The sequence below is a fragment of the Aptenodytes patagonicus genome, chromosome 12 (genome assembly GCF_965638725.1).
Source record: "Aptenodytes patagonicus chromosome 12, bAptPat1.pri.cur, whole genome shotgun sequence".
NCBI lineage: Eukaryota > Metazoa > Chordata > Aves > Sphenisciformes > Spheniscidae > Aptenodytes > Aptenodytes patagonicus.
This window is the reverse complement of record NC_134960.1, coordinates 485,124-698,008: the sequence shown is the minus strand read 5'-3', so window position 1 is coordinate 698,008 and position 212,885 is coordinate 485,124. Positions and strand designations below refer to the sequence as shown.

Sequence of the window (212,885 nt, the reverse complement as noted above, 5' to 3'; positions counted from 1 at the left end):
GGAGGAGAGGAAGGGGCTTGCTAGTATGTTTAATAACTGTATTTGTGTCGCCATCTCCCCCACATCCCGTTGCGGTCCTGCAGCGTAAATGTTTTAAAACATGAACTGGCTTTTCTGTTTTGATGAAGAGCCTCTTCGTGATAAACCTGTGGCTTTTGGACACTTTCTCTTTGCCAGTAATTGAACTTTAGAATCTTTCCACAGTCCACTTTCCTGTCAATAACCGCCAAATAATCCTCATTCTGCAAGATGCAATAAAGTCCTTTAAGGAGATGGAGTCTTGACGTTGAGTAGGAAATGTTTGGCATCCAGTTCAAAATACTTGTTTCTTCTTACATGATCAAAATTGATTTTAATGGCAAAAGGGAATAAAAAGAACTTGAAAGGGGGCTAGCATTTTTCTGTGTGTGTGTGGCTTTGGATTTATTCCCCCCCCAGCTGTTTCAAGTATCACCTAAATGTTCCCCTCTTAAAGAAGTACTGTTTCGTGGGGTACGACAGCTCTTCCTGCAGCGATGGATCAGAATCTTGCTGAAAGCCGTTCTGAAGAAAGCAAGATGTGCTAGGTAACTATTTTAACTGAACAAATACGTGAAGGTAAATCGCTGCTATAATTATTAGGCCAAGGATCTCTTTAGTAGCTACAGTCATAGCTGCATGAAATACAACAATAATTGTATACAGAGAGCCTTCCCAAAGGTGGAAATATAATTTTAACTTGTCCCTTGAAACGTGGGACCCAGTTCTGTCTTGTGCAGCCCATGGAGCAGGTTGTGTACCGTTTATCTGGGTCCTTCCTGACGAGATCACTGACACGAGCGTGTGGCTGAAAATGGAAAAGCGAGTTTGTCTGACGTTTCTCTGAAGTTTTTTATGTGTACTTCCACTGCTATTTTCCGTGACGGATCTACAGTTGTGATGATCAAAATGTAAATGGATTCACTAGAGCTCTTTCTCGCTCTTTCTCCCCAGGATCGTTCCACAGACAATTTCCAGTTGCTGCTTGTTAATTTTCGGGCAGGTTGATCTGTGCTAGATCCTGGACGTGTGGAGCCAGATGTGGAGAACCACTGCAAGGCCGGCAGCAAGGTGGGTGGGGTAAGGTCTTGTGTGGGAGAGAACCTGGTGCGTGACGACCACTTCGTTACAGCTACTTCTGAAGAGGTGCTGGGAAGGGGTAAGGGTGGTGCAAGTAACGAGAACAGCGTCCGGTCTGGAAGGACAAAACAAGTCTTTAAAGGGCACTTGAGCTTCCACTGGGAGGGCCTTCTGTTCAGTTTTAGGAGATAAATATAAGAATTGGTGAAAAGCGTAGGTTGGAGAAACTTAGTTTAACATTTTAAGGGCTACCCTGTAGAGGTATGGATGCAGGGGCCCTTCCCGAGTGGGGATCGCTGCACCTCTGCTCCTTGGGGCGTCGGCATTGCGTCAGCATCTCTCAAATTTTCTTGCCATTTGGACGCAGGTTTAATTGACAGGTAAGAGCATCAGAACCTAATGGTTATCTAATTATTTTTTTTTATTTGAAATCTGCATCTTTAGGCATCTGAATACTTTAAGTATCTGACCTGTATTACCTAAGTGAAGATTTTCACATCACTCAGTTCGAAGGCAGAATGCTGGGTGAGGTGACCAGAATATTGCCTTTTATCCCTTAAAACGCTGCCTGAGATTGATTTGCAGGTAGTACGCTGCATGCCACTCAGCTTCTCAACGCCTGCTTTATTTGAAGTGATGATGTTTTTGCTCCATGACAGGATGCAGTCCAGGATTTATTTTTAATAAATCTGTGGGCATCTTGGGTTGACATTGGACGAGTGGAGCTCAGCACTTCACGCTTTTTTCACCCGCAAGCGGAGGGCCAGTACCGTGTCTCCCAGGTAACTGCTCTAGACCGTTTATTTTCAGGAGGGCTCAGAGCAGCAGCAGCCCAGCAGACGAGGCATCCCCACGCTCCCTGGGCTGCTCCCTACCTCTGTCGGTTTCTGCGTGCAGACAAACACCGAGCTGCCTCTGGGGGGAATTGGTTGAAGCTTATTTCATGGGGAGAAGCAGCGGTAATCGGGTAGGTTGTATATACAGACAAAATATTTGCCAAATCAAAGTGTGGATTATTTTCTCTGCAATAATAATTTTTCATCACGAGGGGTCGTAACGGGACGCTTCAGAGATAAGTGTGACATCTCCATGGTCAGCAAGAACTGGGCTCTCTTCAGGTGTGCGGGGTGCAGAAACGTCCTGGTGCGGGTGCCCTCGGCGCTGGGGTCAGTGCAGGCGCGCAGGCAGGTTCGGTAGCATCGCCGACCGCAGGCTGCTTCCTTCCCCTCTCCAGCCCGGCTGTCCCAGCCTCCTCTGTCCCTGTCGGAAGGGTGGACTGCATCTCCAGGGAGGAAAAGACACGCAGAAAAGTTTATTGGAAACCATGTAGAACAGGATTTATGTTAATCTCCAGATAAATATATTTTAAAGCAATATCTTTTGTGACCCTAGCAATGTTCATCCTGGAAATCTAATGCGTTTTACTGTGATTTGTCTGCTTATTTTATTTCCAATTTGATCTTAAATGTGCTTTCACAATGGTAGACTCGGTTATGATGATACAGATTTTTATATACTGCTTCTGTACTTTTTCAATATTTTCTTCTTGCTGTCTTGCTTTTAATCCTAGTATAAATTGAAAGTTTATAAACTTATTCAGCTATGTTCTTGCAGCTTTCGTATGACCTGAAAATTGTATAAATAGAAAAAGCTGATGTTGTGTGTTTTTTAGACTTGTGATTGCATGAATATTGCATGCATGAGGCAGGATCATTTTGGCACTCTACAAGGAATGATCTTTTCCTCCCTGGCCACATCTCTAAAGCGGCGTCCATTTACCATGCTTGGGTCCCTTGCGTGGGGACAGGTAGGTCTGTGTTTACGTCGGTTCAATAATCTTTGCCGTAAGAGATATTGCACGTGGATACATGTGACACGCAGCGAGTTGCATGTTGGTGCTTGGCCTCGGGGGTGACGGTGACGTCTGGCCTCGCCGTGCTGTGTGGGTCAGTGCTAAATGGTTTTAGTGTGTGGTACAGGCAGTGCTGAGGCAGGCTTCTACTGCTATTGCTCCTGCCTTGCATGTGCCACGTGCAGCAAACCGTGGGGTTTCACTATGAAATACGTCGACTGAAGGACAGAAACTGTTACGGTGAACGGCAAAGGTGCAGCGAGAGCAGTCTTCGCTCTGGAAAGGCGGCAGTTGTGCTCTCCTGAGAAAACCTGCCCTGGTTCACCTGCCGCGGCCCCCGAAACTGCCGCTGCTCCCTGGGCGCTTGGCTCTGGTCCGGGCAGGCTGCGGCATGGGATGGGTCCAGTGTCCCATCCGCCCCGTCGGGCCGAGGGGACCTGTCCGTCGTCCCCACAGGCAGAGCAGCGCCTGCCCGTCCCAGAGAACCCGCCTGAGTGACTGCGGTCGGCAGCGCCCGTGCGGGAGCGGGGTGAGAAGGGGGATCCTTTAGGGATGGTGTGTGAGTGCGGGGACGAGCCGGGTGTCCAAACCCCGGGAGCAAAGCGCAACCGGACCTGGGGGACCGAGGGATTTCCTTGGCCTTGTTCTGTTTCACCACAGCAGGGTCAAATGGCAGAATTGCTTACATCCCTAAATTCCCTGCTTCACTCGGGTCTTCCCCCTTCTTCCCACTAAAGAAAAACAAGAGGTTTTTTGCTACTTCTTTATGGTATCTGGCAAATACACTTTCTGTCAGAAACAGCTTTTAGATTTGAACTTCAGAAAACACTTTATCTGGTCAATATACTGCAGCCCAAACGAAGGCTGTAACAGAGTTGGTGTCACCGCTTTCGGTGCGTCCAGCTGTGGTGGAAGCAAGTGACCAAGGCCAGAGGGGAAACCTCCGGCAGAGGCGGCGCTGACCTGACCCCCCCAGCAGAGACAACGGCAGCGACCCCCGTGCCAGCCCCGGGGCGCGCAGCCGCAGGCCGCGGGTGGTCCGGAGACGTGCGCGTCTGCTGAGGTCGCGTTTCCTCCAGGAGAGGTTGATTGAGTCGGGCGCTGTAAGGGCTCTCACCGACTGACAGCACGCAGGCTGCAGCATTGCCGTGACTGCGAGTGCTCGAGAGGGAAAAACGTGTGTCCCAGACCCCAGGGGGAAACCCCTGCCAGCGACGGGGAGGTGGGGGGGGGGGAGCGCCAGAGCCGGGGAGGCAGCAGCCCGGCACCAGCGTCACGCCCCAGCTCAGGGGTTTGACTGCTGTGTTGTTGTTTTTTAGGAGTCGAACCCTGTTTGTACTTTGTCTTGCTGCGCCTTGATCGTGTCGGTGCGGCACCGCTGAGAGCACTGCACTCAGTGACGCTTTTGAGTTAATTATAGCCTAGTCTGCGCATCTTGCACCAATAACCTTAAAGCACTTCTGCTCTGTGATTTATTTAAATGCTAATAAATTATACATTTCTGGCACTTTAGTAATTCATGTGAAAATTATTTGGAGTCAACTCAACATAACGTACCTCTGTGAGCTCTCTGGTGGCTAAAGATATGTCAGACAACAATTTCATCCACTCTTTGCTTTTTAACGTGACTTTGGGTTATCTGTGGGTCAAAGAAGAGTGAGGAGGACTTCTTGAACAAGCACACTTCCAACTGTTGATGTCCCTATTACAAAAGAGGGAGTTAAGTCTAAAACAGGATAAAAGTGTATGCGACTGTAATCATATCTAGGCCTATAAGAAAGTATTTTCAGGCTATATTTGTACACAGTGGAAGTTTTAATGTCAGCATGTGGAGATTGATGTGACAGGGAGAAAAGTAATGAGACTTGTTAATTTAACTACAAAATACATTAATGTCTGAGGTTTGCCTGTGGTGGGAGGAATGGATTCTTACAGATTTACACTGCCCCAAAACTGTCTGATCGTTCATTTGGGGAAAAGCCTAATAAAGGGCTGCAAAACTTGATGCCACGAGCTTTAGGGTGCTGTGCTTCCCTACACCAGGGGAGGAAAGATCTCCAGAACACGACGCATGTGCATTCAAACAGTAAAATCTGCAAAGCTGTGCAGAACTGGATGCAAAGCTTTGCACTGTGTCTGAGCCCGAGCCCACCTGCTGCAGCAAGCAGCCTCGCACCATCGCGGGCAGTTTTGCAGAGCAGAGCAAGGACTCTCCCCTTCCTCTGCCGGGCGATGCTCCTGCTGCAAACCCCTGCAAACGGCCACACCACTTCCCAGCTCCTCTCAAAGCCTGCAGAGCTCTGGGTGCGAGAGAGCCTCCTCTGCTCTGGAGAAAGAGCTGGTGTAATGCACAAGAAGCGTCAGCAACAGAGCATTGCTCTGACCAGTGCAAAACCGTTGTTTAGTGTCCTCCGTAAGTAGAGTTGTAAATCTTTAAACCCCCTTCCTGAGCAAGCCTAATTTCATCACAAATTCCTGTGTAGCTGTTGACGTGGCACCTTTTGGGGCGCTGTTAGGAGCAGGGACCCACAACCCTTCCTAGGCAGTCCCATTGTGAGAGAGGTGCCAGCCGCAGGAGCTGGGGCTGCTGCGGGGGCACCAGACAGGCGATGCTGTTGCTACTGCTGTGATGAACCCGCTTTCAGATGGGGTGCGAGTTCCTGTCCCTGCCTGTAACTTAACACGGCTGCATATTGCCCTAGGCTTGCTCCTCTCGCTGCTGTGGCTCAGGGACTGGCTTTGAATAGTTCCCTCCACTGTCCAAGCTCTCACTGGCTTTGGGAGGAGCCAGCACCTTCCCTGCAACGTCTGCGCTCCCTGGGTCGCGCTTCTCTGGCAAAACCCAAGTATAAGTACCCCCTGGATGTCTCACATTTTTGTGCAGGCAACGTAAACCTTTCCACAACAGGCGGCACGGTGGCACCACCGAGTCGGGAGCCTGTGCCGAGTTACACAAATGCGGGATCGGTGCTGCCTGCGGGTCCAGGACGTGGCTGTGCTGCGCGGCAGCCGAGCGCCGGGTTAGGAGCCGAGCAGGGCGTCCCTTCGGGAATATGCCCCAGGGATTTCTCTAATGCTTTTCACAGATAAACTTTTTGCTACTTTGGAAATATTTCTTGCCTATAGAGCTTCGAACCGGGACGCTTGTGGCTAAACATAAAGCACCTTAGGAACTTGAGATTTTCTTCTCCTGATCACAACAAGGCGTCTTGGTGTGTCTGATAGGTGAAAAGCTGTGCAAGAAGCAGAGAGATGTCACACCGAAGACACGCAGAGCTGCTGAAACACCGTGTAACACGTGCAGCCAGCAAGCGCCTGCTGTGGCAAAGGGCACTCGGAGGTGTGCGGACAGCCCGCGCCGCACGGCCCCACGTCCTCTTCGCTGGGAGCCACGGGAACCTGCGGCCCGTCAGCGCTGGCACCGGTGTGGGCGCGTCGCTGACGGCGTGTCCGCTCTGGCCAGTGACCGTTTGTTTTCCCTGAGCTCGGATGCAGCAGTCGGTGTGACTTCTTCAGTTAAACCCCAAGAAATGTGACCGTGGAAGGGATGAGTTTAATGTCAGGTGACAGGACTTCTCCCCACCCCCCTTTGATTGTTATATTTCAATTTCAAATTCTAATGAAGATTTCAGGGAGCATTAATGTAACAGGGATGTGAAGGCAGCACAAAGCTGAATAATTTTACAGAGCTACAGGGCACAGCAGCACCCAACAGCTCCCCGATGTCCGTGCTCCCTGCAGCGCTCAGCCTGTGGGGCATGGTCAGCTCCAGGGGTGCAGACCCCCACAGACCTCCTCTCCTGGAAACAGCCCCAAACCCTCGATGCGGGGTCCCATGGTGCCTCATCAAATTGGAACAAATTCAAAATGAATCCCAAGGCAGATGCGATGGAAAATTGTTTGTTAGAGCACCTGGAGCGGGAAAATTCTGGGTTCGGTTATTAAACTGATAATCAGCTTGTTTGGGGATCCTAGGAGGGAAGGGCTTTATCTGTTGCAACTACAGCTATAGCTCCAGGATTTAAGCAGCTTGACCTTCTTCTTGGACTAGTTTTAAGATGCAGCAGCTCTAATGGAATTTTGAACCACTTCGGACACGTAGAGGAGAGATTCTGTACTATGGGCAAGTCTTAAAATCCCTTCCATTTGGAAAAATTTTTTTGAATTTTTTTTTTCCACTTTGAAAGTGGAAAAATATATGTATTTGCTCTTACTGGTTTGTAGATGATGACCAAAATGCGGTAAATATGAGACAAACAGCTATGTTGGGAGCAATGTGTGAGGATGCTGAACAGCCTTCTCCGGCACTGTTTGCCTGAGTTTTCTTATTGTTGAATTTTGCCGGGCAGCGTAGGGTCATGACTGCTTCTGCCCCACACTGTGCTCCTCTGGTTGGATGTGGAGGCAAACGCCCCTTGCCGAATTAGGTGGAGGATGTTTGAGAGTCTCTGCTTAAATGCACACTGAACAGTCCTCGCGCTGCTCTTGTTCAAGAAATAAACAAATTCACAGCAACTGAAAAAATAGCTTTGGGCCACTGAATTTTGGCAAAGCAAGAGCATTCTAAGTCCTTTTTTGGCTACATAATCTTTGTCCCTTTGAAGGAAATATATTTTTAATTTTGTTTAACATTTCAAGCTCTTGTCTGAAAGCAACTTGTTCTCTAATTATGCTTTGATTTTTAAAAATATTTTGTTTCTAAACAAAGCCATTAATTTTTAAGCGTGTTCTGTTAGGCAAATGTCTAAACAGCAACTTTTTGTAGGTCCAGTTCATTACATTCACCAAGATAAAGGCCCAGGATGAAAAGTCAGCCCTAAAACCTGTCTGCGGTTTCTATTTCTCCTGCTGTCGGGTGTCCTCGGTGCGGTGCTGTCCCCGGGACCCAGCGGTGAGCCTGCTGACCTCCAACCGGGGCGCAAAGGACCAGAAGTGCCAAATGCAGGTTTTCTTCAAATATTTGGTCTCTGATTCAGGCCTCGGCAGCTGAACCTTGGTTCTTCCTTTTTCCTTTGGTTGAATTTTTGTTTTTCTTGTCTCATTCCCTTAATTTTTCCTACGAAGGGCTGACTCCAAAGGCCTGGAAGCCAGCTGGGGAGCTCCCCGTAGCTCCTTCCCTGCAGTTTTGTCCAGCCTGCAGCTGACGTTGAGCTGGAGAGTCTCTCAGTTCCATCTTACAACAACGGATGGCATTAAAAGGCAGCAGCGATCCTGGATTCCTGACGGAGAAATGTGCAAACTAAGGGCAAGACTTTGGGGGCAGTTGGGTAAAACATATCAATGTTGTTCTTTCTCCATCCTCCCCAAGATTGCCCTGACAAAGATACAGCCGTTTGACTTGTTGATTAGCAAAAACGTTAGCAGCCCTCCTGTTTCAGGACATGAATAATTAATGTTTGTTCCTCATTAATTTCTTGTGGAACAGAGTCCTGTTAGACTACGTTTAGACGTATTTCTAGAATTAGGAGCAAATATAACAAGAAAGAGATGCCTGACAGGTAAGTGCTCTCTTACACACAGACACACACACACACCCCGCCCCGGAAAACATTGTCACGTTGCTCCTATTATCTCCATCAGGAAGAGATCGGGTTTATTTTTAACAAGCGCCGATGTATCCTTTGTTACAATTTTAATTTCAGGGAATGATACAAGAAACAAGTTCTATAATTAATGCACATTACAAACGAGTACAAGGAAGACCTCACAGTTAGCATGAACTGTCTGGCATCTTGCATTCCTGGTACCTCAAATCAAAACCTTGTTTACTGAAAAATTAAAAAATAAGATTGCATCAGCTTTCCAAATGCTACTGCTGGAAGACAGGCTGTTTGTTCTGCCTCCTTTAAACAAATATTTCAATGCTGCAGCATAGCTTTGGCACTTCTAATTTTCTAATACGGCCACAATGCTTTTCTAATAGTAAAGGCTTTTTTAGTTTTGATCTAGGATTAATACTCGCAAACACCCACTCAGCCTTCTGCAGCTGCCTGTGCCCACTGGCTGGGACCAGTAACGTGCCCAAGACTTTGCTCCCCGAGAGCTCCTCTGCGTGCAGCCGGCAAAACTTTGTTTTGTTTTTTAATTACAGAAGATGAGAGCGAGCACTTATAATATAATCTGAAGCAACGCGCAAACCCCAGGTACTTACCCTTTCCTCTCCTTGGAAGGAGGTTCAGCAACCGGCCTGACTGCCCGGTCCTTCGGGAGCACGGTCCGGTGGGCTAGCGTGTGGTAACCCAGGCTGAGCGGACCCGCAGGCATTCCCTGCCCGCTGAGGAAGCCCGTCCTCGCCAAGATGAAGAGCTGCGAGGGATGGAGTCCTGGGAGGGAAACTTCACTGCTACTTCCAGCACCATGAGCAACAGGACTTGCATGTAGTTATTCTGCTTCCCACGACCCTTCCCACACCCACAGGTTTCCCTCCCTGGCCTATTAGACCCCGACTTTCCAGGTCTCGGCCACGCCAGCGGGCACAAGGTAGGAACAGCAAAAGGCAAATCATGGAAGAGAAAGATATGGGACAAAAGCACATGTCGCAAAATCTGCTGGTTGAGTCAGATTAGTTGCATGTGCTGTTGTTAACGGGTCGGCACCAAGATCCACAACCAGCGCGGAAAATGCACAGCCACCACCAGGGAGGGACTCGCGGGGAGGTCTGGTCTGTCCAGGGGACATCGGGCAGAGCCAGGGCATGGAGCCACCCCCGGCCGGCCGGGAAAGCCCGTGCTTGGAGCAGAGTGTACTGATCCACTCGGGTGATGGTGGCGGAGCGGCACGGCCCAGGCACACTTGCTACCAGAGCAGGTCGGTAACACTGATGAGACAAGTGCTTACTGGAAACTTTTGTTGCTCTTGTCTCAATGAAATGCCATGCCGTTATTGTTCTCTCAAATCCCTGTAAGAAGGAGTAATCTGGCAGTCACAGAATGGTTAAGAGATGGTGTCTGCAGCTATGTGACTATGTATATTGCAGTTTTCTGACTTTTAATTTATTGTCATTATTCTCTTCCAGGCTCTGGCAATTTTCGGGGTAAGCAGTCTGTCAGCGAAAGCTGTGTGTCCTGCTGCAGGTTCATATTACTTCACTGAAGGGCCTTTTCCCTGGGTGGATGCCGGGAGTCTGCTGCGGTGAGCTCCAAACCTGCTCTGCCACGTGGCAGACACCTCGGTGCGCCCTGCCCTGCAAGCACCGCGCGCTCCAGCCCCAGGGAGGGCGCAGGCACCGTCCCCCGTCCCTCACCATCCCGGTCCTTATGGCCAGTGCAGCTCCCCAGAGCCACGGCCCCGGGTCTTCATCCGCTCCTCTGAAAGAGGAATGCCGGCGCCAGCAGCAACCTTTATTTCCCTGAGTTGTGCCAGGTTGGTCAGACCGACTCCGGTACACGGGGGCTGTTATGTCGAACGCTCACTGCAGATTTTTGGTTGTGTTTACCGTCAGCGTGCAGCTCAGTGATTGGAGCTGCGGGGCTTTACCAGGTGCTGTGGGATGCGCTGCTGAATGCCAGCCGGCTCTAGTTTTGGTTTCACAGCTCATCTTCGTGACTATCAATCAGAGATGCGCACCTTGGACTCACCCCTGCAGCAGCCAGCGGGAACATCCCTCCTGCGGCTCCATGCTTCTTCCCGTCTCCAAGTTCGTCCCTGCCCGCTGGGCTGTGGTGACCCTCGGCAAGCTGCTGAGCCCCCCCAGCGCCTGGCCCGTTTGCACGGGGAGATGGCTCAGGAGTGGTGGGAAATGTGCTTTTTGTCTTAAACTGCCTGTAAGATCTCTCTGCTGCAGGACCCGGCTGAGGATCTCTGCTGAGTGGTACCTTTGTAGCGATGCCACAAAAGATTGCAGCTTTTCTCTCTGAAATAGTTTCCATCCCACCCCCACCTGTATTAAAAACTTCCCAGAATGACAATGGTCCTTCCCTGGCCCCTCGCTTCAAACCCTTAAAGTTCTTCTTCAAAACACCCTTACAGCACCTTTCATTCTCTCCAGCCTTCTCTTCGGGGCCAGGCCCCAGCTGACCTCTCACTGTACCCGCACCAAGGTGCAGTTATAACTCCGGCGCAGTCCTGCCTCTCTGTTTAACCCCGTTACTTTCAGCCCTGCGGAGGAATGGGCTGCTCTAAAACCCGAGTGCTCCGGGTGACACTCTATAGCCTCGGAGACTTCCTCGCGGTCAGATCCCTCTCCTTTGAAAGCCTGACACGGGGTGGCCTCGCTACTGAGCCGGGCAGCTCCTGTAACTTAGCAACTTTCTTTTTGCTTTGTTAAGTTGGGCTCTTCAATCTCCTTAATGAATAAAAGAATCAAGCCAGGTAATTGATGCTTGGCCGTTTAGCTGATGAATAATTGACTGTCTGGGTAATCCTAGATATTTCCTCGATCAGATTGTGCGGTGGAACAGCCGTATCATACTGGGTGCAGTGTGGCTTGTGCTTTTAGGGTACTAGAAATGTGCCGTGTAAACCCAGGTCCTGCAGGAACCTTCCAAAGTCAGCGCTCGTCACTCTTCCTTCACACGCATCAGGCATTTGCCCGTCACCAAAGGCTGCACCTCAGCAACAGAACTTATTTTATCACGTGAATCTTGGGTCAGGTCTGAAAAACATGACTTCTTTTTCAGATACACAGTGAAGACAAATGCCAGGGCGTGACAAAGAAACCCTCCCAGGACTCGGGGTGGGCAGGGTAGGGGAGCAAAGGCTCAAGGCGGGAGACAGAAAGCGGGTACCCACGGTTGTGTTCCCCCAGCGAGGAAAAGGAAAGTATCTTTGTGTTAGCCACGCATTGCTTTAGCTTCCTCACGGATCTCGAAAGGTAAAGTGTTGCAGCAGTCTACCCCAGAAGAGCCAGATTTGCAGGAAATTATGTGGTTGTTTTAAATAGCAATTGAAGAAAATTTAATGGGGCGAGTTATGTTGGCTTTGTGACTGTAATAGGTAGCGCTGCTTACAGCCCACTGTAGAGAGGATATTAGCATGAATTGTGTGTTAAATAACACGTTTGTATTTCAAACTTCCCATCAGTCCTGTGTAAGCATTTACCATATAATTTTTAAACTAAATTGAATGAATACAATGAAACCAAGAGCCTATTGACAACACTCTGACTGTGATGGGCTTCGAATTAAATTCTGAATAAGAAAATAATATTTTTATATATTAGGAAAACAGATAGCAATCTTTGAATTGTGGCAAAGAATAAAATAGCGCACGCTTTTAATCTTACTTTTACCTTCATATTTTCAATGAGTCACTCGTGATGTTTCATCAGGGTATGGGTTTGGTGGGGTTTTTTTCTTCCAGAAATACTATTAATTATTTACTAGTATGCGAATGATCTCTGAAATCTATTGCAGCGACACCTTTGAGTCTGCAGATAGTTTCTGATGGCAAGCCATCTGGGCTCTTTTAACTTGTTATTGTTTATCCTTTGGACTTCTCTCCTCTGTTTGTAAGGTGTAACGTCAGTAGACAGGGCCAGGAACATCAATATTTTACAGCTTTAATTAAAGGGAGCTCAGCAGCTAGATTACCCAGTCCGGTTTCTTTCAAAGCGACTGCCTTCAGGAGGGGAGGAAAAGACTGCTTGAAACAGGCAGGCAGGAAAGGTGTTCCTGAGGGGGGCTGTGGCAGGGGACAGGTCTGAGCTGTGACACGAGCCCCGAACCGAGCTCTGTGTCCAAATGTGTGATGCTTGGCTGCAGCACACCCCCCAAACAGCGCGTGCAGTTTCACACGGGAGCAGGGGAAGGAGGTGTATGAGGGCCCTGACGGCTCCTCCTTGCTTGAAAGGGAAGGAAGCAACAGCAGAAAGATGGGGGGGGGGGGGAAGTGCCAGCCTAGTGCAAATGCTCTCGGAGCCGGGGACAGAGAGACGTGCTCCGACGAACAGGCACTACCTCGGGCTTTATACCCGGCTTTCTGTTTGCATCCTCTTATTTATTTACGTTAACCAGACGGCACTAAATAAAGGGAGGATTCAAAACAAAACAAAACAAAGGCCTGAAACTTACCCCTCTATTAATTACTTCCAACATAGCAGGACTGCCTATAAATATGGTGCCACTTTAGATAAAACTTTCATGCAGCTATTTAGGCCCACTGAAATATAAATGATTTCCTTTAAATGTTTTATCATAAATCAGGGCATGGAGCTTTGCGACAACGCGCCGGTTCCCCCCGCCCCAGCGGGAGGAAGCCGCTTGGCCAGCTCGCTCCTCCGCGCCTCTCCAGCCCCGGGCGGGCACCTCGGGCGGGCAGCGCCGGTGCGGGGCGGCCGCGGGTGCGGAGCGGACGCGGCCCCGCGCCCCCGCCCTTGCGCGCCCGGCCGGCGGCCGCTGTCCGCGGTGCTGGCGGCTCGGAGCCCCCGGCACCGCCCGCCCGGCCCCGCTCCGGCCCGGCCCCGCTCCGCTCCGCCGCCCCCGGGCCCCCGTCCCGCCCAGCGCCGCCCGGGGACGGGGAGCGCCGCGCCTCAGCCCGGCCGCGCTGCCGGCAGCCGCCCTGCCTTTCGCGCCGGGCCGGGCCGGGGTGCAAGGGGAAGGCTCCCGGCGGGGAGCGCCCGCTCGGCGCTGCGGTGCGGGACCGGCGGGTAAACCCGCCCCTAAACCCCGCTACCTGCTTAGCCGGGCTGGCAGCCGGCCGCCCCCCCTCCGCCGCGCAGGGCCCGGGCGGAGGGACCCCGCTCGCGGCACGAGCTGCGGCTCCCGTAAACACCTACTGCCCTCCGCAGCGTTTCCCAGCGCCTTGTCGCACCCTCTCAACCGACGCTCCTGCATCTTTCGGGGAGAGAACAGCTCTCTAAACATGCGTAGCAGACTGTGAAGCTTTCTTTTTGGAGGGAATTATAAAATAGGTTACTTCTTGTCGTTTGGCCCGCATTTTCACCCGCTTTGAGATACAGAGGCAAGATGCTGCAAGCATCTTTGGTGTGTGCGTGTGTCTTGAATGACAGGCATTTCACCACAGAAGCAGTGCCTCTTCTCTGGCCATCACACCAAAGTCAATACATCTGGCAGGAAACCAAGACAGCAACTCCTCCGGCTCTTGATCTGGTTTTACTAAGGCTCCTAAAACTCTTGGAAACTTTAAATCTAAGAGTAGGTTTTAATTTTGTTTAAGAAATTCAGGTTTCACACTTGCAAAGCACTTACGTCCCTGGACCATCAAAGTCTAGTAGTGTCTGCAGATGCGTGAAGATTTGGAGAACGCAAAAACAAAACGACAGCTCAATAGTAGAATCATGCCAACTTCAGGACCGTCTTTCCCGGGGGAGGGGGGGTCGTTGTTTGTGTTTTCTCACACCGAGCCAAGGATCAGATGTTTCCAGCCCGCAGTACGTATGTGACCGTGGCACAGCTCTGGTTCACCGGCCAGCTTACAGGGCTTAACTCACCCAGCATCTCTCAGTTTACTTTACCCTCCTGTACTTGACAATATATTTTAGAGGATTTATGAAGGGGGTGGTGGGAAGAGAGTGTCTGTGTCTGTGTGTCTGTGTGTGGTTGCAGAGTAATTTCAGCCGCCGAGGGAAGGGCAGCACTGGTATTACCCTGATCCACCTCCGCGCCCGAAGCTGCGGCTCCGGTCAGGGACCTTAGAGCCTCTCTGGAATTGGAAGCTGCTCTGAAGACATTTAAGAAGCCCCATACTCTAGCCAGACAGATAGATTTCTCACAATTTCCTATGAAAACAAACTCCTCGGTGGAAATACTTCCTTGCACCGAGTTTGAACGGCAGTCCTGCCCGCAGTCCCCCAGTAACCCCGCAGCGCTGACGGGCGCTGCCGTCAGTTGAGTTTTCCTCAAGGAGGATCCCCGAGTGACAATTGATGTGGGCATCTGAAGGGACTGGGTGCCAGAGGACGGGTGCTGGACAGTTTAAATCCAAGCTCGTGATCGCTGGGTGCTTGATTCGGCGGCACCCCGGGCGGAGCTGGAGCACTGCCTGCCTCCCCAGCTGGCTGTGGCACCGCGTCGTTACATTAACGCAGCGCTGTAGGGTTTCTATTAGTCATGCAGGAACCACAAAGACGTTTTCCCTTTGATGCGCTGTGCCTTGTTTGGTTTATCCCTCCGGCGTCCGAATGAGCGGCATCAGTCCCCGGGCTTGGGGGCAGAGGAGCCGTTCTGCGGGGGGCTGCGGGGGAGATCTTTGGTGACGGGCAAGCGGCCGGTGCCAGCAGCGGCGGGGCGCAGCCACAGCAGACGCCCCGGCAGCAGGTCCCTGGGCAAGGACGGTCCAAACTTCAGCCCGTGGGCTTTACCCACGGAGAGATGCCCCCCTCCTCCCGTCCCCTCCCATCGGGACCTGCCGCTTTGCGTCCCCCGGAGGCTCCTCGCTGGCCGAGGGAAGGGCAGGATTCGAGCGGGGAGCGCAGCCGGGGCTGCCCGGGGACCCGGCGAGGCGGCGCCCGGCCCGACCCGGCCCGCGGCTGCGAGTCGCCCCCGGCCCCGGCCCCGGCCCCGCGCCGGCAGCGGGCCGGCCCCGACGGCGCGTCCCGCCGCCCCGAGCGGGGTGCCGCAGGGCGGCGCGGGGGCCGGGGAGCCGGGGGGGGGCCGGGGCGTCCTGCTGCCCGTGTGCCGCCCGCGCTGCCCCCGGCTCCCCGCGGCGCAGCACGCGTGCGCGGGCCCGCTCCTGGCAGGCAGCGTGTAAGACGAGTTGGGGGGGGGGGGGAGGGGGGCGAGCGGGGGAAGCTCTGCCATCGAACATCGCTCACTCGGGCAGTGGCGAGCCAGAGAGACAACCCTGAGCCGATGCCAGGGGCTGCCTACCTGCGAGGTGCGCAAAGATGATGGCCATGAACGCCAAGCAGCCGTTCGCCATGCACGCCGCCCTCCAGGAGCCCAAGTTCTCCAGCCTGCACTCCAGCGCGGAGGCAATGCGCAGAGTTTGCCTCCCGGCCCCGCAGGTATGTAGATGAAGCGTAATTACCGCTGTAAGGCACATTTTCTGACAGGCACCGGCTTAATGTTTTTTTCATGTCGCCAGAACAATCGCGTGTCTCGGAACCTCTCTCCCCCCTCTCCCGCTCCCGCTCCCGCCTCTGATCCACACGTCTGCGCGAGCAGGGCTGCTGCCTTCGTATTAATTTTTATGACCTGAGCTCCGAGGAGGAATCGCGGTGCCGGGGCAGGTTTTTTCATCCGGAGATGACAGTATTCCCCACTGACTCCACCATGCGCGTTCTTGCTCGCAGCTGCAGGGCAATATATTCGGGAGCTTCGATGAGAGCCTGCTGGCCCGCGCGGAGGCTCTGGCGGCCGTCGACATCGTCCCCCACGCCAAGGGCCACCACCCCCCCTTCAAGCCGGACGCCACCTACCACGCCATGAGCGGCGTCCCCTGCGCCGCCGCCGCCCTCCCGCACCCCGCCGCGCTCGCCGCCCACCCGCACCCGCTCCCGCACCCGGCGCTGGACGGCGGCGACCTGCTGGAGCACCTCTCGCCCTCGCTGGCCGTCGGCGGGCTGGCCGAGCCCCCCGCCCTGCCCGCGCCGCTGCCGCCGCACCCGCTGGCCGCCGCGGGCCCCCTGGCCGTGGGCGTGGGCCCCCCGGGGGGCCCGGCGCCGCCGCCCGCCGCGCCCGAGGCGGAGTCGGACCCGCGGGAGCTGGAGGCCTTCGCCGAGCGCTTCAAGCAGCGGCGCGTCCGGCTGGGGGTGACCCAGGCCGACGTGGGGGCGGCGCTGGCGGCGCTGAAGCTGCCGGGCGTGGGCTCGCTCAGCCAGAGCACGATCTGCCGCTTCGAGTCGCTGACGCTGTCGCACAACAACATGACGGCGCTGCGGCCGGTGCTGCAGGCCTGGCTGGAGGGCGCCGAGGCCGCGCACCGCGACCGCGCCGCCGGCCCCGAGCTGCTGGCCGGCGCCGAGCGCAAGCGCAAGCGGACCTCGATCGCCGCGCCCGAGAAGCGGTCGCTGGAGGCCTACTTCGCGCTGCAGCCGCGGCCCTCCTCCGAGAAGATCGCCGCCATCGCCGAGAAGCTGGACCTCAAGAAGAACGTGGTGCGCGTCTGGTTCTGCAACCAGCGCCAGAAGCAGAAGCGCATGAAGTACTCGGCGGTGCACTGACGGCGCCCGCCCCCGCCGGACCCACCGCACAGGCCCCGGCCCCGGCCCCGGCCCCGGCCCCGGCCCCGGTCCCGGCCCCGGCCTCGACCGCCCCGGCGACGCGGCCTCGCCGAGCTCCCGGGGCGGCCCTGCCGGACCCCCGGGGCGGGACGGCCCCGAGCCCCGCCGCCCCGCCGAGGCATCCCGGCCCCGCCGCCCGCGGCGCCAGCCCGCCCGCCCCGGGACCGGAGCCGAGCGCGGCGGCAGGCGGCGGGGCCGGGCCGGGGCGCGGGGCCGCGGGGCTTCCGCCGTTTACCGGACTCCGTTCCGCGACGGGAAGAGCCGCTCTGGGAGCGCGCCCCGGGCAGAGCCGCCGGCCGCCCCCGGGCCGGGCCGGGCTCGGTCCCGCTCCGCTCCGTCGGTCCGTCGCCCCCCCCCCCCGCCCCGTCCCGCCGCGCAGAGCCCCGAGCGAGCGCGGCCCCCCCCACCCCCCACCCCCGGAATAAAGCTTTATTTTTCAACCCGAAGGGACGTGTCTTTCCTCGCCGCCCCGCGCCGGCAGCGCCGGCAACGCCGAAGAAAACATTCGCGAGCGCAAAACCAACGAAAAGCTTTCGGCGGGGCGTCCCCCCCGGGAAACGGGACGAGGCTTCGCCCCGCCGGGCCCCCGGGGTGCCATCGGCGCCGCGGCCCCGGCCCCGCTCCGCGCCCGCGGACCGCCGCGGGGGCTGACACCGCCGCCCCCCCCCCCGCGGGCCCCGCTGCGCGCCGGGGCGCGTCCCCCCCGTCGGGTGGAAACGGAACACCCCCCCCCCCCCCAAGAAAACCTATCGCGGGTTCATTTCTAATGCTGTTTAAAAGGGGAAAAGGCTTTTATTTACGATTCCCAGAAGCACCTTAACGATTAAAAATTAATGATCGAAGCGCGAGCCTCCTCTGAATATTTCACTTGAGCATTTCAGTGAGTGACAAACATCAAGCCTTAGAAGCGGGTCTCGCCCTCCTCCCCCATTAGGGAAGGACCTTACAAATTCAGCCGTTTAATTGCAGGTCGCCGGGAAGCCAGAACGCTCCCTTCCTCCGTTTTTCCAATGAGCCCCAATGATTTTTCCCCAATCAAAGGTCCTTTAATAATAAATGCCCTTATGCCATTACATTATATTGCGGGTTCTGAAAATTTAAAATAAGGGCGATGCAATATTAATCGCCTACCGTAGTATAAAAGGGGCAGAAGGCAACGCAGGCGGCATCCTTTCCCCGCTGCCCGCTCGGGCTTCGGCAGATGCTCTCCGCGGCTCGGCTGCCGGTGCCGCCGGGCGCGGGGGCTTTGGGCGGGTGTTTTTACACAAACCAGCCAGGTAAGAGGCGGTTTTTTCTCTTCCCTCCTCCCCGTGCGTGGCTGGGAGCGTCCCCCGCCGCCTCCCCCGGGGGTCGCGGCCGCTCCCGCTCGGCCCGGCCGGGCGCGGCCCCGGGCGGCCGCTCCGCGCTCCTGCGCCCGGCCCCGGCTCGGGCCGGGGACCGGCCCCGGCGGCCGCCGGGCGAGCGGGCGCGTCCGTCCCGGCACGGCAGGGCTGCGGCTGGACGGGGCGGGGGCGGGGGCGGGAGCGGGGCTCGGGTCCGGTGGTGCCCGGCGGAGGGGCCGCGCCCGGCGCGGGGCCGCTCGCTCGGCCGCCCCGGAGCGCCGGGACGCGCCCCCCCCCCCTCGGCTCGCTGGCAGGACCGTCCGAGGGCCCCGTCGCCGGGCGAGAGGCAGCACCCTCGGGTGGGAAGGAGAGATCCAGCCGGACACCCAGGGCAGGGCACCGCGAACTCACGCCGTTTCACAAGCCCTTTGCGTGGAACAGAATAACAGAATTTTCCAGCGTGGAGCAGAAGTAACTTAAGCGTCCTAAAGCTGGCCTCGGACGGGGTCGTTATCCTCCCCGGTTTGCGTTAAACCTAGCTTGAGCCTCACTTAACCTAGCCTGAGCCTCGCTTAGCCCGTGTTTCTGCTCACCAGTGTTTACTAAGAGAGCCTCACCGCTCTGGTGGCCGTAGCTTCTTGCCTGTTCACTTCTGAAAGGGAAATCGGACCATGCTTGTTCTTACGATGGCAGAGGTGTCACTGCAGTTTTACGTGTTGTGGCTGTTCTGGTTTTGCCTAGATCTGCTATGTTTTTGTGACCATTTTGCAGTTGTCCCCTTTGGCTAGGTCCAGAAAATGTCTTAAAGATGTAAAACAACTTTCTCAAACCTCCCACGACGGTCCCAGAAATGAGCTCCTGTGTGCTCCTTCTCTCCCTCAAATACTCTGACCAGTGAGATCTGAATCGCCTGGTCCTTCTTGTTCGTCCTCCTTTATTCCCGGTTCCTCCCTGCATGGAGTTGGCACTGCAGAGGCTCTCTTTGCCCAGATTTCACTCTAGGCAAATTCCGGGTTTCTTTTCACTCTGCATGTGCAGGTTTGTGCCTTGCTCTGCCCAGTTATCATGTACAGGACCCGATCACTTCATTTGGGATTTCACTGTGGACGTCAGGTACGTGCTGTTTTAATCGTTGTTGGTGCCTTAGTCTTCCCCCGGGTTTGGCTCCCAAAGCTCTGCTGCCAGATAAATACACTGTGATACAGGAAAACTCATCTGATCTTCTCGGAGCTGGGGATTAAGTTCTTTCGACTTCAGTAGGAATAGTTCAGAACCGGTATTTATTGCTGAGGAGGCACAAAGAAGCAGCCTACATTTTTCTCCTTGGTCTAACAGGTAGTGCCCTAAAGCCAGAAGGCAACGCCAAGGGGTGGTGGGAGGAAGGCAGAAGGAGTCCGTGCTCAGCGGGTCCCCTGGCTGGCAGCAGTCAGGCCCGGGTGTGCAGCGCTCTTCTCCAGTCTCACCTTCTCTCCGCTGCCACAAGTGTGATCACCTCCAGCTTCTCTGCCCCCCCTCCCCACCTCCCCGCAAAGCCAAAGCACAGGCTGTTTTGGCTGCAATTGGGAACTGCAAAGATAGTTTTGCTGGCTGCTGCTCTTAAACAGTAAGATCTGTATTATGATCTTGGGATTCTGTGCCCTGGGATACAGACAAATGCATTACGTGCACGAGGTGCCGCTCACTTTTTGGTACCCATTGTGCTGTTAAAAGGCTTTATGGGAAACCGCGTGCTGCCGAACAAATCCAGTGAGAAGTGTCACCGGGAGAAGCCCGGCAGGGGAGTGCAGCCCCTCGCCCGCAGCCTGCCTGGCCTCCATCCTGCCTGGCCTCCATCCATCCCCGCACACCTGGGCCAGGGGCCGCCTTTCAGCTCAGCCCGGGGCCTGGCTCCCTGCTGTGCTCAGGACCCTCAACAGAGGCCAGTGCCAGCCCTGGCTCTGCTGGCTGCGGTCAGGCCGGGCAGGGGCTGCTCCAGGGCCACCCTCACCCTCTCAGGGTATGGGTTTTGTGAGGAGCTGCCACCAAAACACAAACCGCCGCTCCCTCGTGCCCTGCTGATCTCTCCAGGTGCGTGAGGATCAGGACTCTCAGTTTTCTTGGAGGGCTGAGGCTCCTCGTCCTGGTCAGCAGGTCTGTGGGACCTACCCTGGGACACTTAATTCCTCACACCCACACACACACGCAAACCCACCTCTCACCGGTAAAATAAAAAATGCAGGCCAAACTTGCTGAGAAACCGAATTCCCTTTTAGTGACAGCCCAGGTAAAGGGAAAAGTGAAACCTGCTGAACTGGGAGATGGGCAGGGAAATGCCGAGTAAAGCCCATGTGTATGAGACAAAGGTTCAGCAGGCAAATCCCTGTCTATGGTTTCTGAACCACTAACAATTGTTTTATTATTTTTTTCCCCATTCCATGCTTGTTCCTTAATATCCTGCTCTCTGTCTCCTGGGAACTGCACACAAGAGATGAAAGCACAGAAAACCAGACAAGCCATTGGCGGTGCTCACTCAATTGATTTTTACACAAAATTTGCCTTCATGCACGAAGGATGGAAAAATGATCCCATTAATAATGAATAACAAAAACAAATGCAGGGAGGAAATCAATAGAAGAACATCTGATATCACGGGAGCTGCGGGGGTGGGGGGAAGCCCCCAGACGTACAAAAGCACGTGTGGGAGGGGAGGGGGAAGAGGCAGGCGAGGGCCTTGGGACAGGGCATGTGGGGACACCCAGCACTGGTGGGTTTGGGGCTGGGGGGGGAGGGTTGGGGCGTGTGGGGGCGAGGCAGCAGCCTGCTGCCGTGGTGCAGATGTGAACGGTTGACGGCCTGGCAGGAGCGTGCGTGCGTGCGTGTGTGTGTGTGTGTGTGTCCGCCCATTGGGGCAGGGTTCGGCCACCTGCGTCCCGTGGGAGCTGCAGGGCCCCGCTGAGGGTCCCGGCTCCCGGCTGCTCCTGCAAACCAGGGCGCAGAGCAGCTCACATGCACTCGGGGTGGCACTAGGGGCTGGTCAAAGGAGGCAGCCGCTGGCGAGCGGAGCACAAGCTGGAGCTGGGGCTGTGTTTATTTCCCAGAGAAAACTGGTGATTTTCAGCTGCAAAAATCCTAACTTCCAGTCTTTTTTTCCTCCACACTTCCCCCACCCCCGCCGCAAGGTTTCACTTCTCCCGAATTTGGAAGGAGGACGTTCTCCCTTCCTGCGAGACATGTCCAGTTTGGGATAAAAAATGTTTCTTAGGAAAGCAGTTTCTGCTGGAGCTGATCTGTGCTGAGAGCCCAGCCTTTGCTCCAGGCCCCCATGGGGCTGTGGTCCACATGGCTGGAGTGAGGATCGCCATCTGCGCTCGAGAGATCTGGGACTTCAGGGTGAGGTACCACCACAGCGCTGGGGCCAGAGGACCAGGAGTCCCAGCATCCCGGGCTGCCCAGCCCAGCCTAGCCAAGCCTGGCTCAGCCCAGCCCAGCCCAGCCAAGCCCAGCTCAGAGAGGGAGGAGCGGTCGGAGCAGCTGCAGGAAAATCACCCACCTTGAAGCAGGGCTTCCAGGGTGAGCAGGGGACCCTGAGAAGGGGGCTCTGGCTGGGCAGCCTGGTGGTCCCCAGCAGCCCGTACCACTGCTGGCCCGTCACCACCCAAACAAGCCCAGCACTCAGCCCAGCACAGAGACAGGACTGTCCGCTCCATCACCCACCGGTTCAACTGGACCAGCCTGGGGATGCTAAGCGCACGTGGCCGTAGGCTTTAGGTGGGCATTCACAGCAGAGACAGGAGCTCTGTGGAGACTCGCTGACTCAAAAGAAAATGCCGCTTTACACCAATACAAAGCAGAAGGAATTCATTCCAGTTGTACAGCTTTGCTAGTTATTTTCAGAACAGAGAGTTTTAAAGCAATTAAGCGAATTTGTCTTTAATGACAGCAGTTGTGCTTTGCAGTTTGCCTGGAAGTGTTAGATACAAATTTATTCCATCATCAACACATGGTTTAGACTTTGTTTCTTTAAGCAAATTTAGAATTCTGTATGGAGATACATGTCACAACATTTTCAATATAATTTTATATGGAGGAATAAAACAATACACAGCAGAAAATGAAACACTTTGACTGCTTTTAAATCCAAAGAGAATTAAAAATGTACAATAACGTTATACAAATCTAGATCAGCTATTGTGAAATAGTACTGACATACGCTAAATGTCGTCAACCTGCCTGGTGAAAATGAAGCTCCTAAATGCAGAGTGTAAAGTAGAGGTGGTGTCAAAACTGCTGAACCCCCGCATCCCCCTCTCAGGCAGTGGAGTTTGTGGGTGGTCAGAGTCGGCTCGGTCCCTGACACTTGTTTTCACTGCGCGTGGATTGGGAAGACCAGTGCCGGGGTCAGAGCAGGGACTCCTGGCCATAGCGTGCTGTCAAAATGGAACAGGCTGCATGGAAGATGACCTTTTGTCTCATCTGCAGATTTGCTGCCTTTTCTGCCAGGGGCTTGCTGAGGATTAGTGAAACGTTTCTGGGACATAAATGTAATATAGTAATACATTCAGGAATAAGTAACAGTTATCTAGTGCCCTGTTGTGTCACACCAAGATGAGCGAGGGTCTCCACAACCCTTATGTGTAGAAGGCCAATACCGAGTCACTGGATGCTGAGGGCTGAAGGGTCTGGACCTGCGCTGGGCAGCGACGGGGCTGCGGCTGGGATGCCTGGGCTCTGATCCCCCCATTGGGGTTACTTCTTTCCTCGGTGCCTTTACTCCATGCCTTTGATGTTTAAAGCATTATGTGTTTTCGTTCTTTCCAGGTGTGCAAGGGGAACCGGGAACCGACTGCCTGCACAAGCTGTGTCACCCAGCCCTTGCTGGCGGCTGCGTGGGGAGCCCACGGGGGCCGAGGGGGAGGCAGCCCTGCCAGTGCCTGGGCAGCATCCAGCGCTGCGTTGCTCCTGGGACCAGACGCCCCTGGCACTGCCTCCCACCCTGCCCGGTTCATAGTGGCAGAGCCTGATCCTAACGTGGGTTATTATTTATAAATGTTTGAAGAGTGCAATATCTCTTCATTTACTCACTGTCATAACAGAAAAGCTGGGAGGGAAACCAAGCCATCATCCACCAAAAGAGCAAAGCATTTGGGTAGTGCAAGGGCACTAAATAATTCAGCGCCTATTTAAAAATGTAGTGTTTTGTAATTTCAGTGGAACCATCTTGGTTTGACTCCCCACATCTTCGCACTTGAAGGAGATGTTCCCGCCAGGCAGGTGAGCTGAGCTTCTCCTTCTAGGAGAGAAAGAAGCAGGGAGCAGGTGGGGAGGTTAATCACACTGTCAGCATTTACTTGCTTTTTAAACTTGCATGAGTTTGGAGATCAAAATGGAGAGGAGATGTAGGGCAGATGGATTTGCAGGGAAACCTTTGATTTTTCTCCTCCTGAGGCTGGTGTGTCTAACACATGCCTTCCGCGAGTTTACCGGGGCCCTTGTTTACACAGGGCAAGCCCTGCCGCTGGATCTCGAAAGCACTGAGGATGTTGCTGGAGGGAGGACCGTGGTAGAGGGGACAAAGCCTCCCCCCCAGGTGTCCCTCTGGCAGGGGCCGAGAGGCAGCGCCCTGGGCTGCCTGGAGGAGAAGCACCCACCAGGGCTGCCGCCGCTTGGCTCAGTTAAGAGCAGCCCTGGCAGCCCCAAAACGGGTGGATGCGACAGCAGTGGCGCGTACGATAGCAGGGGCCACCTTGGAGAGACTCCCGTCACCACCACCCTCAGAGCTGCCTTTGCCTGTGCAGCTGAGAGTTAGCATCCTCCTAACAGACCTCTGCCGAACTGCGTGCACAAAAAATAAGGTGCTTCCCCGAAGGAGAGGGGAGCACAAGCACCACAAACAGAGCTGGTGTCCGGCCCCGCTGCGCTGATCCCTCCTGGACAGCGCGGGAAGCTGTCGCGTGATGCTCTGCACCCGCAGGAGGGCTCGGGGGGAGCTGGGTCTGGTGCCGCTGGAGGTGATGCTCCTTGGTCTCCCGTGGTACAGACCCCTTGGCCTCAGAGCAAGGGGTCCCACCACCTTCGCGTTTGCATCTTGAAGTCGCTTCCGAACAGCAGCTGGAGCCATTCTTCGGGCTGAGGAAAAGCAGGAGAGGGCTGGCACGGGGAGCAGACGGTCAGGATCCGGCCTTCCAGCGAACACCTGCTCCCCAGGACTCCCCTGCAGCACACAGCTAGAGAGGCAGATGGAAACTGCAGAGGCTCTGATGTATTTGGGCTTGCCTGTGTTACCGGTTCTGGGAAGAAGAGACAAGGAAGGATCGTAGCTGATCGTGCTCTTCAGACACGCCACGAGCAGGGCCATGTGCAGGAGCTGCAGTATTTATGGCACGCAGAGAACATCCCTTTCATCTCCCGTGTTTGAAATCCTCCTCCAGAGCTACCTGTGGGACAGTGCTGCACAGAGCGCGCCCAAATACACTGTATAATTCACACAACAAAAAACACATAAAAGGATACTAGGCCTAGAAGACAAACCCACTAGAAAATCAGGAAATTATTTGGGGAGAAGGATTAAATTTTCAAGACCTTTGCAGGATGCATAGCTAAGGAAGCTTCAGCTGAGCACCCCGTTGTCACCCGTCATTTGCCAGAGCCTGAAGTATTTTTGCAAGTCACCTGGCAGGTCTCTCCTCTACGTGCAGTGTTCCTACAGCTCCCGCAAGCCAGCTGCGACCAGACGGGCTCCGCTGGAGCAGCCCGGAGCTTGCACCAACACACCCTGGGGCCGGAGCCCGAGCCCTGCGTCTGTTGTGGTCAGCGCTGGCTCCTCCGAGACACGTCAGCGCCTGCCAGGAGGACCCTGCACGCCGCAGCCCAGGATGAAGGCGGCCAGCTCGTTTCCCACACAAGCCCCGTGCCGGTGGGGTGCCGGCTGTGCTGCCCCAAGCCTGGGGACTGAGCTGGCGGTGCCCCCAGGCCGGCTGTCCCCTGAGCTCACCAGCCCGCTGTGCTGCTCCGACAGAGCCCCGGCGCTTAAGCGTTCCTTCAGCAGCTCTGTGAGCAGGAACGAAACGTGCCAAGGATCTGAGTCAGAGATGGTAGTTAAAGTTTGATATCTCGGCTGTTTCAGAACACGTCTGGTTTTCCCCAAATGCCAAAACAGATTAGTCTACAAACGTTGCCACATTATGGCCTGAGTACAGTTTTCTGCCTATAAAAAAAAAGGCAAAACTCAGGGATCCTCCTTTAAGTAATGTAGTGAGAACATATAAAAGCGTCTGAAAAAACATCTGAACTTCTGTTTATTGCTTGGTTGGTTTTATGCTGTGCAATCCCCCAGCCGGCCGATGGCCGTGGCTTCGGGGACTCGCAAAGGGACCGGCAGCACGCAGGCGCTTTTTTTTGCAGCACGTATCCAGTCTGGTCCAGCCATGGCTGAAACGTGCCTCGCTGCCTGCGGGGAGGATCTCCTTCCATCACCAGCACGGCAACTGCTTCTGGCCTGCTTCCGTCTCTCCACCTTTCATCGTGCCCTGTACTGCCCATTCCTCCTCGGCTGGCCTCTCCCCCCGAAGCATCGTGTTCCCGTGGAGCAGAGGAATGAGTGTGTGGGTGTCCTTGGGGTAGCAACGGGATGGGAGGTTTAGGGACGGTGATTTTGGGTAGGCAACAAGGATGGGCTGGAAGAGGAACCTTAGAGGCAGTTGCAAATGGGATGGAGATGGAGGGGGAGCTGGGGCCCGGCTCTAAGGGGAGCACCAGGGGGATGTTTTTACCAAGTACTGATGCTGCCAATAGGGTTGAAATGCCTCACAACTCACAATAACTCTACTCTAAAGACAGCAGGAAATACTTAGGAAAAATTTTGATATTTCTTTAAATGCTGGACTTTTCAAAGATAGATTTTTGTGCTTTTTTTCAGTAGCTTTTTAAGGGCGGGAGGCAGTGAAGGAACCTGAAATATTTTGGATAGAACAAGTGTTTCCTTGCCAGAGACACTGGGGCAGGAGGAGTCGTTTGCTTCCTCCTTTAATGAGGAAACCTGAAATATTGTAAATTTGGGGCAGTCCAGGCCAAAGCTGTTTGGAGGAGCAGAGTGGCGGCGATGCGCACAGCCCGTCCCCCTGCAAACGGGGCACGTGAGCCAGTCATGTAGTATTAGCGGCTCCACGTTGCAGGCAGGTTGGATGCCACGTGCCGGCACGTTAACATGGAAAACACATTAGCCCCCACCAAGGAAACCTGAGTAAATTGGCCATGAGACTGGGTGTCCTGGGATTTAACATTGATGCCATCCCCCGGGACGCCGCAGCGGGGCTGAGGTGGAGCCCGAGGAGCGGGTTTGCTCTAATTCACCACAGTCCCAGGCAGCCAAATGAACACCGGATTGGGACCACCCCTCTTGAATGGAATGGATCCCGTCACCCTGCTGCAGCCCCCCTGCGTCCCTGCGCTTCAGCCCCTGAGCAGGGGCTGCTGTGGGTGGCTGCGGGTGCCACAGCCCCGGGCCGCTGCGGCTCCCACCCCACTGCCTGCGCCGGCCTCGTCCCCCTGGGAGCAGCCCCACGGACACTGTCCCAGCGGCGCTGTGACCCTCCTGTACCACTGCATGAGCGGGAGAGCACATCTGCCCCGTCCCTCCGCAGACAGCTTCTATCCTAAAACCGCCTCATTAAATATTAACCCCAGAGATGGAGCATTTCTGGTCTCTCAGGGAAAGAGGCACATTTTCAGTGCTCTGTGGAAGATCTCCTTTCCCTGATACCCCATCACGCGTCCCTGCACAAGGCTGGCATGCAGCCACCCCAGCCCGTGTCTCCCACCGGGAAGGGACGCAGAGCCGCCACCGGGCTGTCCCCTTAGCCGACCCTATGGCAATTCCCGACGGCCGCCCCAACCCCGCTCTCCTGGGGCGACGTTGGTGCGGCCCTTCGTGGGGGCACTTCTGAGGTCAGGCAGCCCCTGGCCAGCGCTCTCTGCCAAATCGTGTCTGCAGCATGCGCCCTGCGCCATGGGCCCTGCACCATGCGCCTTGCACCCTGCACCCTGTGCTCTGAGGGAGGGAGCTGAGACAGCCCAGAGGAGAAGCCCCAACAGTGTGGGCTGGAGAAGGGACCCAAGGACGAGCAGAAGTCGTGGTCAGGAGCTGGAGGAGAAGAGCCTCACATGAGTGGAAAAGCACACAGGGCATCTCCGCGTCCGTGTAAAGCCCCCACCCGTGCCAGTCAGGAGCCCGGGTCTGCGCCCCAGCACGGGGACCGAGCTGCTCGGTGGCAGGGGCTGCGCTCGGCTCTGCCGTGGGGACACACTGGAGACTAAGCCCTGCCTGCCGCCTCCCGGGGCATCGCCTGATGGCAGCCTGTCCCGGGGACGGTGTGGGTCCGGCACAGCTGCGGCAGCGGGAGCAGCGGCGAAGGAAACGGGAGAGCAGCAGCACCTAGGCACATCAATAATTCATAAAATGCCAGCAGCAACAAAGGGAGAGAGGGACCAGAAGCAGGAGAACAGAATATCACAGAGCTTTTTAATGGTCTTTTTCTATTAGTGTCAGCTCTGTGGCTAGGTTTCAGGCAGAAGTTTCCCTGGATGCCCCCAGAATTTCGAGACGGGCTGAGCGCTCCCTCCTCGGCCAAGGCTTGCTCCCAGACCCCACGGCGGTGGCTGACGGCGGTCACAGGTCTCTAGCACTTTCAGAAGGACTCGCAGGGTGGGGTGGCACGGCCCCTCCTGGCAAAGGAGCTGGCTGCAAGAGATGGTCATGCTGCCAAGGGCAAGCAGAGAGGCTGGGCTCGGCTTTGCTGGCTATACTCCACCTATAACCTCCAAACGAGCCTGAGTTTGAGTGAAACCCCCTGCTCTGGCTGACTCTGGGCACCTCCACAGACCTCACACCTGTCTCTGCAGCCCTCGCCACGGCTGAGCTCCACAGCCCCCGTCCCCCATGTCGGGGGGGGAATCTACAGACTCCCCATGTACAGAAAAAACAGGATTTTTTCATATAAATACAGGGAAAGCATTAGGCCAGACTGGGGAGCTCTGTGCCCGGGGCCTGCGTGCGCCGTGCCGTGCGGCAGCTGACGTGACGGGTGGGGATGCACCCTGTTAAAGTTTGACAACGCCCAGACCCACCTGCTCCCCCACGACGGCCGGCCAGTGCCTCAGCGTGGCTGTCGGCCCGGGCCAGCTCCGGCCCTGCCGCCAAGCGGAAGCACGAAGCACGGCACACGCACGGCGCTCGTGGCCAACGGAGGGGCGCGACAAGCGCGTGCTGCACATGGGGCAGGGGGCGGCCACCTCCACGATTTCAGCCCCAAAATCCGCCTCTGGAGTCCCATCACAGGGTTACTGAAGAGTTTAAATAACATTATCCCCTTTCAGGGCCGCAGAAACAGAGGGGTGGGTGGCGAGTGGTGCGGTGCGGTGCAGCATGGCGGGTACCACCACTGCAGCGTGCACGCCGAGGGGCTGGACTCCCCATCGCTGGCTCCCCGGGCTTCCTCCAGACCGCTCCTTCCTCTGCGTTTCCAAGGTATAGTTTCCAAACCCAATAATTATTTAAACCTCACAGAAAACCACAACCATAAATTCTTTTTTCTGCCCTTAGTTTAATAGCCTAGCAGTCAGAAAATGAGAGGATTGTTCTACAAATAGGTTCGCTGTGAAATGCAATTAGCCAGAGTGAAGGCAATTACCGTTTTAATCATTGCTATTCTGCGTAAAAAAATACACCAGGAGAAAAAAATGGATATATTACCAAAACAGTGAGGACTGGGTCCCAACCAGAACCACAGTCCAAGACCTTTCTGTTTCTCACCCTCCACAGCAAGTGTCTGCTGCGCCCGTGGCCGAGCCCCCGGGGCAGCCCCCGTTACCCCCCGCAGGGCTGCAGGACGGGCCCCCAGGGGACGGCTCAGACGGAGGTGGTGTGCGGACGGCTGCTCCCTTCTCCCTCCCCCGTGAGCGTGCACACCTCCCAGCCCTGCTAGTCAGCAGATGCTGAACATTTAAAGGGTGTCTTGTTTGCCGAGGGTGCTGGCCAAGGGCTGCACCGCGGCTGCCTCGCCCACGGCTTTGCAAGAGCTGCTCTTTTCAGGGATGAGCATCTTGAAGGGATGCCGAGACCCAGCGCGCGGCGTTCCCCTTTGCTAACTGACGGCTGGCAGTCGGGTCGGGCCGGAGTCAGGCTGATCCCTGGGCCAGGTCCCTGTAGGGATCTTCCCTCCCCGGGGACCTGCCCCGGGCCCCGTGCACCCCTGCAGGCGGTGGTGAAATGCAAGGCCGAGCGGGGAGCTGGGAAAGCGAAGGCTGCCTTCGCCCGCACTGGTGGGAGCCTCCCCAGCTCTGCCGCCCGGTGCCAGCTCGGGGCTGCCGCCCTCCGACACGGGACCTGGGGGTCTCCCCGGCAGATGCTGGCACTGCGGCAGCCGAGAGGCCCTGCAGACAGCCCAGGGCAAAATTTTTAATTCGGCATCACACTTCAACCTGAAATCTGAAAAAAATTTAAGAAGAATGACAAGATGTCAGCGTCTCTGCACAACTGAACAGCTAATCGCAGCCCCACGGACTGGGGGCAGCGCTCGGCGGCAGTGCAGGGCGCCTGCCCTCGCGGGAGCCCACCGCAGCTCGAGGGCTGTGACACTCGCTGCCCGAGGAAACCAAAGGCAAGTGATGAAAATCAGCTCATGTCACATAGCTGCAAAGAGGAAGAAAAAGGCCACTCGCTTTGGACAGAGGGAACTGGGGCAGATTGGAAAGGGAGTATCCAAAACGCGAAAATTCAAGCGTATTTCCTGTACGCCTGGCAGAGGAGTCGGACCACGTAAGAAATAGTCCTTTAAAAATTACAGAGATCTAAACATTTTAAAAGGTTTACAGTTCAAAAATCTCCACGGAGAATGCTCTTTCTCGAGCAGCAGCAGCAGCAGCAGCAGCAGCTCTGCACTGTTACATGGCAGAGTGGAGCCAGCAGCTTCCGAGCCACCCGGGAGCAACGAGCCTGGGGGCGGATCGGCGAGAGGGAGAGGGGAAACCAGGCTGCTGCGGGTGCCCTGGCCGCAGTCTGTTCTGAAAACCTGTCTGGATACCCAGCTGGCCTAAAAGACGTTACATTTGCACTACCGCATCAGCAGGTCCAGGACCACTGCGGTCGGTTTAGGTCTGGGTTTCCCCAGGGAGGGATCTATCCCCAGACTCGGCGCTCGCCGCAGCCCTGTTCCCCCCAAGGAGCGTGGCCAGCGGTGCCTTCCCAGCCCGGAGAGCAGCGCTGAGGCTTTCTGAGGAGATGAATGAGCCAGTACTGGCAAGGTCCCGCTCTGCAGCAGACTTGGTGTCAACCTGAGCGGGTCCAGGGGCTGCGGCTCACCGGTCCCCTCTCATATCTGCACTCCTAGAGCCTACTCTGCTGGTCAATCAGTGAGGGCGTCCCCACAAACTGCGTTATTGGAATTCGGTTTTTGAACAAAATCTAGGGAAAGTACACATTAAGTGCAATAAATTGTACGACTTCCAAAAGCCACATCCTGCTGAACAGGTAGCTGCCATCGAATTCATCAAAATGACTCGCATTTTGCAGCTCACAATTAATGGCTTTTGAAAGAGCCGCAGTCTGAGAACTACTGGCTGAAATGTTTTGAGAAAATAAAGCTGAGCAGTAAGGGGGGGTCGCGGCGCAGCAGCATGGGGCTCTGCATGGAACGGGGCCAGCTCTCCCCGAACATGGGAGAGGGCCTTGCAGATGCTCCTATCGGCCAGCCTCAATAAATTACTGAGACAATCCTGAAACAAGCGGATGAAAAGGGAGATGAAAGATGCTAGCGGAAGACAGGCAGCCCCACTGTTTGGGGAGAATCTAAGCTATCACGTCCAAAAACCGTTTTAATCTCCTGCCGTCAGAAAGCACCGATCACTCACGAGGGGGAACACGGGGTGGGAACTCCCGGCTCCATCTCCTCTCCCCTCGCAGAGCAGAGACAGGCACTTTGCACCTCGCCGTTCGGGCAGAGCCAGCGGCGGTTATCCCCAGCTCCTTCCTGCGGCTCCTTGGAGGGGCCAAGGCAACAGGGGGGACCCCCAGCCCCCCAAGCTGCTGCTACCTGGGTTCGGGGCCAGGACGGGCTGGGGACATACTGGGATGGAGCGGGGCACACGCGCACCCGGGGAGCCCCAGCCACCCGCCGAGCTGTCAAAAACCCTCACAGCAGCAGCGACTTTAAGCAAAACACATGAATAAAGAAACCGAGCAGCAAAATCAAAGTATGCAGGAATCTCTTTAGCACAGCACCATCAAGAGGTCCCTTAGTAATTCCGATTATCTTTATTATTTAAGAAGAGACAGCTCTTTTTTTGACAGAAAGAGAGGAACGGGAAAAGTGGAATCACAAAATCAAAGCAGTTAGAGATGGAAAGACCCGATGGCTCAGCGAGGCTCCCAGCGTCCTCCCCGCAGCGTGAGGCGTGGTGATGTCCCCCAGCACACGAGACGCAGCCTTGCATGGGGGGAAAGATCTGCTTCCCTGTTGTTCTGGGTTCTTCTTCTTTTGAAACACGTAATTCAGCTGCAGGAGGCTTTTCAACAGAGTATTTTGTATCTCATTACGTCTCAAACGTAACATCAGTACCACAGCTGAGCTCATGGTTTCTGCAGTGGGTTATTTCAGGCTTCACCCATAAATTTAGAGTTTTCTCAGTCCTCACCTTACAAGTCAGGGCTAGGAAGTGTTTCACAGGAATAACTGTCCTCCCACGCGTGTTGAGTGTTTCAGTTACACGGGCCGTAAAATAAACAGGACTGGGTGTCTGAACTGCGTTTCCTTCGCTGACTGCACGATTTCTCACCTATGTTACTCGGACGTAACGAGTTCTCAGCTCGTTACCTGCCTGCCGGGCTCCCCGGGCAGTCCTGAGGGCCACATATCAGGGGGACCCACCGACGCTGCCTCCCAGCAAGGGCTGCGGACCTGGCCCCACTGCGGCCGCCTCCCCGGCGGTCCTCTGCCACCGCACTGGGGCTCCCCGTCTCCCCAGGGCAGCGGGAACCCACTCACATCTCCACCAGTCCCGCAGTAAACACTGCGCACACGAACTCTCTCCTTTCCAAGTCCACAGGGCACCACGGGGCGCTCCGCCGCGGCGCAGCGGCGGGGACTAGCCAGCCGTGTGCTTCACGCATCTCCTGCTCCGTCCCAGCCCGGCCACAGGCACAGCAGCCCTTTGCCCTCCCGCGCCACGTTTCCCCCCCCCCATTTGCCCACGGTTCGGTTTGCCACAACCTGCGTCTCGGCCCCCTCGGCCGGCTGCCGGGGGGGTGCAGGAGGGGGCCCAGGCCAGCAGCCCCCACGCAGGGGTCTCGCCGCCCCAGCCCAGCCCCTGCAGCACGCCGCAGAGGCGTGGGTCTCCCGGGAGGCTCTGGGGCCGGGGCATGGCCTGGGCATGGCCTAGCCAGCCTCCTGCAGACCCCGCTGCCCGCCCCGGCCAGGGAGCCCCAGCAGCAGCTCCACGCACGCCGGGCACGCTGGCAGGGTTTTTCTCCTGCAAATGCAGCCACGGGCAGATCCAACGCCAGCGGCAGCAAGCCGCCCCAGTCAAACGGCGGCTTTACTGGTGCAACTGCATCCTCGGGAGCCTCCTGCCCGTGCAGCCATGTCTACGTTAGGGCTTTTGCCAGCAGTTACGTCAGTCAGGGACCCGGGGACTGCGAGGCGGAGCAGGGCGCAGCTGCAGCATCTCGTTGCCAAGCCGGTGCTAACGGGGGCAGAGGGACCCAGCCACGGCCCCTCACCCTCCGCTTCCCACTGCCTCCCCCTGCGCCGGCTGGCGCCAGCCCCGAAGACCCCAGCAGCGGAGCGGAGGCAGCCGCCTCCCGTGACCCTCCGGCCTCTCGCTGCTGTGCCGCCCTGCTGCGGGGGGGGGGGGGGGGGCGGTGCGAGCCGGGCGGAGCCGGGCACCCGCAGGCCCTGACCGCGCCAGGGGCCCGCGAGGAGACAGGCGCTTGGCGGGCGGCCGTTACACCGCCGCCGTCCCGCGCCGCGGCCCGCCGGGAAGGCCGGGCCGGCGCCGCCGCAGGCGCCTCCCCCCGCCCGGGCCCCGCCGGCCCCGGGCCCGGAGGCGGCCCCCGGGCCCCCCCGCCCCGCCCGGCAGAGGGCGCCCCCCGGCGGCCGCGGGGCGCTGGGGCAGGGCCCGCGCAGCTCCCCATTGGCCGGCGACTCCCCCGCCCCCTTGCCCGCTCATTGGCTGCTGCCCGGCAGCTTTGTTTCCCGGGCGATCGTCCCACCCTTGTGCCCCGGCATTGGCTGCTGCTCGAACCCCGCCCCCGGTGACGTGCCGGGGCGGGACGCTTCTGATTTGGCTTTCCCGGTTGGGAGCGCGCGGCCGCCGGCGGGATGTGGTTGGCGCACGGGGCTCCGCCCGCTGATTGGCTGTAGCTCACGTCCCTTTTTTCCCTACGGCACGTTCCGTCCTACGCGAGGTCAGTTCCGGTTCTCTCCCCGGGTCACGCCTCACGTGACTTGCGGCGCGGGACGCCCGCGCGCAGCCAATCCCGGCGCGCCTGGCCTCCCCCGTTCAAAGTCGGCGGGCGCGGCGGCCAATCGCAGGGCGCGCCCGCCCCCGCGTGCGCTGACGGGCGTGGGGGGCGGCCAATGGGGCGCGGCGGGGCCAGGCCCGGGGCGGCAGCGGCAGCGGCCGGGCTCGGCGGCGCTGCGAGGCGGCGATGGCGGAGCGGGGCGGCGGCGGCGGCGGCGCGGGGGCCGGCGGCGGTGAGGGGGAGGCGGCGGCGGAGCGGTACGGCGGCGAGCTCAGGTACCGCGCGGCGGCGGGCGCGGGGGCGGGCTCTCGCGGGGGGCCGCGGCCTGGCCCGGCCCGCCCGCCGCGGCCTTGCCGCAGCGCGGGCCCGGCCCGCGCCCGGCGAGCGGCCGCCCGCGGCGGCGGGGGGAGCGGGCCTGGGCCTGGGCGCGGCCGGCGGGGCGGGGCCGGGGCCGGGGCCGGGGCGGGCGGCCCGGCGGGAGCTACTCTCGCCGCCTCCATTTTCTGTCCCCGCGCGCGGCCGGCGCTGGGACGGGCCCCGCGGGGGCGGCCGAACCCTCGTCGCCGGGCCGGGGCCGCCGGGGCCGCCGCTCCGCGCTCGGGCGTGGAGCTGGGCTGCCGGGGAGCAGCGGGGGCGGTCGGGGCGGCGGTCGGGGTCCCCCTTGCCCGCTCCCGCCGCCAGCGCCGGCTCCTCGCGCCGCCCGCGCCGCTTGCAGCGCGGGTCGGCAGGGGCAGGGGCTGCCGCTGCGGCCCTGGGGGCCGAGCTGCGTGTGCGTTGCCGCTCACCTTCTCATAACCTTTGTTTTCTTCAATTTGGAGTCATCATGCCAACATTGGTATTGCACTGGCACTAAATGGTGGGCAAAATTGTTTTCCTGAGAGCAGCAGAAGAGCGTTTGTTGGTTCCAAAGGTGAACGTTTTTTTCTACATATACATTTACAAAGCTCCCCGTGTAGAGGGTCGGGTGGCGCAGCGGGTTTAGTGCGATGGCCAGAGTTCACATCCTACCGTAGGTCGCAAACGCGAAGGACGTAGGTAGTCCTGGCAGACACTCGTACTACCGAATAATTAAAACCCTTGGCACGATTGACAGCCGTTGCTTGAGTGGTCTCGGATGTACGCGCAGACGGGAGTCAGAGTTGCAGGTCATGTTGAGGGAGCTTTGGCAGGTCTGGATGTGCTTCCTCAATGCCTGCCTACCCTGATCCCAGCTCTAGGTTATTCATTTCCACGAGTAAAAATTAGCAGTTGAGGACTAATGAACTTGAATTGCAAAAGGGACGAAACTATTGAAGTAGTTGCGCACTTAACTTTGTTTATTCAAACTTGGCGTTTTTTGCCACACCGTTTTGGTTTTTATTAGGGTTTTTCCCTGTTTGTTGTAAGAATTGATTTTCCTACAGCTGAGCAGCAAAAGAAGACAAACTTTGTTTCCCTTTGGCCTTATCCACAGAATGGCTCAGCAGCAAGCACTGAGATTTCGTGGCCCAGCTCCCCCACCAAACGCAGTCATGAGAGGCCCACCACCTCTCATGCGACCGCCTCCGCCTTTTGGTATGATGCGAGGTCCTCCTCCACCACCTCGCCCCCCTTTCGGACGTCCTCCGTTTGATCCAAACATGCCTCCGATGCCACCTCCGGGAGGGATTCCTCCACCAATGGGACCTCCACATTTACAGGTAAAGAATGGGAGATTCTCTTGGTTTGTTGAGTTGGGATTTAGGGATTTTTCTTGTTTGTTTTCATGCGTGGAAATGAAGAGAAGAGATGTTAAAATGGATGAAAAAAATAGCAGGGCGTGATGAAAACATACGGCTCGTGCATGGTATTATAAAACTAATGCATACCTGTGGTACGTAAACGCAGCTTCCGTTTGGCTCCTGGAGGCAATTCTAAATTAATCAATTATGCAGTTAGGATATGCTCACCGACAGAGTCTTTACTAAAACCTGACTTCGTGTTGGTGCCCTGTGGCCGTGTAGAACGCAGGATTCGGCTGTGCTTGGATTTCTGAACGCCTCAAAGCAGGCATGTGAAGTACACGCCAGCCTTCTAGGGTTATCTTAGTTCTGCCTGTATTCACTTAGTGAGGTAATGATGGACACACATGAAGACTGACAGAGAAGGTGCAGCTGAATTCCATGTGGGTTCCAGCGTGAGCCACACCTGCCATCGTCGCGGTAGTTTATTATTACTGATCACCAAGGGATTGGTTAGGTGGGCAGGTAGCAATTCTGAGAAGTAGGTGTGTAATCAGTGACCAAGTATGTTTTGCTTCAGCGCTGTGTCCAGGAGGTGCGTTGTTAGTAATGCACCAGAAACTGTCAACACACTGACAAAGGAAAATGTAACATTTGGAAAAAAGCCTGAGAGTAGGCTCAGTGTTGGACTGGAGCAGCTGCAGGTGGTCCTTGTGCTGACATAAGTTTACTCTGGGCAGGGGGAGAATGCTCTTTATCTTACCGTTGTTGTTGGTGTGTTTTGTTTGGTTTTTTTAAAACAAAATGTTCCTAGCACCTGCAGGGATAGTAAGAGCCTGTTGGGCTTGAGTAAGGTAGATTTCTGTCTGTATTTCATGGTGATGTATGTTTAAGTTCTTTTGCCTACTTTTCAGAGACTCGGACAATTTGAAAGGCACAACGTGTTTGTGAATAAGTGTATTGTTCTAACAGCATCGTAGGAGTACAGTGCTATCAGGGCAGTGTAATTACTGTGTGGGACTGCAGGCGGGCCTATAAGGAGGTGAATAGTACTATGTGGTTTATAAATAATGATTTAAATCCACTATTTGTAATAGAATAGTGAAAACTTTTAGTGCTGTGAAATTAATTTTAAAATGTAGGGATGTGGGCAAGATGGGAAGAGAACATGCTGATATGGGTTATTTCATGGTATTTTAGGCCGTGCATGTTTTTTGGCAGCAGGGCTATGGGAGCTTTTTTCCCCATTACTCTTAATGCAGATTGGTTCACTGTATAGCTCTGCAGACAGCTTTGTGTGAAATGGAGGGAGCGGTATGAGAGGAAGCAAAGAAGCAGCGAGGGCAGGAACAACGACTTAAGCTGGACTTCATCTGAAACAAACTAACATCAAGTTGTAGTTTAATTGTGTGCGCTACCATCGTCCCGAGCACAAGATTTCGAGAAGAAACCAGTGCATGTTTTCCATAGCGGTTTTCTCTCCATCTTCTCAAACACAAAGTGTGTTGTTAGGACTTGGAGTGCTCAGGGAGGTGTGAAGTAGCTATTCATTTCATTGAAACATTCGCAACCGAATTGGAATTGCAGACTGAAACGGTACGTTTGAGGGATGTAAACAGCCCCCCTCATCTCGTTGAATGTCATCTTTTCTGTTCCGTTCAGTACTAGGGACCTTGTTCTATGGTATGTTTCCATGCTCAGATTAAGTTTATTTAAGACTGTTTCCACCCACTGCGCCTTTGTCCTGGTGCTTTATGATCCCATTTTCCCTCTTGGTGTTAATATTCATGTGCCCATGCACTACCTTGAAAGCTCTGAAGCAATGAAGAGTGTCGGAGTGTGCAGTGGAACTCGGACTGAGAGGGGAGAACAGGACCTTGCTTCCTTCTTGCAGTTTCAGGAATCAGCCAGAGTTAATTTGAAGCCCCAAGCCTAGCTGCTGATGTCTCCTTGATTTATGTGTTTGATTTATATTCTGAATGTGCTTCAGCTCTCAGGTCTTACATCATAGCTGTTTTATCATGCCATGCGGTAAGTGTGTCTTCTACAGCTCATTACCGTACACAGAATCCATGCACCAAGCATGTCTAAATCTTTCATGCCATGTCAGCACTGTGCTCTGCTTTGCACCGAATGTTTGGTATTTAGCTTCTCCTGCTTCTGGTGCAAGGGGAGACACGATGTTGAAAGGTCCTGTGGTAGAAACAAAGGAGAGGGTGTGCTTAGAGTGGAGCTGAAGGGCGTTCTGGATCCCCTGGCTGTACACCTGGCATCCCCTCCTTGCTCCCAGGACTGCCCTGGAACAGTCTAACACCACCACCACCACCCTTTTTTTTTTTTTCCGGAAAGCAGCAACAGCAGGCAAAAAGTGAGGTCTACTGGATTCTTTTTACAGATTGTAGAGCGGTAAAGAGAAAGATCGTCTTGTGGCCAGATGGAGGAGCTGTGGAGAAGAAGGAAGGAAAGAAAGGCTATAGTTACCTTAATGGCTTTTTTTTTTGTTGTTTCTGTGACGCTGGATTTCCTGCACACATCCTAGCTGCTGCAGAGCCCTCGTCTCGCTGCACGTGTGCATTTCACTCTCGGGCCTGCCAGTTACGAGTGCAGAGCTAGAAGGCTTTTACCAGTGAGCTGTCTTGGTATTGCCTTTGCGAAGAGGAAATCTTTTGCATCACAAGTTCAATTAGAACTGGAGTGATGGAGATAATTAGGTCAGTGTAGATGTATGCAGAATAAGTTAAACAACTTGGTGGATTTTGTCAACTGTCTTTTTTATATGGAACTATTCACTGTACTTGTTATGCACAGGGAATTTCAGAACAGTCCAAATAAACAAGGAGAATAAAAGAGCTTAATGTACCTTGAATTAGAAAGCAGGTGTTCAGGCTTTCAGGTAACAGTGGTGTGCAGGGCAGTTCTGGATTTCTTATGATGATGCAATAATGAAAATGTAATTTGATTTTTTTTTTTTTTTTTAAATTAGCAGTAGTTAGAATTTTAGTTATGGGAAATCGAGAAGTATAATGGATTGTAATGAAATCCGCTGCTCTGCTATGCTAATAAATTGGGTGCTTGCTTGTAATTTTTTTTTTTAATATTTCTTCACTGGGAGGGTCATTGTGTAACTGTTTAGTGGTATATCTGATTCACAGCTGGGGATGTCTGAGTGGCAGTTATTCAGGAACAGTTCTTCCATTCTTTCTCTTTCTTGCATTGGGATATTTTTGCCTTTTCAGGAGAGGAATTTTCTCTCGCCCCACTTCTTTTCATGCCCCTTTTTTCTGATGCTTTGCATTTATGGTAGCATCTCAGAAGTGAAATTCTTACTGCAGCTGTTCTGCCATAGGTGGTGGCTTGTCAGGAAGCGCGTTCTCTGAGCTGGTAGCATTAGGTTGTTAAAGAAGCTCTCAAGACATGTAGAGTTAACCTTACTATAGTTGTACTGTCTGTTGGTGCTCTAATAAAGGAAAACTCTGCTTGAAAATTGTATTATCATCATCATTATTGTTATATGCCTTTAGAGACCACCATTTATGCCTCCTCCCATGGGTAGCATGCCACCGCCTCCTGGTATGATGTTCCCTCCAGGAATGCCGCCTGTCACTGCCCCTGGAACACCAGCAATGCCCCCAGCTGAAGAGATATGGGTAGAAAACAAAACCCCAGATGGCAAGGTAAGATGGTTACCAGAAAGAACAAAGTAATGGGTGTTTACCGCTGTTGTCATACACAGTCTTGCACTGCGGTAAAATCCTACGCTCTTGTCTATCCTCTTACTAATTATTTTTAAAACAGCAGGAACTGGACCATTTATACATGCTCCTCCTCCAGATAAGCAGTTGTTTGATGGTGACATTCTTAAATTGTAGGTCTATTTCTATAATGCACGTACACGTGAGTCAGCGTGGACTAAGCCAGATGGGGTCAAAGTTATTCAGCAGTCGGAGTTGACGCCAATGCTGGCTGCGCAAGCCCAGGCCCAGGCACAAGCCCAGGCACAAGCAGTAGGTGCCTCCACACCGACCACCAGTAGTCCTGCATCTGCAGCGTCTCCATCCACGTCCTCGAGCACTCAGTCCTCCACAACCTCTACCACAACCACAGCCACTTCAGTTTCACAGACGATTTCCAGTGAGTAACTGAGGGTTTCTCAAGCTTTGCGATGGTGGGGAGCAGGTGGTGGGGATGCTGCTTTGGGGAATTACTGCAGCAAAAACTTGGTATCCAGGAGGAAGTTGTTTCAACGTAAAGTGGAGTATGAGTTTAAAGTACAGTATGTAATCCAGAAGAACCTTGCATGCGAACCTGGTTTTTTTCTCCCCCCCCCCCCCCCAGTCTGAGAGAGTTACTTCAGGAGAGTAATGCTAGATCAGTATGCAACCCTTTTTCTTTAGGTCTTTGTATATTTTTTTCTTCTGCTGTTATCACATCATCTCAAAGCTATTGTGCGTCCATTTCCTCGTGACTATAGATGAAGCTAAATTGTTTTTAAAAGTATCTCACAAGAAAAGTTAATCTGAGGTAGGAGTTATAGTTGTAGCAATTGCCTCTTTGTTTCCAAAATGGCATCTGTTGCTTTAAGAGGCTGGATCTTTGAGTGCTGCTCCTGGGCTGCGGAGAATTGGTTGATTGCAGAATAGACCTTCTTCTGGTGTATTACTTTTACTAGCGTTTTTCTTCTGACTAAGCCTCGTAAGTTCCCATTTGCTAGAGTTGCACAAAAGAGGAAAAAGAAAATCCTTAGAGCCATTATTGTTCACTCCAGACTATTATTCAAAGGTCATAAGATTACTGCTGTTTACATGGGCTGAGCCTTTGCTTTTAAGCGTTTGCCAACTGAGGGAACCTCAAGAGGAAAGGAGAGACTCAATTTATGCAGCATGCACGTAATGCATGTTTATACATAGTATCTGCATATAATGTGAATAGTATGATTTGTACTATGCTTTGGCATATATATGCTAACGAAGTGCCTCTCGTGCAGAGCATCTATATAGAGATGTATCTTACATGCTTTTTGCACGTGAGCATGTCACCAGCAAACAATGAGTAAGATCACCCAGCATGAATGAAGCAAGGGACGCTTGTTAAGGAACAGTTTGGTTGGTGTTACTGTCTACATGCAGGGCTACTGAAAGCACAACATTTGTGCTGATCAGGAATCCTATTGTTTGACAGTCTTGATCATTGTAGCTGCGCTGGCAAAAATGTGTGCACTGAGTCAGGCCAAAGAGTATGCAGAAGCTGAGCAATTGGTGAACTGTTCTAACTCCAGCTGTAGTGTATAGTTGCATCCCCTGGGATTATTTCATCTTTTTCCTGTAAGAGGTGAGACAAGTCAAGCTTAGCTCACCATTTAACCCAAACTTCAGAGATCTGTGTATGAAAGGGAGTCAAATTTAGGTAACCCTCAAATTATGCTTTCAGTTAACACTGGAGGGAGGACAGATCATTAGGGTAGCAAATAATTTGTATTGCTCAAAGCATTGTAGGGCTTTTATTTAATTTGAAAGGTAACTTAGTACTGCGTTCAGTTGCTTTGTTGACATACGGTCTACTCTAATCATTTTGGTGAGTAACAAGAATCAGGTAGGAGGTGAATGTTAGCTTCTGGCCTGACGCGAGGCTTTTGAGAACTGATCCTACTTTTGGTGTAGCACTTTATGCACCTTCTCTGAAGCAAAATTTCCTAATATCGAACGCTGAGAGTCTGTTCCACTTCTGCCTGTTCTACCTGCTAAACTTTGTCTTTGCTTTCAAGAACTGTTACTGTTGGTGTCTGTACCTAGGTGATAAAATTTTATCATTTAAAATAATTTTATAACACTCAGACTTGGCCTGTAAAAAAAAAATGGGACTTTTGGCTGAGCTTCATTCTTGTCTGGTACTGATTTGACTTAGGCCTTAAAACAAATCACATACTGACTGTCTGCTCTGTTTCCCTAAATTTTAGGCAGTGCTAAGAACTTTCACCCTTTCTGAAACACTTAACAACAGATCAAAAATCTTTATTTAAATATGTTAATACTGGTATGTTATTGGGAATGCTTCTGGTAGTCATTAAATACTGAAGAAAATGCACAGTATGCCCATATATAATACGGGCATGAGTTGGTGTGTGGTTTTTTGTTGTTTGGTTTTTTTTTTTTTTTAAATTAGCTTGTTTTTACAAGTTTCTCCTCCCCTGCAACAAATCTTACAGTGTAAATTTGCAAGGCTGGTCAATGAGTTTAATCAGTCAGGTCTCTAGTTCCTGTTTGCTAGTGCTTTGATATGCAGCACTATTTATTCTCGGTTAAGTGCTGATTTCAGTCATGCTGCAAGGATTATGGAATTGAATGCTAGTAGTGTATTTTCCCACTGGGAGGCACTGAAGACCAAGAAAGTTCTTGCAGTTTCTGAACAAAAGTACTTTCCTTTTCCTTGCTTATTTACACTTTTTTTAATTGACATTTTTCCATTCTTGGATCACAGCTTAATAAGCATAGTTTTAGACAGACTGTTGTCATGCACATGCTGCTGCCATTATTGTTAAAAAGCAGAACCTGTGTTCATTTAACATAAGAATAATCTTTTTCCATTTGAAACTCTCTGTAACATTCCCTTTCTGGTTTTCTGAACAGGGATACAGAGGCTATATTTGTCCTTTGGTACACCCTTGCTACTGCTATAGAGACTTGTTAGGTGTAAAGAATGGGACAAAGTAAAATTTGAAATTGACTTTCTTTGTGGATATTTAACGTTACAGAGAAGGCAAAGGTTTTTTTGTCCAAGAGTGTCTTCCTGCTGATTATATCTAAGCGTATCTGCTTATATAATGTCTGTTGGGAAACAGAGAGCCAGTATGTTTGCAGCAAATATATTGTAGTGTCTAAGATACAAGGTGTTCTTTGTTTTTTTTTATCAGCACCTACCACACAAGACCAGACCCCGAGTTCGGGTGTTTCAGTTGCCACACCATCAGTCAGTGTTTCAACCTCTGCTCCTTCTGCTACACCTGTGCAGACTGTACCCCAGCCAGTCCCACAGACATTGCCTCCTGCAGTTCCTCATGCAGTACCTCAACCAACTGCAGCAATTCCTGCTTTTCCACCAGTAATGGTACCTCCATTTCGTGTCCCCCTTCCTGGCATGCCTATTCCACTTCCAGGTAAATTGGCGAACTGTAATTGTCTTGTCCGCTACATGTCCATGTTGTCAATTTGTTTGCACTCATGTGTCCACTGTGTACGGAACTTGCCTGAATCCTCTCCACTCAGAGTATTTTTGAAAGAATTCAGGGTTAGCAGACAGACTTTTTAATTAACAAAGAACATGAATTTTTTTTTTACCTGTAGTTCTTTGATACATTTATCAGAAAACAGCTGCATTTAAACATGTAAACCTTTTTCTTTTAGACGATAGGAAAATATAAGAATTGCACTAAACACTTCTTAATCTCATGGCACGTGTCTATCTTGCCATCCTATTTAAAAAAGAAGTGAGCTTCTGGACAGAATCCATATGTGACTCTAAGAATATTGTAGCACTATATTTTACGAATTGCAATATTGCTATAATTTTTTTTACCTGCTGGATTTAGACCTCAAGTCTTGTGCATAAATATTTATTAGGACCTCGATTATATCTGAAAGAAAAGAAAATAATATATTTATGAGCAAGAAAAATTACCGTTCAGATGCATTACCCCGAATGACGTTAGGTGTTTCCAGTTCTCTTGGTTTGCAGCTATCAAGTATGATGCTGAATGCTTATGCAAAATGTTGAGGTTTAAACCGAGGACCCTAATGAAGGCATTCAAGATACTAGGGTATTATTCATAGGCTTTAGATGTAAAAACCATTGAGAAGAAATCTTCTGGCAGCCCACTGGTTCCCAGGTAAATCATATTTTCTTAAGTTTTTATAAAATATTTATAAAATATTTAGATACTTCAGGAACCAATTTTAGGCTGGCAAAATTTTGGACTCGACTGCTGTTTGTAATTGCTGCAGAGGTCCTCCTAAGAGGTTGCTAAAGCCACTCATTGCTTAAATACCGTGTTTCAGTTTGCATGGATACGGTTCAGTTCCTGTTCTAGTGCAAAAGTAATTAATGTTTTTTCAGTGTGCAGTAGCACTAAACATATACCAAGAGCTGATGATTTTCTGTGGCAAAGGAAGGTTTGAGACTGCAGTTGTATTGGATACAAGTTAGCTTCTGATCAGGAATTACGAAGAAGCAGCTGTGAGCAGCATCCTCCTATTTTTGACTCTGTACAAGCTGAGCGAGGTGACTTCTTTCCTGCTGTCCTTTAAACGCATTGATCCAGTACATATGAAGGGAGGCCTTTACCTTCCATCGAATTGGTTGGACGAAAAGTAATCCTTTATAACGCTTCTTTGATAAAGGATATAAGCATCAAAGTAGTTAAAATGGGTATTAGTTCTGCTAACTAGAAGAGAGGGCCAACTTTTAGTTGCCTCTGCTTTTAGGATAGTCTCCTAAAATAACTGGGTGAAGCTACTTTAATCTGTAATTTTCTTGAAAAGGAAATCGCAGTGTAGTACTCATTGCTTTAAGACACGAAAAAAATACTATTCTGAACATGATATTCAAGGCTGAACAAAAAATGGATAAAGGATAAAGGGAGAATTCTGATGTCTGTATATTTATGAGGTCTGGAAGAAAAATAAAAAGGGTTAAGCCTTAAAGGTGGTCAGCTGAATGTCCTTGACTGCAATTTCTGACACTGCCAGCAAGGGATCAGCATAGAGTGAAGGGTCCTTACATACCTTTGAAGGATATAATCACCTACTCAAGTGTGAACTGTCAGGTGAAATGTGGATGGTCAAAGCAGTGGAGAAGAGTGCCAGTGAAAATGGCTACTCCGGGGTGTGTGCTTGGGTTGTTTTTTTTCTTAAGCTCTCAGTCAAAAAGTTTTGCGAGTAGTGCAATACAGAAGGAAAGACAGAGCAAGAACGTCAGTCTTCTCCTTCTTAAACTCGTTTTTGAAAATTATTTTTGCAGAACTTTCCTGGTAGAAGTCTTAGATCTGGCCTCTTCTCCTGTTCTCACGATGAGATGAGCCTTTTGGGTGGAACCCGTAATACATAGGAAGGATACCTAGCAGTAAAGTGCGTGCTTCCACTAATGAGTCTAATTTGTCATTTTGCCTGATTACAGAATAAAATCAGTCTGCTTCTTTAAGCTAATTCTGGCTTGAGTTGGTTGTAATGCTTTATAAACACTGTAAAAGAAAAGGAAACCTTTAAAATATTTTACAGTAACAAGAAACTAGAGAGAAGTCAAAATGACTTCATGGCAGTATAAGATGAAGTCAAAAAGGCTTACGAAGTTCTACTGTATAGATGTTTGGGGCTTTCAGCACTAGATGGAGCATCAGCCAGATTGCTTTCAAGTTACAGAGACAGAGCTGAACAATACCATTGTCAAGTGATTTCAAAGTTAATCTCTGTATTATACTATAGTAAGACGGAACAATGGAGGAGTTGATTAGTGATATCTCGTAATCTCAGATCTTAAAAAGTAAGTCTGCTTTCTCTTAATTCATACAATAAAAGTTAGTTGTATGTTTGAGAATGAAGTTGGCAGAGGAAACAGCTTGGGTATTTGCTAAGTCTTATCTGCGCTGCAGTTCCTCTAATTTCAGTGATCCCGCAGATGGCATTATTTATACTGACCCAGTTTTAAGACATGCTGTAACTTCCTTAACAAAACGAATTTTCAGATTCATTTTCAAGTACATAACATGAACACACACACCCTCCCCTCCTCCCCCCCCCCCCCCCCCCCCGAAATTTAGACAAACACTTCATTCAGTGCTGTTTGAGTCAATGTTTTTGTGTCTCAATTCATACTTTTTTTTATAAAACTAGTTTTGGATTCTTTCATTGGAATTATTATTAAAGAACATTACAATTCTGTCTCCTCAGAAATATTTTTTTAAATAAATTGGCAGTATTTTTGTATGCTTTCCATACTAGATCTCCTAATGAAGAAAAATAGAAATTACATTGGTTACAAACACAGGGGTTTAATTTCACTTTGTGCTGGAGGATTTCCAACCTCAGATGACGGAATTGAAACCATATAAGGGGGAGTTTCTGAAGTATTTCAGTTTCTGAGTGTCCAGACTGGACCAACGTAGAGAGATCTTCTACAGTTTCCTTCCACACCCTAAAATGAAGGTTTTTGGAAATGCGTTCCCCTTACCCCTGTCTAATTTCCTACTGAATTTTGCATCTAATTGAAGATTAGATGCTTCCCTCTTTGTGGCCTTTCTATGTCATTTCTTAATGAGCTGGAGAGCAGAACAGTGCGTGATGCTACCTTTTTGAGGGCTAGTTATGCTGCTTTTAGAGCATTTTTCAGCTCATGACGTTCTTGATAATGAAAAATAAAGAAAATGTTTGCTGCCACTGACCTAGTGCAGCTTTGTGTACCTCTGTTTGCAGCTTTGTTGTTTTTATTTCCTTTTTCCCCCCTTCTTCCACCTCCAGCCCTTCCGTAATGACCCTCATAACCTCAGCTTTCCCTCTGGGTTGAACTTGGTTTTCACCCTGCCACACCTTGCTAGTCTGACTAGTTTAAATCTGTCCTTCTGCTCTTACCACTGCTTTCTAAATGCAGCAGCAGACTGAAAATAGCAAAGACTGCTAGTTTCACTTTGCTGCTCCTCTGATGGCTCTGTCTGAGCAATGGCTGTCGGTGGAAAACAGCACCATTAGGAGAATATCTTCCCATGGTACTGCCCTACAAGGAGAGCTGAGTTCCCCCTTGAATGAACTTAAACCCCTGAGTCTTCATTGAAATACCTTTTTTCTTTTTAATGACATCCCAATAATTTGCTAAACAGCTGGTTTAATGTAGGCAGAAACTCTTGCTGCAGCTTAAAATTAGTTTTCTATTTGATCTGGCATAAGATGTTGGAGCAAAAATGATTCACATTTTCTTGCTGGGAGGCTTTCTCTTTGCCAGCTGAAAATGGCATTCCAAATTGTAGCAGGAAACCTGTAGCATCCAGACTCCCAGTGGTAGCTGACATACAATGGCAGCTTTCCAACATGCTTGCTTATCCATTTTACAGGTGTAGCAATGATGCAAATAGTCAGCTGCCCGTATGTAAAGACAGTCGCTACCACCAAGACCGGTAATTTTCAAAACCATCTTAGTTCGTTTTGTCTGTAAGTTGGCATGGTAGTGAATGTTGTTGTTTATCTTTTATTTATTTATTTGCTTCCCCAACTGAATGAATATATATACTTTATTTTCAAAACCAGTATAAATGCAAATATCATATTTGGCCAGGAAATAACCTTCCCAAATAACTGTTAGTTTTAGCTTATTTTATACAAAAAAATCCAGTACAGTTTTCTGTAATCATTGAGTTCTGTAATAATTGTGAACCTCTTCATGCCCATACTTCTTAGTTATTAGTTTCTTGTGTGTGGATTTTTGTTTTTCCGACTTCCACATGTATAGTGACATGATTGTGCTCGCATGTTGGTGTGCGTGTCTGTGCGTCTTAGTATAAATTTTCATTTTTCAAATTGTGAATTTAAGAAAAGTCACTTACTGAGAATATTTTATGGCAATGTGTAATGTGTGCTTTTCCATTATTTAGAAAGATAGACTTTTTCATATAAATGTTAAAAGCTCAAAATTATGATCTTGCAGTTCTAGTACTATCCAATTTGATTTTCTAGAACTTGTCATTCAAAATATGTTCAGTATATCCATTTTGTTGGGATGAGTAGAGAAGTAATAGGATAGCGTGGCATTCTGGCTTTCTTATCTTTGGATATTTACTTGCCATTTTGCTTTAGGATGTGAATGAAATGTTTTTTCCAATCAGTCTTCAGTACTAAACAAAATGGTCACACAATCTGGAATTATTTCATTCTCATCAGTTTTTATTCAAGGCTCTGAATTAATGTTAACTTTTTTTAAGTCAAGATTTAAGATTTATCAGAGTTCTGCTCATTATTATATGGCTCAAATTCAAGCCACTTGTCTTTTTTTCAAGAGCAATAGGAACATCCCTTAAAATGACAGCATAATTAAACAGTGGTGTAGGGGTTTTTTTCCAATAATTATTTGCTATAGAGATCTAATAAAGACTTTTTTAACAAATAGAGCACTTAATTTTGAAGTATTAAAGCAAATGTCTAAAAACTAACAAGCTTTGTGCTGTGCAGAATTACACATTACTCTAATTAAAAAGCTATCTAGTTTGCCTGGTAATATGGGCATTACCGATTGTAAAACACAGGAAGGAAATTTAGTAACGATGCATTGCTTTCCAATTTAATTTTTAAAACAATCTTTATATTTATTTATATAGGTTGATTATTTGTAAATTAAGTCAGTGAAGTGCTAGGTTTTGGTTCTTTGGTACTCCAGTGTCACTTACTGTTTTCTTTCCTCTTTTCTTTTCTTTTCTTTTTTCTTTTTTTTCTTTACACAGGTGTCTTGCCAGGCATGGCCCCTCCCATTGTACCTATGATCCATCCTCAGGTTGCTATTGCCGCTTCGCCTGCTACGTTGGCTGGAGCAACAGCAGTCTCTGAGTGGACAGAGTACAAAACAGCAGATGGAAAGACTTACTATTATAACAATAGGACTTTGGAGTCAACGTGGGAAAAACCCCAAGAACTGAAAGAAAAAGGTACTTTTTTTTTTCTTAATACAGCTGTGTACTAGGCAAAATTGCTATTAATTGCTGTGTTTGAAAATGTGAACGAGAATACTTCTAATCCCTTATCTCCCTTAAGAATATTTTGAAATCCTGATTATCTACTTGAGTATCTATTTGAGTTGCTCTCGAGTCTGAAAGTTACAGTTTCTTTGTTTCCCACTGTATTGTAAGAGTATTTGGTTCTAGAGTTGCTTCCAAATCCTGTGACACTTGGGTAAATGTGTATTTCTGCTCCAGTAGAAAGTAAGTACTTTATGTACTCATCGTGTTTGAGAAGGTCCTAATTGCAGAAAGATAGAAAGTGAGGGAAAAATTCAGTTATTCTCAAGACTGTAAAGCAGGGAAGAATGAAGATCACTGAAATGCTGAATTTCAGATCTTCAAAAACTAAGTATATAAACAGATTTGGAATATGAGGAAAGAATAAGTTACCTCCCCCTGTCCGCATCCCTAAGTCATATTCTGGTCATATTCTGTGACTTGTGTTTATTTGAATCCACATTATATCCATGGGTGGTGTTATATTGGAGGGAAATTGTTTTTGTATGATAAATAAGGAAGAAGGGGCAAAAATCCTGGGGCTTTTATTCAGTTTATAAAGTCTTTTAGGAAAACAAATCCAGTCGAACCCAAATAGTTCTTCCTTTTATTGTCTGCTGAACTTTACAGTTACAAGAAATCTTTGTTTAGACAAATTCAGAACACTTACACAGTTAGCTAGTTTAATACCCATCTTTCTAATAATTCAGGTTTAAATAATAGCTCTTCTTTTTATTGAGGTGAAAGCATCTAAGACAGCAAATGTCAATTTTGCTGAGTAAAGATTATGCATTTTATAATTTTTTTTTTAAGTGGGTACAGAGCAATCCTCAGATGATTCTCCATGAATTTTCTCTGGGTTTTTTTTTTTTGGTTGGTTGGGGTTTTTTTGCAAACAGCATTTCAAATCTGAAAGTGGTCTTCAGTGTTGCACTGTTGGTTGCAACTGTTGGTTGATATTTTTATTGGTGTTTCAGCTATTTCTGTTGGTACACTGTAGTTAGCTTTTTAATGTAATAGGCTGCCTTACAATATTTCCTTTTCCAGTCCCAAGTTGATCTCGGTGCAGGAGTTAATCACGTCTTTATAAGCAGATGCTGTAAAGCCCAAGAAGGACAGAAAGTGGTGAAAATACATGAAAAATAAGTTTTGCTTTGCTGTTGTGCTTGGAAAATCATACTGATAAAAATAAATCTGTTGAGGTTCTATAATGGTTTCTTAATAGTACTAAGGAAAATTCTATCTTTATTTAGAAAAAATGGAAGAGAAGATTAAAGAGCCAATTAAAGAACCTACGGAGGAGCCTTTACCAATGGAGACAGAAGAAGAAGAGCCAAAAGAAGAACCTATAAAAGAACTTATAAAGGAGGTAAAAGACCTTGCAACCAAATAGTCAGTATCGCCATTTTGAATCCTACATCCTACAGGTGTGGATGCATCTGTAGACCAGGCATATTGACAGGAGACATGGTTAGTAATTTGAGTTCTTAAATTCCTAGGGTGATTTTGAAAGCCTTCCTTTTTGGACTCATAGCTTCCCCCCCCCCCCCTTTTTTTAACATAAGGAAAAAAGGACATTTAAAAGAAAATTACAGCATATGTGAGTTAAGAAATTAGTAAGAACATGGGGAAAAAAGTTAGCTGATTACATAGACGTGATGTTCTCTCGCTGATTTTAAGGTGTTCAGAACAATGAAACTTGTCCTGAATGTGTTAAATCTTTACATTAATAGCTTTTTCTCTATTTCTTTTCTACTTTATTTTGAAACAAAGCTTACACGTTCTCCATGTGCTATAACTGATAAGTCTAGTCTGTTAGGAACACGTCCTAGAAAATGTCTGTAGTGTTTACATTGCAGTAAACAAAATTAACTTTTTTCTTGTAAGGCATTTTGTCATGCTGAGAAAGCATAGTTCTTGAAGATGCTAAGGTGTTTGAATAAAAATTAAAGCTTTCATACTGATTTCTGTGAACTTCAATGTAGCTTAGTAGGCAAAATCACAGAATTCAGTTGCTGTTTTTTATTAACGCTGCCCTGTTTACTTTTGAGATAGTTGCTAGTTTGCTTATTTCCGTTACAAAGGTTATTGCAGATTTTTGACTGTTTTGTACTACATGTCTCATTTTCAAGTAAATTAATTCTAAGAATAAAACAAAATTTCTTTGTGAGAAACTACACCCTTGTCCCTGTATTCAGGCCTTGATTCAAGGATTCATGCAGATCTAGGAAGGCATTTAAATAAGGTTTCATTGAAGTCAAAGAAAACACTTAGAGGTTTTCTGAATTGAGATTTTTTGAATAGCGATTGCTGTCTATGTGTTGAAATTCCAGTGCTTCCGGTTTAAGCATGGAAGTAATTGTGTAAGTGTAATTGTGAGCTGTTTGTTAGCATTGTTTCAAAATACATTTGCTTGTTTAAAACAAGTTAATTACTTTATAATAAATAATTAGCTAGCTGTCATTGCCTGAATCCTGTAACTTGTTTTTTCCTTGAGGAGCCAAAAGAGGAAGAAATGACTGAAGAAGAAAAAGCAGCTCAGAAGGCCAAGCCGGTTGCAACCACTCCTATTCCAGGAACCCCATGGTAGGTAACGGCTTTCCCAATGGCTGGCTGCTGCAGGACTGAAACGTCGTTTCCTGTAGCCACCAGGAAGGTCGCTGGGTAGTTAGAACAAGTAACGGTGTGTGAAGATCCTGTTCTCGGTATGCTTCTGTCTCAAATAACGTTGGATTCCTCCAGCCGACACTGTTCACGCTGTGCCAGCACTCGTAATGTTCAGTGGTGCGTGTGTAGCCTTTCTACCACATGCTAAGTGCAGTCTTATGAGGTACGTCACCAGTATAGATTCCGTATCCCAGCCCCCTTCATCTGCCACTGATTCCTCCTGATCTGGTAGGAAATACTGGCCCAAAAAAAAAAATCTTTTACTTCTTTTGCCCTTATGCCTTGGGGAACGAATAGGTGCAGTTGCTGGCCAAAACAGTCTTTCCCCCCGCACTTGGCATTGGTACTCATCAGGTGCCTATGTGTATAATGTCATGATGAGGTTACTCTTGCTGTACTACATGTAAATCATCTTTGTGTGTTTGGATGACCAAGGTAAAAATGTTACTGATGGGAAAGGGATATTGTTTTAATTTTTGCAATTTAGCCATCGATGCTCTTTTATTAATGTTTGATATTTAAAACTCTCTCCCTTCAAATTATCTCTGCGGTTCTTCCATCCCGTCATTTATAAAATTCTGACAAGGTCATTAGGTTGCTTTTTCTCATGTTTTGCGGGGCATTGAGGAGATGAGGTACGTATTATCCCAAAATCTGATTCAGTTGTCTAAAACATTTTTCTAGAGAAGAACTGAATATACTGCAGCTCCTGATAAAAAGCGTTTTTAGAATTGCGTTTCAAATCTGCTAGCAGAGAAAAACGGTAATTCAGTATCCCATTTGGACAGTAGGAATGTCTGGTGGTTGTGCAGTAAGTATAACCTGGATCTGTCTGTGACCATTATGCTTGCTTCAGTCTGTGAATATGGTAACAGGTATACAGAATGAATGAAGACAAAGATAATACAGGACTTCTGTCTGACTGTTAAATTTCTAGGTGTGTGGTGTGGACTGGTGATGAGCGTGTTTTCTTCTATAACCCTACCACTCGTCTTTCTATGTGGGATCGACCAGATGACCTAATTGGAAGAGCTGATGTGGACAAAATTATTCAAGAACCTCCTCACAAAAAAGGAATGGAAGAAGGAAAAAAACTTAGTAAGAGCCATCTTACTGCCTTTTTAAGAAGTCTGAATATAATTTATCACATATTTTGTGTTGATTTCCACAGCTACTAACAGTGAGAGAAATGTAAGGACGTATTGAAAAATGTATATAGCTTTGGAATTTAAGAAGGCTGTTGGGAATGCATATTTATAGAGTCCTTTGGAAAAAAACAGTCTATTGAAGAAAGTAGATACTAACAATATTAATTTTTTTTCTAAATGCCAACAGGCTGAAAAAAACCCACAGTTTTTACTGACTAAAAAAAGGGACTGTGTTTGTTTTATAAGCAAGAGGAATTTGGGGGGCAGAAAAGATTAATCATAATGTACAAATGGGCTCTCACAGAAGAGGATTTAACTTAGAGAACATCAACTGGAATACAGTCTTGGAAATAGCTGCCAAGAGCAGAGAACGTTCAAGAGGCTGCTGAGATGAGACTTCTTTCTGGCATGAGTTCTAGTAAATGATCCCGGGATGACATGTGGGCTTGGTAGTTGGAGGAGAGCAAAGTGCAAGTAGGTAATTAGGAGATCCAAATGTGCTTCATTAGACTGTTAAGCCTGATTTTTTTTACCCCTGGAAATAAGAGGTCAGTGTTTGTCATTTTAAATACAAAGTTGGCCGCAAGTCCATTAGTCCTGCCACCAAATTCCGATAGTGTTATTCTGAAAGCGACTGAAAACCATACGTCTTCCTTGGTCAGAATACATTATTGCAGCACACATTGTCCTCTGTTTTTGCACAAGGCTTCATTTGTGATTTACAAACTTTTCATGAAGATAAAATCTGTAAAGTATTATTGAAATCTGTTACAGTTAGAGAAGAGCATGAATCTACAGAGGAAGCAAATGAAGATGAGCCTATTAAAATTAAAAAGCGCAAGTAAGTTTGCTTTTTCAATACTAAGTGGTCTGTGTAGAGAAAACAACTGAAGTTTTTCATCTGAATACTGTTGTATTCAGCAGAGTAGAACAGTAACTAATAGGATTGGTGAACACGATCATCAACTTTCTGCTATTTTACTTTAGTAAACATAAATCAACAAACAGCACACTTTTTTCCAGAAGTGCTTTGATGAATGAATGTATCACTTGCATTACAGCATTTTCTGTTGTACTGATTGTAGGGTATTCTCAATTTGAACTAACTCCCTTAGCCATAGTCTTTTCACTGGCCCTCATGGTCTTGAACAGGAGATAAGAAAGTTGGTGTAGTTAATGTAAAATCTGTTGCACATCTGGCGAAACCATTGAATACAACCAGAATGTGCTAACTTCTTGAGTCATTTGTTGGCACTAAAGTTGTTGAGAATACCTTGGTTCTTGAGCTTTTTCAGTATGAAAGCATTCATATCCAAGTCTCAAAGAATGTCTTTCATGATTTGTAAGCCTACGCTTCTGAAGTGACGGTTATATCCATTCTGTCCTGGTGTAGTTCAACTTCTAACCTACAGGGTTGACGTATTACTTCTCAAGTTATACTGTATGTTTAATTTTTTTCAGGAAAGATGATAACAAAGATATTGATTCAGAGAAGGAGGCTGCTATGGAAGCTGAAATTAAAGCCGCTCGAGAGAGAGCCATTGTCCCTCTGGAGGCTCGGATGAAACAATTCAAGGATATGCTTCTAGAAAGAGGGGTCAGAGAAATCTCTGTGTGTGTGTGTATGTGAGAAGGGGAGGGAGGGAGGGGGAGGTTCAGGCAGAGGTCTCAATTGTTAGCAAATTTGGAACCTGTGGTGCTTTATGTAATGAAAACAATCTCATCCTTCCTCTGGTAAACGGGTGCATTTGTACAAGACTCCGTATTTCAAAGAATGTTACAATTACAGCAAAATTTTTATTTCTAAGTAACTGAAATTAAACAGTATCAAGACTTTTTTTTTAAAAAACTTTTTTTTCCAAGTTAAGTTAATTACCTAATTGAAAGCTGCCATTGAAAATAAATAGGATGCACAAACTGGACACATCCTTAATGTTTTTGGAAATGTTCCTACATGAGAAAAGCAGTAAGTTCCACTGTAGTCTGTACACTCTTATCCTCAAATGGGACGCTTTTTGCTTTGAGTTAACTAAATTTGAAATCTGCTTGATACCGATCAGTTTTTGATAGATCAATTTATATAGTAACTTTAAACAATGGAAGTGGTTCCAGCTGCCTGTGCAGCTTTCCTTTAGTTTCAATAACTGGATTTTATGGGATAGTTTTAATAAAGCTTATTTAAGATGAGCTCGAACATGATTAAATCAATCTCTTTTGTAGCAGAACTGTTTCCACTCATAACGTTTAGAAAAGGCATAGAGTAGGCATGGGATATGAGAACACAGAATCTCAAGCCTTTCTTCTGATGTACTTTTTTTTTAAATGTCACACAGTAGTAGTAATTAAGCATTTGTTATTATTTAGAAGTTTTCAGAGCCAATTAGTGTTGAAACTTGCTATGGCAGCCTCCATCATCTATTAGTGATGAAAACTTCAGGATGAGTTTGTTTCCCTCTTTTCATCAGATGTCCTATAATTTTCAAGCAAAACTGTAAAACTTCTGTATATTTGAGGAAACTTAACCACTAGTTAAAATCTGACTTTTTTTAATTGAAGGTCTCTGCTTTTTCAACATGGGAGAAAGAGCTACACAAGATAGTTTTTGATCCTCGTTACTTACTTCTCAACCCGAAAGAAAGAAAACAGGTAAAAGAGAAGTCAAATTCATTCCCCATCCAGGCACAGCTACTACAGGCTTTATCTAAATCCTCAGTCTGCTATTTTTGTTCCCGCTAACCTTCCAGACTAATCAGTGTTGCAAGGGGTTTTTGTTATGTTTAGGGTTTGTCTGGAAACGGAAGAAGCCAGCAAGAAAAGAAGTGAGTTGATAGGTTTTATTTTTCCTGTGGTTGGAAGATCTAGTATTTTAACACAGTGAAAGTTGTATGCATAAAGAGAGCTCTCAAAACCTGAATGAAATGGTGAGAATCATCAGTATCTCTTCAAAATATTGGCGTAATGAATAATCCATCTGTTCATTTTAAAAAAAAAAAAAAAGTGGTTGGGGGAAAAATTAAAGCACACTTTTATTGTTAAGCAAGTTCTCACTCCAGAAGCTTTTCTTCAAATGTATGTAGGGAAATGGAAAACTTCAAGAATACAGGAAGTGTCTGCTGTCTTAAACATAGGACCCAGAAACATATCAACGTAACATGAGTGTGTAAGAAACTTCTTCACAGGTCTCGGATGACGTGTTTAGATACAGTACACTACATGTTCAGCAGATTGGAGTAATTTGCATATTCAAATACGAAGAGTCCCTAACCCTTCTTTCTACCTCGTCTATGTTGGTTCTGTGGTGAGAGGAAAGGAAATAGGAGAAAAGGAAAGAAATGGGATTTTTCCTCCCTCTTGCCTAGAGCTTACGTGGCTTCACGTTTGTATGTTTTATGTCGGTGACTGGTGTTTCTGTAGGTATTTGATCAGTATGTGAAAACCCGAGCAGAAGAAGAGCGCAAGGAGAAGAAAAACAAAATAATGCAGGCCAAGGAGGATTTCAAGAAAATGATGGAAGAAGCAAAGATTAATCCGAGGTAGGAGCTGCTTTCTTGTTCGTATGCATATGCTCTATTAGAACGAAGTATGTTGGGTGGTATTAGGTAGATTAACCTCTTTCAAAATGGGCAAAGAGGAGAAAAATCATCAGATATTGTTGAAATCTTCTTTTGCCTACTTGTATTCACCTAACCCATGAAATAATAGAACTTGTGATTTACAGTGATTCACATATTTTAAGTCATTTTGAAGAAATCCCCAGCATGCTGTCCGGATTGTGAGAAAGGCCTTGTGATCCACCACGAGTTTTCTTTAATAACCCTGTTTCTTCTTAAGAGTATTAATAGTCTCTGAGAAGTACTAGGGAGGTTTCTTCAGTTTGGAGGGGGCTGAAGGGATGTTTTTCTGGTTACAAAGTACGTTAATAATATGACAGAATGTTCTGGTTGCTTTAAGATAGAAATTATTACATACCCCTCACATTCAGACCTACTTGCAGTGATAATAGTGAGGTGATGACAGTGAATGTACTAACATGCAAGATTTTATTGCTAGAATCGTTTGTTTCACAGCTTTCTTACATAGAGTTCATGAAATAGGTGCTTATGTCACCAGATGAGCTCTAAAGCATTTTCTTTCAGCATCTCTTGGCTTATCTGGCATTAATTCTTTTACAGTGAAATAACAACTCATTTGTTTCACTTCAGCTTAATTTTTTTCAGTGACCCGTTTTGGAAATCTGGTGGAAGCCAGTGTTATGTTAACTTTTAAATGACTTCAAATCTGATTAATAACTCTTATTTAAAACACCTGTCTGCTCATTTAATAAAGGTAGCAGTTTCCACAGCAGTAGGCTGGGAAGAATGGAGGCATGGAAATGTTTTAAGAAAAAGTTCATCAGTAATAAGTTTAATATATAATTCAGAGACTAACATGGACTATTATGTTAGCTTTAGTATCCTCAGCTTCCAAGATATCTCCGATGTGTCATGTTGGGACTGACTCTTATCTGATTATGGGTTGGGGTGGGAAAGAGTTCCAGCTGAAATACTGTCTTGTTTAATCTTATCCTTTGTCTTCTGGTTTCAGTGTTTGTCTAAAGATATTGCTGTACTTCTGTGAGTGCCAGACTGGTTTTTTATCATCTATCTAAGTCCAACATGCTCAAGAGTTTGTGTTCCACTTCACTTAAACAGCTCTTGTTCTTCAATATAGCTGTACATTCACTTTCTAATCTTTTTGAATAAGCTACCAAATTCTCTTCTTGTTTCAATTTACCCTACAGCAACAGTAGGCTGGATTTTCCAAGTCTAATTATTTCCATGCTGTGATGAAAACATTCGTATGATTATAAGTGTCTCACGTATTCTTGGGGCCAGATTTGCATCAGAGCTTGGAAAAAGCACAGTAGTGGTTTTTTTCGAGGTAAGTGGCAGTACTATATCTACTGCACAGATTGGAATCTGGCCCTGGAGGTGAGAGAACGGTCAGGGAAATGCTATGGGGATAATGGGTTGAAAGCCCAGTATTGCTGCGTCTGCCCATAGTGTTTAAAATATTTTCAGCTCCGTGTGTTTTAAGATTAGGCTATACAATGCTCATTGTAGGAGGAAAAACTGATTCAGCCAGTGTTCTACTGTGACTAATACCAAAAGATGATTTTCTTGGTCAACTCTTAGCATGGTTTGGCTGCAAGTGAATGCACGTAAAATTTTCAGTTTCACAGCTGTGAAATACCTGGACAGACTGGTGGCTGAACTGCTAACCCACAGAAAAGAAGATTTTTGTAGACAACTGAGTTTTTTCATTTCTTCTTGGTTGCATTATGATCTCTCTTCCTACACCTGCACTTTCTGCAGGTAGCTGTATTCAAACAAACAAACAAAAAAAACCCTGTAAGTCTCTAACAATTCCCTTCACGTGTTGACTCCTTTCTATATAGTTCATTGATCAAGCATCTCTATAGTGAGACCATAGGATGTTGCCGCCTTTTTTTTTTTTTTATATATATATATTTTTAAATTGTGCTCTGGCATGTATTCTAGCAGAAGAAATATTTCTCTGCTGAACCTGCTTCCCAGCAAAGACAGCTCTGCCAAATGAGTTCACTTGCCATTTTGTTGCAGAACTACTTTTAGTGAATTTGCAGCCAAGCATGCTAAAGACTCGAGATTCAAGGCAATTGAAAAGATGAAAGATCGAGAGGCCTTGTTTAATGAGTTTATCACAGCGGCAAGAAAGAAGGAAAAAGAAGATTCGAAGACCAGAGGTGAGAAGGTAAGGTGACTTTTTTAGTTCCAGCAGTGTGAATGGTGGTGAGGCTGAGTGAGATGAGACAAAGCCAGTGCTTGGTTTCCAGTGAGCCTTCTCTGAGACACGGTCCTTCTCTTTCCATAGAGGTTTTTTACAATGTAAATACTTCATGGAGATCCCTTTGGTCTTTCTTAACTAACTATTTTAAGTTTGCAGGTATACTGACTTTTAGAGTATATAGAATTGAACTTACATTTATTTGTGAAGCTGAATTTACTTAAAATAATAACACTTTTTTTTCGTTTACCTAAGCAAGTAACTTTATATTCTTAACTGGAATAATGTTGGGGTTTTGTTTTTTTTTTTTTTAAAGTTATATTATCCTGAAGCATTAAAAGGAAAAGTATTCTTGTCCTGTTTGGCTGGAAACCCCAGAACTGGCCATTACCTCTCTGTTCTCTCAGTGGAGGCAGTAAGAACTTGAAATTCTCTGTAGGACACTCCGCTTAAATTTCAAACAGCTTCCATATCTTCTCTTTCCATCTAAAAGCTGGCACTTTAGAGACTTTTTAATCTTCCAGTAAATATATCCTATATATAAACTGCTGCTTATTAGAATTAAAGGTCAGCTATTAAAGATTAATGAATTCCAAATGTCATTTGACCGTATTGTCAATAGCAGGGAGCAGGCTTTCACCACTGGGGAAGCAAGCTACTATGGAGGTGGCATCAAATACTATCATCAAAATATGCAGCCACTTACTTAAATGTCCTTGTGTGTTGTGCGAATGGAGAAAATAACCTCTAAAGCCTAATCATTTTTGACATTATAAAGTCTGCAATATTTATTTTGTAGTATAAAGTTATTGCAAATTTCACCTACTAAGAATACTTACAGAAGAGAAATATGCTGAATAACAGGTTAGATTTGGGGACAGTTTCATTATTCAATAAATCTTGCATATTTTTTTTAATTTAGGTATTCTGGTCTAATTTGATTCTGTACTTGATTTTTCCCAAATGTTGACTTATTGCTGATATTTTCAATAAATGATTGTGCTTTCAGAGGAGAACTGATGTAGTTCAAAACTAGACTTTTACATACTGCATTTCGATTATGAATATGGAATTTTAAAGCATTCTTGCAGCTTAATAGTGCAGTTGAAGACTTTAAAAAAAAAGTAAATACTTGTTTTGTTGTTGCATGATTGTTCTAAAGTTGAAAAGTTAAAAGAAGAGAGATTGTGTTTGTTTGCTTTTGAAATAATGTTTTTTCTCCAAAAGCCTTTTGTAACCATTTTATGTATTCTGTTTTATAACAAGTGGATAGACTTTACAGTTATGTGCTGTGCGGCCTGTCAATCAGTTCAGTCTGACAGCTGTCAATCACTGACACGCAAATATTATGGGATTCCCTAGTGAGGAAAGAATTGGTATCTCTGTGTGGTGACTTTAGCCTCCCGCAGTTCCGGTACTTTACATTTTTTTAGTTTTTTTCCTTGTGAAGTGATGAGAGTTGTACCTGCAATGTGTTAACTGCCAAAAAAAAAAGACTTCTAAATACACCTGAAATATTTTCAGTCTTATTTTCCTTTGATTTTGAAAGTGCTTAAAAGATAAAATTTAAGGCATTTAACCTGAAGCTTTCTCAGTCTGTTTTAAAAGTCCAAAATCTTTATTTAAGGAGGATCAACTTTACAGAAATCTTTAACGTAAGGGTTTTAAATTATATAATGTTTTGATTTTGCTTCATTGGGTTATGTCTTATTGGATGGTGATGGAGCAGCCAGCATTTCAAATCGTTGTTTTTGTTCATGTGGCTAATTTCAGTGAGTAAATACAATGCTAATACTTCTCAGATGACAGAGGTGAGGAAGTACACGTGGGTTTGAGGACATCGGGGAAGGGACTATGAGCTGGTAAGGTTGACCAAGCTGCTCATATGCTGTCCCAGGACGCAGCATTGTTGCATGTCCTCGAGATGAGCCATGCCAGCAGATAAGCCCGACGTCCCACTTTACGTAGACTTACTGAAATGTTCAGCTGCAAACATCCTGCAGCCCACTGTGCTGATGGCTGTCTCATCTGTTTTCTATCCTGTATCGAGCTAGTTACTGTGTATAGATATACTCAACTCGCAACATCGTAGAGCTATGATCTTAAAAGATTATTCCTTGGTGAGATGTTTTTGACTCAATTATTTGAGAAGTTTTCGCCTTTTTTTTTTAAATTGAAACCAAATTGCAGTACTTGCGCTATATACACTGCAGATGACATTTAAGAGCATTAAAGGTCTGGAAGTGTCACTCGTTTTCCTCGGGAGGGAATTGGCTGTACCCTCCTGGCTTTCTGCTAAGCCGGTCGCTAGTGAAGCAGGAGGTGGCCCAGCTGGCATCTCTGTACAGCAGTGCAGGAGCTCGGTAGTGAGCAAGCGCACGGCTTCTGAGGGAGCAAAGGGGGTGCTGCTGGCAGCTCCTGCGGAAGCACCTTTCTACAGATCGTGGTAGTGTTCTTAGGTCTGGTTTTGTATTGCAGCTGGTGCCACGGTGCTTCCAGCAGTGTTGCGGGTATGCAGTTTTTATCCTGTGGAATATATATATATATATATGCATACGTGATTTGTGTAGAAACTTTGAGACACCCTTACTTTATAGACTTCTGTAGTAACGTCTGGGAATTGTTTGATTTTTAACAAATACTTCTAATGCCATGGCTTAGAAAGCTTCATATTTTTGATACTGCATGCATGTTTTAAGATGTTTTGAAACAACATTCTTAATTTTACAATGAATAAACGGTTTGCTTAGCATTTTATTCAGCTACTTTAAGAAAAAGTGGTAGTGCTGTAGATGTAGAGCAACTTCCCACTGGCACTAACCAGTTGTTTTCTAATCTCTGCTTACTGTCTTAATCTCTCTGTTGAGATAGTAAAGAAAAAAGCCTATAAAGCCTTTTATGTTTATATGTTAATATTGTGAAGAACTAAAATTATCAGTGGGCGAGGCTGCAGAATGTTGGCTCTGGTCTTCATTTTGTTCTTGCATTCTGTAACTAAACACATTTTTAGAGAATCGGGATGTGACAGTTCTCTGGCAAGTCAGAGTTTGTTCGCCTGTCCATCTGCTCGCTTCCCTTATGAACCTCAGTGTTTTGGAGCTAAACTGCTTTTGATGGTTTTCTTTTTTTAAAGGGATGAGGAGAGGAGATAAGTAGCAAAAAATGAATGGCCAGCCCTTCTCCTAGTTGTTTTTTTGTGGTTTTTTTTTATAATTAGCGTGCCATAAAGACGGATTTTGTTTTGTGGACCAGCAGGGTTCGGGGTGCTGTGAAGGCAGCATGCTTCGCCTTGCGTGTGGAGTCCCTAGAGTCATTCCCTGGCACTCGGCGGGTGAGGCGAACCAGCCCCTCGCCTCTCTGCTTCGGAGAGATGGAGGCTTAAATGCCAAACCAGACTTCTAAGGAAATAAAAAGGAGAAAATACCTAGGACCTAAAGTGCAGCAGGAACAGGTAGATCATCTACCCCAGAAAAAAGAGATGTAATAAAGGCACAGTAGTCGCTTTTGCAGCTGCTGGTTCTGGGAGTTTGGATGAAAAAGTGTTGCTAGTTGTCTCGAGATAAAAAAAACCTAATGCGAGTGATCCTCTGCCAGCCCTTTGCAATGGCTGTTGTTATGGACAGAGTGCTGACATGCCATTTCCAATTGAAAAAGTAGACTAAAACATTTCCTTAAACTTTTATATATGTGTGCATATCCATCTTAAATGTAATTTACTTAATTACCCTATGTGGGTAGTTCTTTATTGGTTAGATCCATCTTAAGACATTGCTCTTTATCAGCAGATCCAAGTCTTGACCTCTGTTCATTGTACACTTGGAGGATGAATCCATAAATACTTGATTTGTCTAGAGCCCTGTTTAAAACTACATAGCTTATGTAGTATTAATATGCAAAATGCTATAATGTAGAATCGGTAACTTGTTACTTTGATGTATATAAAAAAAGCTCAAAAAAGAAGCTTAAATTGGACTAAAATAATAAAAACTGTATTGGTGAATCATTCTTTAAAGAATATAGTTCATCTTAGATGCAGCAGATCTTAATGTATCTGCTTTAGCAAAATTGTCCCAAGGGGAAGTGAATTTTAGATGCGGTTATGTCTAAATTCAGGGTTTTAGTGGCTTCTCTAAATTGTAATGGTATGTAATATTAATATGCTTCCCTCTGTTGGAGGTAAGTTGATTCCTTTTTTTCATAAGAGCAAACTGTTGGGTATTAAAGTGTCTTTCTCAAGTATTGTCTTTCTGTTTCTGTCTGTAAAACAGATCAAAATGGACTTCTTTGAACTACTGGCTAATCACCACCTGGACAGTCAGTCTCGCTGGAGCAAAGTGAAGGACAAAGTAGAGACTGACCCCCGTTACAAAGCAGTGGATAGCTCTTCACAGAGGGAAGACCTTTTCAAACAGTACATAGAAAAAATAGCTAAGGTATGCGCGTGACATTCGGGAGTATAACTTTGGGTGTTCTGCTGGTCACATTGCTGTTAATGTGTGAAGTAGCTAACTAGAAGATAGACTAATATGTGCTGTAGTTCCATACTAAAGAGAATTCTATACCATAGTTATCTGTAGAAGTACCCCAGAATGACAGCTTGAAACTTAGAAGTACTGTCCCTGGTGGTGGTGCTGCTGCAGATGTTCATGGTACGTGTATGCTCACGTGCATACAGACACACAGCATTTGGGAGAATTTATCCAGCAGAGCAAGAAAGGCAGAGACTCCTATAAAGCCATTGGTTGTAAAAATGGCTGTAAAACTTCGGAAAATACAGACATCACATTGATTACTTCCTACCAGGATGGGCAGAGTTTCCTTTGCTGTGTTTTTTTGTATCAGCTGAGCTTCCTTCAGGAATATAGATGGTTCATACACAGTTCCTTCGCTGGTTCTTTTCTCTTAATCCAATATTCCTACCTTTCTCTTCCAGGCAATTAATAGTTGAGAATGTAAAACTGGGCTAAAAAATAGTGATACCACTCTCCCCCGTCCCCCCCATTATTCACAGTTTGTCACTGTACACAGACAACATGTTCCTGAGCATAGTTGTTCTGTGATCAGTGTTGTGACCAAACTTCTCTTTCCCCCATGTAAACCGTATAATGCTTCAACATAGCTATTGAAGCAAAATTTTGTAATCCATAGATCTCAAATCACGTTGAAGTATTTTGTTCCAACATGCCTTTAGTTTGACAACCCTTTAATTTACTTACCTGTCTAATGAAAATATGAAAGGTGTTGTATTCTTTTTATTGAGAGAAGTTTGTTCTTACATTTCAGAATTTAGATTCTGAAAAAGAAAAGGAGCTGGAAAGACAAGCTCGCATTGAGGCAAGTTTGCGTGAACGAGAAAGGGAAGTCCAGAAAGCTCGTTCGGAGCAAACCAAGGAAATTGATAGAGAACGTGAGCAGCACAAACGGGAAGAAGCTATACAAAACTTCAAAGCGCTTCTGTCTGACATGGTGAGATATGGACAAGCTTTCTCAGCTTGTCAGTGCATTCTTTTTCTAACTGTTGCACTATGGAAAAGCTTTTTGGCATTTGTAGTTAAGTTTATATAGAAATAGAATCCTGTTGTCTTCTCCCCATTGGTCTCCACTCACTGTTGGGAGTTTTGCCTTGGTTGGAAGAGGTGCTTTGCCTTTAGGGTTCATGTTCTGGCATCTTGCCCAGGGAGTTAGTGGATAGCATTGTTCCTGCTGTGTTTCTCTGGAGTCTCATGGGTGATGGCAGATTTTCAGTCATGCTACTGTAAACTTCTGTAAGTCTGTTGGAAAATTAGATATTGTTGAGCATTAGGAATAGTCCCTTTATTTTTGCGTTGTCTCTTCTTCATGCTCCAAACACAGCGCCTTTGTCTTACCATTTCTCTGCTATGTTGTATGTTTACTTGTTCTGCTGGTCAGGCTAATCTGTGAGAGAGCAGTTCCTGTATGGTGAATGCCCTCTTCAGAGGACAGGATTAGTAAAACGAGTTTTCACCAGTATGTGTACTATGTCCTTGCTCCATGGTGTAAGATATAAAATCCAAACACATTACTAGTGCTCGGTTCCACATTTCAGCACTGAAATCTTTTTATAAGGGGGCAGGATATAAATGGCTCATCACTCTGGTCTGGTGGTATAGCTAGTAACATAAAGCAACAGCTCCTAGCTCCAGGCTAGAAGCAAGGCACTGCAAAGCTCCTAGTGTCTCTTTGGAAATAATTATCTCTGAGGCTGCCTTTCCAGACCACTTACAGTTAATATAGTATGTTATGCACAGAGGAGGGTGCTGGATTTTTCTTTTTGAGAGAATACTCAGCCAGGTCAGTGGGGTATCTCCATCTGCATTTGAAATGATGCAAAGTAATTCCTTCTGCCACTGCCTGTTTAGTATTTATGGGGAAGCTACTACAGTCTCTTACTTAAAAGCTGGTTGGTTTGGGTTTTTTTAATCTTTAATTTGAACCTTAACTTAAACCAAGAGAAATAAAAAAACTAAGTAGTATATAAGAAGTATCAGTGAACTGTAGAAAAAATAGTTTCAAAAAATAATCATCTTTTGTCTCAGGTGCGTTCTTCAGATGTGTCATGGTCTGATACCAGAAGGACTCTACGCAAAGATCATCGATGGGAATCTGGCTCCTTGCTAGAAAGAGAGGAGAAAGAGAAGCTCTTTAATGAACACATTGAAGCACTTACCAAAAAGAAGAGGGAACACTTTAGGCAACTTCTGGATGAAACTTCAGCGGTAAGAGCTGTACATATTCAAACTTCAAGTCTTTGCCAGCCCATTGTGATTTATCTTTTTCTGATTTTCTGTCACACAATCTGATTTGTTTGTTTTTATTTCCAGGGCCGCTTTGCTTCACCACTATCTTTTCTTCTTCCTAACAAAATTTGTGCATTATGTTTCCTTACCTGTTTATCTTGAGTAATATTTTGGTTTAACATACAGTTCATTTACATTTAAATTTCTAATCAGTGATCTTTTTATCTCCTGCAGGATGTTACATTTCTTCAACACTGAGTTATTTGATACTCTTTACTATATGGCATCTTGCTCTTTCAGATATCCAGTGTATTTGTCTCAATGAATATCAGTATATAATCTTATCAAGTTGATCTGTTTTGATGTTCTACTTTATCTTGTGCTACTGAATCTGAACTTTTATTCTGTGTAATGCTATGGAAATCTATCACCTATTCTGTGTATTGTGGGGTTTTAGTGAGTCTTACTCTTTTTTAGTTATGTACCAACTTCAGTCAGCTTTCTCTTAACCTGAAACTTTTTACCTCATTTTTTAATGCATTAGTCAAAAGTGCTTAGAACATTAGGCAGATTTTTAGTGTGATAGAATAAAATGAGACATGTAATTCTGAAGCAAGTTTTCTGTAGGTAATTTTTAACAACACATTCATATACATAAATATGTACTAAAAAAGACTTTGGGATGTAAATGATGTTTGTGAGGACTTTGATCTGAAAATGCCATCTCAAAATGCTAAAGAAAAGCAAATATATGAAATCAACTAGTTAAAAATATGAATGTAGTAGTATAAATAATCAAACCCCACCACTTAAAAATACAGCAACAGCTTTGTCGGTGGACTTGGGAGATATTTAAAAGCTTCGGATGTAGCAATATTTACATTCCGTATTCTTAGAATCTAATTTTATTTTAATTTAACTATTTTTGCTTCTTTTGAAAGATAACTTTAACATCAACATGGAAAGAAGTGAAAAAAATCATTAAAGAAGATCCAAGGTGCATTAAATTTTCTTCGAGTGACAGGGTAAGTGGTTTGCATCACTGTTGCTAACTTTCAGTATAGTGCAGGATACAGAGGAAGTAAGTTAATGGCTGCTGAAGTGGTTTCTGCTTTATGTGAACAGAACTATTATTGTTTAAATACTATTTTTTAAAATTAGAAATGTAAAAGATAAGGAAAAAAGCAATCATTACATGTTAATTATATATGTTCAGTATGTTAAGTCGCGTGAAGTACTTAATCTGCATTCAGTGTTTTAAGCTTATCTTTTTTCTTTCAGAAAAAACAAAGGGAGTTTGAGGAATACATTAGAGACAAATACATTACTGCCAAAGCTGACTTCCGAACATTATTGAAAGAGACCAAATTTATAACGTACAGGTGTGTACCATAATGTCAACAAAGGACTAATCTTTTTATTGTGCTTTTCCATATAAATGGCAACAAGCTGATGTCTGTTTTTTCTCCTAGCATAAGCTGATGTCTAAGTTACACTTTTACAACCTTACATAACCTGTCAAAAAAAAAAAAAAAAAGTCTGCAGCAGCTAGAGACCTCTTTTTACTTTATTTTGACATTGCTGCTGCTGCTGACTAACAAGTAAGGAAAATCAGACCAACACAGGTGTGAGGTTCTCTTTGGCTTCGGAACAGTATTCTGTGAATAGAATAATTCAGCCTGAGCTGTCAGGCCATTTTGTGGTGAGGGCCATCTTTTGTGTTTGTATTAGTCTGTATTAGTCTGGGTGGTTTAGACTCAGGAGGGATCAGTACTGAAGTGAGGACTCTGTTTCAGGACTTTGGAGTAGACAGCAAAGAAATACTGGCTCCATTGAAATTTTATTAAAAAAACCATAAATAATTTGCCAGGTTTCTGTGGGAGGATTTCATTGAAAGGGTGTGCCTTACGGGTGGGTAGATTTACAAAGTAGTTGACTTTTTCACTCAGTTTCAGGGGATAGTAAGGCTGATAGAGAATCTTGGGTATGGACCAAAACAAGTTTCCTATCAGAAACACGAGTTCACTTAAAAAGAAGAAATGAAATTAAGTTCTTTGGATCCTAATGAACTGCATGGTTCCTTTGCGGTCAGCGCTGTAGTGTATTGGAGTTCTGGTTTCAGGTGGTGCTGCTGGCAGTGAGCTGAATGACAGTGCTCTAAGCCGGTGCTGTTAATCAGTCAAGCTGTACTGTAGCTGAGACTTCCACATCCAAATTCTAATTGTTTGCCTCATTTAGATGCCGAATTTAAAATTCTGTGGGTTTTTTTTTTTGTCCCCTCTAGGTTTTAGCATTTGTATAGTTCAGGTAGTGCTGTACAAGGCCGTTGCAGCCAGGCACGAGTCTTCCATGGTGCTTAATTAATGTAGCACAAACGTAGGCAACAAGCCTTTATTTCCTGTGCATAGAGTAGTTGATGTGCCTAGTCCTGACCTAAAGCAGCGTCTTTCTAGCTAAGAAGATACCCAGGCCTCTGCCCCTTTCCCCGCTTTGCCTTTCATTGACTCTACCTGCGCTTTCTTACGGTGAGGGCAGCTTCTCTGAGCTCATAGCAGCCACCGCCGGGAGCAGGGTGGGTTCCCGGGGCATTCTCAGGTGGTAATTCTTACGCTTGCTTTCAGATCCAAAAAGTTGATCCAGGAGTCAGATCAGCATCTGAAAGATGTAGAGAAGATATTACAAAACGACAAGCGATATCTGGTACTTGACTGTGTACCAGAAGAGAGACGCAAACTCATTGTGTCCTATGTAGATGACCTGGACCGTCGAGGCCCGCCTCCACCACCCACAGCTTCAGAGCCTACAAGACGAACCACAAAATAGTTACAAAATACTCTTAAGCCAAGGGTATCTGTTAAATCAAAAAGCTTGCATGAGCCATCTGTCAGGTTTATACATATACATTACCGTGAATATATTGCAAAACCATCTGAGGAACAGAGGAAGAAGCAGCATCTGTGAACATAAAGGTCTCGGGGTGGGCAGGGGGGAAACCAACAACAAAAAACCCACGTTAAAGGTATTTATGAGTTTCTTTGGGGCATGACTGACAAAAATCCGAACATGTGGGCTGTGTTTGGTAACTTCAGATCTCGGAGCAATGCAGTATCTGTATATGAGGTGTGGATGTCTGATATTTGGAGGCATTCTTCTCAGCAGTGTCATACATGTGAGTCTTAAGGATGACCGCGCTCGTGGTTTGAACTTGTACTACGTGTGTGCCACCAGCTTCCTAATGGTTACCCACGGTCCCTGGCCGAGGAGGTGAAATGCTGTCTGGTAGCTTAAATTATTGATTACTGAAGACCGCGTTCTGGAAACACAAGTCCCACTTCCCTGCCTGCTTTCACCCTTGCAAATGGAACTAAATCCATTAAAGCCAGAGTCAGAACTGAGAGAGGAGAATTAGGACTAAGAGACCAAATTAAATTTGTTCACAGGTCTGCTTTGTTCCTTACCCTATCCATGAATTAGAAGCAAAATCAGGTTGCTCTGCCCAAGTGAAGATTTGTCTAATAATTTTTACTCGAAGTTGGAAACACTTGGTAAATAACCGTGGTTACCGGAGCAGAACAGGACGGTTGTATAAACACATTTTTATTTACGATAAAGTGATCTTTACATACTTCTGGATTAGACTGTGGATTTCCCCTCTGGGCAATTCTTGTAAACAATACTCCTGTTTTGAATGTTAAACTTGTGTTTCTAAAGTTTAATTTTGAAATGTTGGGATTGTTCAGTTTATGTATTTGAACTACAATAAACCAACCCTTTTTATATATGGATTGTACAGGCCTAATATCAGTTTTTGTTGGATTTTGTTGGACTTGTGAATTTACAAGTAAAGCAAACAACTGAAGTCATATCGCCTAAATTCTTGGCTGTGTTTGGCAAAACAGTACCTGAGGCACTGCGCAACATCGGATTAAACTCCAGCAGCAGCGTTCAGGTCAGGGTATGTGCAATGGGGTGCCAAACAAAATTATTTTCTAGTTTAGTTCTTTAGTCTTTTGCTTAAATATGAGATGATAGGGATGGTGGTGTCGAAGTATTTCCTTCTGTTTCTTCTGTATTTGACATGGATCTCTTCCTCTGAGTTGAGGGGTGGGGAAGGATTGATTCTTCCATGAGAAACTGATTCCCCCCCCCCCCCCCAGCAATTCCTGTGTTGGTGGCCAGCCATTGGGACTTGCAGTCTGAGCACCGAGGCGGAAGGTTGTTCACAGAGATGTAGACAGCTTGGGAGGGATTTGTACTGCTGACATCTGAAACGTGGTGCTTGTAGTAAGAACGTACTCCCTAAACTCGGGGCAAGCATCGCTCCTCTCTCTCAGTGCCTGCCCGCTCCAGTCAGCGTGGCGGCACCCAAGCCATCGGAAACCAGCGCGGGGCGATGCCTTTGCTGGGAGTGGAAGTGGAGTAAGGAGGATTGTAGCCTGCGTAAGGCCAAAAACGTTAGACCCTCTGGGAAGTGTGCTTCCCACCTGGAAGGTACAGAAATTAAACTCTGACTGTGTGCCTGCCGGGGGAGCAGGGGGAGGCTGTGGAGTGGTCTGCAAGGGCCGTGGGGAGCCCGGGCTGCGCAGGCGGGGTGGGGACGGCAGAGCTGCCTGCGGTTCCGCAGTCATTGTTGGACCTGGAGAAATCCTGCGGCTGCTGCCGATAAATTTGTGTTAGCAAGTCAGACCCTCAGCAGTTTTCTTAATTTTGAACAAATTCTTGATGTATTTGCAGGTCAGATGTCTCAAGCGTTCTGGATTGCCTGCTTCAGGCAGGCAGATTTCATGTTTATTTGTTCACATCTGAAAACAGGAGTGAGGGACATGAGGAACTGGCGCAGGAACACGGTACAAGGTGAGCAGGAATGGTTTTGCCAAGGACAAAACACCAGAAAGTGTTTGCTGCAATAACATCAATTCAGAAAAAAAGCGTTGGTTCTGCATTGGGCTGCCCCGAGCCGGACCCGACCTTTGCAGGTGCCTGGCAGCAGGAGGGCGGGCGGGGGGGCGGCCTTTGCCCTGGCCAGCCAGCGCCGCACCCCGGCGCTGTGCGGGGCGCCCGGAGCAAACCCCACACGCCGTGAGTGGCGGCTCCACCAGGGCGGCCGGGGGCTCCTGCTGGGCGGGGGGGGGGCAGTGGGGGGACCCCCACGGCGGCCGCCCCGCTCCCCACGCGTCACCAGCCAGACCCCTATTGGGCAAACCGAACAGCAAAGTGATTTTTAACTTCAAATTTCTTAAAAATCTTCGTTTTTATGAACAAACTAAGAGTCTACTAAGCCACAGCACGGGAGGGTTTCGGCAGTGAAGGGTCAGACGACTCCAGCTGACAGCAGTGACGCTAACAGACAGGTCAGCTCATTTCAGTGCTCAGGCGCCAACAGCGCAGAGTCCTCTGAAGCCCCTGGGCGTGGGGCGGGCGCAGGGGGGACCCCGCAGCCCTCCCTGCTCCCGGCGTGGCCCGTCCGTGCCTGCTGGCCTGCGCCGGGCCCTCGTGTCTCCTCGAGTGCCCTCTGGGCAACAGCGCCGCGTCCGTGGCTGCGCCTGGGACACGGAAGGCGCCCGGGGCAGGACGCTGGTGGTGGGAATTGTGGCAACGCGCCCGCTCACTGTGAGAGCACGACGTAGCCCCGCTCAGCCCGTAAATGAATTTCTTTTCGCTCAGCTTAGCGCAGCCCTGCAGGAAGCCATGCATTTTTTATGGCTGTTTTAAAATACGGTTAACTTGTTCATTAAATGAATAAGATTGCTATTAATTTTAATTTATCTTGTTTATGGAGACCAGATGTTCATTAACATTTATTTATCTGCTTATTCTGTGGATAAAGCAATTATGCCTAACGTACTGGGCCTCTGGTGGGGGGGTGCTGCTGTTGCAGCCACAGCAATGCTGCTGGAGGATGTGCTGGTGATGCACGATATCACGGAGCTGGCCCCCCATCCCTGCAGCACCTTGGGCGTGGTCCCCTGTGTCCCCCAGCGGGACGATCCCATGGGATCCTCTTCCAGAGAGGAGGTTGGGTATAAGGGATGCTGACAACTTTTCTAGCACCTTTCCTGTGGCAGCCCAGCAGCTCCCCCAGCCCTGCAGTCAGGCTGCTGCTGTGGCTGAGCCCTCACAACAGGCTGGCAGGGCAGGAGTTAAATCTAAGCAAGCTTAGGAAAAGGAAAGAAACTCAAATTTTGAAAAGCCAGACTCGTTTCTGGGGTAAGGAGCTGCGGTCCATCACTGGTGGGAGGGCCGGTCCCAGTCTTGGGGTTCTGTTTCTCCTGGGACCATGTCACTGTTTCCAGCTGCTGAGCAGAGACCCGGCGCCACTTGACAGTTTCTTCTTCGGTCTCCTGCTTCAGGAACCAGTGCAGAACCTGAGGCTTCCCGAGGGATCTCAGCCTGTCTTTCAAACAGCAATAAACAGGGTCCCGTAACTCTGCTCCTTCCCCAGATAAGGGGCTGGCAGCACCAGGGGTCCCTCGACGGCCGCCACAGCTCCAGGGCTGTGCCACCCGTGCAGCCAACGCAACCTGCACCTCTCATGGCTCCTGGGGACGTTCCCAGCTGTTGGGGACATTTCCCAGCTGGTGCCCCCCCTGCCCTGGGACGTGGTGCCCGATGGCCCCAGCTCCGTAACCCTGCCCTCCGCCCACACCTCTGTCAGCTGTCCCCACGGCAGTGATAACGCACAGTCATGCACCCAGCTCCTGCTGTTATTTTGCAAGAGTAAGCAGGTATCAACTCAGCAGCGCTATTCCTTGTCGCTTTCTTCACGTTCATTCCACAAGCTTTAGAAATAAGTTATTTTCCCATGTATGTCGTGTGGCTGCTGGCCTGCGGTGGGTCCAGCCACGCATGCCGGGTGAGTGAGCGCCTTCGCAAGGGTGTTTCGCCCTTGTACCCTGCCAAAGCCGAGCTGTGCTCAGATGCCCGGCCTGGCATGAACCGAGGCTTGTGGGAGCAAGCCAGGGATTCACAGCAAAGAAAGCAATGGTGAAGTAGGTCGTTCCAGAAGGGTGGGAAGAAAAGAGTATTTATTATGAACTTTGTGATTTTATTTTGATGCCATGCTCATGGCACTGTGGGAGCGTGGCTGTTGCTGAGCAATGATTATGGTCAGTGGCTAATGACAGCTGCAGAAGTCTAATTTTATCATATCTCATCTCCACTTGTGGGAGCGAGTAAGAACTTCCAGTCCCAAATAATCTGTTTAAAACTTAATTTTGAGCTGGTATGCACTGGTTTTCTAATGATATTTCGCTGATGTGCCATTGCTTCCTTGGTGCAGGTGTGCTGGCGGCAGACCGGGGTGCTGGGCTGCACAGAGGGGTGAGTGTGGCCGGGGGGGGGACGGGACCCAGCTCAGACGTGGCCCTGAGCAGGCTCTGCAGCAACGCAGGAGAGAGCTGTGACAGGGAAGGGAGGACACATTCAGTCGGACTCTGACACAGGACCTTTCGAGTACTGTCCCAAAGGACTCCAGGTGCTTGAAGGACATGGGGGGCTCCAGTTATTGCGAAGAGAAGCATCAGGGATGTGGCTGCAGGACGCGCCCCCCACCAGGAGCCCGGCACCTTCGTGCCTTGCGGAGCCGCCAGGCTCAGCTTTGATCTCAGCACCTGAAGGGGCAATGCCACAACCTTTTAAAATGCTTGGAAATGAGAGCTCCACGCTTTGGGCTTCCCCTCCCACCCCTTGTAACCCCATCAACAGTAGCACAGCCTCAGCCATGACTGATCCTTCCGTGAGCTGAGTCTACAGAGCTCTACACGTAACTCGATTTTCACAAAGGTAAAGACAAATGTGGCTGTTTTAAACGTCAAAAGCCTTGCTGGAAATGTTGAAGAGCTCTCTGAGTATCCGGGACTTACCCAGAGGCTCTTTGGAAGAAAACGCTCACGGTGCCTCCCCTGCCGCCCCCAGCTGCCCCACTTGGACGTGCCCTGCACACCGAGGAATAAACTCAGGGCTTGAATCCATGCACATTTTAGTAGATTAAGGTCATACAGTTAATGTGAAGGTAAACGAGTGTCTGAATAACATTTCCTTGACAGTATAATCCATGCCCTGCAGCTTCTAATTAGGTGCCGCTGTTTAAATTTGTCACCAAGAACAGCAGAGAATTAGCACACAGACTGCAGAGGAACCGACAGTTTGTTTTAATGCTTTATCAAATAATGAGATTTGTCCTGCTGAAGAGGGTGAGCTGTTGGACACTCCCAGTGATTTACCACGAACAACGGCCCTCCTGCATTCTCCCCGTGTGCCCCTTCCCGCCCAGTACGGCGCACAGGGCCGGCATGACACAGCACAGGCAGAATGGGGCTTGTCATTGCCATGCCCATGCTCGCTCTGTGCCACGCACAGTGCACCAGACCTTTGCGTGGGTCAGGACGGACAGTACGGTGATAACTGCTAACCTGCAGCTCACCCAGGCAAGCGGTTCCTGCATCAGATCCTGCTTTAGGTTTATTGTAAAGCCAACTCAGCTATCAGCAGTGATTTCAAATGGAAAATAAACCCGGATTCTTCCTGAAAAGCACTGCAGGACCTGCTGCTCTGCACGCTGGGCAGTGGAGGGTGAGCCCCAGGCCTCAGTCTCTGTGACAGGTCGGAGCCATCAGCGCGGGGTCCAGGCACCGCTCTTCACTGTGGCGGGGAGTTGCCCAACCTGCACCGGAGCAGGAGGGAGCGAGAGGAGCCCCAGCTGCGTGGTGTCCTCCCCGGCTCCTCCACAGCGCTCCCTGAGTGCGAGGGGGGGAGTTTTCAGTGAAACTGCCCCTCCTCTTCATGATGAATTGGCTGTCAGTGTCTGTATGGAGGCAATGAGGCAACGAGCTCTGCAGCCATCGCGGTGCCGGGAGCGACCTGCAGCATCTCACCCGAGCTCTGGCCAGGGCAGGGAGAAGGGCCCAGCTTCACCTCGTATCACTGACCTGTTGGCTTCAGCTGAAACGCTGCTCAAGGCCAGGAGCACCCCTAGGATCAGTAAATATATATATATATTTTTTTTTTTTTTACTACCAAGCCTGTGTGTGGAGCTAAAGCTGTGTTTGATTTCTGTGAGATACGGTGTTCGATCAGGTTGCTGAGGGTGCAGGCTCAACAGTCCACCTAGAGCAGCTCATTTATGGGCATGAACATCCCTCTGTGATCACCCACGATCTGTTCCTGCAAATGTTGTGCAAAGGGGAGTCCTGCTCCCATTAGCCAGTGGCTCCGGCAGAGAGACCCTGGATAAATGGAAGTGCTCATCTCCTGCCTCACTCTACTGAGCCAGCCCCTGATGCCAGGTGGAGTTTCGACGGGGTCTGACTCACTCCCCAGGCACCGTCACCGGACAGAAGGGTCCAGCAGCTCCATTTTCCAGAGGGCAGGCTGCAGGGCAAGAGTAATAGCCCTTGTCACTCCACATAGCCCTGTTATTGGAGATATTTAGTGCTGAGGCTGGGCTGCGGGGCTAATATCTGGGATGTGATAATGTTGCTCCCTGCATGAGTGAGCAGGACATCGATTACGGGCTGTCAGCCGGCAGCCTGCCCCTCAGACACCACGTGCACCGGGCAGCATCCTGCACACGGCATCAACCAATGCTGCTCGCACAGCATGCATGCCTCGATACAGCATCCCTTAGTACTCTCAAACGCCCCTCTACAGCTGCAGAAAGCATTTGGGATTGCAGCTGGACAGCTTTCTGCACATGAACGCCAAGGGCCAGCTCAAGTACCACGCTGGGTGACTGCTTCACTGACGGATGTAGGGCTCACTGCAGTTGCTGAATACAACCAGTTCCCAGCCTGGTTACGGTCATCTCCCCTCCTCAGCGCCCCTCAAGATCCCTGTTGCTTTTGCCTTGCTGCCGCAGGATGCAAATGACCAGAAGGGACTGTTTTAAAAGAAAGCAACATCCCAAGCTTATCCGCCCCGCTGCACTTAGCTAAGCTGTGGAAAGGGAATTAATGCCTCCCTGGCACTCGAGTGCACGGTGGGGGCTCCACCACTCGCAGGGTTGTGCCGACGGAGGCCGCCACACCAGGAAGTCCCCCAGGACAAAGCACAGGCACAGCCAGCCGTGGTGGCTCCTCCCCGGCACGACCCCTGCACAGCACCGGCACCAGCAGTCATGGCATGGACCCCACTCCCTCGCTTCACCCCGGCATCTTCGGGAGCTACTGCGGTCCGTCGCAGGGTAACACAGCATGTGTGCAGCCATGAGGCAAACGGCACCTTCCCCACGTGGGAAAGGCCACCGGCCCCGCTGGGCTGTGAGCAGGGCTCTGCACGTGTGGCTGCAGCGGGAAGAACAGAAACCACATACAACGGATGGGTACAATGCCGAACATCCCTCCTTATGGACGATCACCATGAGTTTCGTAGACGTGATTTCTGGGTGTGGTGCAGGATGCTGGCCGGCAGCGTGGTTTCCGAAAGCTGATGTTCTTCCTAGCTGAGGCTGGTGACGGCCGCTCCGGCTGCGAGCTCCCTGGCACTACAGCTCACGCCATGCCCGACTGTGCCAGCAGCAGCACTAACCCTCCCCACCCATGCACAAATGCATCCTGACCGGGACAGGGCCATGGGTGACAAAGCCACAGGGACACCTGCACATCCCTGGGCTTCCGCACCCCCTCCCACACACTGCCAGTGGCGGATGCAGGACCGGCGGGACATTTGCTCGGCCTCACCATGGCCCCCTGCACCCAAGGATCAACCCTCGCCCCGGTGCGCTTTGCTGGAGGGGGAGGCTGTATTCCTACTCACCGGTCACCAAATAATCCATTGCCCTGATGTCCCTTATCCTCAGCAGGGATGCAGAATCCCGGGGGTCTCTGGGACCCCCAGCCGTCCATCATCAGCACAGACCTGGCAGCCAACCTCTGACCAGGGACCTTCTTCAGATGCCGTCTGGGTGCCACAGAGCTATCGTCACCCAGCACACGAGAGGCACAAGCAGCGACTCACACAGAGACACATTTGGGACAACTTTACTTCTGATACCAGAGTGCAGGCTTTCTTTACAGGAACCAAAAAAGAACATTTTTTTTTTTTTTTTTTTTAAAATGGTTCATTTACTCTTGCTATTTTTTTTTACCATTTCGTTTTTTAAAAAAAAAGTTACTCCTGAAAGCCATCACTTGTAATAAATTTATAAGCCAGTGCACTTTGTTTTTGTTTTTTTTCCCCTTGTGATCACTCCTCTGAAGGTGGCAAGCTCTCCCCGCTGCTGCCCTGCGCAGGCGCGTGGGGCCGGGGCGTCCCAGCAGGTCAGCACCCCAAGGCTCCGTCCCAGGGGCCGGGGCAGCGGCTTCCCCTGGCCCGGGGCACAGCCGGGGGTCCCTGCCGCTGCGCAGCTCCTGGTTTTCCGCGCAGTCCTTGCGCTCCTTGAGTAAGCGGCAGTTTGTCTCCCTTGTCGGGTGTAAGAGCTGGGAGGCCATCGCGGGACACACTGGGAATCCTCGTGGTGCCTCGCAGAGAGGCTGTCCCAAGAGGGCACTTTGCCCTTAGAGAGTCGTGTGAACGTCCCTGCAAGGATGCAGGTGCTGGTGGGATGCCCACTGCCCCAGCAGAATGGATGCACAGCAGGGTCACCCTTACGGAGCCACTTCTAAAGTGACAGTGTTGAATTTTTTAATTGACTTTCTTTATTCATTTGCTTTTTGCAGGAGCAGTTTTCAGATTGACTGAAAATTCAGTAGTGGGTTTTTTTTTATTGAACGGTTGCTCAAGTAAAAGAGGGACCCGAACAATCTTTAGAGTAGAAAGGGGCAGCCTTGCCATGCAAAGAGGAAGAGTTATTGTTTTCATTATTATTATCATTATTATTATTATTATTATAATGTAGGACCACAGACAGCCTCTCTCTGAAGCAGTCAGGTGCTAACAGCAATATATGGTTGGATTCTTTTTTAGAAGGTCATAAATTAGCAACTTATACTTTATCTTTAAAAAAATCAAATAAATAAATAAATAAATTAAAAAAGAAAGACAGCGGGAGAGAGAGACAGTCACAACATGCAAGAGCTTACAACAGAACAAGAAAAAATGACCAAAGCAAAAGACAAGAAATGCAGAAGAAAAGCCCAGGTTCAATCTGGTTTGCAATCAATGCAGTTTGGAAGCATCATTTATAAAGGTATTTCATATACCAAAAAAAGGCACCACAGTATCTACAAAGCCAAATCCTCAGGAGAGTTTCTGTGGGGTGGGGGGGAAGGTAGCAGCCTGGCTAGAGCAGACACGTCTTGGTGCGCAGCAGATCCCCCCCTTCTAAGCTTGTCCATTGCAAATCTGAACTTTTCCATTTTATGTTTGGTTTTGCTGTCTCTGTTGGTAAAAACACAAAATAATAGTAATAAAAAGACAAATGTGGAAAATGGCAAAGGGGATGACGTTTTGATCTTGCAACATAACAGGTGGAATATTTCCAGGATCAAGTTTAAAACAATCAGGGCGGGACTGCTGTAACTAAAACTCCCCAAGGGCACACAGCGTGCACCCCCGCACACACCGCACGCCCCCCTCCCCTCCTCCTCCCCAGCCGACTGCTGACAGCCCACACTACTGCATCACCACGCTCGTACATCGGCAGCTACAGCCACCCCAGCGTCGCCTGGGGACACCGGGACAGCGAAAGCCTAACACTGCCCCAACTGCCCCATGTTACGTCTTAGCTCTCAACGCGTAAATAAAGAGAAATCTGGTGTCTGCTGGGTGTGCTCCCCGCTGCCCCAGGCGCCGGGGGCTGCAGGAGTGCTCGCCTCTGCACAGCCGCTATCTGCAGAGCAGTAACTGAACAAAGGAATAGGAAGGAAAAGGAAAAAAAAAGAAAGAAAGAAAAGAAACATTTGAAATCTTGTGTTTACTAGTATTCAGTACATGAGATTCCTAATGAACAACTTGTCCTCCTAGTTAACCTTGTCCTGGAATATATACAGGTTATTTGTTGCTGCCACGGCAATGATATTCTCGGAGGGGTGCCAAGCTGTATGCAGGATCTTTTTGCTAAAGTCCAGACTGTCCACACTAATTTCGTCTTTCCTCCGCTTGCCGCCCACGCAGACCTTGCGGGGCTTGAGGATGGCGCGGGGTTTGCTGTTCTCCCGCGAGGCCTCCAGCGTCACGTCGCGCTTGGTGTTGCGGTCGAACATGCGGAAGAAGTTGTTGTAGGAGCCGGTCATGATGACGCTGCGAGGAGGGAGGAAGGACGGGTCACCGCGCGCAGCCCCGGCCCCCACCCCCCCCCACCCAGTCCCACCGCCCACCCGGCTGCGATATCCCAGACCTGTCCGGCACAGAACCCACAGGACGTGGGGGCACAACCAGGACACCAGGGAGCTGGTGCCCCGTCCTGCGCCTAAAGGCTCAGGCTCGGCCAGTGAAGCCATGTCCCCATGTCCTTCTCCTCCTTAGCCCAGGGAATGTGCATGGGGGAGGCAATTCCTTTCAGGGTAACACCACATACAGAGATCAGTCTTTATGGCAAAGATTTAGCTGACCTGAACCGAGTAATTTTCATACCTTTTTAGAGGCAAACTACCTCATGACTAGAGGCAGACTGAATATCCAGAGGCATAATGAGATTTGGATTAGATTTGGAATTTGGGCTTCAGGCCCAGTTGTGTCTTGTTAACTAGCTCTGGTGGTTCAGGGAAAAAAATGTGGCAATCCTGCTTTCTGCCACCTGGTTCGGTGTGATTTATGCGTGGATAGTTGTCATCCCCAGATTTTGGCAATCTGGAGCCAAACGCATCACCACCCTCCTCCAGGTGTGGGTCCTGAGAGGAGGAGAGAGCCGGGACCCTATCAGACACCCTCAGCAGCGCTTGGGTACGGGGGTGCAGGTTTAGGTGATCCCTGTTGTATACACAGGAAAACTCTCCAGACCCTGCACCCAGCCAAAGGCCAGCGAAGGGACCGCACAGGGACACGGGAGCCACCGGGCCATCCCAAAGCGTGCACCTTCTGGGCCGAACTCGGCACCCACAGGGCTGGCTGGGTGCCGAGGTGGAGCCGCGCTGCCGAACCGCTCACCTGTCGGACCCGTTCCAGACGCACTCGAACTTGTCGAAGATGCAGTCGTTCTCGTAGAGTGAGCAGAGCTTGCTCCGCAGGTAGTCGTGAACCTGCCGGCAGGGAGGGACGGGACGTGAGGCCCCCACACCGACTGGCACAGCCCAGCAGCCGGCAAACACCAGCCCAGCGCTCGCCGGGGGCTGAAGGACCTGGCCCAGCTCCACGCTCTCCACAGCCAAGCCGGGCAGCATCGGGCACGGACCATTATCGCATGCCCTTGATCACGGCCACCTTTCCACTGTAAGAAGCAGCACCATCACTGCTTCACGTATGGCTCGGGCAGCATCGGGCAGTGCCAGAGCACGTCCCCTAGCAGAGGGTGGCAAGGACCGCTGCTCTGCCCCTGTGCTTGCCTCCCACGCGGCCCTCCTGGCTGCCAGCACCTGAGCTTCCCCTCCTCACCCACACCCAACCTGGGGATGTGGGTTACAATTCACCAGGCCACTTGAGCCCATATTTAACAGTTCTTCATTTGCTTTCCATGAATTAATGGCACGACGCTCCCATCCATCAGGTTTGTACCCGTCCCCCCTACTGCTGTCCTGGGAGCGTGGCCTGGGCAGGAGCACTGCGGGTGCCTGACTGCTGCAGGTGCCCGGCCGTGCCACTCACCTGGTAGGTCTCAATGGGCCGGTTCTCCATGTTCAGGTCCCACACCTTGACGGTGAGATAGTCCCGGGTCATGATATACCTCCCACTGTGGCTGAATTTGACATCAGAGATTGAGGAGATGATCTCGGAAAAAAACGACCGGTTACTTGGGTCTTCGGGCTCTTCGAAAACTGCGGAAGAGGAAAGGACAAGCCCCGCATCAGTCGAGGCAGGAGCTCCCTGTCCCCAGGCCAGGGACCTGCCGCCCTACCCCGGCACCACAGGATGCTCCTGGGAGGGGAGCGGGCATCCCTGCAGCCACGCTGCTGCACGGCAAAGGAGGCTCCAGTTTGGCTGTCGAGACCTACAGACGGCACCGAGCCGGCATCCTGGGGCAGCCACTGCCAATGCCCAAACGCCCTCCAGCCCCGGAGCCACTGGCCCCACTCCACCAAGCAGAGGCACCCGCGTCCCCACGGGACACCACCACAGTGGGCTGGGCAAACGCTCCCCACTTCTGGGTTTGGCCTAGACCGGACAAATGCCTGTATTTTAAGGACTTGACTTGGCACAGTCGAAGCTCCTTTGTTTTCAATGCATACAATAAGCAAGAAGTATCATCGGAGACCAATCTATCAACAGCACCACAGAAGCCCAGAAGATTTAGAGCCTTGCATGTCACTTCTGCTCTCTAGAAATCAATGTGAAGTATAACTGAAAGTCAATATAAATATTTTATAGCCACATAAACCTACAGATTTAATCTGATCAGTCTTTGAATAAATCACCGTTGACCAGTTTGAAGGAGACCGGTAAAGTTCCAAATTAAATGTATTTACAAATTGGATTTCAAAGTAACATCAGCTGGGCAAGTATGGCTTTAAAAAACCATCACAGAGATGCATCAAGAGCAATGCTGCTGATGCAGGGACATCTTCTTTCCACTTCTACAGACAGCTCTCCGGCACAGCATTAAAGGCTACTGCTGGGTAACACGGAGAAGCTCACATCGCTTCACTTCTCTACTGGAGAAAAATCCAGTTGCCAGCCATGTTTGTCCAACTCTTGTCCCCAGCACTGAGGCTCCACTACAAACCCTCCGCCGCGGCGGCTGTTGGCTCCAACCCACCGGTGGCCAGAGCAGGGGATGTGCCAGCAGCTGGCCTGGCCACTCCACACCCTGGAGGCAGCATGCCCTGCACAATGCCACACCGAGCACCGGCATTCGCTTGGCTTTATCATCCCCTTGCTGAGCCCTGTGGTACCAACGCCTGAACTCCTGAGTACGGCGGAAAAAAATGCCTGAAGTGCCAGTATAAATGATCGCTCTACAAATCAGAAACGGCATTGCCCACAGCAGGACCCAGCGCTGGGTCCTTTAATCACCAGCAGGAAATCTGATGACACGTCAGGTTTTTTAAATAAGAAAAGCGACAGCAACAAGAGAAAACAAAGATCTGAGGAAGTCTGTGGAGAGCATCTGAATGCCATGACTTGTCTTCGCTGTAATCATCACAGGTTTGCTCACACCAGGTCGGCTGGCTTCGTGAGGCTTGTTTTAATGGCTGCGTTTCCATCATGGATGCGTGTATGTGAACTTATGTCAAGGCATTCAGTTTATAGTACAGGGGCAAGAGGAAATTGTTGCTGATACTGTAGAAGTAGAAAATGTTAAATTGCAGATCAACTATCAAACAAGAAAGGCCTCAGAGAATGAACCCAAGACCTGAGGCAGCACCGAGACAAGTCAGCAAGGGTGAGACGTCTGCGGTACGAAGAGGGCTGGGAACAGCTCTCTGACGCCAGGTACCGCATTGCCCTGGCACGGCTGCAGGGAGCGTTCCCGCTGGCACAGCGTCACATCTGCTCTGCTCCCCGCCAGCGCCCTGCTGTTCCCTCCTCCAGCGATTCCCCATCCTCTGGGTCCTGCCCGAGCAGCAGCGAGGGCTCTTCCGTCCCCTCGTGCCTGCGGGGGAGCTGGCACCGAAGAGGAGCACGGGCTGCAGCGATGCCCAGGAAGGGGCTGGGGTTGAAGCATCAGCTCCAGCCCAGCGGGACAGCAAGGGGGTGTGCAGTCTAGCGCAGGATCCAGCCATGCGCTGTGTCTAGTGCAGGATCCAGCCACGCACAACAGAGTCCAGCGCAGGATCCATCCCGTATGCAGCCCAGTGCAGAGGAGCCGTCGACTTACTAAAATTCAGAGCAGCTAAGAGGTGAAGTCTGGTACGGGTTAACTGCATTCTCCCTGCACCAGTCTCCTTGCCTGCCGTACTAGGGCTCTGATACTGGGAAGCAAAAACCAGATCTACCAGTGCAGAAAGCAATCATTCAAATGACACTTCTGGAGACGACCTCCCCGAGCTGCTGCCTCTGCACTCGCCCTGCGCTGGAGCACCCCTCGGCCAGAGGGACCCTCTGCCAGGGCAGCTTCAAAGCAAATGTTTTTTTTTCACTCATCAATAAATTTAACATCAATTCAAGTACTGTCTTTTCTTTCTCAATCCTCATTTAAACTGTAATCATGACAGTTACCAACACAGACTGGAAAACCAAAAGCGCAGCAAAGCTGCACTGCACCGTCACCAAGCCCAGGCTGGGGCCGTGGCTGTCACTCGGATCCCTCTCTGGGCTCAGTGTCACCTCAGCTCAGCCCCACCACCCGCCCTGTTAGAAGTGAATGATTCACCCGGTGGAAGTTTTTATTTCAGATGAAGGCAGGAGAGCGTTGCAAAGGCAAAGAGATTTCCTGCTTTGCTAAATGAGCTCAGGGTGGCACAAGAGGCTTGTTCTTCACGCCCCTGGAGATTTTGCACAACCAACTAGTTAATTCTTAGCTTGAGGTCTTGCCAGGCTTATTATTCTGTGCAGCAGGACATCGTTAGCTCCTGTGAGGGGTCGGAGGAAGGACATGATTAGTTTCTGGGGGTGACACTACCAGCTCAGCTCTGCTCCAGCCGAAACCTGGGACAATGAGAGCTCAGCTCAGCTCGCCCCGCAGATTGCCAGTGCTGCTCAGGACTGGCTTTGTCTACACAAAGAAGTGAGTTTTCTAACAGGGAATCAGATCTCTGTTCTCTACTTATATAACCTTTTTCCCCTATAAAAGACTTAGCTGAAAAAATAGGTAAAGAGAACACACTGGTAGCAGGAACACAGGAGTGAATGTGTTTTGCTGGAGCCTGGTTTGGCTTTGCAGAGTTGGCACTCTTTAGTTTCATCCCTGCCTGTGTCAATGGCATGTGGCAGCCCGGGATATGTGGCTCAGAGCCTCTCCTCTGAGCTGGCAAAGGTGATTTCCAGGGGCGAGGCCAAGCCTCTCCAGGCATTTAGAGGACACCCGCTAGCCAAGCAGCTGGGTCACCTACCGGCAAGGCCAGACCATCATCCAGCGGGACGTGGGTGTCTCAAGTCAGGGCAGGCAGCTGCTGCGGGAAAAGCCCTCTGCTCAGCTGCAGCACACTGCAGACAACAGCAGCACTGGGAGTGTCTCCCCAAACCCACATGCCTAGGTCAGAGAAGTTAATTTAGTCCAGATGTGGCTATTTTACCCCTGTAGTCCCCTCTCTTTGGAAAGACACAGCTAGCAGAGACCAGCCCCCCTCTCTCCTCCTCCTCTCCCCCTCTTTTCTGCATCCTGAGTTTCAGGTTGCACCAGATGACCACCTGCACTAAGTGACTTGTCAGATAAAAGGACTTTGGATCAATCAATCCAAGCTCTGCTTGAGCAGGCGAGTCCTACACAATAGTTATTCCCTGCTGAGCTTTTGGGGTGTTACTGGGACCGGCCACCAGCAAGCACGCTGTGGGTTTAACTGGCGGTCTGTATTAACCTGTACAAGACGAACCTCCTCTGACAGCGCACCGGCATGGGCAAAGCCACGTCGCCATCTCTGCTGGGCTCTGGCTCACGTGTGCTGCCTCCTGTGCGCTGCTGCCTGTGCCGGGGGCTCCCTCGTGCTCCCTCGCACACCCCACACGGTGCCCACCCTCAGGCAGCGCCTGTGGGTCAGGGAGCGAGGGGGACACTGGCCCGCTCACATGTGCAAGGTGGCCCGTCTGGCCTGTGCACTAAAGCGATGGAGCCACTTAGTGCGTAAGCCCTGGGCAAGGCACCTGACCCCTCTGGATTTCAGCTGAGGCTCCAGTTAATCTGATAATAAACAGGGCCCCCATGGAAACCTCGAAGCACAGTGGAGCAGCGCTTGCATGGGCAAATACATTAACCCTCTGCTTCTTCTCTTGCTTCAAATAAAAAGTCAAAACTCCACCAATAGTTCACCTAAGCACAAAAATTAATCACCATTATCACTGAGGAAAAGCTAAGCTAGCACAAGTAGAGAACTGAGCTTTGCTTTATATCAGAAAAATCAACTCTGCGATCCGCTCTCAGCCCAGAGGTGTAGGAGCCTTGCAACCACGGGCTAAGGAGCAGAAATTACTAGTCTGGTGCCAATTTCCCCCGTGAACTTGAGTGATTCATTTTTCTGCCTCATTCTTCCTATCTGTAGCGAGGCAACAGAACATCTTCCTCTTCCTCATGGATGAGGTACAGATTAACCAAGTGCTTTTGGCAGCATGCTCTGAGCATCAACACGGGCCCTGGCATCCCCGAGGCAGCACGGGGGAAGCTGCTGTCTGTGGGGTGGCTGGACCCTGCTGTCCCCAGACCCTGCCAGCACTGTCCACACGGCCACCGGGCAGCAGGGCCACAGCCGCCCACTCCTCCGCGGGATGCCCGGACCATCTCCACTCCTGGCGCTGGGAGCAGCGGGGGCTCTGCCAGGACTGGGGTCACAGCACGCAGGCAGTGCCACCCAGTCCCCGATGGCAGAGTGGAGCGGGTCTGAGAACCAAAGCTCGCGGCTGGGCAGGGCAGGGGCTCGGGGGAGCTATTTTTGCTTCCCGGCTGAAGGCTTTTGTGTGGCTTTGCTCCTGCTGCAGAAGCAGATCTGGGCTGCTGAGGTCATGGAAGGGATTTATGAACACTAATTCTTTGTTACACAACAGACAAACCTATTTTCCTCTGACACTGAGCAGGAGCTGCCCTCCCTGCGCCGGCTCCCTCTGCCAGCCCTCCTTCCCAAGCAGCCTTCATCAGCACCCTCTCCATGGGGATGCAGACCAAAGCCCTGAGATGGCCAAGAAGGGCTGCACAGCCCACGGGGTGATCCTGCTCCTCAGGAAGACCGGTGGCCTTTCCACCACATGCTTGGAAAGCAGCAGCGATGCAGAGTCTGGCTGGGTCTTCCTCACTGGGGCTTCCCCAAAAAGCAGTAGTGCCTGCCCAAATACAAGGAGGGGAGGGCTTGTTTTAGAAATACATCTGCAATACCGGAGAGTAAAATCTGTAAGCTGTTGGTTACCTTATCAAAGCAACTTTGTGTGCTTCTTGTTTCTAACCAAAGCTGAAACTGTTTTCAGCAAAGAATAAATGTTTGGTACTGTTGCTGTAACGCAGTCAGCAGTGAAAAGACAAGAAGGCAAAGGTCCCCCTTTGGGAAACGGGCTGTACTTTGAGCCTTTTGTCTCAGGAGTTTGGTAGGTACAATCACAGGTGGCTCCTTAAAAAAAAAAAGTGGAAAGCCAATGCCTTTTGCTATGGGGAAATAACTGTAGTAACCCCCAACAGGGTTTTTCCTTACTTCCCATATGCTTTTCAAACAGGATTACTTCTGCCGGCGTTACCAGCTGCTCCAGGAATCCTGACCTCCCCTTTGTCTTCCCATGGTGCTTCGGACAACGCACGCCATTTCTTTGTGCATGGTGTGCCCAGGTAGGTCTCCCCTCGCAGGACCACTGCCCCTCTTAGTGTTGTAGCACACGACTCTTCACGTCCCTGCGGAGCAGGCATTTCTGTATGGAAGCTGCTGTTCTCTCTTAGGCCAGCTACACGGCTGGAGGTAACACGCGCAATGTCACAGATTGCAGGAGCCTCAAATAAAATCGGCAAACAAAATTTAATAAGAGAAGCACATAAGTAAAAGCTGGCCCTGAGCAGCAAACTGCATCTATCTAAATAAACATGACTGGGATGTGCAGTGCTATCTTCTGCATTTTTATTAAATATTGACAGTTATTAAATGTCTCCGTTGGAAGATTTGCCTCCAAAAGCCAATGTTGCTTTTCATTTTGAACTTTGATGAACTGTCTCAATTTCGACTCACACATCTGCTGAACTGCAATTGACTGAGGCTGAAGCTTCTGAGGGATGGAGGGAAATCAATAAGGAAATGTCACGGGAGAGGTCAAACCGAGCTGGGATTCACCGCTGGCCAGTGTGCTCGCCGAGGGCTGGAGGGACGCAGCAGTACCCAAACAAAGGGGAATGCTGGGGGGGGGGGGGCTTCTGCTGCTGAAGTGTCAGGAAAATGAATTTTGTTTGCTCCTTAATTGTATTCTGATTCTCAGCTGGGAGCCATCACTGTAGGACTGCGAGACATAGTCGGGAAATGCAAGAATAGAAAGGTGTGTTTTGCTCAGGATTTGGGAGAACTGCCATTTGATATTTCCAGATCTCCAGCCAGTGATGTAAGCTCTCCTCTCCATGCACTTTACTCCAGTTTAAAAACAGGTATCAGACTGCAACCGCAGCTCAAAAGCCCAGAAGCAATAGCTGGTGTGTAATTCCCTAACGCCTCTAGCAAACCTAACTCTGAAACACACCCAGGTGCTCTCTGGATGTAGATTATTAGCATTGGGCTCCAGAAAGTTGCACCCAGTTTGCGCATCTTGTTCTCGTAACATGATCACACTTTGAATACTGAAAATCTCCTTAATTTCCCACAAGATATCGGCCATTTTCTGAAGAAAACTCAAACAAGAACAGGAGACACAGGGGTTTAGCTGTCCAGTCACACAGCACAGCAGCCCTTGCTTCTGCCATATTTCACTGTCTTTAAGGCAAATACCAAAATCCTTTAGGTCTGTCCCACCTTTCTGTCTTATTTACAACACTGCGCTCAGCACAGAGCTGCCTTCCAGGAACTACTAGGGCACAAAGAACAGCACAGGTATTTACCAGCCCACCCATAAAAGCCGTAGGTGTTCGTGCCGTTATTTTGCTGAGCAGTTGCTGATAAGGAGAATATTTCTAGTAACAACCTCCTGACACATACAGGCTGAGCAGGAACCAAGCTTAGCTGGCTGCCTCAGCAGCAGCTCACCCATCACATCAGCCCAGGGAAGACCAAGGACAAGCTCCCTAGCTGCCCACCTTACTCCAAATTTTGAGGGGGCTTTTCTGCACATCCTGACCCCTGCGGCATCAACCACAGTTGACAACAGGACATGAGGCTATTTGGACAAACAGCCTGAAGAAACACAGCACTCCCTGTCTTCTGGCATTGACAGCTCCATAGTCACTGTGCACCGATCCAGTGAGCCCTTGGACCTGCTGCTGCCGAAACATCACTGTGGGGTTTTTAACACGCTCCCCCAAAGAGTGTGGGGCCAGGACCCAGGGGAAGCTGCTCCTTTTGGGGACAGGCAGGACTGAGGGCAGGCGGCCATGGGAATGCCCAGGGGCAGGCAGGACCACAGCCCGGCACACCCAGAGGGAGGATGCGGCGAGGTGGCAGGGCAGACCTGAGCCCAGGTCGGTCTCCACACTCCCTTTTTTGGGCTCTTTTAACCCAAAGGGGACCCTGTCCCTGCCGTCCCACTGGCGGGGACTGTACTCACACTTGGCGTGGCGGTCGCAGAGGGCAGAGGTGCGCATGTCACACAGCCGGATGGTGCCTTTGCTGCTGCTGTAGACGAAGGTGTTGCAGTGGTGCGGGTGGAACTCAGCGGCTGTGATCACCTCCGTCAGCTCCTCCATGTTGGCTGGCTTGATGTCCACGATGTCTGGCAGGGTGAGTCAAGGAGCCCCACATAGCCCAGCCCAGACCCCGCTCCTCCCGTGGGGTCTCCTCCTGCTGCCCCTCCTGCTGATGTCTCTGGGCACCTGCGCTTCCCCTCACCCAATGCAAACCAGGTGTTCCCGGGAGACCAGCACCATCCTGGGGCAGAACCGCAGTGCCGAGCCGGGACCAGCCAGCACCAGTGCAGGGGAAAGCCGACGTCTGTCATGTTTTCTGTTCAGCCGGGGACTGCAGCTCTGGTACCACGGCCTGGAGCCCCTCTGAGCGGCACAAGACCTGACTCTGCCCATTCGCCCTGGGCCAGAGTAAACGTCTTTTATTGCAGCGTCAGGGCACGGTGAGTAACCACACCGAAAACAACAGGGAGGAAACAAAACCCAGAGCATGACAACCGACAGAAAACCACCACAGCCCAGGGGTGGCTGCCCAGGGATGTGTAATTTCCAAAACATTTCACAGACCTGGGTTTGGTGAAATGCTGGGTTGAAAACCGAGCTGCAGACCCTGTCCCCAGGCCCCGCGGATGGTGCCAGCAAGGACCTGCACAGCCCCACAGAGCCGGTGCCCCAGGGGATGGCTGACAAGCGTCCGTCCCGGCCTGACAACCAAGCCAGCGGTCACCGGTGGAAGCAGCTTCAGATCTTACAGTGCAATCCAGACACCCAGCATGGGACGATTTACCCATTGTGCAGAGGGGGAAAAAGAAACAGCACCTTTCCTCTCCCCCTGGACAGCAAATTAAGATCCTGCTGTTCCTGGCAAGACAGGAGTTAAAAAAAAATAAAGAAGAGGATACGAATTTCTCACCCATGTGGGGTGTTTTACAACAGCAAGTGTTCCCACAGAACAAGCTGCCGCAGTTCACAGCCACTGAGTGGTTTCACAGCCCGGCCGTGCTGTGGGTCCGCAGCAGAACCTGGATCCCAGTTCAAGCCAGACCTGAACCCAGCACACGGCCCTGCGGGACTGCGATCGCTCCCTCCCAAACTGCCGCCAAGTCTGGGTGTATTGGTGTTTGTAAGGCATGCTGGCAGTCTGCAATGAGAAGCGGTACAGGACCACACTGTGTCACGACGACGCTGCACTCCCGATGGTTCTGTAGCGATCCTGCACTTCTGACCCGCCATAACCTCTCACAACAGCCCCGATGCTTTGCTCAGCAGAGGTTTCAAATCCCATCAAACCGTGCAGCGGCTGGGTGACATGCACAACACTGAGAAACTCCACTCCATAGCACTGCCTCTTCTCAACTCTCCATCAGGCAGGGACCAGGTTTGGGTTTTATCGACAAAAGTGAAAACCGGCAACGTGCTCCTCACCGCCCCGGGCAGGCAGGCGGTGCTGCCGCAGCTCTCCTCCTCGCCATGCCAGTGTCACCCAACGCCCCATCGGGTGCCCTGCAAAGAGCCTGGTGGGGCTGGTCCTGCGGCTCGGCCAAATGCAGCCAAACTGGGGACACCCCAGGAAGGGGCTCCAAGGCACTGGGCAGAGAGGTGATACCGACACACCGGCAAGCCAGTGGGATGGGACATCTGAGTGGACATCTCTCTGGTGGTGACGTTTCTCCATCAATTCTTTAGTTTCTTGGGTGCTGCACTTGCACCTTGGCCAAACTCCCTCGGGCCACCTAAACTTCCTGAGGTTTTACCCGAATTTAGTATTCCTCACCTTCTTACCCGAAACACAACACACATTGCAGCCTTGCTCAACCGTACCCACTTTGAGCTCCTACCAGCCACGCACCTGTGACTGCTGAAATCCTCTCCAGCTGCCTAAATTTGCCACATGCCCTGGGGATTTCTCAGTAGGAAACACTATATAAATATCACCGATGATTAGTTATTATTTCTGATGCGGCTGTTACAAGGGTGACTGGCACGACTTCATTTGTACAACTGTGACTGGTGGCCTGTCACCCTGCTGCAGGGTATAATGGAGACTGCACAATTAATATTTCCTCCCTCCGTCTTCCCCAAGGCATCTGTCTTCTCCATCATGCGCGGACCGCCCCCCCCTCCTGCCCGCCCCCTGCGGATCCTGCAGGCAAAATGAAAAAATGTGTCACCCACACCGGGAGGCAGCAGTCATGATGATGCCAGCTGAGCCCTGCGCCACGGAGGGAGCGGTTCGGTGTGACGGACGAATGTGCCCGCCGGAGGCAGCCCGGTGTCCCGCCAGCGGCACGGCTCAGCCCGGCAGCATGGGCAGAGATGAGAGGGAAGTGCCTTGGTAATGACTCTTGGGGAGTCGGGATTTCAGGTGTTCTGCAGTTGGATGCACAGGTAATGCACACATTACCTGGGGACGGGATTTCAGGTGTTCTGCAGTTGGATGCACAGCGGCCAGCACTATTTTGAACTCCTGAGCCCCTGCGAACCCTTGCCAGAGCGTGAAGCTCCTGTACCGAGGAACTGTGATTGGGGTGTGGGGATGGGGCCAGGCGAGACACTGCGCTACCTGCTTGGTCACCATCACAGCAGACATGGGCACGGCTCCGCTGCCTCCTGCGGAGCCGGACCTCGCAGGTCCCCCCTCTGCCGCTCACCTTCACCGGGGACCTGTCTCCCCGTCCAGCTTTCTCATTCTCCCACTGTCATTTGCACGTGTCTGGTCTCCCAGGGCTTTTACACCCCACTTGCCAGCCGAGGCACCTCACTTATTCCTGCTCTTGGCCAGGCTGGGACTGTCCCAGGGGCTGTGGGATGGCACGCACCAAAGGATACTAAAACTTTGATTTGTGATTTCAAAGTTCCACAGGTTTATCCTCAGGTCGTCCGCCGACATGTAGGTCTCGTAGTCGCTGTTGACGGAGATGGAGTTGATGTGGTAGGTATGCGCGTTGGCAAACACCCTCCGGGGGGTGGCCTCCACCATCAGGTCCATGGGCCGGAGCACGGGTACCTGTGGGACAGGAAGCAGAGCGTCAGCACCCAGGGACAGGGTCTGGATGGCCCACCCGACCCACACCAGCACCCAGCACAGGGGGGACGCCCCCACAGCCACGGCGGGCACCCACGCAGCTGCGGCTGGCAGCCCTCCATCCCACCCTCCACGCTCTTACCAAGGAAACTTAATGCCTTTCTAAGTGTATGAACAGAAGGACAAGCAGACACAAAAGCCTTTTATTTTTGAAAGGCACCAGTATGGTTAGATTGCAGTGAGGCAGCAAGAGCCCAGTAAACCAGGCTTGGATCTCTGCTGCAGCAACCGTTCCTTCTTTGGAAAAAAAAACCAAAAAACCAAAAAACAAACCACTTTTGCCTTGTTTTGTCACTGTTAACTGGAATCTGAAATTCCTGGAGCATTTCTAAAAGAAATATATTTCTTGAGAGAGCCAGGTCAGTACAGATTTTTCTTTTAAATTTTTTTGCATTTGCTTCACAGTGAAGTGATGGAGGTAAGAGATGAGAAGAGACAGGGAAAGGGAATGCACAGGGCAGGGACAGATGGAGGGACCAGAAACAGAGCTACACATGTTTGCCTTTAGATTAATAAACATCATGTAAACATCAGGGGATGGAGAGATGCAGTAAGAACATTCTATGCAAGGAGTGGTGTTAACTTCAGACATAATACTCTTAAGGCAACTTAATACACTAGAAAGGTGTCAGTCTGTGCTCCTGTTTGCCAGTAAGCTATTCCCTCAAGCTACTTCATTACCGTGTATATTATCTGTGTGCTGCCCAAAGAGATTTCCCATGGCTGCAGAGGTGGGGATGGGAGTGTGACAGCCAGCTCGAGTGACACTAGAGCACAGGGACTGCCAGCGCAGAGCCTGAGTTTAATGTGACGAGCCTGCCTGCTAATTCAGCCTGACACAGTCAATGATGCATCGTTTGCCGCTGAAACACTCTGCTCAGCCATCTGGGGACGGAGGCTCGCGTTTTGCTCAGGGATTACAGGAACCGCCTGTCATTCAGACCGTCGGAAACATGACGGTTGTGCAAAGGGAAAGGGTTCAACGGTTACACCAGGCCTTGCTGGGCACAAAAATAAGTGCAGCAAAGGCTTTGGCAGAGGATTTCACTCAGCGAGATGATGCTGTGCAGCTCGACCGCACCTCATGGTCAAACCCCAGGCCAGTCCCCGTCCCCGGCAGGAGCCCAGCAGCACACTGGGCAATGCAAAGCAACCAGGGCAATCCGGGTCTGAGCCAGAGCAGCATGGCCACCTGCAACTTCCAGCGCCCCAGCACAATTCCCTACCCGATTCTTACAGGGCAGCTACTCACAACCACAGAACTAAGATAAACTCTTCAGCCAAGAAAATTCTCCGCACCTTGCTTCAGAGCCAAATTTTGAGGAGTTTTTTGTGTCTGGAACTTGGTCCGTCACCAGGTAAAACCCCCTGAGAGGAACAAACCTGGTCATCCATGACTATTTTGTTAAGGCAGGATTTTTTATCATCTGCTCCAGTGGCAAGAATCTGCACTGGAATATGGAAAACAGCAAGTGTCCATGCCCCTTCTCACCACGTGCTGCAAGCTTTTGGTTAAGGGTATCAACAATAAGTATTTAAACCTGAAAGCACTGACATTTTGAGGCAGGAGCAGCCAGGAATGCGCTGGGAGCACACAAAGGCTTGGGGACCTTGTCCCACGACAGCAGAAATCTTGCAGTGGAAGGCAAACCCCTGTCTCAGGACGGCCAAGGGGAGCAGCTGCCCAGCGCAGGCTGGGCCCTGGCCTGGGTTTAATCTCTTCTCCACTTAAGTCTGCCCTGAAGCCGGCTGGAAACACCACCACCACGGGACGCCGTGCCAATGGCTCGACCCTGGTGCCGGCACTGACACGCGCCCTCGCCGACACACGAATCACAGGCAGAGAAGAGCCTTCTGCCTCCCTCTCCCCACTCATCCCCCTCACCACCACGGGACCGTTCTTGGCTGCGTCTTTCTTAGTGCCTGGTCTCCAGCAATGTTAATTCCAGGAGCCTGTTCCAGCGGCTGACAGACACCCGCATTACATTCCTGCTTAACGTACAATAAAGGAAAAGAAAGGGTGGTCTGAGGGAAGCCCCCGCAGACTGCTCCAGGTGCCGCAGCCACGCGGTCCCAAGCCCAGCTGGGCAGGCAGGGAGCGGCTCAGGGCTGCAGTGGTCAGTGACAGCGAAGAAAAAGTGCCCAGCAAATGGGGCAACGTGACAGCAACCAAAACTTGGTCTTTTTTTTTTTTTTTTTGAAGCACACAGACTCCAAGCCAGTGTCTGCCTAAACCACCCGGCTCCTGCCAGCATTGCCATGGCAATCCTCAACAGCACAGAGATCTCCTCAGTGCATCCCTTCTTCAATTATGGAGCCAACCTGCAGGGCAGGCTCTGGTATTATATATACCCATTATTAAAGGGTAATTCAGTGTAACAAACCGCATCAAGTACATAGAAAGCCTGTCAAATAAAATAAACCACTAATAAATTAAATTACTTTCTGTTTTCAGGAAGGGGGGGGAATGCCAGTCATTTTTCATTTAAAACAGAATATGTCTTAATTTTTCTTTCTGCCTTTAGCAGGCACCCCCTGCAAAAGAGTCGGTCCCACTCATTCAAAGCGCACATGACACTCGATTCCTCTCTCCTTGTTTGGCAAAGGCTTCCCCTTTCCTGAGTTAATGAGGCACTAATCCTCCCTTGAGCTGTAAAATTCATTTTCTCCATGGTTGGGGGTGGAGGGAGTCAGCACGCCCTGGCCCCTTCCCACCGCCGGTGCTGCATTTCCTCCTGCCACCTCCAGCTGCCGAGTGAAGGACCACGGTGCAGGTAACACAATGTCAGTAATTGCTGCCGCTTCACTACTTTGTCCCCTGTTCCCATCAGGTCCCCCCCTTTCATTGTCTGTCATGTCAACTGTCACCGAATACTCCCTGCTCCCGGGGGAAAAGTTTCATGTGGCAGAGCTTCTCCTCGTCATTTACGGCGCTGTGATGGACGTGGCCTGGAGATATGCAGAGATTCGGTGTTTCTCAGGAAAACCTCGTCCTCTGTCCAGAGGTGCTATATTTCATGCAGTGTTTTCAAAACACAAGTCAATATACAGGGGAAAAAGATTAAGGCCTCAGCTCTGGGATGACATGGTCACATAACCTCTCACAAGCAAAAGTCCAGCGTGTGCTGGGTTTGAGCTGCCCGTCACTGGGCATCAGACCAGTGACACGAAACCCCCAGCACAGCCCCACAGCGAGATGGGACTCGGCCACCTACACACAAGGCGAAAGCGCTGCTGGAAATCCTTCTCATGGGACACGCTGGAGGCCAAAATTCCCTAAAGGGTGTGCATTTGACAGGGCTGGCTCGTAAAGGGAAAGCCCAGTGCAGACAAGCAAAGCAGCGATATTGCCTCTGCCCCAGAAAGCTGCTGCTGCGCCCCAACATCGTGCTGGTGCGGGTCCTGCACCCGCCCCTGCAGAGTCTCCTGGCTACGGGCAGACAGGGGAGAGGGTGACTGCAGACTTGTCAGCGTTGGGACCATGCACCCATTTCTGTGTATTGGAGAAGGAGGCTTCGCTCTCAGTTACCTCCACGGAAATCCTCTTAGCACAATGGAGCCGCACTGGACTTACGCCGAGATATAAATCTGACCCAGAGTAGTAGCCATTAAAAAAAATAATCAATAAATAATCCATTTAGGTGTCTATCCGGTCCCCACCTTATCAGGGGTTACCAAGCCTCAGCACCAACTGCAGTCGAAGCTCTGCAATTAACTGCTACGTGCAGCGGGACCGGCAGCAGGTCAGCTCATCAGCGCAGCGGCTGTAATGGCGACTCCAGAGCAGCTCCCACTGCGGCCCGCTCGGCGTGTACAGCAGCGCTCGCATCTAACCGCGATGCTGTAAACCAGCGGCCAGGGAAGAGGTTTCCTCTCTCCTTTTGCATTTACAGCCAGACAAGCTCTGCCCTTTCTGGCACGAGCCGAGCGGCAGTGGCAGCACCAGGCCAGCACGGCCACCCAGGAGTAGCCCTGCTCCCACCAGCCCACCCCCCCCTGCTCTGCACAAGCGCTGCCTGGTGCAGAGTTTTCTCCGCAGCCTCGGCAACCTTGCAGGATTTGGCCAAGTGGGATTAGTCACAGCCGAAGCCCAGATTAACCCTATCCTTGGGTTTGCAAGAAGGAAAACGTAATCCAGTTCCTGGCAAATCAGAGAGCAGAGCTAGCTGCTCGGGGATAAATCCGGCAAGGTTCTTCACCTGCTCCAGCAGCTGAGCTCCTCTGAATGTGCTCCCCAATGTTTATTTCTTACCTACAAAAGGCATATTCTGTAACTGGCCAACGCTGCCTGCAGATTAATATTTTGCAGACAAAAAGTGCATCAAACTATTTTCATGGCAGATTGACAATTTCATGCTCTTCAGGATTTTGTCTTACTGGACCTTCCCCATGAAGTGTGGAAGGTACCTTCCTGTGGGAGGATAAACCCGCTATCTCATGACCGGTCCACGTAGCTGATAGAGCTTCTGGTTTCACCTGTTCTCCCTAGACATTTCCCTCCCTGCTAAGCATCCCACTAACACCGTTTCTTCTGTTGCCTGTTACTGAGCCTTTTTTCATACAATGAAATGCAGGCACAGACTTGCTGCCAACTGAAGATCCACCTTCACGTGTGCAGGTCCAAAAGGTGCAGGCTGCCCCAAAAGGCTCTGGGTCCCAGCTGGGGGGCCAGGAGTAGGGGGAGGACCACGGACACCAGGTCTGCAGGGAGGACGGTGCAGCCAGCGCTGCGGCGCCAGAGCGGGAGCGTGTGCTGCCCAGCAGACCTGCCAGTCGGAGCCATTTCCAGCTTCTCAATGAGCACTCCGCCACGGAGGAGGCTGTCGGCACACCGCAGGGTGCCAGCACCGGCAGGCGCTCAGCACACACCTGCAGCTGCAGGAATTGGAGCTGGAGGGGGAGAAGGTGTGACACCACACCTGGCTGCGTGCCGAGCCCCCGCCACACCGTAGGAGTGGGCAAGGGCCGCAGGGCTGCAGGAGCAGGCGGCAGGTCCCTGCACCGCCTGCCCTGTGCCCCCTCCCAGAGCCCCCAGCCCTGCGGTAGGGCAGAAGTGGGGCTATCGTCCTTCTGTCCCCACTTGGATGCCCCAGAAGAAGCCAACGAGAGCCATTTGTGGGCAGCGGGTCCTAGCCACAATGGGGGCCGAGTCGCAGGAGCATCTGCTGGGCTCTGCTCCATCGGCACCGAGGAGCCGAGTTCAAAGCCTGAAGTTAGTCCACGTGGGCCAACTGTTCGGGCCATCAACACAAATACCGCCCCCAAAAAACAGGGCCAGTTCACAAAGGGTTTTTAGTGCAAGGCTGAGCATTGGCTGCAAGTGTCGTTCCACATACAGCCCAAATCATCCCAGATTTCCCATTCTTTGTATATTTTTATAGCATGATAGGATTTTTTTTGTTTGTAACTGAGAATTTGTCCTAGTTCAGTTATTATACTCCAGGATTACTTTCACCATCTGTACCTAAATTCTGAAATAAGATTGCAGAAACCGCGAAGAACAAACAGAACATTTTTCTTATCCGAAGTTAAAAATCCTGAACTCTTCATGCTAATCTCATTAGAATTGCATTCCCTGTAAAGATGTGATTGTTTGAAAAGATATTTTTAAACTTATTTCTCCCACTGAAAAAGAGCCAGTGTCAGTAAAATCCCACCTAGCAGTTTACAATTTTCCTGCTTTTCCCGGGATAAGTGTGCAGAAGCACAGCCATATTACCAAACACAAATTCAAAGCAATCCAAACCCGTTTGATAATTCTGCTCAGCGCATTGTTTTTACAGAACGTCTAGACACAGATACCGGCAGTGTAATTGCTGTGGAAAAAGAGATGAAAAAAAATATCTGACAGGTCAATTCTCATCATCAGCATTTCAAGGCGAGTTTACAAATATTAAAAGGATTAATAATGAGTTTTCACCAGAAAAGAAAGAGTTCAACTCATGACCTGGGATAAACAAAAGAATGAGAAAAACAGCGGCAAAAACGGGCTCCTTCATTTCTTTTCAAGTATCTGCAGAATGAAGCAGGCAGAGATGCAGGCAGTGCACGCTGGCGGGCTGGGTGCTGCCGCTGGCTTGGCCAGAGGGGAGTCCCGGCTCTGCAGACTCGCTGTGGCCGTGCCGCAAGCACCCTGTCCCCATGCCCAGCCAGGCCCTCCTGTGCCTTGCAGCCGTGGCACAAGGCGCCAGCGCTGCCCATCCCTGGGGGAACCACCGTTACCTCCACGGTGACTTCGGAGCCCGAGCCCTGCAGACTGGCCATGCCTCAGCGGGAGACCGAGCCAAGCCCTTCCTTCTTCATGTACGGTGCTGCTTCAAGAGCGACAAAAATCAAGCACCTCCAAGTCAGTAACCACACAGGTCCCCAGCACGTCCCAGACCAGCACGCTGGCTTCCCAGAGACAGCACTGCGTGGCGGCGAGCCCAGTGCTGCCCTGCTCGGGCAGAGGGGCCAGGCTACCTAAGGGAAGCTGAGCATGCAAGTATTACACATTGAGCTGCTTCAGAGCAATGTAAGTGACTAATGAAAGTGGGAGAATCCTTTTTTTTTAATTTCTGTGGCAATGGTTTGATGACGATCATTTGAAATTGATTAGTTCTGCCATGTGCATTTTATAACCAAAAAAGCCAAATGTTTCACATTACCTTGTAATTTAAATGATAATGCTTTGGAGAATGTATACAAGGGAAAGACAGACAAATCTCTTTGCTGGGGCAGAAATGCAGCAGCACAGCAGTCCTTCTCCGAAGCATCCCCCATCCCTTTCCCTCTCCCATCACATGGCCCCACTCTGGGGCTGCCCATCAGGTGCACTGGATGCAGCGGGAACACAGCAGAGCCTCCCCAGGAAACTGTGCCCAGGGGCCAAGAAATCTGAGTGCTTTGGCAAAATGGGAGATATAAAACAGAATTTATGATGGATTTTGCTGGAACTGAGAGAGTGAAGTGGTAGCTCTTAATCAGAGAGAGATTTGTGACAGCTACAAACACCAAGAACCGGGCACATCAATGCACCTGCTCATCACATCCACATCGCACTTAGCCTGGGAGGGTCATTCCTCACCCAGGGAGGTGTCCAGTGGAGATCACAGAAAACCACCCTCTGTACCACGGCGATCTCCTCAGTCCTTAATAACCTGGGTGAGACACAACCCTGCTGCCCAGAGCAACTGGTCCCTGGGCTTGTTAGGTGCACACCAGCCAGCTTGCAGGGTGCTTCCTTACTTACCAACATCTTAAAGTGCTTGGGGCAGAGATCAGCTGCCCGTGGCAGGGAAAGTTGTTCCCAAATGGTATCTGAGCTCCCTTGGGTTTCCCTGGGACAGAGGAGGGGAGACAGCAGCAGCCCCTCCTGAGAGTTCCTGACCAGAGCCCCTGCCAGCCCTGGGGAGCCCTGGCTGCTCTCCCTGCTGCAGATGTAGCTCAGGAGCAGGGGACTCGGTGGAGTGAGAAATCCCAGCCTGGCTTGAGAACGCACAGTGGCCTGATACAAGAACATCCTTCAGCAGCAGCCTCCACCCAGCACATCGGGGAGGCAGAAGGCCGTCCCTGAGGCACTTGGAGCTCAGGCGATACGTGCCAAGGCAGCGCTGGCAGCACAGCCTGCTGCTGCTGCTTCTCTTTAAAGAAACAACGTAAAGATCAGACCCTCTCTATAGCAAAGGGAGGTCCACGAGCTGTCTCTCCCGGCCGGTTCCCCAAGTTGTGCTCATCACAGGCGCAGACGGCGTCTTGCCGCACACAGCACCCGGCTGCCCGCAGCCTCCTCCTCCTGCGGGGGGGACGGTACCGGTGGGAGGATACACACCAGTGTTTCACCGCAGTCTGACTTGCGCTGTGAGGGATCAAAGCAAACACATTCTCTATTTAAAAAGATTTAAACCCTGGATATTATTTGTGTTAATTATTTCCTGCACACATCCCACGGCACAGGTACGGCTGTACACCAAGCGGCACTCGAGAGCTCGCAGAAGCTGTTAAATGAGGCCGAAGGGCTGTAGCTATTAGACTGGGGGCTATCCAAATAAGCAGAGCTCTTTTAATGACAGCAAAAGCCTTACTTTATAGTCTGAGCAGAGTTAAATATTTCTTTTGCACTATGTGGGTTAGAAATTCCTCAGAGAACAATGCTCATCAAGTACGTTTAAACCATTACCACGAATCGGTAAGAGATGATTGCAGCAAGGTGGTTTTAAAACGTTTTTTCCCTTGTCTGTGGTTGAAAATTAAACCGTGGATGAATGTGGATTTACTCCAAAGCGCGAGCATCACAGGACAATTAAAAGTTAAAGATACACCAAGCTGCAGCAGAATGGTTACAGCTATGTAAATACCTGTCTAAGTAAAATCATCAAAACATTAGATCAAACTGGGGCTGGCGGAAGACTCAATCTTCCGTCCTCAGGGACAGCAGGCGTTGCACAGGCAGATACTAATAACCATAATACTGAGCACTTACATCGTGTTTTACCTCTTCCCATTGCCGTGAAGCAGGAGCCGTATGTTCCCGCGGGGCTGCTCGCCAGAGAGCGGGGAATCGCAGCGCCTTATCTCATAGCGCAAGGGAAGACACTCAAGTAGCAAACTCCTCCAGCCATATGGCATCAAGTTGCTACCAGGCATAAATGGACTGAAAGTAAAACAAAAGCTGAAACTTTCAAGGCAAACAGTGGACTCCAATAAATAGTGTCCAGTTCTCTGATATTTCAGTATGACTTTCTACAGGGGAAAAAAAAAAAAAATCACAATTCCCTCCTTCCCTGACAAACTCCAGTGACCGCTGCTACCTCCATCCACCCTGGCAGTGCAGGGACGCTCCCGGCGTGAGCAGTGATGGGGCAGGTGGGTGCCCAGTGGGACGGACTGGCTGCCCTCACCCCAAACATGGCCCCCGTACGCTGCAGGGCTGACCCACGTCCTCGGGAAATCCCCAGCACCGCACTGCCCAGGGCTGGACCCGGCACCAACCATACTGGCAGCATCTCTGCATCCCTGCCCCTCCTTGGGGATGCCCCGCTGGGCGCCAGCAGTGATGGATGGACTGGATGGTGTAACTTCAGGTTGAGTGCTTGCTAAAACACCTGGGTTGATTTTTGGCTCCGCTTCAGCCCTGTGGTCGCCAATTCAAGTGCCAGGATGCGGTCAAATGCAATCAGCTCATGCCAACAATCAATAGCGAAGATAAGCACGACGATTATTTATTTATGTTCATAACCACATCGCCCGTGTACCCTGCTGAGGCGTCATTACCCTCATCGCGGGCTCCAATCGATCGACAGCCACTTCTTGCCGGCACAGCGGGAGCGGATGGGGGAGCGCAGAGGCAGGTCTGGGATGGGAGCCCGACCCGCCAGCTCGGCACTCCTGCATCCACCCTGCGCCCAACCCCAAGCAAACACACACAGGCTGCCTGTTCTTCCCACCCCGGTGTCTGTAACACAGGTAAGAAAAGGAGGAGGAGCAGCTAAACGATAGCATTAAGCCCCCATGCACACACAGCACTGCAAAGCCAACGTGAGCGATGCCGCAGGGAGGGCGGCAGAGCTGGCACCATGCGCAGGAGAGGACGCAGTGCCACACGGCCAGGGCCACCCTCTGTGCTCCTCATGGCCTCCCCTCGCCCAGGCAAGGGGGAACCCACCAGCGGATCTGGGCAGACGGGGCTGCAGCACACGTCGCCCTGTGCTCCCCGTGCCTGCCAGCGCGGGTCTGACCGGCCGGCAGCCACTGCAGGCGAGACAGATGTCGTGACACCTACAGGGCTGATGATAGCCAGGTCAACCCAAAAGATAAAAATGCATTTTCAAAAGGTTAAAAAGTTTCATTTCAAAATGTCAAAACTCAGTGTTCCCATAAAGAAATATTTTGCTTAAGAGGTTACATTGATATTTTGGCAGTTATAATACAGTTTGTGTTGGAAAAGAAAAGAAATATGCATCACATTTATCCTGGACTCTTGAGTTGCTTCACTTCCCCCAGAAATTCAATGTTCTTAAAGAATACACTAAAAATAAAAATAAATCAATATTCAGAAATGGCTCCTTTGAGAACGCTGACCTTGCATTTGCTGTTTTGTGTGGTTTCCAGCAGTGTGTTAGGGTGTGCAGGAGGCCCCCGGGCACAGGACCGACACTGACAGCCACCCGCAGCAGAGCTCAGCACGGGCACCGAGACAGCAGACCTAGGTGAAACTGTGACCTGCGTTTCCCCAGTAAGCCCAGGGCTTTTTCCAGTGCATTTAGCCAGACAAGGAAGCACTAACTGGAGTAACACCCCTTAGCACTGCCGTCTTTTTAAAACCTGCTTCCCAGCCCTGCAGAGGGTTGACAACCCCAGCTCCGACATCCAGATCCCGAGCAAACTCTTCCAACGGGCTGTCGAGGTAACGCCATATTAGGCTGGAAATGCAGCCTGAAACATGACAGCAGATACATATATATAGGAAATAAACTGTTTTCTTGCTCAGTAAAGAAAAATGCCTGTCAGCCACCAGGAGCAACTCAGTACGGAGATGAGAATTAACTACCTGTCTGGGGTTCTCAATGGCTTCATCTGCAGTGGAACTGGAAGCCATAAAAGTGAGCCAAGGGTAATCATAGCAACAATTTTATATATATAAATATAAAACCCCCAAGTACTCAAAATGCAAATTCTGACAGGATGTTAATAAATTACAAGCTAGTCTGGTCTGATTAATGTCATGACAAAATTACTGCATACTTGGCATTTCTAGGCCTACGGGTTAAAGGAGTTATTGCCTGTTTCTGCTCTAATATCAAGCGGAGTGGAGCACAGCTTCTCTCCGTTTGCAGAGGGGCACCCTGCTCACTGCTGGCGAGGCCAAGGGACCTGCTCCCGCATAGGGTGCTGGGCTGGAGCCCACACACTCGGGCTCTCCAGCGCCGCCTGTACCCATTGCCTGTACCCGCTGCCAGAGCTGCCGGAGCTCCCCGGGGTGCAGGGTGAGCTCTGATTGAACTAACAGGGCATGCACCGCCTCGGGCTGGAGCTGGCTCTTTATATGCAAATTAAAGATCATAAACAGTTATCCCAGAGCAGCACTGGGGGAAGAGCAAATTTGCTGGCACTGCTGGCCAGGTGCAGTCAGCTCCCAGGGCGGTAAAGCGATGCCAGCAGACAGCGCTGCCATGCCCGTGCGCCTCCCCTTGCCAGGCTTCCCCGCAGCGCTCCTGGGGACGGACACACTCCCGGGGCGGCTGCTTTAATGGGGTCTGTGCATCCATCCCCCTTGCAGTAAATGGAAAGTGTAGCCTTAGGTGTTTACACTTGATTCGGGAGGCCGGTTTTAATCTCCTTAGGCTGGGAGGCAAACTCATTTAGAGAAAGTACTTATGGTCCCAAAGCAGAAGTTGCGATTGCGAATGCACTAAGAAGGAAGAGCTCATTAACCGCCTCCTCGCCAGGACAGGCATGCAGGGCAGTGCAGCAGCAGCACCGTGGCACTGGGGTACCCGACATGAGAGGAAACGTGGCACTTCACAGCACGCCTGCCCAGAGTCGACGCAGCCTGGGCACCACTCTGGCAGCAGCTCCCTCCTCCGTTCCTGTGCCCACACACCAGCCAAAGCACCAGCCTCTGAGACAAGGAGCACCCCCCCCTGCCCTCCAACATCGACCTGCCGCATCACGAGAGTATTACCAGTAACGCGGCACGCAGGTGACACCTGCAGCGATTTTCATCCGAGACCCTGAAGAGAAAGGCTCCTTCGCAGCCGTGGTCTCCCCGCACTCACCCGTAGCATGGTGATCATGGAGGGGTCTCGGAGACGGCCGTCCTCATCCTTAAGATTGTATCCCTCCGGTCTCTTGTCCCGCTCGCTGACCTTCCATAGCTTCACAGTCTTATCTGGGGGGCAGGAGAGAGGATAGCGTTACAGCTGGCTGCTCCCCCACTGACGGACACGCCAAGGCCATGCTGGCTGGTTTAACAGTGAAAAGTCTGCCGCGTCCCCACCTGCAACTTGCTGAAAGTGGTTACAGAAGGTGTACCTGTCACCACAGCACTTTATCCCCAGAGCCCTGGTTTTCCTGTTCCTGCTGGACAACTGCTGGTGTGTTTATTCCAGATGTAAGGAGATGGTTGAACAACAGAACAGAACTATTGGATTAATGGAGAAATAATAGGAGAAGTGATTTCCCAGGGTTCAGAGCCTCAGAGGTCATGCCCTGAATGTTGGCGTTCGATATATCGAGTGATGGGGCCGAGTTACTCCCAGAGGAGGTGACGAGGCGCTGGCACCAGGACAGGGCAGCTTGGGCAGCACAGGGAGGCTGAACCCGACGTCCCGGCAATGGGCCAGTGCCACACACAGCTGCTGTGCTCCTGCCGCCGACGTGTGCATTGCACGCTCCTGCACACACACGGACACACACCCCCCCTTCCCCACACCTGCACACCCACTGGAAAGCCAGCCGAGAGCAGGCTCCCACATAAGCTTTTTCCTCCTACGTTTCCTAGCTCATACGGCAGTTATCCAGGGGCCACCGGTTACTTTTTGAGAGTAATTTCCAAATTAATTTAGCTTCTAGTTATTGGAAATGTGTTAAATACGAAGGATGCAGCAGCTCTCCTAATTCTGTCCCCGCTAGCTGCTCTATTTCTCCTCCTCTTTGAGCCTCATGCTGCGAACACCCCCGGCTGTCCCTGCTGACCCCCAGCGCTGAGGCGCTGCCTTCCACGCCCCAGCCCCGCACTGGCCCCGCCGGCCCTTAGGAAACACGAAAGGAGGGATGGGGATGCCCAAGGGTGGCTCCAGCTGGGTGTTACCCTGCAGGTGTTGGGGTGCCGGGGAGGCAGCCGCAGCAGCGCCCATGCTGGCAGCAGGCGCTGGGAGCTCTGCACGGCTTTAAAGCTCATCAGGCACAGGGTGCCACAAGGTAAATAATTTTGCTTCCAGTGGAGTTCATGCAGAAATCCAGTGTGCAATGAGTAGAGCAGAGCAATGGGTGATTTGAGGCTCCAGCAAGCTGGCTGGTACAACGGCACTGCGAAGGAGCAAAGCACGTGTGGAGGTAAGCTGTCCCTGAAAGCTGCCCGAAGGAGGTGAAATGGTGCCTGTAAGTCACTCAGAAGTCATCCTGACCTTCCCCACCCAGAAACTGCACAGAGGCCAGCATTTATCACAGCCTGAAGGCAGCTCCGAACACCCCCCTGCAGCTCCCGGTCCCGTTCTGGAGTCCCACCCACCCTGTGCCATGAAGCCCCCAGGGGAAGGAGCCCCGGGAACATGTGGTTTTATTCTGAATAATGGTGTTTTCTTTCCTCTCTCCTGGCAGAGACTCTATCAGTAGTTTATCATCACTTCCACCAGGTTTCATACACAGCCATATCATCCATCTTCATTTTCTCCTTTACATGGCAATTCCAATAGAGTGCCATTAATTTTGTTTTTATTAACCTGTTTTACTTCAGGGGGGTTCTATATATAATGTTAGTTTAACAGTAAGAACAAAAAGAAACAGCATAACACGGGAGTATTTCTAAAAGAATCATTTTGATAACCTGCTAGCATGTGAAACACCATCCCGAATGGAAAGATAATATCCCTGTTAATCAAAAAACTATTTAAAAACTCAATTAACAGAACATTATGCTCTATAATTAATCTTCATTGCATTTCAATGATTCTCCCCCCAAATGAGTTTAATAAGTCTTTGAATTTTATTACAATGATCAATAGAGTCAATTCTACAATACAAAGTAAGTTGGTTATGGAAGATAATTAGACCCCTCCTTTTCCCCTGAAGTAATTAAGTCACATCCATCTTAAGGTTCCATTCATCCCAAGTAATATTCCTGGATCCTCCTGATATTTATCTGAACATAACATGGAACCGCTGAGCTGAACGCAGCTGCACATTGAAACAAATCGGCTGCAGTTCTCCTTTAAAAAAAAAAAAAAGTAAAAAAAAAGAGCTCCCAAGATAAAAATAAAAAGAAAGTTGTCAGCAGGGGGAAAAGACTCCCTCCCTCGCAGGGAACGGATGCTGTGAAATAAGGACAAAACCTCGTGCATGGGAATCGAGCTCTGCCAGACAGGTCTGGCCAGGTTCCTGCTCCCCTGTGACACCCGTGTTACCCTAAAGGGAGTCAACTTTTTTTTTAACATATATTTTTCCTGAAGAAACACTTTAGAGTAGGCCCTGTCTGGCTGTCGGGGCCCAGGGATCCGAGGCAGTGGGACAGCAGCGCTGGTGCTTGCCCAGCCGGCCTGGGCTGCCTGCGGCCGCGGCCACGTACCGTTGGTGGAGAGCAGGAAATAGGCTGCGTTTTGCTGCGGGAGCCATCGTATCTTATTGATCTTCTCCTCTATCTCCAAACTCTTCAAGTAATCGAACTCCGGCTCGTGGCTCTGGAAGGTGCTGTAGACATTGTACTCTCCCCTGCGATGGGGCTGGTTTTTGCTCTGCAGGAAGGGGAACAGAGAGGAGTTTGAGGCACAGAGAGCGAGAGAACATTTTCTGTTGACTCATTAGTTCTCTAAGGTTTGTTAAGTGACGGAGAGCGCCTGGTCACGGTGACGCAGTGCAGGTCTGAAAGCCAAGGCTCTCTCCCAGCGCGGCGGCTCCCACACACTGGTGTGCTCGGTGGGAACGGAGCAGGAATGGAGCGGGAAAGGAGCCTGCCACGCTGGCCGTCCCTGGTGAACGGCTGGGACCGAGCGCCAGCTCGTGCTGGGCGCCGAAACCAGCCCCGGAGGAGCCGCTGGCACCACGCCACCTGCGCAGGATGAGCAGTGTTTGCCCCATAGGTGCACAAATATAAAGCAAGAATAAAGCACCCAAGAAAAAGACACGATCTCTGCAGGAATTGACACTGCGTGCCATGGCTCAGACTCGTAAGGTATCATGTGTCTGCAAATCCCATGTGGTGAACCACCCAGCACCAGGCTCTGAATGGAGCTGAGATAATTAAATGAAAACTATTGTGGAGATGAACCTCCCGCATGCAAACAATGCATTTGGGCCGGTGAAGCCCCACTTGTCCCCTGCAGCGCTGTCCTGCTCCAAAGTAGGAGCTGAACGGAATACACCCGGTGTGACGTTAGGAAGCTTGAAGTTCAAGAAAAACAGTAGAATAATAAAATGAGAGAGAAATGAGAAATGAAATACTGCTGGAAAGGTTGATGAAGCATCTATGAGTGTAACCTTTAACCGATCGGTTCTCTCCGGCATATATAGAAATAATTTTGAGGCTGTAACTTTGAGAAAAATTTAAAACTGTCATCGACCGTGACATTTTTCATGGCCAGGCCTGACTCATCCCTTCCACCACCAGCAAACACACCCACAGGGGAGGAGGGCTTCCACCAGCTCAGCCCGTGCAATGCCGCATGCACCATGCCAGACCAGCTAACCGGGACGGCTTCGGAAAGGGGGAATCTCCCGGGCGGCGGGGGCCTGTGCAGCTCCCCCTGGCCGGGCCGGCTTTGTCCACGCCAGCGCAGGTGCCTGTGCTGAAGGCCAAGCACTCGCCACTCCTGCAGAAGGCTGGGCAGACTGCGACCTCGAAAAGAGTTTGTTAAAATCTCCTGGGGCAAAGTGCTTCGGAAGGGAAACATGGTTGTTTCATCCATCTACACTGTCCGGACATTTTGGCGTGTGAGAGGGTTTTTGGGGGTGGTGTTAGCTATGAGACAGACACCCGCGGCACGCTCAAATGCACCAGCCTGATCCAAGTTACACCCGGCTGCAGAGAGCTGCAACCAAAGCAAAAGGATGCAGGAAATGCAATGTGGTTTTGGAGGGTTGTTTTACAAGATGAAATCTGGTCCTGCTTATGTTAATACTCGCTTTTCAGTTTGGAGTCTGCCAGGAGAGACCTGAGGTTAGGAGTGACACATACGGATTAGGAAACAGCAGGAAGCTTCTCTTAAAAGGATAAAATGGGCATTTTGCATTCACTGGCACTTACCTCCTGCTCACGCTGAAATATTACAACACGGCCCCCCTTGTCCCCTGTTGCTAGTAATTCTCCAGTGTGGTTGAATTCTACTGTAGAGATGATGTCAGCTGGAAAGAAGAAGACAAAGACAATTTAAGTAACTGCAGATTGGCTTTCACAGACGTCTAGAAAGCGCCATTCCCCATACAGCTACAAACCTTGTCAGTGCTTCGTCCCCTGTGGGATCTCCATAAATCTCCATTTTTCCATTGTCTGTAATAATGGCCATAGCATTTTGGAACTTTGCTGTCATGAACCAAGACCTGCTCAGCACTCCTGCCTCCTTGCCCCTGGTCTGTGCCCCAACGGCTGAATTCAGGGGTATTTCCATCTCCACGCTGTACCTGTGCCGAATGCAGCCTGGGGACCGCTGCCGGCACGGCACGGCACGCTCCCCTCGTGCCCTAGGGAGCTGCCCCCACCACTTTGGGTGATGCGATCGATTCCTGGGACCCAGGGAAGGCTCAGCGCCACCCGGCACCCCAGCTGTCCTCGCCCTGGCACCTGCCAACGGCGCTCATGCAAGGGGCAGGCTTCGCTCTCGCCCGGCTCTTCTGTTCCCTTGCTCCCCTCCAACACCTGGGGAGGTGGTTTGCCTTCACCCTTGGAGGAGAGGGAGCAAATGGGTGAAGACACCTTTGTATTCTCCACCCAAACCCACCAGGCAGAGCAGCCTGGGTGACCACATCAACTGTGCCAGTCTTCTCTGCCCGTTGCTGAATCTCCCATCGTCTATCAAGGTAAACTAAAGTGATGCCTTTCAGCCCTCTGTCACCCCAAAAGCCACCATGCTTGCACTGCTCCCCTTCCCCACAAATCAAGTGCCATCACCAGGAGGAGGCAAAACCCCTGAGCAGGGACTGGTGCTTGCCTGCAGTAACAGGGAGAAGCAAGGAAACGCTCATGGACGTGTAACTTGTAAACGCTTTAATCTGCAGTGTTTACCCTTGAGGCAAAGCAAGCAGGAGAGCTGCTAATGATTGGATTTATTTGGCCTATTTTTAGAAGAATGTCAGAGGTTAATTCCACAGCAATTATTGCCCAACTGGTGTTCACCCACTGCCTGGAGTGCAGCTCTCCGCCCCCACAAAGCTGGGGAAGGGGAAGAACGAATGCAGCCTTGGAGACCCAGTGCTGGGTGCAAGATTGATTTTGCAATGAACAGCACTTAGCTATGATAACAGCCAGCTCATTCCTGCCACAACGACTGACAGGATTTGCATTTCTTTTCCCTCTCATTTCTGCAGTCCAGCGGTACTAACAGGGTTGCACAGCCCACGGCTGCAGCCTCCGCAGCCCTGGGAAGGGGCAGACCCCCTGAGCCAGCTGCAGCTGCAAACACCAGCTGTGCACGCAGGCCACTGGCACCGCCCGGACCACGGGCACTGGCACCCTCGGAGTCCTCCGAGCACCACGATGATTTCTTTTGCCCATTAGGTCTGTCATGTGCCAACAGAGAAAGCATCTGAACCACATAATCTGAATTGTCCCTTCTCCCTCCTATGATTTTTATCCATCTCAGATATGTACTAGAAAGTTACCACAGCAGATGAGAAAAGACAAGGAAGAAAAGGCCATCAACCCAAATTCAGAGACTGGCACAGACTTCTGCAGCTGCTGGGAACACTTCTGATGGTCTGTCTTCCAGGACGTCAGCCGAGATAGCACCCACCAAACGCACGCCCTGTGCCGCGGTGTCTCCCAGATGAGGCATCTCAGAGGCCCTTCCATGGCCATGGGCTCCCCCGAAACAACACACCTCTGCCCCGGGATGGCGTCTCAGCCGAGTGAGTGACTCCAGGTGGGTTTGGGAGTCAGAACAGCCACCCGCAGCAGGCAGCGCCCGGGCAGCCACCCCATCCCGGCAGTGTGGGGCACTCACCATCACACACCGCTGCTCACCATCACACACCGCTGCTCACCGGCACACACCGCTGCCCTCAGCCCGCCCGCAGCAGCACCCGGACCTCAGGCACACCCAATTAGGCAGACGGCTGCCGAGCCTCAGTTCACACAGGCTTCACCTCTTCTGCTGCTCATGTGGGTGGGTTGTGTCTTCTGAGCCCTGCCAGTGGGGAACCAGCTCTCCAGCACAGAGAAACCGGGGACACAAGATGATCCCCAATGTATTCATGCTGTCCACCGCTCTATGTCTTCAAGGGGACTTCCCTGCTCACTCTCTGGATCTTCTCTGTCCCCGATAGCATGCAAGGAGCCCACCACATCTGCTGAGCTGTGAAAATCCAGATGGCTGCAGGCAGGTGAGTGATGAACTCTGGGCTGCTCCTATTAATATTCGTGCATCTTCCCCATATTGTCCCACCTCTCCAGCATGAAGCACATTTGTAGTGACATGCGAGTGCATTCTGAAGTTCATCTTAATTCATTTACAACACTTGCTTGCTCTGAATAGATTTAGGGAGACAATTTCACCGCAGATGGAGATGGCGCTGCAGAAGCAAAACCCAAGAGGCTAACTGTAACACCCTCATCCTGCCGAGCAAGCAGAAAGGCGTGTGTGTGCCGGGGGCTGGACTGGCTGGCACTGAGCTGGAAAGCTCTAAGGCGAAGCACTTTATTCCCTCGCATGGAGCCCTTCTGCCTCAGACTGCCTCTGTGGGCAGCAGAGTCTGCCAGAAAGGTTTTAGCCATCTGCTACTAACGTTAATAAAAAGGCTGAAAAGCGATGCAGAAGGACCGAGCTCTGCTCTTGCTTACACCAGTGAAGAGCCAGGCTAACTGTGGCGGAGCTGGCTGCAGTGCTGGGCACAGGCAGCATCTGTTAGGGATTTCAGTCTTTTGGGGTTAAAGTCACTGAATGGATCTTGAACTTCTTCAGATCACCTTTTCTTCCGCTCTTGGCTGGGTTTGAACTATTGGTTAAATATTGTTCCCATTTAGTGACTGGGAAAACAGGTCATGGAAGGTTTTCATGTTGGGTTTTTTTTCTGGTTTCCCTTAGGCAATGTAATCTACACATACTTCTTGGTTGCGTCTGCTGTTCTTGCACATTCTTTAAAACCTCTTTTAACAGATTGCCTCTCTGCCAATAGGTTTACAATCCGTTAATGCATCAGATAACGTGATGCACAGCCTCTGACCTCTAGATCACCATTTCGCATCCAACAGGGAGTGGAGGCAACCAGGCACTGTCTGGTGCACCCATGACTTCCCCGCGCTGTGTGCAAGGTGCTTCTCTCCTCTGCATGGCTCCTGAACTAAGCCAAAATACACAGCTAGGTTATGTAGTTTTGGCAGAACGGAAAAGGAGATCAACAACCTGTTCCCACAGTACAGACACGTTTTTGATGCTGCTGTTAAACAAGCATCTACTATGAAAAACAAATCTCTCCCGTACCCACCCAGTTCTTTAACCTGGGATTTGCTCGACCGATGGGCCAGAATAGCAAGGACCCACGAAGTCCCTTGCATGAGGGAAACCTTTGCAAAATGCCTGCACTGAAGCTAGAAACTCAGAAATTAAATTAGCAAAATGTCAGTGAACAAAACATCCACCTGATATAGTTCTCTTTCCTACAATCACCACATTCAGCGAATGCCTCCCAAAGGGCAGGAGAGGTATTCTGAAACATCTGTTAAAGGTTGGCAAAGAACACCTAGACAGGGCAAATCCCACCCACGCTCCTGCGAACCTGCCACACTTGCTACAGCATTTGAGGATCCTGCAGAATCAGAAACCAATTTGCAATTTCAAGGAAAGGACGTTGGATCTAACAAATATAAGAAAAAACATATCCCTGAAAAGTTAAGCCAAAAGCCATCTCCCATTCTCACAGCTAATTGCATCCACAGTTGCAGACAGATGCCACAGCCAAAATCAAACATGCTCAAGCACTGAGAAACTTTGTGTTTGGAACCACATCTGGCTCAGCAGCTTGAACTAAGCCCCAGTTCAAGCAGAGGTTTTCATTCCTGTAGCAGGTGACCTCCACCCTGGTGAGCATTGCTGCGATGTCCTCAGCCAAGCCTGGCATCAGCAGAGGTGTCACGCGGAGAACGCACCAGGGACGGACTTGGAACAGAAGCTGCAGCAGCAGCCGAGGAACTGCAGAGGCCGTGGCCATGCAGTGTTAATGTGCACCTCGCACTAAGCAGTATTTTTTCCTTCTAAAATTACTCGGTTGAAAATGTATCTGGTTTGCACTATTTAATCTTCTCCATCACCAGCTGCTGGTTTTAAGTCATTCACTTTTCAATGAACTAAAAATAACTTTCTGTGCTGCAGTGAGACATTTTTCAGACGGCGCCTGCTACCTAATGCATCACCTTGTCAGCAGAGCTATCTGAAACAGCAGGGCTGGGCACCACGAGGATCCTCCAGCCAACCCGGCCCCATCACCCATTTATTCTGCACCTGCAGGGAAGTGGGATGCAGGTCCGCAGAACCTCCCGGACCTCCTGGACCAACCGTTTGCTCATGCCCGCCATCAGGATTTCAGACAAGGATAACAACAGAGCCTGGCTAACAACACACTTTCATACCTTAAAAAAACCTAGCAATTAAAAAAAACCCTCTCTGAGCAGAAGTATTCAACACAACCCAAAACCCACCACCGTTGACAGGAGCATCACCCCCAGGCACCCGTGGGCTGGGCTCTGGCTCTTCTCCCAGACGTCTCTGGGTAGTAACAACAGTCTGGCGTTGCACAGGAAAACATCCCTGAGGGGTAAAATGGAGGAGGTTACAATTCAGGAGCACAGTGCAGCATCAGAACCTTTTCAAAGATGTCTCTTAACAAACTTGGGCCCCTCCAGCGCAGGCTGGTCGGTCATGGGCTGCTGCCTGCTCATCCCCAGCCACCACACTTGAGAGTCACGACAGGGTGATTATTAATTAAAATTCACATGTATTCACATTGAAATGATCAATAATTTATGCCCGTTTCTCCTAAGGTTCCTATAGCAGTTTTGTGACAACAGAAAGGAAAAACGCTTCTCTTTTTTTTTTTTGCTTTTTCATTTCCTTCATCACCTCCTACACGCTCAGTGCCCCGAATGCGGGAATTTAAAGAAAACAGTTTCCATGGAGACTCTCCCCTCCAACAGCACCCACCCGTCCTCCCTTCCCTCAGCATCAGTGCTCCTTCACGCTTTCATGCTAAAAATATCGAAGACAGGATTTGATTTCCGCCGTAGCGATACAGTTTTATCAGGAAAATAGGAAATTTATAATACACACACACACACCCCCCTCCCCATCTCCCAGTGTGGAGGGAAGGCGTGCTCTCTGCGAGGAATGGGAAAATGAATCTGTTATTAAAAAGAAAGACGACAAAACCAGGAGAGCTGCAGTCGGTGCTGAGACCTGCATCCCCGGAGCAGCATGATCCACAGTGGGGAGCTGCTCACACTGCCGCCCCTCTCCTCTTGCCCACCAATGCAGGGGCCTGGGTGCCCCGTCCCCACTCCTGGCACATCCCAGGCACCTTGTCCCTGCTCCTGGCGCATCCCACCTGCCCCAGCATCAGCAGCAGTTCCATGCAGAAGGGCCCTGATACTGCCTGTCCCGGTGGGAAGGCCATGGGGACACCACACGTGTCCCACCACACGTGCCAGGAGCACATGCCCTCGATTCGCACAGGATGACACCCATGGTCCAGCCTGTGAGGTCCAGGGCACAGCAGGACAGCCATTAGCCTGGTGGCAGGGGCATCCCTGGGCTCAAACTCGCAGGGCAGAGGAGTGTCCCCCAGCCCCCCCAGGGGCTCTGCCCACTGCTGTGTGCCCCCATGTCACGTCAGCCAGCGTGGCTGGCGCAGGGCAGCGGCTCACGCCTGGCAGTCTGGGACAGCCCATGCCTCCCCCTGACTGGCATCGTTTTCCAGGGCCCGCCTTGCACAGAAGTGCTGAGTTTTTGCCCTTTCTTCCAAAGTCGACCACTTTCCAGCGGGGCAGAACAATTTCAGCTGGGGCAGGATGGTGCAACCCACTGCATGTTGCCAGATCGCATTGCAGGACTGATCCAACGGGCCAAAAGGGCTGTGAAGGAGTGCTCTGCATTGCTTTCACAGCGCAGCAAGCCAGAAAGAGGTTCAAAGTAGGGAAAGCCAGGGAAAAATCCATCTGCAGGTAAGAATACCCTTTCCAGCTGAGGTACGTGTGTTACAGCAACCTTTAACATCAGAGCTTTACTGGATCACACACAATTTTTAATTAGCTTTTCAGAAATGTACTTGCACTGTGCTTACGACTACCAAACGTGTTGGGTGATGTGGCTGGACAGGCAGGCAGGTACCGGTTGCGAAGTGCTGCCCGGCGTGGTGGCACGGGCACTCCCATGTGCTGCCTGCGAGACCGAGCTGCTGCCCAGACCAGCTCCACTGCCAATGCTGGGAGGGATGTCAGCAGAGGCTCATTTCAAGGGCTTGCAGCGCGTCACTGGCACTGGCCTCATGCTAGCTGCCAGAAGGTGTGCTGGAACGCTGTCAGCTTAAAGCAGGGGACGCGTGAGTCACTGTATGACAGCATCTTCCCTGGTTGCCTCTGCTCCCATGCCTCCTGCACCCTCAAGAGTCACGCCGCCCTCCTGCGCACCATCTCCTCCATCTGCAGGGCAGGACCATGACATACTCACAAGTATTTCTGCAAAGCTTCGCTCTCTGCGAGCCCCAGAGAAAACCCTTTAGGGGCAGATAGAGTATTACTGTAAGCATCATTATGATAAATCCGCTACAGTGGGAAGATCACAAACAGCAAACTTTGTGTCTGAGGTCCACAAATGAGTCAGCCATACAGCTGCAAAATTAGCAATTTCCAACCCAACAAGACCCAGAGCTGACAGCTCCATGCTGCTATGCATGGTTTCACCCTAAAGCTCGTCTGTTCCTATAAACATCTTGTACAGCCTGCTCATTTGCCCCAGGCACTGGTATTGGAGAGCCGGTGCGTTCTCCAGGTCCTGGTGCTCAGTCACCGTTACTCAGCCCCTCATGCATAAAACGACCCTAGATTTTCACTCCCCCAAAACAAGTGACAAGTAGGTGCTCTTGCTGCTACTTTGTACGACAGACACCAAGCTGGTGGAGCCCTGCTGAAGTCAAGATGAGTCTATTTACGCTCATGGAAGATGCATGACAAGAGCATTATGTAGCAAGAATCAGGAGAGTAAAAAGCAGAAAATAAACCTGCAATATTTTCAATGATTTTTAGGACTGCTCTTGTTCCTGCCAAAACATTGACAAAAATACAACAAAACCCCCAAATTTTGACCAGCTCCAGTTCCAAGCAACTGACCCCTGCCTCCCCACTCCTTGGAGGTGGTCACAGCCGCAGTCCATCCCACAGGGACACTTAGGGGCGACCCAGAAGGGATTTGCCTTTAAACTAGCACTGGCAATCCGGCTCCTTCCAGCTATGCAGAGCTTTGTTCTCGTTTCTCTCTCTTTACTTTTTTATGTAGCTACTGAAAACTGGCCCTTCCCCAGGACGAAAACATCAGCTTTTCTTGGGGCAAGCCCTATGACAGAGTGACCGAGAGGCTCCCCTCAGCCCTGACGCCTGGGGCAGAGCAGAGGGGAACACTTCAGCCCTCGCAGCTCTGCTCTGGACCTCAGACCTGATGGTCCCCAAGACCTGCACTTTTTCTGTAATTGAGGGCAATCCGCAAAGGCTGGGAGTCCAAGAAGGAAGAGCAACAAGGACCTGATTCTTGTCGCTTATTCCTGCATCTCCTTCCCCTCTGGCTGCCTTCCCAGTGGGACAGGTCTCTTTTGGGCTGGGAAGTGGGCAGGCCCATGACCCAGCACCCACACACAGGCCCCGGAGTTGTGCAGATGACACCATCAGGCCAATTCCTTCCCTAATTCCTCAAGGGTGGAGCTCTGCCTTTTCCTCAAGGGTGGAGCTCTGCCTTTCTTAGGCAGCTCCTGAGCTGTTAACTACACCAGACTGTCCCCAGCTCGCTGGCGTGCTCCTGCCTGCTCAGCCCTGCCAGACGGGGCCTGGCGCCGTGTGCCCCGGGAAGGCTGCGGAGGGGACTCGTGACCGCAGCTCGGCTCCGGATGACCCATTCTTTTTATTATTTGTATAAATCACTTGGCGGATGGCACTGCACACAAAGCCTCCGACTCTGCAGATGATAATAAATTGGGAAGCACCATAAATAACAGCAAACCAGGCTGCCAAATGAAGAAGGATTTAGATCATTCAAATCCCAGGCTATGAGTTGTCAAATCCAGTTTAATGCTGATAAGTGTGGGATAATAACTCATCGCAAACACATCTCTCCTCCCCCACCCCCCCCCAGGTCAGTCCCTTGAACAGAGCGAGGGCAGAGGGGGGATTTGCCGAGCGGACGGGGTTGCTGCCCCCGATCAGGAATGTAACGAGCTGTTGCACGACGATCCCCCCCGCCCAACCTGCTGCTCAGCTGCGATGGAGAAAGCAAATGGGACGCTGACGGGTCCTGTTAACTGGAGAACAAAATATACATCTGAAACCATTCAGGTGGATGAAGAAAGCAGGAGGAGGTCATGAAAAATTAAAGGGCTTAGGGAGGGAAATGAAAGACACGGCCATGTCTGGTAATGGGAGAGCCAGACCACAAGCCCACCCATGGGCCCTCTGCGGGGGTCTCGATGTGGGCGAAGCACCATCTCCGCATCCCACCACTCCGTGGCAGGAGGTGGACCCCGAGCTCAGAAAGGGGTTTCGAGGAGGACACAAAACTTCAAGTTCCCACTGAATAATGCAGCGCAATCCTCAGCCTCCTGAGGGGGACTCCTGGCTCCAAACCTCAGTGACAGCCTGTGGGTCTTATCTTGCTCAGGAAATTGTGAGACTCTTTGCATTTCACTGTTTAAAAGAGATCCCTTTGGTTTCCCTTTCTGTCCGCCTCTCTTAAAAAAAAGAGAGAGATAGCAGGGTTTTTTTTTAGTAACTCTGAAACGCACACACTGTCAGCAATGAGGAATTCACACTGCATGTCGGAGCTTTAAATGCAGACTTGCAGAGTTTTGATGGAGAGTTGTGAAAATACCAACGTGCAGGCTTGAACACTGCAAGGCATTTTAAAAGGAACCATGACCTGCTCTCACTTTTGTTTAAGTTCAGATTTACAAAAGAAAAAACCCAAACCAACCAAACAAACAAACACCAGTCCCAAATTCAAACAGGCCAACTGTGCCTTTCTGTCATGGGTGCCGACTGTCCGACAAATGGAGAATGCTTCTGGGGCCAATCCCTCCTGATCCGCACACAACGGGGACCTCTGCGTCAGGAAGGCAGCTGAGGCGTCATCCTGGCCACTTCAGGGACTTTGAAGCTTTACAGGTTCACCTCTTCTGGGGATGGCCAGGGCACCTTGGAAACACTTCCCATGAAATGAAGCAGAGCATCCCAGCAGCTCGAAGAGCAGCACCGGCAGCGCCGGTTGCAGGAGCGGGACCCAGCCCCGTGTCCCCCCCAGCGCAGCTGGCAGCCTGCGGCAGAAGCAGAGCTCCCAGTCTCCACTCCAGCGGGCAGAGCAAAAAGCTCACCCAAAGACCTGAATGCAGCTTTCTTCCCTACCTGTGAACAAGTGTTAGTGAGGAACCAAAATGAAGAGGACTTCAGGGCCCCTCAGCTACACAAAAGACAGGCTACAGAGGAAAGCCCAGGCAACGCCTCGGGTACTGGAAGGGTACAGGGAAGCACCACCCAAGTCCCACCAGAACAGACAAAGTGCGATTTGTAGGGTCATGCAGGGCTGAGCCCAGGCCATCAATCCTCCCCCAAACTGTGTGGTCCACGGCGGGGGGGAGCGGGCGGGAAGGGAAGAGGACAGCAGAGGTTAAACTGGGATCTAATGGCATGCAAAATCACATGTGATTGATCTGCATTGATTTTTCCCTGCTGAGGTGAATGATAGCCTGGCAAACAGAAATCAATTCCACTGCATTAAGCCCAGTAAGGATCTGGTATCATCAGCAAAATGCCCTGAAACACCATTGCTCGCCGACACCGCGAAGCGAAGCGAAGCGCAGCGCAGCACAGCACGGCACCTGCGCCTGCCCAACCCCTCCGTCTCAGACGGGCCAGGGCTGTGGCGAAGGAGGGAGGCCAGGCTTTGCGGAAAAACACCATGCCTGAGCATCTCCAAACCCTGGGGAAAGCCCAGGCCCGCTCCTCTGCCCCATTGCAAGTCCTGTTTTCTGCAGAGGTCGGGCAGGAGTCACAGCTCAGAGTCAGACCTCCCAGCAGCTTCGGGGAGGACTGGACGTGCTGCTGAGCTCTGCCACCTGGGTACGGCTTCTCGTCGCGACGATGCGATGCTGCAGAGCTAGCAGCAGCTGCTATTCTTCCCCAAAATGGAATAACTCTCCTAGATTTAAGTGCTAAAAATACTGGTACATTCAAATTTTCTCTGCCCTTGTTACACCGAAGAATAATTTAGTGCTACCGACCTAGACGAAAGAAACTTCCATCTGGTAGCTTCCCCAGTGCATCTCTGCAGCACCCGCCAGTGCAGCGCCTCTTTCAGAGTGCCTAAATGGAAGAATGTGGATTTACTCCTTTCCCATCGTCCTCGCAAGGTTTAATTCACTGTAACTGCTGGAAATAAGAGTTCAGGAGGAAATAATGCCATGGAAGTGTTTAGCATGAAGGTGCACAGAGAGCAGCAGCTCTCGCGGTCCCAGGTGCCCCAGTGCGCAGGGCAGCACTCTGTCCCCGTCATGTGGCAGCTGCGATCGAATGCTCCTCTGGAGCTGAATGCAATCAGCAGAAACCACGCAGCTTCGAAATGTAATGGGTCGGTTCATTAACTGAAGCAGAATAATAAAATAGAAAAGAAAGCCAACAACAGCTTTCAGACAGAACCATAACTTAGTACAGCACTTGACAGAGATATTTCTTTTTCACCCTGACACGTCTTGACTTCAGAGGGTCCCATCGCAGCCGATTGTAACAGGCACGTGCATCGAAGCAAAGGGCTGGAGCCTCCATCTCAAGGGAGCTCCGTGACCTCTCCCAGCACGGAGCAGAAATGCGCTCGCTCTCATCCTCCCTATCAAATGTGAGACCCAGGAGATGTAAGGCTCCAGCCCCTCCTGCCCGGCCAGGCAGCGTGGCCATTACCCTGCATCCAGGAGTGACAAATTGCACCTTCTGCCTTGCGGTAGCAGACGACTCCCCAGGAAGCACAGGGAGAGGAGGGAAGAGCTACGACTGGAAGATGAAGGTACGTCCTGGGGCTCAACTGTCCCTTGCCCTCCCAGCCGTGCGGGGACGAGCAAGGAGCACAGCAGAGAGGGAAGAGAGGAGGTGAAATGGAGAGGTGCAGAGGGATCGGTCTATGTGACAAACCTCCTACCCCTACCAGGATACTCAAGTGCCACAGGGGTGAGAAAGACCTCCCATGCTCTGGGCAGGAACACCCAGATCCTTACAAGCCCAGGGAAAACCCATCCTGTGGGCCTCCGGCCGCCGAGGAGCCGCTCACAGCTTTGGTGCTGCACCAGAGCAGACTGCGAACATCGTGCTGCAGCAGCCACGGGCCATGTCCTACATGGTGTGCAGTAGTCATTGCTCTCAGGGCAGAAAAGCTTGCTTCAGAAAATGCTGGTGGTTTTAGATGGTAGCTATGGGCAAGAAGTAGAAAAGGCAGAGGCCAAGGGTTGAAAGCAGCAAGGTGAAGGCTGGCGTACACAGTGAAACCCCCTGCGCTGGGCCCTTGCATCCCGCTTCTCCCGGCCAGACGCAAGTCCCTTCATTAACCGGGCACACTCGCTGCAAGCAGATGAGGCGGTTAACAGAGCAGGGGGCAAAGCTACAGGGCTGGTTTCAATCAGGCTGCCCCCGTTCCCCCGTCCCCGGCAGCGCCCACGGAGGGGCAGCCCAGCCAGCCCTGAAACGCCTGCGTGTGCTCTACGAACTCTCACTGGTTGTGGATTTGCACATGCAACGCAAAACTCCTCTTTTGGCATTAAGATGCGCAACTCGTTAGCTCTTGGATTAATGACAATTTTTAATTGGTCAGGCTATGAAAACCTTATAGAACTGTTATACATTACACCTGTGATGGCGGAACAGCATGTTAATCAAGACAATTAGCGTGGGACCCAGAGAATCTCTCTACCAGCGCAAATAATCCTTCTCGCTTTGAGAGGAAAATTAACAGCTGCTTTACGGTGTCCCAGAGCACCTCGCTTTGCAGGAGACCTGGATCAGCCCTCCGCCAGCTGAGTGGGTGCTCCCTGGCCAGGATGGCACAGCCTCGGCTGCGGGGACCGGCTCTCGCCCCCACAGAGACCACCCGGCCCCCGGCCAAGCAGCAGGATGGGCCGTGCCCCACGCGAGTGCCCACGGCCCCTCCTGGCACCTGGAAATAGCGAGAGCCGTTTCTGGGGCCTGTCCGCCTGGCACCAGGCTAGCACCGTCATCCCCCGAGATACGAAGTTAATACACGCATAAGTAGCGGAGGAGGCTGCATTGCCCACTCGTGGAAAGCAAATCTGCACACAGCTCTATGCGTGATGGAAAAGATTTAAAGATGCCGCCTTAGTAATCCTCATCATGGTGGGACACACACACTGTAAGTATGCTTAAGATAATGACAAAACATGCTCTACAGAGTGTGGTAATTTCCAAGCAAACAAAACCTGTCATGAATTGTGCAATTGCTAAAATCCATCATTTCCTGTATTAGCTTTCTTCTCTTTTTACTGTTCTTTTCTACATTATTCCTCTTGAATGCACACACACACACACGTAAGTACAGCCTTCCATTACATGCTGACATTTCTACTGCTAAAGGGGATCAGAAGACCAGTGCCTGGGAAGTGATACGGTCTGACAGCAGTTTGTCCACACCCACCGCTGCTCCCCGGTGCCAGCACCTCCCGGCAGACCGTGCATCTCCCTCCCCAGCCCCTGCGCTCCCGGCTGGACACGGCGACGACTGCCTGTGGTGTGCTGCTGAGCAGGCTCACGCTGCCAGAAGCATCCCCAGACGACTCATCCAACTGTACTCTGTGCCTTGGCTCGCTGCAGAATTTATGGTGCCATCCTTTTGCCAAGAGACTTAAGAGGCACACCAGACAGAAAACCTCCTCAAAATGGCTGATTTGGGCTTAGGAATAGTAATAGAAAATCCAAGTCCGCCTGCAAAAATATACTCTTAAAATAAATTAGACTTTGTAAAAAGCCCCTGAGCATTGATCAAGTCCTCCACCCTTGCCACACTAACACCTTTAAAAACCCTAAGGATTTCTACGAACCTCGGGCTCTCTACCAGGTCTGCCTCGAGACCGTCTGGGCACTTCTCATTCATGGGCATAAAGGAATAAGCAGCCCAGAAAGTGGTCTGGTTTCCAAATACCTTCCGAAAACCTGTAGTTTCCAGTGACATCACTGGTTGCTGAAACCTGAACAGCTGACATAGGAAACACCAATTCACAGGTATTAACAATACCTAGCTCTTTGTATTTAAAAGATCCTTATCCTCAGCAGGAATACAAAGACTGCTTTTCTAGCAAGATCAACATTGTGCCGACCATTACAGCAACTGGCTCTGACCGTCAGTACATACATGTATTCGTTGCCTTGCAAACCCAGGAAACCCTAATACATGTATACCACTATTAAATTATTATTACAGCAAAAGGGTCGGTGTACAGACACCAAGATGGATGTTCTGCCAAAGCGCTCAGTGTGCCATGCATTCTGTCTTTCTGGTCATCTTGCTGAAGCCATCTGTTAGCTTATCAGCAAAACCTATTGATTTTTAAAAAATTTTAATTAGTAAGTACCCAAATGTCAGCTAAGCGAGTAAAATTTGGAAGCAGCAAGCTTTCCTCTCATGTATAGCAGCTGTTTTCAGCTTATGACCAAAATTTGTTATCATCTTACACTGATGTCATTCTCTGTCTCATTGTTCCAGTTTGGTGCCCCTGGAACAAGCACCTAGGCTGAACGCAGGCGGTACAACACGGAGCAACCACTACAGAGATGTCCTCCTGTAAGTGGAGTTTCTAACAGGACACTGATACTGAGTGTCCAATAACGAGCACCACTGATAGAGACTTATTCCATGAAGGATCACAAAATACTTCACAAACATGGAGACTCACAGTAATGATTTTACCAGTGGGCAAACCCGGGCATGGGATAACTGAATGAGCTGCCTGAATCCCCTAAGCCATACCCACTGTCTGGGCGACTCGGCTCAGAATTTCCCTCATCAGAGAATTTTTCTGTTTTCTCCTCCTTCCCAGTTTTCTGACACCTGAGTAAAGTTGAGAGCCTGCAGCCAGGAGCGGGGCAGCTTGCGTGAGGTTTCTCATGGGGTCCTCCCTGGCCAGCCAAGGACCCTGCCTGCCCACAGCTCCCCTCAAAGTCTGCCAGAACGGGGCTCCCCTGGCCGTAAGGTCCAAAGACCTAGCCAGTCAGCTCTTCTAGTGCTTCAAGCTCTACAGACAGTTTCTGTAATACCGGTCACAGGCATCAGGCAGTGAGGTGCCAGACACGGCACAGCCCTCGAGTGCGTGCACAGGCACATTTCAGACCTCAAGACCCCCAGGTTAGGCACTTACAGGATGGACATCACAACTGTTCGCTTTCTCTCCAGCTCTGAGGTGAGATACTTCACTTTCATCTCCTCTGAAGCTCCTGTGATCAGACATCTCCTCACCAAAATACCACTGCTGGCCAGACATGCATGCTTGCTTTTTAGCAGCGCTTCAGCTACAAACCAGAGACCGTAGCCCTCGTGGCCCACGTAGAGTACGGCCCCAGGATACTCCCTCTCTAAAGCTGAAAAGCCATAATGAGGGTGACACAGCTTAGACTATGCTTTAGAAAGCTAATACAGCAAACAACAAAACGGGAAAAGGATAGTCTATTGCAAAGGGGTACCTTGTGTAAACAGGGTGGACCCACTGCAGAATTTTCATGACGCCTGAAAACAAGAGCATCTCTTGGGCTGCCTGCGTGTGGGGGCAGCCGGGGAGGCAGCACAGAGGGAGAAACACCAGTGGATCAGCAGTGAGATGCGGGTGGGCCAGGCATCACACTGGGGAATGGGAGGAAGCAAACAGGGAACGCAGCCAACAGAAGATAAAGACCTTCTGCAGGGAGCAGCTGAGCCTTCTCAGCCATAATCTACCTTTAAAAAAAGCATACATGGAAGCCACAGTCTTCAGAGAGTGCCGATATTTGAAAGAATGTGCTTAATATCCCAATTCTATATTTAGGGGAAAGCAAACACACTAAAGCTATGTACAGACAGTCCCTGGCATTTGTTGCACAGATTTGAATTTAATCAGCTGAAGATGGCTTAATCCGACATCTGGGGCTGTACCAAGTAGGAAGGCATCACAAAAGGATTTCTTTCACGTTGGGCTCAAGCAGCTGCAGCCCAGCAGTGCCAGGTGATGCTACCCAAAGTACAGGACTGTACCTACTGCATCGGAGCCACCCCATGTCCAAGCAAACAGGGCACTTCAATTTGACATCGGCCACCACAGTGCTCCACCCAGAGCATTTCTCCTGCATCTGTCCCAGTCAAGTCCCATCACCTGTAGGTCCTTGTGCTCGTCCTCCAGCCCATGGTCCCTTCCCTAGGAGGCAGCGTGGCCCGTTGGCACCCACCTCCGCCCTCCGCGGTGCCTTCGGGGACCGGTGCCACCCAGGGTCCTCCCTCTGGGACGTGCCCCGTTCCCGCAGGCATGCAAAGGCGCTGCACCTGTGGCAGGTGGCCGCCATCAGGCTGCTCGGGCATTGCCACCGCACGGAGCTCGACAAGGACACCCGCCCACCGCTCCTCGCCCGGGGGCACAAACCCCTCACGAAGCTGTGCAAAACCCCATGTTAACCCAGGAAAAGCCTGACAGAGCCCCTGCACGGGGCCAGTCCACAACACACGTTTTGTCTGCTCGGTTTAAAACTCATCATAAACTAGATTTTCTGCCTACTTTAACACTTCTTCTGATGGAAGCTGGATGTCTGTGCCATCACTTTCAGTCTGCCCCTGGAAGAACTTGTCTCAAGACATTTTCCATTCAGTATTTTAATTAAACTTTCTTTCTTTCAATTTAGTGTTAGGTTCATTAAGTGATCTTCTGAGCCACTGAAATGAATTGCTTAAAAGTAATTTGTGCAGCAGCTGAAGGAGGAGATTATAGCTATAAATGAGTCCATCTTTTGAACTTTGCAGTTTTTGCTGCTATCAGTTCACAGGGTGTGTATGTACATTTCTGCACCTAGTAGGATTCAGCAGCATTTGATGTAATGGTTCAGAAAATCTAACAGGCACCAGCCTCTGCAGAGTCCTGCCCAATTTCAACGCGAAGCAGGCAGCAGCTGACCAAACAAGGAACCTGCCTTCGTGGTGCTCACCAGCCGCAGCATCACATGGCAAAACCTGAAGCCACGCTGCCTGGGGAGCAGAAAGCACTCAAGTGTTGCATGCACTGCCTTCACCCTGGAGATGGCCTATGATCTGTCTGAGTAAGAAAGCATTCTGTCTCTTGCTAAGTAACAGAGAGTAAAAAATACTTGGTTTATAAATTGCAAGTGTAAATAAAAAATATTTCTTTTTGAAACTGATCAGGAATTTCACCTACACACCTGGTTGTACTGCTCTTCTCCTGACTTAGATAAGGATCTAGTACACTGCTGGAATACCTCCTCCCGTCTGCCCAAAAAAGAAATAACCTTGCTTATTTCCCTGAGTGATAAATCACTGCTCAATCTATATCTGAAATTAAGAGGTCACGGTCATGCTATTTTTGGGATCTGCTAGGTTGTGGTAACAAGAATTCATCTTTAACATGGGAGAACTAGTATCTTTAAGCTTAAAGATGTCCACAGTTGGATCCTAGCTAGGCTGCTAATCATCATCATCATCTGCAAGAAATATACATAGCAGAACACTGAAGGACTCTTCAATAATACAAGAGGTACCTGCTGATCACTCTCCGGCAAAGCCTTTTCATTAGCACAAACCAGTCTGTTAATTTTTACTATCAGTTAAGTGTGCAAACGACCAGGATTTCAGAGACCTGAAAGAGTAAAGATCCTCTGGAGCAGTTTGGAGAGCTCAGAAAGATCCCCCGCTTTTCTGCTGATGTGCATCACGAGAACTTATCTCAGGGTTATGGTCAGGGTAGGTGCTGTGTGAACGCTATCACCCCTGCACAGGGACCTGAACTCCCACCACCCTCGGTGGCTGAGCTCCTACCCCAGGAGACTGTCCCCAAAGCACCCAACCGACCCATTGGCTCGATGTGCATTTGAGGACGTCCCAGCACAAACATGCTCATGTCCATTCTCCAGGTAACCAGTTCAGATCGACTCCTCCACGCAGAGTAAACACGCTGCAAGGCATCTTGCCACGCCAGCACCCCAGCCCGCTGGTCTGCCCACCGCCAGCCTGGGGTAGCCATCCAGCTGTGTCTTGCACGCCCGCAAATTCAACTACAGTCCCCTTGCTTTTCATTTTTAATTAAACATTCTACCATGGATTTTTTCCTCTTGGAAGGCAAATTTATTTGGATTTATTTTAATCTATCTTTAGCGGAAACAGGCAGACAAACCTTGCTTGTTATCAGGGAATAAACTCCAGGATGTAATACACTTCCAAATGGAAGCACGGACATTCATTAGATCAAATGAAAACCCTCTCCCAGTCAGATGGGATTTAATTAAGTTGATTCTGACAGGGAATTAAAGGTCTTTGCTGGGAGCTCTGTTTCTGGTGTTGGGGCTGTATCATTGAAGCTAGACATAGTACTTCCTGAGGCAGTATTAGTACAAAATATTTTGGACAAAATTGTTAGAGTGAGATAATCTTGATATTGTTCATTGACCACAGTGCAGGAACCAGAGTCGCAGCTGAACCTGGTTGTTCCTAGTAAGGTCTTATCGTTAACACAGTAACACAGCAAAATTAATTAGAGTGCACGGAAAACTGATTTGTTTATTCTAAAACTAGTGACAAATGCAGAGACAAATACAGAAAATGGTCCTGCAACACGACAGGGCCAAGCAGTGGCAGAAAGCTATCGCTCGTCTAGACACGGCAACTGCTATTTCAGAAGATCCACGTGCAATCGAACAGCTTTTAGTAAAACATCCCATTCTCAGGTCCACCGATTTTCTATCAAACTATGAGTAATTCTGCCTAAACAGACTGCCCACCCGGTCTTGCCATGCGGGTCTATGGGGAATGGGGGCTCTTGGCTCCTGAGCCAGGAGCACAGCAGCTCCCAGGAGGCCACAGATGAGGGGCTGGGCTGGGGGCACAGCCATCACAGGAAAGCACCAGAGCCGACAGCTCTGGATGAGGCCAAGGATGGCTGAAGCTGGTGCAGGGAACGGGCCCGTCCTGCCCCAGCGAACCGCTGAGAGCATCACCTTGGCAGAGGGACATGGTGGCCTGCAGTTGCTGGGGCAGGTGAGATGGGGGTGTCGGCACCAGCCAGAAGATGGGGGAATTCCCCCCCAAACATCACGTCTCAGCCCCACGCCAGGCGTGGGGGGTCTCTCCCGGCTCTCAGCTGACTCCCTCCTGAATCGCTCCGTGGGGACCCCACTACACAGCAGAATGTAGTGTCCTCCTCCACCATTTATGGGCTGCCACATGGGGCCAGGGTCGGCAGCACTGCCGGGCACCTCTTCCCGGCAGGCAGCAGCCTCACCCGCCACCCACTTCTGCCCCCCTCACCCACCATCGCCCCCCTCACCCACCACCGCCCCCCTCACCCACCACCACCGTGGCCCAGCGTCAGGGCAGATCACAGCAGCCCCCCCAGGTAAGCACTGGTTACTGCTGTCCGATGGGCTGCTCAGGTCTGCAGGGTCACACCGGTGGTGTTCAGGCAGGCAGAAGGTAAGATTTAATTAATAATTTCCAGGGAGGCCAGAGGCTATTACGAGTATGTCCCTTGCTGTTCCCCATGGTGACCTACGGCTCAGGGACGTTTCAGACCTTGGCCAGTCACAGGCTCACACCAATCTCTGATTTATGGTGCAGGCTGCAAGGCAAAATCACCTGGATTTAAAGTCTTTCGCAGCACCGCCATTGAAAACATTGGGCTTTACGTAAGTCTTTTTCTTTTTTTTTTTTTTTTTACAACTATGTGATTTCCCAAGAGTTAGGGCCTCGTCACAAAAGAAGGTGGAGAACTATTTTTCTTCTATTGTCCACACTTTGTTTGAGCAAAGCTCTGGTTAGTGGTGAAGAGCGTGACTCCACAGCATGTATATAATAGGTGAACGGTGTGGCACCACGAGCATAAAGATCTTGAACACAAGCCAGCTACCAACACGAGAGGAGCGGGGTGAGTGTGAAAAATGGCCCTGAAACAGCAGAAGGGTTATCGAGTGTGTCTCAAGCACCCATGGACAACACCAAAGAGACATAATTATACAACATCCAACAATTTCCACTGAAAACCCGCAGTGATAAACAATATGTTCTCTTACAGACCACCTTCTAGATATTATTTCAAGGCTTTGCAAATATTAATCATCACCACACCTCTGTGAGATAAGAGCTAGGTACCCTGTCTCTATTCGTCCTTGTGTTGTCAATGAGAAGGCAGGTTACCAGATGTTACCAGATGTTACCAGATGTTAGGCAATGCTGCTTTTATATGCCATCCATGGTCTGCCCAATGCTTATCCGAAGACAAGGCACTGGGCTTCCCTCTCCTCACACTGCTGCCTGCTGAGGTTCACCAAGTGAATTACATTTTTTGAGTAAGGCCATATAGCATGTAGAACAGATTTAAACCCTGCTTGAAGTCTGAGTCACAGCCAGCTTTAGTTCAGAGCTCCCCACCCAAACACTGCAGCGGCACCCACCTCCGGTGACTCCGAACACCGCTGCCAGCCCAGTCAAGTCTTTTCAAGTCTGGCGGTGCCCTGTAACTCTAATGAATTTGGGGCAATCTCTGCTACAAAGAGGGATCGGTACCATGAAAGCTCGCACACACCTGCCTCGGGTGAGATGATGCAGCGTCCAAACACGGCACTCGACATGCCAGGTTCATGCCAGGAAGGAGGAACAGCAGTTTCTAGTGACAGATGACATGCTGTCAGTGCAACATCCTCCTTACACGGGTTTGTTGCCCGCCTGGTACAGCCTGCATCAGACATAATTGTTTGTGTAGGCTTCCACTGTGGCAGTGACGGGAGAGCTGGGGAATCAACAAATGTTTTAATATTCTGGAGCAATGCTCTGGGCAGATCAGCAGGCTGCCGCTGCAGCTGTCTGCATGCGAGGTGAGACAGTGCTTCATCCTGGGGACGGGGGACACTGTCAAGGGGGGAACAAGGAGTAGCACCACTCCCCCAAAATGGCCATCGCAGCAGAAGAGACTGCAGGACACCCAATGGCTGATGTGGTCCCTTCCAATACGCCCAGGTGCAAGCCGAGGGTAATGATGTGGATTTTAGCAATTGTGCTGGGAAGCTGCTCCCCACTCTAATGAAAATCTCGGGATTACTTAATTCAAAACGGAAAATGCAAACTGCGCTGTGGATTGTGAGCACATGTTTGGGCTTCTTTCAGAAGGGGAAAAAGTGAAAATACTAATTAACCTCAGTTATTGGAAGAACGCCTTGCAGAAACGTGACTCAGAATGGGTCACAAATCATAAAATAATAATAATGAAAAAGCCACAATGCTCTGGGGACATTAAGCGATTACAGAGAGTTGTTATTTGGCTGATTTTCACACTTCATTAACATATGCATAATTTAACAAGTGAACGTGCTGAGGGCTGGCAAGACATAAGAGCCACTTTCTTGAAACACGAACTGTAAACTGGGACAGCCACAGTTAGATTTTTTTTTTTTTTAAATCATGATGAAAAAGCAACAGACATCAATTCTAGGCCTTCAACAGAAGCAACTGATTTTCAAGGACCAAGGACCAAGTAGAGAGCTGCTATGGAAAGGCAGCCTCTCCTTTGGAGGGAGGCTGTAACATGGCCCAGAGCACCCAATTTTACGTGGCTGGGAGCTACTTTAAAGCAGTTTAACGTAGAATTAGATAAATCTAGGTGAAAACAACGCAGTGAAGCTGTGACTTTCTACCAAAAAAGGTGTACACATTCTGCCAGTTAACAAGGGATTTAGTGTTCAAGGGCTGTGCCAAACAAGCCTGTGTCAGAGGGTCTGGTTGCTCTAATGCACAGCTCCTCGTTTTTGCAACAGCAAAATGGACTGCGACACCGACTGTCCAGGCTTCCCCCATGGATTAATTGCTACTAGTCATTAATGGCCTGTCAGTCCCCGGGAGCGCTTCCACCATGCACACAGGCAGAGAGGAGATCCGTCTGACACCTTGGGCCTCAGACCTGCAAGTTGGTCCACAAAACACTGTGAAACCTGGGAGGCCCTTTGGGAAAGCTGGAGCTCCCCCCACAGCTGCTGGCACCCCCTCCCAGTGCTCCCCGCTGCACAGCATCGCCCTTCCAGTGGGCCAGGCGGTGGAGACTCTCCAAAACGTCGTTTAATTTTAAGGGTGTGAAAAGATGCGGTGCAGGTAACAGAGGAAGTGCCACCCCCAAGCAGCTCCTTTTTGGAAGGGTGGAAAGGCTACGGCTTACGCACTGCAGCCAGGTCGGGGCGAGCCCTCTGCACGGGGCACCCCTGGGTGCTGCTGCCAGCGCTGCTGAGCACGAACTGCAGGGACAAGGGGGCTCGGGACGAGGAAGCCCTCCAGTCACCCTCAAGCATTTTCTTTTCCTTTTCCACTTTCTGGCTGAACAGCCCAGCCCTGGTTTATTAACACCTATTTTTAATCCTCTCCAGACTCCTCTGCTTTACCAAACCCTTTCTTTGGGGCTTGGTTTCTCTGCCTTTGATCTGCTAATTGGCTTTCACCCTCTCTGATTCCTTTTATGCTGCTTCCACATGCAAATTCACTCCTCCACTGCCTGATTTGCCCCACCTTTCTAGCAGGGCTGCCAGTTCTCCTGCCAGGGTCCCACCTCGCCCCGCTCACCCCAGCCCACCCGCACCCAGCCACAGGAGAGCACCCGGGTGCTGGCACCGCGCTGCCACTGGCGCTCCACGGCTCGCCATGGGCGAGAGCATCCCAGGCACAAACTGGGGCTCCCACCTCTAGTCCGGAAAGGGCAGGAGGAGGGAAGGGGTTTGCACGAGGCTTATGGCCGGTCAGGGAACCTGCCAGCAGCCCCAGCCCTGGGGAGCGGGGTCTCTGCAGCCGCCCGTGCTGGGGGAGAGCGGCTCCCACTGTCCCACCAGCAGCGGCCGCTCCTGCTCACCCAGTGTTCACCTCAGGAGCAGTGGGGACAGCACTTAAGCAGAGGGCGGACAGTCTTTTGGGAGTTACCGTCAGAGCAGGCAACCTTCCAGCAGACATATTCCCCTTTCCAGTGGGGGAGAAACGAGGGCAGGAAACAAAGACGGTTCATCTGTACCAAGACCGCCACATTTACATGGAAGGGGCAATGCCAAGACGTACCAGACCGCGCGGGGCCCTGGGCCGCTGCCAGCCCTCGTTCACGTTGCGGTGGCAGGGAGCCCGCAGGCAGCCTGCTCCATCAGCTGTGATGCTGGGGGAGCGACATCGCACCGATGGTCACACAGCCATCGGCCGCATACAATGGCACCCTGGATAAGCAGCCCAGGGCACGCGCTGCCCATCGCAGGGGTGCCCGAGCAAGCGCGGACCCCACGGGGTCCCTGCCCCAGCAGCGTGGGCTCTGCGGGGCCCGGGGGCTCCTGCGGCACCCGAGCGGGGCTGTGCAGGCACGGCGAGAAAGGGAGACTCAGCATAAGGAGACCTGTAAGCTAAAGCAAAAAGGACAGTTCAAATGGTGGAGAGACGAGCCTTTTGAAAAAAAAAAAAATCTCGCTCCTTTTCCCCCACCATCTGTGGCAGCCACATTTCCAACAACCATTCCAGACTGTAATTTCTCCATATTTTAACAGATGTTCTGTTTATGAAACTGCAAGAGGATTTAGGACTTATGAATAATGCCATGAGGTCTGGGAGATGTTTCTTCATATGATTAACTGACCACAGGCCATTTGTTTTACAACAAAGGTGCTCAATGATCCATGCACACTGATTTATTCAGACCCTGTCTATCGTAATGGTTGACGTCTCTCTGGTACCCTTCATTAGCATCCACACAATGATGGGAGGGATGCAGATCATGAAACCAAGTCCCCATTGCTCTCCATGAGTACATTAGTACATTAGCTAGGGCAGAATCGATCAGCAGGAAACCCAAGATCATGATGAGGGGAACCTAACAACTGGCAAACCAGATTTCACAAGTAAAGCAGGTTTGGTGAAGTCCCACTTTCAGGGCATCCTTAGCACTCTGCTTACTGGGGCATTTTTGCATGTTTCACCTACATTTCTGATTTTGGATATAATAATATTTGCTGCAAAGATAACAGGGCAATCTCTCTACTACCCCACCGCTTGCTCAATGGGACCACTCCCAATTCCGCTGCCAGCACGGCTCGTCCCGTGCAGTGGGAGCCCGTCACCGCTGCCCACTACCCAACACGCCCAGCAGCAGCTTTGTCTTTGCTAATGAGCTGCAGGAGCAACGAAGATCCCAGAGCGACAGGCAGTCTCCCAAATATAAAGCAAGGCAAGAGCTGACCCTTTTAGCCATGAGACAAATGTTAGTGGCTGCTGGAAAGGTTATTTTTATTCTGACTTTGGCTCTTAGCAAATGAACAAGAAATTTTATGACTACGAAAGAACTTTGAGTTTCTCCGTCAAATGAAACACAGCAATGCTTGGATGGCACTTAGTGTTGTTTTGTTTTGCTGCACATAAATAATTACGAGTCAGGATGCAGTACTTTGAAGTTGAACTTACGAGTATGAGCAAAGCTACAGTGAGAGTAATAAATTATGCAAAATTATTTGTGCTTGGAATGTCAATGTTTCAAGATGATGCAAATAGGCACTTTTTGAACCTCTTCTAAAAACCCAAAGAAGCCTTGGGACCAAACCATATGGTTCAAGTCAGCTACCCATAGCAAGCTTAATGCTTCCGCCAGCCAGCAAGGATTTGGTCAATTAGTTTATTAATGTGTTTATGCAAACACAGAGAAAAAAAGTTGGGGAAAGTCTCCTCGATTTCTCTCTACCACACTGATTGAGCACCACAGGGCTGAGAAAATGTTAATCTAAAAAAAATTAAAAAACAACAAAACCCCCGCATCAGTCCCAAGCACCCTGACAGGCAGAGCTGATGACCCCATCCGATGGACGGGGCTTGAGCAGAGCTGTGTCTTACCAGAGGTCAAAGTGAACAGGCAACCTTGAAAATCTACGAAAGCTTTAGCAGAAAGCTGCCATATCAGTTACAGTTCATTATTATATATCCTTGGCTCAGGACGAGGAATATCTAATTATACTAATTGCTTCTGGTTTGGGAACAGACCCTCTATACTTGGATAAAGGTGCCTATAAACAACAGCGTTTCTGCCTGCTCAGGCTGCGGGTCAGGTTTTACATGCTCTGAGAAGATTAACTTTATTCCTAGTGAAGAATTTAATTACAGGAAGTGATTAGCCAAGTGCTCCCAGTCAATACAGCTGCAGTAGGAGCCTCTCACGAGTGTGCGCGTTTTCTATTACATGGGAAGCCCAAGAATGGAGAAATTGTAGCAAAGCTGTTTGGGTTTTAAGTGATACCAGCAAGACCTGGATCTCCACAGGCCAATTACAACATGCTGACTCAGGCAACATTCACCAGGGCTGGAAAGGGGGGAAACCAATAAAAAGACAGCAGGAGACTGAAACTCCATTTTAAAATACAGGAATAACATAATTTTACAGGCTTCTTGTTTTCTAATTGCAACGCTGCAAAAATCAGTGGCTTTTGGAAAGTAAAAGAAATGCACACAGTAAACTGCTTGCAAACCCTGCTAGCCAGAAAACTATGCTTGCTGATAAATATAAATACTGCTTTCCCCATCTTTTGGAGGGGGATGGAACAAAAGAATGCCTTGAATATTTCCCATCTGCTTTAACATTTTTCACTACAGGTTACTAATCGTACCAGCAGCTATTTGCTAAGCAAGAAAAAACTGTAATTAAATATACCTAAAATAGCCTTCCAGCCTCCAAATAGCACTGCCAAGAGCGTAACAAAAGCTAAATCTGACAATCTAGCCAAGCTGTCTATTAGCATTCTCACACTGGAGGTAACTGAGTGCAATGGTTAAAACAAGCTTCTATTTTAATGTACTGTTATGCAGAGAGACTATTTAAACCGCACCAGGAAAATGCAGCCCCTGTTTCTATTGAAAGGGCCTGGAGAAGGAGCTGCCTCTGCAGCTCCTCACCGGGCTGGGCTGTCCGGGGCTGGGGGACCCACAGCCCCAGGTGCCCATAGAGCGACCGGGCATTTCAGCCCTGGCTGGCAGAAAGGCGTCTCTGCAAGGACAACTGCAGGCAAGAGAACAGCCAAGAACAAATGCCACCTAAAACCAAACATTAACTTTGTAGAACTGAAGTCTTTCCAAGCACCCTGCCAAGACAGGATTTTTCCAAACAAACTATTCCCAAAAGCTTCATCTGGATGAGCTAGTATCATCATCCATTGGGATTGTCTTCCCATTTAATGCATCTGACCATATTGGTATTCTCTCACGCTAACCTCACTGAAGAAGTCAAGTCCATCAGTGGATGGCAAAGCATTTGCAGAGTCCACGTTAGTGCTAACTCCCACAGGTGTATCTGCGTTACCATCCCTGAACGCTGCCATGACTCCTGCCCGTACCACCTACCACGACACAAAGCTTCTGGACACCAGGCTGATATAAAACAGATGCATCTTGAGACTGACTTTGTAAAACAGCACTGAAAATTAGTCCTCTTTCCAGGTGATAAAATTGCTGCAGGTTTATCCTAACCAGGCAGAAGGGACAGGGTTTGGTGAGCAGTATCCAGCACCCGATGGAGGAGAACTTGCAAGGACAATACCACAGTGTATTTTTCTTGTGCTAATTATCACCCGCATCTCTTCCGAGGCCTGCACGCGCACTGAGAAGGTACCGCTGGACGCACAGGCCACAAGACCACCAGCCCAGCATTCACTGCCTGCAGCCACCACTCTGAACCCGGTACACTGCGCATCAGTGCACAGGTTTTACAGGGGGGATGGTTTCATTTGAAGGCCTGAGACTGCATATGAAGAGGAAAAAAGCCTTCTTTTTCTGGCAAATCCTAGTCCACCAGATTTCATCACCTTGTCAATAACTTCGCACATTGTCAGAAACAGATTGCAAGGAAAGAAAGAGGTTTGGTGAGGCAGTAGCTCTCAAAAGATAGAGAACAAAATGCCACAAAAGTCAGGAATTCAGCTGTACAGTGGTACTTCAAACCAGGGCACATCTCCTGTCTGGAGTCGTGACGATCATTTCTAGCCAGCAAAGTGAACAGCTACATATTCTTCCGCCTAGCTGCATTATTACCTTGCAAACGTAAAAGGCACGAAGCTGAGCAGGCAGCTGCGGTGCCCCTGTTCAGAGAGGAACACTGGCACTGGCCATATTCACTGCAGTAAGCGCTCCCTGTGGCCAAGCCACGGTACGTAAACACACCATAGACTTTGGGCAGGATGCTTTGCCCCCCTCCAGCAAGTGCAGAGATGGGGCAGGACCGCTGGCCCAATGGGGATGGATGCCTCCTGTGCACAGGGACACGAGCATCCCTAAGGAGACACCTCCCCCAAAAAAGTGCAAGGAGAGGTAAAATTAATATAAAAACAACCTCGCAGTTTTAACAGCAGGTTTCTCTCTTAAGAGAAAGCAGAGCTCTCTCTTAATTAAAGAAACAAAGCCTTTAAGAATAAAACTCCAAAGCCTCACTGGTTCCCAGGGCTGCGTGGGTCCCTGGCAAGGGGAAGCACACCAGACGTGAGCACAATTTGGAGCAATTTCTGGCAGTTTCTCTCTAAATACAGCTCTGTGCAGAGTCCCTCCTCCTGCCTCTGCAGGAGGTCTCTGTCGCACCCCACACTGCTCTCCTGCTGCTCCGTCATCGGCAGGTCCATCACTGGATGCGCCCACCATGCGAGGAGCTGGAGAGCTGGGAAAGGGCAGGTTTGAATGAAGAAAAAGGGCAAGAGTAAGGTTTGGTGCAGAAGCCCCCAGCAACAGAAACTGCCCCCACCTTTCTGCCAGAGACAGGACTTGGCCCCTCAGAGAAAGTCAGATACGTAAACTGGGAGGACGCAGCCTGATCTCAGCAAGCCTGGAGATCTTGCTTTAAACACCGCTCCAGCCACAGGGGCCGGCATCTGCCTCCCCGCAGGACGGACGGGCTCTCGGCCGGAGGAAAGGCACAGCCAGCACCGCCACGCTCCCGCGGGGCTGGAGCCTGGCCCAGCTGCCGCCGCCCTACCATGCCGGCCAGCACACACATGACACCGATACCCCACAATTTGGGTGCGTGGTGAGCTCTGCCGGCGAGGCGCGATCACACCTCCCGCCTCCTCTGTAACCCGTGTAATCCCCGCTCCCATCTGCCGCCTCTCCCCACGGCCATCAGGCAGGGGCTGAGGGACACAGAGCCAGCACCCCACGTGCCCCCACGGTTCAGGCCCTGCTGCCGGGCTCCCCTGGTCCTCGCCATGCCGTCCGCACAGCCGGCACCACGGGGTCACCGCAGGTGCCAGCTCTCACACCAGCAGGCATGGCCACAACGGCAAAGGCAGGGGCTTGCGCTGGTGGACAAGAGGTGAGGGCCAGCGGTGGGACAGAGCCCGCTATGCTTGAGCTCCGAGTGCCCAAACCACGGCCTTGTCCAGGCTGCCGGTGCCCCTGAGACCCCGAGGATCCACACAAACACGGAGGCTTCACACGAGCTCCGTGCTGGGAGGTTTTACCGAATCAAACGCAGGCGATGGGCTCAGCCAGCCCTCTGCGATTCATTTCAAAACAAAACTCATTTTGGTTTATATTGTTCCCATATCTACAGAAGATTTTATTCTAACACATGGCAGAAGATAAATTGCTGTTTTGGTTGGGAAAGTAGTAAAATATACAGGTTGCCATTTGAGAAGACAGAGCAGAAATTTTAGCAAAATTCTCAGTTCTCAGTCTGGGATTAGACACATCAAACCCCGAGGGACAGCTGTCCAAACCACAAATTGACTTTATTTCTTCTGCCCAGATCACATTTGTGTTTTTAGCTATTTCTGTTTGCAATTAATATTACACCACAGAAACTCTGTGAAGCTCACAGGGCCAGTAGGTGAAATCCTGTTGAAATATGCATTATCAGCTACTTTGCAAAGTTTCCAACCCCCCTTCAGGAAGGATTTCCATAGGTTTCATAGATTTTTCCATGTTTTCATAGAATAACTTTAAGGAACACGTTCATGAGAGCCCCACCTCTCCTGCTTTTGCAACTCAGGACTGTTGTACTGGAACCTTGAACTTGTTATACGCTAGGCAGGGAAACACCGTTTCTTCTGTTTTGCAAACTAACAAAGGAGGAGGACGGTTGGGGTTCTGCCTGGCAGTTGATGTGAGGACAGGTCCTAGCCATAGACACTGAGGACAGAGTCTCATCATTGCTCCACTTGACGGTGCTACGGAGGCAAGTGGCCTAATCCTGCCATCAGGTCAGTTGAGATGTTCACCGCTGCCTTGGGTGGGCCAGAGCCCCCTGAGAAGAAACAGTGATGGAGGTGCCTTTGTGCGTGCGGGGCGAGGATGTTCTCCAGGCTCCTGAGCAGCTCAGGGAGGTGTGAAATTCAAGCGACGGATCTGTGAATGATCTATAGAATAATGTCACGGGTTTGTAACTTTAGCAGCAGATTGACACAGTTATGGAAAGACGAGGCAAAATGCAATTTGGGGAATAAAATCAACTAGAGTTCCCAAGACTCCAAGCAGAGCAAAGATCAATGCAGAAGTCCACAGCTTTGAATTCGTCACATGACCAGCCACTGGCGTTTGGCATGGACACGGCGCTGCTGTCCCGCCGTGCCCTCCGCGTGCCCCTCGCGAGGCCGCCCAGCGCTGCCTGCGGCTGCGCACCCAACCGCGAGACAGTCTCCTGCCACGGCAGTTCTACCTGCTTCACCTAACCTGTCCTAAGTACACTTAACACAGCACATCCACCCCATGCGCCCTCCCAACTGCTCCCAGGTCAAGGTGGTTTGTCTTTTCTCTCCCTTTTTGCTCCTATTAAGTGCCAAGCCCAGCAAGCAGGAGAAGGTTTACTAGTGGTAATGACAAGCACGTGTGTGTACGGTCAAGCACATGGGTACGCAAGGTGGCAAGTGAAGACACAACCAACCGCCTTTAGCTGTGCGGGCTGTTGGATTCGCAGCTGCTTGTCCCTTGAGTAAGGGGGGCCCAGAAATGCTTGTGAATATTCCTCTGCCATTCTGCCTCCTCGCGCAGGTAAAATACCTCCATCAGAAAGGGAGAGATGGCTTCTACCTGCCGCATAGAAAACCCTCGTACAAAGAGGGCAACTTGCACTTTGACTGGTTTTAGCTGTTCAAGGAGATGGTAGGAAAGGCAACAAGTCAAAGCCCTCAACAGCCAGCATCCTCGAGCAACACAGGCAAGCTGTAGAGCAACAGTTCTCCTGTCCCAGAGCTGTAAACCACATGGGACATCAGGATTGCACAGCCAGAGGCGTTGGGACCAGGATCTCTCATCTGTATTTAACAGACAGACAGTGCCGGTGACGAAGCACTGTGGCCGCATCCGTATTGTCAGCTACATGAGTGACGAGGGGATGTGCTGGTCGGGATCTGCGGGCCAGGACACTAATGGGCAACCTTCACACAGAAACTGAGGGCGGCATTTGGCCCCAAGAATCTAACTTATAGCAAGCCTAATTGTATTAAGGACCACACAGCGTATTGCTTTATTTATAATGAGTTTTAGGCTTCAGAAGCTGAGAAACCCATCTGCAAGAGCAGACTGTTGCAGGATTCAGCTATTAATAGCCACTGGTACACACTTACTTCCAGCCGAGGGACACGAGGGGGGAGGAGACAACCAGATGGAGATAATGCATTAGGGTGACACAAAGCCAAAAAAAGGATGATCCACTTCCCCACATCCTCTCACACATCTCAGGCTTGCAGCAGGGAGCAAACAAAGTGTCACACGTGATTAACTCATAAACATCCTAATTACAAAGTTCTTATGTTAGATCAAATGTCCAAACATAACAAGACTTCACTGTCTCCTCCTAAGAGCCCCATACAGACAAGGTAACACTGCAGACTTCAGCTCTAGCTTCAAAGCAGCATCGTCAAGATCAGTGCCCAGCCTGGAAGTGCACTAATGGGTAAGAATCAGTAAATACATCTGTAAAGTATGAGCAAGAAGCCTCATCTCGTTTATGAAGTGCTTTGAGACCTACTAGTGAAGGAGTGCTGGATGAGAACCAGGAGCCGCTATTCTCTCATCAACTTTACAGCCAGATGCGGATTCCCGAGTGCCTGACTCGGGCTGGATCCCCGTACCAGTCTCCCAGCAGGGAGTACTGCCACCCGACGGGCACCGCACCGATGGTGAACACTGAACTCCGATCATCTTGAGACCTGCGGGGAGAAATGGATCTGGCTCCACTGACACCGGGGACAGCCCTGGCTACGAGGTGATCTCTGCGTGGCATTGTGAACACAATCTTGGGTGAACTAAACCAGTTAGTGCCACAAGTATTCACCTTTGACTTTATTTTTATGCCCGATGACTAATAAAGGATGCTTCTTCATTACTTCCATTGCTGAAAAAAGCTTAATAACCTGTTATTAGCTGGAGGCGCTTCATCAGTAACACCAAGCTGCTATATTTTGCAGGACTCATAATGAAAATATTACATCAAGGTGTCAAACAACAGTATGAAACAGGATCCATAACCAAAATGCTCTGGCTGCAGGGAAACTCAGTCCTAGCTGATACCGGGGGAGAGGGGCTTCCAGCTGCACTTTGCTGGATGTGACAAACCAGCAGATACCTTCAGGGTGCCAGCAGCATGACAGCCTGCCTGGCGCTGGGCCAGGCTGGCTGAGAGGTGGCTTCTCTCTGGCTTTCTCGCTTACACACAGCCTAACACACTTGCTAGCAACAGTCCAGAGACTCCTCACAGCAACTGTGCCTCCAACTCTCTCCCACCGCCCAGCCCCCAGGCTGCTTTCTACTCCGACACAAAATGCACAGCAGATGCAAAAACCACAGGCTCAGAGCATCGTTCAGTGTGTTTTCCAGCCTAGCAAAACTCCTGGGACTCACAGGCATTGCCAGGGGCGGTCAGGACCCCATCGCTGCACGACTCCAGCAATGCTCCGCACGTGGCCATGTCTCAGTAGACTGAAATCATGCTGGTCTGGTGGCTGCACGAACCCAAAGCCCAGAGATCACAACTAAGGCTGGGGTGGAGGGACACCTTCTCCAGAACTTAGCCAAAATTCAGCAGTACGTCACTGTTTGGACATGTGCAGATCCCTGTTCACTCCAGTGTCTTCTAACACAACAACTTTTTGCAGAAGGTAATTGCTGCAGAGACGCTTGCAAAGATTTTGATGGGCCTATGCAATGGGACTCTGGCTTCTGCCAAGAAACCAGGCAAACAAACCAACCCACCCCTGGATACCTGCATTATTTGTATCCTCCAGCTGAGAGTGATACCCCCGAAATGATCTTCACAACCAGAGGCAATCACAAGCAGACATCTGGCATACCACTCCTGCTAGCCAGAAATTTTCAGTGGGGAACCAGTTACAAAGCAACACTGCTCATGCTGTTATTATAATTAAGGGTCTGGCAGCCTACTGCAACCAAGGCCAAGTTTATTTAGGGATTGTGAGGGACGGCTCTCAGAAACCACCTCTCTAATTCTCCCTCTTCCATTCCCCCGATCCCACACAGACGCACGTGTCCACGGACAGCTTGCCAGCAGAGGTCGGAACAGCTTCCACCTCTGCCAACATCTAACCTCCAGCAGCAGACCGCATCTCCTGCTCCGAAACAGCAAGTGCAAGGGTCCTGAGTCAGGAGTCATGAAATAATCTGCTCATAACGGAGGCTTCCTCTACCTGCCAGACGGGTGGAAATTGGTTAATACACATACGTTCGGAAAAGAATTAATCATCTTATATGTATCTACCTATAAGTGTTCAGAAAATTCAGATTAAAAGTGTGAAATGCTTAGCTCCCATTTGTTACATCTCATGTGAATTATGCACCCCACTAAAACACTCTGCTTAAGATCATCTCCTGCTGCAGGTGGTTGGTTGGACGACAACCTTCCCCCTTCCCTGGACAACCCTGTTGTCTCAGTGGAACAAAGACCAACAACGGTCACGAGAGCCATTTTACTCGCTCAGGAAACATCAAGTGTGCCTCATTTTCTCAGTGCAGGGCTCTCACCCTGACATTCGGAGAGCTCATCGGAGCTGTACAGCCCAGTTATCTGCACCTAGGACCCACCACAGTATTTTACGACAGAACATCATGAAGCACTTCCCTTAAAAAGAAGTGGCTAAAGAGAAAGAAATTCTCTGAGCCCCACACAAGGGAGCTGGGGACATGCTTGAAGGGCTGAAGGGGCATCTGGGTTGTTCACTGCTCTATCACAGTTTTATTCCAACTTCTAAACCAGAGTAATAGCCAAAGCTGGACACCAGCAGTGCGACCTCTCAATAGACTCCTAAGCACCCAGAAAAGAGGATGGTGACAAAACCAGGTAAAGAGGGAGCTGGGCTCTCCGAGTAGTGCCCCCAGCCATTATAGAGGTTTCCCATGAGACTGGGAGCAGCAGACACATGCCCCATCTGGAGGCAAGTGTATGGTGGGAGAGCTGTGACTGGTGCTCCCCTCCTGCCTCGAGGGTCACGCCACGCACCCGACTTTGAGGACACTACATCAGGCAGCAACGGAGCAGGGGCCCCAAGGAAGCAAAGCTCATTTTCTTGCAGGCAGTTTCATGCTGGCTGAACAGCCCCACACCAGCACACCGTAGCTCTCGAGGCATTTTCCATAGGGCTGCCATGCCCCAGAAATGCTGCGCTTAGAGATGGGCACTTTTCCTGGCAGTAGGTTTTTGCGGGAGCTGCACCATGAATGCGGGAGTACAAGCACTTAGTGTTCTGCACCGTGCATCTGAGCAAGTTTAATGGGTAGGAGCCAGGTGTTAAACAAGCTACAGCCTCCCCCCCCCAACACCGGTCGGCATCTGGCACCCATCAGTCAGCTCTGCAGTGAGACAGATTCATCAGTGTGCACTGTAAACAACGCAAGGTGGAAGGACTGGCTCCGCTGCACTCCCCGACCTCACTCCCCTTCTCACTTGGTAAAATTTACTCAGCCTGCAAGTGAAGCAATCTGTCATCCCAGCTAATGTTGCTCATCAGCTGCTAACTGCTACGAGACTGGCGGCAGAAATGAATTGTCAATAGCTACTACTCAATGTTTGGTCAAATGCCTGTGTTCGTCAGACAGGTTGCTTTTCATCAGAGTCAGATTGCTTCTCCTTTACTCACAGAGCTAACAAAGGGAACGCAAGGAAATGCCTAATGACTCACCACCAAGGCTGCACTGCTCATTTCGGGACTGCCTGGTGACACAGCAGCACCGGGCAGGAACCTGAATGCTGCCCTCGGCTCGGCCAAGGCTGGCAAGGCAGGCAGCACCAAGGCGGTAAGGCAGCTGGGGGCTGGCCAAGGGACACCCGGAGCATGGCAAGGGACACACTGGGCACGGGGCATCGCTCCATCCCCGAGGGAGGAGAGAGTGCCAGGGCTGGGCGAGGGCAGGGCTTTACCCAAAGAGGCACTGACTGCAGGGCCACACTGGCTCAGGTCATGCATTAAATAACAACTGAAATACATTTATCTTGCTATCAATGTGTATGTCACTGAGGACTTTTATATCAAGAATGAAAACACCAAGATGAAGCTTAAAAAAACCAGTGGTCTTCCAAAGTCTACAAAACCTTGGAAAAGAGCATATTCGGGAAACCACGTGTGGGGCTGGGCTGGGCTCACTGAAGCTGCAGCCAAAACAGTGGCTGTTTCAGGATCTGGGGCTTCTCCCACTGCTGTACTTCTTGGGGAGCTTGTTATCAGCATTTTGGATAGTTTCCACTTTGATACCCCTGCACTAAAATGAGTTGCAGATCAAACCAGGCAGCCAACAGAATTTTTAGATTAAACTACAAAATTATTTAAAATCCCCTTTGAGGATGTTATCACAGGGTTAACACCCACTCTGGCTTCCGATAATATAGCCGCAATAAATGGTAATGTGCACTATGAAACATAATTTATTTTTGCTGAGCAGGCTTGGCATCTATAAATCTCAGCACTTTTAACATTTAAAGTTGTTATTCCAATGACAAAATAGACATGAGGGAGAGAACAGTCTTTATCTCCATTAACGTTTTATTGTTATTCAGAGTATATGGATACGGACTGATCCAAGGGCAGGAAAATCATAGCAATTTGTTGCATACTCGGGAAGCTAAGATAATGGTCGTGTTTTATGACTGCACTAGGAAATCAACTGAAATGCAGGACAGAGAAGATCGAAATGGGAGATTAGTTGTCTATTTGGGTTTCTGGTTTCTATTTCGATTACCTTTCCATTCACAGGATCTGCTTTAGCACAGCATTAGGAGAGACAGTCCATCGCGCGCTGTTGAACAGCTGACTCGCTGCACACGAGCAAGCAAGGAAACAGTTTTTAAAGGAAACAAAAAGGCTGCAGAACAATTCTGTGCAATGCAGACAAACAGCATTGCAACGGCGGCAGGATCTTTCTGGATACACCAGCCGCCTGGAAACAACTCAGCTCTCTCCCCCAGCCCTGCTGCCTAGACTCCTGTGATTCCTGCAGCCCCCCATGAGGTTGCAATAAAAAGCTCTGAACCTGTTTGGCATTTTTCTTTCTTCCCAAGGCACACATCGCACCTCAAAGTACTGACCCCGAAACAAAGTGAGCTGAAGCTGTGGTGAGAGCTTGATTGCAGGAGGCTTAGGCAGTTAAAGACTGAAAACCAAAACAAAACAGGAAAACCACACAAATCGCACAGCCACCTGCCTGGTCCTGGGACCTGCTGTGCCAAGGAGGGCTACACTTCCCACTCCCAAGCATTGCCTCCCACGCAGAAACAGCCTGGGGGTCACAGCCCCGTCGATTCCTCCTGGCAATTGTCACTTGTGTTCACTGCACACTAAAAGGCAACAGAAGTATTGTGGGCCGCTCCGCAGCAGGCAGCTGTATTCCTGCTCGAGGGCTGCTCCACCTCCAAACTCCCCGGGCTCAGAACTTCTCGGGAGGTCTCACGCTGACCCGGAGCAGGTGCGACACCGAGGAGGGGCGGCCACTTTGGGGTTTCCTTCACACGTGCCTGGCTGGGCTCTGGGCAGGGACCAAGCGGCTCCTCTCACAAATTCAGCAGAGCCTCCATCCCCGAGATGAGGCACGGGCAACTTCCCGGGGCATCCTCCAGTGTGAGCAGGGACAGGCAGCACGCTCCTCCGCCAGCCAGCACGAGCACTCGCAACAAAAACCCGGGTCTGACACGGGCCAGCCCTGCCTGGGCAACACCGCACCACTGGATGGATTCAGAGGACCAAAGACCCACCAGCTTGTCCTAAGACAAGCTTGAACTTGACACAGGGAAGGCGTAAAGTCTGCATTGCTCATGGAAAACACCCAGGTTATAGAAAAGCCTCAACAAAAAGGCAAAGCTATCATGAAGGGTGGTACCGTAGATTGTTTCACCCGCCTGTCACCTTATTCTGCTCACCCACGCTGTGCCTAGCAGGCAGAGGGGCTGCAGCTCGTTCAGGTCAGGAGCCATCTGCTGTGGTCAATTGTTGAGGGCAAAGCAAAGAATCATACCAACTCAGTTAACTGCTGGATGCAACTGCAAACCTGATGGGGAACGACACAAGGATGTCAAGGATGATAACAGCACCCAGGACTCCTTTCACTCACTGCCACACTGAGCAAGGTCCCACTAATTTGTGCCTGCGCTTCCAGAGCAATTCGAAGGCCAGCGGCACAGTGCAAGAGGATGTCCTGGTTTCAGCAGGGATAGAGTTAATTTCCTTCCTAGTAGCTGGTACAGTGCTGTGTTTTGGATTTAGGGTGAGAACAATGTTGATAACACACCGATGTTTTAGTTGTTGCTAGGTAGTGCTTACACTAGTCAAGGACTTTTCAGCTTCCCATGCTCTACCGACTGAGAAGGCTGGAGGTGCACAAGAAGCTGGGAGGGGGCACAGCCAGGACAGCTGACCGAGAACTGGCCAAAGGGATATTCCATACCATGTGACGTCATGCTCAGTATATAAAGCTGGGGGAAGAAGAAGGAAGGGGGGGGACGTTCGGAGTGATGGCGTTTGTCTTCCCAAGTAACCGTTACGCGTGATGGAGCCCTGCTTTCCTGGAGATGGCTGAACACCTGCCTGCCGATGGGAAGTAGCGATTGAATTCCTTGTTCTGCTTTGCTTGCGTGTGTGGCTTTTGCTTTACCTATTAAACTGTTTTTATCTCAACCCACGAGTTTTTCTCACTTTTACCCTTCCGATTCTCTCCCCCATCCCACCGGGGGGGAGTGAGCGAGCGGCTGCGTGGTGCTTAGTTGCCGGCTGAGGTTAAACCACGACAGAGGAGCAGTACCATTCCCCGCTCCGTCCGTGACTGCAGCTGCTACGGGAGAACAAAACCGCTCAATCAAAGACCCTTCAAATGTTTCCCCTCAAGAAATCAGGCTCAGAATGCATCAGGAAAAAAATAACAACCAGTGCTGGAACAACTGCTCTGAATGGAGACATTGACTCTAACAGCTCAATTACGCCTTTATTGGGGAGGGCGGCAGGGACGTGCGTTTCTGACAACATACGAACAACTTGTGGAATGTCTCCACATCTAGGCTCCGGTGCTCAGGCGCTGGGGCAGGATGGCCATGGTTGCACCTCACCCTTGCCAGGAATGCTAGGGCCAGGTGCAGCGTGCCCAGGCCGGTCCCTGGTTTGCTCTGTCCCAGCTCCCCAGCTCCAGGGCACAGCAGCCGCCAGTCCCCTAACTCACAGGGACTTTTTTTGGGAGGGCCGCGAGGAGCTCAGGTGCTACTGCACAGGGCTGCCGGGTATCCGGGAGTCACAGCAGCACTATGCAGAGATGCCAAGATGAGAAGTCAGTGGGTGTTTTGGTATTTACCCACCAGCTCCAGACAGATCTGCTGTGCAGCAGCTCTGCTGTCACTGGGTGCCCCGGATCGCTGCTCCAGCCCCGTGGCAGCGGGCGCCTGCGCGGCACTGCCCAGCACCCTCCCTGCGGTACCCAAGCTCTGCACTGGCCCTGACTGCAGCTGGGGCTTTGTGCCTGCTCAGCACATCGGCGTAAGCACTTCCAGCTCCTGGTCGCAGCCACACAGCCGAGATCGGGAGGAGCAGGGAGGAAGCAGCTGCTATTTTTAACCTGCCTGATCAGCATCCTGCCATGTCAACACGCCTCAGCTCTGCTACGTGTGCACGGCTCTGCAGGTCTCACCTCTGCGCGAGCCAGCACACACCTCGCACGGCAGTTATGGGAGTCACCAGCCCACACCAGTGGCATTTCCAGCAACCCCAGCACCTGGGACTTACACTTTCAAAGGATCTCTTCCACGAACCTTTATTCCCACAGCCGACCACCACCAAGCCCCCTGGCAGGGGTACGCCTCTGCTCTAACTCCCAGAGTTTAGGGTAGCTGATGATTACCTGATCTGCCACAGCATTTGCCATTAAGCCCTACCACCTACTGACACAGGATCTTGCCCGCTCTTTTGGGGAGGAGGCGTTAGGGGTTTGGCAGAGCCCTGCAGACTCTTGTTCACACAAGCGACCACAAGAACCTTGCCCAGGAGCAAGGCCATACTGGGTCAAATCAAAAGCACATCCAGCCCAGTATCCTGTCTCCAGCAGACAACAGGAGATGCACACAAACAGGGCAACCACATAACGTGTTTCCACTAATATTCTCCCACTCTAACAATGTTCATCTCAGGGGCCTCCTGAGCCAGAGGTGGTCCCTCTGTGTTTAGTAAACCTTGACACCTTTCATGACCTTGTCCATCTCTTCTTGCAGACGCTAAAAGATCACAAGGGTTGACTATCCCGTGGGAAAGTTTCCCAAGTCTGCTCCCCTTCACGTGATTGCTGCTCCACCGGACCTTCAGAAGTTTCCCCACCGGAGCTCCCTGTGCTTCTGCCCTGCATGGCCTAAGGGAGACCCCTGCCATGACATGCAGCCCCCCCCCCACACTGATGGCTGCAGGACAGAGCAGGAGCGCAAAATGCTTCGCATCACCTGCCAGTCTCCTCGCAGCTGGCAGCACAAGCACAACAAGGTTGCTCTGACCCAGAAAGATCACCCCAAGCACCCAACAAGCCCTCTGATGAGACACCAGCGGTCTACAGAGACTACGCATCACCGCAGGAACTGGCTGAGGAGCAAGCACGTCCAAGGGGAGGCACAAAACAGAGGTAGGCACAGAGGGGACGGGATGGAAGGGGCATGGGGAAAGCCACTGTTACCCCTGGGGGCCTCCACCACCACTTCACCAAGTCCCACAATCCCATTTGGAAACCTGAGGATTGGGCTGTCCTGTGCTGGCACCCCGAGGCTCACCCTGCGAGTACCCACAGCGTGTCCCAGGGCCCTGGGCTCGACGGAAAGACTGGTGTTGGGTTTTGACCTGATGCAGCTGGTCCCCAGAGCAGACGGACCCCTACAGCAACAGGGACTGGGACAACGCTGGGTTCTAAGGCCAGGCCACTCCATGCTGCTGTTGGTGCCTGCTGGGAGTGACACAGCTTTCCCCAGCATCAGAGTGGGAGCAGGTCCCAACCTTGTCCTCGCACGGAGATGGGGAGGGGGAGATGCTGAGCCCCGTCCCCTGCAGACGGGTACGAGTCCCGCAGATGCCATCAGCAGTGACCAGGCGCTCTCATGGCCCATATGCAGTGGATTGGAGTCGCATCATTACCTGCTCCTGGTCCTCTCAGTAATCCCTAGATTACAGAGTCCCCAGGCACATCTATTCTCTCATTAATCCCTGGATTAAAGTATCCCCAAGTTGGCTTTGACGCAGTGCACTACAAATGGCTGAGTTACACTGCTCTCCTCGCAGTGATCCCTGGATTAGACAGAAGGAGATGTGCCCGAGGGTCCTTCTGACCCGGCTGGAGCACAGGCTTGGGGAGAGGAAGGCAAGACTAAGCATAGTACATGTATATAAATAAAAAGCATAAAGGATGGGACTGTGTTTCATAATCAAAGTACTTATCTGATAAAACAACACCTTCAAGGAGGTTTCTGGATTAATTAAATCCCAATACAGATGATCCCCAAACAGCAACTCACATCATTTGCAACAACAAAAATACCCAACAGCTCTCACCCTGAACCCAGTGCTGGGGAAAAACACCTCACTTCATGCTTTTCTGGGGACTACACATAGATTTTTAAAAAAATCACTGTCACTGCCACAGAGAGCTCTTAGCAAACTGACCCGGAAAGTGAAAAAGCTTTTAGGGACCCAAAACAGCACAGCCTAAGCTGTGGGTTATGTACAGCCCCAGGTTTTTTCTGAAACTCTGCCCGTGTAAGGACAAGGCAGGAACGTGCTCCCCCAGAAGACCTGGAAGGGCTGCACAGCCACTCAGCCCAGCCCCAACCCCCGGGGCAGGCGGAGGGAGGGATGGGAAAGCCCCTGGGCAGCGGACACACAGCCAGCTACCCGAGGAAATTGGTGACCAATAGGTCAGGTTTTAATCGCATGGATTGCTTCTCTCTCCCCAAAACAGAACAAAAGAGCCTGTACTTGTCCTCTGCCATACGCGGAGGCTGCTTACGCATCTGACGGCACCCAGGTACCCAAAGGCCCTGTCGAGGTGCTGGCGGAGGGACTCGCACGGCTATGTCCCCGGTGTCAGGGCGGAGGGGGACCGGCATCAGTGCTCCTTCCCGCAGCACAACAGCAGGGCAGGGATAAAGGCAGGATGGGAATGACTGAGAGAGGCAAGGGGGTTACAGCTGGAAGTAACAAGATTAAACTAGGAAAAGGAAATGAAGGCTTAATGATAGAATGCTCAACAGCAAAATCTATTCAGTTTGGGAAACACTCCTCGAGGAGATTAAAGACTCGCTGGGGCATCAGCCAGCTCCCCAGGAAAAGGCACACATGGGGAGCAGCTGAGCACTGGCCGGGGAGTGGCTGCAGGGCACCATGGCCTCCCCGTCCAGCAGCAGCCGGCGCATCCCCGAGGCCACACAGCCCCAGCAGGGTCAGCCCCGCACCCCGTGGGGGAGACGCGCCCTTGGCAGAGCTGGAGGGAGACGGGGACACCCCGCTGGGGGAGGCCAGGATGGCCCTGGGACACGGCTGGCCCCACAGCGGGCCCACGCCATGGCCGTGGGACAAGGGTCCTCCCAAGGGTCCTCCTCCAACAGCACAACCACCTGGCCATGGGTCACCTCCCCCAGGTGGCCACAAGTGAGGCCACCGCTCCTCCTCCAAGTGCTTTGCTGGGAATCATGGGTGGCAGGGAAGCACCCACGCCTGTATCGCCTACAGCCATCGCCGGGCCTGGGGGCATTTGCGCTATGACATTTACAGCCAAAGTGCACACCCCAAAACGCACACCCCCCCCAGAAACTCCTCCTGGTGCCTGCTGCAGGGCGGGAGCAGCCCTCCCCGGAGCAGCTCCGCGGCACCTGGGGCACAGGACACCCATCACACTCCGTGAGATTTTCCTGTCCATTGTACCAAACCGGTGGGAAGGGATATGTCTCCGTGCAAAAGGGTCACCCAACCATGGCTACTGCAGGGCCAAGCTCTGCAGGCTCTCTGCGTGGAGCTCAGGACATCCTGCAGCATTAGAAGGGGGTAAGGACAGAGCTGGAGAGGAGAATCTCATCCCCGTCAAGTGGGGACGTGCACAGCGGCTGTGCTCCCGGCCAAGCTCACAGGCGGTGGACAGGCAGCGCCAGCCTGGCCCTGGTGCCAAGCCAGCCCTGTCACCATACCCACCTCCCCCAGGAGGGACCCACCTTCCCCAGGGCTAACACGGCACTCAGTATCCCTCCTCTCTCGAAGACCCTGCCCTGCAATGGAGCAGGTGTCTACCGACATGAAACGCCCTCGTTCGTTAGGTGTTGTCCCGCTGGGCTGAGCCATGACGGCCACCACTTCTGTCCCACCTGAACCCGCTGAGCACGCGGGCTCAGTCATGACTGTCACTCGTCAGGGCAGGAAGCGTAGAAAGGGGCGTTCATATGCCATTCCTCCTTTGTTTGGAGGTATTTACCCAACCATAAGCCACCAAGAGGACTCAGAGACTTGCCAGGTGGACAGCAATGCTACACAAAAAAGGTCACACCCACAGCTTGAAGACTTCAGGAGATGGGCGTTTTGGGGCAAGCTGCTGGAAATGGGCCAACTTTGGGGGGGATGAAGGGCCCTTCAACATCTCTAGCAAGCACGTCTAAAAGTAGATGCTACTCAAACAGTTTGTTTGTATTCAAATAGTCAATTTGTCCTACTTTTGACTGGGCGCTCAGCAGAATTGCGAATAAAGATGGATTTATGCAGCAGAACAAACCAAGCATATTTTCTGAACATTTTTCACGTGAGACCTGCCATTCTGGGGCAGTGCGGTGAGGTCTGAGCCAGTGAACAACCTCGCTGGCATCGCCCTGGAACCAGCTCACCCGGCTCCTTGCGCTGGGGTGAACTCTGCGGCACCACCCCCGGGGATGTGCACTGCATCTCAGCAACTTAATATTCCCTGGCAACTAAAGTCGAATTAGCACAATGGCTGCATTTCCTTCATTAGCAGTACTTCTGAGCACCACACAAGAACCAGGCACTCAAGTGTGTGCTTTTGAAATACCATCCTCACCCTGCATTTGCATAAAAATACCAGACCTATTTAAGTGACAACAACAATTCACTAAACCACATTACATAACCCCATTTGTTCCCTCAGAGACACCTTCATTTCCAAAGCAAGTCTTCACCTTCTGAACAGGCTTTGGAATGATTTTTGTTTTTAAACAGAAGACAGGTTACCAACCACATCATTTTAGGCATATGCTGCTTTCACATGTAGAAAAAAAAACCCTGAATTATCTTCCTTAATTTTTTTCCACACCAGCAAGATCTACCATTTCAAAGTACATTCAGCTTTCCTCTAGCAGAACAACTGCACGGAGAATCAGAAGTCCTAAACAGCACTAGGTGAAGAGAAACTCCCAGCTGATACGCAGCCATTAAACACTCTCAGGTACCTCCTCCAGCCCCACCACAGCAAGGAGGATCACCCTGGCTTAGTCAGTTACCTACTGCACAAACACTTCTGGCTATTTCATTTCTATGGAAAGGTTTGCTGTAGTTTTCTAGTAAGACGCACAAGGCTCTTCTGAAAAAGCCAGCTTACAGCTTGGGGAAATTCACCACAGATTACTAGACAGACTGGATCGTATCACTGAAACCTCAGGCTAGAAAATCCCCAGACCTCCCAGTGTCACCGGCTGAAATCACTGCAGGCTCATCTCAGCCCTCCATCCTTCCCGACCAGGAAAACTGAGTTCTCAGCAGGTCACAACAGGGCAGCTACCTTCTCATTTTTTATTTGCTGGCTGCTGCAGCTGCCTTTATAATGCAGCAATGGCAAACTCATCCTTCCATGGACCACAGCACAAGGCAATGCGAGCCAGGCAGCTGGGAAGTACAGGAGCTCAGCCCCATCCTGGCTGCACCACCCTCCGGGAAGCACCTCACACCATCCCTCCCAGCAGAAACGTCTCTCCACCCCTCTGCTGGCAAACTGGCTGTGAAGAAGCCAGCGTGGCCTCCGCATGTCCACCTGCCACCCAGCCCCCACGGCATGAGACACACTGAAGGGAGCAGCAGAGCCAGGGATGCACCGGGGCATCACCTCCCCTGCCTCTGGGGGTTGTCAACACCGAGCACTTACATTTCAGCTACACACAAGCAACACAAACTTGCATATGATCATTTTCTGTGGCTCACCAGGTATCCAAAGCTTTCCATTACTATATTAAGCCGAAGATTTTCCCGCTAGATAAACCCTCCTTTAGCTATGTGCTGGAGTCATAAAATTCCCAAACTCTGGTCCTATGTTGGCTTCCTCTAGAGCCTTAGGAGAATGAAACAGTAAGGGAAAGCCTCTTCAGCTACTAATTAAGCTCTTCATAAGCCTGTTCAGACTCTCTGGTGTGGAGTCTGTTTTTTGAAGTTTCATTCAAGGGGTCAGTGCTACCGGGAGGGATGGGGGGGATTCGGTTTTGCTTTACAGCAGCTGCATTTTCCTCCTGAGATAGGGGAGCAAAAGGAGGTTGTGACGGAGCTGATGTGAAGTCAACAGCTCTTCGGCTGTCAGGAAGGACAGCAGAGGCAGCCGCTGCTCTGTCCCTGTCCCTTCTTCACCACCTCTGCTGGTGGTGCCTGCCTCTTTGTGGCAGGCTGCAGCGTCATGTGCAGTCTGCAGCTCACTTTCCGATGCCTGAACTGAACATGGCCACACTGTCTCCTCCGCTCCCTGAGCCATTACGGGAAATCATGTTCAAACGCACCCATAAGCTTAGCCGGGGCTATGACATTATGCATGTCTAACCGTTTCGGCATCTCCTTGCCTCTGCAACACACAAGTCAGACTATGTATTTCTTCCTGCAGAGGCTTGTAGGAAAAATAGCCCTGAGACAACTATTTCATTTCTGTAACAAGAATCGCACTAGTATTTGCCGTATTTCCTAACCTCACGAACACAGCTACAGTCACAGGCTACCTGCGGAAGCCACTAATGCAGTCAGTCATAACCTAATGAAGCGTATTTTGAAATCGCGGCCGCCCGCATCCCTCAGCTCCCAGTGAGCCCAGCAGCCACCAGCAGCGCTCGGCCCTGACTGGGCAGCGGCAGCGGCCCCGCTGGCTCCGCTCCGGCGGGGAATGGGCGGCGGACGGGCCTGGGCTCTCCCCGCTCCCGCCGGCCGCCCCAGGCGTCGGAGGAGCCCAGCGACGGGCGAGGGCGCTGGGGCTCCCCGGAGGGGCCGGGCGGGGCTGGGGGGCTCGGCCCCGACCCGCTTCGGCTCCCCGGGCGGGAAGTGCGGGGCTCCGGGCGCCCCGCGGGGGTCGGGCTGCGCGCCCAGGGCCGCTGCTGCGGGCGGCTCCCGGTTCTCCGGCTCGGCAGCGGCCGCGGCAGCGACGAGCCGGGTACCGAGCGGCTGCCCCCGCGCCCGCCGAGGGACCAGCCCGGCTGAACGCAGCGGCTCCAGCGTCCGGGGGGCCGGACACCCGCAAGCCCGGCTCGGGGGAGCCCGCCCCGGCGGAAGGGCGGTGGGAATTCAGCGGGTCCGGCGCTGCTGAGTCACCGGAGCGGGTCAGCCGCACGGCGCAGCCCGCACGGACCCGCCGGGACCCCCGCGCCGCCCCCGGCACCCGCCGCCGCGGGGCTGCCCGGCCCGGCCCGGCCCGGCCGGCGGGGAGTGGTGCCCGGCCCCGGCTCCGGCAGCGGCCCCGCCAGCGCGGCCGGGGGCGCGGGGAGCCGCGGGAGAAGATGCGGGGCGATGCGGGCGGATGCCGGGGCCGGCGGGGGCCGGGGGCTGGCGCGGGGCGGCCCCCACCTGCTGCGGGCGGGCAGGGGCTGCCGCCGCCGCCCCTGCGGCACTCGCTCACCTTCCGTGGCATAGCTGTGGTCTCGCAGGAAACTGCTGCTGATCTTGCGGGTCTCAACGTCCTCCTCCATTGACGGCGGGCTGGCGGGCGCGGGGCGTCAGCAGCCGCAGCCGCGGATCCATCATCCCCCCCCCCCGCGCCCTGCTCCGCGGCGGCCGGCCGCGAAATGCGGCGGCGGTGGGGGGGCGCAGGGGCGGCGGAGCCCGCTGGCTCCTCCCATACGGCTCGGCACGGCTCGGCTCGGCACGGCACGGCACGGCACGGCACGGCGCCGCCGCCGCGCTCCGCCCGCCCCGTCGGGCACGGCGCGTCCCGGGCGGGCGGAGCGCCGCGCTTCCCCTGCCCCTGCCCCTGCCCCGGGGATGCTCCTGCCCGGGGGATGCTCCTGCTTGGAGATGCTCCTGCCTGGGGATGCTTCTGCTCCCGGGAGACGCCCCTGCCCGGAGGATGCTCCTGCCCGTGGACGCCCCTGCCTCTGGGGGACACCCCTGCCCCCGGGGAAGCTCCTGCCTGAAGGAGCGCTGCTCCCTGACCTGCCCACCCCAAACACAAGAACACAGCCGGGGTCTGACACCAGGCCCTTTTTTGGCAGAAAAAGAGCCACAGCGTGCAAACGCCGGGTGTCCTGGGACAGAGGATGCAGCACAGGCCATGGGGGTAGCCGTGCCAGCAGTGATGGCAGCAGGAGGTATGTGCCCGTGGGTGCCTCACCCAGGCTTGCCCCGTCTCAGCTGTGGAAGGGGGTAGGGATGCTTGATGGCTTATGGCTGTGAAGGTCGGCGCAGGTAGGGGGATCAGTGACATCCGCGGAAGAGCACGAGCACAGGGGCTATGGGGGAAGGGAGGGCTCTCCTTTTCAGGGCACATCTCTAAAAGGATAGGCTGTATTCTGGACGTGTCATCTGGTGCACGCCGAAGGGAAACAATTACTCTTTGGTAGGGTTTTGTGTCTTGATACAGTCCAGGAAGAAGTAAGCCTTGGCACTGACTGAGCCACTGGCAGACACAGCAAAGAAACTCATGGGGGTCAAGTTCCCCCAACTCCACTTCTGTTAGCTCTTGCACCTGAAGTCGGAGGTAAAACCCAACTCCAGTGTCAGGACACAAGACATCCCCAGCCAGGCAGTGATGTGCACCCTGGGCAGCAGTGGGGGGTGGGACGGGCACAACTCCATGCTCTCATGCCAGTGCCACTGCCGACCCACAGTGTCCCCTCTGCCCCCTGCCCTCCTCCGCCCAGATGGCTGCTGAAGGGAAACGTGCACGGACACAGGCTGGGGTCCGACCTGGGCCTGCACCCCACGGCGCTCCCCTGCCCTGCCATCCATACCCACCTTGGCAGCACCCTCGGTAGCAGCAGAGCCCTCGCTCTGTCCAGGATCATCATTGGTGCTGGGCACTGGCTGGGTGCGGCAGGGGAGCCGGGCACACATGGGCACAGGCCGCATGACCCCGCTGTGCTGCGTGCCCACCTGCCAGCACAGTGAGCCCCGTGACCCCCCAAGCCCCGCGTGGCGCAGGGCTGGGGTCAGCCGCGGGAACTGTGGAGTTCAACAGGAGCTGTCTTGACAGCCCAGTGCCACATCAGCAGGGAGCGTTATTGTTACTGGGACCAGAGGGGAAATGAGGGGTGCAGAGGGAATGGACAAAGATGCTGGATAACATTGTAAATACAGTGGTGTGCTGCAGCTCGATTTCCTCTCCTAACTGTAGTATCATAATTAAAATCTCATTGGCAAGGTGCAAGATTTTACAGCCTATGTTATTATTCTGCTGAGATAGCACTGGCTCCTTGGGAGCTGCTTATTTCAGGGGAAGCACGGGATAGCATCTCTGAGCAAGAAGGCTCAAGGACTCCAGTACATCCAGTATGCACGTCTTGTGGACAGGGCACTCCACGCCACCGCAGCACCACAGCACCGCCGCACCGCTGCACGCCTTTTGGAGAAGTGTGTGGATCCTCTCAGGCGAGAGGCAAGAGAGAGGGAAAGCTCTTTCTGCCCTGTGTCATGACCTTGTGAGGAAAGGTGAATTCCCAGGCTCTCAGCTGCCTGCCTTCCCAGGACGTTTTCTGACACGCTGTCACATGGAGGTTGATATAAGGCATTGTAAAACTGCACCTTGGAGAACTCTGGCACTTACTCATAGGCATATATAACTTCAAGGGTTTGTCAGTCAACCACATCACATCACAGGCCATTCATTAATACAGGGATTACTGATGTGACAAGCCAGAAGCATTCATCAGACAGACATGAGCCTGAAGTCTCCATGCCCAAAGCCTTCACTGAATTATTCTGGAATGTGAGTTCCTTGCTATAATCACCAGGCACATGTTTAAGTTAAGCAAACACATTGTATTTGTGGCTGACGCTGCTCTCAGTTGCAGTGGGCGAGATTCACGGGTTAGTCTGAATTCACTCACTGTGACAAGGCACAAGACCTGGCCATGGTTTCATGGCGAAGTGCAGAGATGTATTTACCGACGCTCTCTTGCAGGCCAGAAAGAGTCACAGCAGTAACATCATGCTTTAAAAATAACTTTTGTGTTGCTGGTAGCTCCTTGTACATGCTACAGTGCAGGGAACTGGACCCAAACATGGCACAGCAGGACTCAGAACTGCTGTTGGCTCTGGGCAAGTCAACTGACACCTCTGTGCTTGTAGGCTCCTGTCTCCAAAGGGAAGGGAACGGTACGGACCTCCCACAGGAAAAGAGAGAAGGAAAAGAAAGGTTAAAACCAAACCAAAACACTACACCCAGGAATCCGATTACCTCTGCCTACGATGTGCGTTTACCTGCAGGTGTGCACTTGTGTACGCCATGTAAGACACAGGATCAATCTAGCTTAAACAATCCCAACTCCAGAAAAGAAAAATAAAGACAGACTTAATAAGCAAACGTTACCATATCACACCCTCCCTTAAGATCTCAGGTGGCAAGCTAAGTCGAAAGGCAATGCCCAGCTGAATAACAAGCCCCTGCAATGCTTCTGAATATTATTTAAGAAACATAAACACAAATCAGCAACCTCCTTCCCTCTCTTTTCAGCAGGCTCACTCTGTCTTCAGTGTATTTCCATTTTTACAAGTGCCAAGTCCTTTCTCCTTTATTAACTAGAAAAATTATTCTCCCCATTGTGCAAGAATTATAATTATGTATTCATAAGTCCTGCAAAGTTTTTCAATACACCATATCATTTAAATACATCCACAAGCCACCTGTTTGTTATGCAACGTGCATAGGAGCTGCATCATGAAATCCATTTATTCTCAGCTTTTTAAAATCCAGGAACGAGCCTTTACAATAACTAAAAGCATTAGCTGTCCTAAGCAGGAATCCATTTGCAGATTAAATTCGCCAAAGGTCAGCTTGTAGCTGTCACTGTTTTCCAAACCCCCAGGTGTCTACCATGTTATATACTTTGACATCTTTTGAAAAGCCAGGACACTTTCCACTCCGTTGATTTATGCTTCAATTAGAATAGGTTTAAGAGCCCTGTGCACAGGTTTCTGTGGGACCTAAGCAGCGTGTTAGTAATAACTGAATCAAACCTCCGATTTTATGCTCAGCACAAAACTTCCTTCACCTCATTTATTCTACCTTCGCATCCATGAGCACGAGATCTATTTTCCTAATTGCTGGTCTGGGTTAGAACACTAGCCTCATTCTTTTTAACTGTTAAATATATTACTAGATGACAACATTTCTTTTAAACTTGTAAGAATGACTTCTATTGATTAACTGATCGTTAGTGCAGTGCCATCACTGACACGCTGACTTGCTGGATGATGCTGGGAGGTCAGCCTGTGCGGAGAAGGTCTGGTGACAGCACGTGCACACAGCTCCGCTGCTCCAATTCAGGGGACAGGGCTGGCAGCGGGTGGCCCCGTGGCCCCTCTGCTCTGCCCCAGCCACAGGGCGTGTGGGCAGCACGGCTGCCTGAGGCCACGGGCAGATGCTGCTGCCCCTGCTCTGTCCCTTCACATGGGTGGAACATCCCCCTGCTCCAGGGCAGGACGGGGAAACGCTCCCCGGGAGCAGGATGAGCTCCCGCCCTGCAGCATCTTCGACCGCTGCTGCCATGTGGAGGAAGACAGCTCTTGGATGACTGAGTTGCTGTGCAGCCTCCCCGCATGCCGTGATCTGTGTTTTATGGAAACGGACGTTATCAGAGGGCACAGCAAGATGGGCTGTTTCTCCACACAGCTCTTGGTGAGCACTGGAGCTGACGCCGCTTTGGAGCATTGCAGACGCCTCCCCGAGGAACCCAGCATGTGGTGGGAGCAGGGGTGCTTGGAAGAGGCACTAACTGTGCCTAGAGGAGATCACAATGGGGATAAATATTTATTTGCATATGTTTGAAAGAGAAATACCATCTTTCTTGACAGTGCACTTTAATGCATATGTAAATTAATTAGAATTCATGACATTTGTTGTGCCAATCATTACTTCATAAAGTGATGCAATCTCTTAGACTAGTACTGGCTTTTGAAAGGCCGTCACTCTGAAAACACAGCTGACCCCACATTGTTGTTTTCTTATGTGGGAAAGAAGTTTTCTCCCAAGGAGCGCTTGTAGACTTATCAAACTAAGGACACAACACAATCGGTGGCCACCGCTATCTGCACTAACCAGGTTTGCATAACTTCAGTGTATGAGAGCATGCCTCAACTGAAAGCCCATCTCTGTCAGGAAGGGAAACCAGTGCTAGCATGACACCACTCTGCAGCTCGCACCAAAGTCAGCACCTGATTTTTGATCTGGGTGAAGGTCATGTCATAAAATTAATATTCTTAGAGGGAGAGCACTTAAAGCTCTTGTACAATTTCTCTCATCATGTCCAGTTCCCAATGCATTTATAAACGTGCCCCGAGTCCTTCGGCTCACAGATTCCAGTAGACAGAGCACTTCATATCTGAGAAACTAATTAAGCAGCAAAAATGGGGTAATTACACTCCTATTATCCCACATGTAATTGGTGTCAGCCAATCGGGTTGGTGGCTGGCTGGCCTGTATTTAAGGGATGACCCCAAAGGGAAAGGGGCCGTCCCAGGGCAGAGACCCTCGTGCTGCACACACTGGAAGAGCCACATTACAGGAACCTGGAGCTTCTCGTGATCCCCAGTGCTGAACACACCCGATGCCATAGGCAAGGTATCCCTGGGATGGCCACGGCTGGTGGGATGCCCCATCGCTGCTGCAGGGAGCAGTCTGTCTAAGTGACCACTGCAGACATTCAGGGGACCCCCTCCTGCTGAAACCCGGGATCTGGGTGCTAGTGGCTCCCTCCTTTCAGCCAGAGCTGAGCTGCAAGCCAGGCTTCCCTCCGGAGGTGCAAATATGGGACTGCCTGGGGTGTCCAGCGCGGGACTAGCAGGATTCATTGCCCAGCAGTGTGTTGGGAAGAACTGACTGTGCATGGTCCTGCCTTCAGGCACAGCCCTTAACCCATGGGCATCACTGACCCCTCAGTCCTTGCACTTGCCACGCATGCCCAGCTGAAGGGCTCGGGCAGCACGTACCCCCTGTACGAAAACACACTGTTTCCAGCAATGCAAGAGGAACATAACCTGGTAGGGCAAGTCCTTGTCTCGGTCACCAGTGGGAAAACAAGAGTGAATCAGGAATCAAGGCCTTTTGATGCAAGTGCATCACCATCAGTAACTGGACAATTACACCAGTCACCCTGCAGCCGAGCACACTGCATGGCCTCTGGAGAAACAGCCTCCTTCAGCAGCCTTTGGGGGCTTTATCACTCGCTCAGCGCCTCTGACCCCTGCTCCCAAGCACAGGGGCTTGGAGCCCCATGCTTGTCCCCGCCACACCAGGAGCCACACTGCCCAACGCCCCCAAAGCCTTCTCAAAGCAGCACCCGGTCCAGTACGACGATGGTTCAATCCAGAACCAGAGACACAGACACCAAGTCAGGGACCTTTCCTTCCAGAGGACCACGGACACCCAAGCACTTCACAGCGGGTGGGTAAGTATTATCCCCGCCATACAGCTGAGTAGCCAGAGAGACCGACACTGCTTGTTTACAGCCCGGAGAGCCTGGGGAAGGCTTGGGAAGGGCGCCAGCTTGCACTGGCCACCAAAGACCATTTCCATCCAGCCATCAAGGAAAACGCAGTGCGGGTGAACATGCTCTGAATGAACATCCTCCCAGTGAATGCCTTGTGCGAGGCCATCCTCTTCACCTGCAGACAGAGGGCTGTGCTGCTGCACAGTCACCAGAAAACATCTGCAAATCCCATCACATGTTAACAGGCTCACTGAGCCCCCTGCGTATCCCCCAGCTCGTGCTCTGGAACCGTGCCGCTGTGTTTGTCCTGTAGCACACCAAAAGAGTCGACTGTGATTTCACTATGCTAAGTCAGTTTGTTTCTCACATTTTCAACTGTAAGTCACGCAAGAAAGCTGGGAAAGCTGCAACCCATATCCGGCATGAAGTCCCAATCATATGAACCTTGATTAGCATGACTTCAGGAAGACCAATAGTTTACTGGACTAAACCAAGATCAAGAAAATTGGGAAGTCAGGTCACACGCAGAGGGCGAGCTGCAGCCCTCTCCTTCACGAACGACGGAGAACAAGGGTCAGGACCTCAGGGCAGAAAAGGGAAGAATCAGTTCATTGAATGCAAAGTAGGCGAAGACTTCTGCCTCCCAAAGGTTGTATGATAAATTGATCTACTTGGCCTTCACCCCTGCTACGCGCTGTTACTGGTACTGGTACAAGCTGTACATGATTAACAGCACACCAGTAACGAGCACTGCCACACACCCAGCCCGGCTCAGGGACGTGCCTTCTCTCCTACCTCTCCAAGTGCTTTCTCTCCTATCTTCAATTAGACAGACCAGCTTCTGCGGCATTTTAGCAGGCCCTTCTTCAGTTTCACTCTTTCCCTACAAAGCATTTTATGCTAGGTCTGAAAACAGCCTCCCTTTGCCTATTTACTGCTTTTGCTCTTTTTTCAAGCAGCCCCATCCAGTGCCCATTGCCACTGCTTCTCGCTCGTTTTCTTCTGAGCCAAAACTTTGCTCTCCCTTTGTACGTTCCCAAATAGCTACAACTGAGCTAGTGGGACACGTTTTTTCAGTGCAAAGCTACACAGATTTTGCTCAGGTATTGTCAGATTTTGCATGTGTAAGTGTCTGTGTGACTGTGCACACACTGCATGTGCGGTACGGAAAGGTTGTGTCAGCACAGAGCTCTCAATGCACCAAACAGGGCCAGGCACTTCCACATCATCAAGTGCAACCATCAAATCTCAGCATCTTTGATCGCAGCAGAACCATTTGGAAGAAGAAACATTTTTGTGCTAAATGATCAAGGTTTCACAATTTGTTCTCTGCTCTTCTGAGAGCAGTGATAACTGATGACCATTGCAATTACCAGGGCTAATAATCAGTAGGAACTCTTCCTGCAAGTTCAGACTGCAATATATATATATATCAGATAAGAAATAACTTTTCTCAACCATGTTTTCAGGTATTTCCTTTGTATTATCTCATCGTGTACTTTGGATATACTGTTTACTGGTACTTTTATATATATAAGAACGTCTATATATATACGAAAATACATCTTTATCATATGGATTGCAAAGGTGACATGACAAATCAGGGAGAAATAACAGACTACATTGAAATTAGAAAGAGAAGAGTCATATTTCTATGTCTCTTAAGCAGTACACCTGGATTATCTACTGGCTATTCCTCAGCAAGTTGACTTATTTTTCTGCAGTTCATCGCCCTGCCGTTCTCCCGAGAGCAGGGTAATGCCGCCGAGCACCGCAGTAACCCCACCGTCAGCGCCGCGGCTTCTCGGGGCTCCAGCTGGATTCGCAGGCGCCTCAGACGCAGCGACCTGCTCCAAGCCCAGCGCACGGCTGGCGGCCTCAGCAACCCGACTGCTCGGCAGCGCATGCGCGCCCACCTTCGCTCCCCCAGCCAGGGTTTGTGAGGGCAGGGATGAACCCACCCCTAAGCAGCCCCATCCAGTGCCCATTGCCACTGCTATCACTAAGATATCACTTAGAATCACTAAGAAAGTGATTTTTTCAGTGTGATCGCCCATCCAGGCGGACACCACTCTGTAGTCAGAGCCACTCGGGGTACCAGCACCCATCCAGTTCCCTGTACACAAACCTTCCCCTTACCAGTGTTTTGACTTTGACCAAAACCAGTACGGAGTAAGGGGCCTGGCTCTGATCTCGCCTATGTCTGTGAAAGCCTGCAGAAGTGCTCCCGAAGCCAAGCGTCTGCGGGAATCAGGCATCCCGCTCCCTGTGGTCATACTTCAACCGCAGGATCCTTGCCCCAGCACTGAACAGAACTGAAAAGCAAGGTGACGGGGCAGCCTTTCGTGCGGGAGGCTGAGGGCCCAGCACCACACAAAGCTCCCACCATGCCCACGAAGCCTCAGGGGACGCATCGATGCCTCACAAAGAGCCAGCTGGGCTTTTGCCTCCTGTGCCGGCAGGGCATCCCCGCTGATGGCTCGGCTGGCTTGGGCTGCGCCGCTGCAGCCGGAGGCAGCTCGCAACCACCGCTGGTGCCGGCCCGCGCCACCCTCCCTGCCGCAGGAATGGGCCCTGCTGCCACCGGGCCGATCCCCCGTGGCTGCTGATTGCTCCTCTGCGGACATGAGCCTTCTCATCTCCCGGCGTCTCTGCAGCTACTGCAAAGCCTGTTTAGACCTTCATACAGCAGTCTCACCTGAGAAACAATATTGTTCTTATTTAAGGTATCGGCACAGGAGTTTGATTTCAAATGCAGCTCTTCTAAAGCCAAAACATCTTTCTGTTTACCAAATCACTCCTATAATGCAACAGATACCGTAACTGTGCAACTGCAATGCAAACACAGTGTTTCCAGGAAAAACTTGTTATGAATTATTTCTTCCCTTACTCTACAGACTATCTAGCCATAACATACTCATTTTCTCTATATTATTACTAAATTATATTATTGCTGAATACACTGCAGAACACATACGATACCCCAAAAATGGAAGGAGGCACAGAATATTTCATGAGGGTCCGAGACTTCCATGTCCTTTAAAGGATACAGTGTGAACTGTTTGTCACATGTTCCTCACATCAGAGATATAATTAGCTTAAATACTTACACAGTAAATACGATTTGCCATTTCTGAAGATTAAGGCCACATGTTACAGCATCAGTGCATCTGAACCAGTTGAGCACAGTCTATGCTAAGGAATAAGTTTTTGCTTGAAAACAGCTACTCTGAGCAGTGGTGCAACTGAGGTCTTCCGTCGGTGTTGGGGTTTTGTTTGCTCCCTTGGTTTTGGTTTTTAACTGGAGTAACAAACTCCACCGCACACGACAGTGGAAAGCCAAAACCTGACTGGTGTTGGTTGGGCATCCAGGTCTGAAACACCATCATGAGACACCAATGCAGAAGGTCTCCTGGGGACTTGGAACACTATATATAGAGCACACAGCCGATGTACACGGCGCTGTGTAATACATAAACACTGGCTCCTTGCCCCAAAGGGCTTACAGTCTGCTGCAGTGAAATGTGATACAAGGGATAAAGAGAATGCAAGATGACACTGGAACATTGTTCATGAGATAGCCATTATAGGAAGTCTAAGGCTGAACAACTAAATCTAGTGAGCACAGAATGGAAAAATAAAGGCAATATTTTGTTTCTTGGATTTTCCTGTTGATTTGTTTTCAGTTGATGAAGAAAATCACCATGTTAATTCCACTATTTCATACAGAGATACAACTCCCAAAATGTTTTATATTAGGTTAGGTCACCATATAGCAGGGGAACATGTGAACTCGCATGTGCGTTTGAGTGGAACAGGTAGTGTAAAATTATACTGAAGGTCATCTGCTTATCTTCAGCTGGCTGCACACCTCAGCCGTGCGCACCCCTTTTCATCTGCTGTTCAAGAAATGTAATGTACACAGGCTGGGCTCTTCACAGCAGCTTCAGGGACCGGCTGCTGCTGGCGTGTACGTGTGTGTGAACTGGCTTCCAAAACCCATTTCTCATTCATCACTCTCCGGCTCAAAAAATTTCAGTCATCAAGCCAAAGGCAAAAAACAATTCCACGGAGCAAAGATGACAATCACACACTGCAGTAATAAAAAAAAACCCCAAACCAAAAAAACCTGGAAAGCTATCAAATGACCAATAGTCTGTAAACTGTTTATCCATCAGCTGCATGATCAGAAGAAGCAACAAAAGGAGAAATTGGGATCAGTTTGAGTGCAGAAAAAAGCTAAGTTCGTCCTGTAATGTATTTATACTGAGCACTCAGATGCTTCCCCACGTATCCTGAGATGAGATATTATTTGTGAGAATGACTATTTAGCATTTATTTCTGTTAAATTAGCATTAAACATGCAAAATTTTGTATGGCCCCAAAGGTGGATTTTATTTGAAAGGATGTATGCCAATATGAGACACCAACACATCTAGGTCGTTTTGAATTGTATATCCTAAACTGCAATTACTCCACTGCCTTCATTTAATTTGGACATGGACTACATCAAAAAGTAATGAAATCATGGTATAAATTAAACTAGGGCTGCCCACATCTTGTAACACAAGCACAGTAAGTTTTACTTACTTACTTACAGCGAACTTGGCGCTGGGATTATTACTTTGTAAAAATAATTCTGCTTGTCCTCAAATGTCATCTAGCAGCAGAAGAGAGGAGAACACCCAGATGCGGCTTGGCCATCCTTGTAAAATGGAAAGCACAAAGGCTAATCAGTCAGAAAGGATTAATTCCCCAAAGAAAAGGAAACTGCATGTCTGGCAGAGCAGCAATCTTGACCTGTATCGGGATTAGTTGAAGTTTTGCCACCATCAGAAGAATGGATGGGGTCTCAAAACCAGACTGGTGGATAACGCAAAACTGGGTAAGGCAAAATACAGCAGTTGTTGGCTGCAATACTGAAAGCCGGACAACCAAGAGAGCCTGTAAGTAGTGATCTACTTGCCGACTGTTTCAACATTCACAGGAGTTTGTAAATTTTTAGTGATACTTCACAAAGAGACAACCAACGCAGGCAAAGGGCCTGCCCACTGATAACCGTGTTTCTCCCCCAGCTGCCCTGACAGAAGGATACAGCCTGTTAGCAATGCATTGCAATAAACTAAGTCTGAAATTCAGCCGAGTGCTGGAAAGCCAGCCCAGCCTCATGCATGCTTTGGTTAATGTAGAACGTATTTTAAGCACAAAACTATTTTGGTATGGGAAAAATCACAAGAATTCATCACAACACGCTCTGATTCACCCGCCTCTTTGGTATTGTATGGCCACACGTCCCACAAGCACGGCTGAGCTGCCACAAGAGATGGCAGCCGTGGCACTGAGGGTGCAAGTGAGCCTCCTGCCGAAACCCAGGTGAGTCCAGAGACCAGAACGGGAGCGCGTGGAGGCAGGCGGCTGCATACCCCGGGGCTGCATGCCAGGGGGGTGACGCTGCACCTCGTTCACGTCACGCCTGCATTTGCATACCGTCATTATATGATGATATGATATGTTATACTATATCATCCTATAAAACAAAGCCCTTTAGAAGGGAACCCTTCAGCTTAAATTGTGTTCAAAGCATCTAAGCATTAACGGAGGGTCAGGGAGTGTTACGCTTTTCCTGTTCAACGTTTCTTACGTGCACATGGTCCTAAATTCAGTCGCTAATGCTGCTTCTCCATGACTCAGAGCCACAAACAGGGAGCGGCAAATGACAGCAAATGGAGCGTCTGCGGCTCCAGCCCTGCGGGCAGGCACTGCCCTCGGTACAGCCCTTCCCTCCCATGTCATTCCCATTTCATTCATTCTCTGTGAACACCTGAAATTCAACATTCAAATTTGACTGATCACTCCTGGGGCTATGCCTCCTCCTCCTCCTCCAAAGGACCTCCAGGTGCCTCTGATAAAAATGGCAGCATTGGGACTGGCTGGGGTCCCCATCCCTTGTGTGTGCCCTGGCACCTGGCTGGCCCCCGCCTGGGTAACAGAAGGGGCTGCTCTGCCACAAAACAAAAAAAACGCCCCTGTTTTCGGAGTCCCAGCATGAGGGCTGGGCGTGACTGAGGTCTCACCCGTGAAAATGAACCCTGCGGTGCCCTGCCCTGCCCCGCCAGCCTCTCACTATTTCCCAGGACAACAGAGCTCGTTATCCATTCTTCTCTTCAATCGTTGTACAGCTATTACTGTATTGTACAGCTCCCAGAAACGGCTGCATCCAGTGGTGGGAGAAGTTTTCTCTCCTGTGTGGTACGCAGTCTTCATACTCATTTACACCAATTTCCACTTTTGGAAATCTCCGGGAAGAAAGATGGGATGTGAGTATCACACAAGGATATAAATGGGATGGAAGAACACCACATAGGCAGGATAAATATAGAGAATGGCTTAGGACATTGGCCAGGTCTATGCCCTCCTTACACTAATGATAGACGAACTTTAACAAAAATATAAAAACCAGTTGTGATACTAGAGAATAATTACGAAGTATAGCTTAGGGGAGGAAAAAAAAAGACACCATGGGGAGCCTTAAAAGTTTGCACAACTTCTCAAAATGCTAACGTTGTAAAACTAATATTTGTATGTCACTAATATTTACAGATAATCTACCTCATGTCATTTGGAAAAACAAACCTGGAAAACTGTTAACTAATAAAAGATATCATGTCTTATTAACGTTCATATAGCAATTACGAAAACCACAGATCCATCTGTTAAGTAGTCAGCAAACAAGACAAACGACTGTGTTATGTTAAACAGATTATAAAATACCTGAGGGAAGGAAATCTAATAGCCCCGACCAAATCATGAATCAAGCAGCAGCCCAGTCTAGCACATGGGTTACACACGAACATAAACATGTGCTCACACATGTACCTGCCTTTCCCAAAGCCTTTTCCTGAATTACATACAATAACAATATAAGCAATGAGGTCAGTATTACATTATGTATAAGTCTACATTGAAACGTGATTATGTGGTCATTAAGAACTTACTGTCCTTTAAAAAAAAATTACTTCCTAAAACAGACAACTATCCCCACCAAGATGAGACTGGAACAACATGCAAAGTAACATTAAATCCAATTGCCCCTGTCCATATGGGAATCCAGTTACTTTAATCCAATTTAATAAACAAAACTGATTTCATTCTTGTCATGTTTTTGAATGATTTCTGAACATTTAAAGGAAGAAACATTCGCACATGGAGAGTAATTGAATCATTAGCATGAGCATCATCAATCCATCAGTATGTTCTCTGGACATTCAGAGTAGTACTGAGGCATTAAACACTGAACACCCATTCTTCATGCAATATATATGCAAAACTGGATGCCAACTTGTATGCAGTCTTACCATGATTACTCACCTAAAACAAGTAATTGTGCTAATTAAAAAAAGGCATTTGAATAGTATATTTCACATGATTATCCTGAGTTCACGTGTATTAGCAACTCACTCCACCTACTCTGCAGCGATACACACCCGTACTGCTGCAGAAGGATGTCCTGGGATAAGAGACTGCACACCCAATCCCTCCCGAAATGAACCGCAGACATTTAGCACCTGCAGCTCTTGGTCCCCACCAGCTTGTCCCAAGCAATTCCCACACTTCATCTCTTTTAGCCCTTCCACTCCAACTTGCCACATCCGACCAGAGAGTCAGTTATAATCCTGCTGACTGCAGAGTCTGTTTTAGAGCTATCCACACACCATTGCACGTAACTTCTGCCAACAGACTATGGCAAAGAGGTTGCAGTGCTCCATTTTCCCGAGACCCAAATTTATGGGAACAAAATGTCAAGGGTGTAATAGCAACGTTCCGCTCACTCCTGCCCTCAAATAATCTGTGTCAGAAAAATATGGCCATGACATTTTATCAAAAACATTCCTCGTGGTCTTCCCAGTCTTACACACATGAAATTTCATCAGTGTGAATTTTATGGCTTTTAAGTTTAGACAACACGGAGAGTGATGTCAAGCACAGCAAACCTGCAATGCCTTTCCTCTCAAGGACAACTACCCTTGAAAAATTACAAAGTCAGCACAAACAGGAGAAGATAAAGATTTGAGGGCAGCCCGAGCAGCGGAGGATTGTAAATGGACTCATCTGCAGGCAATTTGTTTGCCGTGTAGTTGTGTGTGCGTTCATGTTCAGGATACAGCACCCCCAGAAGAAGACGGGGAGCTGTTCGCCTCCCCGGAAAGAGGAGGATGGGGAAGGCATGGGAACCCCCTGGGGCCACACAGTGGGTCCGGGCAGCCCCTGCTCACCCCCACTCAGGGCCAAGCCTCGCTCCTTGCTCTGCACCAGGCATCCTCGGGTCTGGACCTGCTCGTGCACCAGGAGTTGTCACTGCGGTCCTGCATTTCTCCTGAAAATGAGCATCTCTCAGTGACTCTTGACCCTCTCCCCCTGCAAGCTACGGGGCCCCCAGACCCTCGGACTGGGAGCCCCCCTGGAGCACCTCCAGGGCCCTGTCCTGGGGATGCGGGCTGCCCCAGCCACGGGAAGCGATGGCCCATGGTGGTGCCCATGCCCACGGGGACACTACAGACAAGAACCATACAGGGAACCCAACTGCCTTGTTTCCCCAAGCAACAAACACTTTTGCCTCTTGCTCTTAGGCTGCTCCTGTTTTTAATCAATTGGATTATTTGTTTTCTTCTCCAATTATTCTGTCGCCTAAGACTTCAGATTAACAGTGTGGATGGAGAGAAGCCTAAGCTGCTATTAGGTTAAACAGTCAAGCCAATTAGCCTCTTTCAACGGAGTAACATCTAACTTTGTGGCAGCGGGTCAAAAAACGCACCTTGATGGTTTTTCTTCATGGGCTAGCATGGTGGGTTTGTTGCCATCTGCTTGTGAGTTGCTTACTCTTTCATTTCAGCTGAGGAATGTCGAATTTAAAGGCAGAATCAAGGCAAAAATAAAAGGGAAGCCTTCTCATCAGCTCCTGCTTTTGAATGCATTGGTTTTGTTGTGAAATTTCCACTTCAGGAGGGTTACTAAGAAACCAGATTAAAGGGAAATAACACCAGTGTGCAAGCCTGTATTGACAGGCTCTGCACACGTGAGTCTGCCTGTGTGCGTGGATGTGCGTGTGCACGGATATCCCACAGCTCTGAGAAGGAGCATCCAATGAAAGAAAACTGTAAGGTGAGCTCTGCCTGCGACAAACACGGACATCTCTCTTGGACCACACGCTTCTTGACTTGCTCCTTCCCGATGCATGGAGAACGCTGCTGTGCAGATAGGCAGAGCATATTCTACCCTCCCGGGGGCTCACACGCAGGCAGCTGCGGTGGTGAGACCCTGCCCAGCCCCACGTGTGGTCTGTGCCCGCCCTGGCACTGCCACTGCTCCAGCCCTGGGGATCCGCGCTGTGACAGCTGCCGGGGGGAGAAGGCGACACAAACGGCCCCAGATTTAGAGCCGGCTGTGATCTGATCCCGCCCAGACTAACGGATGAAATCCCTAGGAATACCAATCGCAATAAATCTTTCTTCAATGGACAGTTCAGGTGCTTAAAGCCAGACTCCTAATGCCAGTGGAGCACCAAGGTCCTCGTGATTTCACAGCCTCAGGAGCTGGCAGCCTGTTGGTCTCCGAGCAAGAGGTGAACTCAAGTGCAGAAGGGAGAGATTGTTAAAGGTGTTTTTACAGGCAAGAACTGAACTTTATTCAGGGTTTATTTTATGTGGCTGCCCTACAAGGTGACCAATATCCCTACAAACCTCTTCCAGAGGAGAGCCCAGCCCCACAGGGCCGGGATCTCCTACTGAAGCATCCAGAGGACACAACCTGCCAGCTGTGCCTTTTGCACAGGTCAAGCCCAGCTGTGATGCTAAACAAAAACCAGTGAGTGATGAAGCGAAGGGCATTAACGCTGCTGTGAGCTGCCATGGGAGTCAGCTCTGCCAGCTTCTGCCCGGACATTGTCCCCGGGCCCCACACAACAGCGCGGCCCCGACCCGCTTTGCTGGTGCGGACCCAGCTGAGAGGCGCAGCTTCGCCCGGCCAAAGACGAGCCCATCCCCTCACCCACGGGGCCCGGCATGCTCCGGAGGTCACATTGCCCAGCGGGCTCTGGGGACCTGAATCCCCAGGGAAATCCGGGTCACCCCATCCCCGCCATACCAGCCCCAGCCCTGCACACAGGACCAGAGGCATCCAGGCGGGTCCCCTCTCTCCCACACACGCCCCCAGACTGAAGGAGGAAAACGAGGGAACCGTGTGGGGTCACGCCGCTTTCCATCTGTCAGTGCGCAGCCGGCCCTCGGGGCCAAGAGCATGCGATGCACCGGGATCTCACCTCCCCTCCAGCGCTCGTGAGAAATACACGCAGTAAGAGGCCTGAGAAATAAGAACACTCCAGCAAGCAGCCTGGGACCACTTCAGAGCACTCATTGAGGAACACTGCCCCGCCACGCGTGGGTCCCACCTTCCATGTTCAACATGTGGCACGGCCCAGGCCCCCGGTGGGGACGGTGGGGACCCCTGTGTATCTGGGTGACGACACCGCTCATTTTTAAGGTGTGGTATTACTTCAAGGTACGTGTGCTATTACCAGAATGAGAGCTAAGACTAAGGGAATTTCCAGGTGCTTTGTGTAAAGCATGAGGGAGAAACAGAATTTAGAGGTTTTCCTACAATAGGAGTTAATGGTGAAGAGCGAACAGAGCAGGGACTGAGCACCCACATCCCCAGGGGCGGTTCAGTACCGGTCTCTCACTTGCCCAAAGTCATAACTTAGTGCTTGCTATGATTACATTGCTATCTCTGCAAAAAAGAAAAGATATCCCCCCAGTTATAGTGGAAACAAGAAGATCAATGAAGACAAGAAATCAAGAAATGCAAATCCTATGCATGACTCTACCATGGAATTTTTTTTTTTTTTAATAACCTTGATCAAGTTCCTTGACCTTTCAGACCTAGAGACTTTATGCCTAGAACATGAGTGAGCCGTAACAGAGTGCTCGGTCCATCTCTGTGACAAGCTCCAATATTCGCCGTCCCAGGATGGCCAAGTCCCCATGTGTTCACCGCACTTCACAAGTGATGGAGGGCCCACACATTTACAGTGCCACTTAAGTACCCCATGTTATTTTAAATTACTTCACGAATGTTACAGAAAGAGAAGACAAAGCATTTCACAAAAAATGTACTGTTCATTTAACAAAATCGAGCACCACGCTTTTCCGCTCGCTCTGGCTTAGTGACCCGGATCACACCCGATGCCAGCAGACACGGTGCCGGTGCTGACAGCAGCCATCTCCCCTCGGGCAGGGAGGCACAAAACACGGCCACGAGCTGCGAAGGTGGGCGCTCACCCTCAGCCTCTGCCAGACCTCAGCACAGCCGCACTGCCTGTGGTGCATCCTCAGTGCTCAGCACGCCCAAACCTCCTTTGGGGTCGATGCATTTCGCATTGCTGCTGTGTGCTGCCATTAATCAGTGCTCAATGACAGCCCAAAGTCATTTCAGTTTTCATAGCGCCCAATAAAAACAAACTGCAGTTCAAACCTTACAGTATAAACCTTGCTCAGAGAGTCACTAGTTTAACAGGATCATGGTATTGACTGGTTTCTACTTATATACAAAAAGCAAGATGCTTTGGCAGCTAAATCATGGCAGCCCAGACCCACAGACCAGGTATCCAGGTAACCAAGGCAGTGGGATCCCCAAGCAGAAGAAAGAAGAAGAAAATAGGCCAATTTCATTAATTGTTAGAAGAATTCAGGAGAGAATTTGCAGCTAGCCAAAAGAAGAAAAGTATTTAAAATCAAGAAACTCCTCAGAAACCCAAGACTGCCTCTTAACACTTAAAGGATGGACAGCCTGACTAAGAGTAATTCCCTCATCCATCACACCTTCTCCTGGAGCACGCAAAGCCCAGCACTGCTTTGCTCCCACGCCAGCTCCTTACTGCACTTCTCTTAGACAGCTGATCTGTCATCCTCGTGCGCATAGGAAACACGTACCAGTACACTCGCTGAGGGCCAGGCGACAGAGGTTTCCTTCCCCCAGATGAACAGTTCATGCCCAGCACAGCAGGAGATAAGATGTTATTTTCATCTTGTGGCACTCCTGGGAGGTGGGTTTTGTGGGTTTTCATTGGGTTTCTAATGGGGAGCCACTCACCACACAAAAAACATCCACTGTAGTATCTGCACTAGACAGCGATGCTTTGCCAAGGATGGCCTAGGTCATATCTACTGTGCTTCTTTTTCAGTCACCTGAATGATTCCTCCAGCTGTGCTCCAAGCCAGCTGTATAATTTGACGATTAGACTCAGCAGACTAATCACTGCAACGCCGTCCAGCACATGCTTAACTTCCTCCCCAAACCGTACGCTGCGGTTGCACGTCACTCTGGGTTAAGGGATGAGAGTCGCCCTTGGTACACACCACGGGAGCCGCTCGGATGCGTGCAGGGTGGCAGTTCTCAGACCAGGGCACAGGGTGCCGGCTGTGACCTCCGCTGTGCTGCCGCGGATGTGGAGCAACGGCTCCAAACCAGTGGGAAGCCACATCTGACGTTGTCATGCTGCCAAACAAGTGATGGTGAACTACTGCTCTACCATCCTCTTGACTGTTCCTGTGGCTTTCTCACCGTTTCCACCAATTTCTAGGGAAAAGCAGAGGCAACTGGATGTATCCATTACTAAATGTTTTTAAATAAATGATCCCAACAGCCAAATATGTTCCTCTGTGAAAAACTGGGATATAAGCATCATGGTTTTATGCTGACTCCTGCCTCTCTGTATGCAGCACTTCCTGGGATTGCAGCTGCCAGAAAGCATCTCCCACTGTGCCCAAGGGAGAGCAAGGAGAGATGTCTGGCTAATCATCATGCACCAGGCTCCCCAAGGGAATGAGGGCTCCACAGCAAGGGCCATCTTCAGCCTCCTCCCCCTCTCCTCCTGCTCATGCATATGTTGCCAATACAGCAGCAAGCATTAGACACCAGATGGTAGGGTACACACGGCACACGAGCTCCAGGAACAGCAGAGGGCACGACCCAGCAGGTTGGCCTGGGCAGGTCTTGGGGATCCTGTTTTTCTATTGCAGGATCCTGTTGTGGGGAACACACTTCCCAAGAGCTCTGAAGTCCACTTGAGGCTCCACTGCCCAAGAAGCAGCCTACCAGCACTGGGAGATGCACGTACAAAAGGGCACGAGATTGCATGAGAGTAAACACACATACACAGACGTGGGACTGATCTGTTTTGCTTGCATATGCAGTCATGGAAGTCTTCAGGTATCTGTGCTTCACAGAAATACCTAAAAATGCAGGTCCCTGAACCACTGCCAGCCTCCCATTTCAGCTGTGGATGGCAATCCAGTGTGCTGTGTCTCAGGGCAGAAGGTGTGTTAAGAGACAGAATAAGGAGCTTTTGAGCCAAATAAAGAGTCTCACCCAGTTACAAATCAGAGGAGTAAGTTTGCATTCTCTGGTTAGTGACAGCAGACATGAAGAACTGATAAGCCCCTTGCTTATGTTTTAGAGAGCCGGGATTTTATAAGGCATTATTATGAAAATAAATATTCCATTCCAGACTAAGACAACAAAAGGAATAAATAGGGCAACAGAGCAGCTCAGCATTTAGGTACAAAGCACGCCTACCTCAGAGATACCAAGTCCTGAACTCAGACCCACTTGCAGTCCCTTTTCTGTTCGTTCCCCGAGTTCCTTAAATAATGCATAGCTCCTTCACAAAGGTGTTGTGCAGATTCATTAGTTAATGTTTAAAAGGCCTTTTTGAAGCTATTTAGTGCTAAGTGCTGTCATTATACAGGTGGGCAGAGCAGCTGGAATAGGCACAAGGGAAAGACCTGTGGCCAAGGTCAGCCACGATGCAGCGAGAGAAGGTGGCTGGGATCTGCTGAGCTCCGATACACAGCAACAGTCCCGAGGGAACACACAGGTAAGGACTGAGTCCTGTAAGGAAGAGGAGCTGAGCACCCTCTGCTCCCTGCACAGCCAATGAGGTCGCAGGCGTTCACCAGGGATAATCGTTATTCTCAGTATTCACAAGGACCCAGCCTGTAGAGACCAGAGCAGCCCACAGCAGAAGTCACCTGTGGGTGTCAGTAGTTACTTCCACTGGGAGAAGGTCAGATCAGGAGGAGACCCAGGAGTCACGTCTCGGGCCCATCCATCTCTGACCGCACGGCATCCCACTGCTCGTGGCCACGCGCACTCACACCCTCTCCCCTAAACGCACCAGGTCCGTGATGGGGACTGACTGCACGTCAGCCAGGTGCTGAGCACACCTCTGTCTGCGCACAGACCCCACTCGGCAGTGCCAGGGCTCCAGCACCCAGTGTCCCTGGCACCAGCTCTGGACGCAGAGCCCCCTCCCTCGGGACGAGACCACCACCCCTCCAAAGGGCACAAAGAAGATCTCCCTCTGCCCACATTCCCACAGAGCCAGTACCTCCAAGACCCCCAGCCCCCAGCCAGATCTGGTGGAGTAGGAGCAAGTGCCAGAAGTAATGGAGGAGAGCAGGTCTGATGGCCACGCAGACACACGCTCCAAGCATGGTCTTACAAGCCCCATTTCCAGAGGAAACTGAGACAGAAAGTCACACTGTTGTGCAACGCTGCATAGAAAGGAAAAAAAGCAGCCAGCAGCACTGGAAACGAATCTGTGCAGGGACAAAAACTGATGATGAAGTACACAGGAGTTTGTAAGAACTCACTAATGTAAGTGATTAATTATATTGCTGAATACGCGTTGCCCAGACAAGGGGTGGCCTACAACCGCAGCCAGCTGACCGCTCTCAAATCATATGCTGGAAAAGGAAAAAGAAAAAAAAGAGTGCTGAGCTGTGTACTGGAAAATGTATTACTAAATGCCATGAACTTGCATTTGAAAGGAACTGCTGATTGTGAATAAATCCACCATATGGCTTTACAAAGCTGATAGTGCATTTATTTCCCAAATATAGCAAGATCAGCCTATGACAGCCTGTTTTTCTTTTATAATCCACATTAGAAAATTATTTAGAGTATAGTATCAAACACAATTTGTTGGGTTGCTGTCAAATAGTCACTGGTGTAATACAAGGCTTTCACGGTAAGAATAGGGTCTTGTGTATAGCAATTACACCTGCACAGCTTCACCACAATATCAAAACATTTAAGGAATTTCTGAGACTTCTGGTGACCTTGCTTTAACAAAACTGCCCGCAAAGAAGAGCAAGGTTAAACCTCAGACTATTGCTGTTGTGAACGTTTTCATTGAGTCAACACATGTGGACTTGTGGCCTGTCATGCCCTCTGCCAGCGCGGTAATTTGTGACATTCCTGGGTGGGTTCAGTGGAAAGAGCATACAAAAATCGAGAAGCTGCAGGCTACCGCTGGGTATTTACCATCTGGGCTGCCAACCCAGGACAGCAGCTAAACGCGCCTCTAGGTCTGATTAGAGTCACTGAGCTGTGCCTGTGGTTTGTGCCGAACACAGCCCGTGGTTCTGGGGGAAACGCGGGCCCTCGCCACAGGCCACGGGCATGACAACGTATTCGGCAATCCCACCGACACACGGGCCAAGCTGTCCATGGTGGGGAGAATAAATAGAGACAATTTCTCTGGTTTTGCTTACAGGCAGGTCACCCTGACCATATTCACCATCCTGCCTTACCCAAAAGAGCTTAAAATAACTCCGTTTCAAGCCAGCCGCAGAATGCGAGATCTGAAGCTCAGCTTCCCAGCCAGCTGCTCTCCCTCTCCCCCACTCTGAAGCGTTTCTAGTTGTGCAACTCTGCAACCTCAATCAGGTCTCTTCAGAGTGGGAGGGATGACAGAAGGTACCTTTGTGCTGATTTAAGCACTAACTATAGATGACACGGGAACGCTGGGAAGCTACAGCTGAACCCATCCGTAGTGAGTGAAATATAGTCACATAACGGAAATATCTCTAGAGCCTTGCAAATATGCTCTTAATTCGGCTCTTTCTTTTGTTGGAGCTGGTTTGACGTGCAAAATTGCAGGAAGCCTTAGCAGTGGGCAGCCTGGAGACTGACGGTCGCACTGGGATTGCTGATCAGCACCAGAGCGGGATGGGGAGCAACTTCCCAACACAAACTGGGGGAGAAGAAAAATAATTTTCAAAATCCTCTGATGATAGGATGGAACATCCACAATTAAAAGTATTTTTGATTAAAAAAAAACCCTCAGCAACATTTTTTGTTATAAAGAAGAAAGCTGTTTGAGCTGCCTGCGGTCATTCAGGGGTGACGTGATGCAGAGCGACCCAAGCCCCCGGGCACAAGGCAGGAGCGTCCCAGCCCCACGGTGCAGACACGCCAGCGCCGGAGCCCGGCCGGAGAAGTGGCACACAGCCGTCCCCTCCCGGGAGCGGCGCCCGGTGCCCCAGCCTGCCGGTTCAACGCGTGCTGGGTCGGGCTGCGACAGAGGCGGCAGGTTTCCCAAGACAGCGGAGAGCTTGACCGCAGCCACGTTTACCTGCGCTCCCCGCGCTGCCATGTCACCGGAGAGCAAGAGCCCTCGCCGTGCTCCCGCTCGGAGCCCTTGCCTATACCCGTTCCGGGGCAGGGCGCGCTGCCCGCTGCAGGCACCCCCGAAGCCGGCTGCCAGCGCCAGGTTCGCCCCCCCCCCCCCCCCCCCCCCCGCCCCGTCCACGTCTCCCGCGGGGGGCAGCGGCGGTCTGGCTGGTTTGAAACCACCAGCAAAGGCTGGATCGCGCCGAGCGTCCCCCGCAGGACGGGCGTCCCGTCGGCGGCGCGGTGGGCGGCGGGGGGAGCCGTACTCCGGTGCCGCACTCCGCTGCGGCGGGGGATCCCCCGCGGGCGAGAGGCGAAAGGAAGGAGTCAGAGCGACCGATGCCCCCAAAACCGCCCAGCGCACCCCGAGAGGCGCCGCCGCCGCCTCCCGCGGGGCGCAGAGGGCGGCGGGGGGACCCGGCCCCGGGAGGACCCCGCCCGGCGAGGCCGCCGCTGCCCGCCGCGGGACCGGGGCGCGCACCGGCACCGATAGCGGGACCGACACCGCCCCCGCCCGGCGGCCGGCGGCAGCGCACCCGCCCCGGGAGCCGCCGGGAGGAGCAGAGCGGGGCGGGGCGGCCCGGCCGTCCCTCGGCGGAGCCGGCAGCATCGGCTGCGCCGCCACCTTGCGCCCCCCGGGGCGGGGGCCCCGAGCCAGGGGCCGGGGGCCGCCCGGCTGCGCCGCGCCCTCCGCCAGCGCCGCGCCCCCCGCCAGCGCCGGCACGGCCGGGGGGGCGGGCGGTAGAAGCCTGGGGGGGTGTGGGTTACCCGCTGGGACGCAGCGCCGGCCAACAGCGGAACAGCCGGGTCTGGGCTCTCCCTGGCGAAACGGGAAGCAGAGGTCTCCAGCGCCCTGGGAAGGTTTCCTAACGCCTGTGCGTTTCACGCGATGTCCCCGTGAAGGAGCCGAAGGTCCACTCCGAACAACGCACGTTTCAGCGACACCAGCAGAACAAGGCGGAAAAGCCGACCTGTCCTTGCCGCGGATGGTCCAACGTATGTGCGGCGGAGCCCACACCCCTACCGTGATTTATTTAAACGCGTTTCTGGTTCTGTGCATGTGCGTACCCTTTTCCTGAGCAAAGGCTTCCTACAGACTGTAACGGCTCAGCAGAGCTGCTGGGCTTGAGGTTTTCCCAGCTTTATTTTTGAATAGGACTTGCCACTTCGATTTGCAGCTAATGTCATCACCCTAGCAAGTTTTCCTGTGCTGCAATAAAACGAGGACTTTATAACACGTCAGTGCTTCAGTGATTTCACAGGAGAGCGGCATGAGCTCCTAGAATCCTTCATTAGTCCAAAGAGGCACCAGGAGGGCAATGGGGTGCTGCCCCTTACCAGCATCTGGGGCAGCTTCTGTTTCTTCCCAGCTTCACCAGTCCTCAGCCCTGTTGTTATTTGGTAATACAACCTGAACAGAACCAGCACTGCTCAGAGATGAAAGGTTTAGATGAGAGAGGGACTATCGACTCGTAGGGGGGGGGGGGGAAGTTTGTCTCCAGCAATCAAGTAATAGCTCTTTTTTTCTTCCTCTGTTTTTTTTTAAAGAGAAAACACGCAGCTTCAAAGCCTAGAAACAAAGCTTCAGAAGAAATCGTATGCAACACCCTTAATGAGCTGTTTAAGTAAACGGCATGCAACTCTCATAACCACCTCGCCTGGCTGTGCTAATCTAGATCCACCATTTCAATTGCATTTTAATTAAAACTTTAAAACCTCCCAACTCAGCAGAATCATCTCCTGCTCAACGTCCACTCCCACTTACTATGATGAACTCCATGGTCGGGGATTTTCCCATTCTTAGCCGTCCCGCATGGAGAGGGGGTTGCTAAAAAGCAGAACTTAAAAGGACAGACTGGTCCCAGTTTACTTCACCCGAGATGTATGGCCCCACGAACCAGCCCACACAGCACCCTTATTCCGCGTCGATAATCACCAAAGTCTGATCAAAGACAACCCCAGGGTCTCAACACGAGTCCCGTGGGACTGCCCGTAGCCCATCCAAAGGGAACCAAAGGCAAAACCTGAACGACCTCCTCAACTGTGTTTATTCAGAGAGCTCAGAAGGGTCCCAGTAGCATATGAAGATTAATTCCTTTCAAATAGCAGCTCAACGTCATGCCCAGGAGAATTTAAAACCAAATTCAATCCCACTCTCTACCCAATACCTTTGAGAGAATACAAATGAGGTCATGTTTTAGCCTGGGAAATTACTGCAAATACATATACTTTTGTAATAATAAAAGCTGATCTCCAACTCGGGCCTTGTCCGAGCCTAGGAGCTACTAGGCTTTTTTTTTTTTTTTAAAAAAAAAAGCTACTTCAGCACAGTCATATCATTTATTGCTGTAAACTTAGAGCAGTGTAAGATCATGTGAGGGATCATGGCCTCAATAGAATTCAATATAGAAATGTTTATACTATCAGAGCTTATTTACAGATACAAAGCACTTTTAAGTTGCATTAAGAGGTTTAGAAATGCCACTGGCTAGAATTAAAAAATTCCACCCCTAACTGATGAGAGCATCACGTGCAGCTTAGACCTCTGTCCTCATTTATACTGGCTTTCAGCAGGGCCTGCAATTAGCTCCCAGCTCAGAGCCCAGCGTACACGCAGAGACAGTAACCGCTCTTACCAGGGAGCGGCAAACCTGCTCCCTCCAACCAAGGCAGCCAGCACAGAGCTCAGCGACAGCAGCGCGTCACGAGGGAAGTGGGCAGAGGATCGCTCCCAGTCAAGGTGTAGTTCTTATCTGCAGGAAATCAAGAGAGATGTTCACACAGAAGACGTGGCAAGGATCTGCGGGGTCCTGGAGGAATCCCAACTGCAGTGGGGCTGAGACAAGAACAAGGAAGGACCGGCTGCAGGGCAGCTGAGGAAGGTGATGCAGTGCAGCTGGGGGCTGCTGGCATGGCTGGAAGAGGCTCCCTGCTGCCAACCCAATGACCAGCATTGCTTTGCCGGCCAGCTGCCTTCCGAGTCAGCCCAAACTGCCCACAGCCACAGCAGCATCCCTGACTCCTGTGCTCTTCCGGGGCTGAGACCACAAAAGGCAGTTTTTAGTTTTCTCCAACGTCTGCTTTTTGTTACAGTCTCCGGGGCCCACAGCACTACGTGCCTTGGATGGTGGGGTAGGTACCATTTAGAAATGCAAGACATGATATCAGCCCCAGCGTGCCCCGAGAGCTGACCTCCCACGACAGAGGTTGACCCTGCACCGGTACGCTGCAATTGGGATTCTCAGAGTGCAGGGAGAGGCTGAGGAATGACAGTAGCAGCCGCTGGTTTTCCAAGTGCCTGGCCACTGAATGCCAGAAAGCCAGAGCATAACCCCCCTCCCTGGGCTGCGAGGTGCCACCCTCCTTCTCCTGGCCTCCTCCCGACCTCCTCCTCCCACCACAGCCTCTGGTCAGTCATCCATCCCCTGCGGGCACCCATTGCCTGCAGCCCAGGCCAGGGGGTCCCCTCCTGCTTGGGCAATCCTCGCTGCTTTAGGTGACACAGCGAGAAGGCTCAGGGAGGGACCTCTGCTTCTTCCCTCTCCACCATGGGGAAAGAGCTGCGGCTCCCCAGAGCCAGAGTCATCCCTCCTGGGAACACCAAGAGCTGGAGTGCGTGATCAAGTGACAGAGCACAGAGGAATCATCCAGAGCGAGTTTTCCCTCTCATCTTTGACTCTCTGCCCCTTCAAAGACAAAATCTAGCATATCATTAAGGAGAGAGACTTCAAGCTGAGTTCTTAACGAAACAATAACATCTTTCAAAGTGGCTTGTACACTTTTTCCCCACTGAAAGTGCTCTGAGAGCATCACCATTCAGACAAAAAACACAGATTTTACTGTTACTGTATTCTGTGGCAAAAAGTTACACCGAAAGAATGTAATAGCAAGAAGAAAGCTCTGTATCTGTGACAGCCGAAACAGCCTTCTTCCTCTTTTATAAATTCTTGAAGCTAGTAGAGAGCAAAATAAAACCCTGTAAGTATATATATGAATAATAAAAAGGTTATTTTTTCCTAAAAGGCCTTGAAATGGACACAGTAAGAAAAAATGCAAAGGAAATGCAATCAGTGCAGCCAAGGAAAGATAATTCCAGCTCCTGAGTTACCACAACAAAAATGCAGGTGCACCAATCATCCCTAAAGGAGAAAACCAGCGCATCTGCACCACCGATATGCCTAAATACCAGTTACTGAGTCTGGCAGCTGTAGAGCTGGGCATCTTGCCATTTCATGAGCAGCACGCCTGCTATCGGAGCTCCCCCATCATACCCAGTCAGGACAAGGTTTATAATTTCTCGTATTAAAGAAGTCCAGAGATGTGCCTGCGACTCTCCCTTCTCTCCAGCTGCAGCACATCTCCCACCTCACGCCTGGCACCGCGGGAGGAGCTGGGCAGTGCTGTGTGATTTACCTCCTCCACGTAAAACAGGAATGAAGAGAAATGGATGTAGCAGAAACAAGGCCTTAAGCTCACTGGCAGGAGAAAGAGTTTTCACATACCATGCTTCATTTTGACATTATGCCTAGTATTTCGGATAGGGAATTTGCCTCTTTTCCCCCTAGCAACAATCCATTTCTTCATGGCTGCACAAAACTAACCTCATTTACTGTTATGGAAAGAACAGACCAGGCGGTTGGATTCCTGCACATGGTGCAAGTTCTGATAAATGTAAGAACTGAGATTAGAGCAAGTCTGATGTTCTTCACTAAAAAGCAAGGGTCGATATGGCATTCAGACTGAGAAATTAAAGAACAGCTAAATCAGGAAATGCAATTATTGTAGAAAGCTCAACCTTAACTCGGTGTTCTCCTCCATCAGCCTTAAACTAATGGCCTCTCTTCATGTAATTATAGACTATTAGTTACACCAAACCGTATTTGCATACTTACACAATCTTACTGTACCTCTAATGCACATACCATTCTGTAGTTTTAACGCTGCTTCAAATTTAATTTATGTGGGTTTTACTCCAGGGTAATTCGGGACTTCAGTGAAGCGCCCAACTGCTGGTGCCTGATTAACTTGGGTTGAAGCCATAGGAATGACTCACCAGAAAAATAAACCCACTTGTGGTCAACACAGTGGGGACAAAACTGACAGGCTGAAGGTAAGGGTCATCATAATAACAAAGTTAAAGTCTTCAAAAAAGAACGAACAGAAAACTGGCTAATTTAGGTTCACTCCAGGCCAAGGATTTTGGCTGTGGGGTCCTGCTGTCCTGAGAGCTCTCCAGCATCCTGACCAGGGTTTGCTCTGCAAAGCGTCATGCAGAGACCAAGTGCAGCCAGAGGAGCGAGTTAGCCACCAGCCAGCTGATGCCTGCGGCTGCTCCATTCCACTGACAGTTTAACATCTGGGATCAGGAGCTTTAAGAGACATTTTAAACAGTTCCCAAGCAGACTTTTCTTCACTTTGTTAATTGGCCTGATCTAAATACAATAAGAGGTAAAACCTGAACATACTTTCTGTGGTCACCCATAGAGGAATCTGCTGTCTGGAGCATATGAGGAAATAATTATTTTTATTTTTTACATCCATCACTCAAAAATATTCCAAAGGCTAAAAGCTTAGCCTAGAAGTGCCCCTAAGGTGCACTAAAGAGCTAAAAACTAAAGAGCTTAGTTTTAAGGTGTCTCTGGCTGAGCATGTTAAAGACCCATAAAAAGCTAGCCCTCTAGCTTAAGGGCACCTTTGAGCTAAGCTTTAAGATCGCCTCAGACATAAGTGATTAAACATCCCGTCCTTCACGTCACCTCTGCTGGAACCTCCAAAACTGCTAGTGCAAAGCCTGGGCACAAACTGAGAAATGCAGAAAAACAGAAAACTGTAAAAGGCTTCAGAGAAAACAAAAAGATAGTTACCTCAGGGCTACTTAAACACAGGAATTGCTCCGCTCTTTGGTAGCCTTTCTGAGCCAGGAAACTATTCATACAAATACTCTGGGAATTACTGTAACTTCAAAATCCTTTATTTTAAAGGAAAGTCACATTTCGGTCTTTCAAGGACCCCGAATCTTGTGAGTATCAAGCTATTCAGGAAATAATCAGTCTGCTTAAAGATAGGTTTTATTATTTAGTGTATTTTTTCACTAAAACAGTATTTAATTTTGAGCTAAAAGTCAGTTTCACTAACAGCACCCATTACCTGAGTGGTGCTTGTTGCTTACCTTACCATTCAGATATTTATAAATCAGGCACTGGACAGTCTGAACACTTGGTATCAATAAACTAAAGGTAAAGGTACTCCTAAAGCAATAGATTAACTTCCTTAGAGTAATCATATTAAATGAACCAAGTTAGCTCCAGGCCTCATATAGCAAAGCTGATGCTGTATGACCTTTTGTAGCTTAGCCTTTGTCAAAATACTGATACCGAATAGAGAGCACAGGATCCACCTTTGTAAAATGTATTTGCATAGGTTTGTACAAACTTGAATGAGGAGCAGAGCCCCCACACACCTGAGTACAAGGAGGTTTACAAGGACACGCGAGGACTTGCCACGTCCTCCAGGCAAGTCCGGCAGGCTCGAGCAGCATCACAGTGCTAATGTATGCAGCAACAGGCTCGTAACGGGCAGTTGTGCTTTTTGCATGACTCCCACTACCCACAGAGGCAATGAAGCCAATTCTGAGATGCCCCAGGGTCAGGGAGACACAGGAGCTACTTAACAGAAGACCATGGAGTTGCTGCGACTTATCAAGCAGCAGAGATCAGAATTAGTCTGTGCCCTCCCTTGCTCTCTGCATGCGCAGTCTGTAATTTGGAAGTACACATAATATCTGAAGATCAAATGTAGACACACTTTCTGTTTAAACTCCCTGCAGGACAGACCTAAACTGCTGGTGGGAGGAGAGCTCGCTGCTGCTGACCGAGCTCCCCGCAGATTCACGTCTGGCACAGCAGCAGCAGCAGGCACCACACTGGGACTGGGCTGACAGCCATGGGTCATCCTGGCGTCCCCTCAGGGTAACTCCGGCAGGCTCTGCCCTCTCTCGGGGTATGACGGGGATCGGGGACAAGGGCTTTCTGTACCCGGTGGCAGGGTGGAGCGGGGCTGCACGGCAGGCTGGTGCCCACCCTCGCCGCAGACAGTCACTGCCCTGTGCCTCTGCTGCAGCTGCAGCTCAGGCAGAGCCCCCCCAGGCACGGGTGCCAGCCATTCTTCAGAGGCCTTGAAAGAAACATTCATTTTCAAATACGTAATATTTACCCCATTGATTTTTTAAAATCTGTTTATTAAACTGGCTTTTCCTTTCTTTTCCTCTGCTCAGCAATACGGCTGCTCTGCGTTCAGCACAGCTCCCCAGGGTAGCTGTTCAGAAGGACAAACAGCTGTCGGCCCAGGCCAGGCCAGCAGGCTAAAGCAGGGAAGGCATGAGCAGTGTTACCGGGGCAGCTGCCGCCGGTTAGCAGCGCTGACAGCACAACACGTAGAGCACCCATGGCGGCCCTTCGAAGGCAGGCAGCCTGCCTCCCTGCCAGCAGCTCTGCTGGCGATGCAGGAGGGTCCCAGCACACTGGCTCAGCACGAAGGCTGCACAGCTCCCACCTGCCCAGCCCTTTTGGGAGCCCCGAGTGTGACCCCGGGAGCCCAGCCTGTGCGGGCACCACCGGGCTCAGCTCTGCTCCCACCGCGAAACCTGGACTGGCTCCACTGACTGCCTGCAACTGCAGCAGATGTACGTACCCAGGGAGCCAACCCAGCCACATCAGTGAGAATTCCTTGCCCTGGGCATGCTTTTTAATTAATCTTACCCTACATGTTAACACTAAAAGGCGTACTGAGGATTGAAGAGTCTCCCCAGAGGAAAAGAAAGTAGGGAAAACAACAACAGCTTGGCTTTCAAATAAAGTTTTCAGCAGGGTGGAGGTGAGGAAGGCTGACAGCTTAACCCTTAACAAACCTTCATTGTTCACGGTCTAGGGTGTTACCTGACACAGCCATGACCGACTATCTTCAGCAATACAGAAACTCACGACTTCAGCCAGAATTTCTCTACTGTGCGTAGAAAACTCATTGCAGTGGAAGACACAGATGCACTAAAGAGCACAAACCGAATTTAAGTTAACAGCACCATTGGCCCAAAGGTCATACAGACACCAGCAGATCAGCAGGCTGCCATACAGTAAATACACAAAACGCATTCTCTACTAAGGATGGATGATTTTCTTAGTTACAGTACCAGTTCCCTTCCTGGCTATCCCACTTTATTTTCCTATAAAGGAAAATAAAAGGGCCCAACAAGAGTAACAAGAGGTTCAGAAAGCTTCATTTTTAAGGACAGGCTCAGACAGGGAATTTAACTGAACGAGACTAGATACAACATCATGATAAAGCCAATGCTGAGCAATTCTCCCATAGGCTACGTAGTAGAGACTGAGAATCATTTTAACTTGCAGATAGTTTTGTTAGAGATAAATGAACACAAACCATGAAGACAGCTCAGCACTAGAACTGATTATCAGCAAAGACAGCAATCTGGCACCCTTTGAGGATTGAGACGTATTTGACAAGAACCTGTTAAGTATCTGCTTTATTAGAGCCTGCTGCAAACAGAAAGGTGATATGAGACCTCCCTAGCTCCTACCAGCCCTCCAGCCACTCATCACTTCTCTGACTGTATGTTTCCATGCTAACTGTAATAATTATCACTTACAATCACTTCAATCTTGAGAGAAGCAATACGGCACGATGGTTTTCTCCTGTATATCTCCTCCCATTCAAAAATCTCACGTTAATTTATTAATTCATTTATTGCTAAATTAGAAGAGCCTAGAGACCAGCTGGATGGGAGTAAGATTCCAGACCAAATCTGGCATGGATGAAGATCTTTTATAAGAATCCCTGTACTATGTCAATACTACCAATACGTACAGTTAACCCCATGAGATGACTCTCAAGGGACTTTTCAATGCTATGTTTTTGATTCCTTCCAAAATGCCGCTAAGAAATCTACCCACGTTTCCTTCCAGCCTTGACCGAATACTTTGATTTTGGAGGAATGTGTGAAATCCCAGACTGCTGTGCCAGCAGTCCCACTGAGCACAGATCAGAATAGGTGAAATATCAACACCACCATCTCCCAGGAAAGCCAAGGTTCCCGGTAGAAGCGCCAGATGCACAGCCAGGAGGGCAACGAGTGCAGCCACGACGATAACATAATAAAGACAGTTGAGATGTTAACAAGACTCAGACCCAGATCATGGCCTGTGGTAATTGTACAGCCAGCCCGTTGTTTTTCATTTCTGCAGCTGCGATTCAAGACCTTCCCGTGCTCCCCCCCACCATTTGTTGTTCTCCAACATGAGTCACATTTGAGCAGTATTGCTCCTTTCACATCTGCATCTGACAGCAGCTAGGATGAAGCATGGCAGGGTTTCAAAGCCCTTCGTTACCAGCAGCAGCTCCTCCCCGTTTGCATCACACACACAAACCTAGTGTACCTGTTGTGCATTGTCTCAGTTTTGGGTACGTTGGATGTAGGAAGTCTTCTTTTATTTCTGTGTTTTCTATTTCCCAAGCAAACAGAAATCTACCCACAGTACAGTGTGAAGCTGTTTTTTCCCCCATGAGAAAGAAAACCCACCAGCATCAGAATTCCACACCAATGATTACAAACCTTGTGCTTGGCCTACTACTGCTCGTAATGCACTATCGCCATAACTTTCTGTAAGCTACTGATCTAGTCATTCTAAATTATTTGCACAAATAAAGAATGTGCAGGAATGAGCTGCAGAGTAATACCAAGCTGCTGGTGGACTCTTCAAAGCAAGAGATACCGAGACTTGTTGGTGCAGAACAAACAGCGAGTTTATTGCTTTTATCAGTACTGCTTGAGCCTGCTCACAGCAAAGACTGAACTCCAAACCTTTGGCCTAACGTGACTTACGCTCAGTGGACACTTTCTTTTGGTCCTTCACAAAAGTACATGGGAAGTATAAAAGAAGTGCTAAAGTTTCTTATTACATTGTTATGGTGATTAGAGTTAACAAAATAATACAAAACCTATAGTGTATATTTGCTTTGAATCTAGCTTGGAAGTAGCAGTGCTTCTTTGACATACACCTCCTAAATGTCTTTTCATTGTATTGTCCACATTTTTAGCATTGCAGTATCAAATGTGCATCATTATTTTTCTGTTACAATTAAAAAATTGTATCTAGACCTTAGCAGTAAATTCAGATATTGGATAAAGTATTTAATATTAAATAAAGATTAATATTAAAATAATCCCTATCAATTGCAATGTTAGTGAGTGAACTGAAAGCAGATGCATTTGTATTGTTCGCTGTTTTGTATCTGCACCAAACTAACATCCTATTGCACAGAGATCCCACAACTTCAGCGACGAATGGCTACACTTATCAGCGCGAAATACAAAGTGATTCAAGACCTTCAGCCTAACTCAATGTCAACCAAATTTGGAAAAACTTGGAAGTTACTGAAAATTTATTCAAGTTGTTGGCCTGTCAAATTAATCATGCAGTTAAAGATCTCCTAAGCACAATAACAGATTTTAAGGATAGGAAACAACTATTACATGTCTAAACATCAGTTAAAGTATCCAAAAGAATTAATACTTCTGCAGAACAGCCAACATTTCAAACCCTGCTCAGAAAAGTGCACAAAAATACATTTCTGTTTAAATTCTGGAAGAAAAACATACGCATGACTCAAAGTTTGGCAATTGTATGACCTCAGAGAACTCACTTCCCATCTTTGTGCTTGCTTCCTCGTCTGCAGGAAAGGATATTGTTTTCTTAATTCAAAGACTTTTTTTCTGAAGGTTACTTAGCTAAGGATTTAAATGATCTTTGATATCCTTGATTTGAACATGTTGCAGAAATAAAAAATTTGTATTTAAAAAAACAGGCAGTTATTTTGATCAGTATGTATGTATTCATTCTGAAGTGTTTTATTTTGTAAATGTACATCCCAAGTCTGCCAGTTGCTGCAGCCTATCCACAGTTCTCAGCAAACCTGATACTAACACATACATACTTCTGTTAAGGCACCAGTCCCTCTGTCATTTATCCCTTTTTCAGCAAATAATAAATGATAGAAAGCCCACAGTGCACATTCCACATCAAAAGATGTATTTGGATCAATTTTCAGTTGCACACACCACTGCAAGAACAAGGCAGAGCCAAATACATGTTTTGCATCTTAAGTAATAGATCAAGAAATGCTTTTCTACAGCAATATTCCTCATTCAAATACAGTTCAGGAGTAGCAATCAGGGTCCAAAAGATAGTATTGTGGGCTCAAACTCTGTCAAACTGCTATTATTCAGCCAAGCTACAGGCATATCTTTAAGGTCAATGGGACACAAGTGTGTGTTCCTGCGTGCTGCTGAGTGGGACTGAATTCAAACGTGCGACACTAACCCCATGTCTGAGTGCATCACTGAGCTGTGCTATTAAGGCCCAAGTAGTCAATATTTTCAAAAGAACTCAAAACACACGTGCTATACTATACTGCATCCTAAGCCACACGCCTTGGTACGCGGAGGACTGGCGTTTCTGGACGACAACGAGCATCAGGAGTGTGATGGCAACAACAGGTCACACAAGAGAAGCCAGCATGTCACTTGCTCAGCCACACCACATCCACCACTTAAGGCACTTCACTTGCACCAGCTTCCTCCAGATGCACCCTCTCCTTCCCGTTCATTACCATAATCCCGCACCTCCACAGTAATGATAACGACGCTAGATCATTTCTGTGAGCACTGCCAGTCAAGGACCGTGACTTCACAGCAAAGCAGAGCTGAACAGCAAACCAGTCTGTGAGGAACTAAATGAAAGCTCAGCTGCAACTTTCTAAAACCATTTCATAGGCAGTGCCAGAAGAGGATAAACAAGCGTACTTGAATTTCAGGTTTATTAAGCTTGGTGCACAGTCTTTATTCTCTGTTCCAGGCTCTTTGCTGACCTAGATCTCTCATTTACAACTCTGGGAATTTGAGATGAACGGAGAAGAGAATTCTTACAGTGAGGTAATAGAGAATACATAGGGATTTCAGGTCTCGGTCTGGACGGAGCCAGGATCAGAAGCATCTTCGGCGGAACACCTTTGCCAGGAAGGGGTGAGCACAGAGGGTGGTGCAGGGGCACGAAGAAGTTTCTCCTCTGATTAAGAGGGACACCTCTGCCAGGCTGGGGGAGGAGAGGAGCCTTTTCTCTTTGACAGGCTCCGCCATCCTGTGCCTTCTGTCTGTCTGCAGAGTAAAGCCTGGCTGAAAGACTGACCAGGGCAGCAACTGACTGAATCTGGTCCTTGAGGCATCGCAGCTTCACCCTGTGAACAGTTCTGTCCATTTGTGAGTCTGCACTCCACCAAAAGTGAACCAGAGATACCAAATCGCAACTTCATCACTTCAAAACATGGAGGTACGAGCACTAGATCCTACTCCTGCTGCACATCGTATATTGAGGGTTCTTGTATGCTACATTGGCCTTTTTAGCCACTCCGAGAGGACTGAGGCAGGATTCAGGCTCTTACCAGGGTTCTCTTCTCAGTTCTGCTAGTGATTTAGCCTGTAACACAGTCATTTAAACCCTCCAGACCTCAGTTTCACCCCAAGTTAGTTATACACATCTGATAATTGGTCTGAGAAACAGTTCTGTACAAGCTTCATTCTTTGTATATTGTTTGCAATGGAGAAGAATAGATAGCACACCAGTGTGGTATTCTTTTTTTAATTCATTTTTTTGTCTCTCAGTAGTCTCTATGGCCTCCCCTAAAACAGCGAGGTCTGCTTCTTCATTGAATTATTTATTCCAGTAGAACAACCCAAAAGTTACTTATTCAGAATATCTTACGGGTCTGTGCCTTTGGACAAAGTCAACATGAAAACAAAAGAAATCTTCACAGAAATTTTCAAAGAAAGAACTCCGGAGTTAGTCTGAGTTATCTATTGGGATAATTTTATCTGCTTAGAACTTCAGAGAAAATAAATAAATTTTAAAAAGTCCATACTGTCTGCTTGGACTAAAATACAGCAACCTAAGTAGATATAATAATTTAGCCTGGAGTGTCATCATCTACTGCCCAGTCCTTCCTGCTTGACCCTTCCACTCTGTATCTTCAGCCTTACGACATTCTTGGTGAAGGCATCGGGAGCCATGGCAAGGTGCTCCCCACAGTGTTTCTTTTTCGCTAGATACACACAGTGGGCAGAGACTGAAGCCAATCGTCTCAAAAACAGCCATAAGCATACATCCCTACAGTGTTTGTCTGGATTTTCCCATTGCTCGCAGATAAGGTTGGTAATTCAGACTATGCACACAGACTCAAATTGGATGAATGAGTCTGTAGAAGGCTGGGTGACAGGAAGGGTGTTTTTCCTCATTAGCTAACTCTGGTTAGGGCTCATGAGCAAAATCACTGTGGTTCCACATAGGGGAGTAGCAGTGGGGTGAAATTTTGATCCCTCGGAGCTGTCTGGATGACTGCAGATGATTCACAAAACTGTCCAATAGTTCACACACAGCAAACGCACACGCAGTCATATCACAGGGGGTTATAAATCAGCATGAACAAGCACTCCCTATGGGAGAAGTCCCACTGAAGTCTCAGTGAACACAGACCCGATACTTTGCATTGCTACCCAGAAAATACAAAGTTCAAACACTGCTGAGAACATTTCGTTTATCCCAAATAGCTGCAGAGCTGTTTTGCTGAGACCTGAAAACAGGCTTTACTGAATGAGGGAAAGGGCACAGGTAACCAAACACAGGCAGTGCTAGATAGGATTTTTTCATTTTCTTGCCAATATACAGATGACTTAAAGGACACATTTACAAACGACATAAACCTGAAAAACGTGCAGCACCGTAACTATAAAGTCTTCCTTAAGCCGGTCCTGCTGCTTGCTCATTGGCACAATTAGCGCAAAGCTATCAGTAAATCAAGGAGCACTGACAGGAATAAACAAAGTCATTTTCTGCTAAGCCTTCAGACGCCCCCCGAGCCTTTTTTCTGCCTTCTCGGCCTCCTCCCGTGACAAACAACAGCCTCGAAACAGCCGCTTCCCCCGCTCCGCGCCCGGAGAAGCGGGCTCCGGCTCCGAGGGGCTCCCCCCGCCCCCCGCCCGCGGCGCGTACCTTCCGCGTGGCAGCTGGAGGAGAGGATGGCGCTCGGCGGTCTGAAGATGTAAGGCAGATAGCGCGAGAAGCATTTCATCTTCCAAACCCGTAATTAAAAAAAAACAAAACCCAAGAAAAAAGGGAAATAAAACCATACAAAGCTAAAAAAACCACTAAAAAAAATAAAGAAGAAAATAACGCAACCCCTCCTCAGTCCATGAGGGTTGCCCAGGCAGCCTACATGGCAGAGGCGGCGGGGGCTCGCTGCTGGGGCTGCCTGGCTGGGAGAGCCGGCCGGCCGGCCCCCATGCTGCCGGCCCGGCGGCCCCGGCCCCGGCGGCAGAGCGGAGCGGAGCGCTCCGGTCCGCCCGGCACCGCCGCTGCATCGGCTGAGGCGCGGCCGGGACTGCTGACTAAGCCCGTCCTGCCTGCGAACACACCCCCGGAGCACCGCGCCTCGGCCGCCCGTCCTCGCAGGGAGGCGCCGACCCACCGCCCCGCAGCGGCCCGAGCGCGGACGGGCAGGCAGCCGGGCAAGCAGCCCCGCCGCCGGCAGGGAGGACGGGCGGGCGGCTCTGCGGTGCCCCGGCCCGCTCCGCTCCGCGGCAGCCGCGGTGCTTCGCAGCGGTTTGTCAGCGCCGACTCCCCCCGCCGTCAGGAGCGCCGGCGGGTCCGCTGCCGGCGCAGTGCGCCCGGCGGCGCGGGAGCGGCCGCGGCCGAGGGCGCTGCCCCTGCCCGGAGAGCCGGCAGCGGCCGTGCGGCAGGGACGCGTCGCCGGGTTAGAACAGTAAGGGCTTGAGGCGGTTCGTGTTTTCAAACTCTGTTGCTCTCCCAGCGCGAAACCAAAGCACAGCCTCACAATTTCTGCACCGAGAGACTCCCAGGGTACCGCTGCAGTTACTGATGAGCGAGCGGTGTTGCCCCTGTGGGTCAGAGCAGCCCGAGCGGCTGCGCAGCTCCGCTCCCTCGGCCCTCATGCATTCAGAAAGCATTTTGAGACCAGGGGGTAACCAAAAGACACCAGAAAGGCACATACAAACCACGGAATGCAAATTAAACCACAGAATGAAAACACATTTTGCTATATTATGGATTCTTCTGAGGCAGTGCTCTTAATTCAGACTCTCCAATACCCAGTTGAACCTGCAGCATTTAACAAGTGGAACAGATCTAGATCAGTATTTCTGACGCTTTTTCAGTTGCAACCCACTCTTTAAGGCAGAAATCTCTCACAGCTAAGTGCACTCCAAACTCGCTCTGCCACGGCCTGCTCAGGTGCACGTAATGGAAAATATCACAGTATCAAGAGGGCAGGTTGGAAGGAAATAATGTGATAAGCTGCTGATGCTCACCCCTCCTGTTTTTCTGCTGTTTAATTACTCCCCAGACAAGTTTTTGCTTTAGGACCAAACCACTCACCATTCTCGCCTGCTGTTGTTGCCTCGTGTGGAGCACTGGGTCATTTTGCTGTTCGGTTTCATCATCTGGCTGCAGTCTTTTTAATTTTGCTGTCATTGGCAGATGACAGCACGACTGCATTTATACCAAAGAGATGCAAAGCACCTGTGCCAGTGAAGAGAGAAGCTTTTCATTTCAGTTTAGTATCTTTCTCTTTATTCAAAATACCCTCTCTGGATGTGGAAAAAAAAATCCAGGTCTGGACTGCAAGCAATGCAAAGCCTTCCTGCTTAGAGATGACGGCTCACTCTGATTGCATCACACAGAAGTGAAGGCTGAAGATTGAGTACTATTGCATATCTCAAGTCCATCCCAGGAAGCAAGATATGAAACAGAGAGGCAGTATTTTATAAAGCACTCTTCATGGAGAGTCACTTTATGTGTTCACGTATGACTCACACAATGAGATTATTTCATGTACTAGCCTGGAAGTGTAAACGACTGTCTCTGAAGCAAATACTGCTGTTTAACTGCACCCAGAAACTACATTCAGGTTTACTTGAGAAAGTGATGAATGTCATCTCCAGTTGAAATTACAGAGGAAAGTTAGGTGCAGCATGCATAATTAAACCACATCACAGACGTGAAAACTGCAATTACATCTTTCTAATGCTTACAGCGGCTCAGTTACCACTGTCATAAGAGTGTACAACAAAACCTGGAAAAGAATGTGACTTTCCAAGCAGCTAGTTGAACTAACATTCTGAGCCGGGATGCCTTTAGAGAAGGCTAGGGCCACCCCTAAGTTAGGCCAGCTGAGAACAGCTCTGGAGAAACCATTTGCCTTCTACAAAGGAAAAAAGAGTGTATTACTATTCTAGTTACGACCTTTCCTTTCTCAGCACGCAGCTTATGCTCTGCATGTGCAGGTGTGTATCGTGAGAAGAGGGTAGCACACGCTGTGCTACCTGAGGGTGGCATCTTCAGAGCCATGCTGCCGTATCACGGGCATGGTCATCCACTGCGCACAGACCAACCTGCTCATTCTCCAGTGTGGATTTCCACACCAAATGACATCCCGCTGCAACCCAGATCCTCACGATCACAGCACTGGGCTTGTGTAACTCTGGTAGCAGAGAGCTGGAAGTTTGTTCCACCACTGGAGCTGAACAGATGAACTGAACTGTGAGGTGTTGACCTGCCTGCTGTTCCAGGAAGGGAGAGGAAAACTGACTGCTCCAAGACCAGTTCAAGTCTCTCAGCTGTCCAGCCTCAGGTCTCTTTGGTCCCATGCTTAAGAGCCCAGAAAGAGATTTGCCCCTGTTCTGCTTACAAGATCATCACTACGGCTTCAGGAGGAGGACTGTATTTCCTGCTAAACCCTTTATGCCTTTTTAACTACTTATATGGCATCCCTGTAGTTTCTGTGTCTGTCTGTATCACCTCCTTATGGATGCAGATATAGATCACAGAGAGTTAGAGGTTACGTGAGCCTCTGGAACAAGTATTATCCACACAGAGCTGTGCAGCGACTTGCTTCAGGTTTACCCAGGAACTCGGAGTCAGCTTGAAAGAGAAGCCGTATCTGAGACCTACTTGTAGGACTGAAATCTGTAAATACTGTGCCTCTCTTCCACCATGTGTATGGATGTAATAGATTCCATTGTACGTGACAGAAAAAATATTTTTTCCACTTAAAAATAGACATGAACATTCCCTAAGAAACAGATTAATTCTACCTCATTAAAATCACGTACAAAAAATCCCTACCAAATTATCTTTATTGTGGCTTGGATCTATTTAAATATTTATACTCATTTTTTATGTTCCATTAACAAACTGAGTTTCACTTTACATGCAAAAATCGGGATATATATTTGAGCTTAATTAGCAAGCAACACAAAAAGGAAACCAACATGTAAGAACACAAACCAGGCTCTGAGCCAGCTTGGTGAGCCTGCAGGCCATCATTCAACACTGAAATCTTTGATTTGGAGTTACTGGTTACACATTTGGATGATACGGCAAACACAGGCGTGTGCAAGCAGACATAATAAAAATCTCAGACTTGTTGGAAATGGCTGTTGGTCATGGAGTTTGCTAGGATCTGGTGACATTCCTATTGCAAAATATTCCAGACACTGGGCAGAATATCTGACTTCATTAGGACCATTTTAATTTAGCCATTACTATTTATGTGATATTCCTCCATTTGATAACTTTATTATAGGTAGGCTTTACACCTGACTAATTTAATATGACCAAGATTTAAACGCTGCATGCCTGGATTCCTAGTCTGAAGCACACAGCCCACACGCACAGCAGCCCCAAACCTCCTAAGGCTGCCCTTGCCCTCCTAACGTCTGCAGCCACTGTGTGACTCTCCCTTGCGACGTGCCCTTCAGCAAGCGCTGAGGCAGCTTCCCCTGGCCATGGTAGTTCTACACTGTCAATCTTGAGGCTCAAGAGGACTAGAGGAAATTCCACCTCTTAAATTTGCACAAATCTGGTTTTGACACTAGACTGCTAATTATCAATATATCAAGATAAGGCAAGATCTCTAAAACTTGTTTCATGTTAGTAATGAAATATAGTTCAAAGCACTGTGGCACCACAATGGCAATCAGCAACATCATTTACTTCATATTTAACATTGAAATCAGTGTTTGCTTGAGCAGCTGAAAGATGTCCCAGGCCTCCCATCTATGCATAAGAGAGCTCATTCATTCGCACAGCTGTGTTAGAGTTAAAGTATCCATTACACCACTGGTTTCACCAGCACAAGTACTACACACTACGATACCATATTCCAAGTTAAGGAAAATAATGAACAAGGAAAGAACAAAATGAGAAAGTTTGTGTGTATCTTTGTTCGTGCGGCTGTACATGTGCATGGAAAAGAGCAAGCATATTAACAGAGAATTAATACCGAATTATTCTCGGCAACATTTTAAGTATCATTTGAAAGCCAGAATGACAATCCATCCTGCTGAAGGAGGCAGGCTTTTCTACATTTAAAGATACAGAACATTGTAAATGTAATAGTAACATCTCCTTTCACCTGACCATACACACCTGCATGCATACCAATAACTACTGAAATTACATTTTGTAAATTCAGGATGCTTGGATGTTACCAAGAGTTCTGAAGGTCAAAAATGTGCCACAAAGACTAGCATAAAAGTAACAAGTTACGGATAAACTTCTGATGAAGGTGAGGCCTCTGTGGTATAAACACATTTATGACATGTAATTCATGTACATCCGTATCCACACACATACATATTCACATACAAACACAAAACCAGCATAACAACCAAAAGCCCAATCCTGTACCTAAAATACTCTCCCAAGCTTTCTGCTCAGTCATGGTGAGGCCATTTGTACCAGTTGATTCAGATTCAACAGGACCAACGTGATCACCTTTTTGTTATTGGTTTCACTGAATATAGCCTTTAAAGTATTATCTATCAGCCTTTACCGTTCTGTGAGTCCAGGTTACCCCAAGAAAAAGTTGCAGGGGTCCCTTCCTGTCATCATGCCTCTGGATTCCTTCAGCATTGAGTCTCAAATGTAAAAAAAAAAAAAAAAAAAAAAGCTTATAGCCTTGAGTTGATAACTGGTTACATTAAGAAAAGGATAGTGAGTAAGACGAGGCAACCTACCATTTTATTAATCCTGAACTACCAAACGAGTACTCTAGACCATTTAAAACGATTTTCAGATTCTACCATAAAAGCTTAAACCACTTGTAAACATTTTTGAAGAAACAACCTCAGTAAATAATGTTGTGGCTTTAACCGCAATGGCACTTTTTTTCCCCTAGAGATTTAACAAATTGTTAAATATTCTCCTGAGTTTTGTGCCCCACTGTATTCTCTAGAGGTTACAGACTGAATGAAACCCTCTTCTGCAAAAGCAGCGTAACAGAGAACTGCACTGAAGCAAAACAGATGACGGTGCTCTAAGGCGAATCGCATTCCCACCAGGAGAAGTCAGAGCTGTGCTGTCAGAGGCTCCGGCTGACTCAGTCCTCTTCTCAGTCTTACGAGACTGTGCTTTTAAAGAAAGCATCACACTTCAGGAGATACAACAGAACAGAAGAAATATATCTAATAGGCCAACTCAGTTCCTGCATTTATTATCTTAATATCCACATAAGGAGCTGTGAGCAGTTGTACTTTTAGCAACACTTTCCCAGGCATTGCTGCCCTTGTTAGCAAGCTCTTTCCCCAGCATTATTCTCGTGTCCAAAACTATTCAGTTGGAGGGATGAAATGCTACTAGTAGTGTCTACACTCTGGTTTCAGGCAGAAAACATTGGCACAGTTCTGCCAGTGCAACTAAGTCTTGATGGGCAGCACCCTCACATGCTATATTCCAGGTATCGGCCCGTCCATCGCGTGGTCAATCTGCTCTGTGATCCCAGAGAACACAGCTCATGTCCTCTGGTGCTCCAAACAAAACATGACAGAAATTTACATGCAAATGTAAAAGGTCACTGTAGTAACACAAACCAACCTGCTCTGCACACGGGAAGACAGGATTTCATCACTGTTTGGCCTACCTACGGCACAAAGCCATTGCCTACACTGGGAGGGTTAAGAGAAGAGGGATGTGATAAAGGTTTCAGTTATCCTTGAGGGATAAAGAACTTATAGGGCATAAAATGTGAAATGGAAAGGGAAAGGAATTAATGGATTAATGGGCAATGCAATAAGAGAAAGGAAGATGGAAGTGTGAAATGAGAGTAAGAAAATGTAGGAAAATGCCTGGTAAGAAGTTTAAACCAGAACAATCATAGGAAGAACAGAACTGAATGAATAAATTCAGCTTTAAAGTCAGGAAAATTGAATGCGTTTATTTCTTTTCAATTGTCCACATTTTTGCAGTCCACCTGTTGGCTAAATGCTGAACAGATGTGCTTGCAGAGAAGTGCCCAAGTGATTGATGAGCACAAATCATCCTGAAAGCTACTGAGTGTGAAAGGGGATGTCTTGTGCTCCTAAATCCCCCAACTGCCTGCATCAATCCCTCCCACATAGATACATATCTGTAGAAGTGTATGCACTGCAATTTATTTTAACTCCAGATACAAGAATGAGCACCAAGTTATACTTATGTTACCCAGAAACAGAATCCAACTGATTCCAGTAAAGGATGTTACAGTGGGAGAGGCTGTCTTGTAATTCCCTGAAAAATTCTGTAAATAACAGCAGAAAACCAAAAGGAAATCTATTTCAAAGACTATTGATATGATTAAGCCATAATGCCTTCAAATTAATTTTCTGGATCAATAGCTAATTTTAGAGACTCGCCTCTTTCAAATGCGTAAGTACATAATGAAGGCAGAAACGAAAAGAGTGCAACTTAGCTCTTTGCCAGCGGTTTCCAACAACAACATGCGAACAACCCCCCTGCACACTGATTAGACAAAACGTACATGACAGACAAGTTCTTTTTGATCACAGCAACTAAAGGAAAAATAAACTTACCTTCTGTCACCCCAATATCTATAGTTCCTTTTACTTGACTAAAGCACCACAGCACATCCTGCATGAGGTTTCCAAATCCTGCCAGGGAAACACATGCAGAAAGAAGATAAGATACAATCACACTTGTATATAGCTTGTCCTTTTTTAAACGAACACACACGCACGCACATACAAATTGGGACACAAATATCTGCAATCCCTGCATGAAGATAAATATTTGCTCACCTGGTATCATTCTTCCATACAAAGTGCAAAGCTAACACTGCAAAACTGAAAACATTATGCCCGCGTTATGAATTGCCCGTCTGTTTGTTCTCTCCGTACCATGGTAGGGCTATTTCAAAAACGGTGCAATTGGAGTCAGTCCCCTCTACATCACTGGCAGCATCACAGAAGAGTCAGGAGGCCCTGTAGTCACCGTCTTTGTCACAGCCTCTCTTCATCAGAATACTAATGTCCCCCAATCATTTCCAGCACTGTTAAAGAGAGAGTGAAACAGAGAAGAAGAGAACTACTCTTACTACCACAACAAATTTTTTTCCAATTTGCGGTCAGCGTAGTTGTGAACTGCTTGGCAATGAACCCAAGCAGAATGAAGCCACTTTACAGCACATCATAATATTATAATCAAAATTTGCCTGGAATCAGAAGTACACTGCAGTTGCTTTAAAAGAATACTACAGGCATTTCTATTATAAGTCATATTATTAAGCTGTAGCTCTCAGCTGTGCTTTCTGCTGTAGCAATACTCTGTATTAAGCCACTCAGAAAAATTAGGATCTTATCTACCGCTGCGCCTCATTTTCTTGACAGCTCAGCAGAATTTCCCTTTCTGTAATGCAGTTTTCACTGTAGCACAAAAAATCCACTGCCTCAAAGGACAACTTGCTTCCTCTTATCCTAACACACATTTTATCTCAAAGCAATCTCCAAACATGAAGAAAGCAGCACAATGGAGCCATGAGGACTGGAAATACCATCTTACCCGTTTTACACACCGGTGAAACATGGCCCAGAAAATGTGAGTGTTTCGCAGTCAGCAAGTGTGATACTGGACTCAGTCACGGGGTCGTGCTATGGGAGACTCAAACTTGTTACTTCCCTGCAAAAGAAAAGGAAAATATGGGATTGGGAGATAATGTATAGCTGGAGGTATAACCGAGTTGACTGGACTATCTCATGGCCTACCCAAATGTCTTTGTGAGATTTCTGTCTGGTTTTATTTATATCATGGTAAGTTTTCATATATTAATACAGGTCAATATATATCATATATATTAAAATTAATATAATAATCTTCAATACATAATAGATACAAAGTCCAGAATGAGCTTTATTGGATGATTCAAGCCAAATACAGGAGAAAACTGGAGTTCTAAGAGTATGAAAAGATCTGGAATCTGAGGGTATGAGACAGTTTGATAAGATTATGAAAGAATATTAAGTTTAGTGAGATTCGTAACTTGAGATGTCTGAACAATGAGAACAGCTACAAAATATGACGGGAAGATGCGAAAAAAATGACATCTACAAAACAGGTCTTAACATTATTGCATAAACTTGAATGTCTGATAAATTCAGCTAGAATATTTTAAAAGCAAATAGGCAACATGGTGGCTGAGAGGGGCAGTATCATGATGCCCACAGCTCTTCTGTATTATTATCTAATTCCACTCAGATGAACTCCTCAAAGGAAAAAGGATTTGTGACTTAAAATTCTTCCTCCTAGTCTGGGAGTCTGATGAGACCTAACAAGTTTCTGAAAACAGGGATTTTTGTGCTTTCCAGTACCTTGGCTGCTCACAGGAGCAGATGCGGACAGGGGGACAGACGGACAGCAGGACGCCCCCCGCGGGGGTTTCCTTACTGGCCGCTTGCCCAGCTCCGTTCAGCGTTGTTCGCAGCTCTTGTTTAAGAAAAGCTTCTTGGTTATCAGAGCAGGGTCTTTTTTCATGAAAGGCAAAAATGAGGTTTTAGAGGAATTATTTGTAACTCTCAACTTTCTCAAGAGCCCTGGAAAGTGACGCCTTTGACATTGTATTTGCTGTGGTGAACGGCTGGGCGGCTGGGAGATCAGTAAGCCTTCTGTCAGTTCACTGGGCTGTGCTACGAAGCAGCTGCTAATACAAACTCTTCAGGCACAGTTTTAATTCAGATGACAAGCAAAGGCAGTATCTAACATGGTCCCGCTTGGGCTTAGTAAGCCTTATTTTAATAGATTTCTACTGGTAAAAATGCTTCTGACTATTCACAGCAAGTGACGACCCCGCGGCTCTTCCAGCGAGAGGAAGGGTGGGAGGTCTGCGTGCTGAAGGGTGGTTACCGAGAATGACGCTCGGCCCCGGAGCTCCTGCCCTCGCCCCGAGCCAGCCGACGGCCCCGGCTGCGGGCGAGCAGCCCTCGCCGGCGGTGGCGGGCGTATGCGGCACCAGGGCTGCCGCGCCCGGACGCGCCATGGCAGCCTTTCCCTCCAGACGAGGGATCACGTGCTTAATTTTTCAGGAAAACGTCAACATTTCCAAGTGAGGGATTTTGGGGAAAAAAAAACCCCAAACACTCCATTTTTCGCTGGGACTGGCTTCCCGCTGAAGCCACCGCCCTCACGGGGCGCTACCCGCGGGGCCTGCTCCTGTCCTGCCACCCGCGTACCGCCACCAAGCCCTGACCGAGGGCCCGGCACGCCCGAGCCGCAGGGCGCTCCCGGTCGCCGCCCGCACCGCCCGCCGCCCCCGCCACACCGGCCGCCACCGGCGCGTCAGCGGCGACCGCCGCGCCGCGCATGCGTGCCCGGGGCCGGGCGCAGGCTGCGGGCGGGCGGGGCGCTCGGGCTGGGCCGGGCCGGGCCGGGCCAGGTCGCGCGGGGAGCGGGACCCTGCCGTGATCCGCTCCTCGGCTGGGCGTGCCCGGAGCTCGGGGGCAAGGAGGGAGCGCCCGGGCCGTCCTTCGGGCAGGCTGCAAGTGCAAGCGCAGGTCGGAGCGGCGCGGCGGGGAGGCCTCGGGGCGCGCCCCGCTGGCAGGAGGGGTCTGCCGCGCCGCCGCCCTTGGCCTGTCCGGCGGCTCCTGCTCAGACACCGCCCTGCGCCGGCTGCAGCGGCACCACCGCCCTCGGCCGCTGCCTGGGGCAGCTGGAGGCCGGGCCGGCAGCTGCGGGCTGTCGTATTTCTCCTGAGCAGGCTGTTCAGCCGTTCTGGAGGAGTGGCGCTGGGTGTCTGGCTCTGGACGATGTTTCCCCCCGGCTACCTGGGGACATCCCGGCGTTGTGGGTACACGAACGTTAGTACAGCACGCGCTCAGCTCCAGTGTTTCTTGCCCCAGTCACATGCCGCCAGGATGGGCTCGTAACAGTCCCCGAGTAGTTTGTCTCAGTGGTGTGTTTCAGAGTGCTCGCAGAGGGCTGGTCTCATCTTCCTTGTGTTAAGACAATGGAGCCATGCGGCGGCTGGCAGCGGGCAGCCAGCTGGCCAGCATCGTCCTGAAGGAGAGTCCAGTCCTTCCTTAAGTGCCAGAAGGGTGGGCGAGGGCACCGAGTACCCGCCGCGTGCTCCGCGTCGACACCGAGTCGTGCCGTTTGACTCGAAGAACCGAAGCAAGAGAGAACGGCTGCTGCAGGCTCTCGCACGCTGTAAGCTCCTTGTACACAGGCTGTAGTGTACGCGCAGAGCAGTGCCTCTATAGGTACCTCACTGAGCCGTTTTTCCCTGTGTTACCAGAATAGGGGATCCTGGTGCCAGTCCCTGCCGCCAGCCCCTGCCCAGCAGGCTGTTCGGGAGGAGTTTGTCCCTGGTTAGATCGTGGTGCGCTCCGCAGCGCTTAACCCGTCGTATGCGTATGTTCTGGATGAAAGCTGTTCCCTTTGATCTCCCTGTTAACAGTTCTGTCTGTCTGGAGTCTCAGAAATAACTACTATTTGTAAATAATGGTAGCCCATTCTTCTTTAAAATTTTACTGTGCAAGGTGGAGGATGGGGTCCAGCTGCTGCAGGCTCTGCTGCTGGGCTCCTCAGTGTGGTTTTGCTCCATGAGAGTTACTGTGGAAGATGGTCTGCGTCTGCGTTTGAGAGATGTCGCTAATAATTCACTCTCTGTAATTAAGCGTTTCTGTAACTCTCACATGAGACTCGCTAGCAGAGGCTGAGCACAGGGCTGATAGAGGTAACTGTGCTTTTTGCTTTCCTTTAGGCTTTCTAGGTTTCATCCCAAACCAGTAGACTTCTGTTATCAGTGGTCAGAAAAATTCCTGAAGTGTAATACATGGATATGCAACTCTTAATAATGAGTACTGCATAATACTGTCATGCTGAGCACAAGGGTCTGCTAGCTCGGTCACCTGGAGCTTTTCAGTATGGAAGAACAGATCGGCAAAAACATTTGTGTTCCTGTCTGCTTCACTAGGCACCCATTAAAATTCTGGTCTTCAGTCACTATTTATACGGTAGGAGTTACATTGGGAGTACTTCGGGGTCAATTCCTCACACTTTCAGGCGGGCAGGATTCTCACTGCCTAGGTTAGAGCTAAGTAAACAGCAATATGTTGCCAGTAGGAAAAAGTGCCATAATAGAAACGAGGGAGAGATTCAAGACTCTTGTGCATTGCTAATGCACTAGTGTAACTCTCTTGCTGGGTAACATCCAACGTAAAGTTTGGGATTTTTTAAATTTTAAGTGTAATTCATTTTTAAATTCTCAACGGAGCAATTCTGGAGTTTGAGGGTGGACTCATTTCCCAGGAGAAACGCTGCTTTTTAAATCAGAAGATAGAAGGTCTGCCAGATGTTTCCACATTTATTGAAACATGAAAGAAAAATGAATTTAAGAACTGCAGAGGTTTTTTTGCCAAAAAATAGGTCTTTCAGCTAGCTGTGGTCTTAACTGGAAGGTGTGCACAGCTGAGCGCTAGCGTAGGCGAAGGGAGTTGCTGATCCTGGCCAGGTTGTCCATGAGAAAGGGAAGTCAGAGCCGCGGTGCTCGGCAGCCAGGGCCGGGTGAACGGTGGCCCTTCCTTAGCCACAGCGGTGCTTTGGCAGCCAGATGTTGGCCTTCCTTAGCCACGGCGGTGCTTTGGCAGCCAGATGTTGGGTGTGGCCTTGAGGGAGAGGGAGAGTACAAGCACTGGAGTCCTTTCCAGTGGTGTATCTGGTTTCACTATGACTAGATTTACTCATCAGGGAAAAAACTGTAATGACTTACTTTCGCAAACGACCGAGTTTTTCAGATTGCCAGAAGATGACTTTTTCTAAGGGAATAGATTTCCCTGGCTCGTGTTTACTCAGACTTTTCCCTGAAGGATAGGAGGGAGAACATTTATGCAAGTTAGGTCATACAAATCAACAGCTGTTGCAGCAATTTTTTTTTCCTCAGAGATTTGAAGTGCGAATTATAAAAACTGGAAAGCAAATATGGCAATCAAGCCCATCTGGGACAAGAATATTTTTATATGCAAGATTTTCTTTATACAGTCATGACAATAATAAGATCTCTGATTCTCTAACCTAAGCAAACCAGTGAACAAATACCTCTTTTTCTAATCGTTGTGGTAAGGGTTATAGTGTTATTTCCTTTTTGTTTATAACATTTTTATTATTTATTGTTTTGTCATTACAGGGACACTGTAAGAGTTAGACCCTCATTTTACTTTGATAGTTATTATTTGATAACATTTGTCTAAAAGACTGAGCGTGGTTTTGTTGAGTGAAGACTTGCTGTGTTCCTAGTTGCTCTAGGTCAAGGTATAGGGTTTTGTGTGTGAGTGGCTATGAGTATGTGCATGTGTGCTCTAAGAATTGCCAAGCTCTCCGTTAAGTCTGCTGCATCACCTTGACTTCTCCTGAGTAACCACCAGATTAATTTGAGCCTTTGATCCTGATTTTTTACATTTGCTAACCTGTAAATGCCTTACACTGCAGCTTTATTAATGTCAGTTTAATGTCTATGTGTGTGATAGATGTCTAATGTTTTTAATGATGTTCAGTTATTAGCATTTTGCAAGGATTTCTATGCTTATGTACACATCTGTCTCATTTTATATGATTGTTTTGAAGAAGCCACAAACAACCATGTGTTTGATGACGTTTTCTCCATGTTTTCAAAGCATTTCTCAGGAACAGCTGCTGCTGAAGACATTCATGAAGAGTTTTTGGCAGTGGGAATGTGAAGTTGGACATCTGAACTTTTGTAAGATACTAAGCACCTACAAAAGAAAAGCCAGTTATATGTAAGGTATATATATATAAGGTCATGAGCACACTGTTTTTACAGCTGAAATGTAACTGTCTCACAGGTGTCCAAGACACTGAGAAAAATTATCCAGAACTCCTGATTTCCATTTTTAATCTCTGACTGCTGTGGCATGGCCTCCTGTCTTCTCTAATAGTTGAGTCCAGACAGATACATGAAAAGTGCCCCAAATAACAGAGTCAGCATCTTCTTAGTTTGCATTCAAGCAATCCTTTATGGTTGGGTGTAAGCTTGCTAGGAATTTCGCTGTGAGCCTGGAAATAATATGAGAGCTGGTTAAAGATGCGCCAGCAAAGCCTTACTAATCACTTCTAAGAACTACTTCCCTTAATCCACAGCAGTGTCTTGGAAAAAAACCTTGTATTCTATCTTGTCAAAGAGCACCCCTGAAACCTGGTCGTGCCTGGGTAGCCTGTGCTGGAGAGGGCATGGCAGTCCTCATTCCCATGCCAGATGCTGTGCCAGCGATGGTTGCACCCATCTGGTGCCCGTGAGCTTGGGAGTGGTGCTGTGGAGTCACTGTCGGGGCTTGGGACAGCAGCTCGCTGTAGTTAACGTCTGACTGTGATCACAGAGGGGGAGTTTGTACGGAAGGAAATAAGTTCAAGGGAAAGCTGTTTGTGGGGCAAAGGGAGAGGGTGAGGATGAAATATCCACATACAGGCGATGGAAAGATTGATGTTTTCTGGAGGCTCTGTGATGCTTATTGGAGAACAGACTGAAGCTTTGATAAGAGCGACAGTGAGTCTCTTCAACATCTGGGCAGTTTGCAGTGTTCTGCCTTGGATCTTCACTGTCATAAACGTTGTTCAGTAAATTTTTTGCCCAACAGTCTTTGACAGGATTTGTTCCTGTCCTCACTACTGTAGCTCTCACATTCACACCAGGGATCATTTATTCCTGCTTTGTGCTGGAAGTGCTGAGAGCAGCAGACAGGGTTTCTTGCCCCTTGGTACCTCCTGACTGCTAGAGCATGAATACTGCAATATTACAGACACCGGGTTGGAAAAAAAGACTTTAGTAACTGAGCCCCCATTTGATATGTTGGAGAGGATTGATTTAAAGAATGCTATTGTGTTTTTTTAAGTTTTATTGCTGACTTCACTTCCGCAAATTCTCTGTGGACCATGTAGACATCACCTGTAATTCTTGGACTTGTTTCTTTCAAAACACCAGTTCTTGCTGTAAGGATAGGATTTCACTAATAAAGTACATGTCTTGTGATATTGATGTATAAAAAAAGCTTGCCTGCAAGCTTGGTCTCTCTCTTCCCTGCATGCAAATTAAATGCCGTTTTATTATAAGAATTTGAAGAACTCTCTTAAAAATCAAATATGCTTGGGGAAAGGCTGCACATGGATATTGATTATTTTTATGATGTCTGCTGCTAACTGCATTGCATTCAGTCCTGAAACAAAATGAGTCATGAATGCTATATAGCAGTGGGAGAGCATCTATTTAAGTTGCATATGACAGTCTATTAATATTGATGGGACTGGGTGATGTACACAGAGAATATTTCCCAGTGTGTGAGGTTATAACGTACTAGTTAAAAGCAGTGGGAGTAGGAATACTTTTTACTTCCCAGCCCACCTATTGACACATCATGTGACCATAAAACAGAGTTAACTTCTATGTGCATCTGTTCTCACTGCTGTAAAACTGAGCTCATTAGTTGTTAGAGTTACTGCTAACATTCCAGATCCCCAGAGGAGAGCTATTACACACTCACTATTTATATTTGTGCACAAAGCTATTCATAAAGCATGAATTTCTGCAGAAACTTACTTAAAACTTTACTTAAAACTTTTGTTTCCATACTGTGATTTTCCTCTAATTGTTTTTCACAATGTAAATATTATGGAAAGGTTTTAAAAAATCAAGAAAATGAAGGTTAGGTGGTCTTCATTGTGGCAGAAGAAGAGAAACACGTAAGTGAAATGAGGTGGATTTCCTTTCGTATCTGTCCGTGTCAGAAAATAGAGTCCCTTTATTCCAGGTGTAAGTAGAGCTGGAGGAAGGGAATGCATGGAGTGTAACAGACGTCTTCAGTGCATTTGTAGCTGTGAGTGCAATAATAAGTAGAGATAACTGAGCTGGAAGGAAAATGAGTTAGTTAGAAGCTGATACACCCTATTCTTTGCATGGATTTTGCAGCTGACTTTGCAGAAGTATTGATACCTCATCTCACTAGTTTAAAATTGCAGTTACCAGCATAGTATAGAGACTGCTGTGTAGGGAGGACCTATTTGTTGAGGGTAGTCAGGAACCTCAGGTCTGCGTCTCAAGATTTCTCTTCAGTGTTCTTTCTGTTCCAGTACTCCAGACGTTGGAACCAGTGACAATAGGTGGAGAAGAATGAAGAGATGTGAAAATAACAAAGGGAGTCTTGTGTTAAATTTTTGGGAAAACTGAAACCTTTAGAGTCGTCATCTTTTAATCTTGCAGACAAACAGAAAAGCATGGTGAATTTTACTGTGTGTTTGTACAGACCACTGCCATGTAGTGAATCCTCCAAAAGCTGCCGCTGGCAAAGCTCAGGTTAGTGAAATAAATTCCATCTATGAAAAACTCATTTGCATCCAGTAGCCACAGAGTTGATCTGCTTTTGGGGACTAAAATCTTTGTGCTGCTTTGTACTTTTAGTTAGTGTGGAGTAGGAAACAGGGGGGACCTGGATAACACTGGTGCATGAATGTGTGCTGAGAAGCAAGTTCAGCAAACATTCTCCTTGAAGTTTCAAGTTGTTCTGCAAAGGATGGAGAGAGAACTCCAGGGCATGTCTCACTAGTATCCGCATGAGTTACTTTTTTGCTTTCTTTCCTCTGTGAATTAAAATAGGAGAAATCTAGGTGTGAGTCTGTGTGACTGTTGCTTGAGCACGAAGGGGACAGCACCAGGAAACGCATTGCGGTGCTCGCTCTTTTTGAGGTTCTGGCTGTCGACAAGGATGTGTGATGCATGCATTTGATACCGGCTCCTCTCTCTCTGTCCTTCCTGCCCCAAGCTGCTGCCCTGCATCAAGAGCACTAAGCAGATGTTTCTCTCCCTGACAAGTACTCCTCTCGCCATGTGAGGGTCAGCAAAAACCAGACGCTTTCAGTGCATCCCACTTGTATAATCCTGTTTATAGATTTATCAAGTTGTATTTTAAACTACTTAGGTTGTCTTCTCGTGTCTTATTTTGGAAGGGAGTTTAGACAACTTCGTTCTTCTGCTGGCAGTGTTCTTTAATGTTGTGAAGTAACGCATGCAGCAGGAGATGCACATTTTATCCTTATAAATTTAACCTGTAACGTAAACTAATTTATTGAATTGTAACATATGGATAAGCCCTCCATGAAACACTTTTTGTCCTTCAGGTCTGGGTATATTCGTATATATTTGGGATTCAGTGTTGACCCTTTCAAAGCAAGATGCAGCCTGTTCTGTACCCTAATGGCACGTTAGCAAAAGAGGAATGGGTAATGTAGAGAGCCTGGTGCTTTGACTGTATGTTATAGAGAGACAGGGACAAGGACACTGCATTGCCAGTGGATTCATGCAAAGCGTTATGATTTTGCAATCTCTTTACCAGGAGCGGTATTATAGAAGGAATGTGGAGCTTCAGTTAATCTTACCATTAATATATTTTATCCTTTTATCCAGTAGTCTCTGTAGAGCATGTCATCCCTCTGGAGTAACTTCAGATTCTGAAATCCTGTTCTGCCTTAAATTCTAGTGACCCCTAGCTGAAGAGTCCTAGCACTTCACATACTGCAGCCATGAAAAGCTATTATTCAGCGTGTTTTCCAAACTGGAGCTCTAACAGAAATCTTGCAGGGATTGGTGTGTTTTAAATGTGTCTTCTGATTCGGGCTCCTGGATACTGTGGTTTGCATTATGAGAAGGATGTCCAAGATGTTTTCAGAACAAGCCACCTAACAGCGTGAATCATGAGTGGGTGCAGGTGCCGTAGTCTGTGCTGTGCCAAAGGTCGTGGGAGTCTGTGAATTGGGTAAGTAGTCGTGTGTCCCCCCCTTTCTATTTTTAAGCTGGATCTGTTTGATAGTAGCAATTTTAAAATCACAGTACTTTTTAAAACAAAATGAACCCATTATACTGCCAGGGTATCCACAATTCTGCATTGCTTTAGATGTTTTGTGTTGTTTAGTGGCTGAAACCTTAGCTCAACCCAGGAATGCTACATTGATGGACTTTGTGTGGGGATGCTTTAGTATGACAGAGTTGACCACGCTCTTTTTTCTCCCCCCTCTGCCAGTTACTTCGTTAGTACAGGTATAATCGTTGCAATTTAACAAACTACAGGCAAGGCATGTAATTTGTTGGACGCACAGTTACATCCCTTCATTAAAGTGTACAGCTGCATCCTACCGATTCTCTTCTGAGTACGTAGATGGTATCCTTCCTTCTGCTGTCTTAAGAAGAGAAAGGCCAGAGATGTACTGTGTCTGGATGGACAATGTTCTTGACCCTGTGAGCCATAGGCAAATCTTGTGGCTTAAAGTTGTAACTCAGGTGTTATTGAGTGCCGGTGTGAGGAAGAGCTCTGGAAATACTTAAGAGGCGGGAGACAACATCGGTTCTTCATTGGTTTGCTGCTTCAGTGACGGGCAGGACTGGCCGGGCAGTGTATGGGGGAAATACAGTGTCTTGGGTAGGTCAGCTCAGCAGCCACTTGTGGCTCGTTTCCTCTCACCTGTACATTTGGTATTGGGGACATATGAGCCACCCAGCGTGGCCTGAATCTGTAGTTCTTCTCAGGAGGAAAGCACTTAAATGACAGTATGCAAATGTAATGGGATGTATGTCAGTTGGGAAAACCAGATGAAGCAACTGAATCCTTAGCCATGGCTTGCTTCCTTGTTGGACTGATCCACGTGATGACATTTTGGACACCTGAGATGCTGAAATTCTGCTTCCTAGTACCCAGCCTGCTTCGATTGCTTTTCCTGTGCCTCTGAGAGTGCAGTGAAAGAAGGTTTCAGGAGTGGATTTTTTTATTTTATTGATGTTTTGAAAAAGCATGCCTGAGTTGCTGTCCTGCTTCAGGGAGAAATTCACCCCTATGCAGAGGACCAGTTAACAGTCCCACTGTCAGTTATACTTCGCTGCTTAAACGAGTGTAAATGAGACCTAACTGCAGAAGTGACTTGGGCTGTCTGTCTACAGAAGTGCAAGTTTCATCTTCAGCAGCTCTTAACTGACATAATTGTCTTTTGCTCAAAAGTGTTCGCTAGAGCTTTTCTTGGTTTTTTAGGGTTTGTTTTTTGGGGGGTGTTGTTTTTTGGTTTTCAGGGTTTTTTTAAGGCAGTTTAACTGAAAGGGGAAAACATGGCTGCGCTCTGATAATGATTTAGCAGATGTTTTAGGTTTTTAAAGGTGCTGTTAATGGGCTCTAACTGCATTTGTTAACATGATGTCAAAAGCTAAAACTGTGCAGGAGGAGATTAGTTTAACCCCAACAATGCCCTCCGTTGCCTTTCAGGCCTGCAGTTAAGCAGTCAGCCCAGGGACAGAACCTGTTACTTGTCGACCAAATTCTGCTATCAGTTAGACGTATTTCAGTCTGAGCATGCTCTAAGCATACTGCACGGCGGAGAAGGGTCAGTCCTACCCTGAAATGGTGGAGGATGACCGAAGCCATCCAGAGCAAACCAGCTTGAGGCTGATACAGTATGATGCCTGTCAAAAAGCAAGCTCAGTTTACTTGGATCATTATTACAGAAACCAGATACAGGATGCTGGGTATCACTGAGGATAAAGCCTTGTGCTTGTTTAAGGAGCTTTCCGAGGTATGCTTTGTTCCGATACATAACAGCTATTTGATATTTCACTCAGCTGAACTTTAATATGAACATATGCAGCATAAAGTGTTGCATGCTGAAAAGCCCAAGCACGCCTTAGTGGTTCTTCAGTGGGCACTGATGAAATGCCACATGGTCCCTTAGTGTTATTCTAACAGCATTTTTGAAGAATTCCTGTTGCGTATAGTGCATAAGGAGCTGGTAGTGGAGACATGTCATTACTGCTTCGATGTGCAGTTCCTAAAAGACAGTGAGGAGCTGTCGTGGTTTAACCCCAGCCAGCAACTAAGCCCCACCCAGCCGCTCGCTCACTCCCCCCCCCGGTGAGATGGGGGAGAGAATCGGATGAGTAAAAGTGAGAAATCTCGTGGGTTGAGATAAAGACAGGTTAACAGGTAAAGCAAAAGCCGCACGCACAAGCAAAGCAAAACAAGGAATTCATTCACTCCTTCCCATGGGCAGGCAGGTGTTCAGCCATCTCCAGGACAGCAGGGCTCCATCACATGTAACGGTGACTAGGGAAGACAAAACACCATCACTCCGAATGTCCCCCCCTTCCTTCTTCTTCCTCTTCCCCCAGCTTTATACGCTGGGCATGACGTCACCTGGTGTGGAATATCCCTTTGGTCAGCTGGGGTCAGCTGTCCCAGCTGTGTCCCCTCCCAGCTTCTTGTGCCCCCCCAGCCTGCTCGCTGGTGGGGTGGGGTGAGGAGCAGAAAAGGCCTTGACTCTGTGTAAGCACTGCTCAGCAATAGTGAAAACATCCCTGTATTATCAACACTGTTTTCAGCACAAATCCAAAACACAGCCCCATACTAGCTACTATGGAGAAAATTAACTTTACTCCAGCCAAAACCAGCACAGGAGCCTTTCCTGCTAAAAATTCTGGGGAATAATTATGTTGCATTTGTATGAACTCAGGAAGCTGAACAATGGGTTAAAGAAAGAAGGAAAAAGATCAAGCTGTAGTACAAGGTGATTATGGAAAAAAATTAACAAGAACAGATTGTTTTCTTTTGTGAAGGTGAATGGGAACAGCTGACTAGCAAGTGTATGGGCCCCACACTCTTCCAGGGAAGACCCTGCTGCAGATTGCTCGCTTTGGAAGTGCAGCTTTCTCACCTTAAAGGAAACATTTGTCTGAAAATTAGAAGCATGCAGAATACTGTCTAACCAGTATCCCCAGCTCTGTGCTGCAATCAGCAGGGGTTGGTTCAGTTCCTTCCATGGCAGGGGGAGTGCTTGAGTGTCTCCTTTCTTATTTTGCGCTGTCTCTCCGAAGGCCCAAAAGGGATGTTTGCACAGGGTTTAGAAGAGCTGTGAGCGAGCTGTGCACATGGTGAACAGAAGCCAAATGGTTTCCACTTTTGGCAGTAGCAACTGGTGGTGTGGAAGCCCCTTCCTTCGTGGGCTCTGGGTTCCTCTGACACACCAGTGAGGTAAAGGAGCACTTTGCAACACAGTCCTGGTACAAGAATAGAGGTACAAGAATACAATCCTGACCCAGGGCCAGAGACACAAGAAGTCCCAGGGGATGCAGCTGACATCCTAGATACCATGATGCCAGCAGCAAAACTTCTGCTACATTGACTCCCCCATCTCCCAAATTGTTTAATATTTTATTCTTTTCTGGTTAAAGCTAAGACACAGAATAGACAGGAAACACCCATACCCAAGTCCTCTGGGCTGTGGGAGGAATTTGGACTTTATACCTCCCAGGCGTGGACCATTTTGATTCTTGAGGATAAAGGTAGCAAATGCATCTGTCAAGTATAAACTAAAAAACCCCTCCAAACCCTAACAGGGCTTTTCATTGTTTAGCTTATCCATCTCTGCCTAGAGCTTTCCAAAGCCTTTTATTCAAGCCAATGTATGATATTGGCACTGTTTCACATGATCTGCTGAAGACAACGATCTTTTTGTGCACTGTCACACTTGAAGCTGTGTCCTTGGAGAAGGAGTCTCCTCCTGTGATTTTTCTTAAGCAAATCTCATTTCTCATGACTTTCAAGGGCCCTTCAGAGGAATAATATCATTCCTCCCCGCCCCGTGGGAGGGTTTGCAGTCTGTTTATTAATAGACAGTAGTTTGATCCTCAGCTGGAGTAAATGAGTCTTTGCTTCCATATGGGTTAGACGGGTCAACTGACACCAGGGACAGATTTGCCCATCCAGAAAAACCTCGCTCCCTGCTTGTGGGAGAGACAGTGCTGGTGGAGGGCAGCCCTGGGTGGTCCACGCCTCCGTGTAGGGCCGTGAGCAGCAAAGGGAACAGGCTCCAGGAGCTGCCGCCGCTGGGGATTTAAGAAGCATGAGCCATCGGCTCCCTGCTCGTGACTCCCCACGAGCAGACTTCACCTTCTAGTGATGACTCTGGGTGGAGGTATCTGAACCAAGAAGATGTTGCTCTCCGTGTTAGCCCTAGAAAGGAGAGCCTCAGTCAGTAGTGACCCTCTGTGGCTAATGGCAGAATTGCTGTCCCTGGGTGGAGACCTTGCCCCTCCAGCACTGAGTGGATACAGGCCCCTGCAGCGAGTTTTTTGGTGGGCTGAAAGCAGTGGGGAAACTAAATGAAGTAGATTAAAATATTCAACATACTAGTTTTAAGCTCGATTAAGTATGTATATCAATACCTATACTTTTGAACAAGCATCCACCTGCAAAGCATACAAAATACCTCTACTTCAGTAGAAGCTTTGGGCACTCATGTGAAAGTGAGCCCACTTTAACCACAGGAGATGCCAAGCAATGGATATTAAAATCTGACACATGGAAGACATACCATAATGTTAAAGTCCACCAGAGGGTTACAGCTGAGATATGGCTGCTAAGTATAATTTCACTTCTTTTAGGGCTTAAGGTTCCAGGAAATACATACTGTAAATATGGCTAAGCTTCTCTATTTTTGTAAGCCATTGCTAAAAATTAGTTTGGTACTTGAAACAAAAATATAGTTGGCTGAATAGTTAAAATTGTAAAAGACTAAAAGAGAATAAAACTTTTGGTTTTAATTCAGTGACAGTACGTCGTGGTTTAACCTCAGTCGGCAGCTGAGTACCACACAGCTGCTCGCTCACTCCCCCCCCTGCGGTGGGATGGGGGAGAGAATTGGAAAAGTAGAAGTGAGAAAAACTCATGGGTTGGGATAAAAACAGTTTAATAATTGAAATAATAATAATGTAATAATAATAATAATAATATACAAAGCAAGTGATGCCCAGTGCAATTGCTCACCGTCTGCCGACCGATGCCCAGCCAGTCCCCGAGCAGCGGCCCCCCCGACCAGCTTTCCCCAGTTTATGTACTGAGCATGACATCCCATGGTATGGAATGTCCCTTTTGGCCAGTTTGGCTGTGCCCCCTCCCAGCTTCTTGTGCACCTCCAGCCTTCTCAGTCGGTAGAGCATGGGAAGCTGAGAAGTCCTTGACTAGTGTAAGCATTACCTAGCAACAACTAAAACATCGTTTTGTTATCAACATTGTTCTCATCCTAAATCTAAAACACAGCACTGTACCAGCTACTAAGAAGGAAATTAACTCTATCCCTGCCAAAACCAGGACACAGTAATTCGGTGCTTCAATCCCTCAGACCTTTGCAGAGCCTGGGGGCTTTGTCCTGTGCGCACAGGCTGGGGTGGGAGGGAAGGATTTCGGTATGCTGGTAGAGGCGCAGAGGGCGTTTGATTTGTCGCAGGAGCATCTCGAAGGAAAGGGATCAGCCTTGCCTCTTCTCCGTTAGAAGGCACCAGAGATCTACGGTCGGGCAGTGGCCCCGTGTCACCAACCAGGGAAAGCTGGAGTTGGCTGTTCCGCATGACGGGTGCCTTGGTGAGCCCACTCCTCTTCCCCGAGTTTCTGGTTGGCATGTTTTGGTGCAGGCACACCCCACCACTGCCTCTTCTCCGCAGTGAACTCTGCTGCATCTAGGAATTTCACTTCTGCTTCCCAGCTCTGATGCGTCACCAGGAGCACATCTTCGTCTGTTGCCCAGAGATGTCCTTGTATGGTGGGAGTCTGCAGTGGGACAGGGTATCTGCTGCTGCTGTGTGCCTGAATCCTGATCTCCTCTTGGTCTTGCTGCTCTTGGGTCTACCTGCTAGGAAGTGTTGGTTTTGTTGTAAGAAACCAAGGAAAATCTATACAAATGGCTCTGATGTAATGTTTAAAGCATATTTTGGACATGCAGCTCATAGGTACACATAGGCCGGGCAGTAGCTTCATTTTCCTTTCAGGCAGGTAGTTCTCTGGATTCAGCTGAGACAGTTCTGGATGCCATATATTGCATATAAGAGGAAATTTCCAGCACTTTCCCTAAATTTTGAAGTTGGACAAACAGGTGTCAGTAGAAATGAAGGAAGGCTGTGAGTATGACTGTGGGTAGCAGAAAAGAGAACTGTAGTTCATTATTCCCTAATCCATCTGTATACAATGCCCCTATTTTGTGCAGTAGACTGGTAGCCTGTTACGCAGGTAAGTGAATTAGTTCAGTAAATGGGTGTCTGCTTTTGGAACAGTCCCTTTTTCTATTCCCACTGAAAAAATTACTCTACTTAGGACATGCCTCCTGTTTCTGAGTTGACACAGTAGGACAGCTCCATTTCTTAAGAAAACTGGGGGAAAAGTTTTACTGATTTTTTTTTTTTTTAAGTGTGCCCTCTTTTTATTGCAGACTAAACAAAGCCCCAGCTGAAGGAGATGAGGCTCTCTGTTTGCCATGGAAAACGAATCCCATGCCAGCTTTCAACCGGCACTGAGACGAGCAGCGTTTTCCCGTTTCCCAGCGGTGGCCGGGCAGCCACAGCTGGGCTGGAACATGCTCCGCTGCCGGTCTGGGGGGCAGAGGCTGGCTGTTCCTCAGAAGCTGTTGCAGGAGAGCTGCCTTCTGCCCTCTCATTTGCTGTTTCTTTGGCCTGCTCCAGAATTCAGCTTTAATATTTTATTTCTGTCAACGTACAGAGATACTGAAACTCTCCAGATGACCCACTCTGCAGAGAACAACTCCAAATTAATACTTTTGTAACATTTTCACTTCTGATGCCACTAACTGTACTGTTTTTGTCCCAGGTTCTAACTTTCGTTGAAAATAAAATCTTCAGAATAATGTTTAGAAAAGAATTCTAATGACTTAAGGTAAAAGTTTTCAAATTTCATTTAAATTGCTAATGTGAAAGATGAAATGGGATCCTCAATCCAGCAAATTTTAGTCTGTTTGGGAGAAGCTGGCTTTGAACATGCAAAAGACCACAGGTGGATGCTCTGAAAGGTAAAATCTGGCCTTGGGCAGGGAAGGGAATCTCGGGCGTCTCGCGTTGCTGGAGCTGTAGATAAATCATTAAACATTCCCTGCAGCTTGAACTTGTTATCCTACCCACCAGAGATGCTTTTATTTCAGCCACTTTGTTATTTTATTTCTGTGCGATAACTGCTGGCTCCCCATCCTCATTGTAGGGGTGTGCAGGTCATCTTCCAGGGACGGGACTTGGTGTCCTGATGGAGAGCTGACCTGTCTCCAGAGCCCTGGTAAGTGTTCTTAGCTCTGGGCTGGGTGGTGAGGACGAGTGTCCCCTGGTCCAGCTCTGCAGTGAATCCAGCCTCTTTCTTCTTCTGCAGCCCGCGTGTTTATTTTTCAGACGATTTGGTGCATTTGACTAAAATTCAGAGAGTTTTAGGGAAACCCAAGCTGTGTTTCAGCTTGTTGGTTCTTCTCCAAATAATACATGAATAGGGCTAAAATTGAGTCATTACTCTGACTTGTAGCTGTGCTGGGGCGAGGACCACTCTCCCTAGGAGCCCCAGGAGTCTGAGCCTGCTCCAAGCACTCAAGAATGGGAGAGGAAAAGCCAGTGTCCAAAGAATACAGACAATGGGATGGGAAATGTGGTGTCTCCCTTCTTATGGGATCCTTTCAAATAGGAATGCATCTGGACAGAGGAGGTGGCGTGCCCACTGGGACTCGGCCTTACAAAGAGCAAAATAACTTAGGCTGTGCTCAGACAGGACCTTGCTTTACTCCAGGGTGTGAGCTATCCCCCAGAAGGTAGGGGGGCTGGCGGTGATTAGAGTTAGGGAGTTAGCTGGGCTGGGCTGGAGGCAGAGTGCTCAGCACCCTGTGGGACTGACCCCTTCCCAAAGAGGGTAACTCCTTGCTCTGAGACAGGATACACCTGGGTAGGTGGGGGGGAGTTTCAGAGCCTGACCCTTCCCTTATCAAAAGCAATAAAAATCTATGGCATCAGATGAGTTAAAAATAAGGAATAAACCCCAGATTGACCAGCAGCAAAGGGAACAGTTCGGGAGCGCATCTCGAAGTGGCGGAAGGTTTTCCGTTGTGGTAGGATGATCAGACAAGATCGTCCCTCCCCTGGCCGCAGGAAATGTCTCGGCGTAGCTGAAGTGCTGACCTGAGGAGTGGTTACGAGACGCCGTGTGCCGCTGAGGCTTCTGCAGTCGGGAGCCGCTGCCAGCTGGGTCGGCGC

The 212,885-nt window shown here is 49.8% G+C and overlaps 3 protein-coding genes across 11 annotated transcripts; 2 read left to right on the top strand and 1 right to left on the bottom strand.

Moving 5' to 3' along the window:
• The first annotated feature begins 15,734 nt into the window (after positions 1-15,734).
• On the top strand, positions 15,735-17,012 carry POU4F3 (POU class 4 homeobox 3). Its single transcript, XM_076350505.1, has 2 exons — positions 15,735-15,854; positions 16,143-17,012. Exons 1-2 carry the CDS (start codon positions 15,735-15,737, stop codon positions 17,010-17,012), a joined length of 990 nt encoding a protein of 329 aa, XP_076206620.1.
• A 17,084-nt stretch (positions 17,013-34,096) lies between these two features.
• Positions 34,097-68,489, top strand: TCERG1 (transcription elongation regulator 1). Of its 6 annotated transcripts, none has more exons than XM_076350273.1 (21): positions 34,097-34,162; positions 35,341-35,566; positions 39,109-39,261; positions 39,457-39,718; positions 42,495-42,737; positions 46,677-46,739; positions 48,057-48,257; positions 49,580-49,695; positions 50,824-50,912; positions 51,931-52,091; positions 52,916-52,982; positions 53,603-53,738; positions 54,698-54,787; positions 55,556-55,674; positions 57,763-57,913; positions 62,215-62,379; positions 63,230-63,412; positions 64,504-64,683; positions 65,646-65,729; positions 65,986-66,086; positions 67,326-68,489. In XM_076350273.1, the coding sequence occupies exons 2-21, from the start codon at positions 35,342-35,344 to the stop codon at positions 67,525-67,527; spliced, it is 2,991 nt and encodes a 996-aa protein (XP_076206388.1). In that variant the 5' UTR covers positions 34,097-34,162; position 35,341; the 3' UTR covers positions 67,528-68,489. The 6 variants fall into 6 exon arrangements, with proteins under 6 accessions (XP_076206388.1, XP_076206390.1, XP_076206392.1 ...); XM_076350275.1 differs by having other exon boundaries at positions 34,098-34,119; XM_076350274.1 differs by lacking the exon at positions 34,097-34,162 and adding an exon at positions 34,711-34,797.
• A 9,046-nt stretch (positions 68,490-77,535) lies between these two features.
• Positions 77,536-194,680, bottom strand: PPP2R2B (protein phosphatase 2 regulatory subunit Bbeta). 4 transcript variants are annotated; one of them, XM_076349982.1, is made up of 10 exons: positions 194,596-194,680; positions 194,371-194,448; positions 106,138-106,235; positions 104,464-104,629; positions 101,957-102,069; positions 89,945-90,122; positions 87,040-87,204; positions 79,381-79,550; positions 78,727-78,818; positions 77,536-77,880 (listed from the first exon to the last, which is right to left on the bottom strand). In XM_076349982.1, exons 1-10 carry the CDS (start codon positions 194,603-194,605, stop codon positions 77,601-77,603), a joined length of 1,350 nt encoding a protein of 449 aa, XP_076206097.1. In that variant the 5' UTR covers positions 194,606-194,680; the 3' UTR covers positions 77,536-77,600. The 4 variants fall into 4 exon arrangements, with proteins under 4 accessions (XP_076206097.1, XP_076206101.1, XP_076206099.1 ...); XM_076349986.1 differs by lacking the exon at positions 194,596-194,680 and adding an exon at positions 194,543-194,572; XM_076349984.1 differs by lacking the exons at positions 194,371-194,448; positions 194,596-194,680 and adding an exon at positions 187,496-187,765.
• Positions 194,681-212,885: the final 18,205 nt, after the last annotated feature.

What these genes read in the sequence shown, in the direction of transcription:
- POU4F3 (XM_076350505.1), top strand. Translation starts at nt 15,735, where the DNA reads ATGATGGCCATGAACGCCAAGCAGCCGTTCGCCATGCACGCCGCCCTC. An exon ending in TTTGCCTCCCGGCCCCGCAG is followed by an intron (nt 15,855 to 16,142) that starts GTATGTAGATGA and finishes TCTTGCTCGCAG; the next exon opens with CTGCAGGGCAATATATTCGG.
- TCERG1 (XM_076350273.1), top strand. Translation starts at nt 35,342, where the DNA reads ATGGCTCAGCAGCAAGCACTGAGATTTCGTGGCCCAGCTCCCCCACCA. An exon ending in TGGGACCTCCACATTTACAG is followed by an intron (nt 35,567 to 39,108) that starts GTAAAGAATGGG and finishes ATATGCCTTTAG; the next exon opens with AGACCACCATTTATGCCTCC. An exon ending in GAAGCAAAGATTAATCCGAG is followed by an intron (nt 55,675 to 57,762) that starts GTAGGAGCTGCT and finishes ATTTTGTTGCAG; the next exon opens with AACTACTTTTAGTGAATTTG.
- PPP2R2B (XM_076349982.1), bottom strand. An exon ending in TATTTCAGCGTGAGCAGGAG is followed by an intron (nt 104,630 to 106,137) that starts GTAAGTGCCAGT and finishes CCCTTCCTGCAG; the next exon opens with AGCAAAAACCAGCCCCATCG. An exon ending in GGCCCATTGAGACCTACCAG is followed by an intron (nt 78,819 to 79,380) that starts GTGAGTGGCACG and finishes CCCTGCCGGCAG; the next exon opens with GTTCACGACTACCTGCGGAG.